This window comes from Amia ocellicauda, chromosome 12 (genome assembly GCF_036373705.1).
Source record: "Amia ocellicauda isolate fAmiCal2 chromosome 12, fAmiCal2.hap1, whole genome shotgun sequence".
NCBI classification, from domain to species: domain Eukaryota; kingdom Metazoa; phylum Chordata; class Actinopteri; order Amiiformes; family Amiidae; genus Amia; species Amia ocellicauda.
In genome coordinates, this window is record NC_089861.1 from 33,416,989 (window position 1) to 33,705,346 (window position 288,358).

Consider the following 288,358-nt stretch of genomic DNA (forward strand, 5'->3'; position numbering starts at 1 on the left):
TAAATGTTTTCATGCAATTTCAAATGTAAACTCTTCACCATGACAAAAGATGCCCTTATGTATAATGTGTGGAGCATATCAGGCTAAGAGAAGCTGCTTTTGTAAGGTTTTGCTATATCTTCATTCTGTAAAGTTAGATTTGCTCAAATGCATTACATATTATTACAAATACACTTTTACAACATTTCTTGTTGTTTCAGGTCAGAACTGACTTGGTTATCAAGAGTTTGTTGAATTCTAAATGGTTTCTTATAAATTCACATGAAAACTCCTCAACAATGACAGATAATGCCCTTATGTATAGTCTTGGAGCATTACAAGCTGAGGGAAGCTCGTTTTAGAAGGTGTTTCTATATTATCAATCTGATAAGTTTATAGTGCTCAACTGCATTTCATTTGTTTTCAAATACAATTTCGCAACAATTCTTGTTGTTTCAGGTCAGAAATGACTTGATTTCGTGAGTTTGATTAAATGTAAATGTTTTCATCCAAATACACATGTAAACTCTTCACCAATGACAGATAATGTCCTTCAGAATAGTATGGGAGCATATCAAGCAGATAAAAGCTTTATTTGTAAGATTTTGCTATATCTTCATTCTGTAAAGTTAGATTTCCTCAAATGCATTATATATTATTACAAATAAACTTTTACAACATTTCTTCTTGTTTCAGGTCAGAACTGACTTGGTTTCATGAGTTTGATGAATTGTAAATGTTTTCATGCAATTTCAAATGTAAACTCTTCACCATGACAAAAGATGCCCTTATGTATAATGTGTGAGCATATCAGGCTAAGAGAAGCTGCTTTTGTAAGGTTTTGCTATATCTTCATTCTGTAAAGTTAGATTTGCTCAAATGCATTACATATTATTACAAATACACTTTTACAACATTTCTTGTTGTTTCAGATCAGAACTTACTTGGTTTCATGAGTTTGATGAATTGTAATGTCTTCTTGAAAATTCACATGTATACTCTTCACCAATGACAGATAATACCCTTCAAGTATAGTATGGGAGCATAACAAGCTGAAAGAGGCTTGTTTTGTAAAGTGTTGCTATTTCTTTATTCTGTAAAGTTAGATTTGCTCAAATGCATTACATATTATTACAAATACACTTTTACAACATTTCTTGTTGTTTCAGGTCAGAACTGACTTGGTTATCAAGAGTTTGTTGAATTCTAAATGGTTTCTTATAAATTCACATGAAAACTCCTCAACAATGACAGATAATGCCCTTATGTATAGTCTTGGAGCATTACAAGCTGAGGGAAGCTCGTTTTAGAAGGTGTTTCTATATTATCAATCTGATAAGTTTATAGTGCTCAACTGCATTTCATTTGTTTTCAAATACAATTTCGCAACAATTCTTGTTGTTTCAGGTCAGAAATGACTTGATTTCGTGAGTTTGATGAAATGTAAATGTTTTCATCCAAATACACATGTAAACTCTTCACCAATGACAGATAATGTCCTTCAGAATAGTATGGGAGCATATCAAGCAGATAAAAGCTTTATTTGAAAGATTTTGCTATATCTTCATTCTGTAAAGTTAGATTTCCTCAAATGCATTATATATTATTACAAATACACTTTTACAACATTTCTTCTTGTTTCAGGTCAGAACTGACTTGGTTTCATGAGTTTGATGAATTGTAAATGTTTTCATGCAATTTCAAATGTAAACTCTTCACCATGACAAAAGATGCCCTTATGTATAATGTGTGAGCATATCAGGCTAAGAGAAGCTGCTTTTGTAAGGTTTTGCTATATCTTCATTCTGTAAAGTTAGATTTGCTCAAATGCATTACATATTATTACTAATACACTTTTACAACATTTCTTGTTGTTTCAGATCAGAACTTACTTGGTTTCATGAGTTTGATGAATTGTAATGTCTTCTTGAAAATTCACATGTATACTCTTCACCAATGACAGATAATACCCTTCAAGTATAGTATGGGAGCATAACAAGCTGAAAGAGGCTTGTTTTGTAAGGTGTTGCTATTTCTTTATTCTGTAAAGTTAGATTTGCTCAAATGCATTACATATTATTACAAATACACTTTTACAACATTTCTTGTTGTTTCAGGTCAGAACTGACTTGGTTATCAAGAGTTTGTTGAATTCTAAATGGTTTCTTATAAATTCACATGAAAACTCCTCAACAATGACAGATAATGCCCTTATGTATAGTCTTGGAGCATTACAAGCTGAGGGAAGCTCGTTTTAGAAGGTGTTTCTATATTATCAATCTGATAAGTTTATAGTGCTCAACTGCATTTCATTTGTTTTCAAATACAATTTCGCAACAATTCTTGTTGTTTCAGGTCAGAAATGACTTGATTTCGTGAGTTTGATGAAATGTAAATGTTTTCATCCAAATACACATGTAAACTCTTCACCAATGACAGATAATGTCCTTCAGAATAGTATGGGAGCATATCAAGCAGATAAAAGCTTTATTTGTAAGATTTTGCTATATCTTCATTCTGTAAAGTTAGATTTCCTCAAATGCATTATATATTATTACAAACACACTTTTACAACATTTCTTCTTGTTTCAGGTCAGAACTGACTTGGTTTCATGAGTTTGATGAATTGTAAATGTTTTCATGCAATTTCAAATGTAAACTCTTCACCATGACAAAAGATGCCCTTATGTATAATGTGTGAGCATATCAGGCTAAGAGAAGCTGCTTTTGTAAGGTTTTGCTATATCTTCATTCTGTAAAGTTAGATTTGCTCAAATGCATTACATATTATTACAAATACACTTTTACAACATTTCTTGTTGTTTCAGATCAGAACTTACTTGGTTTCATGAGTTTGATGAATTGTAATGTCTTCTTGAAAATTCACATGTATACTCTTCACCAATGACAGATAATACCCTTCAAGTATAGTATGGGAGCATAACAAGCTGAAAGAGGCTTGTTTTGTAAGGTGTTGCTATTTCTTTATTCTGTAAAGTTAGATTTGCTCAAATGCATTACATATTATTACAAATACACTTTTACAACATTTCTTGTTGTTTCAGGTCAGAACTGACTTGGTTATCAAGAGTTTGTTGAATTCTAAATGGTTTCTTATAAATTCACATGAAAACTCCTCAACAATGACAGATAATGCCCTTATGTATAGTCTTGGAGCATTACAAGCTGAGGGAAGCTCGTTTTAGAAGGTGTTTCTATATTATCAATCTGATAAGTTTATAGTGCTCAACTGCATTTCATTTGTTTTCAAATACAATTTCGCAACAATTCTTGTTGTTTCAGGTCAGAAATGACTTGATTTCGTGAGTTTGATGAAATGTAAATGTTTTCATCCAAATACACCTGTAAACTCTTCACCAATGACAGATAATGTCCTTCAGAATAGTATGGGAGCATATCAAGCAGATAAAAGCTTTATTTGTAAGATTTTGCTATATCTTCATTCTGTAAAGTTAGATTTCCTCAAATGCATTATATATTATTACAAATACACTTTTACAACATTTCTTCTTGTTTCAGGTCAGAACTGACTTGGTTTCATGAGTTTGATGAATTGTAAATGTTTTCATGCAATTTCAAATGTAAACTCTTCACCATGACAAAAGATGCCCTTATGTATAATGTGTGAGCATATCAGGCTAAGAGAAGCTGCTTTTGTAAGGTTTTGCTATATCTTCATTCTGTAAAGTTAGATTTGCTCAAATGCATTACATATTATTACAAATACACTTTTACAACATTTCTTGTTGTTTCAGATCAGAACTTACTTGGTTTCATGAGTTTGATGAATTGTAATGTCTTCTTGAAAATTCACATGTATACTCTTCACCAATGACAGATAATACCCTTCAAGTATAGTATGGGAGCATAACAAGCTGAAAGAGGCTTGTTTTGTAAGGTGTTGCTATTTCTTTATTCTGTAAAGTTAGATTTGCTCAAATGCATTACATATTATTACAAATACACTTTTACAACATTTCTTGTTGTTTCAGGTCAGAACTGACTTGGTTATCAAGAGTTTGTTGAATTCTAAATGGTTTCTTATAAATTCACATGAAAACTCCTCAACAATGACAGATAATGCCCTTATGTATAGTCTTGGAGCATTACAAGCTGAGGGAAGCTCGTTTTAGAAGGTGTTTCTATATTATCAATCTGATAAGTTTATAGTGCTCAACTGCATTTCATTTGTTTTCAAATACAATTTCGCAACAATTCTTGTTGTTTCAGGTCAGAAATGACTTGATTTCGTGAGTTTGATGAAATGTAAATGTTTTCATCCAAATACACCTGTAAACTCTTCACCAATGACAGATAATGTCCTTCAGAATAGTATGGGAGCATATCAAGCAGATAAAAGCTTTATTTGTAAGATTTTGCTATATCTTCATTCTGTAAAGTTAGATTTCCTCAAATGCATTATATATTATTACAAATACACTTTTACAACATTTCTTCTTGTTTCAGGTCAGAACTGACTTGGTTTCATGAGTTTGATGAATTGTAAATGTTTTCATGCAATTTCAAATGTAAACTCTTCACCATGACAAAAGATGCCCTTATGTATAATGTGTGAGCATATCAGGCTAAGAGAAGCTGCTTTTGTAAGGTTTTGCTATATCTTCATTCTGTAAAGTTAGATTTGCTCAAATGCATTACATATTATTACAAATACACTTTTACAACATTTCTTGTTGTTTCAGATCAGAACTTACTTGGTTTCATGAGTTTGATGAATTGTAATGTCTTCTTGAAAATTCACATGTATACTCTTCACCAATGACAGATAATACCCTTCAAGTATAGTATGGGAGCATAACAAGCTGAAAGAGGCTTGTTTTGTAAGGTGTTGCTATTTCTTTATTCTGTAAAGTTAGATTTGCTCAAATGCATTACATATTATTACAAATACACTTTTACAACATTTCTTGTTGTTTCAGGTCAGAACTGACTTGGTTATCAAGAGTTTGTTGAATTCTAAATGGTTTCTTATAAATTCACATGAAAACTCCTCAACAATGACAGATAATGCCCTTATGTATAGTCTTGGAGCATTACAAGCTGAGGGAAGCTCGTTTTAGAAGGTGTTTCTATATTATCAATCTGATAAGTTTATAGTGCTCAACTGCATTTCATTTGTTTTCAAATACAATTTCGCAACAATTCTTGTTGTTTCAGGTCAGAAATGACTTGATTTCGTGAGTTTGATGAAATGTAAATGTTTTCATCCAAATACACATGTAAACTCTTCACCAATGACAGATAATGTCCTTCAGAATAGTATGGGAGCATATCAAGCAGATAAAAGCTTTATTTGTAAGATTTTGTTATATCTTCATTCTGTAAAGTTAGATTTCCTCAAATGCATTATATATTATTACAAACACACTTTTACAACATTTCTTCTTGTTTCAGGTCAGAACTGACTTGGTTTCATGAGTTTGATGAATTGTAAATGTTTTCATGCAATTTCAAATGTAAACTCTTCACCATGACAAAAGATGCCCTTATGTATAATGTGTGAGCATATCAGGCTAAGAGAAGCTGCTTTTGTAAGGTTTTGCTATATCTTCATTCTGTAAAGTTAGATTTGCTCAAATGCATTACATATTATTACAAATACACTTTTACAACATTTCTTGTTGTTTCAGATCAGAACTTACTTGGTTTCATGAGTTTGATGAATTGTAATGTCTTCTTGAAAATTCACATGTATACTCTTCACCAATGACAGATAATACCCTTCAAGTATAGTATGGGAGCATAACAAGCTGAAAGAGGCTTGTTTTGTAAGGTGTTGCTATTTCTTTATTCTGTAAAGTTAGATTTGCTCAAATGCATTACATATTATTACAAATACACTTTTACAACATTTCTTGTTGTTTCAGGTCAGAACTGACTTGGTTATCAAGAGTTTGTTGAATTCTAAATGGTTTCTTATAAATTCACATGAAAACTCCTCAACAATGACAGATAATGCCCTTCAAGTATAGTATGGGAGCATAACAAGCTGAAAGAGGCTTGTTTTGTAAGGTGTTGCTATTTCTTTATTCTGTAAAGTTAGATTTGCTCAAATGCATTACATATTATTACAAATACACTTTTACAACATTTCTTGTTGTTTCAGGTCAGAACTGACTTGGTTATCAAGAGTTTGTTGAATTCTAAATGGTTTCTTATAAATTCACATGAAAACTCCTCAACAATGACAGATAATGCCCTTATGTATAGTCTTGGAGCATTACAAGCTGAGGGAAGCTCGTTTTAGAAGGTGTTTCTATATTATCAATCTGATAAGTTTATAGTGCTCAACTGCATTTCATTTGTTTTCAAATACAATTTCGCAACAATTCTTGTTGTTTCAGGTCAGAAATGACTTGATTTCGTGAGTTTGATGAAATGTAAATGTTTTCATCCAAATACACCTGTAAACTCTTCACCAATGACAGATAATGTCCTTCAGAATAGTATGGGAGCATATCAAGCAGATAATAGCTTTATTTGTAAGATTTTGCTATATCTTCATTCTGTAAAGTTAGATTTCCTCAAATGCATTATATATTATTACAAATACACTTTACATTTCTTCTTGTTTCAGGTCAGAACTGACTTGGTTTCATGAGTTTGATGAATTGTAAATGTTTTCATGCAATTTCAAATGTAAACTCTTCACCATGACAAAAGATGCCCTTATGTATAATGTGTGAGCATATCAGGCTAAGAGAAGCTGCTTTTGTAAGGTTTTGCTATATCTTCATTCTGTAAAGTTAGATTTGCTCAAATGCATTACATATTATTACAAATACACTTTTACAACATTTCTTGTTGTTTCAGATCAGAACTTACTTGGTTTCATGAGTTTGATGAATTGTAATGTCTTCTTGAAAATTCACATGTATACTCTTCACCAATGACAGATAATACCCTTCAAGTATAGTATGGGAGCATAACAAGCTGAAAGAGGCTTGTTTTGTAAGGTGTTGCTATTTCTTTATTCTGTAAAGTTAGATTTGCTCAAATGCATTACATATTATTACAAATACACTTTTACAACATTTCTTGTTGTTTCAGGTCAGAACTGACTTGGTTATCAAGAGTTTGTTGAATTCTAAATGGTTTCTTATAAATTCACATGAAAACTCCTCAACAATGACAGATAATGCCCTTATGTATAGTCTTGGAGCATTACAAGCTGAGGGAAGCTCGTTTTAGAAGGTGTTTCTATATTATCAATCTGATAAGTTTATAGTGCTCAACTGCATTTCATTTGTTTTCAAATACAATTTCGCAACAATTCTTGTTGTTTCAGGTCAGAAATGACTTGATTTCGTGAGTTTGATGAAATGTAAATGTTTTCATCCAAATACACATGTAAACTCTTCACCAATGACAGATAATGTCCTTCAGAATAGTATGGGAGCATATCAAGCAGATAAAAGCTTTATTTGTAAGATTTTGCTATATCTTCATTCTGTAAAGTTAGATTTCCTCAAATGCATTATATATTATTACAAATACACTTTTACAACATTTCTTCTTGTTTCAGGTCAGAACTGACTTGGTTTCATGAGTTTGATGAATTGTAAATGTTTTCATGCAATTTCAAATGTAAACTCTTCACCATGACAAAAGATGCCCTTATGTATAATGTGTGAGCATATCAGGCTAAGAGAAGCTGCTTTTGTAAGGTTTTGCTATATCTTCATTCTGTAAAGTTAGATTTGCTCAAATGCATTACATATTATTACAAATACACTTTTACAACATTTCTTGTTGTTTCAGATCAGAACTTACTTGGTTTCATGAGTTTGATGAATTGTAATGTCTTCTTGAAAATTCACATGTATACTCTTCACCAATGACAGATAATACCCTTCAAGTATAGTATGGGAGCATAACAAGCTGAAAGAGGCTTGTTTTGTAAGGTGTTGCTATTTCTTTATTCTGTAAAGTTAGATTTGCTCAAATGCATTACATATTATTACAAATACACTTTTACAACATTTCTTGTTGTTTCAGGTCAGAACTGACTTGGTTATCAAGAGTTTGTTGAATTCTAAATGGTTTCTTATAAATTCACATGAAAACTCCTCAACAATGACAGATAATGCCCTTATGTATAGTCTTGGAGCATTACAAGCTGAGGGAAGCTCGTTTTAGAAGGTGTTTCTATATTATCAATCTGATAAGTTTATAGTGCTCAACTGCATTTCATTTGTTTTCAAATACAATTTCGCAACAATTCTTGTTGTTTCAGGTCAGAAATGACTTGATTTCGTGAGTTTGATGAAATGTAAATGTTTTCATCCAAATACACATGTAAACTCTTCACCAATGACAGATAATGTCCTTCAGAATAGTATGGGAGCATATCAAGCAGATAAAAGCTTTATTTGTAAGATTTTGCTATATCTTCATTCTGTAAAGTTAGATTTCCTCAAATGCATTATATATTATTACAAACACACTTTTACAACATTTCTTCTTGTTTCAGGTCAGAACTGACTTGGTTTCATGAGTTTGATGAATTGTAAATGTTTTCATGCAATTTCAAATGTAAACTCTTCACCATGACAAAAGATGCCCTTATGTATAATGTGTGGAGCATATCAGGCTAAGAGAAGCTGCTTTTGTAAGGTTTTGCTATATCTTCATTCTGTAAAGTTAGATTTGCTCAAATGCATTACATATTATTACAAATACACTTTTACAACATTTCTTGTTGTTTCAGGTCAGAACTGACTTGGTTATCAAGAGTTTGTTGAATTCTAAATGGTTTCTTATAAATTCACATGAAAACTCCTCAACAATGACAGATAATGCCCTTATGTATAGTCTTGGAGCATTACAAGCTGAGGGAAGCTCGTTTTAGAAGGTGTTTCTATATTATCAATCTGATAAGTTTATAGTGCTCAACTGCATTTCATTTGTTTTCAAATACAATTTCGCAACAATTCTTGTTGTTTCAGGTCAGAAATGACTTGATTTCGTGAGTTTGATTAAATGTAAATGTTTTCATCCAAATACACATGTAAACTCTTCACCAATGACAGATAATGTCCTTCAGAATAGTATGGGAGCATATCAAGCAGATAAAAGCTTTATTTGTAAGATTTTGTTATATCTTCATTCTGTAAAGTTAGAATTGCTCAAATGCATTATATATTATTACAAATAAACTTTTACAACATTTCTTCTTGTTTCAGGTCAGAACTGACTTGGTTTCATGAGTTTGATGAATTGTAAATGTTTTCATGCAATTTCAAATGTAAACTCTTCACCATGACAAAAGATGCCCTTATGTATAATGTGTGAGCATATCAGGCTAAGAGAAGCTGCTTTTGTAAGGTTTTGCTATATCTTCATTCTGTAAAGTTAGATTTGCTCAAATGCATTACATATTATTACAAATACACTTTTACAACATTTCTTGTTGTTTCAGATCAGAACTTACTTGGTTTCATGAGTTTGATGAATTGTAATGTCTTCTTGAAAATTCACATGTATACTCTTCACCAATGACAGATAATACCCTTCAAGTATAGTATGGGAGCATAACAAGCTGAAAGAGGCTTGTTTTGTAAGGTGTTGCTATTTCTTTATTCTGTAAAGTTAGATTTGCTCAAATGCATTACATATTATTACAAATACACTTTTACAACATTTCTTGTTGTTTCAGGTCAGAACTGACTTGGTTATCAAGAGTTTGTTGAATTCTAAATGGTTTCTTATAAATTCACATGAAAACTCCTCAACAATGACAGATAATGCCCTTCAAGTATAGTATGGGAGCATAACAAGCTGAAAGAGGCTTGTTTTGTAAGGTGTTGCTATTTCTTTATTCTGTAAAGTTAGATTTGCTCAAATGCATTACATATTATTACAAATACACTTTTACAACATTTCTTGTTGTTTCAGGTCAGAACTGACTTGGTTATCAAGAGTTTGTTGAATTCTAAATGGTTTCTTATAAATTCACATGAAAACTCCTCAACAATGACAGATAATGCCCTTATGTATAGTCTTGGAGCATTACAAGCTGAGGGAAGCTCGTTTTAGAAGGTGTTTCTATATTATCAATCTGATAAGTTTATAGTGCTCAACTGCATTTCATTTGTTTTCAAATACAATTTCGCAACAATTCTTGTTGTTTCAGGTCAGAAATGACTTGATTTCGTGAGTTTGATGAAATGTAAATGTTTTCATCCAAATACACCTGTAAACTCTTCACCAATGACAGATAATGTCCTTCAGAATAGTATGGGAGCATATCAAGCAGATAAAAGCTTTATTTGTAAGATTTTGCTATATCTTCATTCTGTAAAGTTAGATTTCCTCAAATGCATTATATATTATTACAAATACACTTTTACAACATTTCTTCTTGTTTCAGGTCAGAACTGACTTGGTTTCATGAGTTTGATGAATTGTAAATGTTTTCATGCAATTTCAAATGTAAACTCTTCACCATGACAAAAGATGCCCTTATGTATAATGTGTGAGCATATCAGGCTAAGAGAAGCTGCTTTTGTAAGGTTTTGCTATATCTTCATTCTGTAAAGTTAGATTTGCTCAAATGCATTACATATTATTACAAATACACTTTTACAACATTTCTTGTTGTTTCAGATCAGAACTTACTTGGTTTCATGAGTTTGATGAATTGTAATGTCTTCTTGAAAATTCACATGTATACTCTTCACCAATGACAGATAATACCCTTCAAGTATAGTATGGGAGCATAACAAGCTGAAAGAGGCTTGTTTTGTAAGGTGTTGCTATTTCTTTATTCTGTAAAGTTAGATTTGCTCAAATGCATTACATATTATTACAAATACACTTTTACAACATTTCTTGTTGTTTCAGGTCAGAACTGACTTGGTTATCAAGAGTTTGTTGAATTCTAAATGGTTTCTTATAAATTCACATGAAAACTCCTCAACAATGACAGATAATGCCCTTATGTATAGTCTTGGAGCATTACAAGCTGAGGGAAGCTCGTTTTAGAAGGTGTTTCTATATTATCAATCTGATAAGTTTATAGTGCTCAACTGCATTTCATTTGTTTTCAAATACAATTTCGCAACAATTCTTGTTGTTTCAGGTCAGAAATGACTTGATTTCGTGAGTTTGATGAAATGTAAATGTTTTCATCCAAATACACATGTAAACTCTTCACCAATGACAGATAATGTCCTTCAGAATAGTATGGGAGCATATCAAGCAGATAAAAGCTTTATTTGTAAGATTTTGCTATATCTTCATTCTGTAAAGTTAGATTTCCTCAAATGCATTATATATTATTACAAATACACTTTTACAACATTTCTTCTTGTTTCAGGTCAGAATTGACTTGGTTTCATGAGTTTGATGAATTGTAAATGTTTTCATGCAATTTCAAATGTAAACTCTTCACCATGACAAAAGATGCCCTTATGTATAATGTGTGAGCATATCAGGCTAAGAGAAGCTGCTTTTGTAAGGTTTTGCTATATCTTCATTCTGTAAAGTTAGATTTGCTCAAATGCATTACATATTATTACAAATACACTTTTACAACATTTCTTGTTGTTTCAGATCAGAACTTACTTGGTTTCATGAGTTTGATGAATTGTAATGTCTTCTTGAAAATTCACATGTATACTCTTCACCAATGACAGATAATACCCTTCAAGTATAGTATGGGAGCATAACAAGCTGAAAGAGGCTTGTTTTGTAAGGTGTTGCTATTTCTTTATTCTGTAAAGTTAGATTTGCTCAAATGCATTACATATTATTACAAATACACTTTTACAACATTTCTTGTTGTTTCAGGTCAGAACTGACTTGGTTATCAAGAGTTTGTTGAATTCTAAATGGTTTCTTATAAATTCACATGAAAACTCCTCAACAATGACAGATAATGCCCTTATGTATAGTCTTGGAGCATTACAAGCTGAGGGAAGCTCGTTTTAGAAGGTGTTTCTATATTATCAATCTGATAAGTTTATAGTGCTCAACTGCATTTCATTTGTTTTCAAATACAATTTCGCAACAATTCTTGTTGTTTCAGGTCAGAAATGACTTGATTTCGTGAGTTTGATGAAATGTAAATGTTTTCATCCAAATACACATGTAAACTCTTCACCAATGACAGATAATGTCCTTCAGAATAGTATGGGAGCATATCAAGCAGATAAAAGCTTTATTTGTAAGATTTTGCTATATCTTCATTCTGTAAAGTTAGATTTCCTCAAATGCATTATATATTATTACAAATACACTTTTACAACATTTCTTCTTGTTTCAGGTCAGAACTGACTTGGTTTCATGAGTTTGATGAATTGTAAATGTTTTCATGCAATTTCAAATGTAAACTCTTCACCATGACAAAAGATGCCCTTATGTATAATGTGTGAGCATATCAGGCTAAGAGAAGCTGCTTTTGTAAGGTTTTGCTATATCTTCATTCTGTAAAGTTAGATTTGCTCAAATGCATTACATATTATTACTAATACACTTTTACAACATTTCTTGTTGTTTCAGATCAGAACTTACTTGGTTTCATGAGTTTGATGAATTGTAATGTCTTCTTGAAAATTCACATGTATACTCTTCACCAATGACAGATAATACCCTTCAAGTATAGTATGGGAGCATAACAAGCTGAAAGAGGCTTGTTTTGTAAGGTGTTGCTATTTCTTTATTCTGTAAAGTTAGATTTGCTCAAATGCATTACATATTATTACAAATACACTTTTACAACATTTCTTGTTGTTTCAGGTCAGAACTGACTTGGTTATCAAGAGTTTGTTGAATTCTAAATGGTTTCTTATAAATTCACATGAAAACTCCTCAACAATGACAGATAATGCCCTTATGTATAGTCTTGGAGCATTACAAGCTGAGGGAAGCTCGTTTTAGAAGGTGTTTCTATATTATCAATCTGATAAGTTTATAGTGCTCAACTGCATTTCATTTGTTTTCAAATACAATTTCGCAACAATTCTTGTTGTTTCAGGTCAGAAATGACTTGATTTCGTGAGTTTGATGAAATGTAAATGTTTTCATCCAAATACACATGTAAACTCTTCACCAATGACAGATAATGTCCTTCAGAATAGTATGGGAGCATATCAAGCAGATAAAAGCTTTATTTGTAAGATTTTGCTATATCTTCATTCTGTAAAGTTAGATTTCCTCAAATGCATTATATATTATTACAAACACACTTTTACAACATTTCTTCTTGTTTCAGGTCAGAACTGACTTGGTTTCATGAGTTTGATGAATTGTAAATGTTTTCATGCAATTTCAAATGTAAACTCTTCACCATGACAAAAGATGCCCTTATGTATAATGTGTGGAGCATATCAGGCTAAGAGAAGCTGCTTTTGTAAGGTTTTGCTATATCTTCATTCTGTAAAGTTAGATTTGCTCAAATGCATTACATATTATTACAAATACACTTTTACAACATTTCTTGTTGTTTCAGGTCAGAACTGACTTGGTTATCAAGAGTTTGTTGAATTCTAAATGGTTTCTTATAAATTCACATGAAAACTCCTCAACAATGACAGATAATGCCCTTATGTATAGTCTTGGAGCATTACAAGCTGAGGGAAGCTCGTTTTAGAAGGTGTTTCTATATTATCAATCTGATAAGTTTATAGTGCTCAACTGCATTTCATTTGTTTTCAAATACAATTTCGCAACAATTCTTGTTGTTTCAGGTCAGAAATGACTTGATTTCGTGAGTTTGATTAAATGTAAATGTTTTCATCCAAATACACATGTAAACTCTTCACCAATGACAGATAATGTCCTTCAGAATAGTATGGGAGCATATCAAGCAAATAAAAGCTTTATTTGTAAGATTTTGTTATATCTTCATTCTGTAAAGTTAGAATTGCTCAAATGCATTATATATTATTACAAATAAACTTTTACAACATTTCTTCTTGTTTCAGGTCAGAACTGACTTGGTTTCATGAGTTTGATGAATTGTAAATGTTTTCATGCAATTTCAAATGTAAACTCTTCACCATGACAAAAGATGCCCTTATGTATAATGTGTGAGCATATCAGGCTAAGAGAAGCTGCTTTTGTAAGGTTTTGCTATATCTTCATTCTGTAAAGTTAGATTTGCTCAAATGCATTACATATTATTACAAATGCACTTTTACAACATTTCTTCTTGTTTCAGATCAGAACTTACTTGGTTTCATGAGTTTGATGAATTGTAATGTCTTCTTGAAAATTCACATGTATACTCTTCACCAATGACAGATAATACCCTTCAAGTATAGTATGGGAGCATAACAAGCTGAAAGAGGCTTGTTTTGTAAAGTGTTGCTATTTCTTTATTCTGTAAAGTTAGATTTGCTCAAATGCATTACATATTATTACAAATACACTTTTACAACATTTCTTGTTGTTTCAGGTCAGAACTGACTTGGTTATCAAGAGTTTGTTGAATTCTAAATGGTTTCTTATAAATTCACATGAAAACTCCTCAACAATGACAGATAATGCCCTTATGTATAGTCTTGGAGCATTACAAGCTGAGGGAAGCTCGTTTTAGAAGGTGTTTCTATATTATCAATCTGATAAGTTTATAGTGCTCAACTGCATTTCATTTGTTTTCAAATACAATTTCGCAACAATTCTTGTTGTTTCAGGTCAGAAATGACTTGATTTCGTGAGTTTGATGAAATGTAAATGTTTTCATCCAAATACACATGTAAACTCTTCACCAATGACAGATAATGTCCTTCAGAATAGTATGGGAGCATATCAAGCAGATAAAAGCTTTATTTGAAAGATTTTGCTATATCTTCATTCTGTAAAGTTAGATTTCCTCAAATGCATTATATATTATTACAAACACACTTTTACAACATTTCTTCTTGTTTCAGGTCAGAACTGACTTGGTTTCATGAGTTTGATGAATTGTAAATGTTTTCATGCAATTTCAAATGTAAACTCTTCACCATGACAAAAGATGCCCTTATGTATAATGTGTGGAGCATATCAGGCTAAGAGAAGCTGCTTTTGTAAGGTTTTGCTATATCTTCATTCTGTAAAGTTAGATTTGCTCAAATGCATTACATATTATTACAAATACACTTTTACAACATTTCTTGTTGTTTCAGGTCAGAACTGACTTGGTTATCAAGAGTTTGTTGAATTCTAAATGGTTTCTTATAAATTCACATGAAAACTCCTCAACAATGACAGATAATGCCCTTATGTATAGTCTTGGAGCATTACAAGCTGAGGGAAGCTCGTTTTAGAAGGTGTTTCTATATTATCAATCTGATAAGTTTATAGTGCTCAACTGCATTTCATTTGTTTTCAAATACAATTTCGCAACAATTCTTGTTGTTTCAGGTCAGAAATGACTTGATTTCGTGAGTTTGATTAAATGTAAATGTTTTCATCCAAATACACATGTAAACTCTTCACCAATGACAGATAATGTCCTTCAGAATAGTATGGGAGCATATCAAGCAGATAAAAGCTTTATTTGTAAGATTTTGTTATATCTTCATTCTGTAAAGTTAGAATTGCTCAAATGCATTATATATTATTACAAATAAACTTTTACAACATTTCTTCTTGTTTCAGGTCAGAACTGACTTGGTTTCATGAGTTTGATGAATTGTAAATGTTTTCATGCAATTTCAAATGTAAACTCTTCACCATGACAAAAGATGCCCTTATGTATAATGTGTGAGCATATCAGGCTAAGAGAAGCTGCTTTTGTAAGGTTTTGCTATATCTTCATTCTGTAAAGTTAGATTTGCTCAAATGCATTACATATTATTACAAATACACTTTTACAACATTTCTTGTTGTTTCAGATCAGAACTTACTTGGTTTCATGAGTTTGATGAATTGTAATGTCTTCTTGAAAATTCACATGTATACTCTTCACCAATGACAGATAATACCCTTCAAGTATAGTATGGGAGCATAACAAGCTGAAAGAGGCTTGTTTTGTAAAGTGTTGCTATTTCTTTATTCTGTAAAGTTAGATTTGCTCAAATGCATTACATATTATTACAAATACACTTTTACAACATTTCTTGTTGTTTCAGGTCAGAACTGACTTGGTTATCAAGAGTTTGTTGAATTCTAAATGGTTTCTTATAAATTCACATGAAAACTCCTCAACAATGACAGATAATGCCCTTATGTATAGTCTTGGAGCATTACAAGCTGAGGGAAGCTCGTTTTAGAAGGTGTTTCTATATTATCAATCTGATAAGTTTATAGTGCTCAACTGCATTTCATTTGTTTTCAAATACAATTTCGCAACAATTCTTGTTGTTTCAGGTCAGAAATGACTTGATTTCGTGAGTTTGATTAAATGTAAATGTTTTCATCCAAATACACATGTAAACTCTTCACCAATGACAGATAATGTCCTTCAGAATAGTATGGGAGCATATCAAGCAGATAAAAGCTTTATTTGTAAGATTTTGTTATATCTTCATTCTGTAAAGTTAGAATTGCTCAAATGCATTATATATTATTACAAATAAACTTTTACAACATTTCTTCTTGTTTCAGGTCAGAACTGACTTGGTTTCATGAGTTTGATGAATTGTAAATGTTTTCATGCAATTTCAAATGTAAACTCTTCACCATGACAAAAGATGCCCTTATGTATAATGTGTGAGCATATCAGGCTAAGAGAAGCTGCTTTTGTAAGGTTTTGCTATATCTTCATTCTGTAAAGTTAGATTTGCTCAAATGCATTACATATTATTACAAATACACTTTTACAACATTTCTTGTTGTTTCAGATCAGAACTTACTTGGTTTCATGAGTTTGATGAATTGTAATGTCTTCTTGAAAATTCACATGTATACTCTTCACCAATGACAGATAATACCCTTCAAGTATAGTATGGGAGCATAACAAGCTGAAAGAGGCTTGTTTTGTAAAGTGTTGCTATTTCTTTATTCTGTAAAGTTAGATTTGCTCAAATGCATTACATATTATTACAAATACACTTTTACAACATTTCTTGTTGTTTCAGGTCAGAACTGACTTGGTTATCAAGAGTTTGTTGAATTCTAAATGGTTTCTTATAAATTCACATGAAAACTCCTCAACAATGACAGATAATGCCCTTATGTATAGTCTTGGAGCATTACAAGCTGAGGGAAGCTCGTTTTAGAAGGTGTTTCTATATTATCAATCTGATAAGTTTATAGTGCTCAACTGCATTTCATTTGTTTTCAAATACAATTTCGCAACAATTCTTGTTGTTTCAGGTCAGAAATGACTTGATTTCGTGAGTTTGATGAAATGTAAATGTTTTCATCCAAATACACATGTAAACTCTTCACCAATGACAGATAATGTCCTTCAGAATAGTATGGGAGCATATCAAGCAGATAAAAGCTTTATTTGAAAGATTTTGCTATATCTTCATTCTGTAAAGTTAGATTTCCTCAAATGCATTATATATTATTACAAATACACTTTTACAACATTTCTTCTTGTTTCAGGTCAGAACTGACTTGGTTTCATGAGTTTGATGAATTGTAAATGTTTTCATGCAATTTCAAATGTAAACTCTTCACCATGACAAAAGATGCCCTTATGTATAATGTGTGAGCATATCAGGCTAAGAGAAGCTGCTTTTGTAAGGTTTTGCTATATCTTCATTCTGTAAAGTTAGATTTGCTCAAATGCATTACATATTATTACTAATACACTTTTACAACATTTCTTGTTGTTTCAGATCAGAACTTACTTGGTTTCATGAGTTTGATGAATTGTAATGTCTTCTTGAAAATTCACATGTATACTCTTCACCATTGACAGATAATACCCTTCAAGTATAGTATGGGAGCATAACAAGCTGAAAGAGGCTTGTTTTGTAAGGTGTTGCTATTTCTTTATTCTGTAAAGTTAGATTTGCTCAAATGCATTACATATTATTACAAATACACTTTTACAACATTTCTTGTTGTTTCAGGTCAGAACTGACTTGGTTATCAAGAGTTTGTTGAATTCTAAATGGTTTCTTATAAATTCACATGAAAACTCCTCAACAATGACAGATAATGCCCTTATGTATAGTCTTGGAGCATTACAAGCTGAGGGAAGCTCGTTTTAGAAGGTGTTTCTATATTATCAATCTGATAAGTTTATAGTGCTCAACTGCATTTCATTTGTTTTCAAATACAATTTCGCAACAATTCTTGTTGTTTCAGGTCAGAAATGACTTGATTTCGTGAGTTTGATGAAATGTAAATGTTTTCATCCAAATACACATGTAAACTCTTCACCAATGACAGATAATGTCCTTCAGAATAGTATGGGAGCATATCAAGCAGATAAAAGCTTTATTTGAAAGATTTTGCTATATCTTCATTCTGTAAAGTTAGATTTCCTCAAATGCATTATATATTATTACAAATACACTTTTACAACATTTCTTCTTGTTTCAGGTCAGAACTGACTTGGTTTCATGAGTTTGATGAATTGTAAATGTTTTCATGCAATTTCAAATGTAAACTCTTCACCATGACAAAAGATGCCCTTATGTATAATGTGTGAGCATATCAGGCTAAGAGAAGCTGCTTTTGTAAGGTTTTGCTATATCTTCATTCTGTAAAGTTAGATTTGCTCAAATGCATTACATATTATTACTAATACACTTTTACAACATTTCTTGTTGTTTCAGATCAGAACTTACTTGGTTTCATGAGTTTGATGAATTGTAATGTCTTCTTGAAAATTCACATGTATACTCTTCACCATTGACAGATAATACCCTTCAAGTATAGTATGGGAGCATAACAAGCTGAAAGAGGCTTGTTTTGTAAGGTGTTGCTATTTCTTTATTCTGTAAAGTTAGATTTGCTCAAATGCATTACATATTATTACAAATACACTTTTACAACATTTCTTGTTGTTTCAGGTCAGAACTGACTTGGTTATCAAGAGTTTGTTGAATTCTAAATGGTTTCTTATAAATTCACATGAAAACTCCTCAACAATGACAGATAATGCCCTTATGTATAGTCTTGGAGCATTACAAGCTGAGGGAAGCTCGTTTTAGAAGGTGTTTCTATATTATCAATCTGATAAGTTTATAGTGCTCAACTGCATTTCATTTGTTTTCAAATACAATTTCGCAACAATTCTTGTTGTTTCAGGTCAGAAATGACTTGATTTCGTGAGTTTGATGAAATGTAAATGTTTTCATCCAAATACACATGTAAACTCTTCACCAATGACAGATAATGTCCTTCAGAATAGTATGGGAGCATATCAAGCAGATAAAAGCTTTATTTGAAAGATTTTGCTATATCTTCATTCTGTAAAGTTAGATTTCCTCAAATGCATTATATATTATTACAAATACACTTTTACAACATTTCTTCTTGTTTCAAGTCAGAACTGACTTGGTTTCATGAGTTTGATGAATTGTAAATGTTTTCATGCAATTTCAAATGTAAACTCTTCACCATGACAAAAGATGCCCTTATGTATAATGTGTGAGCATATCAGGCTAAGAGAAGCTGCTTTTGTAAGGTTTTGCTATATCTTCATTCTGTAAAGTTAGATTTGCTCAAATGCATTACATATTATTACTAATACACATTTACAACATTTCTTGTTGTTTCAGATCAGAACTTACTTGGTTTCATGAGTTTGATGAATTGTAATGTCTTCTTGAAAATACACATGTAAACTCTTCACCAATGACAGATAATGTCCTTCAGAATAGTATGGGAGCATATCAAGCAGATAAAAGCTTTATTTGAAAGATTTTGCTATATCTTCATTCTGTAAAGTTAGATTTCCTCAAATGCATTATATATTATTACAAATACACTTTTACAACATTTCTTGTTGTTTCAGATCAGAACTTACTTGGTTTCATGAGTTTGATGAATTGTAATGTCTTCTTGAAAATTCACATGTATACTCTTCACCAATGACAGATAATACCCTTCAAGTATAGTATGGGAGCATAACAAGCTGAAAGAGGCTTGTTTTGTAAGGTGTTGCTATGTCTTTATTCTGTAAAGTTAGATTTGCTCAAATGCATTACATATTATTACAAATACACTTTTACAACATTTCTTGTTGTTTCAGATCAGAACTTACTTGGTTTCATGAGTTTGATGAATTGTAATGTCTTCTTGAAAATTCACATGTATACTCTTCACCAATGACAGATAATACCCTTCAAGTATAGTATGGGAGCATAACAAGCTGAAAGAGGCTTGTTTTGTAAGGTGTTGCTATTTCTTTATTCTGTAAAGTTAGATTTGCTCAAATGCATTACATATTATTACAAATACACTTTTACAACATTTCTTGTTGTTTCAGGTCAGAACTGACTTGGTTATCAAGAGTTTGTTGAATTCTAAATGGTTTCTTATAAATTCACATGAAAACTCCTCAACAATGACAGATAATGCCCTTCAAGTATAGTATGGGAGCATAACAAGCTGAAAGAGGCTTGTTTTGTAAGGTGTTGCTATTTCTTTATTCTGTAAAGTTAGATTTGCTCAAATGCATTACATATTATTACAAATACACTTTTACAACATTTCTTGTTGTTTCAGGTCAGAACTGACTTGGTTATCAAGAGTTTGTTGAATTCTAAATGGTTTCTTATAAATTCACATGAAAACTCCTCAACAATGACAGATAATGCCCTTATGTATAGTCTTGGAGCATTACAAGCTGAGGGAAGCTCGTTTTAGAAGGTGTTTCTATATTATCAATCTGATAAGTTTATAGTGCTCAACTGCATTTCATTTGTTTTCAAATACAATTTCGCAACAATTCTTGTTGTTTCAGGTCAGAAATGACTTGATTTCGTGAGTTTGATGAAATGTAAATGTTTTCATCCAAATACACATGTAAACTCTTCACCAATGACAGATAATGTCCTTCAGAATAGTATGGGAGCATATCAAGCAGATAAAAGCTTTATTTGTAAGATTTTGCTATATCTTCATTCTGTAAAGTTAGATTTCCTCAAATGCATTATATATTATTACAAATACACTTTTACAACATTTCTTCTTGTTTCAGGTCAGAACTGACTTGGTTTCATGAGTTTGATGAATTGTAAATGTTTTCATGCAATTTCAAATGTAAACTCTTCACCATGACAAAAGATGCCCTTATGTATAATGTGTGAGCATATCAGGCTAAGAGAAGCTGCTTTTGTAAGGTTTTGCTATATCTTCATTCTGTAAAGTTAGATTTGCTCAAATGCATTACATATTATTACAAATACACTTTTACAACATTTCTTGTTGTTTCAGGTCAGAACTGACTTGGTTATCAAGAGTTTGTTGAATTCTAAATGGTTTCTTATAAATTCACATGAAAACTCCTCAACAATGACAGATAATGCCCTTATGTATAGTCTTGGAGCATTACAAGCTGAGGGAAGCTCGTTTTAGAAGGTGTTTCTATATTATCAATCTGATAAGTTTATAGTGCTCAACTGCATTTCATTTGTTTTCAAATACAATTTCGCAACAATTCTTGTTGTTTCAGGTCAGAAATGACTTGATTTCGTGAGTTTGATGAAATGTAAATGTTTTCATCCAAATACACATGTAAACTCTTCACCAATGACAGATAATGTCCTTCAGAATAGTATGGGAGCATATCAAGCAGATAAAAGCTTTATTTGAAAGATTTTGCTATATCTTCATTCTGTAAAGTTAGATTTCCTCAAATGCATTATATATTATTACAAATACACTTTTACAACATTTCTTCTTGTTTCAGGTCAGAACTGACTTGGTTTCATGAGTTTGATGAATTGTAAATGTTTTCATGCAATTTCAAATGTAAACTCTTCACCATGACAAAAGATGCCCTTATGTATAATGTGTGAGCATATCAGGCTAAGAGAAGCTGCTTTTGTAAGGTTTTGCTATATCTTCATTCTGTAAAGTTAGATTTGCTCAAATGCATTACATATTATTACTAATACACTTTTACAACATTTCTTGTTGTTTCAGATCAGAACTTACTTGGTTTCATGAGTTTGATGAATTGTAATGTCTTCTTGAAAATTCACATGTATACTCTTCACCATTGACAGATAATACCCTTCAAGTATAGTATGGGAGCATAACAAGCTGAAAGAGGCTTGTTTTGTAAGGTGTTGCTATTTCTTTATTCTGTAAAGTTAGATTTGCTCAAATGCATTACATATTATTACAAATACACTTTTACAACATTTCTTGTTGTTTCAGGTCAGAACTGACTTGGTTATCAAGAGTTTGTTGAATTCTAAATGGTTTCTTATAAATTCACATGAAAACTCCTCAACAATGACAGATAATGCCCTTATGTATAGTCTTGGAGCATTACAAGCTGAGGGAAGCTCGTTTTAGAAGGTGTTTCTATATTATCAATCTGATAAGTTTATAGTGCTCAACTGCATTTCATTTGTTTTCAAATACAATTTCGCAACAATTCTTGTTGTTTCAGGTCAGAAATGACTTGATTTCGTGAGTTTGATGAAATGTAAATGTTTTCATCCAAATACACATGTAAACTCTTCACCAATGACAGATAATGTCCTTCAGAATAGTATGGGAGCATATCAAGCAGATAAAAGCTTTATTTGAAAGATTTTGCTATATCTTCATTCTGTAAAGTTAGATTTCCTCAAATGCATTATATATTATTACAAATACACTTTTACAACATTTCTTCTTGTTTCAAGTCAGAACTGACTTGGTTTCATGAGTTTGATGAATTGTAAATGTTTTCATGCAATTTCAAATGTAAACTCTTCACCATGACAAAAGATGCCCTTATGTATAATGTGTGAGCATATCAGGCTAAGAGAAGCTGCTTTTGTAAGGTTTTGCTATATCTTCATTCTGTAAAGTTAGATTTGCTCAAATGCATTACATATTATTACTAATACACATTTACAACATTTCTTGTTGTTTCAGATCAGAACTTACTTGGTTTCATGAGTTTGATGAATTGTAATGTCTTCTTGAGAATTCACATGTATACTCTTCACCAATGACAGATAATACCCTTCAAGTATAGTATGGGAGCATAACAAGCTGAAAGAGGCTTGTTTTGTAAGGTGTTGCTATGTCTTTATTCTGTAAAGTTAGATTTGCTCAAATGCATTACATATTATTACAAATACACTTTTACAACATTTCTTGTTGTTTCAGATCAGAACTTACTTGGTTTCATGAGTTTGATGAATTGTAATGTCTTCTTGAAAATTCACATGTATACTCTTCACCAATGACAGATAATACCCTTCAAGTATAGTATGGGAGCATAACAAGCTGAAAGAGGCTTGTTTTGTAAGGTGTTGCTATTTCTTTATTCTGTAAAGTTAGATTTGCTCAAATGCATTACATATTATTACAAATACACTTTTACAACATTTCTTGTTGTTTCAGGTCAGAACTGACTTGGTTATCAAGAGTTTGTTGAATTCTAAATGGTTTCTTATAAATTCACATGAAAACTCCTCAACAATGACAGATAATGCCCTTCAAGTATAGTATGGGAGCATAACAAGCTGAAAGAGGCTTGTTTTGTAAGGTGTTGCTATTTCTTTATTCTGTAAAGTTAGATTTGCTCAAATGCATTACATATTATTACAAATACACTTTTACAACATTTCTTGTTGTTTCAGGTCAGAACTGACTTGGTTATCAAGAGTTTGTTGAATTCTAAATGGTTTCTTATAAATTCACATGAAAACTCCTCAACAATGACAGATAATGCCCTTATGTATAGTCTTGGAGCATTACAAGCTGAGGGAAGCTCGTTTTAGAAGGTGTTTCTATATTATCAATCTGATAAGTTTATAGTGCTCAACTGCATTTCATTTGTTTTCAAATACAATTTCGCAACAATTCTTGTTGTTTCAGGTCAGAAATGACTTGATTTCGTGAGTTTGATGAAATGTAAATGTTTTCATCCAAATACACATGTAAACTCTTCACCAATGACAGATAATGTCCTTCAGAATAGTATGGGAGCATATCAAGCAGATAAAAGCTTTATTTGTAAGATTTTGCTATATCTTCATTCTGTAAAGTTAGATTTCCTCAAATGCATTATATATTATTACAAATACACTTTTACAACATTTCTTCTTGTTTCAGGTCAGAACTGACTTGGTTTCATGAGTTTGATGAATTGTAAATGTTTTCATGCAATTTCAAATGTAAACTCTTCACCATGACAAAAGATGCCCTTATGTATAATGTGTGAGCATATCAGGCTAAGAGAAGCTGCTTTTGTAAGGTTTTGCTATATCTTCATTCTGTAAAGTTAGATTTGCTCAAATGCATTACATATTATTACAAATACACTTTTACAACATTTCTTGTTGTTTCAGATCAGAACTTACTTGGTTTCATGAGTTTGATGAATTGTAATGTCTTCTTGAAAATTCACATGTATACTCTTCACCAATGACAGATAATACCCTTCAAGTATAGTATGGGAGCATAACAAGCTGAAAGAGGCTTGTTTTGTAAGGTGTTGCTATTTCTTTATTCTGTAAAGTTAGATTTGCTCAAATGCATTACATATTATTACAAATACACTTTTACAACATTTCTTGTTGTTTCAGGTCAGAACTGACTTGGTTATCAAGAGTTTGTTGAATTCTAAATGGTTTCTTATAAATTCACATGAAAACTCCTCAACAATGACAGATAATGCCCTTATGTATAGTCTTGGAGCATTACAAGCTGAGGGAAGCTCGTTTTAGAAGGTGTTTCTATATTATCAATCTGATAAGTTTATAGTGCTCAACTGCATTTCATTTGTTTTCAAATACAATTTCGCAACAATTCTTGTTGTTTCAGGTCAGAAATGACTTGATTTCGTGAGTTTGATGAAATGTAAATGTTTTCATCCAAATACACATGTAAACTCTTCACCAATGACAGATAATGTCCTACAGAATAGTATGGGAGCATATCAAGCAAATAAAAGCTTTATTTGTAAGATTTTGCTATATCTTCATTCTGTAAAGTTAGATTTCCTCAAATGCATTATATATTATTACAAACACACTTTTACAACATTTCTTCTTGTTTCAAGTCAGAACTGACTTGGTTTCATGAGTTTGATGAATTGTAAATGTTTTCATGCAATTTCAAATGTAAACTCTTCACCATGACAAAAGATGCCCTTATGTATAATGTGTGAGCATATCAGGCTAAGAGAAGCTGCTTTTGTAAGGTTTTGCTATATCTTCATTCTGTAAAGTTAGATTTGCTCAAATGCATTACATATTATTACTAATACACATTTACAACATTTCTTGTTGTTTCAGATCAGAACTTACTTGGTTTCATGAGTTTGATGAATTGTAATGTCTTCTTGAGAATTCACATGTATACTCTTCACCAATGACAGATAATGCCCTTCAAGTATAGTATGGGAGCATAACAAGCTGAAAGAGGCTTGTTTTGTAAGGTGTTGCTATTTCTTTATTCTGTAAAGTTAGATTTGCTCAAATGCATTACATATTATTACAAATACACTTTTACAACATTTCTTGTTGTTTCAGGTCAGAACTGACTTGGTTATCAAGAGTTTGTTGAATTCTAAATGGTTTCTTATAAATTCACATGAAAACTCCTCAACAATGACAGATAATGCCCTTATGTATAGTCTTGGAGCATTACAAGCTGAGGGAAGCTCGTTTTAGAAGGTGTTTCTATATTATCAATCTGATAAGTTTATAGTGCTCAACTGCATTTCATTTGTTTTCAAATACAATTTCGCAACAATTCTTGTTGTTTCAGGTCAGAAATGACTTGATTTCGTGAGTTTGATGAAAAGTAAATGTTTTCATCCAAATACACATGTAAACTCTTCACCAATGACAGATAATGTCCTTCAGAATAGTATGGGAGCATATCAAGCAGATAAAAGCTTTATTTGAAAGATTTTGCTATATCTTCATTCTGTAAAGTTAGATTTCCTCAAATGCATTATATATTATTACAAATACACTTTTACAACATTTCTTCTTGTTTCAGGTCAGAACTGACTTGGTTTCATGAGTTTGATGAATTGTAAATGTTTTCATGCAATTTCAAATGTAAACTCTTCACCATGACAAAAGATGCCCTTATGTATAATGTGTGAGCATATCAGGCTAAGAGAAGCTGCTTTTGTAAGGTTTTGCTATATCTTCATTCTGTAAAGTTAGATTTGCTCAAATGCATTACATATTATTACTAATACACTTTTACAACATTTCTTGTTGTTTCAGATCAGAACTTACTTGGTTTCATGAGTTTGATGAATTGTAATGTCTTCTTGAAAATTCACATGTATACTCTTCACCAATGACAGATAATACCCTTCAAGTATAGTATGGGAGCATAACAAGCTGAAAGAGGCTTGTTTTGTAAGGTGTTGCTATTTCTTTATTCTGTAAAGTTAGATTTGCTCAAATGCATTACATATTATTACAAATACACTTTTACAACATTTCTTGTTGTTTCAGGTCAGAACTGACTTGGTTATCAAGAGTTTGTTGAATTCTAAATGGTTTCTTATAAATTCACATGAAAACTCCTCAACAATGACAGATAATGCCCTTATGTATAGTCTTGGAGCATTACAAGCTGAGGGAAGCTCGTTTTAGAAGGTGTTTCTATATTATCAATCTGATAAGTTTATAGTGCTCAACTGCATTTCATTTGTTTTCAAATACAATTTCACAACAATTCTTGTTGTTTCAGGTCAGAAATGACTTGATTTCGTGAGTTTGATGAAATGTAAATGTTTTCATCCAAATACACATGTAAACTCTTCACCAATGACAGATAATGTCCTTCAGAATAGTATGGGAGCATATCAAGCAGATAAAAGCTTTATTTGTAAGATTTTGCTATATCTTCATTCTGTAAAGTTAGATTTCCTCAAATGCATTATATATTATTACAAACACACTTTTACAACATTTCTTCTTGTTTCAGGTCAGAACTGACTTGGTTTCATGAGTTTGATGAATTGTAAATGTTTTCATGCAATTTCAAATGTAAACTCTTCACCATGACAAAAGATGCCCTTATGTATAATGTGTGGAGCATATCAGGCTAAGAGAAGCTGCTTTTGTAAGGTTTTGCTATATCTTCATTCTGTAAAGTTAGATTTGCTCAAATGCATTACATATTATTACAAATACACTTTTACAACATTTCTTGTTGTTTCAGGTCAGAACTGACTTGGTTATCAAGAGTTTGTTGAATTCTAAATGGTTTCTTATAAATTCACATGAAAACTCCTCAACAATGACAGATAATGCCCTTATGTATAGTCTTGGAGCATTACAAGCTGAGGGAAGCTCGTTTTAGAAGGTGTTTCTATATTATCAATCTGATAAGTTTATAGTGCTCAACTGCATTTCATTTGTTTTCAAATACAATTTCGCAACAATTCTTGTTGTTTCAGGTCAGAAATGACTTGATTTCGTGAGTTTGATGAAATGTAAATGTTTTCATCCAAATACACCTGTAAACTCTTCACCAATGACAGATAATGTCCTTCAGAATAGTATGGGAGCATATCAAGCAGATAAAAGCTTTATTTGTAAGATTTTGCTATATCTTCATTCTGTAAAGTTAGATTTCCTCAAATGCATTATATATTATTACAAATACACTTTTACAACATTTCTTCTTGTTTCAGGTCAGAACTGACTTGGTTTCATGAGTTTGATGAATTGTAAATGTTTTCATGCAATTTCAAATGTAAACTCTTCACCATGACAAAAGATGCCCTTATGTATAATGTGTGAGCATATCAGGCTAAGAGAAGCTGCTTTTGTAAGGTTTTGCTATATCTTCATTCTGTAAAGTTAGATTTGCTCAAATGCATTACATATTATTACAAATACACTTTTACAACATTTCTTGTTGTTTCAGATCAGAACTTACTTGGTTTCATGAGTTTGATGAATTGTAATGTCTTCTTGAAAATTCACATGTATACTCTTCACCAATGACAGATAATACCCTTCAAGTATAGTATGGGAGCATAACAAGCTGAAAGAGGCTTGTTTTGTAAGGTGTTGCTATTTCTTTATTCTGTAAAGTTAGATTTGCTCAAATGCATTACATATTATTACAAATACACTTTTACAACATTTCTTGTTGTTTCAGGTCAGAACTGACTTGGTTATCAAGAGTTTGTTGAATTCTAAATGGTTTCTTATAAATTCACATGAAAACTCCTCAACAATGACAGATAATGCCCTTATGTATAGTCTTGGAGCATTACAAGCTGAGGGAAGCTCGTTTTAGAAGGTGTTTCTATATTATCAATCTGATAAGTTTATAGTGCTCAACTGCATTTCATTTGTTTTCAAATACAATTTCGCAACAATTCTTGTTGTTTCAGGTCAGAAATGACTTGATTTCGTGAGTTTGATTAAATGTAAATGTTTTCATCCAAATACACATGTAAACTCTTCACCAATGACAGATAATGTCCTTCAGAATAGTATGGGAGCATATCAAGCAGATAAAAGCTTTATTTGTAAGATTTTGCTATATCTTCATTCTGTAAAGTTAGATTTCCTCAAATGCATTATATATTATTACAAACACACTTTTACAACATTTCTTCTTGTTTCAGGTCAGAACTGACTTGGTTTCATGAGTTTGATGAATTGTAAATGTTTTCATGCAATTTCAAATGTAAACTCTTCACCATGACAAAAGATGCCCTTATGTATAATGTGTGGAGCATATCAGGCTAAGAGAAGCTGCTTTTGTAAGGTTTTGCTATATCTTCATTCTGTAAAGTTAGATTTGCTCAAATGCATTACATATTATTACAAATACACTTTTACAACATTTCTTGTTGTTTCAGGTCAGAACTGACTTGGTTATCAAGAGTTTGTTGAATTCTAAATGGTTTCTTATAAATTCACATGAAAACTCCTCAACAATGACAGATAATGCCCTTATGTATAGTCTTGGAGCATTACAAGCTGAGGGAAGCTCGTTTTAGAAGGTGTTTCTATATTATCAATCTGATAAGTTTATAGTGCTCAACTGCATTTCATTTGTTTTCAAATACAATTTCGCAACAATTCTTGTTGTTTCAGGTCAGAAATGACTTGATTTCGTGAGTTTGATTAAATGTAAATGTTTTCATCCAAATACACATGTAAACTCTTCACCAATGACAGATAATGTCCTTCAGAATAGTATGGGAGCATATCAAGCAGATAAAAGCTTTATTTGTAAGATTTTGCTATATCTTCATTCTGTAAAGTTAGATTTCCTCAAATGCATTATATATTATTACAAACACACTTTTACAACATTTCTTCTTGTTTCAGGTCAGAACTGACTTGGTTTCATGAGTTTGATGAATTGTAAATGTTTTCATGCAATTTCAAATGTAAACTCTTCACCATGACAAAAGATGCCCTTATGTATAATGTGTGAGCATATCAGGCTAAGAGAAGCTGCTTTTGTAAGATTTTGCTATATCTTCATTCTGTAAAGTTAGATTTGCTCAAATGCATTACATATTATTACAAATACACTTTTACAACATTTCTTGTTGTTTCAGATCAGAACTTACTTGGTTTCATGAGTTTGATGAATTGTAATGTCTTCTTGAAAATTCACATGTATACTCTTCACCAATGACAGATAATACCCTTCAAGTATAGTATGGGAGCATAACAAGCTGAAAGAGGCTTGTTTTGTAAGGTGTTGCTATTTCTTTATTCTGTAAAGTTAGATTTGCTCAAATGCATTACATATTATTACAAATACACTTTTACAACATTTCTTGTTGTTTCAGGTCAGAACTGACTTGGTTATCAAGAGTTTGTTGAATTCTAAATGGTTTCTTATAAATTCACATGAAAACTCCTCAACAATGACAGATAATGCCCTTATGTATAGTCTTGGAGCATTACAAGCTGAGGGAAGCTCGTTTTAGAAGGTGTTTCTATATTATCAATCTGATAAGTTTATAGTGCTCAACTGCATTTCATTTGTTTTCAAATACAATTTCGCAACAATTCTTGTTGTTTCAGGTCAGAAATGACTTGATTTCGTGAGTTTGATGAAATGTAAATGTTTTCATCCAAATACACCTGTAAACTCTTCACCAATGACAGATAATGTCCTTCAGAATAGTATGGGAGCATATCAAGCAGGTAAAAGCTTTATTTGTAAGATTTTGCTATATCTTCATTCTGTAAAGTTAGATTTCCTCAAATGCATTATATATTATTACAAATACACTTTTACAACATTTCTTCTTGTTTCAGGTCAGAACTGACTTGGTTTCATGAGTTTGATGAATTGTAAATGTTTTCATGCAATTTCAAATGTAAACTCTTCACCATGACAAAAGATGCCCTTATGTATAATGTGTGAGCATATCAGGCTAAGAGAAGCTGCTTTTGTAAGGTTTTGCTATATCTTCATTCTGTAAAGTTAGATTTGCTCAAATGCATTACATATTATTACAAATACACTTTTACAACATTTCTTGTTGTTTCAGATCAGAACTTACTTGGTTTCATGAGTTTGATGAATTGTAATGTCTTCTTGAAAATTCACATGTATACTCTTCACCAATGACAGATAATACCCTTCAAGTATAGTATGGGAGCATAACAAGCTGAAAGAGGCTTGTTTTGTAAGGTGTTGCTATTTCTTTATTCTGTAAAGTTAGATTTGCTCAAATGCATTACATATTATTACAAATACACTTTTACAACATTTCTTGTTGTTTCAGGTCAGAACTGACTTGGTTATCAAGAGTTTGTTGAATTCTAAATGGTTTCTTATAAATTCACATGAAAACTCCTCAACAATGACAGATAATGCCCTTATGTATAGTCTTGGAGCATTACAAGCTGAGGGAAGCTCGTTTTAGAAGGTGTTTCTATATTATCAATCTGATAAGTTTATAGTGCTCAACTGCATTTCATTTGTTTTCAAATACAATTTCGCAACAATTCTTGTTGTTTCAGGTCAGAAATGACTTGATTTCGTGAGTTTGATGAAATGTAAATGTTTTCATCCAAATACACATGTAAACTCTTCACCAATGACAGATAATGTCCTTCAGAATAGTATGGGAGCATATCAAGCAGATAAAAGCTTTATTTGTAAGATTTTGTTATATCTTCATTCTGTAAAGTTAGAATTGCTCAAATGCATTATATATTATTACAAATACACTTTTACAACATTTCTTCTTGTTTCAGGTCAGAACTGACTTGGTTTCATGAGTTTGATGAATTGTAAATGTTTTCATGCAATTTCAAATGTAAACTCTTCACCATGACAAAAGATGCCTTATGTATAATGTGTGAGCATATCAGGCTAAGAGAAGCTGCTTTTGTAAGGTTTTGCTATATCTTCATTCTGTAAAGTTAGATTTGCTCAAATGCATTACATATTATTACAAATACACTTTTACAACATTTCTTGTTGTTTCAGATCAGAACTTACTTGGTTTCATGAGTTTGATGAATTGTAATGTCTTCTTGAAAATTCACATGTATACTCTTCACCAATGACAGATAATACCCTTCAAGTATAGTATGGGAGCATAACAAGCTGAAAGAGGCTTGTTTTGTAAGGTGTTGCTATTTCTTTATTCTGTAAAGTTAGATTTGCTCAAATGCATTACATATTATTACAAATACACTTTTACAACATTTCTTGTTGTTTCAGGTCAGAACTGACTTGGTTATCAAGAGTTTGTTGAATTCTAAATGGTTTCTTATAAATTCACATGAAAACTCCTCAACAATGACAGATAATGCCCTTATGTATAGTCTTGGAGCATTACAAGCTGAGGGAAGCTCGTTTTAGAAGGTGTTTCTATATTATCAATCTGATAAGTTTATAGTGCTCAACTGCATTTCATTTGTTTTCAAATACAATTTCGCAACAATTCTTGTTGTTTCAGGTCAGAAATGACTTGATTTCGTGAGTTTGATGAAATGTAAATGTTTTCATCCAAATACACATGTAAACTCTTCACCAATGACAGATAATGTCCTTCAGAATAGTATGGGAGCATATCAAGCAGATAAAAGCTTTATTTGTAAGATTTTGCTATATCTTCATTCTGTAAAGTTAGATTTCCTCAAATGCATTATATATTATTACAAACACACTTTTACAACATTTCTTCTTGTTTCAGGTCAGAACTGACTTGGTTTCATGAGTTTGATGAATTGTAAATGTTTTCATGCAATTTCAAATGTAAACTCTTCACCATGACAAAAGATGCCCTTATGTATAATGTGTGGAGCATATCAGGCTAAGAGAAGCTGCTTTTGTAAGGTTTTGCTATATCTTCATTCTGTAAAGTTAGATTTGCTCAAATGCATTACATATTATTACAAATACACTTTTACAACATTTCTTGTTGTTTCAGGTCAGAACTGACTTGGTTATCAAGAGTTTGTTGAATTCTAAATGGTTTCTTATAAATTCACATGAAAACTCCTCAACAATGACAGATAATGCCCTTATGTATAGTCTTGGAGCATTACAAGCTGAGGGAAGCTCGTTTTAGAAGGTGTTTCTATATTATCAATCTGATAAGTTTATAGTGCTCAACTGCATTTCATTTGTTTTCAAATACAATTTCGCAACAATTCTTGTTGTTTCAGGTCAGAAATGACTTGATTTCGTGAGTTTGATGAAATGTAAATGTTTTCATCCAAATACACCTGTAAACTCTTCACCAATGACAGATAATGTCCTTCAGAATAGTATGGGAGCATATCAAGCAGATAAAAGCTTTATTTGTAAGATTTTGCTATATCTTCATTCTGTAAAGTTAGATTTCCTCAAATGCATTATATATTATTACAAATACACTTTTACAACATTTCTTCTTGTTTCAGGTCAGAACTGACTTGGTTTCATGAGTTTGATGAATTGTAAATGTTTTCATGCAATTTCAAATGTAAACTCTTCACCATGACAAAAGATGCCTTATGTATAATGTGTGAGCATATCAGGCTAAGAGAAGCTGCTTTTGTAAGGTTTTGCTATATCTTCATTCTGTAAAGTTAGATTTGCTCAAATGCATTACATATTATTACAAATACACTTTTACAACATTTCTTGTTGTTTCAGATCAGAACTTACTTGGTTTCATGAGTTTGATGAATTGTAATGTCTTCTTGAAAATTCACATGTATACTCTTCACCAATGACAGATAATACCCTTCAAGTATAGTATGGGAGCATAACAAGCTGAAAGAGGCTTGTTTTGTAAGGTGTTGCTATTTCTTTATTCTGTAAAGTTAGATTTGCTCAAATGCATTACATATTATTACAAATACACTTTTACAACATTTCTTGTTGTTTCAGGTCAGAACTGACTTGGTTATCAAGAGTTTGTTGAATTCTAAATGGTTTCTTATAAATTCACATGAAAACTCCTCAACAATGACAGATAATGCCCTTATGTATAGTCTTGGAGCATTACAAGCTGAGGGAAGCTCGTTTTAGAAGGTGTTTCTATATTATCAATCTGATAAGTTTATAGTGCTCAACTGCATTTCATTTGTTTTCAAATACAATTTCGCAACAATTCTTGTTGTTTCAGGTCAGAAATGACTTGATTTCGTGAGTTTGATGAAATGTAAATGTTTTCATCCAAATACACATGTAAACTCTTCACCAATGACAGATAATGTCCTTCAGAATAGTATGGGAGCATATCAAGCAGATAAAAGCTTTATTTGTAAGATTTTGTTATATCTTCATTCTGTAAAGTTAGAATTGCTCAAATGCATTATATATTATTACAAATACACTTTTACAACATTTCTTCTTGTTTCAGGTCAGAACTGACTTGGTTTCATGAGTTTGATGAATTGTAAATGTTTTCATGCAATTTCAAATGTAAACTCTTCACCATGACAAAAGATGCCTTATGTATAATGTGTGAGCATATCAGGCTAAGAGAAGCTGCTTTTGTAAGGTTTTGCTATATCTTCATTCTGTAAAGTTAGATTTGCTCAAATGCATTACATATTATTACAAATACACTTTTACAACATTTCTTGTTGTTTCAGATCAGAACTTACTTGGTTTCATGAGTTTGATGAATTGTAATGTCTTCTTGAAAATTCACATGTATACTCTTCACCAATGACAGATAATACCCTTCAAGTATAGTATGGGAGCATAACAAGCTGAAAGAGGCTTGTTTTGTAAGGTGTTGCTATTTCTTTATTCTGTAAAGTTAGATTTGCTCAAATGCATTACATATTATTACAAATACACTTTTACAACATTTCTTGTTGTTTCAGGTCAGAACTGACTTGGTTATCAAGAGTTTGTTGAATTCTAAATGGTTTCTTATAAATTCACATGAAAACTCCTCAACAATGACAGATAATGCCCTTATGTATAGTCTTGGAGCATTACAAGCTGAGGGAAGCTCGTTTTAGAAGGTGTTTCTATATTATCAATCTGATAAGTTTATAGTGCTCAACTGCATTTCATTTGTTTTCAAATACAATTTCGCAACAATTCTTGTTGTTTCAGGTCAGAAATGACTTGATTTCGTGAGTTTGATGAAATGTAAATGTTTTCATCCAAATACACATGTAAACTCTTCACCAATGACAGATAATGTCCTTCAGAATAGTATGGGAGCATATCAAGCAGATAAAAGCTTTATTTGTAAGATTTTGCTATATCTTCATTCTGTAAAGTTAGATTTCCTCAAATGCATTATATATTATTACAAACACACTTTTACAACATTTCTTCTTGTTTCAGGTCAGAACTGACTTGGTTTCATGAGTTTGATGAATTGTAAATGTTTTCATGCAATTTCAAATGTAAACTCTTCACCATGACAAAAGATGCCCTTATGTATAATGTGTGGAGCATATCAGGCTAAGAGAAGCTGCTTTTGTAAGGTTTTGCTATATCTTCATTCTGTAAAGTTAGATTTGCTCAAATGCATTACATATTATTACAAATACACTTTTACAACATTTCTTGTTGTTTCAGGTCAGAACTGACTTGGTTATCAAGAGTTTGTTGAATTCTAAATGGTTTCTTATAAATTCACATGAAAACTCCTCAACAATGACAGATAATGCCCTTATGTATAGTCTTGGAGCATTACAAGCTGAGGGAAGCTCGTTTTAGAAGGTGTTTCTATATTATCAATCTGATAAGTTTATAGTGCTCAACTGCATTTCATTTGTTTTCAAATACAATTTCGCAACAATTCTTGTTGTTTCAGGTCAGAAATGACTTGATTTCGTGAGTTTGATGAAATGTAAATGTTTTCATCCAAATACACCTGTAAACTCTTCACCAATGACAGATAATGTCCTTCAGAATAGTATGGGAGCATATCAAGCAGATAAAAGCTTTATTTGTAAGATTTTGCTATATCTTCATTCTGTAAAGTTAGATTTCCTCAAATGCATTATATATTATTACAAATACACTTTTACAACATTTCTTCTTGTTTCAGGTCAGAACTGACTTGGTTTCATGAGTTTGATGAATTGTAAATGTTTTCATGCAATTTCAAATGTAAACTCTTCACCATGACAAAAGATGCCCTTATGTATAATGTGTGAGCATATCAGGCTAAGAGAAGCTGCTTTTGTAAGGTTTTGCTATATCTTCATTCTGTAAAGTTAGATTTGCTCAAATGCATTACATATTATTACAAATACACTTTTACAACATTTCTTGTTGTTTCAGATCAGAACTTACTTGGTTTCATGAGTTTGATGAATTGTAATGTCTTCTTGAAAATTCACATGTATACTCTTCACCAATGACAGATAATACCCTTCAAGTATAGTATGGGAGCATAACAAGCTGAAAGAGGCTTGTTTTGTAAGGTGTTGCTATTTCTTTATTCTGTAAAGTTAGATTTGCTCAAATGCATTACATATTATTACAAATACACTTTTACAACATTTCTTGTTGTTTCAGGTCAGAACTGACTTGGTTATCAAGAGTTTGTTGAATTCTAAATGGTTTCTTATAAATTCACATGAAAACTCCTCAACAATGACAGATAATGCCCTTATGTATAGTCTTGGAGCATTACAAGCTGAGGGAAGCTCGTTTTAGAAGGTGTTTCTATATTATCAATCTGATAAGTTTATAGTGCTCAACTGCATTTCATTTGTTTTCAAATACAATTTCGCAACAATTCTTGTTGTTTCAGGTCAGAAATGACTTGATTTCGTGAGTTTGATGAAATGTAAATGTTTTCATCCAAATACACCTGTAAACTCTTCACCAATGACAGATAATGTCCTTCAGAATAGTATGGGAGCATATCAAGCAGGTAAAAGCTTTATTTGTAAGATTTTGCTATATCTTCATTCTGTAAAGTTAGATTTCCTCAAATGCATTATATATTATTACAAATACACTTTTACAACATTTCTTCTTGTTTCAGGTCAGAACTGACTTGGTTTCATGAGTTTGATGAATTGTAAATGTTTTCATGCAATTTCAAATGTAAACTCTTCACCATGACAAAAGATGCCCTTATGTATAATGTGTGAGCATATCAGGCTAAGAGAAGCTGCTTTTGTAAGGTTTTGCTATATCTTCATTCTGTAAAGTTAGATTTGCTCAAATGCATTACATATTATTACAAATACACTTTTACAACATTTCTTGTTGTTTCAGATCAGAACTTACTTGGTTTCATGAGTTTGATGAATTGTAATGTCTTCTTGAAAATTCACATGTATACTCTTCACCAATGACAGATAATACCCTTCAAGTATAGTATGGGAGCATAACAAGCTGAAAGAGGCTTGTTTTGTAAGGTGTTGCTATTTCTTTATTCTGTAAAGTTAGATTTGCTCAAATGCATTACATATTATTACAAATACACTTTTACAACATTTCTTGTTGTTTCAGGTCAGAACTGACTTGGTTATCAAGAGTTTGTTGAATTCTAAATGGTTTCTTATAAATTCACATGAAAACTCCTCAACAATGACAGATAATGCCCTTATGTATAGTCTTGGAGCATTACAAGCTGAGGGAAGCTCGTTTTAGAAGGTGTTTCTATATTATCAATCTGATAAGTTTATAGTGCTCAACTGCATTTCATTTGTTTTCAAATACAATTTCGCAACAATTCTTGTTGTTTCAGGTCAGAAATGACTTGATTTCGTGAGTTTGATGAAATGTAAATGTTTTCATCCAAATACACATCTAAACTCTTCACCAATGACAGATAATGTCCTTCAGAATAGTATGGGAGCATATCAAGCAGATAAAAGCTTTATTTGTAAGATTTTGTTATATCTTCATTCTGTAAAGTTAGAATTGCTCAAATGCATTATATATTATTACAAATACACTTTTACAACATTTCTTCTTGTTTCAGGTCAGAACTGACTTGGTTTCATGAGTTTGATGAATTGTAAATGTTTTCATGCAATTTCAAATGTAAACTCTTCACCATGACAAAAGATGCCTTATGTATAATGTGTGAGCATATCAGGCTAAGAGAAGCTGCTTTTGTAAGGTTTTGCTATATCTTCATTCTGTAAAGTTAGATTTGCTCAAATGCATTACATATTATTACAAATACACTTTTACAACATTTCTTGTTGTTTCAGATCAGAACTTACTTGGTTTCATGAGTTTGATGAATTGTAATGTCTTCTTGAAAATTCACATGTATACTCTTCACCAATGACAGATAATACCCTTCAAGTATAGTATGGGAGCATAACAAGCTGAAAGAGGCTTGTTTTGTAAGGTGTTGCTATTTCTTTATTCTGTAAAGTTAGATTTGCTCAAATGCATTACATATTATTACAAATACACTTTTACAACATTTCTTGTTGTTTCAGGTCAGAACTGACTTGGTTATCAAGAGTTTGTTGAATTCTAAATGGTTTCTTATAAATTCACATGAAAACTCCTCAACAATGACAGATAATGCCCTTATGTATAGTCTTGGAGCATTACAAGCTGAGGGAAGCTCGTTTTAGAAGGTGTTTCTATATTATCAATCTGATAAGTTTATAGTGCTCAACTGCATTTCATTTGTTTTCAAATACAATTTCGCAACAATTCTTGTTGTTTCAGGTCAGAAATGACTTGATTTCGTGAGTTTGATGAAATGTAAATGTTTTCATCCAAATACACATGTAAACTCTTCACCAATGACAGATAGTGTCCTTCAGAATAGTATGGGAGCATATCAAGCAGATAAAAGCTTTATTTGTAAGATTTTGCTATATCTTCATTCTGTAAAGTTAGATTTCCTCAAATGCATTATATATTATTACAAACACACTTTTACAACATTTCTTCTTGTTTCAGGTCAGAACTGACTTGGTTTCATGAGTTTGATGAATTGTAAATGTTTTCATGCAATTTCAAATGTAAACTCTTCACCATGACAAAAGATGCCCTTATGTATAATGTGTGGAGCATATCAGGCTAAGAGAAGCTGCTTTTGTAAGGTTTTGCTATATCTTCATTCTGTAAAGTTAGATTTGCTCAAATGCATTACATATTATTACAAATACACTTTTACAACATTTCTTGTTGTTTCAGGTCAGAACTGACTTGGTTATCAAGAGTTTGTTGAATTCTAAATGGTTTCTTATAAATTCACATGAAAACTCCTCAACAATGACAGATAATGCCCTTATGTATAGTCTTGGAGCATTACAAGCTGAGGGAAGCTCGTTTTAGAAGGTGTTTCTATATTATCAATCTGATAAGTTTATAGTGCTCAACTGCATTTCATTTGTTTTCAAATACAATTTCGCAACAATTCTTGTTGTTTCAGGTCAGAAATGACTTGATTTCGTGAGTTTGATTAAATGTAAATGTTTTCATCCAAATACACATGTAAACTCTTCACCAATGACAGATAATGTCCTTCAGAATAGTATGGGAGCATATCAAGCAGATAAAAGCTTTATTTGTAAGATTTTGTTATATCTTCATTCTGTAAAGTTAGAATTGCTCAAATGCATTATATATTATTACAAATAAACTTTTACAACATTTCTTCTTGTTTCAGGTCAGAACTGACTTGGTTTCATGAGTTTGATGAATTGTAAATGTTTTCATGCAATTTCAAATGTAAACTCTTCACCATGACAAAAGATGCCCTTATGTATAATGTGTGAGCATATCAGGCTAAGAGAAGCTGCTTTTGTAAGATTTTGCTATATCTTCATTCTGTAAAGTTAGATTTGCTCAAATGCATTACATATTATTACAAATACACTTTTACAACATTTCTTGTTGTTTCAGATCAGAACTTACTTGGTTTCATGAGTTTGATGAATTGTAATGTCTTCTTGAAAATTCACATGTATACTCTTCACCAATGACAGATAATACCCTTCAAGTATAGTATGGGAGCATAACAAGCTGAAAGAGGCTTGTTTTGTAAGGTGTTGCTATTTCTTTATTCTGTAAAGTTAGATTTGCTCAAATGCATTACATATTATTACAAATACACTTTTACAACATTTCTTGTTGTTTCAGGTCAGAACTGACTTGGTTATCAAGAGTTTGTTGAATTCTAAATGGTTTCTTATAAATTCACATGAAAACTCCTCAACAATGACAGATAATGCCCTTATGTATAGTCTTGGAGCATTACAAGCTGAGGGAAGCTCGTTTTAGAAGGTGTTTCTATATTATCAATCTGATAAGTTTATAGTGCTCAACTGCATTTCATTTGTTTTCAAATACAATTTCGCAACAATTCTTGTTGTTTCAGGTCAGAAATGACTTGATTTCGTGAGTTTGATGAAATGTAAATGTTTTCATCCAAATACACATGTAAACTCTTCACCAATGACAGATAATGTCCTTCAGAATAGTATGGGAGCATATCAAGCAGATAAAAGCTTTATTTGTAAGATTTTGCTATATCTTCATTCTGTAAAGTTAGATTTCCTCAAATGCATTATATATTATTACAAACACACTTTTACAACATTTCTTCTTGTTTCAGGTCAGAACTGACTTGGTTTCATGAGTTTGATGAATTGTAAATGTTTTCATGCAATTTCAAATGTAAACTCTTCACCATGACAAAAGATGCCCTTATGTATAATGTGTGGAGCATATCAGGCTAAGAGAAGCTGCTTTTGTAAGGTTTTGCTATATCTTCATTCTGTAAAGTTAGATTTGCTCAAATGCATTACATATTATTACAAATACACTTTTACAACATTTCTTGTTGTTTCAGGTCAGAACTGACTTGGTTATCAAGAGTTTGTTGAATTCTAAATGGTTTCTTATAAATTCACATGAAAACTCCTCAACAATGACAGATAATGCCCTTATGTATAGTCTTGGAGCATTACAAGCTGAGGGAAGCTCGTTTTAGAAGGTGTTTCTATATTATCAATCTGATAAGTTTATAGTGCTCAACTGCATTTCATTTGTTTTCAAATACAATTTCGCAACAATTCTTGTTGTTTCAGGTCAGAAATGACTTGATTTCGTGAGTTTGATGAAATGTAAATGTTTTCATCCAAATACACCTGTAAACTCTTCACCAATGACAGATAATGTCCTTCAGAATAGTATGGGAGCATATCAAGCAGATAAAAGCTTTATTTGTAAGATTTTGCTATATCTTCATTCTGTAAAGTTAGATTTCCTCAAATGCATTATATATTATTACAAATACACTTTTACAACATTTCTTCTTGTTTCAGGTCAGAACTGACTTGGTTTCATGAGTTTGATGAATTGTAAATGTTTTCATGCAATTTCAAATGTAAACTCTTCACCATGACAAAAGATGCCTTATGTATAATGTGTGAGCATATCAGGCTAAGAGAAGCTGCTTTTGTAAGGTTTTGCTATATCTTCATTCTGTAAAGTTAGATTTGCTCAAATGCATTACATATTATTACAAATACACTTTTACAACATTTCTTGTTGTTTCAGATCAGAACTTACTTGGTTTCATGAGTTTGATGAATTGTAATGTCTTCTTGAAAATTCACATGTATACTCTTCACCAATGACAGATAATACCCTTCAAGTATAGTATGGGAGCATAACAAGCTGAAAGAGGCTTGTTTTGTAAGGTGTTGCTATTTCTTTATTCTGTAAAGTTAGATTTGCTCAAATGCATTACATATTATTACAAATACACTTTTACAACATTTCTTGTTGTTTCAGGTCAGAACTGACTTGGTTATCAAGAGTTTGTTGAATTCTAAATGGTTTCTTATAAATTCACATGAAAACTCCTCAACAATGACAGATAATGCCCTTATGTATAGTCTTGGAGCATTACAAGCTGAGGGAAGCTCGTTTTAGAAGGTGTTTCTATATTATCAATCTGATAAGTTTATAGTGCTCAACTGCATTTCATTTGTTTTCAAATACAATTTCGCAACAATTCTTGTTGTTTCAGGTCAGAAATGACTTGATTTCGTGAGTTTGATGAAATGTAAATGTTTTCATCCAAATACACATGTAAACTCTTCACCAATGACAGATAATGTCCTTCAGAATAGTATGGGAGCATATCAAGCAGATAAAAGCTTTATTTGTAAGATTTTGTTATATCTTCATTCTGTAAAGTTAGAATTGCTCAAATGCATTATATATTATTACAAATACACTTTTACAACATTTCTTCTTGTTTCAGGTCAGAACTGACTTGGTTTCATGAGTTTGATGAATTGTAAATGTTTTCATGCAATTTCAAATGTAAACTCTTCACCATGACAAAAGATGCCTTATGTATAATGTGTGAGCATATCAGGCTAAGAGAAGCTGCTTTTGTAAGGTTTTGCTATATCTTCATTCTGTAAAGTTAGATTTGCTCAAATGCATTACATATTATTACAAATACACTTTTACAACATTTCTTGTTGTTTCAGATCAGAACTTACTTGGTTTCATGAGTTTGATGAATTGTAATGTCTTCTTGAAAATTCACATGTATACTCTTCACCAATGACAGATAATACCCTTCAAGTATAGTATGGGAGCATAACAAGCTGAAAGAGGCTTGTTTTGTAAGGTGTTGCTATTTCTTTATTCTGTAAAGTTAGATTTGCTCAAATGCATTACATATTATTACAAATACACTTTTACAACATTTCTTGTTGTTTCAGGTCAGAACTGACTTGGTTATCAAGAGTTTGTTGAATTCTAAATGGTTTCTTATAAATTCACATGAAAACTCCTCAACAATGACAGATAATGCCCTTATGTATAGTCTTGGAGCATTACAAGCTGAGGGAAGCTCGTTTTAGAAGGTGTTTCTATATTATCAATCTGATAAGTTTATAGTGCTCAACTGCATTTCATTTGTTTTCAAATACAATTTCGCAACAATTCTTGTTGTTTCAGGTCAGAAATGACTTGATTTCGTGAGTTTGATGAAATGTAAATGTTTTCATCCAAATACACATGTAAACTCTTCACCAATGACAGATAATGTCCTTCAGAATAGTATGGGAGCATATCAAGCAGATAAAAGCTTTATTTGTAAGATTTTGCTATATCTTCATTCTGTAAAGTTAGATTTCCTCAAATGCATTATATATTATTACAAACACACTTTTACAACATTTCTTCTTGTTTCAGGTCAGAACTGACTTGGTTTCATGAGTTTGATGAATTGTAAATGTTTTCATGCAATTTCAAATGTAAACTCTTCACCATGACAAAAGATGCCCTTATGTATAATGTGTGGAGCATATCAGGCTAAGAGAAGCTGCTTTTGTAAGGTTTTGCTATATCTTCATTCTGTAAAGTTAGATTTGCTCAAATGCATTACATATTATTACAAATACACTTTTACAACATTTCTTGTTGTTTCAGGTCAGAACTGACTTGGTTATCAAGAGTTTGTTGAATTCTAAATGGTTTCTTATAAATTCACATGAAAACTCCTCAACAATGACAGATAATGCCCTTATGTATAGTCTTGGAGCATTACAAGCTGAGGGAAGCTCGTTTTAGAAGGTGTTTCTATATTATCAATCTGATAAGTTTATAGTGCTCAACTGCATTTCATTTGTTTTCAAATACAATTTCGCAACAATTCTTGTTGTTTCAGGTCAGAAATGACTTGATTTCGTGAGTTTGATGAAATGTAAATGTTTTCATCCAAATACACCTGTAAACTCTTCACCAATGACAGATAATGTCCTTCAGAATAGTATGGGAGCATATCAAGCAGATAAAAGCTTTATTTGTAAGATTTTGCTATATCTTCATTCTGTAAAGTTAGATTTCCTCAAATGCATTATATATTATTACAAATACACTTTTACAACATTTCTTCTTGTTTCAGGTCAGAACTGACTTGGTTTCATGAGTTTGATGAATTGTAAATGTTTTCATGCAATTTCAAATGTAAACTCTTCACCATGACAAAAGATGCCCTTATGTATAATGTGTGAGCATATCAGGCTAAGAGAAGCTGCTTTTGTAAGGTTTTGCTATATCTTCATTCTGTAAAGTTAGATTTGCTCAAATGCATTACATATTATTACAAATACACTTTTACAACATTTCTTGTTGTTTCAGATCAGAACTTACTTGGTTTCATGAGTTTGATGAATTGTAATGTCTTCTTGAAAATTCACATGTATACTCTTCACCAATGACAGATAATACCCTTCAAGTATAGTATGGGAGCATAACAAGCTGAAAGAGGCTTGTTTTGTAAGGTGTTGCTATTTCTTTATTCTGTAAAGTTAGATTTGCTCAAATGCATTACATATTATTACAAATACACTTTTACAACATTTCTTGTTGTTTCAGGTCAGAACTGACTTGGTTATCAAGAGTTTGTTGAATTCTAAATGGTTTCTTATAAATTCACATGAAAACTCCTCAACAATGACAGATAATGCCCTTATGTATAGTCTTGGAGCATTACAAGCTGAGGGAAGCTCGTTTTAGAAGGTGTTTCTATATTATCAATCTGATAAGTTTATAGTGCTCAACTGCATTTCATTTGTTTTCAAATACAATTTCGCAACAATTCTTGTTGTTTCAGGTCAGAAATGACTTGATTTCGTGAGTTTGATGAAATGTAAATGTTTTCATCCAAATACACATGTAAACTCTTCACCAATGACAGATAATGTCCTTCAGAATAGTATGGGAGCATATCAAGCAGATAAAAGCTTTATTTGTAAGATTTTGCTATATCTTCATTCTGTAAAGTTAGATTTCCTCAAATGCATTATATATTATTACAAACACACTTTTACAACATTTCTTCTTGTTTCAGGTCAGAACTGACTTGGTTTCATGAGTTTGATGAATTGTAAATGTTTTCATGCAATTTCAAATGTAAACTCTTCACCATGACAAAAGATGCCCTTATGTATAATGTGTGGAGCATATCAGGCTAAGAGAAGCTGCTTTTGTAAGGTTTTGCTATATCTTCATTCTGTAAAGTTAGATTTGCTCAAATGCATTACATATTATTACAAATACACTTTTACAACATTTCTTGTTGTTTCAGGTCAGAACTGACTTGGTTATCAAGAGTTTGTTGAATTCTAAATGGTTTCTTATAAATTCACATGAAAACTCCTCAACAATGACAGATAATGCCCTTATGTATAGTCTTGGAGCATTACAAGCTGAGGGAAGCTCGTTTTAGAAGGTGTTTCTATATTATCAATCTGATAAGTTTATAGTGCTCAACTGCATTTCATTTGTTTTCAAATACAATTTCGCAACAATTCTTGTTGTTTCAGGTCAGAAATGACTTGATTTCGTGAGTTTGATTAAATGTAAATGTTTTCATCCAAATACACATGTAAACTCTTCACCAATGACAGATAATGTCCTTCAGAATAGTATGGGAGCATATCAAGCAGATAAAAGCTTTATTTGTAAGATTTTGTTATATCTTCATTCTGTAAAGTTAGAATTGCTCAAATGCATTATATATTATTACAAATAAACTTTTACAACATTTCTTCTTGTTTCAGGTCAGAACTGACTTGGTTTCATGAGTTTGATGAATTGTAAATGTTTTCATGCAATTTCAAATGTAAACTCTTCACCATGACAAAAGATGCCCTTATGTATAATGTGTGAGCATATCAGGCTAAGAGAAGCTGCTTTTGTAAGGTTTTGCTATATCTTCATTCTGTAAAGTTAGATTTGCTCAAATGCATTACATATTATTACAAATACACTTTTACAACATTTCTTCTTGTTTCAGATCAGAACTTACTTGGTTTCATGAGTTTGATGAATTGTAATGTCTTCTTGAAAATTCACATGTATACTCTTCACCAATGACAGATAATACCCTTCAAGTATAGTATGGGAGCATAACAAGCTGAAAGAGGCTTGTTTTGTAAGGTGTTGCTATTTCTTTATTCTGTAAAGTTAGATTTGCTCAAATGCATTACATATTATTACAAATACACTTTTACAACATTTCTTGTTGTTTCAGGTCAGAACTGACTTGGTTATCAAGAGTTTGTTGAATTCTAAATGGTTTCTTATAAATTCACATGAAAACTCCTCAACAATGACAGATAATGCCCTTATGTATAGTCTTGGAGCATTACAAGCTGAGGGAAGCTCGTTTTAGAAGGTGTTTCTATATTATCAATCTGATAAGTTTATAGTGCTCAACTGCATTTCATTTGTTTTCAAATACAATTTCGCAACAATTCTTGTTGTTTCAGGTCAGAAATGACTTGATTTCGTGAGTTTGATGAAATGTAAATGTTTTCATCCAAATACACCTGTAAACTCTTCACCAATGACAGATAATGTCCTTCAGAATAGTATGGGAGCATATCAAGCAGGTAAAAGCTTTATTTGTAAGATTTTGCTATATCTTCATTCTGTAAAGTTAGATTTCCTCAAATGCATTATATATTATTACAAATACACTTTTACAACATTTCTTCTTGTTTCAGGTCAGAACTGACTTGGTTTCATGAGTTTGATGAATTGTAAATGTTTTCATGCAATTTCAAATGTAAACTCTTCACCATGACAAAAGATGCCCTTATGTATAATGTGTGAGCATATCAGGCTAAGAGAAGCTGCTTTTGTAAGGTTTTGCTATATCTTCATTCTGTAAAGTTAGATTTGCTCAAATGCATTACATATTATTACAAATACACTTTTACAACATTTCTTGTTGTTTCAGATCAGAACTTACTTGGTTTCATGAGTTTGATGAATTGTAATGTCTTCTTGAAAATTCACATGTATACTCTTCACCAATGACAGATAATACCCTTCAAGTATAGTATGGGAGCATAACAAGCTGAAAGAGGCTTGTTTTGTAAGGTGTTGCTATTTCTTTATTCTGTAAAGTTAGATTTGCTCAAATGCATTACATATTATTACAAATACACTTTTACAACATTTCTTGTTGTTTCAGGTCAGAACTGACTTGGTTATCAAGAGTTTGTTGAATTCTAAATGGTTTCTTATAAATTCACATGAAAACTCCTCAACAATGACAGATAATGCCCTTATGTATAGTCTTGGAGCATTACAAGCTGAGGGAAGCTCGTTTTAGAAGGTGTTTCTATATTATCAATCTGATAAGTTTATAGTGCTCAACTGCATTTCATTTGTTTTCAAATACAATTTCGCAACAATTCTTGTTGTTTCAGGTCAGAAATGACTTGATTTCGTGAGTTTGATGAAATGTAAATGTTTTCATCCAAATACACATGTAAACTCTTCACCAATGACAGATAATGTCCTTCAGAATAGTATGGGAGCATATCAAGCAGATAAAAGCTGTATTTGTAAGATTTTGTTATATCTTCATTCTGTAAAGTTAGAATTGCTCAAATGCATTATATATTATTACAAATACACTTTTACAACATTTCTTCTTGTTTCAGGTCAGAACTGACTTGGTTTCATGAGTTTGATGAATTGTAAATGTTTTCATGCAATTTCAAATGTAAACTCTTCACCATGACAAAAGATGCCTTATGTATAATGTGTGAGCATATCAGGCTAAGAGAAGCTGCTTTTGTAAGGTTTTGCTATATCTTCATTCTGTAAAGTTAGATTTGCTCAAATGCATTACATATTATTACAAATACACTTTTACAACATTTCTTGTTGTTTCAGATCAGAACTTACTTGGTTTCATGAGTTTGATGAATTGTAATGTCTTCTTGAAAATTCACATGTATACTCTTCACCAATGACAGATAATACCCTTCAAGTATAGTATGGGAGCATAACAAGCTGAAAGAGGCTTGTTTTGTAAGGTGTTGCTATTTCTTTATTCTGTAAAGTTAGATTTGCTCAAATGCATTACATATTATTACAAATACACTTTTACAACATTTCTTGTTGTTTCAGGTCAGAACTGACTTGGTTATCAAGAGTTTGTTGAATTCTAAATGGTTTCTTATAAATTCACATGAAAACTCCTCAACAATGACAGATAATGCCCTTATGTATAGTCTTGGAGCATTACAAGCTGAGGGAAGCTCGTTTTAGAAGGTGTTTCTATATTATCAATCTGATAAGTTTATAGTGCTCAACTGCATTTCATTTGTTTTCAAATACAATTTCGCAACAATTCTTGTTGTTTCAGGTCAGAAATGACTTGATTTCGTGAGTTTGATGAAATGTAAATGTTTTCATCCAAATACACATGTAAACTCTTCACCAATGACAGATAGTGTCCTTCAGAATAGTATGGGAGCATATCAAGCAGATAAAAGCTTTATTTGTAAGATTTTGCTATATCTTCATTCTGTAAAGTTAGATTTCCTCAAATGCATTATATATTATTACAAACACACTTTTACAACATTTCTTCTTGTTTCAGGTCAGAACTGTTTCATGAGTTTGATGAATTGTAAATGTTTTCATGCAATTTCAAATGTAAACTCTTCACCATGACAAAAGATGCCCTTATGTATAATGTGTGGAGCATATCAGGCTAAGAGAAGCTGCTTTTGTAAGGTTTTGCTATATCTTCATTCTGTAAAGTTAGATTTGCTCAAATGCATTACATATTATTACAAATACACTTTTACAACATTTCTTGTTGTTTCAGGTCAGAACTGACTTGGTTATCAAGAGTTTGTTGAATTCTAAATGGTTTCTTATAAATTCACATGAAAACTCCTCAACAATGACAGATAATGCCCTTATGTATAGTCTTGGAGCATTACAAGCTGAGGGAAGCTCGTTTTAGAAGGTGTTTCTATATTATCAATCTGATAAGTTTATAGTGCTCAACTGCATTTCATTTGTTTTCAAATACAATTTCGCAACAATTCTTGTTGTTTCAGGTCAGAAATGACTTGATTTCGTGAGTTTGATTAAATGTAAATGTTTTCATCCAAATACACATGTAAACTCTTCACCAATGACAGATAATGTCCTTCAGAATAGTATGGGAGCATATCAAGCAGATAAAAGCTTTATTTGTAAGATTTTGTTATATCTTCATTCTGTAAAGTTAGAATTGCTCAAATGCATTATATATTATTACAAATAAACTTTTACAACATTTCTTCTTGTTTCAGGTCAGAACTGACTTGGTTTCATGAGTTTGATGAATTGTAAATGTTTTCATGCAATTTCAAATGTAAACTCTTCACCATGACAAAAGATGCCCTTATGTATAATGTGTGAGCATATCAGGCTAAGAGAAGCTGCTTTTGTAAGATTTTGCTATATCTTCATTCTGTAAAGTTAGATTTGCTCAAATGCATTACATATTATTACAAATACACTTTTACAACATTTCTTGTTGTTTCAGATCAGAACTTACTTGGTTTCATGAGTTTGATGAATTGTAATGTCTTCTTGAAAATTCACATGTATACTCTTCACCAATGACAGATAATACCCTTCAAGTATAGTATGGGAGCATAACAAGCTGAAAGAGGCTTGTTTTGTAAAGTGTTGCTATTTCTTTATTCTGTAAAGTTAGATTTGCTCAAATGCATTACATATTATTACAAATACACTTTTACAACATTTCTTGTTGTTTCAGGTCAGAACTGACTTGGTTATCAAGAGTTTGTTGAATTCTAAATGGTTTCTTATAAATTCACATGAAAACTCCTCAACAATGACAGATAATGCCCTTATGTATAGTCTTGGAGCATTACAAGCTGAGGGAAGCTCGTTTTAGAAGGTGTTTCTATATTATCAATCTGATAAGTTTATAGTGCTCAACTGCATTTCATTTGTTTTCAAATACAATTTCGCAACAATTCTTGTTGTTTCAGGTCAGAAATGACTTGATTTCGTGAGTTTGATGAAATGTAAATGTTTTCATCCAAATACACCTGTAAACTCTTCACCAATGACAGATAATGTCCTTCAGAATAGTATGGGAGCATATCAAGCAGATAAAAGCTTTATTTGTAAGATTTTGCTATATCTTCATTCTGTAAAGTTAGATTTCCTCAAATGCATTATATATTATTACAAATACACTTTTACAACATTTCTTCTTGTTTCAGGTCAGAACTGACTTGGTTTCATGAGTTTGATGAATTGTAAATGTTTTCATGCAATTTCAAATGTAAACTCTTCACAATGACAAAAGATGCCCTTATGTATAATGTGTGAGCATATCAGGCTAAGAGAAGCTGCTTTTGTAAGGTTTTGCTATATCTTCATTCTGTAAAGTTAGATTTGCTCAAATGCATTACATATTATTACAAATACACTTTTACAACATTTCTTGTTGTTTCAGATCAGAACTTACTTGGTTTCATGAGTTTGATGAATTGTAATGTCTTCTTGAAAATTCACATGTATACTCTTCACCAATGACAGATAATACCCTTCAAGTATAGTATGGGAGCATAACAAGCTGAAAGAGGCTTGTTTTGTAAGGTGTTGCTATTTCTTTATTCTGTAAAGTTAGATTTGCTCAAATGCATTACATATTATTACAAATACACTTTTACAACATTTCTTGTTGTTTCAGGTCAGAACTGACTTGGTTATCAAGAGTTTGTTGAATTCTAAATGGTTTCTTATAAATTCACATGAAAACTCCTCAACAATGACAGATAATGCCCTTATGTATAGTCTTGGAGCATTACAAGCTGAGGGAAGCTCGTTTTAGAAGGTGTTTCTATATTATCAATCTGATAAGTTTATAGTGCTCAACTGCATTTCATTTGTTTTCAAATACAATTTCGCAACAATTCTTGTTGTTTCAGGTCAGAAATGACTTGATTTCGTGAGTTTGATGAAATGTAAATGTTTTCATCCAAATACACATGTAAACTCTTCACCAATGACAGATAATGTCCTTCAGAATAGTATGGGAGCATATCAAGCAGATAAAAGCTTTATTTGTAAGATTTTGCTATATCTTCATTCTGTAAAGTTAGATTTCCTCAAATGCATTATATATTATTACAAACACACTTTTACAACATTTCTTCTTGTTTCAGGTCAGAACTGACTTGGTTTCATGAGTTTGATGAATTGTAAATGTTTTCATGCAATTTCAAATGTAAACTCTTCACCATGACAAAAGATGCCCTTATGTATAATGTGTGGAGCATATCAGGCTAAGAGAAGCTGCTTTTGTAAGGTTTTGCTATATCTTCATTCTGTAAAGTTAGATTTGCTCAAATGCATTACATATTATTACAAATACACTTTTACAACATTTCTTGTTGTTTCAGGTCAGAACTGACTTGGTTATCAAGAGTTTGTTGAATTCTAAATGGTTTCTTATAAATTCACATGAAAACTCCTCAACAATGACAGATAATGCCCTTATGTATAGTCTTGGAGCATTACAAGCTGAGGGAAGCTCGTTTTAGAAGGTGTTTCTATATTATCAATCTGATAAGTTTATAGTGCTCAACTGCATTTCATTTGTTTTCAAATACAATTTCGCAACAATTCTTGTTGTTTCAGGTCAGAAATGACTTGATTTCGTGAGTTTGATTAAATGTAAATGTTTTCATCCAAATACACATGTAAACTCTTCACCAATGACAGATAATGTCCTTCAGAATAGTATGGGAGCATATCAAGCAGATAAAAGCTTTATTTGTAAGATTTTGTTATATCTTCATTCTGTAAAGTTAGAATTGCTCAAATGCATTATATATTATTACAAATAAACTTTCACAACATTTCTTCTTGTTTCAGGTCAGAACTGACTTGGTTTCATGAGTTTGATGAATTGTAAATGTTTTCATGCAATTTCAAATGTAAACTCTTCACCATGACAAAAGATGCCCTTATGTATAATGTGTGAGCATATCAGGCTAAGAGAAGCTGCTTTTGTAAGATTTTGCTATATCTTCATTCTGTAAAGTTAGATTTGCTCAAATGCATTACATATTATTACAAATACACTTTTACAACATTTCTTGTTGTTTCAGATCAGAACTTACTTGGTTTCATGAGTTTGATGAATTGTAATGTCTTCTTGAAAATTCACATGTATACTCTTCACCAATGACAGATAATACCCTTCAAGTATAGTATGGGAGCATAACAAGCTGAAAGAGGCTTGTTTTGTAAAGTGTTGCTATTTCTTTATTCTGTAAAGTTAGATTTGCTCAAATGCATTACATATTATTACAAATACACTTTTACAACATTTCTTGTTGTTTCAGGTCAGAACTGACTTGGTTATCAAGAGTTTGTTGAATTCTAAATGGTTTCTTATAAATTCACATGAAAACTCCTCAACAATGACAGATAATGCCCTTATGTATAGTCTTGGAGCATTACAAGCTGAGGGAAGCTCGTTTTAGAAGGTGTTTCTATATTATCAATCTGATAAGTTTATAGTGCTCAACTGCATTTCATTTGTTTTCAAATACAATTTCGCAACAATTCTTGTTGTTTCAGGTCAGAAATGACTTGATTTCGTGAGTTTGATGAAATGTAAATGTTTTCATCCAAATACACATGTAAACTCTTCACCAATGACAGATAATGTCCTTCAGAATAGTATGGGAGCATATCAAGCAGATAAAAGCTTTATTTGAAAGATTTTGCTATATCTTCATTCTGTAAAGTTAGATTTCCTCAAATGCATTATATATTATTACAAATACACTTTTACAACATTTCTTCTTGTTTCAGGTCAGAACTGACTTGGTTTCATGAGTTTGATGAATTGTAAATGTTTTCATGCAATTTCAAATGTAAACTCTTCACCATGACAAAAGATGCCCTTATGTATAATGTGTGGCGCATATCAGGCTAAGAGAAGCTGCTTTTGTAAGGTTTTGCTATATCTTCATTCTGTAAAGTTAGATTTGCTCAAATGCATTACATATTATTACAAATACACTTTTACAACATTTCTTGTTGTTTCAGGTCAGAACTGACTTGGTTATCAAGAGTTTGTTGAATTCTAAATGGTTTCTTATAAATTCACATGAAAACTCCTCAACAATGACAGATAATGCCCTTATGTATAGTCTTGGAGCATTACAAGCTGAGGGAAGCTCGTTTTAGAAGGTGTTTCTATATTATCAATCTGATAAGTTTATAGTGCTCAACTGCATTTCATTTGTTTTCAAATACAATTTCGCAACAATTCTTGTTGTTTCAGGTCAGAAATGACTTGATTTCGTGAGTTTGATGAAATGTAAATGTTTTCATCCAAATACACATGTAAACTCTTCACCAATGACAGATAATGTCCTTCAGAATAGTATGGGAGCATATCAAGCAGATAAAAGCTTTATTTGAAAGATTTTGCTATATCTTCATTCTGTAAAGTTAGATTTCCTCAAATGCATTATATATTATTACAAATACACTTTTACAACATTTCTTCTTGTTTCAGGTCAGAACTGACTTGGTTTCATGAGTTTGATGAATTGTAAATGTTTTCATGCAATTTCAAATGTAAACTCTTCACCATGACAAAAGATGCCCTTATGTATAATGTGTGAGCATATCAGGCTAAGAGAAGCTGCTTTTGTAAGGTTTTGCTATATCTCATTCTGTAAAGTTAGATTTGCTCAAATGCATTACATATTATTACTAATACACTTTTACAACATTTCTTGTTGTTTCAGATCAGAACTTACTTGGTTTCATGAGTTTGATGAATTGTAATGTCTTCTTGAAAATTCACATGTATACTCTTCACCAATGACAGATAATACCCTTCAAGTATAGTATGGGAGCATAACAAGCTGAAAGAGGCTTGTTTTGTAAGGTGTTGCTATTTCTTTATTCTGTAAAGTTAGATTTGCTCAAATGCATTACATATTATTACAAATACACTTTTACAACATTTCTTGTTGTTTCAGGTCAGAACTGACTTGGTTATCAAGAGTTTGTTGAATTCTAAATGGTTTCTTATAAATTCACATGAAAACTCCTCAACAATGACAGATAATGCCCTTATGTATAGTCTTGGAGCATTACAAGCTGAGGGAAGCTCGTTTTAGAAGGTGTTTCTATATTATCAATCTGATAAGTTTATAGTGCTCAACTGCATTTCATTTGTTTTCAAATACAATTTCGCAACAATTCTTGTTGTTTCAGGTCAGAAATGACTTGATTTCGTGAGTTTGATGAAATGTAAATGTTTTCATCCAAATACACATGTAAACTCTTCACCAATGACAGATAATGTCCTTCAGAATAGTATGGGAGCATATCAAGCAGATAAAAGCTTTATTTGTAAGATTTTGCTATATCTTCATTCTGTAAAGTTAGATTTCCTCAAATGCATTATATATTATTACAAACACACTTTTACAACATTTCTTCTTGTTTCAGGTCAGAACTGACTTGGTTTCATGAGTTTGATGAATTGTAAATGTTTTCATGCAATTTCAAATGTAAACTCTTCACCATGACAAAAGATGCCCTTATGTATAATGTGTGGAGCATATCAGGCTAAGAGAAGCTGCTTTTGTAAGGTTTTGCTATATCTTCATTCTGTAAAGTTAGATTTGCTCAAATGCATTACATATTATTACAAATACACTTTTACAACATTTCTTGTTGTTTCAGGTCAGAACTGACTTGGTTATCAAGAGTTTGTTGAATTCTAAATGGTTTCTTATAAATTCACATGAAAACTCCTCAACAATGACAGATAATGCCCTTATGTATAGTCTTGGAGCATTACAAGCTGAGGGAAGCTCGTTTTAGAAGGTGTTTCTATATTATCAATCTGATAAGTTTATAGTGCTCAACTGCATTTCATTTGTTTTCAAATACAATTTCGCAACAATTCTTGTTGTTTCAGGTCAGAAATGACTTGATTTCGTGAGTTTGATTAAATGTAAATGTTTTCATCCAAATACACATGTAAACTCTTCACCAATGACAGATAATGTCCTTCAGAATAGTATGGGAGCATATCAAGCAGATAAAAGCTTTATTTGTAAGATTTTGTTATATCTTCATTCTGTAAAGTTAGAATTGCTCAAATGCATTATATATTATTACAAATAAACTTTTACAACATTTCTTCTTGTTTCAGGTCAGAACTGACTTGGTTTCATGAGTTTGATGAATTGTAAATGTTTTCATGCAATTTCAAATGTAAACTCTTCACCATGACAAAAGATGCCCTTATGTATAATGTGTGAGCATATCAGGCTAAGAGAAGCTGCTTTTGTAAGATTTTGCTATATCTTCATTCTGTAAAGTTAGATTTGCTCAAATGCATTACATATTATTACAAATACACTTTTACAACATTTCTTGTTGTTTCAGATCAGAACTTACTTGGTTTCATGAGTTTGATGAATTGTAATGTCTTCTTGAAAATTCACATGTATACTCTTCACCAATGACAGATAATACCCTTCAAGTATAGTATGGGAGCATAACAAGCTGAAAGAGGCTTGTTTTGTAAGGTGTTGCTATTTCTTTATTCTGTAAAGTTAGATTTGCTCAAATGCATTACATATTATTACAAATACACTTTTACAACATTTCTTGTTGTTTCAGGTCAGAACTGACTTGGTTATCATGAGTTTGTTGAATTCTAAATGGTTTCTTATAAATTCACATGAAAACTCCTCAACAATGACAGATAATGCCCTTATGTATAGTCTTGGAGCATTACAAGCTGAGGGAAGCTCGTTTTAGAAGGTGTTTCTATATTATCAATCTGATAAGTTTATAGTGCTCAACTGCATTTCATTTGTTTTCAAATACAATTTCGCAACAATTCTTGTTGTTTCAGGTCAGAAATGACTTGATTTCGTGAGTTTGATGAAATGTAAATGTTTTCATCCAAATACACCTGTAAACTCTTCACCAATGACAGATAATGTCCTTCAGAATAGTATGGGAGCATATCAAGCAGGTAAAAGCTTTATTTGTAAGATTTTGCTATATCTTCATTCTGTAAAGTTAGATTTCCTCAAATGCATTATATATTATTACAAATACACTTTTACAACATTTCTTCTTGTTTCAGGTCAGAACTGACTTGGTTTCATGAGTTTGATGAATTGTAAATGTTTTCATGCAATTTCAAATGTAAACTCTTCACCATGACAAAAGATGCCCTTATGTATAATGTGTGAGCATATCAGGCTAAGAGAAGCTGCTTTTGTAAGGTTTTGCTATATCTTCATTCTGTAAAGTTAGATTTGCTCAAATGCATTACATATTATTACAAATACACTTTTACAACATGTCTTGTTGTTTCAGATCAGAACTTACTTGGTTTCATGAGTTTGATGAATTTGTAATGTCTTCTTGAAAATTCACATGTATACTCTTCACCAATGACAGATAATACCCTTCAAGTATAGTATGGGAGCATAACAAGCTGAAAGAGGCTTGTTTTGTAAAGTGTTGCTATTTCTTTATTCTGTAAAGTTAGATTTGCTCAAATGCATTACATATTATTACAAATACACTTTTACAACATTTCTTGTTGTTTCAGGTCAGAACTGACTTGGTTATCAAGAGTTTGTTGAATTCTAAATGGTTTCTTATAAATTCACATGAAAACTCCTCAACAATGACAGATAATGCCCTTATGTATAGTCTTGGAGCATTACAAGCTGAGGGAAGCTCGTTTTAGAAGGTGTTTCTATATTATCAATCTGATAAGTTTATAGTGCTCAACTGCATTTCATTTGTTTTCAAATACAATTTCGCAACAATTCTTGTTGTTTCAGGTCAGAAATGACTTGATTTCGTGAGTTTGATGAAATGTAAATGTTTTCATCCAAATACACATGTAAACTCTTCACCAATGACAGATAATGTCCTTCAGAATAGTATGGGAGCATATCAAGCATATATAAGCTTTATTTGAAAGATTTTGCTATATCTTCATTCTGTAAAGTTAGATTTCCTCAAATGCATTATATATTATTACAAATACACTTTTACAACATTTCTTCTTGTTTCAGGTCAGAACTGACTTGGTTTCATGAGTTTGATGAATTGTAAATGTTTTCATGCAATTTCAAATGTAAACTCTTCACCATGACAAAAGATGCCCTTATGTATAATGTGTGAGCATATCAGGCTAAGAGAAGCTGCTTTTGTAAGGTTTTGCTATATCTCATTCTGTAAAGTTAGATTTGCTCAAATGCATTACATATTATTACTAATACACTTTTACAACATTTCTTGTTGTTTCAGATCAGAACTTACTTGGTTTCATGAGTTTGATGAATTGTAATGTCTTCTTGAAAATTCACATGTATACTCTTCACCAATGACAGATAATACCCTTCAAGTATAGTATGGGAGCATAACAAGCTGAAAGAGGCTTGTTTTGTAAGGTGTTGCTATTTCTTTATTCTGTAAAGTTAGATTTGCTCAAATGCATTACATATTATTACAAATACACTTTTACAACATTTCTTGTTGTTTCAGGTCAGAACTGACTTGGTTATCAAGAGTTTGTTGAATTCTAAATGGTTTCTTATAAATTCACATGAAAACTCCTCAACAATGACAGATAATGCCCTTATGTATAGTCTTGGAGCATTACAAGCTGAGGGAAGCTCGTTTTAGAAGGTGTTTCTATATTATCAATCTGATAAGTTTATAGTGCTCAACTGCATTTCATTTGTTTTCAAATACAATTTCGCAACAATTCTTGTTGTTTCAGGTCAGAAATGACTTGATTTCGTGAGTTTGATGAAATGTAAATGTTTTCATCCAAATACACATGTAAACTCTTCACCAATGACAGATAATGTCCTTCAGAATAGTATGGGAGCATATCAAGCAGATAAAAGCTTTATTTGTAAGATTTTGCTATATCTTCATTCTGTAAAGTTAGATTTCCTCAAATGCATTATATATTATTACAAACACACTTTTACAACATTTCTTCTTGTTTCAGGTCAGAACTGACTTGGTTTCATGAGTTTGATGAATTGTAAATGTTTTCATGCAATTTCAAATGTAAACTCTTCACCATGACAAAAGATGCCCTTATGTATAATGTGTGGAGCATATCAGGCTAAGAGAAGCTGCTTTTGTAAGGTTTTGCTATATCTTCATTCTGTAAAGTTAGATTTGCTCAAATGCATTACATATTATTACAAATACACTTTTACAACATTTCTTGTTGTTTCAGGTCAGAACTGACTTGGTTATCAAGAGTTTGTTGAATTCTAAATGGTTTCTTATAAATTCACATGAAAACTCCTCAACAATGACAGATAATGCCCTTATGTATAGTCTTGGAGCATTACAAGCTGAGGGAAGCTCGTTTTAGAAGGTGTTTCTATATTATCAATCTGATAAGTTTATAGTGCTCAACTGCATTTCATTTGTTTTCAAATACAATTTCGCAACAATTCTTGTTGTTTCAGGTCAGAAATGACTTGATTTCGTGAGTTTGATTAAATGTAAATGTTTTCATCCAAATACACATGTAAACTCTTCACCAATGACAGATAATGTCCTTCAGAATAGTATGGGAGCATATCAAGCAGGTAAAAGCTTTATTTGTAAGATTTTGCTATATCTTCATTCTGTAAAGTTAGAATTGCTCAAATGCATTATATATTATTACAAATACACTTTTACAACATTTCTTCTTGTTTCAGGTCAGAACTGACTTGGTTTCATGAGTTTGATGAATTGTAAATGTTTTCATGCAATTTCAAATGTAAACTCTTCACCATGACAAAAGATGCCCTTATGTATAATGTGTGAGCATATCAGGCTAAGAGAAGCTGCTTTTGTAAGGTTTTGCTATATCTCATTCTGTAAAGTTAGATTTGCTCAAATGCATTACATATTATTACTAATACACTTTTACAACATTTCTTGTTGTTTCAGATCAGAACTTACTTGGTTTCATGAGTTTGATGAATTGTAATGTCTTCTTGAAAATTCACATGTATACTCTTCACCAATGACAGATAATACCCTTCAAGTATAGTATGGGAGCATAACAAGCTGAAAGAGGCTTGTTTTGTAAGGTGTTGCTATTTCTTTATTCTGTAAAGTTAGATTTGCTCAAATGCATTACATATTATTACAAATACACTTTTACAACATTTCTTGTTGTTTCAGGTCAGAACTGACTTGGTTATCAAGAGTTTGTTGAATTCTAAATGGTTTCTTATAAATTCACATGAAAACTCCTCAACAATGACAGATAATGCCCTTATGTATAGTCTTGGAGCATTACAAGCTGAGGGAAGCTCGTTTTAGAAGGTGTTTCTATATTATCAATCTGATAAGTTTATAGTGCTCAACTGCATTTCATTTGTTTTCAAATACAATTTCGCAACAATTCTTGTTGTTTCAGGTCAGAAATGACTTGATTTCGTGAGTTTGATGAAATGTAAATGTTTTCATCCAAATACACATGTAAACTCTTCACCAATGACAGATAATGTCCTTCAGAATAGTATGGGAGCATATCAAGCAGATAAAAGCTTTATTTGTAAGATTTTGCTATATCTTCATTCTGTAAAGTTAGATTTCCTCAAATGCATTATATATTATTACAAACACACTTTTACAACATTTCTTCTTGTTTCAGGTCAGAACTGACTTGGTTTCATGAGTTTGATGAATTGTAAATGTTTTCATGCAATTTCAAATGTAAACTCTTCACCATGACAAAAGATGCCCTTATGTATAATGTGTGGAGCATATCAGGCTAAGAGAAGCTGCTTTTGTAAGGTTTTGCTATATCTTCATTCTGTAAAGTTAGATTTGCTCAAATGCATTACATATTATTACAAATACACTTTTACAACATTTCTTGTTGTTTCAGGTCAGAACTGACTTGGTTATCAAGAGTTTGTTGAATTCTAAATGGTTTCTTATAAATTCACATGAAAACTCCTCAACAATGACAGATAATGCCCTTATGTATAGTCTTGGAGCATTACAAGCTGAGGGAAGCTCGTTTTAGAAGGTGTTTCTATATTATCAATCTGATAAGTTTATAGTGCTCAACTGCATTTCATTTGTTTTCAAATACAATTTCGCAACAATTCTTGTTGTTTCAGGTCAGAAATGACTTGATTTCGTGAGTTTGATTAAATGTAAATGTTTTCATCCAAATACACATGTAAACTCTTCACCAATGACAGATAATGTCCTTCAGAATAGTATGGGAGCATATCAAGCAGATAAAAGCTTTATTTGTAAGATTTTGTTATATCTTCATTCTGTAAAGTTAGAATTGCTCAAATGCATTATATATTATTACAAATAAACTTTTACAACATTTCTTCTTGTTTCAGGTCAGAACTGACTTGGTTTCATGAGTTTGATGAATTGTAAATGTTTTCATGCAATTTCAAATGTAAACTCTTCACCATGACAAAAGATGCCCTTATGTATAATGTGTGAGCATATCAGGCTAAGAGAAGCTGCTTTTGTAAGATTTTGCTATATCTTCATTCTGTAAAGTTAGATTTGCTCAAATGCATTACATATTATTACAAATACACTTTTACAACATTTCTTGTTGTTTCAGATCAGAACTTACTTGGTTTCATGAGTTTGATGAATTGTAATGTCTTCTTGAAAATTCACATGTATACTCTTCACCAATGACAGATAATACCCTTCAAGTATAGTATGGGAGCATAACAAGCTGAAAGAGGCTTGTTTTGTAAGGTGTTGCTATTTCTTTATTCTGTAAAGTTAGATTTGCTCAAATGCATTACATATTATTACAAATACACTTTTACAACATTTCTTGTTGTTTCAGGTCAGAACTGACTTGGTTATCAAGAGTTTGTTGAATTCTAAATGGTTTCTTATAAATTCACATGAAAACTCCTCAACAATGACAGATAATGCCCTTATGTATAGTCTTGGAGCATTACAAGCTGAGGGAAGCTCGTTTTAGAAGGTGTTTCTATATTATCAATCTGATAAGTTTATAGTGCTCAACTGCATTTCATTTGTTTTCAAATACAATTTCGCAACAATTCTTGTTGTTTCAGGTCAGAAATGACTTGATTTCGTGAGTTTGATGAAATGTAAATGTTTTCATCCAAATACACCTGTAAACTCTTCACCAATGACAGATAATGTCCTTCAGAATAGTATGGGAGCATATCAAGCAGGTAAAAGCTTTATTTGTAAGATTTTGCTATATCTTCATTCTGTAAAGTTAGATTTCCTCAAATGCATTATATATTATTACAAATACACTTTTACAACATTTCTTCTTGTTTCAGGTCAGAACTGACTTGGTTTCATGAGTTTGATGAATTGTAAATGTTTTCATGCAATTTCAAATGTAAACTCTTCACCATGACAAAAGATGCCCTTATGTATAATGTGTGAGCATATCAGGCTAAGAGAAGCTGCTTTTGTAAGGTTTTGCTATATCTTCATTCTGTAAAGTTAGATTTGCTCAAATGCATTACATATTATTACAAATACACTTTTACAACATTTCTTGTTGTTTCAGGTCAGAACTGACTTGGTTATCAAGAGTTTGTTGAATTCTAAATGGTTTCTTATAAATTCACATGAAAACTCCTCAACAATGACAGATAATGCCCTTATGTATAGTCTTGGAGCATTACAAGCTGAGGGAAGCTCGTTTTAGAAGGTGTTTCTATATTATCAATCTGATAAGTTTATAGTGCTCAACTGCATTTCATTTGTTTTCAAATACAATTTCGCAACAATTCTTGTTGTTTCAGGTCAGAAATGACTTGATTTCGTGAGTTTGATTAAATGTAAATGTTTTCATCCAAATACACATGTAAACTCTTCACCAATGACAGATAATGTCCTTCAGAATAGTATGGGAGCATATCAAGCAGATAAAAGCTTTATTTGTAAGATTTTGTTATATCTTCATTCTGTAAAGTTAGAATTGCTCAAATGCATTATATATTATTACAAATAAACTTTTACAACATTTCTTCTTGTTTCAGGTCAGAACTGACTTGGTTTCATGAGTTTGATGAATTGTAAATGTTTTCATGCAATTTCAAATGTAAACTCTTCACCATGACAAAAGATGCCCTTATGTATAATGTGTGAGCATATCAGGCTAAGAGAAGCTGCTTTTGTAAGATTTTGCTATATCTTCATTCTGTAAAGTTAGATTTGCTCAAATGCATTACATATTATTACAAATACACTTTTACAACATTTCTTGTTGTTTCAGATCAGAACTTACTTGGTTTCATGAGTTTGATGAATTGTAATGTCTTCTTGAAAATTCACATGTATACTCTTCACCAATGACAGATAATACCCTTCAAGTATAGTATGGGAGCATAACAAGCTGAAAGAGGCTTGTTTTGTAAGGTGTTGCTATTTCTTTATTCTGTAAAGTTAGATTTGCTCAAATGCATTACATATTATTACAAATACACTTTTACAACATTTCTTGTTGTTTCAGGTCAGAACTGACTTGGTTATCAAGAGTTTGTTGAATTCTAAATGGTTTCTTATAAATTCACATGAAAACTCCTCAACAATGACAGATAATGCCCTTATGTATAGTCTTGGAGCATTACAAGCTGAGGGAAGCTCGTTTTAGAAGGTGTTTCTATATTATCAATCTGATAAGTTTATAGTGCTCAACTGCATTTCATTTGTTTTCAAATACAATTTCGCAACAATTCTTGTTGTTTCAGGTCAGAAATGACTTGATTTCGTGAGTTTGATGAAATGTAAATGTTTTCATCCAAATACACCTGTAAACTCTTCACCAATGACAGATAATGTCCTTCAGAATAGTATGGGAGCATATCAAGCAGGTAAAAGCTTTATTTGTAAGATTTTGCTATATCTTCATTCTGTAAAGTTAGATTTCCTCAAATGCATTATATATTATTACAAATACACTTTTACAACATTTCTTCTTGTTTCAGGTCAGAACTGACTTGGTTTCATGAGTTTGATGAATTGTAAATGTTTTCATGCAATTTCAAATGTAAACTCTTCACCATGACAAAAGATGCCCTTATGTATAATGTGTGAGCATATCAGGCTAAGAGAAGCTGCTTTTGTAAGGTTTTGCTATATCTTCATTCTGTAAAGTTAGATTTGCTCAAATGCATTACATATTATTACAAATACACTTTTACAACATGTCTTGTTGTTTCAGATCAGAACTTACTTGGTTTCATGAGTTTGATGAATTTGTAATGTCTTCTTGAAAATTCACATGTATACTCTTCACCAATGACAGATAATACCCTTCAAGTATAGTATGGGAGCATAACAAGCTGAAAGAGGCTTGTTTTGTAAAGTGTTGCTATTTCTTTATTCTGTAAAGTTAGATTTGCTCAAATGCATTACATATTATTACAAATACACTTTTACAACATTTCTTGTTGTTTCAGGTCAGAACTGACTTGGTTATCAAGAGTTTGTTGAATTCTAAATGGTTTCTTATAAATTCACATGAAAACTCCTCAACAATGACAGATAATGCCCTTATGTATAGTCTTGGAGCATTACAAGCTGAGGGAAGCTCGTTTTAGAAGGTGTTTCTATATTATCAATCTGATAAGTTTATAGTGCTCAACTGCATTTCATTTGTTTTCAAATACAATTTCGCAACAATTCTTGTTGTTTCAGGTCAGAAATGACTTGATTTCGTGAGTTTGATGAAATGTAAATGTTTTCATCCAAATACACATGTAAACTCTTCACCAATGACAGATAATGTCCTTCAGAATAGTATGGGAGCATATCAAGCATATATAAGCTTTATTTGAAAGATTTTGCTATATCTTCATTCTGTAAAGTTAGATTTCCTCAAATGCATTATATATTATTACAAATACACTTTTACAACATTTCTTCTTGTTTCAGGTCAGAACTGACTTGGTTTCATGAGTTTGATGAATTGTAAATGTTTTCATGCAATTTCAAATGTAAACTCTTCACCATGACAAAAGATGCCCTTATGTATAATGTGTGGAGCATATCAGGCTAAGAGAAGCTGCTTTTGTAAGGTTTTGCTATATCTTCATTCTGTAAAGTTAGATTTGCTCAAATGCATTACATATTATTACAAATACACTTTTACAACATTTCTTGTTGTTTCAGGTCAGAACTGACTTGGTTATCAAGAGTTTGTTGAATTCTAAATGGTTTCTTATAAATTCACATGAAAACTCCTCAACAATGACAGATAATGCCCTTATGTATAGTCTTGGAGCATTACAAGCTGAGGGAAGCTCGTTTTAGAAGGTGTTTCTATATTATCAATCTGATAAGTTTATAGTGCTCAACTGCATTTCATTTGTTTTCAAATACAATTTCGCAACAATTCTTGTTGTTTCAGGTCAGAAATGACTTGATTTCGTGAGTTTGATTAAATGTAAATGTTTTCATCCAAATACACATGTAAACTCTTCACCAATGACAGATAATGTCCTTCAGAATAGTATGGGAGCATATCAAGCAGGTAAAAGCTTTATTTGTAAGATTTTGCTATATCTTCATTCTGTAAAGTTAGAATTGCTCAAATGCATTATATATTATTACAAATACACTTTTACAACATTTCTTCTTGTTTCAGGTCAGAACTGACTTGGTTTCATGAGTTTGATGAATTGTAAATGTTTTCATGCAATTTCAAATGTAAACTCTTCACCATGACAAAAGATGCCCTTATGTATAATGTGTGAGCATATCAGGCTAAGAGAAGCTGCTTTTGTAAGGTTTTGCTATATCTCATTCTGTAAAGTTAGATTTGCTCAAATGCATTACATATTATTACTAATACACTTTTACAACATTTCTTGTTGTTTCAGATCAGAACTTACTTGGTTTCATGAGTTTGATGAATTGTAATGTCTTCTTGAAAATTCACATGTATACTCTTCACCAATGACAGATAATACCCTTCAAGTATAGTATGGGAGCATAACAAGCTGAAAGAGGCTTGTTTTGTAAGGTGTTGCTATTTCTTTATTCTGTAAAGTTAGATTTGCTCAAATGCATTACATATTATTACAAATACACTTTTACAACATTTCTTGTTGTTTCAGGTCAGAACTGACTTGGTTATCAAGAGTTTGTTGAATTCTAAATGGTTTCTTATAAATTCACATGAAAACTCCTCAACAATGACAGATAATGCCCTTATGTATAGTCTTGGAGCATTACAAGCTGAGGGAAGCTCGTTTTAGAAGGTGTTTCTATATTATCAATCTGATAAGTTTATAGTGCTCAACTGCATTTCATTTGTTTTCAAATACAATTTCGCAACAATTCTTGTTGTTTCAGGTCAGAAATGACTTGATTTCGTGAGTTTGATGAAATGTAAATGTTTTCATCCAAATACACATGTAAACTCTTCACCAATGACAGATAATGTCCTTCAGAATAGTATGGGAGCATATCAAGCAGATAAAAGCTTTATTTGTAAGATTTTGCTATATCTTCATTCTGTAAAGTTAGATTTCCTCAAATGCATTATATATTATTACAAACACACTTTTACAACATTTCTTCTTGTTTCAGGTCAGAACTGACTTGGTTTCATGAGTTTGATGAATTGTAAATGTTTTCATGCAATTTCAAATGTAAACTCTTCACCATGACAAAAGATGCCCTTATGTATAATGTGTGGAGCATATCAGGCTAAGAGAAGCTGCTTTTGTAAGGTTTTGCTATATCTTCATTCTGTAAAGTTAGATTTGCTCAAATGCATTACATATTATTACAAATACACTTTTACAACATTTCTTGTTGTTTCAGGTCAGAACTGACTTGGTTATCAAGAGTTTGTTGAATTCTAAATGGTTTCTTATAAATTCACATGAAAACTCCTCAACAATGACAGATAATGCCCTTATGTATAGTCTTGGAGCATTACAAGCTGAGGGAAGCTCGTTTTAGAAGGTGTTTCTATATTATCAATCTGATAAGTTTATAGTGCTCAACTGCATTTCATTTGTTTTCAAATACAATTTCGCAACAATTCTTGTTGTTTCAGGTCAGAAATGACTTGATTTCGTGAGTTTGATTAAATGTAAATGTTTTCATCCAAATACACATGTAAACTCTTCACCAATGACAGATAATGTCCTTCAGAATAGTATGGGAGCATATCAAGCAGATAAAAGCTTTATTTGTAAGATTTTGTTATATCTTCATTCTGTAAAGTTAGAATTGCTCAAATGCATTATATATTATTACAAATAAACTTTTACAACATTTCTTCTTGTTTCAGGTCAGAACTGACTTGGTTTCATGAGTTTGATGAATTGTAAATGTTTTCATGCAATTTCAAATGTAAACTCTTCACCATGACAAAAGATGCCCTTATGTATAATGTGTGAGCATATCAGGCTAAGAGAAGCTGCTTTTGTAAGATTTTGCTATATCTTCATTCTGTAAAGTTAGATTTGCTCAAATGCATTACATATTATTACAAATACACTTTTACAACATTTCTTGTTGTTTCAGATCAGAACTTACTTGGTTTCATGAGTTTGATGAATTGTAATGTCTTCTTGAAAATTCACATGTATACTCTTCACCAATGACAGATAATACCCTTCAAGTATAGTATGGGAGCATAACAAGCTGAAAGAGGCTTGTTTTGTAAGGTGTTGCTATTTCTTTATTCTGTAAAGTTAGATTTGCTCAAATGCATTACATATTATTACAAATACACTTTTACAACATTTCTTGTTGTTTCAGGTCAGAACTGACTTGGTTATCAAGAGTTTGTTGAATTCTAAATGGTTTCTTATAAATTCACATGAAAACTCCTCAACAATGACAGATAATGCCCTTATGTATAGTCTTGGAGCATTACAAGCTGAGGGAAGCTCGTTTTAGAAGGTGTTTCTATATTATCAATCTGATAAGTTTATAGTGCTCAACTGCATTTCATTTGTTTTCAAATACAATTTCGCAACAATTCTTGTTGTTTCAGGTCAGAAATGACTTGATTTCGTGAGTTTGATGAAATGTAAATGTTTTCATCCAAATACACCTGTAAACTCTTCACCAATGACAGATAATGTCCTTCAGAATAGTATGGGAGCATATCAAGCAGGTAAAAGCTTTATTTGTAAGATTTTGCTATATCTTCATTCTGTAAAGTTAGATTTCCTCAAATGCATTATATATTATTACAAATACACTTTTACAACATTTCTTCTTGTTTCAGGTCAGAACTGACTTGGTTTCATGAGTTTGATGAATTGTAAATGTTTTCATGCAATTTCAAATGTAAACTCTTCACCATGACAAAAGATGCCCTTATGTATAATGTGTGAGCATATCAGGCTAAGAGAAGCTGCTTTTGTAAGGTTTTGCTATATCTTCATTCTGTAAAGTTAGATTTGCTCAAATGCATTACATATTATTACAAATACACTTTTACAACATGTCTTGTTGTTTCAGATCAGAACTTACTTGGTTTCATGAGTTTGATGAATTTGTAATGTCTTCTTGAAAATTCACATGTATACTCTTCACCAATGACAGATAATACCCTTCAAGTATAGTATGGGAGCATAACAAGCTGAAAGAGGCTTGTTTTGTAAAGTGTTGCTATTTCTTTATTCTGTAAAGTTAGATTTGCTCAAATGCATTACATATTATTACAAATACACTTTTACAACATTTCTTGTTGTTTCAGGTCAGAACTGACTTGGTTATCAAGAGTTTGTTGAATTCTAAATGGTTTCTTATAAATTCACATGAAAACTCCTCAACAATGACAGATAATGCCCTTATGTATAGTCTTGGAGCATTACAAGCTGAGGGAAGCTCGTTTTAGAAGGTGTTTCTATATTATCAATCTGATAAGTTTATAGTGCTCAACTGCATTTCATTTGTTTTCAAATACAATTTCGCAACAATTCTTGTTGTTTCAGGTCAGAAATGACTTGATTTCGTGAGTTTGATGAAATGTAAATGTTTTCATCCAAATACACATGTAAACTCTTCACCAATGACAGATAATGTCCTTCAGAATAGTATGGGAGCATATCAAGCATATATAAGCTTTATTTGAAAGATTTTGCTATATCTTCATTCTGTAAAGTTAGATTTCCTCAAATGCATTATATATTATTACAAATACACTTTTACAACATTTCTTCTTGTTTCAGGTCAGAACTGACTTGGTTTCATGAGTTTGATGAATTGTAAATGTTTTCATGCAATTTCAAATGTAAACTCTTCACCATGACAAAAGATGCCCTTATGTATAATGTGTGAGCATATCAGGCTAAGAGAAGCTGCTTTTGTAAGGTTTTGCTATATCTCATTCTGTAAAGTTAGATTTGCTCAAATGCATTACATATTATTACTAATACACTTTTACAACATTTCTTGTTGTTTCAGATCAGAACTTACTTGGTTTCATGAGTTTGATGAATTGTAATGTCTTCTTGAAAATTCACATGTATACTCTTCACCAATGACAGATAATACCCTTCAAGTATAGTATGGGAGCATAACAAGCTGAAAGAGGCTTGTTTTGTAAGGTGTTGCTATTTCTTTATTCTGTAAAGTTAGATTTGCTCAAATGCATTACATATTATTACAAATACACTTTTACAACATTTCTTGTTGTTTCAGGTCAGAACTGACTTGGTTATCAAGAGTTTGTTGAATTCTAAATGGTTTCTTATAAATTCACATGAAAACTCCTCAACAATGACAGATAATGCCCTTATGTATAGTCTTGGAGCATTACAAGCTGAGGGAAGCTCGTTTTAGAAGGTGTTTCTATATTATCAATCTGATAAGTTTATAGTGCTCAACTGCATTTCATTTGTTTTCAAATACAATTTCGCAACAATTCTTGTTGTTTCAGGTCAGAAATGACTTGATTTCGTGAGTTTGATGAAATGTAAATGTTTTCATCCAAATACACATGTAAACTCTTCACCAATGACAGATAATGTCCTTCAGAATAGTATGGGAGCATATCAAGCAGATAAAAGCTTTATTTGTAAGATTTTGCTATATCTTCATTCTGTAAAGTTAGATTTCCTCAAATGCATTATATATTATTACAAACACACTTTTACAACATTTCTTCTTGTTTCAGGTCAGAACTGACTTGGTTTCATGAGTTTGATGAATTGTAAATGTTTTCATGCAATTTCAAATGTAAACTCTTCACCATGACAAAAGATGCCCTTATGTATAATGTGTGGAGCATATCAGGCTAAGAGAAGCTGCTTTTGTAAGGTTTTGCTATATCTTCATTCTGTAAAGTTAGATTTGCTCAAATGCATTACATATTATTACAAATACACTTTTACAACATTTCTTGTTGTTTCAGGTCAGAACTGACTTGGTTATCAAGAGTTTGTTGAATTCTAAATGGTTTCTTATAAATTCACATGAAAACTCCTCAACAATGACAGATAATGCCCTTATGTATAGTCTTGGAGCATTACAAGCTGAGGGAAGCTCGTTTTAGAAGGTGTTTCTATATTATCAATCTGATAAGTTTATAGTGCTCAACTGCATTTCATTTGTTTTCAAATACAATTTCGCAACAATTCTTGTTGTTTCAGGTCAGAAATGACTTGATTTCGTGAGTTTGATTAAATGTAAATGTTTTCATCCAAATACACATGTAAACTCTTCACCAATGACAGATAATGTCCTTCAGAATAGTATGGGAGCATATCAAGCAGATAAAAGCTTTATTTGTAAGATTTTGTTATATCTTCATTCTGTAAAGTTAGAATTGCTCAAATGCATTATATATTATTACAAATAAACTTTTACAACATTTCTTCTTGTTTCAGGTCAGAACTGACTTGGTTTCATGAGTTTGATGAATTGTAAATGTTTTCATGCAATTTCAAATGTAAACTCTTCACCATGACAAAAGATGCCCTTATGTATAATGTGTGAGCATATCAGGCTAAGAGAAGCTGCTTTTGTAAGATTTTGCTATATCTTCATTCTGTAAAGTTAGATTTGCTCAAATGCATTACATATTATTACAAATACACTTTTACAACATTTCTTGTTGTTTCAGATCAGAACTTACTTGGTTTCATGAGTTTGATGAATTGTAATGTCTTCTTGAAAATTCACATGTATACTCTTCACCAATGACAGATAATACCCTTCAAGTATAGTATGGGAGCATAACAAGCTGAAAGAGGCTTGTTTTGTAAGGTGTTGCTATTTCTTTATTCTGTAAAGTTAGATTTGCTCAAATGCATTACATATTATTACAAATACACTTTTACAACATTTCTTGTTGTTTCAGGTCAGAACTGACTTGGTTATCAAGAGTTTGTTGAATTCTAAATGGTTTCTTATAAATTCACATGAAAACTCCTCAACAATGACAGATAATGCCCTTATGTATAGTCTTGGAGCATTACAAGCTGAGGGAAGCTCGTTTTAGAAGGTGTTTCTATATTATCAATCTGATAAGTTTATAGTGCTCAACTGCATTTCATTTGTTTTCAAATACAATTTCGCAACAATTCTTGTTGTTTCAGGTCAGAAATGACTTGATTTCGTGAGTTTGATGAAATGTAAATGTTTTCATCCAAATACACCTGTAAACTCTTCACCAATGACAGATAATGTCCTTCAGAATAGTATGGGAGCATATCAAGCAGGTAAAAGCTTTATTTGTAAGATTTTGCTATATCTTCATTCTGTAAAGTTAGATTTCCTCAAATGCATTATATATTATTACAAATACACTTTTACAACATTTCTTCTTGTTTCAGGTCAGAACTGACTTGGTTTCATGAGTTTGATGAATTGTAAATGTTTTCATGCAATTTCAAATGTAAACTCTTCACCATGACAAAAGATGCCCTTATGTATAATGTGTGAGCATATCAGGCTAAGAGAAGCTGCTTTTGTAAGGTTTTGCTATATCTTCATTCTGTAAAGTTAGATTTGCTCAAATGCATTACATATTATTACAAATACACTTTTACAACATTTCTTGTTGTTTCAGATCAGAACTTACTTGGTTTCATGAGTTTGATGAATTGTAATGTCTTCTTGAAAATTCACATGTATACTCTTCACCAATGACAGATAATACCCTTCAAGTATAGTATGGGAGCATAACAAGCTGAAAGAGGCTTGTTTTGTAAAGTGTTGCTATTTCTTTATTCTGTAAAGTTAGATTTGCTCAAATGCATTACATATTATTACAAATACACTTTTACAACATTTCTTGTTGTTTCAGGTCAGAACTGACTTGGTTATCAAGAGTTTGTTGAATTCTAAATGGTTTCTTATAAATTCACATGAAAACTCCTCAACAATGACAGATAATGCCCTTATGTATAGTCTTGGAGCATTACAAGCTGAGGGAAGCTCGTTTTAGAAGGTGTTTCTATATTATCAATCTGATAAGTTTATAGTGCTCAACTGCATTTCATTTGTTTTCAAATACAATTTCGCAACAATTCTTGTTGTTTCAGGTCAGAAATGACTTGATTTCGTGAGTTTGATGAAATGTAAATGTTTTCATCCAAATACACATGTAAACTCTTCACCAATGACAGATAATGTCCTTCAGAATAGTATGGGAGCATATCAAGCATATATAAGCTTTATTTGAAAGATTTTGCTATATCTTCATTCTGTAAAGTTAGATTTCCTCAAATGCATTATATATTATTACAAATACACTTTTACAACATTTCTTCTTGTTTCAGGTCAGAACTGACTTGGTTTCATGAGTTTGATGAATTGTAAATGTTTTCATGCAATTTCAAATGTAAACTCTTCACCATGACAAAAGATGCCCTTATGTATAATGTGTGGAGCATATCAGGCTAAGAGAAGCTGCTTTTGTAAGGTTTTGCTATATCTTCATTCTGTAAAGTTAGATTTGCTCAAATGCATTACATATTATTACAAATACACTTTTACAACATTTCTTGTTGTTTCAGGTCAGAACTGACTTGGTTATCAAGAGTTTGTTGAATTCTAAATGGTTTCTTATAAATTCACATGAAAACTCCTCAACAATGACAGATAATGCCCTTATGTATAGTCTTGGAGCATTACAAGCTGAGGGAAGCTCGTTTTAGAAGGTGTTTCTATATTATCAATCTGATAAGTTTATAGTGCTCAACTGCATTTCATTTGTTTTCAAATACAATTTCGCAACAATTCTTGTTGTTTCAGGTCAGAAATGACTTGATTTCGTGAGTTTGATTAAATGTAAATGTTTTCATCCAAATACACATGTAAACTCTTCACCAATGACAGATAATGTCCTTCAGAATAGTATGGGAGCATATCAAGCAGATAAAAGCTTTATTTGTAAGATTTTGTTATATCTTCATTCTGTAAAGTTAGAATTGCTCAAATGCATTATATATTATTACAAATAAACTTTTACAACATTTCTTCTTGTTTCAGGTCAGAACTGACTTGGTTTCATGAGTTTGATGAATTGTAAATGTTTTCATGCAATTTCAAATGTAAACTCTTCACCATGACAAAAGATGCCCTTATGTATAATGTGTGAGCATATCAGGCTAAGAGAAGCTGCTTTTGTAAGATTTTGCTATATCTTCATTCTGTAAAGTTAGATTTGCTCAAATGCATTACATATTATTACAAATACACTTTTACAACATTTCTTGTTGTTTCAGATCAGAACTTACTTGGTTTCATGAGTTTGATGAATTGTAATGTCTTCTTGAAAATTCACATGTATACTCTTCACCAATGACAGATAATACCCTTCAAGTATAGTATGGGAGCATAACAAGCTGAAAGAGGCTTGTTTTGTAAGGTGTTGCTATTTCTTTATTCTGTAAAGTTAGATTTGCTCAAATGCATTACATATTATTACAAATACACTTTTACAACATTTCTTGTTGTTTCAGGTCAGAACTGACTTGGTTATCAAGAGTTTGTTGAATTCTAAATGGTTTCTTATAAATTCACATGAAAACTCCTCAACAATGACAGATAATGCCCTTATGTATAGTCTTGGAGCATTACAAGCTGAGGGAAGCTCGTTTTAGAAGGTGTTTCTATATTATCAATCTGATAAGTTTATAGTGCTCAACTGCATTTCATTTGTTTTCAAATACAATTTCGCAACAATTCTTGTTGTTTCAGGTCAGAAATGACTTGATTTCGTGAGTTTGATGAAATGTAAATGTTTTCATCCAAATACACATGTAAACTCTTCACCAATGACAGATAATGTCCTTCAGAATAGTATGGGAGCATATCAAGCATATATAAGCTTTATTTGAAAGATTTTGCTATATCTTCATTCTGTAAAGTTAGATTTCCTCAAATGCATTATATATTATTACAAATACACTTTTACAACATTTCTTCTTGTTTCAGGTCAGAACTGACTTGGTTTCATGAGTTTGATGAATTGTAAATGTTTTCATGCAATTTCAAATGTAAACTCTTCACCATGACAAAAGATGCCCTTATGTATAATGTGTGGAGCATATCAGGCTAAGAGAAGCTGCTTTTGTAAGGTTTTGCTATATCTTCATTCTGTAAAGTTAGATTTGCTCAAATGCATTACATATTATTACAAATACACTTTTACAACATTTCTTGTTGTTTCAGGTCAGAACTGACTTGGTTATCAAGAGTTTGTTGAATTCTAAATGGTTTCTTATAAATTCACATGAAAACTCCTCAACAATGACAGATAATGCCCTTATGTATAGTCTTGGAGCATTGCAAGCTGAGGGAAGCTCGTTTTAGAAGGTGTTTCTATATTATCAATCTGATAAGTTTATAGTGCTCAACTGCATTTCATTTGTTTTCAAATACAATTTCGCAACAATTCTTGTTGTTTCAGGTCAGAAATGACTTGATTTCGTGAGTTTGATTAAATGTAAATGTTTTCATCCAAATACACATGTAAACTCTTCACCAATGACAGATAATGTCCTTCAGAATAGTATGGGAGCATATCAAGCAGATAAAAGCTTTATTTGTAAGATTTTGTTATATCTTCATTCTGTAAAGTTAGAATTGCTCAAATGCATTATATATTATTACAAATAAACTTTTACAACATTTCTTCTTGTTTCAGGTCAGAACTGACTTGGTTTCATGAGTTTGATGAATTGTAAATGTTTTCATGCAATTTCAAATGTAAACTCTTCACCATGACAAAAGATGCCCTTATGTATAATGTGTGAGCATATCAGGCTAAGAGAAGCTGCTTTTGTAAGATTTTGCTATATCTTCATTCTGTAAAGTTAGATTTGCTCAAATGCATTACATATTATTACAAATACACTTTTACAACATTTCTTGTTGTTTCAGATCAGAACTTACTTGGTTTCATGAGTTTGATGAATTGTAATGTCTTCTTGAAAATTCACATGTATACTCTTCACCAATGACAGATAATACCCTTCAAGTATAGTATGGGAGCATAACAAGCTGAAAGAGGCTTGTTTTGTAAGGTGTTGCTATTTCTTTATTCTGTAAAGTTAGATTTGCTCAAATGCATTACATATTATTACAAATACACTTTTACAACATTTCTTGTTGTTTCAGGTCAGAACTGACTTGGTTATCAAGAGTTTGTTGAATTCTAAATGGTTTCTTATAAATTCACATGAAAACTCCTCAACAATGACAGATAATGCCCTTATGTATAGTCTTGGAGCATTACAAGCTGAGGGAAGCTCGTTTTAGAAGGTGTTTCTATATTATCAATCTGATAAGTTTATAGTGCTCAACTGCATTTCATTTGTTTTCAAATACAATTTCGCAACAATTCTTGTTGTTTCAGGTCAGAAATGACTTGATTTCGTGAGTTTGATGAAATGTAAATGTTTTCATCCAAATACACATGTAAACTCTTCACCAATGACAGATAATGTCCTTCAGAATAGTATGGGAGCATATCAAGCATATATAAGCTTTATTTGAAAGATTTTGCTATATCTTCATTCTGTAAAGTTAGATTTCCTCAAATGCATTATATATTATTACAAATACACTTTTACAACATTTCTTCTTGTTTCAGGTCAGAACTGACTTGGTTTCATGAGTTTGATGAATTGTAAATGTTTTCATGCAATTTCAAATGTAAACTCTTCACCATGACAAAAGATGCCCTTATGTATAATGTGTGGAGCATATCAGGCTAAGAGAAGCTGCTTTTGTAAGGTTTTGCTATATCTTCATTCTGTAAAGTTAGATTTGCTCAAATGCATTACATATTATTACAAATACACTTTTACAACATTTCTTGTTGTTTCAGGTCAGAACTGACTTGGTTATCAAGAGTTTGTTGAATTCTAAATGGTTTCTTATAAATTCACATGAAAACTCCTCAACAATGACAGATAATGCCCTTATGTATAGTCTTGGAGCATTACAAGCTGAGGGAAGCTCGTTTTAGAAGGTGTTTCTATATTATCAATCTGATAAGTTTATAGTGCTCAACTGCATTTCATTTGTTTTCAAATACAATTTCGCAACAATTCTTGTTGTTTCAGGTCAGAAATGACTTGATTTCGTGAGTTTGATGAAATGTAAATGTTTTCATCCAAATACACATGTAAACTCTTCACCAATGACAGATAATGTCCTTCAGAATAGTATGGGAGCATATCAAGCAGATAAAAGCTTTATTTGTAAGATTTTGCTATATCTTCATTCTGTAAAGTTAGATTTCCTCAAATGCATTATATATTATTACAAACACACTTTTACAACATTTCTTCTTGTTTCAGGTCAGAACTGACTTGGTTTCATGAGTTTGATGAATTGTAAATGTTTTCATGCAATTTCAAATGTAAACTCTTCACCATGACAAAAGATGCCCTTATGTATAATGTGTGGAGCATATCAGGCTAAGAGAAGCTGCTTTTGTAAGGTTTTGCTATATCTTCATTCTGTAAAGTTAGATTTGCTCAAATGCATTACATATTATTACAAATACACTTTTACAACATTTCTTGTTGTTTCAGGTCAGAACTGACTTGGTTATCAAGAGTTTGTTGAATTCTAAATGGTTTCTTATAAATTCACATGAAAACTCCTCAACAATGACAGATAATGCCCTTATGTATAGTCTTGGAGCATTACAAGCTGAGGGAAGCTCGTTTTAGAAGGTGTTTCTATATTATCAATCTGATAAGTTTATAGTGCTCAACTGCATTTCATTTGTTTTCATATACAATTTCGCAACAATTCTTGTTGTTTCAGGTCAGAAATGACTTGATTTCGTGAGTTTGATGAAATGTAAATGTTTTCATCCAAATACACCTGTAAACTCTTCACCAATGACAGATAATGTCCTTCAGAATAGTATGGGAGCATATCAAGCAGGTAAAAGCTTTATTTGTAAGATTTTGCTATATCTTCATTCTGTAAAGTTAGATTTCCTCAAATGCATTATATATTATTACAAATACACTTTTACAACATTTCTTCTTGTTTCAGGTCAGAACTGACTTTGTTTCATGAGTTTGATGAATTGTAAATGTTTTCATGCAATTTCAAATGTAAACTCTTCACCATGACAAAAGATGCCCTTATGTATAATGTGTGAGCATATCAGGCTAAGAGAAGCTGCTTTTGTAAGATTTTGCTATATCTTCATTCTGTAAAGTTAGATTTGCTCAAATGCATTACATATTATTACAAATACACTTTTACAACATTTCTTGTTGTTTCAGATCAGAACTTACTTGGTTTCATGAGTTTGATGAATTGTAATGTCTTCTTGAAAATTCACATGTATACTCTTCACCAATGACAGATAATACCCTTCAAGTATAGTATGGGAGCATAACAAGCTGAAAGAGGCTTGTTTTGTAAAGTGTTGCTATTTCTTTATTCTGTAAAGTTAGATTTGCTCAAATGCATTACATATTATTACAAATACACTTTTACAACATTTCTTGTTGTTTCAGGTCAGAACTGACTTGGTTATCAAGAGTTTGTTGAATTCTAAATGGTTTCTTATAAATTCACATGAAAACTCCTCAACAATGACAGATAATGCCCTTATGTATAGTCTTGGAGCATTACAAGCTGAGGGAAGCTCGTTTTAGAAGGTGTTTCTATATTATCAATCTGATAAGTTTATAGTGCTCAACTGCATTTCATTTGTTTTCAAATACAATTTCGCAACAATTCTTGTTGTTTCAGGTCAGAAATGACTTGATTTCGTGAGTTTGATGAAATGTAAATGTTTTCATCCAAATACACCTGTAAACTCTTCACCAATGACAGATAATGTCCTTCAGAATAGTATGGGAGCATATCAAGCAGATAAAAGCTTTATTTGTAAGATTTTGCTATATCTTCATTCTGTAAAGTTAGATTTCCTCAAATGCATTATATATTATTACAAATACACTTTTACAACATTTCTTCTTGTTTCAGGTCAGAACTGACTTGGTTTCATGAGTTTGATGAATTGTAAATGTTTTCATGCAATTTCAAATGTAAACTCTTCACCATGACAAAAGATGCCCTTATGTATAATGTGTGAGCATATCAGGCTAAGAGAAGCTGCTTTTGTAAGGTTTTGCTATATCTTCATTCTGTAAAGTTAGATTTGCTCAAATGCATTACATATTATTACAAATACACTTTTACAACATTTCTTGTTGTTTCAGATCAGAACTTACTTGGTTTCATGAGTTTGATGAATTGTAATGTCTTCTTGAAAATTCACATGTATACTCTTCACCAATGACAGATAATACCCTTCAAGTATAGTATGGGAGCATAACAAGCTGAAAGAGGCTTGTTTTGTAAGGTGTTGCTATTTCTTTATTCTGTAAAGTTAGATTTGCTCAAATGCATTACATATTATTACAAATACACTTTTACAACATTTCTTGTTGTTTCAGGTCAGAACTGACTTGGTTATCAAGAGTTTGTTGAATTCTAAATGGTTTCTTATAAATTCACATGAAAACTCCTCAACAATGACAGATAATGCCCTTATGTATAGTCTTGGAGCATTACAAGCTGAGGGAAGCTCGTTTTAGAAGGTGTTTCTATATTATCAATCTGATAAGTTTATAGTGCTCAACTGCATTTCATTTGTTTTCAAATACAATTTCGCAACAATTCTTGTTGTTTCAGGTCAGAAATGACTTGATTTCGTGAGTTTGATGAAATGTAAATGTTTTCATCCAAATACACATGTAAACTCTTCACCAATGACAGATAATGTCCTTCAGAATAGTATGGGAGCATATCAAGCATATATAAGCTTTATTTGAAAGATTTTGCTATATCTTCATTCTGTAAAGTTAGATTTCCTCAAATGCATTATATATTATTACAAATACACTTTTACAACATTTCTTCTTGTTTCAGGTCAGAACTGACTTGGTTTCATGAGTTTGATGAATTGTAAATGTTTTCATGCAATTTCAAATGTAAACTCTTCACCATGACAAAAGATGCCCTTATGTATAATGTGTGGAGCATATCAGGCTAAGAGAAGCTGCTTTTGTAAGGTTTTGCTATATCTTCATTCTGTAAAGTTAGATTTGCTCAAATGCATTACATATTATTACAAATACACTTTTACAACATTTCTTGTTGTTTCAGGTCAGAACTGACTTGGTTATCAAGAGTTTGTTGAATTCTAAATGGTTTCTTATAAATTCACATGAAAACTCCTCAACAATGACAGATAATGCCCTTATGTATAGTCTTGGAGCATTACAAGCTGAGGGAAGCTCGTTTTAGAAGGTGTTTCTATATTATCAATCTGATAAGTTTATAGTGCTCAACTGCATTTCATTTGTTTTCAAATACAATTTCGCAACAATTCTTGTTGTTTCAGGTCAGAAATGACTTGATTTCGTGAGTTTGATGAAATGTAAATGTTTTCATCCAAATACACATGTAAACTCTTCACCAATGACAGATAATGTCCTTCAGAATAGTATGGGAGCATATCAAGCAGATAAAAGCTTTATTTGTAAGATTTTGCTATATCTTCATTCTGTAAAGTTAGATTTCCTCAAATGCATTATATATTATTACAAACACACTTTTACAACATTTCTTCTTGTTTCAGGTCAGAACTGACTTGGTTTCATGAGTTTGATGAATTGTAAATGTTTTCATGCAATTTCAAATGTAAACTCTTCACCATGACAAAAGATGCCCTTATGTATAATGTGTGGAGCATATCAGGCTAAGAGAAGCTGCTTTTGTAAGGTTTTGCTATATCTTCATTCTGTAAAGTTAGATTTGCTCAAATGCATTACATATTATTACAAATACACTTTTACAACATTTCTTGTTGTTTCAGGTCAGAACTGACTTGGTTATCAAGAGTTTGTTGAATTCTAAATGGTTTCTTATAAATTCACATGAAAACTCCTCAACAATGACAGATAATGCCCTTATGTATAGTCTTGGAGCATTACAAGCTGAGGGAAGCTCGTTTTAGAAGGTGTTTCTATATTATCAATCTGATAAGTTTATAGTGCTCAACTGCATTTCATTTGTTTTCATATACAATTTCGCAACAATTCTTGTTGTTTCAGGTCAGAAATGACTTGATTTCGTGAGTTTGATGAAATGTAAATGTTTTCATCCAAATACACCTGTAAACTCTTCACCAATGACAGATAATGTCCTTCAGAATAGTATGGGAGCATATCAAGCAGGTAAAAGCTTTATTTGTAAGATTTTGCTATATCTTCATTCTGTAAAGTTAGATTTCCTCAAATGCATTATATATTATTACAAATACACTTTTACAACATTTCTTCTTGTTTCAGGTCAGAACTGACTTTGTTTCATGAGTTTGATGAATTGTAAATGTTTTCATGCAATTTCAAATGTAAACTCTTCACCATGACAAAAGATGCCCTTATGTATAATGTGTGAGCATATCAGGCTAAGAGAAGCTGCTTTTGTAAGATTTTGCTATATCTTCATTCTGTAAAGTTAGATTTGCTCAAATGCATTACATATTATTACAAATACACTTTTACAACATTTCTTGTTGTTTCAGATCAGAACTTACTTGGTTTCATGAGTTTGATGAATTGTAATGTCTTCTTGAAAATTCACATGTATACTCTTCACCAATGACAGATAATACCCTTCAAGTATAGTATGGGAGCATAACAAGCTGAAAGAGGCTTGTTTTGTAAAGTGTTGCTATTTCTTTATTCTGTAAAGTTAGATTTGCTCAAATGCATTACATATTATTACAAATACACTTTTACAACATTTCTTGTTGTTTCAGGTCAGAACTGACTTGGTTATCAAGAGTTTGTTGAATTCTAAATGGTTTCTTATAAATTCACATGAAAACTCCTCAACAATGACAGATAATGCCCTTATGTATAGTCTTGGAGCATTACAAGCTGAGGGAAGCTCGTTTTAGAAGGTGTTTCTATATTATCAATCTGATAAGTTTATAGTGCTCAACTGCATTTCATTTGTTTTCAAATACAATTTCGCAACAATTCTTGTTGTTTCAGGTCAGAAATGACTTGATTTCGTGAGTTTGATGAAATGTAAATGTTTTCATCCAAATACACCTGTAAACTCTTCACCAATGACAGATAATGTCCTTCAGAATAGTATGGGAGCATATCAAGCAGATAAAAGCTTTATTTGTAAGATTTTGCTATATCTTCATTCTGTAAAGTTAGATTTCCTCAAATGCATTATATATTATTACAAATACACTTTTACAACATTTCTTCTTGTTTCAGGTCAGAACTGACTTGGTTTCATGAGTTTGATGAATTGTAAATGTTTTCATGCAATTTCAAATGTAAACTCTTCACCATGACAAAAGATGCCCTTATGTATAATGTGTGAGCATATCAGGCTAAGAGAAGCTGCTTTTGTAAGGTTTTGCTATATCTTCATTCTGTAAAGTTAGATTTGCTCAAATGCATTACATATTATTACAAATACACTTTTACAACATTTCTTGTTGTTTCAGATCAGAACTTACTTGGTTTCATGAGTTTGATGAATTGTAATGTCTTCTTGAAAATTCACATGTATACTCTTCACCAATGACAGATAATACCCTTCAAGTATAGTATGGGAGCATAACAAGCTGAAAGAGGCTTGTTTTGTAAGGTGTTGCTATTTCTTTATTCTGTAAAGTTAGATTTGCTCAAATGCATTACATATTATTACAAATACACTTTTACAACATTTCTTGTTGTTTCAGGTCAGAACTGACTTGGTTATCAAGAGTTTGTTGAATTCTAAATGGTTTCTTATAAATTCACATGAAAACTCCTCAACAATGACAGATAATGCCCTTATGTATAGTCTTGGAGCATTACAAGCTGAGGGAAGCTCGTTTTAGAAGGTGTTTCTATATTATCAATCTGATAAGTTTATAGTGCTCAACTGCATTTCATTTGTTTTCAAATACAATTTCGCAACAATTCTTGTTGTTTCAGGTCAGAAATGACTTGATTTCGTGAGTTTGATTAAATGTAAATGTTTTCATCCAAATACACATGTAAACTCTTCACCAATGACAGATAATGTCCTTCAGAATAGTATGGGAGCATATCAAGCAGATAAAAGCTTTATTTGTAAGATTTTGCTATATCTTCATTCTGTAAAGTTAGATTTCCTCAAATGCATTATATATTATTACAAACACACTTTTACAACATTTCTTCTCGTTTCAGGTCAGAACTGACTTGGTTTCATGAGTTTGATGAATTGTAAATGTTTTCATGCAATTTCAAATGTAAACTCTTCACCATGACAAAAGATGCCCTTATGTATAATGTGTGGAGCATATCAGGCTAAGAGAAGCTGCTTTTGTAAGGTTTTGCTATATCTTCATTCTGTAAAGTTAGATTTGCTCAAATGCATTACATATTATTACAAATACACTTTTACAACATTTCTTGTTGTTTCAGGTCAGAACTGACTGGTTATCAAGAGTTTGTTGAATTCTAAATGGTTTCTTATAAATTCACATGAAAACTCCTCAACAATGACAGATAATGCCCTTATGTATAGTCTTGGAGCATTACAAGCTGAGGGAAGCTCGTTTTAGAAGGTGTTTCTATATTATCAATCTGATAAGTTTATAGTGCTCAACTGCATTTCATTTGTTTTCAAATACAATTTCGCAACAATTCTTGTTGTTTCAGGTCAGAAATGACTTGATTTCGTGAGTTTGATTAAATGTAAATGTTTTCATCCAAATACACATGTAAACTCTTCACCAATGACAGATAATGTCCTTCAGAATAGTATGGGAGCATATCAAGCAGATAAAAGCTTTATTTGTAAGATTTTGTTATATCTTCATTCTGTAAAGTTAGAATTGCTCAAATGCATTATATATTATTACAAATAAACTTTTACAACATTTCTTCTTGTTTCAGGTCAGAACTGACTTGGTTTCATGAGTTTGATGAATTGTAAATGTTTTCATGCAATTTCAAATGTAAACTCTTCACCATGACAAAAGATGCCCTTATGTATAATGTGTGAGCATATCAGGCTAAGAGAAGCTGCTTTTGTAAGATTTTGCTATATCTTCATTCTGTAAAGTTAGATTTGCTCAAATGCATTACATATTATTACAAATACACTTTTACAACATTTCTTGTTGTTTCAGATCAGAACTTACTTGGTTTCATGAGTTTGATGAATTGTAATGTCTTCTTGAAAATTCACATGTATACTCTTCACCAATGACAGATAATACCCTTCAAGTATAGTATGGGAGCATAACAAGCTGAAAGAGGCTTGTTTTGTAAAGTGTTGCTATTTCTTTATTCTGTAAAGTTAGATTTGCTCAAATGCATTACATATTATTACAAATACACTTTTACAACATTTCTTGTTGTTTCAGGTCAGAACTGACTTGGTTATCAAGAGTTTGTTGAATTCTAAATGGTTTCTTATAAATTCACATGAAAACTCCTCAACAATGACAGATAATGCCCTTATGTATAGTCTTGGAGCATTACAAGCTGAGGGAAGCTCGTTTTAGAAGGTGTTTCTATATTATCAATCTGATAAGTTTATAGTGCTCAACTGCATTTCATTTGTTTTCAAATACAATTTCGCAACAATTCTTGTTGTTTCAGGTCAGAAATGACTTGATTTCGTGAGTTTGATGAAATGTAAATGTTTTCATCCAAATACACATGTAAACTCTTCACCAATGACAGATAATGTCCTTCAGAATAGTATGGGAGCATATCAAGCAGATAAAAGCTTTATTTGAAAGATTTTGCTATATCTTCATTCTGTAAAGTTAGATTTCCTCAAATGCATTATATATTATTACAAATACACTTTTACAACATTTCTTCTTGTTTCAGGTCAGAACTGACTTGGTTTCATGAGTTTGATGAATTGTAAATGTTTTCATGCAATTTCAAATGTAAACTCTTCACCATGACAAAAGATGCCCTTATGTATAATGTGTGAGCATATCAGGCTAAGAGAAGCTGCTTTTGTAAGGTTTTGCTATATCTCATTCTGTAAAGTTAGATTTGCTCAAATGCATTACATATTATTACTAATACACTTTTACAACATTTCTTGTTGTTTCAGATCAGAACTTACTTGGTTTCATGAGTTTGATGAATTGTAATGTCTTCTTGAAAATTCACATGTATACTCTTCACCAATGACAGATAATACCCTTCAAGTATAGTATGGGAGCATAACAAGCTGAAAGAGGCTTGTTTTGTAAGGTGTTGCTATTTCTTTATTCTGTAAAGTTAGATTTGCTCAAATGCATTACATATTATTACAAATACACTTTTACAACATTTCTTGTTGTTTCAGGTCAGAACTGACTTGGTTATCAAGAGTTTGTTGAATTCTAAATGGTTTCTTATAAATTCACATGAAAACTCCTCAACAATGACAGATAATGCCCTTATGTATAGTCTTGGAGCATTACAAGCTGAGGGAAGCTCGTTTTAGAAGGTGTTTCTATATTATCAATCTGATAAGTTTATAGTGCTCAACTGCATTTCATTTGTTTTCAAATACAATTTCGCAACAATTCTTGTTGTTTCAGGTCAGAAATGACTTGATTTCGTGAGTTTGATGAAATGTAAATGTTTTCATCCAAATACACCTGTAAACTCTTCACCAATGACAGATAATGTCCTTCAGAATAGTATGGGAGCATATCAAGCAGGTAAAAGCTTTATTTGTAAGATTTTGCTATATCTTCATTCTGTAAAGTTAGATTTCCTCAAATGCATTATATATTATTACAAATACACTTTTACAACATTTCTTCTTGTTTCAGGTCAGAACTGACTTGGTTTCATGAGTTTGATGAATTGTAAATGTTTTCATGCAATTTCAAATGTAAACTCTTCACCATGACAAAAGATGCCCTTTATGTATAATGTGTGAGCATATCAGGCTAAGAGAAGCTGCTTTTGTAAGATTTTGCTATATCTTCATTCTGTAAAGTTAGATTTGCTCAAATGCATTACATATTATTACAAATACACTTTTACAACATTTCTTGTTGTTTCAGATCAGAACTTACTTGGTTTCATGAGTTTGATGAATTGTAATGTCTTCTTGAAAATTCACATGTATACTCTTCACCAATGACAGATAATACCCTTCAAGTATAGTATGGGAGCATAACAAGCTGAAAGAGGCTTGTTTTGTAAAGTGTTGCTATTTCTTTATTCTGTAAAGTTAGATTTGCTCAAATGCATTACATATTATTACAAATACACTTTTACAACATTTCTTGTTGTTTCAGGTCAGAACTGACTTGGTTATCAAGAGTTTGTTGAATTCTAAATGGTTTCTTATAATTTCACATGAAAACTCCTCAACAATGACAGATAATGCCCTTATGTATAGTCTTGGAGCATTACAAGCTGAGGGAAGCTCGTTTTAGAAGGTGTTTCTATATTATCAATCTGATAAGTTTATAGTGCTCAACTGCATTTCATTTGTTTTTAAATACAATTTCGCAACAATTCTTGTTGTTTCAGGTCAGAAATGACTTGATTTCGTGAGTTTGATGAAATGTAAATGTTTTCATCCAAATACACCTGTAAACTCTTCACCAATGACAGATAATGTCCTTCAGAATAGTATGGGAGCATATCAAGCAGATAAAAGCTTTATTTGTAAGATTTTGCTATATCTTCATTCTGTAAAGTTAGATTTCCTCAAATGCATTATATATTATTACAAATACACTTTTACAACATTTCTTCTTGTTTCAGGTCAGAACTGACTTGGTTTCATGAGTTTGATGAATTGTAAATGTTTTCATGCAATTTCAAATGTAAACTCTTCACCATGACAAAAGATGCCCTTATGTATAATGTGTGAGCATATCAGGCTAAGAGAAGCTGCTTTTGTAAGGTTTTGCTATATCTTCATTCTGTAAAGTTAGATTTGCTCAAATGCATTACATATTATTACAAATACACTTTTACAACATTTCTTGTTGTTTCAGATCAGAACTTACTTGGTTTCATGAGTTTGATGAATTGTAATGTCTTCTTGAAAATTCACATGTATACTCTTCACCAATGACAGATAATACCCTTCAAGTATAGTATGGGAGCATAACAAGCTGAAAGAGGCTTGTTTTGTAAGGTGTTGCTATTTCTTTATTCTGTAAAGTTAGATTTGCTCAAATGCATTACATATTATTACAAATACACTTTTACAACATTTCTTGTTGTTTCAGGTCAGAACTGACTTGGTTATCAAGAGTTTGTTGAATTCTAAATGGTTTCTTATAAATTCACATGAAAACTCCTCAACAATGACAGATAATGCCCTTATGTATAGTCTTGGAGCATTACAAGCTGAGGGAAGCTCGTTTTAGAAGGTGTTTCTATATTATCAATCTGATAAGTTTATAGTGCTCAACTGCATTTCATTTGTTTTCAAATACAATTTCGCAACAATTCTTGTTGTTTCAGGTCAGAAATGACTTGATTTCGTGAGTTTGATTAAATGTAAATGTTTTCATCCAAATACACATGTAAACTCTTCACCAATGACAGATAATGTCCTTCAGAATAGTATGGGAGCATATCAAGCAGATAAAAGCTTTATTTGTAAGATTTTGCTATATCTTCATTCTGTAAAGTTAGATTTCCTCAAATGCATTATATATTATTACAAACACACTTTTACAACATTTCTTCTTGTTTCAGGTCAGAACTGACTTGGTTTCATGAGTTTGATGAATTGTAAATGTTTTCATGCAATTTCAAATGTAAACTCTTCACCATGACAAAAGATGCCCTTATGTATAATGTGTGGAGCATATCAGGCTAAGAGAAGCTGCTTTTGTAAGGTTTTGCTATATCTTCATTCTGTAAAGTTAGATTTGCTCAAATGCATTACATATTATTACAAATACACTTTTACAACATTTCTTGTTGTTTCAGGTCAGAACTGACTTGGTTATCAAGAGTTTGTTGAATTCTAAATGGTTTCTTATAAATTCACATGAAAACTCCTCAACAATGACAGATAATGCCCTTATGTATAGTCTTGGAGCATTACAAGCTGAGGGAAGCTCGTTTTAGAAGGTGTTTCTATATTATCAATCTGATAAGTTTATAGTGCTCAACTGCATTTCATTTGTTTTCAAATACAATTTCGCAACAATTCTTGTTGTTTCAGGTCAGAAATGACTTGATTTCGTGAGTTTGATTAAATGTAAATGTTTTCATCCAAATACACATGTAAACTCTTCACCAATGACAGATAATGTCCTTCAGAATAGTATGGGAGCATATCAAGCAGATAAAAGCTTTATTTGTAAGATTTTGTTATATCTTCATTCTGTAAAGTTAGAATTGCTCAAATGCATTATATATTATTACAAATAAACTTTTACAACATTTCTTCTTGTTTCAGGTCAGAACTGACTTGGTTTCATGAGTTTGATGAATTGTAAATGTTTTCATGCAATTTCAAATGTAAACTCTTCACCATGACAAAAGATGCCCTTATGTATAATGTGTGAGCATATCAGGCTAAGAGAAGCTGCTTTTGTAAGATTTTGCTATATCTTCATTCTGTAAAGTTAGATTTGCTCAAATGCATTACATATTATTACAAATACACTTTTACAACATTTCTTGTTGTTTCAGATCAGAACTTACTTGGTTTCATGAGTTTGATGAATTGTAATGTCTTCTTGAAAATTCACATGTATACTCTTCACCAATGACAGATAATACCCTTCAAGTATAGTATGGGAGCATAACAAGCTGAAAGAGGCTTGTTTTGTAAAGTGTTGCTATTTCTTTATTCTGTAAAGTTAGATTTGCTCAAATGCATTACATATTATTACAAATACACTTTTACAACATTTCTTGTTGTTTCAGGTCAGAACTGACTTGGTTATCAAGAGTTTGTTGAATTCTAAATGGTTTCTTATAAATTCACATGAAAACTCCTCAACAATGACAGATAATGCCCTTATGTATAGTCTTGGAGCATTACAAGCTGAGGGAAGCTCGTTTTAGAAGGTGTTTCTATATTATCAATCTGATAAGTTTATAGTGCTCAACTGCATTTCATTTGTTTTCAAATACAATTTCGCAACAATTCTTGTTGTTTCAGGTCAGAAATGACTTGATTTCGTGAGTTTGATGAAATGTAAATGTTTTCATCCAAATACACATGTAAACTCTTCACCAATGACAGATAATGTCCTTCAGAATAGTATGGGAGCATATCAAGCAGATAAAAGCTTTATTTGAAAGATTTTGCTATATCTTCATTCTGTAAAGTTAGATTTCCTCAAATGCATTATATATTATTACAAATACACTTTTACAACATTTCTTCTTGTTTCAGGTCAGAACTGACTTGGTTTCATGAGTTTGATGAATTGTAAATGTTTTCATGCAATTTCAAATGTAAACTCTTCACCATGACAAAAGATGCCCTTATGTATAATGTGTGAGCATATCAGGCTAAGAGAAGCTGCTTTTGTAAGGTTTTGCTATATCTCATTCTGTAAAGTTAGATTTGCTCAAATGCATTACATATTATTACTAATACACTTTTACAACATTTCTTGTTGTTTCAGATCAGAACTTACTTGGTTTCATGAGTTTGATGTATTGTAATGTCTTCTTGAAAATTCACATGTATACTCTTCACCAATGACAGATAATACCCTTCAAGTATAGTATGGGAGCATAACAAGCTGAAAGAGGCTTGTTTTGTAAGGTGTTGCTATTTCTTTATTCTGTAAAGTTAGATTTGCTCAAATGCATTACATATTATTACAAATACACTTTTACAACATTTCTTGTTGTTTCAGGTCAGAACTGACTTGGTTATCAAGAGTTTGTTGAATTCTAAATGGTTTCTTATAAATTCACATGAAAACTCCTCAACAATGACAGATAATGCCCTTATGTATAGTCTTGGAGCATTACAAGCTGAGGGAAGCTCGTTTTAGAAGGTGTTTCTATATTATCAATCTGATAAGTTTATAGTGCTCAACTGCATTTCATTTGTTTTCAAATACAATTTCGCAACAATTCTTGTTGTTTCAGGTCAGAAATGACTTGATTTCGTGAGTTTGATGAAATGTAAATGTTTTCATCCAAATACACCTGTAAACTCTTCACCAATGACAGATAATGTCCTTCAGAATAGTATGGGAGCATATCAAGCAGGTAAAAGCTTTATTTGTAAGATTTTGCTATATCTTCATTCTGTAAAGTTAGATTTCCTCAAATGCATTATATATTATTACAAATACACTTTTACAACATTTCTTCTTGTTTCAGGTCAGAACTGACTTTGTTTCATGAGTTTGATGAATTGTAAATGTTTTCATGCAATTTCAAATGTAAACTCTTCACCATGACAAAAGATGCCCTTATGTATAATGTGTGAGCATATCAGGCTAAGAGAAGCTGCTTTTGTAAGATTTTGCTATATCTTCATTCTGTAAAGTTAGATTTGCTCAAATGCATTACATATTATTACAAATACACTTTTACAACATTTCTTGTTGTTTCAGATCAGAACTTACTTGGTTTCATGAGTTTGATGAATTGTAATGTCTTCTTGAAAATTCACATGTATACTCTTCACCAATGACAGATAATACCCTTCAAGTATAGTATGGGAGCATAACAAGCTGAAAGAGGCTTGTTTTGTAAAGTGTTGCTATTTCTTTATTCTGTAAAGTTAGATTTGCTCAAATGCATTACATATTATTACAAATACACTTTTACAACATTTCTTGTTGTTTCAGGTCAGAACTGACTTGGTTATCAAGAGTTTGTTGAATTCTAAATGGTTTCTTATAAATTCACATGAAAACTCCTCAACAATGACAGATAATGCCCTTATGTATAGTCTTGGAGCATTACAAGCTGAGGGAAGCTCGTTTTAGAAGGTGTTTCTATATTATCAATCTGATAAGTTTATAGTGCTCAACTGCATTTCATTTGTTTTCAAATACAATTTCGCAACAATTCTTGTTGTTTCAGGTCAGAAATGACTTGATTTCGTGAGTTTGATGAAATGTAAATGTTTTCATCCAAATACACCTGTAAACTCTTCACCAATGACAGATAATGTCCTTCAGAATAGTATGGGAGCATATCAAGCAGATAAAAGCTTTATTTGTAAGATTTTGCTATATCTTCATTCTGTAAAGTTAGATTTCCTCAAATGCATTATATATTATTACAAATACACTTTTACAACATTTCTTCTTGTTTCAGGTCAGAACTGACTTGGTTTCATGAGTTTGATGAATTGTAAATGTTTTCATGCAATTTCAAATGTAAACTCTTCACCATGACAAAAGATGCCCTTATGTATAATGTGTGAGCATATCAGGCTAAGAGAAGCTGCTTTTGTAAGGTTTTGCTATATCTTCATTCTGTAAAGTTAGATTTGCTCAAATGCATTACATATTATTACAAATACACTTTTACAACATTTCTTGTTGTTTCAGATCAGAACTTACTTGGTTTCATGAGTTTGATGAATTGTAATGTCTTCTTGAAAATTCACATGTATACTCTTCACCAATGACAGATAATACCCTTCAAGTATAGTATGGGAGCATAACAAGCTGAAAGAGGCTTGTTTTGTAAGGTGTTGCTATTTCTTTATTCTGTAAAGTTAGATTTGCTCAAATGCATTACATATTATTACAAATACACTTTTACAACATTTCTTGTTGTTTCAGGTCAGAACTGACTTGGTTATCAAGAGTTTGTTGAATTCTAAATGGTTTCTTATAAATTCACATGAAAACTCCTCAACAATGACAGATAATGCCCTTATGTATAGTCTTGGAGCATTACAAGCTGAGGGAAGCTCGTTTTAGAAGGTGTTTCTATATTATCAATCTGATAAGTTTATAGTGCTCAACTGCATTTCATTTGTTTTCAAATACAATTTCGCAACAATTCTTGTTGTTTCAGGTCAGAAATGACTTGATTTCGTGAGTTTGATTAAATGTAAATGTTTTCATCCAAATACACATGTAAACTCTTCACCAATGACAGATAATGTCCTTCAGAATAGTATGGGAGCATATCAAGCAGGTAAAAGCTTTATTTGTAAGATTTTGCTATATCTTCATTCTGTAAAGTTAGAATTGCTCAAATGCATTATATATTATTACAAATACACTTTTACAACATTTCTTCTTGTTTCAGGTCAGAACTGACTTGGTTTCATGAGTTTGATGAATTGTAAATGTTTTCATGCAATTTCAAATGTAAACTCTTCACCATGACAAAAGATGCCCTTATGTATAATGTGTGAGCATATCAGGCTAAGAGAAGCTGCTTTTGTAAGGTTTTGCTATATCTCATTCTGTAAAGTTAGATTTGCTCAAATGCATTACATATTATTACTAATACACTTTTACAACATTTCTTGTTGTTTCAGATCAGAACTTACTTGGTTTCATGAGTTTGATGAATTGTAATGTCTTCTTGAAAATTCACATGTATACTCTTCACCAATGACAGATAATACCCTTCAAGTATAGTATGGGAGCATAACAAGCTGAAAGAGGCTTGTTTTGTAAGGTGTTGCTATTTCTTTATTCTGTAAAGTTAGATTTGCTCAAATGCATTACATATTATTACAAATACACTTTTACAACATTTCTTGTTGTTTCAGGTCAGAACTGACTTGGTTATCAAGAGTTTGTTGAATTCTAAATGGTTTCTTATAAATTCACATGAAAACTCCTCAACAATGACAGATAATGCCCTTATGTATAGTCTTGGAGCATTACAAGCTGAGGGAAGCTCGTTTTAGAAGGTGTTTCTATATTATCAATCTGATAAGTTTATAGTGCTCAACTGCATTTCATTTGTTTTCAAATACAATTTCGCAACAATTCTTGTTGTTTCAGGTCAGAAATGACTTGATTTCGTGAGTTTGATGAAATGTAAATGTTTTCATCCAAATACACATGTAAACTCTTCACCAATGACAGATAATGTCCTTCAGAATAGTATGGGAGCATATCAAGCAGATAAAAGCTTTATTTGTAAGATTTTGCTATATCTTCATTCTGTAAAGTTAGATTTCCTCAAATGCATTATATATTATTACAAACACACTTTTACAACATTTCTTCTTGTTTCAGGTCAGAACTGACTTGGTTTCATGAGTTTGATGAATTGTAAATGTTTTCATGCAATTTCAAATGTAAACTCTTCACCATGACAAAAGATGCCCTTATGTATAATGTGTGAGCATATCAGGCTAAGAGAAGCTGCTTTTGTAAGATTTTGCTATATCTTCATTCTGTAAAGTTAGATTTGCTCAAATGCATTACATATTATTACAAATACACTTTTACAACATTTCTTGTTGTTTCAGATCAGAACTTACTTGGTTTCATGAGTTTGATGAATTGTAATGTCTTCTTGAAAATTCACATGTATACTCTTCACCAATGACAGATAATACCCTTCAAGTATAGTATGGGAGCATAACAAGCTGAAAGAGGCTTGTTTTGTAAGGTGTTGCTATTTCTTTATTCTGTAAAGTTAGATTTGCTCAAATGCATTACATATTATTACAAATACACTTTTACAACATTTCTTGTTGTTTCAGGTCAGAACTGACTTGGTTATCAAGAGTTTGTTGAATTCTAAATGGTTTCTTATAAATTCACATGAAAACTCCTCAACAATGACAGATAATGCCCTTATGTATAGTCTTGGAGCATTACAAGCTGAGGGAAGCTCGTTTTAGAAGGTGTTTCTATATTATCAATCTGATAAGTTTATAGTGCTCAACTGCATTTCATTTGTTTTCAAATACAATTTCGCAACAATTCTTGTTGTTTCAGGTCAGAAATGACTTGATTTCGTGAGTTTGATGAAATGTAAATGTTTTCATCCAAATACACCTGTAAACTCTTCACCAATGACAGATAATGTCCTTCAGAATAGTATGGGAGCATATCAAGCAGGTAAAAGCTTTATTTGTAAGATTTTGCTATATCTTCATTCTGTAAAGTTAGATTTCCTCAAATGCATTATATATTATTACAAATACACTTTTACAACATTTCTTCTTGTTTCAGGTCAGAACTGACTTGGTTTCATGAGTTTGATGAATTGTAAATGTTTTCATGCAATTTCAAATGTAAACTCTTCACCATGACAAAAGATGCCCTTATGTATAATGTGTGAGCATATCAGGCTAAGAGAAGCTGCTTTTGTAAGGTTTTGCTATATCTTCATTCTGTAAAGTTAGATTTGCTCAAATGCATTACATATTATTACAAATACACTTTTACAACATGTCTTGTTGTTTCAGATCAGAACTTACTTGGTTTCATGAGTTTGATGAATTTGTAATGTCTTCTTGAAAATTCACATGTATACTCTTCACCAATGACAGATAATACCCTTCAAGTATAGTATGGGAGCATAACAAGCTGAAAGAGGCTTGTTTTGTAAAGTGTTGCTATTTCTTTATTCTGTAAAGTTAGATTTGCTCAAATGCATTACATATTATTACAAATACACTTTTACAACATTTCTTGTTGTTTCAGGTCAGAACTGACTTGGTTATCAAGAGTTTGTTGAATTCTAAATGGTTTCTTATAAATTCACATGAAAACTCCTCAACAATGACAGATAATGCCCTTATGTATAGTCTTGGAGCATTACAAGCTGAGGGAAGCTCGTTTTAGAAGGTGTTTCTATATTATCAATCTGATAAGTTTATAGTGCTCAACTGCATTTCATTTGTTTTCAAATACAATTTCGCAACAATTCTTGTTGTTTCAGGTCAGAAATGACTTGATTTCGTGAGTTTGATGAAATGTAAATGTTTTCATCCAAATACACATGTAAACTCTTCACCAATGACAGATAATGTCCTTCAGAATAGTATGGGAGCATATCAAGCATATATAAGCTTTATTTGAAAGATTTTGCTATATCTTCATTCTGTAAAGTTAGATTTCCTCAAATGCATTATATATTATTACAAATACACTTTTACAACATTTCTTCTTGTTTCAGGTCAGAACTGACTTGGTTTCATGAGTTTGATGAATTGTAAATGTTTTCATGCAATTTCAAATGTAAACTCTTCACCATGACAAAAGATGCCCTTATGTATAATGTGTGAGCATATCAGGCTAAGAGAAGCTGCTTTTGTAAGGTTTTGCTATATCTCATTCTGTAAAGTTAGATTTGCTCAAATGCATTACATATTATTACTAATACACTTTTACAACATTTCTTGTTGTTTCAGATCAGAACTTACTTGGTTTCATGAGTTTGATGAATTGTAATGTCTTCTTGAAAATTCACATGTATACTCTTCACCAATGACAGATAATACCCTTCAAGTATAGTATGGGAGCATAACAAGCTGAAAGAGGCTTGTTTTGTAAGGTGTTGCTATTTCTTTATTCTGTAAAGTTAGATTTGCTCAAATGCATTACATATTATTACAAATACACTTTTACAACATTTCTTGTTGTTTCAGGTCAGAACTGACTTGGTTATCAAGAGTTTGTTGAATTCTAAATGGTTTCTTATAAATTCACATGAAAACTCCTCAACAATGACAGATAATGCCCTTATGTATAGTCTTGGAGCATTACAAGCTGAGGGAAGCTCGTTTTAGAAGGTGTTTCTATATTATCAATCTGATAAGTTTATAGTGCTCAACTGCATTTCATTTGTTTTCAAATACAATTTCGCAACAATTCTTGTTGTTTCAGGTCAGAAATGACTTGATTTCGTGAGTTTGATGAAATGTAAATGTTTTCATCCAAATACACCTGTAAACTCTTCACCAATGACAGATAATGTCCTTCAGAATAGTATGGGAGCATATCAAGCAGGTAAAAGCTTTATTTGTAAGATTTTGCTATATCTTCATTCTGTAAAGTTAGATTTCCTCAAATGCATTATATATTATTACAAATACACTTTTACAACATTTCTTCTTGTTTCAGGTCAGAACTGACTTGGTTTCATGAGTTTGATGAATTGTAAATGTTTTCATGCAATTTCAAATGTAAACTCTTCACCATGACAAAAGATGCCCTTATGTATAATGTGTGAGCATATCAGGCTAAGAGAAGCTGCTTTTGTAAGGTTTTGCTATATCTTCATTCTGTAAAGTTAGATTTGCTCAAATGCATTACATATTATTACAAATACACTTTTACAACATGTCTTGTTGTTTCAGATCAGAACTTACTTGGTTTCATGAGTTTGATGAATTTGTAATGTCTTCTTGAAAATTCACATGTATACTCTTCACCAATGACAGATAATACCCTTCAAGTATAGTATGGGAGCATAACAAGCTGAAAGAGGCTTGTTTTGTAAAGTGTTGCTATTTCTTTATTCTGTAAAGTTAGATTTGCTCAAATGCATTACATATTATTACAAATACACTTTTACAACATTTCTTGTTGTTTCAGGTCAGAACTGACTTGGTTATCAAGAGTTTGTTGAATTCTAAATGGTTTCTTATAAATTCACATGAAAACTCCTCAACAATGACAGATAATGCCCTTATGTATAGTCTTGGAGCATTACAAGCTGAGGGAAGCTCGTTTTAGAAGGTGTTTCTATATTATCAATCTGATAAGTTTATAGTGCTCAACTGCATTTCATTTGTTTTCAAATACAATTTCGCAACAATTCTTGTTGTTTCAGGTCAGAAATGACTTGATTTCGTGAGTTTGATGAAATGTAAATGTTTTCATCCAAATACACATGTAAACTCTTCACCAATGACAGATAATGTCCTTCAGAATAGTATGGGAGCATATCAAGCATATATAAGCTTTATTTGAAAGATTTTGCTATATCTTCATTCTGTAAAGTTAGATTTCCTCAAATGCATTATATATTATTACAAATACACTTTTACAACATTTCTTCTTGTTTCAGGTCAGAACTGACTTGGTTTCATGAGTTTGATGAATTGTAAATGTTTTCATGCAATTTCAAATGTAAACTCTTCACCATGACAAAAGATGCCCTTATGTATAATGTGTGAGCATATCAGGCTAAGAGAAGCTGCTTTTGTAAGGTTTTGCTATATCTCATTCTGTAAAGTTAGATTTGCTCAAATGCATTACATATTATTACTAATACACTTTTACAACATTTCTTGTTGTTTCAGATCAGAACTTACTTGGTTTCATGAGTTTGATGAATTGTAATGTCTTCTTGAAAATTCACATGTATACTCTTCACCAATGACAGATAATACCCTTCAAGTATAGTATGGGAGCATAACAAGCTGAAAGAGGCTTGTTTTGTAAGGTGTTGCTATTTCTTTATTCTGTAAAGTTAGATTTGCTCAAATGCATTACATATTATTACAAATACACTTTTACAACATTTCTTGTTGTTTCAGGTCAGAACTGACTTGGTTATCAAGAGTTTGTTGAATTCTAAATGGTTTCTTATAAATTCACATGAAAACTCCTCAACAATGACAGATAATGCCCTTATGTATAGTCTTGGAGCATTACAAGCTGAGGGAAGCTCGTTTTAGAAGGTGTTTCTATATTATCAATCTGATAAGTTTATAGTGCTCAACTGCATTTCATTTGTTTTCAAATACAATTTCGCAACAATTCTTGTTGTTTCAGGTCAGAAATGACTTGATTTCGTGAGTTTGATGAAATGTAAATGTTTTCATCCAAATACACATGTAAACTCTTCACCAATGACAGATAATGTCCTTCAGAATAGTATGGGAGCATATCAAGCAGATAAAAGCTTTATTTGTAAGATTTTGCTATATCTTCATTCTGTAAAGTTAGATTTCCTCAAATGCATTATATATTATTACAAACACACTTTTACAACATTTCTTCTTGTTTCAGGTCAGAACTGACTTGGTTTCATGAGTTTGATGAATTGTAAATGTTTTCATGCAATTTCAAATGTAAACTCTTCACCATGACAAAAGATGCCCTTATGTATAATGTGTGGAGCATATCAGGCTAAGAGAAGCTGCTTTTGTAAGGTTTTGCTATATCTTCATTCTGTAAAGTTAGATTTGCTCAAATGCATTACATATTATTACAAATACACTTTTACAACATTTCTTGTTGTTTCAGGTCAGAACTGACTTGGTTATCAAGAGTTTGTTGAATTCTAAATGGTTTCTTATAAATTCACATGAAAACTCCTCAACAATGACAGATAATGCCCTTATGTATAGTCTTGGAGCATTACAAGCTGAGGGAAGCTCGTTTTAGAAGGTGTTTCTATATTATCAATCTGATAAGTTTATAGTGCTCAACTGCATTTCATTTGTTTTCAAATACAATTTCGCAACAATTCTTGTTGTTTCAGGTCAGAAATGACTTGATTTCGTGAGTTTGATTAAATGTAAATGTTTTCATCCAAATACACATGTAAACTCTTCACCAATGACAGATAATGTCCTTCAGAATAGTATGGGAGCATATCAAGCAGATAAAAGCTTTATTTGTAAGATTTTGTTATATCTTCATTCTGTAAAGTTAGAATTGCTCAAATGCATTATATATTATTACAAATAAACTTTTACAACATTTCTTCTTGTTTCAGGTCAGAACTGACTTGGTTTCATGAGTTTGATGAATTGTAAATGTTTTCATGCAATTTCAAATGTAAACTCTTCACCATGACAAAAGATGCCCTTATGTATAATGTGTGAGCATATCAGGCTAAGAGAAGCTGCTTTTGTAAGATTTTGCTATATCTTCATTCTGTAAAGTTAGATTTGCTCAAATGCATTACATATTATTACAAATACACTTTTACAACATTTCTTGTTGTTTCAGATCAGAACTTACTTGGTTTCATGAGTTTGATGAATTGTAATGTCTTCTTGAAAATTCACATGTATACTCTTCACCAATGACAGATAATACCCTTCAAGTATAGTATGGGAGCATAACAAGCTGAAAGAGGCTTGTTTTGTAAGGTGTTGCTATTTCTTTATTCTGTAAAGTTAGATTTGCTCAAATGCATTACATATTATTACAAATACACTTTTACAACATTTCTTGTTGTTTCAGGTCAGAACTGACTTGGTTATCAAGAGTTTGTTGAATTCTAAATGGTTTCTTATAAATTCACATGAAAACTCCTCAACAATGACAGATAATGCCCTTATGTATAGTCTTGGAGCATTACAAGCTGAGGGAAGCTCGTTTTAGAAGGTGTTTCTATATTATCAATCTGATAAGTTTATAGTGCTCAACTGCATTTCATTTGTTTTCAAATACAATTTCGCAACAATTCTTGTTGTTTCAGGTCAGAAATGACTTGATTTCGTGAGTTTGATGAAATGTAAATGTTTTCATCCAAATACACCTGTAAACTCTTCACCAATGACAGATAATGTCCTTCAGAATAGTATGGGAGCATATCAAGCAGGTAAAAGCTTTATTTGTAAGATTTTGCTATATCTTCATTCTGTAAAGTTAGATTTCCTCAAATGCATTATATATTATTACAAATACACTTTTACAACATTTCTTCTTGTTTCAGGTCAGAACTGACTTGGTTTCATGAGTTTGATGAATTGTAAATGTTTTCATGCAATTTCAAATGTAAACTCTTCACCATGACAAAAGATGCCCTTATGTATAATGTGTGAGCATATCAGGCTAAGAGAAGCTGCTTTTGTAAGGTTTTGCTATATCTTCATTCTGTAAAGTTAGATTTGCTCAAATGCATTACATATTATTACAAATACACTTTTACAACATTTCTTGTTGTTTCAGATCAGAACTTACTTGGTTTCATGAGTTTGATGAATTGTAATGTCTTCTTGAAAATTCACATGTATACTCTTCACCAATGACAGATAATACCCTTCAAGTATAGTATGGGAGCATAACAAGCTGAAAGAGGCTTGTTTTGTAAAGTGTTGCTATTTCTTTATTCTGTAAAGTTAGATTTGCTCAAATGCATTACATATTATTACAAATACACTTTTACAACATTTCTTGTTGTTTCAGGTCAGAACTGACTTGGTTATCAAGAGTTTGTTGAATTCTAAATGGTTTCTTATAAATTCACATGAAAACTCCTCAACAATGACAGATAATGCCCTTATGTATAGTCTTGGAGCATTACAAGCTGAGGGAAGCTCGTTTTAGAAGGTGTTTCTATATTATCAATCTGATAAGTTTATAGTGCTCAACTGCATTTCATTTGTTTTCAAATACAATTTCGCAACAATTCTTGTTGTTTCAGGTCAGAAATGACTTGATTTCGTGAGTTTGATGAAATGTAAATGTTTTCATCCAAATACACATGTAAACTCTTCACCAATGACAGATAATGTCCTTCAGAATAGTATGGGAGCATATCAAGCATATATAAGCTTTATTTGAAAGATTTTGCTATATCTTCATTCTGTAAAGTTAGATTTCCTCAAATGCATTATATATTATTACAAATACACTTTTACAACATTTCTTCTTGTTTCAGGTCAGAACTGACTTGGTTTCATGAGTTTGATGAATTGTAAATGTTTTCATGCAATTTCAAATGTAAACTCTTCACCATGACAAAAGATGCCCTTATGTATAATGTGTGGAGCATATCAGGCTAAGAGAAGCTGCTTTTGTAAGGTTTTGCTATATCTTCATTCTGTAAAGTTAGATTTGCTCAAATGCATTACATATTATTACAAATACACTTTTACAACATTTCTTGTTGTTTCAGGTCAGAACTGACTTGGTTATCAAGAGTTTGTTGAATTCTAAATGGTTTCTTATAAATTCACATGAAAACTCCTCAACAATGACAGATAATGCCCTTATGTATAGTCTTGGAGCATTACAAGCTGAGGGAAGCTCGTTTTAGAAGGTGTTTCTATATTATCAATCTGATAAGTTTATAGTGCTCAACTGCATTTCATTTGTTTTCAAATACAATTTCGCAACAATTCTTGTTGTTTCAGGTCAGAAATGACTTGATTTCGTGAGTTTGATTAAATGTAAATGTTTTCATCCAAATACACATGTAAACTCTTCACCAATGACAGATAATGTCCTTCAGAATAGTATGGGAGCATATCAAGCAGATAAAAGCTTTATTTGTAAGATTTTGTTATATCTTCATTCTGTAAAGTTAGAATTGCTCAAATGCATTATATATTATTACAAATAAACTTTTACAACATTTCTTCTTGTTTCAGGTCAGAACTGACTTGGTTTCATGAGTTTGATGAATTGTAAATGTTTTCATGCAATTTCAAATGTAAACTCTTCACCATGACAAAAGATGCCCTTATGTATAATGTGTGAGCATATCAGGCTAAGAGAAGCTGCTTTTGTAAGATTTTGCTATATCTTCATTCTGTAAAGTTAGATTTGCTCAAATGCATTACATATTATTACAAATACACTTTTACAACATTTCTTGTTGTTTCAGATCAGAACTTACTTGGTTTCATGAGTTTGATGAATTGTAATGTCTTCTTGAAAATTCACATGTATACTCTTCACCAATGACAGATAATACCCTTCAAGTATAGTATGGGAGCATAACAAGCTGAAAGAGGCTTGTTTTGTAAGGTGTTGCTATTTCTTTATTCTGTAAAGTTAGATTTGCTCAAATGCATTACATATTATTACAAATACACTTTTACAACATTTCTTGTTGTTTCAGGTCAGAACTGACTTGGTTATCAAGAGTTTGTTGAATTCTAAATGGTTTCTTATAAATTCACATGAAAACTCCTCAACAATGACAGATAATGCCCTTATGTATAGTCTTGGAGCATTACAAGCTGAGGGAAGCTCGTTTTAGAAGGTGTTTCTATATTATCAATCTGATAAGTTTATAGTGCTCAACTGCATTTCATTTGTTTTCAAATACAATTTCGCAACAATTCTTGTTGTTTCAGGTCAGAAATGACTTGATTTCGTGAGTTTGATGAAATGTAAATGTTTTCATCCAAATACACATGTAAACTCTTCACCAATGACAGATAATGTCCTTCAGAATAGTATGGGAGCATATCAAGCATATATAAGCTTTATTTGAAAGATTTTGCTATATCTTCATTCTGTAAAGTTAGATTTCCTCAAATGCATTATATATTATTACAAATACACTTTTACAACATTTCTTCTTGTTTCAGGTCAGAACTGACTTGGTTTCATGAGTTTGATGAATTGTAAATGTTTTCATGCAATTTCAAATGTAAACTCTTCACCATGACAAAAGATGCCCTTATGTATAATGTGTGGAGCATATCAGGCTAAGAGAAGCTGCTTTTGTAAGGTTTTGCTATATCTTCATTCTGTAAAGTTAGATTTGCTCAAATGCATTACATATTATTACAAATACACTTTTACAACATTTCTTGTTGTTTCAGGTCAGAACTGACTTGGTTATCAAGAGTTTGTTGAATTCTAAATGGTTTCTTATAAATTCACATGAAAACTCCTCAACAATGACAGATAATGCCCTTATGTATAGTCTTGGAGCATTGCAAGCTGAGGGAAGCTCGTTTTAGAAGGTGTTTCTATATTATCAATCTGATAAGTTTATAGTGCTCAACTGCATTTCATTTGTTTTCAAATACAATTTCGCAACAATTCTTGTTGTTTCAGGTCAGAAATGACTTGATTTCGTGAGTTTGATTAAATGTAAATGTTTTCATCCAAATACACATGTAAACTCTTCACCAATGACAGATAATGTCCTTCAGAATAGTATGGGAGCATATCAAGCAGATAAAAGCTTTATTTGTAAGATTTTGTTATATCTTCATTCTGTAAAGTTAGAATTGCTCAAATGCATTATATATTATTACAAATAAACTTTTACAACATTTCTTCTTGTTTCAGGTCAGAACTGACTTGGTTTCATGAGTTTGATGAATTGTAAATGTTTTCATGCAATTTCAAATGTAAACTCTTCACCATGACAAAAGATGCCCTTATGTATAATGTGTGAGCATATCAGGCTAAGAGAAGCTGCTTTTGTAAGATTTTGCTATATCTTCATTCTGTAAAGTTAGATTTGCTCAAATGCATTACATATTATTACAAATACACTTTTACAACATTTCTTGTTGTTTCAGATCAGAACTTACTTGGTTTCATGAGTTTGATGAATTGTAATGTCTTCTTGAAAATTCACATGTATACTCTTCACCAATGACAGATAATACCCTTCAAGTATAGTATGGGAGCATAACAAGCTGAAAGAGGCTTGTTTTGTAAGGTGTTGCTATTTCTTTATTCTGTAAAGTTAGATTTGCTCAAATGCATTACATATTATTACAAATACACTTTTACAACATTTCTTGTTGTTTCAGGTCAGAACTGACTTGGTTATCAAGAGTTTGTTGAATTCTAAATGGTTTCTTATAAATTCACATGAAAACTCCTCAACAATGACAGATAATGCCCTTATGTATAGTCTTGGAGCATTACAAGCTGAGGGAAGCTCGTTTTAGAAGGTGTTTCTATATTATCAATCTGATAAGTTTATAGTGCTCAACTGCATTTCATTTGTTTTCAAATACAATTTCGCAACAATTCTTGTTGTTTCAGGTCAGAAATGACTTGATTTCGTGAGTTTGATGAAATGTAAATGTTTTCATCCAAATACACATGTAAACTCTTCACCAATGACAGATAATGTCCTTCAGAATAGTATGGGAGCATATCAAGCATATATAAGCTTTATTTGAAAGATTTTGCTATATCTTCATTCTGTAAAGTTAGATTTCCTCAAATGCATTATATATTATTACAAATACACTTTTACAACATTTCTTCTTGTTTCAGGTCAGAACTGACTTGGTTTCATGAGTTTGATGAATTGTAAATGTTTTCATGCAATTTCAAATGTAAACTCTTCACCATGACAAAAGATGCCCTTATGTATAATGTGTGGAGCATATCAGGCTAAGAGAAGCTGCTTTTGTAAGGTTTTGCTATATCTTCATTCTGTAAAGTTAGATTTGCTCAAATGCATTACATATTATTACAAATACACTTTTACAACATTTCTTGTTGTTTCAGGTCAGAACTGACTTGGTTATCAAGAGTTTGTTGAATTCTAAATGGTTTCTTATAAATTCACATGAAAACTCCTCAACAATGACAGATAATGCCCTTATGTATAGTCTTGGAGCATTACAAGCTGAGGGAAGCTCGTTTTAGAAGGTGTTTCTATATTATCAATCTGATAAGTTTATAGTGCTCAACTGCATTTCATTTGTTTTCAAATACAATTTCGCAACAATTCTTGTTGTTTCAGGTCAGAAATGACTTGATTTCGTGAGTTTGATGAAATGTAAATGTTTTCATCCAAATACACATGTAAACTCTTCACCAATGACAGATAATGTCCTTCAGAATAGTATGGGAGCATATCAAGCAGATAAAAGCTTTATTTGTAAGATTTTGCTATATCTTCATTCTGTAAAGTTAGATTTCCTCAAATGCATTATATATTATTACAAACACACTTTTACAACATTTCTTCTTGTTTCAGGTCAGAACTGACTTGGTTTCATGAGTTTGATGAATTGTAAATGTTTTCATGCAATTTCAAATGTAAACTCTTCACCATGACAAAAGATGCCCTTATGTATAATGTGTGGAGCATATCAGGCTAAGAGAAGCTGCTTTTGTAAGGTTTTGCTATATCTTCATTCTGTAAAGTTAGATTTGCTCAAATGCATTACATATTATTACAAATACACTTTTACAACATTTCTTGTTGTTTCAGGTCAGAACTGACTTGGTTATCAAGAGTTTGTTGAATTCTAAATGGTTTCTTATAAATTCACATGAAAACTCCTCAACAATGACAGATAATGCCCTTATGTATAGTCTTGGAGCATTACAAGCTGAGGGAAGCTCGTTTTAGAAGGTGTTTCTATATTATCAATCTGATAAGTTTATAGTGCTCAACTGCATTTCATTTGTTTTCATATACAATTTCGCAACAATTCTTGTTGTTTCAGGTCAGAAATGACTTGATTTCGTGAGTTTGATGAAATGTAAATGTTTTCATCCAAATACACCTGTAAACTCTTCACCAATGACAGATAATGTCCTTCAGAATAGTATGGGAGCATATCAAGCAGGTAAAAGCTTTATTTGTAAGATTTTGCTATATCTTCATTCTGTAAAGTTAGATTTCCTCAAATGCATTATATATTATTACAAATACACTTTTACAACATTTCTTCTTGTTTCAGGTCAGAACTGACTTTGTTTCATGAGTTTGATGAATTGTAAATGTTTTCATGCAATTTCAAATGTAAACTCTTCACCATGACAAAAGATGCCCTTATGTATAATGTGTGAGCATATCAGGCTAAGAGAAGCTGCTTTTGTAAGATTTTGCTATATCTTCATTCTGTAAAGTTAGATTTGCTCAAATGCATTACATATTATTACAAATACACTTTTACAACATTTCTTGTTGTTTCAGATCAGAACTTACTTGGTTTCATGAGTTTGATGAATTGTAATGTCTTCTTGAAAATTCACATGTATACTCTTCACCAATGACAGATAATACCCTTCAAGTATAGTATGGGAGCATAACAAGCTGAAAGAGGCTTGTTTTGTAAAGTGTTGCTATTTCTTTATTCTGTAAAGTTAGATTTGCTCAAATGCATTACATATTATTACAAATACACTTTTACAACATTTCTTGTTGTTTCAGGTCAGAACTGACTTGGTTATCAAGAGTTTGTTGAATTCTAAATGGTTTCTTATAAATTCACATGAAAACTCCTCAACAATGACAGATAATGCCCTTATGTATAGTCTTGGAGCATTACAAGCTGAGGGAAGCTCGTTTTAGAAGGTGTTTCTATATTATCAATCTGATAAGTTTATAGTGCTCAACTGCATTTCATTTGTTTTCAAATACAATTTCGCAACAATTCTTGTTGTTTCAGGTCAGAAATGACTTGATTTCGTGAGTTTGATGAAATGTAAATGTTTTCATCCAAATACACCTGTAAACTCTTCACCAATGACAGATAATGTCCTTCAGAATAGTATGGGAGCATATCAAGCAGATAAAAGCTTTATTTGTAAGATTTTGCTATATCTTCATTCTGTAAAGTTAGATTTCCTCAAATGCATTATATATTATTACAAATACACTTTTACAACATTTCTTCTTGTTTCAGGTCAGAACTGACTTGGTTTCATGAGTTTGATGAATTGTAAATGTTTTCATGCAATTTCAAATGTAAACTCTTCACCATGACAAAAGATGCCCTTATGTATAATGTGTGAGCATATCAGGCTAAGAGAAGCTGCTTTTGTAAGGTTTTGCTATATCTTCATTCTGTAAAGTTAGATTTGCTCAAATGCATTACATATTATTACAAATACACTTTTACAACATTTCTTGTTGTTTCAGATCAGAACTTACTTGGTTTCATGAGTTTGATGAATTGTAATGTCTTCTTGAAAATTCACATGTATACTCTTCACCAATGACAGATAATACCCTTCAAGTATAGTATGGGAGCATAACAAGCTGAAAGAGGCTTGTTTTGTAAGGTGTTGCTATTTCTTTATTCTGTAAAGTTAGATTTGCTCAAATGCATTACATATTATTACAAATACACTTTTACAACATTTCTTGTTGTTTCAGGTCAGAACTGACTTGGTTATCAAGAGTTTGTTGAATTCTAAATGGTTTCTTATAAATTCACATGAAAACTCCTCAACAATGACAGATAATGCCCTTATGTATAGTCTTGGAGCATTACAAGCTGAGGGAAGCTCGTTTTAGAAGGTGTTTCTATATTATCAATCTGATAAGTTTATAGTGCTCAACTGCATTTCATTTGTTTTCAAATACAATTTCGCAACAATTCTTGTTGTTTCAGGTCAGAAATGACTTGATTTCGTGAGTTTGATTAAATGTAAATGTTTTCATCCAAATACACATGTAAACTCTTCACCAATGACAGATAATGTCCTTCAGAATAGTATGGGAGCATATCAAGCAGATAAAAGCTTTATTTGTAAGATTTTGCTATATCTTCATTCTGTAAAGTTAGATTTCCTCAAATGCATTATATATTATTACAAACACACTTTTACAACATTTCTTCTTGTTTCAGGTCAGAACTGACTTGGTTTCATGAGTTTGATGAATTGTAAATGTTTTCATGCAATTTCAAATGTAAACTCTTCACCATGACAAAAGATGCCCTTATGTATAATGTGTGGAGCATATCAGGCTAAGAGAAGCTGCTTTTGTAAGGTTTTGCTATATCTTCATTCTGTAAAGTTAGATTTGCTCAAATGCATTACATATTATTACAAATACACTTTTACAACATTTCTTGTTGTTTCAGGTCAGAACTGACTGGTTATCAAGAGTTTGTTGAATTCTAAATGGTTTCTTATAAATTCACATGAAAACTCCTCAACAATGACAGATAATGCCCTTATGTATAGTCTTGGAGCATTACAAGCTGAGGGAAGCTCGTTTTAGAAGGTGTTTCTATATTATCAATCTGATAAGTTTATAGTGCTCAACTGCATTTCATTTGTTTTCAAATACAATTTCGCAACAATTCTTGTTGTTTCAGGTCAGAAATGACTTGATTTCGTGAGTTTGATTAAATGTAAATGTTTTCATCCAAATACACATGTAAACTCTTCACCAATGACAGATAATGTCCTTCAGAATAGTATGGGAGCATATCAAGCAGATAAAAGCTTTATTTGTAAGATTTTGTTATATCTTCATTCTGTAAAGTTAGAATTGCTCAAATGCATTATATATTATTACAAATAAACTTTTACAACATTTCTTCTTGTTTCAGGTCAGAACTGACTTGGTTTCATGAGTTTGATGAATTGTAAATGTTTTCATGCAATTTCAAATGTAAACTCTTCACCATGACAAAAGATGCCCTTATGTATAATGTGTGAGCATATCAGGCTAAGAGAAGCTGCTTTTGTAAGATTTTGCTATATCTTCATTCTGTAAAGTTAGATTTGCTCAAATGCATTACATATTATTACAAATACACTTTTACAACATTTCTTGTTGTTTCAGATCAGAACTTACTTGGTTTCATGAGTTTGATGAATTGTAATGTCTTCTTGAAAATTCACATGTATACTCTTCACCAATGACAGATAATACCCTTCAAGTATAGTATGGGAGCATAACAAGCTGAAAGAGGCTTGTTTTGTAAAGTGTTGCTATTTCTTTATTCTGTAAAGTTAGATTTGCTCAAATGCATTACATATTATTACAAATACACTTTTACAACATTTCTTGTTGTTTCAGGTCAGAACTGACTTGGTTATCAAGAGTTTGTTGAATTCTAAATGGTTTCTTATAAATTCACATGAAAACTCCTCAACAATGACAGATAATGCCCTTATGTATAGTCTTGGAGCATTACAAGCTGAGGGAAGCTCGTTTTAGAAGGTGTTTCTATATTATCAATCTGATAAGTTTATAGTGCTCAACTGCATTTCATTTGTTTTCAAATACAATTTCGCAACAATTCTTGTTGTTTCAGGTCAGAAATGACTTGATTTCGTGAGTTTGATGAAATGTAAATGTTTTCATCCAAATACACATGTAAACTCTTCACCAATGACAGATAATGTCCTTCAGAATAGTATGGGAGCATATCAAGCAGATAAAAGCTTTATTTGAAAGATTTTGCTATATCTTCATTCTGTAAAGTTAGATTTCCTCAAATGCATTATATATTATTACAAATACACTTTTACAACATTTCTTCTTGTTTCAGGTCAGAACTGACTTGGTTTCATGAGTTTGATGAATTGTAAATGTTTTCATGCAATTTCAAATGTAAACTCTTCACCATGACAAAAGATGCCCTTATGTATAATGTGTGAGCATATCAGGCTAAGAGAAGCTGCTTTTGTAAGGTTTTGCTATATCTCATTCTGTAAAGTTAGATTTGCTCAAATGCATTACATATTATTACTAATACACTTTTACAACATTTCTTGTTGTTTCAGATCAGAACTTACTTGGTTTCATGAGTTTGATGAATTGTAATGTCTTCTTGAAAATTCACATGTATACTCTTCACCAATGACAGATAATACCCTTCAAGTATAGTATGGGAGCATAACAAGCTGAAAGAGGCTTGTTTTGTAAGGTGTTGCTATTTCTTTATTCTGTAAAGTTAGATTTGCTCAAATGCATTACATATTATTACAAATACACTTTTACAACATTTCTTGTTGTTTCAGGTCAGAACTGACTTGGTTATCAAGAGTTTGTTGAATTCTAAATGGTTTCTTATAAATTCACATGAAAACTCCTCAACAATGACAGATAATGCCCTTATGTATAGTCTTGGAGCATTACAAGCTGAGGGAAGCTCGTTTTAGAAGGTGTTTCTATATTATCAATCTGATAAGTTTATAGTGCTCAACTGCATTTCATTTGTTTTCAAATACAATTTCGCAACAATTCTTGTTGTTTCAGGTCAGAAATGACTTGATTTCGTGAGTTTGATGAAATGTAAATGTTTTCATCCAAATACACCTGTAAACTCTTCACCAATGACAGATAATGTCCTTCAGAATAGTATGGGAGCATATCAAGCAGGTAAAAGCTTTATTTGTAAGATTTTGCTATATCTTCATTCTGTAAAGTTAGATTTCCTCAAATGCATTATATATTATTACAAATACACTTTTACAACATTTCTTCTTGTTTCAGGTCAGAACTGACTTGGTTTCATGAGTTTGATGAATTGTAAATGTTTTCATGCAATTTCAAATGTAAACTCTTCACCATGACAAAAGATGCCCTTTATGTATAATGTGTGAGCATATCAGGCTAAGAGAAGCTGCTTTTGTAAGATTTTGCTATATCTTCATTCTGTAAAGTTAGATTTGCTCAAATGCATTACATATTATTACAAATACACTTTTACAACATTTCTTGTTGTTTCAGATCAGAACTTACTTGGTTTCATGAGTTTGATGAATTGTAATGTCTTCTTGAAAATTCACATGTATACTCTTCACCAATGACAGATAATACCCTTCAAGTATAGTATGGGAGCATAACAAGCTGAAAGAGGCTTGTTTTGTAAAGTGTTGCTATTTCTTTATTCTGTAAAGTTAGATTTGCTCAAATGCATTACATATTATTACAAATACACTTTTACAACATTTCTTGTTGTTTCAGGTCAGAACTGACTTGGTTATCAAGAGTTTGTTGAATTCTAAATGGTTTCTTATAATTTCACATGAAAACTCCTCAACAATGACAGATAATGCCCTTATGTATAGTCTTGGAGCATTACAAGCTGAGGGAAGCTCGTTTTAGAAGGTGTTTCTATATTATCAATCTGATAAGTTTATAGTGCTCAACTGCATTTCATTTGTTTTTAAATACAATTTCGCAACAATTCTTGTTGTTTCAGGTCAGAAATGACTTGATTTCGTGAGTTTGATGAAATGTAAATGTTTTCATCCAAATACACCTGTAAACTCTTCACCAATGACAGATAATGTCCTTCAGAATAGTATGGGAGCATATCAAGCAGATAAAAGCTTTATTTGTAAGATTTTGCTATATCTTCATTCTGTAAAGTTAGATTTCCTCAAATGCATTATATATTATTACAAATACACTTTTACAACATTTCTTCTTGTTTCAGGTCAGAACTGACTTGGTTTCATGAGTTTGATGAATTGTAAATGTTTTCATGCAATTTCAAATGTAAACTCTTCACCATGACAAAAGATGCCCTTATGTATAATGTGTGAGCATATCAGGCTAAGAGAAGCTGCTTTTGTAAGGTTTTGCTATATCTTCATTCTGTAAAGTTAGATTTGCTCAAATGCATTACATATTATTACAAATACACTTTTACAACATTTCTTGTTGTTTCAGATCAGAACTTACTTGGTTTCATGAGTTTGATGAATTGTAATGTCTTCTTGAAAATTCACATGTATACTCTTCACCAATGACAGATAATACCCTTCAAGTATAGTATGGGAGCATAACAAGCTGAAAGAGGCTTGTTTTGTAAGGTGTTGCTATTTCTTTATTCTGTAAAGTTAGATTTGCTCAAATGCATTACATATTATTACAAATACACTTTTACAACATTTCTTGTTGTTTCAGGTCAGAACTGACTTGGTTATCAAGAGTTTGTTGAATTCTAAATGGTTTCTTATAAATTCACATGAAAACTCCTCAACAATGACAGATAATGCCCTTATGTATAGTCTTGGAGCATTACAAGCTGAGGGAAGCTCGTTTTAGAAGGTGTTTCTATATTATCAATCTGATAAGTTTATAGTGCTCAACTGCATTTCATTTGTTTTCAAATACAATTTCGCAACAATTCTTGTTGTTTCAGGTCAGAAATGACTTGATTTCGTGAGTTTGATTAAATGTAAATGTTTTCATCCAAATACACATGTAAACTCTTCACCAATGACAGATAATGTCCTTCAGAATAGTATGGGAGCATATCAAGCAGATAAAAGCTTTATTTGTAAGATTTTGCTATATCTTCATTCTGTAAAGTTAGATTTCCTCAAATGCATTATATATTATTACAAACACACTTTTACAACATTTCTTCTTGTTTCAGGTCAGAACTGACTTGGTTTCATGAGTTTGATGAATTGTAAATGTTTTCATGCAATTTCAAATGTAAACTCTTCACCATGACAAAAGATGCCCTTATGTATAATGTGTGGAGCATATCAGGCTAAGAGAAGCTGCTTTTGTAAGGTTTTGCTATATCTTCATTCTGTAAAGTTAGATTTGCTCAAATGCATTACATATTATTACAAATACACTTTTACAACATTTCTTGTTGTTTCAGGTCAGAACTGACTTGGTTATCAAGAGTTTGTTGAATTCTAAATGGTTTCTTATAAATTCACATGAAAACTCCTCAACAATGACAGATAATGCCCTTATGTATAGTCTTGGAGCATTACAAGCTGAGGGAAGCTCGTTTTAGAAGGTGTTTCTATATTATCAATCTGATAAGTTTATAGTGCTCAACTGCATTTCATTTGTTTTCAAATACAATTTCGCAACAATTCTTGTTGTTTCAGGTCAGAAATGACTTGATTTCGTGAGTTTGATTAAATGTAAATGTTTTCATCCAAATACACATGTAAACTCTTCACCAATGACAGATAATGTCCTTCAGAATAGTATGGGAGCATATCAAGCAGATAAAAGCTTTATTTGTAAGATTTTGTTATATCTTCATTCTGTAAAGTTAGAATTGCTCAAATGCATTATATATTATTACAAATAAACTTTTACAACATTTCTTCTTGTTTCAGGTCAGAACTGACTTGGTTTCATGAGTTTGATGAATTGTAAATGTTTTCATGCAATTTCAAATGTAAACTCTTCACCATGACAAAAGATGCCCTTATGTATAATGTGTGAGCATATCAGGCTAAGAGAAGCTGCTTTTGTAAGATTTTGCTATATCTTCATTCTGTAAAGTTAGATTTGCTCAAATGCATTACATATTATTACAAATACACTTTTACAACATTTCTTGTTGTTTCAGATCAGAACTTACTTGGTTTCATGAGTTTGATGAATTGTAATGTCTTCTTGAAAATTCACATGTATACTCTTCACCAATGACAGATAATACCCTTCAAGTATAGTATGGGAGCATAACAAGCTGAAAGAGGCTTGTTTTGTAAAGTGTTGCTATTTCTTTATTCTGTAAAGTTAGATTTGCTCAAATGCATTACATATTATTACAAATACACTTTTACAACATTTCTTGTTGTTTCAGGTCAGAACTGACTTGGTTATCAAGAGTTTGTTGAATTCTAAATGGTTTCTTATAAATTCACATGAAAACTCCTCAACAATGACAGATAATGCCCTTATGTATAGTCTTGGAGCATTACAAGCTGAGGGAAGCTCGTTTTAGAAGGTGTTTCTATATTATCAATCTGATAAGTTTATAGTGCTCAACTGCATTTCATTTGTTTTCAAATACAATTTCGCAACAATTCTTGTTGTTTCAGGTCAGAAATGACTTGATTTCGTGAGTTTGATGAAATGTAAATGTTTTCATCCAAATACACATGTAAACTCTTCACCAATGACAGATAATGTCCTTCAGAATAGTATGGGAGCATATCAAGCAGATAAAAGCTTTATTTGAAAGATTTTGCTATATCTTCATTCTGTAAAGTTAGATTTCCTCAAATGCATTATATATTATTACAAATACACTTTTACAACATTTCTTCTTGTTTCAGGTCAGAACTGACTTGGTTTCATGAGTTTGATGAATTGTAAATGTTTTCATGCAATTTCAAATGTAAACTCTTCACCATGACAAAAGATGCCCTTATGTATAATGTGTGAGCATATCAGGCTAAGAGAAGCTGCTTTTGTAAGGTTTTGCTATATCTCATTCTGTAAAGTTAGATTTGCTCAAATGCATTACATATTATTACTAATACACTTTTACAACATTTCTTGTTGTTTCAGATCAGAACTTACTTGGTTTCATGAGTTTGATGTATTGTAATGTCTTCTTGAAAATTCACATGTATACTCTTCACCAATGACAGATAATACCCTTCAAGTATAGTATGGGAGCATAACAAGCTGAAAGAGGCTTGTTTTGTAAGGTGTTGCTATTTCTTTATTCTGTAAAGTTAGATTTGCTCAAATGCATTACATATTATTACAAATACACTTTTACAACATTTCTTGTTGTTTCAGGTCAGAACTGACTTGGTTATCAAGAGTTTGTTGAATTCTAAATGGTTTCTTATAAATTCACATGAAAACTCCTCAACAATGACAGATAATGCCCTTATGTATAGTCTTGGAGCATTACAAGCTGAGGGAAGCTCGTTTTAGAAGGTGTTTCTATATTATCAATCTGATAAGTTTATAGTGCTCAACTGCATTTCATTTGTTTTCAAATACAATTTCGCAACAATTCTTGTTGTTTCAGGTCAGAAATGACTTGATTTCGTGAGTTTGATGAAATGTAAATGTTTTCATCCAAATACACCTGTAAACTCTTCACCAATGACAGATAATGTCCTTCAGAATAGTATGGGAGCATATCAAGCAGGTAAAAGCTTTATTTGTAAGATTTTGCTATATCTTCATTCTGTAAAGTTAGATTTCCTCAAATGCATTATATATTATTACAAATACACTTTTACAACATTTCTTCTTGTTTCAGGTCAGAACTGACTTTGTTTCATGAGTTTGATGAATTGTAAATGTTTTCATGCAATTTCAAATGTAAACTCTTCACCATGACAAAAGATGCCCTTATGTATAATGTGTGAGCATATCAGGCTAAGAGAAGCTGCTTTTGTAAGATTTTGCTATATCTTCATTCTGTAAAGTTAGATTTGCTCAAATGCATTACATATTATTACAAATACACTTTTACAACATTTCTTGTTGTTTCAGATCAGAACTTACTTGGTTTCATGAGTTTGATGAATTGTAATGTCTTCTTGAAAATTCACATGTATACTCTTCACCAATGACAGATAATACCCTTCAAGTATAGTATGGGAGCATAACAAGCTGAAAGAGGCTTGTTTTGTAAAGTGTTGCTATTTCTTTATTCTGTAAAGTTAGATTTGCTCAAATGCATTACATATTATTACAAATACACTTTTACAACATTTCTTGTTGTTTCAGGTCAGAACTGACTTGGTTATCAAGAGTTTGTTGAATTCTAAATGGTTTCTTATAAATTCACATGAAAACTCCTCAACAATGACAGATAATGCCCTTATGTATAGTCTTGGAGCATTACAAGCTGAGGGAAGCTCGTTTTAGAAGGTGTTTCTATATTATCAATCTGATAAGTTTATAGTGCTCAACTGCATTTCATTTGTTTTCAAATACAATTTCGCAACAATTCTTGTTGTTTCAGGTCAGAAATGACTTGATTTCGTGAGTTTGATGAAATGTAAATGTTTTCATCCAAATACACCTGTAAACTCTTCACCAATGACAGATAATGTCCTTCAGAATAGTATGGGAGCATATCAAGCAGATAAAAGCTTTATTTGTAAGATTTTGCTATATCTTCATTCTGTAAAGTTAGATTTCCTCAAATGCATTATATATTATTACAAATACACTTTTACAACATTTCTTCTTGTTTCAGGTCAGAACTGACTTGGTTTCATGAGTTTGATGAATTGTAAATGTTTTCATGCAATTTCAAATGTAAACTCTTCACCATGACAAAAGATGCCCTTATGTATAATGTGTGAGCATATCAGGCTAAGAGAAGCTGCTTTTGTAAGGTTTTGCTATATCTTCATTCTGTAAAGTTAGATTTGCTCAAATGCATTACATATTATTACAAATACACTTTTACAACATTTCTTGTTGTTTCAGATCAGAACTTACTTGGTTTCATGAGTTTGATGAATTGTAATGTCTTCTTGAAAATTCACATGTATACTCTTCACCAATGACAGATAATACCCTTCAAGTATAGTATGGGAGCATAACAAGCTGAAAGAGGCTTGTTTTGTAAGGTGTTGCTATTTCTTTATTCTGTAAAGTTAGATTTGCTCAAATGCATTACATATTATTACAAATACACTTTTACAACATTTCTTGTTGTTTCAGGTCAGAACTGACTTGGTTATCAAGAGTTTGTTGAATTCTAAATGGTTTCTTATAAATTCACATGAAAACTCCTCAACAATGACAGATAATGCCCTTATGTATAGTCTTGGAGCATTACAAGCTGAGGGAAGCTCGTTTTAGAAGGTGTTTCTATATTATCAATCTGATAAGTTTATAGTGCTCAACTGCATTTCATTTGTTTTCAAATACAATTTCGCAACAATTCTTGTTGTTTCAGGTCAGAAATGACTTGATTTCGTGAGTTTGATGAAATGTAAATGTTTTCATCCAAATACACATGTAAACTCTTCACCAATGACAGATAATGTCCTTCAGAATAGTATGGGAGCATATCAAGCAGATAAAAGCTTTATTTGAAAGATTTTGCTATATCTTCATTCTGTAAAGTTAGATTTCCTCAAATGCATTATATATTATTACAAATACACTTTTACAACATTTCTTCTTGTTTCAGGTCAGAACTGACTTGGTTTCATGAGTTTGATGAATTGTAAATGTTTTCATGCAATTTCAAATGTAAACTCTTCACCATGACAAAAGATGCCCTTATGTATAATGTGTGAGCATATCAGGCTAAGAGAAGCTGCTTTTGTAAGGTTTTGCTATATCTCATTCTGTAAAGTTAGATTTGCTCAAATGCATTACATATTATTACTAATACACTTTTACAACATTTCTTGTTGTTTCAGATCAGAACTTACTTGGTTTCATGAGTTTGATGAATTGTAATGTCTTCTTGAAAATTCACATGTATACTCTTCACCAATGACAGATAATACCCTTCAAGTATAGTATGGGAGCATAACAAGCTGAAAGAGGCTTGTTTTGTAAGGTGTTGCTATTTCTTTATTCTGTAAAGTTAGATTTGCTCAAATGCATTACATATTATTACAAATACACTTTTACAACATTTCTTGTTGTTTCAGGTCAGAACTGACTTGGTTATCAAGAGTTTGTTGAATTCTAAATGGTTTCTTATAAATTCACATGAAAACTCCTCAACAATGACAGATAATGCCCTTATGTATAGTCTTGGAGCATTACAAGCTGAGGGAAGCTCGTTTTAGAAGGTGTTTCTATATTATCAATCTGATAAGTTTATAGTGCTCAACTGCATTTCATTTGTTTTCAAATACAATTTCGCAACAATTCTTGTTGTTTCAGGTCAGAAATGACTTGATTTCGTGAGTTTGATGAAATGTAAATGTTCTCATCCAAATACACATGTAAACTCTTCACCAATGACAGATAATGTCCTTCAGAATAGTATGGGAGCATATCAAGCAGGTAAAAGCTTTATTTGTAAGATTTTGCTATATCTTCATTCTGTAAAGTTAGATTTCCTCAAATGCATTATATATTATTACAAATACACTTTTACAACATTTCTTCTTGTTTCAGGTCAGAACTGACTTTGTTTCATGAGTTTGATGAATTGTAAATGTTTTCATGCAATTTCAAATGTAAACTCTTCACCATGACAAAAGATGCCCTTATGTATAATGTGTGAGCATATCAGGCTAAGAGAAGCTGCTTTTGTAAGGTTTTGCTATATCTTCATTCTGTAAAGTTAGATTTGCTCAAATGCATTACATATTATTACAAATACACTTTTACAACATTTCTTGTTGTTTCAGATCAGAACTTACTTGGTTTCATGAGTTTGATGAATTGTAATGTCTTCTTGAAAATTCACATGTATACTCTTCACCAATGACAGATAATACCCTTCAAGTATAGTATGGGAGCATAACAAGCTGAAAGAGGCTTGTTTTGTAAGGTGTTGCTATTTCTTTATTCTGTAAAGTTAGATTTGCTCAAATGCATTACATATTATTACAAATACACTTTTACAACATTTCTTGTTGTTTCAGGTCAGAACTGACTTGGTTATCAAGAGTTTGTTGAATTCTAAATGGTTTCTTATAAATTCACATGAAAACTCCTCAACAAAGACAGATAATGCCCTTATGTATAGTCTTGGAGCATTACAAGCTGAGGGAAGCTCGTTTTAGAAGGTGTTTCTATATTATCAATCTGATAAGTTTATAGTGCTCAACTGCATTTCATTTGTTTTCAAATACAATTTCGCAACAATTCTTGTTGTTTCAGGTCAGAAATGACTTGATTTCGTGAGTTTGATGAAATGTAAATGTTTTCATCCAAATACACATGTAAACTCTTCACCAATGACAGATAATGTCCTTCAGAATAGTATGGGAGCATATCAAGCAGATAAAAGCTTTATTTGTAAGATTTTGCTATATCTTCATTCTGTAAAGTTAGATTTCCTCAAATGCATTATATATTATTACAAACACACTTTTACAACATTTCTTCTTGTTTCAGGTCAGAACTGACTTGGTTTCATGAGTTTGATGAATTGTAAATGTTTTCATGCAATTTCAAATGTAAACTCTTCACCATGACAAAAGATGCCCTTATGTATAATGTGTGGAGCATATCAGGCTAAGAGAAGCTGCTTTTGTAAGGTTTTGCTATATCTTCATTCTGTAAAGTTAGATTTGCTCAAATGCATTACATATTATTACAAATACACTTTTACAACATTTCTTGTTGTTTCAGGTCAGAACTGACTTGGTTATCAAGAGTTTGTTGAATTCTAAATGGTTTCTTATAAATTCACATGAAAACTCCTCAACAATGACAGATAATGCCCTTATGTATAGTCTTGGAGCATTACAAGCTGAGGGAAGCTCGTTTTAGAAGGTGTTTCTATATTATCAATCTGATAAGTTTATAGTGCTCAACTGCATTTCATTTGTTTTCAAATACAATTTCGCAACAATTCTTGTTGTTTCAGGTCAGAAATGACTTGATTTCGTGAGTTTGATTAAATGTAAATGTTTTCATCCAAATACACATGTAAACTCTTCACCAATGACAGATAATGTCCTTCAGAATAGTATGGGAGCATATCAAGCAGATAAAAGCTTTATTTGTAAGATTTTGTTATATCTTCATTCTGTAAAGTTAGAATTGCTCAAATGCATTATATATTATTACAAATAAACTTTTACAACATTTCTTCTTGTTTCAGGTCAGAACTGACTTGGTTTCATGAGTTTGATGAATTGTAAATGTTTTCATGCAATTTCAAATGTAAACTCTTCACCATGACAAAAGATGCCCTTATGTATAATGTGTGAGCATATCAGGCTAAGAGAAGCTGCTTTTGTAAGATTTTGCTATATCTTCATTCTGTAAAGTTAGATTTGCTCAAATGCATTACATATTATTACAAATACACTTTTACAACATTTCTTGTTGTTTCAGATCAGAACTTACTTGGTTTCATGAGTTTGATGAATTGTAATGTCTTCTTGAAAATTCACATGTATACTCTTCACCAATGACAGATAATACCCTTCAAGTATAGTATGGGAGCATAACAAGCTGAAAGAGGCTTGTTTTGTAAGGTGTTGCTATTTCTTTATTCTGTAAAGTTAGATTTGCTCAAATGCATTACATATTATTACAAATACACTTTTACAACATTTCTTGTTGTTTCAGGTCAGAACTGACTTGGTTATCAAGAGTTTGTTGAATTCTAAATGGTTTCTTATAAATTCACATGAAAACTCCTCAACAATGACAGATAATGCCCTTATGTATAGTCTTGGAGCATTACAAGCTGAGGGAAGCTCGTTTTAGAAGGTGTTTCTATATTATCAATCTGATAAGTTTATAGTGCTCAACTGCATTTCATTTGTTTTCAAATACAATTTCGCAACAATTCTTGTTGTTTCAGGTCAGAAATGACTTGATTTCGTGAGTTTGATTAAATGTAAATGTTTTCATCCAAATACACATGTAAACTCTTCACCAATGACAGATAATGTCCTTCAGAATAGTATGGGAGCATATCAAGCAGATAAAAGCTTTATTTGTAAGATTTTGTTATATCTTCATTCTGTAAAGTTAGAATTGCTCAAATGCATTATATATTATTACAAATACACTTTTACAACATTTCTTCTTGTTTCAGGTCAGAACTGACTTGGTTTCATGAGTTTGATGAATTGTAAATGTTTTCATGCAATTTCAAATGTAAACTCTTCACCATGACAAAAGATGCCCTTATGTATAATGTGTGAGCATATCAGGCTAAGAGAAGCTGCTTTTGTAAGGTTTTGCTATATCTTCATTCTGTAAAGTTAGATTTGCTCAAATGCATTACATATTATTACAAATACACTTTTACAACATTTCTTGTTGTTTCAGATCAGAACTTACTTGGTTTCATGAATTTGATGAATTGTAATGTCTTCTTGAAAATTCACATGTATACTCTTCACCAATGACAGATAATACCCTTCAAGTATAGTATGGGAGCATAACAAGCTGAAAGAGGCTTGTTTTGTAAGGTGTTGCTATTTCTTTATTCTGTAAAGTTAGATTTGCTCAAATGCATTACATATTATTACAAATACACTTTTACAACATTTCTTGTTGTTTCAGGTCAGAACTGACTTGGTTATCAAGAGTTTGTTGAATTCTAAATGGTTTCTTATAAATTCACATGAAAACTCCTCAACAATGACAGATAATGCCCTTATGTATAGTCTTGGAGCATTACAAGCTGAGGGAAGCTCGTTTTAGAAGGTGTTTCTATATTATCAATCTGATAAGTTTATAGTGCTCAACTGCATTTCATTTGTTTTCAAATACAATTTCGCAACAATTCTTGTTGTTTCAGGTCAGAAATGACTTGATTTCGTGAGTTTGATGAAATGTAAATGTTTTCATCCAAATACACATGTAAACTCTTCACCAATGACAGATAATGTCCTTCAGAATAGTATGGGAGCATATCAAGCAGATAAAAGCTTTATTTGTAAGATTTTGCTATATCTTCATTCTGTAAAGTTAGATTTCCTCAAATGCATTATATATTATTACAAACACACTTTTACAACATTTCTTCTTGTTTCAGGTCAGAACTGACTTGGTTTCATGAGTTTGATGAATTGTAAATGTTTTCATGCAATTTCAAATGTAAACTCTTCACCATGACAAAAGATGCCCTTATGTATAATGTGTGGAGCATATCAGGCTAAGAGAAGCTGCTTTTGTAAGGTTTTGCTATATCTTCATTCTGTAAAGTTAGATTTGCTCAAATGCATTACATATTATTACAAATACACTTTTACAACATTTCTTGTTGTTTCAGGTCAGAACTGACTTGGTTATCAAGAGTTTGTTGAATTCTAAATGGTTTCTTATAAATTCACATGAAAACTCCTCAACAATGACAGATAATGCCCTTATGTATAGTCTTGGAGCATTACAAGCTGAGGGAAGCTCGTTTTAGAAGGTGTTTCTATATTATCAATCTGATAAGTTTATAGTGCTCAACTGCATTTCATTTGTTTTCAAATACAATTTCGCAACAATTCTTGTTGTTTCAGGTCAGAAATGACTTGATTTCGTGAGTTTGATTAAATGTAAATGTTTTCATCCAAATACACATGTAAACTCTTCACCAATGACAGATAATGTCCTTCAGAATAGTATGGGAGCATATCAAGCAGATAAAAGCTTTATTTGTAAGATTTTGTTATATCTTCATTCTGTAAAGTTAGAATTGCTCAAATGCATTATATATTATTACAAATAAACTTTTACAACATTTCTTCTTGTTTCAGGTCAGAACTGACTTGGTTTCATGAGTTTGATGAATTGTAAATGTTTTCATGCAATTTCAAATGTAAACTCTTCACCATGACAAAAGATGCCCTTATGTATAATGTGTGAGCATATCAGGCTAAGAGAAGCTGCTTTTGTAAGATTTTGCTATATCTTCATTCTGTAAAGTTAGATTTGCTCAAATGCATTACATATTATTACAAATACACTTTTACAACATTTCTTGTTGTTTCAGATCAGAACTTACTTGGTTTCATGAGTTTGATGAATTGTAATGTCTTCTTGAAAATTCACATGTATACTCTTCACCAATGACAGATAATACCCTTCAAGTATAGTATGGGAGCATAACAAGCTGAAAGAGGCTTGTTTTGTAAAGTGTTGCTATTTCTTTATTCTGTAAAGTTAGATTTGCTCAAATGCATTACATATTATTACAAATACACTTTTACAACATTTCTTGTTGTTTCAGGTCAGAACTGACTTGGTTATCAAGAGTTTGTTGAATTCTAAATGGTTTCTTATAAATTCACATGAAAACTCCTCAACAATGACAGATAATGCCCTTATGTATAGTCTTGGAGCATTACAAGCTGAGGGAAGCTCGTTTTAGAAGGTGTTTCTATATTATCAATCTGATAAGTTTATAGTGCTCAACTGCATTTCATTTGTTTTCAAATACAATTTCGCAACAATTCTTGTTGTTTCAGGTCAGAAATGACTTGATTTCGTGAGTTTGATGAAATGTAAATGTTTTCATCCAAATACACCTGTAAACTCTTCACCAATGACAGATAATGTCCTTCAGAATAGTATGGGAGCATATCAAGCAGATAAAAGCTTTATTTGTAAGATTTTGCTATATCTTCATTCTGTAAAGTTAGATTTCCTCAAATGCATTATATATTATTACAAATACACTTTTACAACATTTCTTCTTGTTTCAGGTCAGAACTGACTTGGTTTCATGAGTTTGATGAATTGTAAATGTTTTCATGCAATTTCAAATGTAAACTCTTCACCATGACAAAAGATGCCCTTATGTATAATGTGTGAGCATATCAGGCTAAGAGAAGCTGCTTTTGTAAGGTTTTGCTATATCTTCATTCTGTAAAGTTAGATTTGCTCAAATGCATTACATATTATTACAAATACACTTTTACAACATTTCTTGTTGTTTCAGATCAGAACTTACTTGGTTTCATGAGTTTGATGAATTGTAATGTCTTCTTGAAAATTCACATGTATACTCTTCACCAATGACAGATAATACCCTTCAAGTATAGTATGGGAGCATAACAAGCTGAAAGAGGCTTGTTTTGTAAGGTGTTGCTATTTCTTTATTCTGTAAAGTTAGATTTGCTCAAATGCATTACATATTATTACAAATACACTTTTACAACATTTCTTGTTGTTTCAGGTCAGAACTGACTTGGTTATCAAGAGTTTGTTGAATTCTAAATGGTTTCTTATAAATTCACATGAAAACTCCTCAACAATGACAGATAATGCCCTTATGTATAGTCTTGGAGCATTACAAGCTGAGGGAAGCTCGTTTTAGAAGGTGTTTCTATATTATCAATCTGATAAGTTTATAGTGCTCAACTGCATTTCATTTGTTTTCAAATACAATTTCGCAACAATTCTTGTTGTTTCAGGTCAGAAATGACTTGATTTCGTGAGTTTGATGAAATGTAAATGTTTTCATCCAAATACACATGTAAACTCTTCACCAATGACAGATAATGTCCTTCAGAATAGTATGGGAGCATATCAAGCAGATAAAAGCTTTATTTGTAAGATTTTGCTATATCTTCATTCTGTAAAGTTAGATTTCCTCAAATGCATTATATATTATTACAAATACACTTTTACAACATTTCTTCTTGTTTCAGGTCAGAACTGACTTGGTTTCATGAGTTTGATGAATTGTAAATGTTTTCATGCAATTTCAAATGTAAACTCTTCACCATGACAAAAGATGCCCTTATGTATAATGTGTGAGCATATCAGGCTAAGAGAAGCTGCTTTTGTAAGGTTTTGCTATATCTCATTCTGTAAAGTTAGATTTGCTCAAATGCATTACATATTATTACTAATACACTTTTACAACATTTCTTGTTGTTTCAGATCAGAACTTACTTGGTTTCATGAGTTTGATGAATTGTAATGTCTTCTTGAAAATTCACATGTATACTCTTCACCAATGACAGATAATACCCTTCAAGTATAGTATGGGAGCATAACAAGCTGAAAGAGGCTTGTTTTGTAAGGTGTTGCTATTTCTTTATTCTGTAAAGTTAGATTTGCTCAAATGCATTACATATTATTACAAATACACTTTTACAACATTTCTTGTTGTTTCAGGTCAGAACTGACTTGGTTATCAAGAGTTTGTTGAATTCTAAATGGTTTCTTATAAATTCACATGAAAACTCCTCAACAATGACAGATAATGCCCTTATGTATAGTCTTGGAGCATTACAAGCTGAGGGAAGCTCGTTTTAGAAGGTGTTTCTATATTATCAATCTGATAAGTTTATAGTGCTCAACTGCATTTCATTTGTTTTCAAATACAATTTCGCAACAATTCTTGTTGTTTCAGGTCAGAAATGACTTGATTTCGTGAGTTTGATGAAATGTAAATGTTTTCATCCAAATACACCTGTAAACTCTTCACCAATGACAGATAATGTCCTTCAGAATAGTATGGGAGCATATCAAGCAGGTAAAAGCTTTATTTGTAAGATTTTGCTATATCTTCATTCTGTAAAGTTAGATTTCCTCAAATGCATTATATATTATTACAAATACACTTTTACAACATTTCTTCTTGTTTCAGGTCAGAACTGACTTTGTTTCATGAGTTTGATGAATTGTAAATGTTTTCATGCAATTTCAAATGTAAACTCTTCACCATGACAAAAGATGCCCTTATGTATAATGTGTGAGCATATCAGGCTAAGAGAAGCTGCTTTTGTAAGGTTTTGCTATATCTTCATTCTGTAAAGTTAGATTTGCTCAAATGCATTACATATTATTACAAATACACTTTTACAACATTTCTTGTTGTTTCAGATCAGAACTTACTTGGTTTCATGAGTTTGATGAATTGTAATGTCTTCTTGAAAATTCACATGTATACTCTTCACCAATGACAGATAATACCCTTCAAGTATAGTATGGGAGCATAACAAGCTGAAAGAGGCTTGTTTTGTAAGGTGTTGCTATTTCTTTATTCTGTAAAGTTAGATTTGCTCAAATGCATTACATATTATTACAAATACACTTTTACAACATTTCTTGTTGTTTCAGGTCAGAACTGACTTGGTTATCAAGAGTTTGTTGAATTCTAAATGGTTTCTTATAAATTCACATGAAAACTCCTCAACAAAGACAGATAATGCCCTTATGTATAGTCTTGGAGCATTACAAGCTGAGGGAAGCTCGTTTTAGAAGGTGTTTCTATATTATCAATCTGATAAGTTTATAGTGCTCAACTGCATTTCATTTGTTTTCAAATACAATTTCGCAACAATTCTTGTTGTTTCAGGTCAGAAATGACTTGATTTCGTGAGTTTGATGAAATGTAAATGTTTTCATCCAAATACACATGTAAACTCTTCACCAATGACAGATAATGTCCTTCAGAATAGTATGGGAGCATATCAAGCAGATAAAAGCTTTATTTGTAAGATTTTGCTATATCTTCATTCTGTAAAGTTTGATTTCCTCAAATGCATTATATATTATTACAAACACACTTTTACAACATTTCTTCTTGTTTCAGGTCAGAACTGACTTGGTTTCATGAGTTTGATGAATTGTAAATGTTTTCATGCAATTTCAAATGTAAACTCTTCACCATGACAAAAGATGCCCTTATGTATAATGTGTGGAGCATATCAGGCTAAGAGAAGCTGCTTTTGTAAGGTTTTGCTATATCTTCATTCTGTAAAGTTAGATTTGCTCAAATGCATTACATATTATTACAAATACACTTTTACAACATTTCTTGTTGTTTCAGGTCAGAACTGACTTGGTTATCAAGAGTTTGTTGAATTCTAAATGGTTTCTTATAAATTCACATGAAAACTCCTCAACAATGACAGATAATGCCCTTATGTATAGTCTTGGAGCATTACAAGCTGAGGGAAGCTCGTTTTAGAAGGTGTTTCTATATTATCAATCTGATAAGTTTATAGTGCTCAACTGCATTTCATTTGTTTTCAAATACAATTTCGCAACAATTCTTGTTGTTTCAGGTCAGAAATGACTTGATTTCGTGAGTTTGATTAAATGTAAATGTTTTCATCCAAATACACATGTAAACTCTTCACCAATGACAGATAATGTCCTTCAGAATAGTATGGGAGCATATCAAGCAGATAAAAGCTTTATTTGTAAGATTTTGTTATATCTTCATTCTGTAAAGTTAGAATTGCTCAAATGCATTATATATTATTACAAATAAACGTTTACAACATTTCTTCTTGTTTCAGGTCAGAACTGACTTGGTTTCATGAGTTTGATGAATTGTAAATGTTTTCATGCAATTTCAAATGTAAACTCTTCACCATGACAAAAGATGCCCTTATGTATAATGTGTGAGCATATCAGGCTAAGAGAAGCTGCTTTTGTAAGATTTTGCTATATCTTCATTCTGTAAAGTTAGATTTGCTCAAATGCATTACATATTATTACAAATACACTTTTACAACATTTCTTGTTGTTTCAGGTCAGAACTGACTTGGTTATCAAGAGTTTGTTGAATTCTAAATGGTTTCTTATAAATTCACATGAAAACTCCTCAACAATGACAGATAATGCCCTTATGTATAGTCTTGGAGCATTACAAGCTGAGGGAAGCTCGTTTTAGAAGGTGTTTCTATATTATCAATCTGATAAGTTTATAGTGCTCAACTGCATTTCATTTGTTTTCAAATACAATTTCGCAACAATTCTTGTTGTTTCAGGTCAGAAATGACTTGATTTCGTGAGTTTGATGAAATGTAAATGTTTTCATCCAAATACACATGTAAACTCTTCACCAATGACAGATAATGTCCTTCAGAATAGTATGGGAGCATATCAAGCAGATAAAAGCTTTATTTGAAAGATTTTGCTATATCTTCATTCTGTAAAGTTAGATTTCCTCAAATGCATTATATATTATTACAAATACACTTTTACAACATTTCTTCTTGTTTCAGGTCAGAACTGACTTGGTTTCATGAGTTTGATGAATTGTAAATGTTTTCATGCAATTTCAAATGTAAACTCTTCACCATGACAAAAGATGCCCTTATGTATAATGTGTGAGCATATCAGGCTAAGAGAAGCTGCTTTTGTAAGGTTTTGCTATATCTCATTCTGTAAAGTTAGATTTGCTCAAATGCATTACATATTATTACTAATACACTTTTACAACATTTCTTGTTGTTTCAGATCAGAACTTACTTGGTTTCATGAGTTTGATGAATTGTAATGTCTTCTTGAAAATTCACATGTATACTCTTCACCAATGACAGATAATACCCTTCAAGTATAGTATGGGAGCATAACAAGCTGAAAGAGGCTTGTTTTGTAAGGTGTTGCTATTTCTTTATTCTGTAAAGTTAGATTTGCTCAAATGCATTACATATTATTACAAATACACTTTTACAACATTTCTTGTTGTTTCAGGTCAGAACTGACTTGGTTATCAAGAGTTTGTTGAATTCTAAATGGTTTCTTATAAATTCACATGAAAACTCCTCAACAATGACAGATAATGCCCTTATGTATAGTCTTGGAGCATTACAAGCTGAGGGAAGCTCGTTTTAGAAGGTGTTTCTATATTATCAATCTGATAAGTTTATAGTGCTCAACTGCATTTCATTTGTTTTCAAATACAATTTCGCAACAATTCTTGTTGTTTCAGGTCAGAAATGACTTGATTTCGTGAGTTTGATGAAATGTAAATGTTTTCATCCAAATACACCTGTAAACTCTTCACCAATGACAGATAATGTCCTTCAGAATAGTATGGGAGCATATCAAGCAGGTAAAAGCTTTATTTGTAAGATTTTGCTATATCTTCATTCTGTAAAGTTAGATTTCCTCAAATGCATTATATATTATTACAAATACACTTTTACAACATTTCTTCTTGTTTCAGGTCAGAACTGACTTTGTTTCATGAGTTTGATGAATTGTAAATGTTTTCATGCAATTTCAAATGTAAACTCTTCACCATGACAAAAGATGCCCTTATGTATAATGTGTGAGCATATCAGGCTAAGAGAAGCTGCTTTTGTAAGGTTTTGCTATATCTTCATTCTGTAAAGTTAGATTTGCTCAAATGCATTACATATTATTACAAATACACTTTTACAACATTTCTTGTTGTTTCAGATCAGAACTTACTTGGTTTCATGAGTTTGATGAATTGTAATGTCTTCTTGAAAATTCACATGTATACTCTTCACCAATGACAGATAATACCCTTCAAGTATAGTATGGGAGCATAACAAGCTGAAAGAGGCTTGTTTTGTAAGGTGTTGCTATTTCTTTATTCTGTAAAGTTAGATTTGCTCAAATGCATTACATATTATTACAAATACACTTTTACAACATTTCTTGTTGTTTCAGGTCAGAACTGACTTGGTTATCAAGAGTTTGTTGAATTCTAAATGGTTTCTTATAAATTCACATGAAAACTCCTCAACAAAGACAGATAATGCCCTTATGTATAGTCTTGGAGCATTACAAGCTGAGGGAAGCTCGTTTTAGAAGGTGTTTCTATATTATCAATCTGATAAGTTTATAGTGCTCAACTGCATTTCATTTGTTTTCAAATACAATTTCGCAACAATTCTTGTTGTTTCAGGTCAGAAATGACTTGATTTCGTGAGTTTGATGAAATGTAAATGTTTTCATCCAAATACACATGTAAACTCTTCACCAATGACAGATAATGTCCTTCAGAATAGTATGGGAGCATATCAAGCAGATAAAAGCTTTATTTGTAAGATTTTGCTATATCTTCATTCTGTAAAGTTTGATTTCCTCAAATGCATTATATATTATTACAAACACACTTTTACAACATTTCTTCTTGTTTCAGGTCAGAACTGACTTGGTTTCATGAGTTTGATGAATTGTAAATGTTTTCATGCAATTTCAAATGTAAACTCTTCACCATGACAAAAGATGCCCTTATGTATAATGTGTGGAGCATATCAGGCTAAGAGAAGCTGCTTTTGTAAGGTTTTGCTATATCTTCATTCTGTAAAGTTAGATTTGCTCAAATGCATTACATATTATTACAAATACACTTTTACAACATTTCTTGTTGTTTCAGGTCAGAACTGACTTGGTTATCAAGAGTTTGTTGAATTCTAAATGGTTTCTTATAAATTCACATGAAAACTCCTCAACAATGACAGATAATGCCCTTATGTATAGTCTTGGAGCATTACAAGCTGAGGGAAGCTCGTTTTAGAAGGTGTTTCTATATTATCAATCTGATAAGTTTATAGTGCTCAACTGCATTTCATTTGTTTTCAAATACAATTTCGCAACAATTCTTGTTGTTTCAGGTCAGAAATGACTTGATTTCGTGAGTTTGATTAAATGTAAATGTTTTCATCCAAATACACATGTAAACTCTTCACCAATGACAGATAATGTCCTTCAGAATAGTATGGGAGCATATCAAGCAGATAAAAGCTTTATTTGTAAGATTTTGTTATATCTTCATTCTGTAAAGTTAGAATTGCTCAAATGCATTATATATTATTACAAATAAACGTTTACAACATTTCTTCTTGTTTCAGGTCAGAACTGACTTGGTTTCATGAGTTTGATGAATTGTAAATGTTTTCATGCAATTTCAAATGTAAACTCTTCACCATGACAAAAGATGCCCTTATGTATAATGTGTGAGCATATCAGGCTAAGAGAAGCTGCTTTTGTAAGATTTTGCTATATCTTCATTCTGTAAAGTTAGATTTGCTCAAATGCATTACATATTATTACAAATACACTTTTACAACATTTCTTGTTGTTTCAGATCAGAACTTACTTGGTTTCATGAGTTTGATGAATTGTAATGTCTTCTTGAAAATTCACATGTATACTCTTCACCAATGACAGATAATACCCTTCAAGTATAGTATGGGAGCATAACAAGCTGAAAGAGGCTTGTTTTGTAAAGTGTTGCTATTTCTTTATTCTGTAAAGTTAGATTTGCTCAAATGCATTACATATTATTACAAATACACTTTTACAACATTTCTTGTTGTTTCAGGTCAGAACTGACTTGGTTATCAAGAGTTTGTTGAATTCTAAATGGTTTCTTATAAATTCACATGAAAACTCCTCAACAATGACAGATAATGCCCTTATGTATAGTCTTGGAGCATTACAAGCTGAGGGAAGCTCGTTTTAGAAGGTGTTTCTATATTATCAATCTGATAAGTTTATAGTGCTCAACTGCATTTCATTTGTTTTCAAATACAATTTCGCAACAATTCTTGTTGTTTCAGGTCAGAAATGACTTGATTTCGTGAGTTTGATGAAATGTAAATGTTTTCATCCAAATACACATGTAAACTCTTCACCAATGACAGATAATGTCCTTCAGAATAGTATGGGAGCATATCAAGCAGATAAAAGCTTTATTTGAAAGATTTTGCTATATCTTCATTCTGTAAAGTTAGATTTCCTCAAATGCATTATATATTATTACAAATACACTTTTACAACATTTCTTCTTGTTTCAGGTCAGAACTGACTTGGTTTCATGAGTTTGATGAATTGTAAATGTTTTCATGCAATTTCAAATGTAAACTCTTCACCATGACAAAAGATGCCCTTATGTATAATGTGTGAGCATATCAGGCTAAGAGAAGCTGCTTTTGTAAGGTTTTGCTATATCTCATTCTGTAAAGTTAGATTTGCTCAAATGCATTACATATTATTACTAATACACTTTTACAACATTTCTTGTTGTTTCAGATCAGAACTTACTTGGTTTCATGAGTTTGATGAATTGTAATGTCTTCTTGAAAATTCACATGTATACTCTTCACCAATGACAGATAATACCCTTCAAGTATAGTATGGGAGCATAACAAGCTGAAAGAGGCTTGTTTTGTAAGGTGTTGCTATTTCTTTATTCTGTAAAGTTAGATTTGCTCAAATGCATTACATATTATTACAAATACACTTTTACAACATTTCTTGTTGTTTCAGGTCAGAACTGACTTGGTTATCAAGAGTTTGTTGAATTCTAAATGGTTTCTTATAAATTCACATGAAAACTCCTCAACAATGACAGATAATGCCCTTATGTATAGTCTTGGAGCATTACAAGCTGAGGGAAGCTCGTTTTAGAAGGTGTTTCTATATTATCAATCTGATAAGTTTATAGTGCTCAACTGCATTTCATTTGTTTTCAAATACAATTTCGCAACAATTCTTGTTGTTTCAGGTCAGAAATGACTTGATTTCGTGAGTTTGATGAAATGTAAATGTTTTCATCCAAATACACCTGTAAACTCTTCACCAATGACAGATAATGTCCTTCAGAATAGTATGGGAGCATATCAAGCAGGTAAAAGCTTTATTTGTAAGATTTTGCTATATCTTCATTCTGTAAAGTTAGATTTCCTCAAATGCATTATATATTATTACAAATACACTTTTACAACATTTCTTCTTGTTTCAGGTCAGAACTGACTTTGTTTCATGAGTTTGATGAATTGTAAATGTTTTCATGCAATTTCAAATGTAAACTCTTCACCATGACAAAAGATGCCCTTATGTATAATGTGTGAGCATATCAGGCTAAGAGAAGCTGCTTTTGTAAGGTTTTGCTATATCTTCATTCTGTAAAGTTAGATTTGCTCAAATGCATTACATATTATTACAAATACACTTTTACAACATTTCTTGTTGTTTCAGATCAGAACTTACTTGGTTTCATGAGTTTGATGAATTGTAATGTCTTCTTGAAAATTCACATGTATACTCTTCACCAATGACAGATAATACCCTTCAAGTATAGTATGGGAGCATAACAAGCTGAAAGAGGCTTGTTTTGTAAGGTGTTGCTATTTCTTTATTCTGTAAAGTTAGATTTGCTCAAATGCATTACATATTATTACAAATACACTTTTACAACATTTCTTGTTGTTTCAGGTCAGAACTGACTTGGTTATCAAGAGTTTGTTGAATTCTAAATGGTTTCTTATAAATTCACATGAAAACTCCTCAACAATGACAGATAATGCCCTTATGTATAGTCTTGGAGCATTACAAGCTGAGGGAAGCTCGTTTTAGAAGGTGTTTCTATATTATCAATCTGATAAGTTTATAGTGCTCAACTGCATTTCATTTGTTTTCAAATACAATTTCGCAACAATTCTTGTTGTTTCAGGTCAGAAATGACTTGATTTCGTGAGTTTGATGAAATGTAAATGTTTTCATCCAAATACACCTGTAAACTCTTCACCAATGACAGATAATGTCCTTCAGAATAGTATGGGAGCATATCAAGCAGGTAAAAGCTTTATTTGTAAGATTTTGCTATATCTTCATTCTGTAAAGTTAGATTTCCTCAAATGCATTATATATTATTACAAATACACTTTTACAACATTTCTTCTTGTTTCAGGTCAGAACTGACTTTGTTTCATGAGTTTGATGAATTGTAAATGTTTTCATGCAATTTCAAATGTAAACTCTTCACCATGACAAAAGATGCCCTTATGTATAATGTGTGAGCATATCAGGCTAAGAGAAGCTGCTTTTGTAAGGTTTTGCTATATCTTCATTCTGTAAAGTTAGATTTGCTCAAATGCATTACATATTATTACAAATACACTTTTACAACATTTCTTGTTGTTTCAGATCAGAACTTACTTGGTTTCATGAGTTTGATGAATTGTAATGTCTTCTTGAAAATTCACATGTATACTCTTCACCAATGACAGATAATACCCTTCAAGTATAGTATGGGAGCATAACAAGCTGAAAGAGGCTTGTTTTGTAAGGTGTTGCTATTTCTTTATTCTGTAAAGTTAGATTTGCTCAAATGCATTACATATTATTACAAATACACTTTTACAACATTTCTTGTTGTTTCAGGTCAGAACTGACTTGGTTATCAAGAGTTTGTTGAATTCTAAATGGTTTCTTATAAATTCACATGAAAACTCCTCAACAAAGACAGATAATGCCCTTATGTATAGTCTTGGAGCATTACAAGCTGAGGGAAGCTCGTTTTAGAAGGTGTTTCTATATTATCAATCTGATAAGTTTATAGTGCTCAACTGCATTTCATTTGTTTTCAAATACAATTTCGCAACAATTCTTGTTGTTTCAGGTCAGAAATGACTTGATTTCGTGAGTTTGATGAAATGTAAATGTTTTCATCCAAATACACATGTAAACTCTTCACCAATGACAGATAATGTCCTTCAGAATAGTATGGGAGCATATCAAGCAGATAAAAGCTTTATTTGTAAGATTTTGCTATATCTTCATTCTGTAAAGTTTGATTTCCTCAAATGCATTATATATTATTACAAACACACTTTTACAACATTTCTTCTTGTTTCAGGTCAGAACTGACTTGGTTTCATGAGTTTGATGAATTGTAAATGTTTTCATGCAATTTCAAATGTAAACTCTTCACCATGACAAAAGATGCCCTTATGTATAATGTGTGGAGCATATCAGGCTAAGAGAAGCTGCTTTTGTAAGGTTTTGCTATATCTTCATTCTGTAAAGTTAGATTTGCTCAAATGCATTACATATTATTACAAATACACTTTTACAACATTTCTTGTTGTTTCAGGTCAGAACTGACTTGGTTATCAAGAGTTTGTTGAATTCTAAATGGTTTCTTATAAATTCACATGAAAACTCCTCAACAATGACAGATAATGCCCTTATGTATAGTCTTGGAGCATTACAAGCTGAGGGAAGCTCGTTTTAGAAGGTGTTTCTATATTATCAATCTGATAAGTTTATAGTGCTCAACTGCATTTCATTTGTTTTCAAATACAATTTCGCAACAATTCTTGTTGTTTCAGGTCAGAAATGACTTGATTTCGTGAGTTTGATTAAATGTAAATGTTTTCATCCAAATACACATGTAAACTCTTCACCAATGACAGATAATGTCCTTCAGAATAGTATGGGAGCATATCAAGCAGATAAAAGCTTTATTTGTAAGATTTTGTTATATCTTCATTCTGTAAAGTTAGAATTGCTCAAATGCATTATATATTATTACAAATAAACGTTTACAACATTTCTTCTTGTTTCAGGTCAGAACTGACTTGGTTTCATGAGTTTGATGAATTGTAAATGTTTTCATGCAATTTCAAATGTAAACTCTTCACCATGACAAAAGATGCCCTTATGTATAATGTGTGAGCATATCAGGCTAAGAGAAGCTGCTTTTGTAAGATTTTGCTATATCTTCATTCTGTAAAGTTAGATTTGCTCAAATGCATTACATATTATTACAAATACACTTTTACAACATTTCTTGTTGTTTCAGATCAGAACTTACTTGGTTTCATGAGTTTGATGAATTGTAATGTCTTCTTGAAAATTCACATGTATACTCTTCACCAATGACAGATAATACCCTTCAAGTATAGTATGGGAGCATAACAAGCTGAAAGAGGCTTGTTTTGTAAAGTGTTGCTATTTCTTTATTCTGTAAAGTTAGATTTGCTCAAATGCATTACATATTATTACAAATACACTTTTACAACATTTCTTGTTGTTTCAGGTCAGAACTGACTTGGTTATCAAGAGTTTGTTGAATTCTAAATGGTTTCTTATAAATTCACATGAAAACTCCTCAACAATGACAGATAATGCCCTTATGTATAGTCTTGGAGCATTACAAGCTGAGGGAAGCTCGTTTTAGAAGGTGTTTCTATATTATCAATCTGATAAGTTTATAGTGCTCAACTGCATTTCATTTGTTTTCAAATACAATTTCGCAACAATTCTTGTTGTTTCAGGTCAGAAATGACTTGATTTCGTGAGTTTGATGAAATGTAAATGTTTTCATCCAAATACACATGTAAACTCTTCACCAATGACAGATAATGTCCTTCAGAATAGTATGGGAGCATATCAAGCAGATAAAAGCTTTATTTGAAAGATTTTGCTATATCTTCATTCTGTAAAGTTAGATTTCCTCAAATGCATTATATATTATTACAAATACACTTTTACAACATTTCTTCTTGTTTCAGGTCAGAACTGACTTGGTTTCATGAGTTTGATGAATTGTAAATGTTTTCATGCAATTTCAAATGTAAACTCTTCACCATGACAAAAGATGCCCTTATGTATAATGTGTGAGCATATCAGGCTAAGAGAAGCTGCTTTTGTAAGGTTTTGCTATATCTCATTCTGTAAAGTTAGATTTGCTCAAATGCATTACATATTATTACTAATACACTTTTACAACATTTCTTGTTGTTTCAGATCAGAACTTACTTGGTTTCATGAGTTTGATGAATTGTAATGTCTTCTTGAAAATTCACATGTATACTCTTCACCAATGACAGATAATACCCTTCAAGTATAGTATGGGAGCATAACAAGCTGAAAGAGGCTTGTTTTGTAAGGTGTTGCTATTTCTTTATTCTGTAAAGTTAGATTTGCTCAAATGCATTACATATTATTACAAATACACTTTTACAACATTTCTTGTTGTTTCAGGTCAGAACTGACTTGGTTATCAAGAGTTTGTTGAATTCTAAATGGTTTCTTATAAATTCACATGAAAACTCCTCAACAATGACAGATAATGCCCTTATGTATAGTCTTGGAGCATTACAAGCTGAGGGAAGCTCGTTTTAGAAGGTGTTTCTATATTATCAATCTGATAAGTTTATAGTGCTCAACTGCATTTCATTTGTTTTCAAATACAATTTCGCAACAATTCTTGTTGTTTCAGGTCAGAAATGACTTGATTTCGTGAGTTTGATGAAATGTAAATGTTTTCATCCAAATACACCTGTAAACTCTTCACCAATGACAGATAATGTCCTTCAGAATAGTATGGGAGCATATCAAGCAGGTAAAAGCTTTATTTGTAAGATTTTGCTATATCTTCATTCTGTAAAGTTAGATTTCCTCAAATGCATTATATATTATTACAAATACACTTTTACAACATTTCTTCTTGTTTCAGGTCAGAACTGACTTTGTTTCATGAGTTTGATGAATTGTAAATGTTTTCATGCAATTTCAAATGTAAACTCTTCACCATGACAAAAGATGCCCTTATGTATAATGTGTGAGCATATCAGGCTAAGAGAAGCTGCTTTTGTAAGGTTTTGCTATATCTTCATTCTGTAAAGTTAGATTTGCTCAAATGCATTACATATTATTACAAATACACTTTTACAACATTTCTTGTTGTTTCAGATCAGAACTTACTTGGTTTCATGAGTTTGATGAATTGTAATGTCTTCTTGAAAATTCACATGTATACTCTTCACCAATGACAGATAATACCCTTCAAGTATAGTATGGGAGCATAACAAGCTGAAAGAGGCTTGTTTTGTAAGGTGTTGCTATTTCTTTATTCTGTAAAGTTAGATTTGCTCAAATGCATTACATATTATTACAAATACACTTTTACAACATTTCTTGTTGTTTCAGGTCAGAACTGACTTGGTTATCAAGAGTTTGTTGAATTCTAAATGGTTTCTTATAAATTCACATGAAAACTCCTCAACAAAGACAGATAATGCCCTTATGTATAGTCTTGGAGCATTACAAGCTGAGGGAAGCTCGTTTTAGAAGGTGTTTCTATATTATCAATCTGATAAGTTTATAGTGCTCAACTGCATTTCATTTGTTTTCAAATACAATTTCGCAACAATTCTTGTTGTTTCAGGTCAGAAATGACTTGATTTCGTGAGTTTGATGAAATGTAAATGTTTTCATCCAAATACACATGTAAACTCTTCACCAATGACAGATAATGTCCTTCAGAATAGTATGGGAGCATATCAAGCAGATAAAAGCTTTATTTGTAAGATTTTGCTATATCTTCATTCTGTAAAGTTTGATTTCCTCAAATGCATTATATATTATTACAAACACACTTTTACAACATTTCTTCTTGTTTCAGGTCAGAACTGACTTGGTTTCATGAGTTTGATGAATTGTAAATGTTTTCATGCAATTTCAAATGTAAACTCTTCACCATGACAAAAGATGCCCTTATGTATAATGTGTGGAGCATATCAGGCTAAGAGAAGCTGCTTTTGTAAGGTTTTGCTATATCTTCATTCTGTAAAGTTAGATTTGCTCAAATGCATTACATATTATTACAAATACACTTTTACAACATTTCTTGTTGTTTCAGGTCAGAACTGACTTGGTTATCAAGAGTTTGTTGAATTCTAAATGGTTTCTTATAAATTCACTTGAAAACTCCTCAACAATGACAGATAATGCCCTTATGTATAGTCTTGGAGCATTACAAGCTGAGGGAAGCTCGTTTTAGAAGGTGTTTCTATATTATCAATCTGATAAGTTTATAGTGCTCAACTGCATTTCATTTGTTTTCAAATACAATTTCGCAACAATTCTTGTTGTTTCAGGTCAGAAATGACTTGATTTCGTGAGTTTGATGAAATGTAAATGTTTTCATCCAAATACACATGTAAACTCTTCACCAATGACAGATAATGTCCTTCAGAATAGTATGGGAGCATATCAAGCAGATAAAAGCTTTATTTGTAAGATTTTGCTATATCTTCATTCTGTAAAGTTAGATTTCCTCAAATGCATTATATATTATTACAAACACACTTTTACAACATTTCTTCTTGTTTCAGGTCAGAACTGACTTGGTTTCATGAGTTTGATGAATTGTAAATGTTTTCATGCAATTTCAAATGTAAACTCTTCACCATGACAAAAGATGCCCTTATGTATAATGTGTGGAGCATATCAGGCTAAGAGAAGCTGCTTTTGTAAGGTTTTGCTATATCTTCATTCTGTAAAGTTAGATTTGCTCAAATGCATTACATATTATTACAAATACACTTTTACAACATTTCTTGTTGTTTCAGGTCAGAACTGACTTGGTTATCAAGAGTTTGTTGAATTCTAAATGGTTTCTTATAAATTCACATGAAAACTCCTCAACAATGACAGATAATGCCCTTATGTATAGTCTTGGAGCATTACAAGCTGAGGGAAGCTCGTTTTAGAAGGTGTTTCTATATTATCAATCTGATAAGTTTATAGTGCTCAACTGCATTTCATTTGTTTTCAAATACAATTTCGCAACAATTCTTGTTGTTTCAGGTCAGAAATGACTTGATTTCGTGAGTTTGATTAAATGTAAATGTTTTCATCCAAATACACATGTAAACTCTTCACCAATGACAGATAATGTCCTTCAGAATAGTATGGGAGCATATCAAGCAGATAAAAGCTTTATTTGTAAGATTTTGTTATATCTTCATTCTGTAAAGTTAGAATTGCTCAAATGCATTATATATTATTACAAATAAACTTTTACAACATTTCTTCTTGTTTCAGGTCAGAACTGACTTGGTTTCATGAGTTTGATAAATTGTAAATGTTTTCATGCAATTTCAAATGTAAACTCTTCACCATGACAAAAGATGCCCTTATGTATAATGTGTGAGCATATCAGGCTAAGAGAAGCTGCTTTTGTAAGATTTTGCTATATCTTCATTCTGTAAAGTTAGATTTGCTCAAATGCATTACATATTATTACAAATACACTTTTACAACATTTCTTGTTGTTTCAGATCAGAACTTACTTGGTTTCATGAGTTTGATGAATTGTAATGTCTTCTTGAAAATTCACATGTATACTCTTCACCAATGACAGATAATACCCTTCAAGTATAGTATGGGAGCATAACAAGCTGAAAGAGGCTTGTTTTGTAAAGTGTTGCTATTTCTTTATTCTGTAAAGTTAGATTTGCTCAAATGCATTACATATTATTACAAATACACTTTTACAACATTTCTTGTTGTTTCAGGTCAGAACTGACTTGGTTATCAAGAGTTTGTTGAATTCTAAATGGTTTCTTATAAATTCACATGAAAACTCCTCAACAATGACAGATAATGCCCTTATGTATAGTCTTGGAGCATTACAAGCTGAGGGAAGCTCGTTTTAGAAGGTGTTTCTATATTATCAATCTGATAAGTTTATAGTGCTCAACTGCATTTCATTTGTTTTCAAATACAATTTCGCAACAATTCTTGTTGTTTCAGGTCAGAAATGACTTGATTTCGTGAGTTTGATTAAATGTAAATGTTTTCATCCAAATACACATGTAAACTCTTCACCAATGACAGATAATGTCCTTCAGAATAGTATGGGAGCATATCAAGCAGATAAAAGCTTTATTTGTAAGATTTTGTTATATCTTCATTCTGTAAAGTTAGAATTGCTCAAATGCATTATATATTATTACAAATAAACGTTTACAACATTTCTTCTTGTTTCAGGTCAGAACTGACTTGGTTTCATGAGTTTGATGAATTGTAAATGTTTTCATGCAATTTCAAATGTAAACTCTTCACCATGACAAAAGATGCCCTTATGTATAATGTGTGAGCATATCAGGCTAAGAGAAGCTGCTTTTGTAAGATTTTGCTATATCTTCATTCTGTAAAGTTAGATTTGCTCAAATGCATTACATATTATTACAAATACACTTTTACAACATTTCTTGTTGTTTCAGATCAGAACTTACTTGGTTTCATGAGTTTGATGAATTGTAATGTCTTCTTGAAAATTCACATGTATACTCTTCACCAATGACAGATAATACCCTTCAAGTATAGTATGGGAGCATAACAAGCTGAAAGAGGCTTGTTTTGTAAAGTGTTGCTATTTCTTTATTCTGTAAAGTTAGATTTGCTCAAATGCATTACATATTATTACAAATACACTTTTACAACATTTCTTGTTGTTTCAGGTCAGAACTGACTTGGTTATCAAGAGTTTGTTGAATTCTAAATGGTTTCTTATAAATTCACATGAAAACTCCTCAACAATGACAGATAATGCCCTTATGTATAGTCTTGGAGCATTACAAGCTGAGGGAAGCTCGTTTTAGAAGGTGTTTCTATATTATCAATCTGATAAGTTTATAGTGCTCAACTGCATTTCATTTGTTTTCAAATACAATTTCGCAACAATTCTTGTTGTTTCAGGTCAGAAATGACTTGATTTCGTGAGTTTGATGAAATGTAAATGTTTTCATCCAAATACACATGTAAACTCTTCACCAATGACAGATAATGTCCTTCAGAATAGTATGGGAGCATATCAAGCAGATAAAAGCTTTATTTGAAAGATTTTGCTATATCTTCATTCTGTAAAGTTAGATTTCCTCAAATGCATTATATATTATTACAAATACACTTTTACAACATTTCTTCTTGTTTCAGGTCAGAACTGACTTGGTTTCATGAGTTTGATGAATTGTAAATGTTTTCATGCAATTTCAAATGTAAACTCTTCACCATGACAAAAGATGCCCTTATGTATAATGTGTGAGCATATCAGGCTAAGAGAAGCTGCTTTTGTAAGGTTTTGCTATATCTCATTCTGTAAAGTTAGATTTGCTCAAATGCATTACATATTATTACTAATACACTTTTACAACATTTCTTGTTGTTTCAGATCAGAACTTACTTGGTTTCATGAGTTTGATGAATTGTAATGTCTTCTTGAAAATTCACATGTATACTCTTCACCAATGACAGATAATACCCTTCAAGTATAGTATGGGAGCATAACAAGCTGAAAGAGGCTTGTTTTGTAAGGTGTTGCTATTTCTTTATTCTGTAAAGTTAGATTTGCTCAAATGCATTACATATTATTACAAATACACTTTTACAACATTTCTTGTTGTTTCAGGTCAGAACTGACTTGGTTATCAAGAGTTTGTTGAATTCTAAATGGTTTCTTATAAATTCACATGAAAACTCCTCAACAATGACAGATAATGCCCTTATGTATAGTCTTGGAGCATTACAAGCTGAGGGAAGCTCGTTTTAGAAGGTGTTTCTATATTATCAATCTGATAAGTTTATAGTGCTCAACTGCATTTCATTTGTTTTCAAATACAATTTCGCAACAATTCTTGTTGTTTCAGGTCAGAAATGACTTGATTTCGTGAGTTTGATGAAATGTAAATGTCTTCATCCAAATACACCTGTAAACTCTTCACCAATGACAGATAATGTCCTTCAGAATAGTATGGGAGCATATCAAGCAGGTAAAAGCTTTATTTGTAAGATTTTGCTATATCTTCATTCTGTAAAGTTAGATTTCCTCAAATGCATTATATATTATTACAAATACACTTTTACAACATTTCTTCTTGTTTCAGGTCAGAACTGACTTTGTTTCATGAGTTTGATGAATTGTAAATGTTTTCATGCAATTTCAAATGTAAACTCTTCACCATGACAAAAGATGCCCTTATGTATAATGTGTGAGCATATCAGGCTAAGAGAAGCTGCTTTTGTAAGGTTTTGCTATATCTTCATTCTGTAAAGTTAGATTTGCTCAAATGCATTACATATTATTACAAATACACTTTTACAACATTTCTTGTTGTTTCAGATCAGAACTTACTTGGTTTCATGAGTTTGATGAATTGTAATGTCTTCTTGAAAATTCACATGTATACTCTTCACCAATGACAGATAATACCCTTCAAGTATAGTATGGGAGCATAACAAGCTGAAAGAGGCTTGTTTTGTAAGGTGTTGCTATTTCTTTATTCTGTAAAGTTAGATTTGCTCAAATGCATTACATATTATTACAAATACACTTTTACAACATTTCTTGTTGTTTCAGGTCAGAACTGACTTGGTTATCAAGAGTTTGTTGAATTCTAAATGGTTTCTTATAAATTCACATGAAAACTCCTCAACAAAGACAGATAATGCCCTTATGTATAGTCTTGGAGCATTACAAGCTGAGGGAAGCTCGTTTTAGAAGGTGTTTCTATATTATCAATCTGATAAGTTTATAGTGCTCAACTGCATTTCATTTGTTTTCAAATACAATTTCGCAACAATTCTTGTTGTTTCAGGTCAGAAATGACTTGATTTCGTGAGTTTGATGAAATGTAAATGTTTTCATCCAAATACACATGTAAACTCTTCACCAATGACAGATAATGTCCTTCAGAATAGTATGGGAGCATATCAAGCAGGTAAAAGCTTTATTTGTAAGATTTTGCTATATCTTCATTCTGTAAAGTTAGATTTCCTCAAATGCATTATATATTATTACAAATACACTTTTACAACATTTCTTCTTGTTTCAGGTCAGAACTGACTTTGTTTCATGAGTTTGATGAATTGTAAATGTTTTCATGCAATTTCAAATGTAAACTCTTCACCATGACAAAAGATGCCCTTATGTATAATGTGTGAGCATATCAGGCTAAGAGAAGCTGCTTTTGTAAGGTTTTGCTATATCTTCATTCTGTAAAGTTAGATTTGCTCAAATGCATTACATATTATTACAAATACACTTTTACAACATTTCTTGTTGTTTCAGATCAGAACTTACTTGGTTTCATGAGTTTGATGAATTGTAATGTCTTCTTGAAAATTCACATGTATACTCTTCACCAATGACAGATAATACCCTTCAAGTATAGTATGGGAGCATAACAAGCTGAAAGAGGCTTGTTTTGTAAGGTGTTGCTATTTCTTTATTCTGTAAAGTTAGATTTGCTCAAATGCATTACATATTATTACAAATACACTTTTACAACATTTCTTGTTGTTTCAGGTCAGAACTGACTTGGTTATCAAGAGTTTGTTGAATTCTAAATGGTTTCTTATAAATTCACATGAAAACTCCTCAACAAAGACAGATAATGCCCTTATGTATAGTCTTGGAGCATTACAAGCTGAGGGAAGCTCGTTTTAGAAGGTGTTTCTATATTATCAATCTGATAAGTTTATAGTGCTCAACTGCATTTCATTTGTTTTCAAATACAATTTCGCAACAATTCTTGTTGTTTCAGGTCAGAAATGACTTGATTTCGTGAGTTTGATGAAATGTAAATGTTTTCATCCAAATACACATGTAAACTCTTCACCAATGACAGATAATGTCCTTCAGAATAGTATGGGAGCATATCAAGCAGATAAAAGCTTTATTTGTAAGATTTTGCTATATCTTCATTCTGTAAAGTTAGATTTCCTCAAATGCATTATATATTATTACAAACACACTTTTACAACATTTCTTCTTGTTTCAGGTCAGAACTGACTTGGTTTCATGAGTTTGATGAATTGTAAATGTTTTCATGCAATTTCAAATGTAAACTCTTCACCATGACAAAAGATGCCCTTATGTATAATGTGTGGAGCATATCAGGCTAAGAGAAGCTGCTTTTGTAAGGTTTTGCTATATCTTCATTCTGTAAAGTTAGATTTGCTCAAATGCATTACATATTATTACAAATACACTTTTACAACATTTCTTGTTGTTTCAGGTCAGAACTGACTTGGTTATCAAGAGTTTGTTGAATTCTAAATGGTTTCTTATAAATTCACATGAAAACTCCTCAACAATGACAGATAATGCCCTTATGTATAGTCTTGGAGCATTACAAGCTGAGGGAAGCTCGTTTTAGAAGGTGTTTCTATATTATCAATCTGATAAGTTTATAGTGCTCAACTGCATTTCATTTGTTTTCAAATACAATTTCGCAACAATTCTTGTTGTTTCAGGTCAGAAATGACTTGATTTCGTGAGTTTGATGAAATGTAAATGTCTTCATCCAAATACACCTGTAAACTCTTCACCAATGACAGATAATGTCCTTCAGAATAGTATGGGAGCATATCAAGCAGGTAAAAGCTTTATTTGTAAGATTTTGCTATATCTTCATTCTGTAAAGTTAGATTTCCTCAAATGCATTATATATTATTACAAATACACTTTTACAACATTTCTTCTTGTTTCAGGTCAGAACTGACTTTGTTTCATGAGTTTGATGAATTGTAAATGTTTTCATGCAATTTCAAATGTAAACTCTTCACCATGACAAAAGATGCCCTTATGTATAATGTGTGAGCATATCAGGCTAAGAGAAGCTGCTTTTGTAAGGTTTTGCTATATCTTCATTCTGTAAAGTTAGATTTGCTCAAATGCATTACATATTATTACAAATACACTTTTACAACATTTCTTGTTGTTTCAGATCAGAACTTACTTGGTTTCATGAGTTTGATGAATTGTAATGTCTTCTTGAAAATTCACATGTATACTCTTCACCAATGACAGATAATACCCTTCAAGTATAGTATGGGAGCATAACAAGCTGAAAGAGGCTTGTTTTGTAAGGTGTTGCTATTTCTTTATTCTGTAAAGTTAGATTTGCTCAAATGCATTACATATTATTACAAATACACTTTTACAACATTTCTTGTTGTTTCAGGTCAGAACTGACTTGGTTATCAAGAGTTTGTTGAATTCTAAATGGTTTCTTATAAATTCACATGAAAACTCCTCAACAAAGACAGATAATGCCCTTATGTATAGTCTTGGAGCATTACAAGCTGAGGGAAGCTCGTTTTAGAAGGTGTTTCTATATTATCAATCTGATAAGTTTATAGTGCTCAACTGCATTTCATTTGTTTTCAAATACAATTTCGCAACAATTCTTGTTGTTTCAGGTCAGAAATGACTTGATTTCGTGAGTTTGATGAAATGTAAATGTTTTCATCCAAATACACATGTAAACTCTTCACCAATGACAGATAATGTCCTTCAGAATAGTATGGGAGCATATCAAGCAGGTAAAAGCTTTATTTGTAAGATTTTGCTATATCTTCATTCTGTAAAGTTAGATTTCCTCAAATGCATTATATATTATTACAAATACACTTTTACAACATTTCTTCTTGTTTCAGGTCAGAACTGACTTTGTTTCATGAGTTTGATGAATTGTAAATGTTTTCATGCAATTTCAAATGTAAACTCTTCACCATGACAAAAGATGCCCTTATGTATAATGTGTGAGCATATCAGGCTAAGAGAAGCTGCTTTTGTAAGGTTTTGCTATATCTTCATTCTGTAAAGTTAGATTTGCTCAAATGCATTACATATTATTACAAATACACTTTTACAACATTTCTTGTTGTTTCAGATCAGAACTTACTTGGTTTCATGAGTTTGATGAATTGTAATGTCTTCTTGAAAATTCACATGTATACTCTTCACCAATGACAGATAATACCCTTCAAGTATAGTATGGGAGCATAACAAGCTGAAAGAGGCTTGTTTTGTAAGGTGTTGCTATTTCTTTATTCTGTAAAGTTAGATTTGCTCAAATGCATTACATATTATTACAAATACACTTTTACAACATTTCTTGTTGTTTCAGGTCAGAACTGACTTGGTTATCAAGAGTTTGTTGAATTCTAAATGGTTTCTTATAAATTCACATGAAAACTCCTCAACAAAGACAGATAATGCCCTTATGTATAGTCTTGGAGCATTACAAGCTGAGGGAAGCTCGTTTTAGAAGGTGTTTCTATATTATCAATCTGATAAGTTTATAGTGCTCAACTGCATTTCATTTGTTTTCAAATACAATTTCGCAACAATTCTTGTTGTTTCAGGTCAGAAATGACTTGATTTCGTGAGTTTGATGAAATGTAAATGTTTTCATCCAAATACACATGTAAACTCTTCACCAATGACAGATAATGTCCTTCAGAATAGTATGGGAGCATATCAAGCAGATAAAAGCTTTATTTGTAAGATTTTGCTATATCTTCATTCTGTAAAGTTAGATTTCCTCAAATGCATTATATATTATTACAAACACACTTTTACAACATTTCTTCTTGTTTCAGGTCAGAACTGACTTGGTTTCATGAGTTTGATGAATTGTAAATGTTTTCATGCAATTTCAAATGTAAACTCTTCACCATGACAAAAGATGCCCTTATGTATAATGTGTGGAGCATATCAGGCTAAGAGAAGCTGCTTTTGTAAGGTTTTGCTATATCTTCATTCTGTAAAGTTAGATTTGCTCAAATGCATTACATATTATTACAAATACACTTTTACAACATTTCTTGTTGTTTCAGGTCAGAACTGACTTGGTTATCAAGAGTTTGTTGAATTCTAAATGGTTTCTTATAAATTCACATGAAAACTCCTCAACAATGACAGATAATGCCCTTATGTATAGTCTTGGAGCATTACAAGCTGAGGGAAGCTCGTTTTAGAAGGTGTTTCTATATTATCAATCTGATAAGTTTATAGTGCTCAACTGCATTTCATTTGTTTTCAAATACAATTTCGCAACAATTCTTGTTGTTTCAGGTCAGAAATGACTTGATTTCGTGAGTTTGATGAAATGTAAATGTTTTCATCCAAATACACATGTAAACTCTTCACCAATGACAGATAATGTCCTTCAGAATAGTTTGGGAGCATATCAAGCAGATAAAAGCTTTATTTGTAAGATTTTGCTATATCTTCATTCTGTAAAGTTAGATTTCCTCAAATGCATTATATATTATTACAAACACACTTTTACAACATTTCTTCTTGTTTCAGGTCAGAACTGACTTGGTTTCATGAGTTTGATGAATTGTAAATGTTTTCATGCAATTTCAAATGTAAACTCTTCACCATGACAAAAGATGCCCTTATGTATAATGTGTGGAGCATATCAGGCTAAGAGAAGCTGCTTTTGTAAGGTTTTGCTATATCTTCATTCTGTAAAGTTAGATTTGCTCAAATGCATACATATTATTACAAATACACTTTTACAACATTTCTTGTTGTTTCAGGTCAGAACTGACTTGGTTATCAAGAGTTTGTTGAATTCTAAATGGTTTCTTATAAATTCACATGAAAACTCTTCAACAATGACAGATAATGCCCTTATGTATAGTCTTGGAGCATTACAAGCAGAGGGAAGCTCGTTTTAGAAGGTGTTTCTATATTATCAATCTGATAAGTTTATAGTGCTCAACTGCATTTCATTTGTTTTCAAATACAATTTCGCAACAATTCTTGTTGTTTCAGGTCAGAAATGACTTGATTTCGTGAGTTTGATTAAATGTAAATGTTTTCATCCAAATACACATGTAAACTCTTCACCAATGACAGATAATGTCCTTCAGAATAGTATGGGAGCATATCAAGCAGATAAAAGCTTTATTTGTAAGATTTTGTTATATCTTCATTCTGTAAAGTTAGAATTGCTCAAATGCATTATATATTATTACAAATAAACTTTTACAACATTTCTTCTTGTTTCAGGTCAGAACTGACTTGGTTTCATGAGTTTGATGAATTGTAAATGTTTTCATGCAATTTCAAATGTAAACTCTTCACCATGACAAAAGATGCCCATATGTATAATGTGTGAGCATATCAGGCTAAGAGAAGCTGCTATTGTAAGGTTTTGCTATATCTAAATTCTGTAAAGTTAGATTTGCTCAAATGCATTACATATTATTACAAATACACTTTTACAACATTTCTTGTTGTTTCAGATCAGAACTTACTTGGTTTCATGAGTTTGATGAATTGTAATGTCTTCTTGAAAATTCACATGTATACTCTTCACCAATGACAGATAATACCCTTCAAGTATAGTATGGGAGCATAACAAGCTGAAAGAGGCTTGTTTTGTAAAGTGTTGCTATTTCTTTATTCTGTAAAGTTAGATTTGCTCAAATGCATTACATATTATTACAAATACACTTTTACAACATTTCTTGTTGTTTCAGGTCAGAACTGACTTGGTTATCAAGAGTTTGTTGAATTCTAAATTGTTTCTTATAAATTCACATGAAAACTCCTCAACAATGACAGATAATGCCCTTATGTATAGTCTTGGAGCATTACAAGCTGAGGGAAGCTCGTTTTAGAAGGTGTTTCTATATTATCAATCTGATAAGTTTATAGTGCTCAACTGCATTTCATTTGTTTTCAAATACAATTTCGCAACAATTCTTGTTGTTTCTGGTCAGAAATGACTTGATTTCGTGAGTTTGATGAAATGTAAATGTTTTCATCCAAATACACATGTAAACTCTTCACCAATGACAGATAATGTCCTTCAGAATAGTATGGGAGCATATCAAGCAGATAAAAGCTTTATTTGAAAGATTTTGCTATATCTTCATTCTGTAAAGTTAGATTTCCTCAAATGCATTATATATTATTACAAACACACTTTTACAACATTTCTTCTTGTTTCAGGTCAGAACTGACTTGGTTTCATGAGTTTGATGAATTGTAAATGTTTTCATGCAATTTCAAATGTAAACTCTTCACCATGACAAAAGATGCCCTTATGTATAATGTGTGGAGCATATCAGGCTAAGAGAAGCTGCTTTTGTAAGGTTTTGCTATATCTTCATTCTGTAAAGTTAGATTTGCTCAAATGCATTACATATTATTACAAATACACTTTTACAACATTTCTTGTTGTTTCAGGTCAGAACTGACTTGGTTATCAAGAGTTTGTTGAATTCTAAATGGTTTCTTATAAATTCACATGAAAACTCCTCAACAATGACAGATAATGCCCTTATGTATAGTCTTGGAGCATTACAAGCTGAGGGAAGCTCGTTTTAGAAGGTGTTTCTATATTATCAATCTGATAAGTTTATAGTGCTCAACTGCATTTCATTTGTTTTCAAATACAATTTCGCAACAATTCTTGTTGTTTCAGGTCAGAAATGACTTGATTTCGTGAGTTTGATGAAATGTAAATGTTTTCATCCAAATACACATGTAAACTCTTCACCAATGACAGATAATGTCCTTCAGAATAGTATGGGAGCATATCAAGCAGATAAAAGCTTTATTTGTAAGATTTTGCTATATCTTCATTCTGTAAAGTTAGATTTCCTCAAATGCATTATATATTATTACAAACACACTTTTACAACATTTCTTCTTGTTTCAGGTCAGAACTGACTTGGTTTCATGAGTTTGATGAATTGTAAATGTTTTCATGCAATTTCAAATGTAAACTCTTCACCATGACAAAAGATGCCCTTATGTATAATGTGTGAGCATATCAGGCTAAGAGAAGCTGCTTTTGTAAGGTTTTGCTATATCTTCATTCTGTAAAGTTAGATTTGCTCAAATGCATTACATATTATTACAAATACACTTTTACAACATTTCTTGTTGTTTCAGATCAGAACTTACTTGGTTTCATGAGTTTGATGAATTGTAATGTCTTCTTGAAAATTCACATGTATACTCTTCACCAATGACAGATAATACCCTTCAAGTATAGTATGGGAGCATAACAAGCTGAAAGAGGCTTGTTTTGTAAGGTGTTGCTATTTCTTTATTCTGTAAAGTTAGATTTGCTCAAATGCATTACATATTATTACAAATACACTTTTACAACATTTCTTGTTGTTTCAGGTCAGAACTGACTTGGTTATCAAGAGTTTGTTGAATTCTAAATGGTTTCTTATAAATTCACATGAAAACTCCTCAACAATGACAGATAATGCCCTTATGTATAGTCTTGGAGCATTACAAGCTGAGGGAAGCTCGTTTTAGAAGGTGTTTCTATATTATCAATCTGATAAGTTTATAGTGCTCAACTGCATTTCATTTGTTTTCAAATACAATTTCGCAACAATTCTTGTGTTTTCAGGTCAGAAATGACTTGATTTCGTGAGTTTGATGAAATGTAAATGTTTTCATCCAAATACACATGTAAACTCTTCACCAATGACAGATAATGTCCTTCAGAATAGTATGGGAGCATATCAAGCAGATAAAAGCTTTATTTGTAAGATTTTGCTATATCTTCATTCTGTAAAGTTAGAATTGCTCAAATGCATTATATATTATTACAAATAAACTTTTACAACATTTCTTCTTGTTTCAGGTCAGAACTGACTTGGTTTCATGAGTTTGATGAATTGTAAATGTTTTCATGCAATTTCAAATGTAAACTCTTCACCATGACAAAAGATGCCCTTATGTATAATGTGTGAGCATATCAGGCTAAGAGAAGCTGCTTTTGTAAGGTTTTGCTATATCTCATTCTGTAAAGTTAGATTTGCTCAAATGCATTACATATTATTACTAATACACTTTTACAACATTTCTTGTTGTTTCAGATCAGAACTTACTTGGTTTCATGAGTTTGATGAATTGTAATGTCTTCTTGAAAATTCACATGTATACTCTTCACCAATGACAGATAATACCCTTCAAGTATAGTATGGGAGCATAACAAGCTGAAAGAGGCTTGTTTTGTAAGGTGTTGCTATTTCTTTATTCTGTAAAGTTAGATTTGCTCAAATGCATTACATATTATTACAAATACACTTTTACAACATTTCTTGTTGTTTCAGGTCAGAACTGACTTGGTTATCAAGAGTTTGTTGAATTCTAAATGGTTTCTTATAAATTCACATGAAAACTCCTCAACAATGACAGATAATGCCCTTATGTATAGTCTTGGAGCATTACAAGCTGAGGGAAGCTCGTTTTAGAAGGTGTTTCTATATTATCAATCTGATAAGTTTATAGTGCTCAACTGCATTTCATTTGTTTTCAAATACAATTTCGCAACAATTCTTGTTGTTTCAGGTCAGAAATGACTTGATTTCGTGAGTTTGATGAAATGTAAATGTTTTCATCCAAATACACCTGTAAACTCTTCACCAATGACAGATAATGTCCTTCAGAATAGTATGGGAGCATATCAAGCAGGTAAAAGCTTTATTTGTAAGATTTTGCTATATCTTCATTCTGTAAAGTTAGATTTCCTCAAATGCATTATATATTATTACAAATACACTTTTACAACATTTCTTCTTATTTCAGGTCAGAACTGACTTTGTTTCATGAGTTTGATGAATTGTAAATGTTTTCATGCAATTTCAAATGTAAACTCTTCACCATGACAAAAGATGCCCTTATGTATAATGTGTGAGCATATCAGGCTAAGAGAAGCTGCTTTTGTAAGGTTTTGCTATATCTTCATTCTGTAAAGTTAGATTTGCTCAAATGCATTACAAATTATTACAAATACACTTTTACAACATTTCTTGTTGTTTCAGATCAGAACTTACTTGGTTTCATGAGTTTGATGAATTGTAATGTCTTCTTGAAAATTCACATGTATACTCTTCACCAATGACAGATAATACCCTTCAAGTATAGTATGGGAGCATAACAAGCTGAAAGAGGCTTGTTTTGTAAGGTGTTGCTATTTCTTTATTCTGTAAAGTTAGATTTGCTCAAATGCATTACATATTATTACAAATACACTTTTACAACATTTCTTGTTGTTTCAGGTCAGAACTGACTTGGTTATCAAGAGTTTGTTGAATTCTAAATGGTTTCTTATAAATTCACATGAAAACTCCTCAACAAAGACAGATAATGCCCTTATGTATAGTCTTGGAGCATTACAAGCTGAGGGAAGCTCGTTTTAGAAGGTGTTTCTATATTATCAATCTGATAAGTTTATAGTGCTCAACTGCATTTCATTTGTTTTCAAATACAATTTCGCAACAATTCTTGTTGTTTCAGGTCAGAAATGACTTGATTTCGTGAGTTTGATTAAATGTAAATGTTTTCATCCAAATACACATGTAAACTCTTCACCAATGACAGATAATGTCCTTCAGAATAGTATGGGAGCATATCAAGCAGATAAAAGCTTTATTTGTAAGATTTTGCTATATCTTCATTCTGTAAAGTTAGATTTCCTCAAATGCATTATATATTATTACAAACACACTTTTACAACATTTCTTCTTGTTTCAGGTCAGAACTGACTTGGTTTCATGAGTTTGATGAATTGTAAATGTTTTCATGCAATTTCAAATGTAAACTCTTCACCATGACAAAAGATGCCCTTATGTATAATGTGTGGAGCATATCAGGCTAAGAGAAGCTGCTTTTGTAAGGTTTTGCTATATCTTCATTCTGTAAAGTTAGATTTGCTCAAATGCATTACATATTATTACAAATACACTTTTACAACATTTCTTGTTGTTTCAGGTCAGAACTGACTTGGTTATCAAGAGTTTGTTGAATTCTAAATGGTTTCTTATAAATTCACATGAAAACTCCTCAACAATGACAGATAATGCCCTTATGTATAGTCTTGGAGCATTACAAGCTGAGGGAAGCTCGTTTTAGAAGGTGTTTCTATATTATCAATCTGATAAGTTTATAGTGCTCAACTGCATTTCATTTGTTTTCAAATACAATTTCGCAACAATTCTTGTTGTTTCAGGTCAGAAATGACTTGATTTCGTGAGTTTGATGAAATGTAAATGTTTTCATCCAAATACACATGTAAACTCTTCACCAATGACAGATAATGTCCTTCAGAATAGTATGGGAGCATATCAAGCAGATAAAAGCTTTATTTGTAAGATTTTGCTATATCTTCATTCTGTAAAGTTAGATTTCCTCAAATGCATTATATATTATTACAAACACACTTTTACAACATTTCTTCTTGTTTCAGGTCAGAACTGACTTGGTTTCATGAGTTTGATGAATTGTAAATGTTTTCATGCAATTTCAAATGTAAACTCTTCACCATGACAAAAGATGCCCTTATGTATAATGTGTGGAGCATATCAGGCTAAGAGAAGCTGCTTTTGTAAGGTTTTGCTATATCTTCATTCTGTAAAGTTAGATTTGCTCAAATGCATACATATTATTACAAATACACTTTTACAACATTTCTTGTTGTTTCAGGTCAGAACTGACTTGGTTATCAAGAGTTTGTTGAATTCTAAATGGTTTCTTATAAATTCACATGAAAACTCTTCAACAATGACAGATAATGCCCTTATGTATAGTCTTGGAGCATTACAAGCTGAGGGAAGCTCGTTTTAGAAGGTGTTTCTATATTATCAATCTGATAAGTTTATAGTGCTCAACTGCATTTCATTTGTTTTCAAATACAATTTCGCAACAATTCTTGTTGTTTCAGGTCAGAAATGACTTGATTTCGTGAGTTTGATGAAATGTAAATGTTTTCATCCAAATACACATGTAAACTCTTCACCAATGACAGATAATGTCCTTCAGAATAGTATGGGAGCATATCAAGCAGATAAAAGCTTTATTTGTAAGATTTTGCTATATCTTCATTCTGTAAAGTTAGATTTCCTCAAATGCATTATATATTATTACAAACACACTTTTACAACATTTCTTCTTGTTTCAGGTCAGAACTGACTTGGTTTCATGAGTTTGATGAATTGTAAATGTTTTCATGCAATTTCAAATGTAAACTCTTCACCATGACAAAAGATGCCCTTATGTATAATGTGTGGAGCATATCAGGCTAAGAGAAGCTGCTTTTGTAAGGTTTTGCTATATCTTCATTCTGTAAAGTTAGATTTGCTCAAATGCATACATATTATTACAAATACACTTTTACAACATTACTTGTTGTTTCAGGTCAGAACTGACTTGGTTATCAAGAGTTTGTTGAATTCTAAATTGTTTCTTATAAATTCACATGAAAACTCCTCAACAATGACAGATAATGCCCTTATGTATAGTCTTGGAGCATTACAAGCTGAGGGAAGCTCGTTTTAGAAGGTGTTTCTATATTATCAATCTGATAAGTTTATAGTGCTCAACTGCATTTCATTTGTTTTCAAATACAATTTCGCAACAATTCTTGTTGTTTCTGGTCAGAAATGACTTGATTTCGTGAGTTTGATGAAATGTAAATGTTTTCATCCAAATACACATGTAAACTCTTCACCAATGACAGATAATGTCCTTCAGAATAGTATGGGAGCATATCAAGCTAATAAAAGCTTTATTTGAAAGATTTTGCTATATCTTCATTCTGTAAAGTTAGATTTCCTCAAATGCATTATATATTATTACAAATACACTTTTACAACATTTCTTGTTGTTTCAGATCAGAACTTACTTGGTTTCATGAGTTTGATGAATTGTAATGTCTTCTTGAAAATTCACATGTATACTCTTCACCAATGACAGATAATACCCTTCAAGTATAGTATGGGAGCATAACAAGCTGAAAGAGGCTTGTTTTGTAAGGTGTTGCTATTTCTTTATTCTGTAAAGTTAGATTTGCTCAAATGCATTACATATTATTACAAATACACTTTTACAACATTTCTTGTTGTTTCAGGTCAGAACTGACTTGGTTATCAAGAGTTTGTTGAATTCTAAATGGTTTCTTATAAATTCACATGAAAACTCCTCAACAATGACAGATAATGCCCTTATGTATAGTCTTGGAGCATTACAAGCTGAGGGAAGCTCGTTTTAGAAGGTGTTTCTATATTATCAATCTGATAAGTTTATAGTGCTCAACTGCATTTCATTTGTTTTCAAATACAATTTCGCAACAATTCTTGTGGTTTCAGGTCAGAAATGACTTGATTTCGTGAGTTTGATTAAATGTAAATGTTTTCATCCAAATACACATGTAAACTCTTCACCAATGACAGATAATGTCCTTCAGAATAGTATGGGAGCATATCAAGCAGATAAAAGCTTTATTTGTAAGATTTTGCTATATCTTCATTCTGTAAAGTTAGATTTCCTCAAATGCATTATATATTATTACAAACACACTTTTACAACATTTCTTCTTGTTTCAGGTCAGAACTGACTTGGTTTCATGAGTTTGATGAATTGTAAATGTTTTCATGCAATTTCAAATGTAAACTCTTCACCATGACAAAAGATGCCCTTATGTATAATGTGTGGAGCATATCAGGCTAAGAGAAGCTGCTTTTGTAAGGTTTTGCTATATCTTCATTCTGTAAAGTTAGATTTGCTCAAATGCATTACATATTATTACAAATACACTTTTACAACATTTCTTGTTGTTTCAGGTCAGAACTGACTTGGTTATCAAGAGTTTGTTGAATTCTAAATGGTTTCTTATAAATTCACATGAAAACTCCTCAACAATGACAGATAATGCCCTTATGTATAGTCTTGGAGCATTACAAGCTGAGGGAAGCTCGTTTTAGAAGGTGTTTCTATATTATCAATCTGATAAGTTTATAGTGCTCAACTGCATTTCATTTGTTTTCAAATACAATTTCGCAACAATTCTTGTTGTTTCAGGTCAGAAATGACTTGATTTCGTGAGTTTGATGAAATGTAAATGTTTTCATCCAAATACACATGTAAACTCTTCACCAATGACAGATAATGTCCTTCAGAATAGTATGGGAGCATATCAAGCAGATAAAAGCTTTATTTGTAAGATTTTGCTATATCTTCATTCTGTAAAGTTAGATTTCCTCAAATGCATTATATATTATTACAAACACACTTTTACAACATTTCTTCTTGTTTCAGGTCAGAACTGACTTGGTTTCATGAGTTTGATGAATTGTAAATGTTTTCATGCAATTTCAAATGTAAACTCTTCACCATGACAAAAGATGCCCTTATGTATAATGTGTGGAGCATATCAGGCTAAGAGAAGCTGCTTTTGTAAGGTTTTGCTATATCTTCATTCTGTAAAGTTAGATTTGCTCAAATGCATTACATATTATTACAAATACACTTTTACAACATTTCTTGTTGTTTCAGGTCAGAACTGACTTGGTTATCAAGAGTTTGTTGAATTCTAAATGGTTTCTTATAAATTCACATGAAAACTCCTCAACAATGACAGATAATGCCCTTATGTATAGTCTTGGAGCATTACAAGCTGAGGGAAGCTCGTTTTAGAAGGTGTTTCTATATTATCAATCTGATAAGTTTATAGTGCTCAACTGCATTTCATTTGTTTTCAAATACAATTTCGCAACAATTCTTGTTGTTTCTGGTCAGAAATGACTTGATTTCGTGAGTTTGATGAAATGTAAATGTTTTCATCCAAATACACATGTAAACTCTTCACCAATGACAGATAATGTCCTTCAGAATAGTATGGGAGCATATCAAGCAGATAAAAGCTTTATTTGAAAGATTTTGCTATATCTTCATTCTGTAAAGTTAGATTTCCTCAAATGCATTATATATTATTACAAATACACTTTTACAACATTTCTTGTTGTTTCAGATCAGAACTTACTTGGTTTCATGAGTTTGATGAATTGTAATGTCTTCTTGAAAATTCACATGTATACTCTTCACCAATGACAGATAATACCCTTCAAGTATAGTATGGGAGCATAACAAGCTGAAAGAGGCTTGTTTTGTAAGGTGTTGCTATTTCTTTATTCTGTAAAGTTAGATTTGCTCAAATGCATTACATATTATTACAAATACACTTTTACAACATTTCTTGTTGTTTCAGGTCAGAACTGACTTGGTTATCAAGAGTTTGTTGAATTCTAAATGGTTTCTTATAAATTCACATGAAAACTCCTCAACAATGACAGATAATGCCCTTATGTATAGTCTTGGAGCATTACAAGCTGAGGGAAGCTCGTTTTAGAAGGTGTTTCTATATTATCAATCTGATAAGTTTATAGTGCTCAACTGCATTTCATTTGTTTTCAAATACAATTTCGCAACAATTCTTGTGGTTTCAGGTCAGAAATGACTTGATTTCGTGAGTTTGATGAAATGTAAATGTTTTCATCCAAATACACATGTAAACTCTTCACCAATGACAGATAATGTCCTTCAGAATAGTATGGGAGCATATCAAGCAGATAAAAGCTTTATTTGTAAGATTTTGCTATATCTTCATTCTGTAAAGTTAGATTTCCTCAAATGCATTATATATTATTACAAACACACTTTTACAACATTTCTTCTTGTTTCAGGTCAGAACTGACTTGGTTTCATGAGTTTGATGAATTGTAAATGTTTTCATGCAATTTCAAATGTAAACTCTTCACCATGACAAAAGATGCCCTTATGTATAATGTGTGGAGCATATCAGGCTAAGAGAAGCTGCTTTTGTAAGGTTTTGCTATATCTTCATTCTGTAAAGTTAGATTTGCTCAAATGCATTATATATTATTACAAATACACTTTTACAACATTTCTTGTTGTTTCAGATCAGAACTTACTTGGTTTCATGAGTTTGATGAATTGTAATGTCTTCTTGAAAATTCACATGTATACTCTTCACCAATGACAGATAATACCCTTCAAGTATAGTATGGGAGCATAACAAGCTGAAAGAGGCTTGTTTTGTAAGGTGTTGCTATTTCTTTATTCTGTAAAGTTAGATTTGCTCAAATGCATTACATATTATTACAAATACACTTTTACAACATTTCTTGTTGTTTCAGGTCAGAACTGACTTGGTTATCAAGAGTTTGTTGAATTCTAAATGGTTTCTTATAAATTCACATGAAAACTCCTCAACAATGACAGATAATGCCCTTATGTATAGTCTTGGAGCATTACAAGCTGAGGGAAGCTCGTTTTAGAAGGTGTTTCTATATTATCAATCTGATAAGTTTATAGTGCTCAACTGCATTTCATTTGTTTTCAAATACAATTTCGCAACAATTCTTGTGGTTTCAGGTCAGAAATGACTTGATTTCGTGAGTTTGATGAAATGTAAATGTTTTCATCCAAATACACATGTAAACTCTTCACCAATGACAGATAATGTCCTTCAGAATAGTATGGGAGCATATCAAGCAGATAAAAGCTTTATTTGTAAGATTTTGCTATATCTTCATTCTGTAAAGTTAGATTTCCTCAAATGCATTATATATTATTACAAACACACTTTTACAACATTTCTTCTTGTTTCAGGTCAGAACTGACTTGGTTTCATGAGTTTGATGAATTGTAAATGTTTTCATGCAATTTCAAATGTAAACTCTTCACCATGACAAAAGATGCCCTTATGTATAATGTGTGGAGCATATCAGGCTAAGAGAAGCTGCTTTTGTAAGGTTTTGCTATATCTTCATTCTGTAAAGTTAGATTTGCTCAAATGCATTACATATTATTACAAATACACTTTTACAACATTTCTTGTTGTTTCAGGTCAGAACTGACTTGGTTATCAAGAGTTTGTTGAATTCTAAATGGTTTCTTATAAATTCACATGAAAACTCCTCAACAATGACAGATAATGCCCTTATGTATAGTCTTGGAGCATTACAAGCTGAGGGAAGCTCGTTTTAGAAGGTGTTTCTATATTATCAATCTGATAAGTTTATAGTGCTCAACTGCATTTCATTTGTTTTCAAATACAATTTCGCAACAATTCTTGTGGTTTCAGGTCAGAAATGACTTGATTTCGTGAGTTTGATGAAATGTAAATGTTTTCATCCAAATACACATGTAAACTCTTCACCAATGACAGATAATGTCCTTCAGAATAGTATGGGAGCATATCAAGCAGATAAAAGCTTTATTTGTAAGATTTTGCTATATCTTCATTCTGTAAAGTTAGATTTCCTCAAATGCATTATATATTATTACAAACACACTTTTACAACATTTCTTCTTGTTTCAGGTCAGAACTGACTTGGTTTCATGAGTTTGATGAATTGTAAATGTTTTCATGCAATTTCAAATGTAAACTCTTCACCATGACAAAAGATGCCCTTATGTATAATGTGTGGAGCATATCAGGCTAAGAGAAGCTGCTTTTGTAAGGTTTTGCTATATCTTCATTCTGTAAAGTTAGATTTGCTCAAATGCATTATATATTATTACAAATACACTTTTACAACATTTCTTGTTGTTTCAGATCAGAACTTACTTGGTTTCATGAGTTTGATGAATTGTAATGTCTTCTTGAAAATTCACATGTATACTCTTCACCAATGACAGATAATACCCTTCAAGTATAGTATGGGAGCATAACAAGCTGAAAGAGGCTTGTTTTGTAAGGTGTTGCTATTTCTTTATTCTGTAAAGTTAGATTTGCTCAAATGCATTACATATTATTACAAATACACTTTTACAACATTTCTTGTTGTTTCAGGTCAGAACTGACTTGGTTATCAAGAGTTTGTTGAATTCTAAATGGTTTCTTATAAATTCACATGAAAACTCCTCAACAATGACAGATAATGCCCTTATGTATAGTCTTGGAGCATTACAAGCTGAGGGAAGCTCGTTTTAGAAGGTGTTTCTATATTATCAATCTGATAAGTTTATAGTGCTCAACTGCATTTCATTTGTTTTCAAATACAATTTCGCAACAATTCTTGTTGTTTCAGGTCAGAAATGACTTGATTTCGTGAGTTTGATGAAATGTAAATGTTTTCATCCAAATACACATGTAAACTCTTCACCAATGACAGATAATGTCCTTCAGAATAGTATGGGAGCATATCAAGCAGATAAAAGCTTTATTTGAAAGATTTTGCTATATCTTCATTCTGTAAAGTTAGATTTCCTCAAATGCATTATATATTATTACAAATACACTTTTACAACATTTCTTGTTGTTTCAGATCAGAACTTACTTGGTTTCATGAGTTTGATGAATTGTAATGTCTTCTTGAAAATTCACATGTATACTCTTCACCAATGACAGATAATACCCTTCAAGTATAGTATGGGAGCATAACAAGCTGAAAGAGGCTTGTTTTGTAAGGTGTTGCTATTTCTTTATTCTGTAAAGTTAGATTTGCTCAAATGCATTACATATTATTACAAATACACTTTTACAACATTTCTTGTTGTTTCAGGTCAGAACTGACTTGGTTATCAAGAGTTTGTTGAATTCTAAATGGTTTCTTATAAATTCACATGAAAACTCCTCAACAATGACAGATAATGCCCTTATGTATAGTCTTGGAGCATTACAAGCTGAGGGAAGCTCGTTTTAGAAGGTGTTTCTATATTATCAATCTGATAAGTTTATAGTGCTCAACTGCATTTCATTTGTTTTCAAATACAATTTCGCAACAATTCTTGTGGTTTCAGGTCAGAAATGACTTGATTTCGTGAGTTTGATGAAATGTAAATGTTTTCATCCAAATACACATGTAAACTCTTCACCAATGACAGATAATGTCCTTCAGAATAGTATGGGAGCATATCAAGCAGATAAAAGCTTTATTTGTAAGATTTTGCTATATCTTCATTCTGTAAAGTTAGATTTCCTCAAATGCATTATATATTATTACAAACACACTTTTACAACATTTCTTCTTGTTTCAGGTCAGAACTGACTTGGTTTCATGAGTTTGATGAATTGTAAATGTTTTCATGCAATTTCAAATGTAAACTCTTCACCATGACAAAAGATGCCCTTATGTATAATGTGTGGAGCATATCAGGCTAAGAGAAGCTGCTTTTGTAAGGTTTTGCTATATCTTCATTCTGTAAAGTTAGATTTGCTCAAATGCATTACATATTATTACAAATACACTTTTACAACATTTCTTGTTGTTTCAGGTCAGAACTGACTTGGTTATCAAGAGTTTGTTGAATTCTAAATGGTTTCTTATAAATTCACATGAAAACTCCTCAACAATGACAGATAATGCCCTTATGTATAGTCTTGGAGCATTACAAGCTGAGGGAAGCTCGTTTTAGAAGGTGTTTCTATATTATCAATCTGATAAGTTTATAGTGCTCAACTGCATTTCATTTGTTTTCAAATACAATTTCGCAACAATTCTTGTTGTTTCAGGTCAGAAATGACTTGATTTCGTGAGTTTGATGAAATGTAAATGTTTTCATCCAAATACACATGTAAACTCTTCACCAATGACAGATAATGTCCTTCAGAATAGTATGGGAGCATATCAAGCAGATAAAAGCTTTATTTGTAAGATTTTGCTATATCTTCATTCTGTAAAGTTAGATTTCCTCAAATGCATTATATATTATTACAAACACACTTTTACAACATTTCTTCTTGTTTCAGGTCAGAACTGACTTGGTTTCATGAGTTTGATGAATTGTAAATGTTTTCATGCAATTTCAAATGTAAACTCTTCACCATGACAAAAGATGCCCTTATGTATAATGTGTGGAGCATATCAGGCTAAGAGAAGCTGCTTTTGTAAGGTTTTGCTATATCTTCATTCTGTAAAGTTAGATTTGCTCAAATGCATTACATATTATTACAAATACACTTTTACAACATTTCTTGTTGTTTCAGGTCAGAACTGACTTGGTTATCAAGAGTTTGTTGAATTCTAAATGGTTTCTTATAAATTCACATGAAAACTCTTCAACAATGACAGATAATGCCCTTATGTATAGTCTTGGAGCATTACAAGCTGAGGGAAGCTCGTTTTAGAAGGTGTTTCTATATTATCAATCTGATAAGTTTATAGTGCTCAACTGCATTTCATTTGTTTTCAAATACAATTTCGCAACAATTCTTGTTGTTTCAGGTCAGAAATGACTTGATTTCGTGAGTTTGATGAAATGTAAATGTTTTCATCCAAATACACATGTAAACTCTTCACCAATGACAGATAATGTCCTTCAGAATAGTATGGGAGCATATCAAGCAGATAAAAGCTTTATTTGTAAGATTTTGCTATATCTTCATTCTGTAAAGTTAGATTTCCTCAAATGCATTATATATTATTACAAACACACTTTTACAACATTTCTTCTTGTTTCAGGTCAGAACTGACTTGGTTTCATGAGTTTGATGAATTGTAAATGTTTTCATGCAATTTCAAATGTAAACTCTTCACCATGACAAAAGATGCCCTTATGTATAATGTGTGGAGCATATCAGGCTAAGAGAAGCTGCTTTTGTAAGGTTTTGCTATATCTTCATTCTGTAAAGTTAGATTTGCTCAAATGCATTACATATTATTACAAATACACTTTTACAACATTTCTTGTTGTTTCAGGTCAGAACTGACTTGGTTATCAAGAGTTTGTTGAATTCTAAATGGTTTCTTATAAATTCACATGAAAACTCCTCAACAATGACAGATAATGCCCTTATGTATAGTCTTGGAGCATTACAAGCTGAGGGAAGCTCGTTTTAGAAGGTGTTTCTATATTATCAATCTGATAAGTTTATAGTGCTCAACTGCATTTCATTTGTTTTCAAATACAATTTCGCAACAATTCTTGTTGTTTCAGGTCAGAAATGACTTGATTTCGTGAGTTTGATGAAATGTAAATGTTTTCATCCAAATACACATGTAAACTCTTCACCAATGACAGATAATGTCCTTCAGAATAGTATGGGAGCATATCAAGCAGATAAAAGCTTTATTTGTAAGATTTTGCTATATCTTCATTCTGTAAAGTTAGATTTCCTCAAATGCATTATATATTATTACAAACACACTTTTACAACATTTCTTCTTGTTTCAGGTCAGAACTGACTTGGTTTCATGAGTTTGATGAATTGTAAATGTTTTCATGCAATTTCAAATGTAAACTCTTCACCATGACAAAAGATGCCCTTATGTATAATGTGTGGAGCATATCAGGCTAAGAGAAGCTGCTTTTGTAAGGTTTTGCTATATCTTCATTCTGTAAAGTTAGATTTGCTCAAATGCATTACATATTATTACAAATACACTTTTACAACATTTCTTGTTGTTTCAGGTCAGAACTGACTTGGTTATCAAGAGTTTGTTGAATTCTAAATGGTTTCTTATAAATTCACATGAAAACTCTTCAACAATGACAGATAATGCCCTTATGTATAGTCTTGGAGCATTACAAGCTGAGGGAAGCTCGTTTTAGAAGGTGTTTCTATATTATCAATCTGATAAGTTTATAGTGCTCAACTGCATTTCATTTGTTTTCAAATACAATTTCGCAACAATTCTTGTTGTTTCAGGTCAGAAATGACTTGATTTCGTGAGTTTGATGAAATGTAAATGTTTTCATCCAAATACACATGTAAACTCTTCACCAATGACAGATAATGTCCTTCAGAATAGTATGGGAGCATATCAAGCAGATAAAAGCTTTATTTGTAAGATTTTGTTATATCTTCATTCTGTAAAGTTAGAATTGCTCAAATGCATTATATATTATTACAAATAAACTTTTACAACATTTCTTCTTGTTTCAGGTCAGAACTGACTTGGTTTCATGAGTTTGATGAATTGTAAATGTTTTCATGCAATTTCAAATGTAAACTCTTCACCATGACAAAAGATGCCCATATGTATAATGTGTGAGCATATCAGGCTAAGAGAAGCTGCTTTTGTAAGGTTTTGCTATATCTTCATTCTGTAAAGTTAGATTTGCTCAAATGCATTACATATTATTACAAATACACTTTTACAACATTTCTTGTTGTTTCAGATCAGAACTTACTTGGTTTCATGAGTTTGATGAATTGTAATGTCTTCTTGAAAATTCACATGTATACTCTTCACCAATGACAGATAATACCCTTCAAGTATAGTATGGGAGCATAACAAGCTGAAAGAGGCTTGTTTTGTAAAGTGTTGCTATTTCTTTATTCTGTAAAGTTAGATTTGCTCAAATGCATTACATATTATTACAAATACACTTTTACAACATTTCTTGTTGTTTCAGGTCAGAACTGACTTGGTTATCAAGAGTTTGTTGAATTCTAAATTGTTTCTTATAAATTCACATGAAAACTCCTCAACAATGACAGATAATGCCCTTATGTATAGTCTTGGAGCATTACAAGCTGAGGGAAGCTCGTTTTAGAAGGTGTTTCTATATTATCAATCTGATAAGTTTATAGTGCTCAACTGCATTTCATTTGTTTTCAAATACAATTTCGCAACAATTCTTGTTGTTTCTGGTCAGAAATGACTTGATTTCGTGAGTTTGATGAAATGTAAATGTTTTCATCCAAATACACATGTAAACTCTTCACCAATGACAGATAATGTCCTTCAGAATAGTATGGGAGCATATCAAGCAGATAAAAGCTTTATTTGAAAGATTTTGCTATATCTTCATTCTGTAAAGTTAGAATTGCTCAAATGCATTATATATTATTACAAATAAACTTTTACAACATTTCTTCTTGTTTCAGGTCAGAACTGACTTGGTTTCATGAGTTTGATGAATTGTAAATGTTTTCATGCAATTTCAAATGTAAACTCTTCACCATGACAAAAGATGCCCATATGTATAATGTGTGAGCATATCAGGCTAAGAGAAGCTGCTTTTGTAAGGTTTTGCTATATCTTCATTCTGTAAAGTTAGATTTGCTCAAATGCATTACATATTATTACAAATACACTTTTACAACATTTCTTGTTGTTTCAGATCAGAACTTACTTGGTTTCATGAGTTTGATGAATTGTAATGTCTTCTTGAAAATTCACATGTATACTCTTCACCAATGACAGATAATACCCTTCAAGTATAGTATGGGAGCATAACAAGCTGAAAGAGGCTTGTTTTGTAAAGTGTTGCTATTTCTTTATTCTGTAAAGTTAGATTTGCTCAAATGCATTACATATTATTACAAATACACTTTTACAACATTTCTTGTTGTTTCAGGTCAGAACTGACTTGGTTATCAAGAGTTTGTTGAATTCTAAATTGTTTCTTATAAATTCACATGAAAACTCCTCAACAATGACAGATAATGCCCTTATGTATAGTCTTGGAGCATTACAAGCTGAGGGAAGCTCGTTTTAGAAGGTGTTTCTATATTATCAATCTGATAAGTTTATAGTGCTCAACTGCATTTCATTTGTTTTCAAATACAATTTCGCAACAATTCTTGTTGTTTCTGGTCAGAAATGACTTGATTTCGTGAGTTTGATGAAATGTAAATGTTTTCATCCAAATACACATGTAAACTCTTCACCAATGACAGATAATGTTCTTCAGAATAGTATGGGAGCATATCAAGCAGATAAAAGCTTTATTTGAAAGATTTTGCTATATCTTCATTCTGTAAAGTTAGATTTCCTCAAATGCATTATATATTATTACAAATACACTTTTACAACATTTCTTGTTGTTTCAGATCAGAACTTACTTGGTTTCATGAGTTTGATGAATTGTAATGTCTTCTTGAAAATTCACATGTATACTCTTCACCAATGACAGATAATACCCTTCAAGTATAGTATGGGAGCATAACAAGCTGAAAGAGGCTTGTTTTGTAAGGTGTTGCTATTTCTTTATTCTGTAAAGTTAGATTTGCTCAAATGCATTACATATTATTACAAATACACTTTTACAACATTTCTTGTTGTTTCAGGTCAGAACTGACTTGGTTATCAAGAGTTTGTTGAATTCTAAATGGTTTCTTATAAATTCACATGAAAACTCCTCAACAATGACAGATAATGCCCTTATGTATAGTCTTGGAGCATTACAAGCTGAGGGAAGCTCGTTTTAGAAGGTGTTTCTATATTATCAATCTGATAAGTTTATAGTGCTCAACTGCATTTCATTTGTTTTCAAATACAATTTCGCAACAATTCTTGTGGTTTCAGGTCAGAAATGACTTGATTTCGTGAGTTTGATGAAATGTAAATGTTTTCATCCAAATACACATGTAAACTCTTCACCAATGACAGATAATGTCCTTCAGAATAGTATGGGAGCATATCAAGCAGATAAAAGCTTTATTTGTAAGATTTTGTTATATCTTCATTCTGTAAAGTTAGAATTGCTCAAATGCATTATATATTATTACAAATAAACTTTTACAACATTTCTTCTTGTTTCAGGTCAGAACTGACTTGGTTTCATGAGTTTGATGAATTGTAAATGTTTTCATGCAATTTCAAATGTAAACTCTTCACCATGACAAAAGATGCCCATATGTATAATGTGTGAGCATATCAGGCTAAGAGAAGCTGCTTTTGTAAGGTTTTGCTATATCTTCATTCTGTAAAGTTAGATTTGCTCAAATGCATTACATATTATTACAAATACACTTTTACAACATTTCTTGTTGTTTCAGATCAGAACTTACTTGGTTTCATGAGTTTGATGAATTGTAATGTCTTCTTGAAAATTCACATGTATACTCTTCACCAATGACAGATAATACCCTTCAAGTATAGTATGGGAGCATAACAAGCTGAAAGAGGCTTGTTTTGTAAAGTGTTGCTATTTCTTTATTCTGTAAAGTTAGATTTGCTCAAATGCATTACATATTATTACAAATACACTTTTACAACATTTCTTGTTGTTTCAGGTCAGAACTGACTTGGTTATCAAGAGTTTGTTGAATTCTAAATTGTTTCTTATAAATTCACATGAAAACTCCTCAACAATGACAGATAATGCCCTTATGTATAGTCTTGGAGCATTACAAGCTGAGGGAAGCTCGTTTTAGAAGGTGTTTCTATATTATCAATCTGATAAGTTTATAGTGCTCAACTGCATTTCATTTGTTTTCAAATACAATTTCGCAACAATTCTTGTTGTTTCTGGTCAGAAATGACTTGATTTCGTGAGTTTGATGAAATGTAAATGTTTTCATCCAAATACACATGTAAACTCTTCACCAATGACAGATAATGTCCTTCAGAATAGTATGGGAGCATATCAAGCAGATAAAAGCTTTATTTGAAAGATTTTGCTATATCTTCATTCTGTAAAGTTAGAATTGCTCAAATGCATTATATATTATTACAAATAAACTTTTACAACATTTCTTCTTGTTTCAGGTCAGAACTGACTTGGTTTCATGAGTTTGATGAATTGTAAATGTTTTCATGCAATTTCAAATGTAAACTCTTCACCATGACAAAAGATGCCCATATGTATAATGTGTGAGCATATCAGGCTAAGAGAAGCTGCTTTTGTAAGGTTTTGCTATATCTTCATTCTGTAAAGTTAGATTTGCTCAAATGCATTACATATTATTACAAATACACTTTTACAACATTTCTTGTTGTTTCAGATCAGAACTTACTTGGTTTCATGAGTTTGATGAATTGTAATGTCTTCTTGAAAATTCACATGTATACTCTTCACCAATGACAGATAATACCCTTCAAGTATAGTATGGGAGCATAACAAGCTGAAAGAGGCTTGTTTTGTAAAGTGTTGCTATTTCTTTATTCTGTAAAGTTAGATTTGCTCAAATGCATTACATATTATTACAAATACACTTTTACAACATTTCTTGTTGTTTCAGGTCAGAACTGACTTGGTTATCAAGAGTTTGTTGAATTCTAAATTGTTTCTTATAAATTCACATGAAAACTCCTCAACAATGACAGATAATGCCCTTATGTATAGTCTTGGAGCATTACAAGCTGAGGGAAGCTCGTTTTAGAAGGTGTTTCTATATTATCAATCTGATAAGTTTATAGTGCTCAACTGCATTTCATTTGTTTTCAAATACAATTTCGCAACAATTCTTGTTGTTTCTGGTCAGAAATGACTTGATTTCGTGAGTTTGATGAAATGTAAATGTTTTCATCCAAATACACATGTAAACTCTTCACCAATGACAGATAATGTCCTTCAGAATAGTATGGGAGCATATCAAGCAGATAAAAGCTTTATTTGAAAGATTTTGCTATATCTTCATTCTGTAAAGTTAGATTTCCTCAAATGCATTATATATTATTACAAATACACTTTTACAACATTTCTTGTTGTTTCAGATCAGAACTTACTTGGTTTCATGAGTTTGATGAATTGTAATGTCTTCTTGAAAATTCACATGTATACTCTTCACCAATGACAGATAATACCCTTCAAGTATAGTATGGGAGCATAACAAGCTGAAAGAGGCTTGTTTTGTAAGGTGTTGCTATTTCTTTATTCTGTAAAGTTAGATTTGCTCAAATGCATTACATATTATTACAAATACACTTTTACAACATTTCTTGTTGTTTCAGGTCAGAACTGACTTGGTTATCAAGAGTTTGTTGAATTCTAAATGGTTTCTTATAAATTCACATGAAAACTCCTCAACAATGACAGATAATGCCCTTATGTATAGTCTTGGAGCATTACAAGCTGAGGGAAGCTCGTTTTAGAAGGTGTTTCTATATTATCAATCTGATAAGTTTATAGTGCTCAACTGCATTTCATTTGTTTTCAAATACAATTTCGCAACAATTCTTGTTGTTTCAGGTCAGAAATGACTTGATTTCGTGAGTTTGATGAAATGTAAATGTTTTCATCCAAATACACATGTAAACTCTTCACCAATGACAGATAATGTCCTTCAGAATAGTATGGGAGCATATCAAGCAGATAAAAGCTTTATTTGTAAGATTTTGCTATATCTTCATTCTGTAAAGTTAGATTTCCTCAAATGCATTATATATTATTACAAACACACTTTTACAACATTTCTTCTTGTTTCAGGTCAGAACTGACTTGGTTTCATGAGTTTGATGAATTGTAAATGTTTTCATGCAATTTCAAATGTAAACTCTTCACCATGACAAAAGATGCCCTTATGTATAATGTGTGGAGCATATCAGGCTAAGAGAAGCTGCTTTTGTAAGGTTTTGCTATATCTTCATTCTGTAAAGTTAGATTTGCTCAAATGCATTACATATTATTACAAATACACTTTTACAACATTTCTTGTTGTTTCAGGTCAGAACTGACTTGGTTATCAAGAGTTTGTTGAATTCTAAATGGTTTCTTATAAATTCACATGAAAACTCTTCAACAATGACAGATAATGCCCTTATGTATAGTCTTGGAGCATTACAAGCTGAGGGAAGCTCGTTTTAGAAGGTGTTTCTATATTATCAATCTGATAAGTTTATAGTGCTCAACTGCATTTCATTTGTTTTCAAATACAATTTCGCAACAATTCTTGTTGTTTCAGGTCAGAAATGACTTGATTTCGTGAGTTTGATGAAATGTAAATGTTTTCATCCAAATACACATGTAAACTCTTCACCAATGACAGATAATGTCCTTCAGAATAGTATGGGAGCATATCAAGCAGATAAAAGCTTTATTTGTAAGATTTTGTTATATCTTCATTCTGTAAAGTTAGAATTGCTCAAATGCATTATATATTATTACAAATAAACTTTTACAACATTTCTTCTTGTTTCAGGTCAGAACTGACTTGGTTTCATGAGTTTGATGAATTGTAAATGTTTTCATGCAATTTCAAATGTAAACTCTTCACCATGACAAAAGATGCCCATATGTATAATGTGTGAGCATATCAGGCTAAGAGAAGCTGCTTTTGTAAGGTTTTGCTATATCTTCATTCTGTAAAGTTAGATTTGCTCAAATGCATTACATATTATTACAAATACACTTTTACAACATTTCTTGTTGTTTCAGATCAGAACTTACTTGGTTTCATGAGTTTGATGAATTGTAATGTCTTCTTGAAAATTCACATGTATACTCTTCACCAATGACAGATAATACCCTTCAAGTATAGTATGGGAGCATAACAAGCTGAAAGAGGCTTGTTTTGTAAAGTGTTGCTATTTCTTTATTCTGTAAAGTTAGATTTGCTCAAATGCATTACATATTATTACAAATACACTTTTACAACATTTCTTGTTGTTTCAGGTCAGAACTGACTTGGTTATCAAGAGTTTGTTGAATTCTAAATTGTTTCTTATAAATTCACATGAAAACTCCTCAACAATGACAGATAATGCCCTTATGTATAGTCTTGGAGCATTACAAGCTGAGGGAAGCTCGTTTTAGAAGGTGTTTCTATATTATCAATCTGATAAGTTTATAGTGCTCAACTGCATTTCATTTGTTTTCAAATACAATTTCGCAACAATTCTTGTTGTTTCTGGTCAGAAATGACTTGATTTCGTGAGTTTGATGAAATGTAAATGTTTTCATCCAAATACACATGTAAACTCTTCACCAATGACAGATAATGTCCTTCAGAATAGTATGGGAGCATATCAAGCAGATAAAAGCTTTATTTGAAAGATTTTGCTATATCTTCATTCTGTAAAGTTAGAATTGCTCAAATGCATTATATATTATTACAAATAAACTTTTACAACATTTCTTCTTGTTTCAGGTCAGAACTGACTTGGTTTCATGAGTTTGATGAATTGTAAATGTTTTCATGCAATTTCAAATGTAAACTCTTCACCATGACAAAAGATGCCCATATGTATAATGTGTGAGCATATCAGGCTAAGAGAAGCTGCTTTTGTAAGGTTTTGCTATATCTTCATTCTGTAAAGTTAGATTTGCTCAAATGCATTACATATTATTACAAATACACTTTTACAACATTTCTTGTTGTTTCAGATCAGAACTTACTTGGTTTCATGAGTTTGATGAATTGTAATGTCTTCTTGAAAATTCACATGTATACTCTTCACCAATGACAGATAATACCCTTCAAGTATAGTATGGGAGCATAACAAGCTGAAAGAGGCTTGTTTTGTAAAGTGTTGCTATTTCTTTATTCTGTAAAGTTAGATTTGCTCAAATGCATTACATATTATTACAAATACACTTTTACAACATTTCTTGTTGTTTCAGGTCAGAACTGACTTGGTTATCAAGAGTTTGTTGAATTCTAAATTGTTTCTTATAAATTCACATGAAAACTCCTCAACAATGACAGATAATGCCCTTATGTATAGTCTTGGAGCATTACAAGCTGAGGGAAGCTCGTTTTAGAAGGTGTTTCTATATTATCAATCTGATAAGTTTATAGTGCTCAACTGCATTTCATTTGTTTTCAAATACAATTTCGCAACAATTCTTGTTGTTTCTGGTCAGAAATGACTTGATTTCGTGAGTTTGATGAAATGTAAATGTTTTCATCCAAATACACATGTAAACTCTTCACCAATGACAGATAATGTTCTTCAGAATAGTATGGGAGCATATCAAGCAGATAAAAGCTTTATTTGAAAGATTTTGCTATATCTTCATTCTGTAAAGTTAGATTTCCTCAAATGCATTATATATTATTACAAATACACTTTTACAACATTTCTTGTTGTTTCAGATCAGAACTTACTTGGTTTCATGAGTTTGATGAATTGTAATGTCTTCTTGAAAATTCACATGTATACTCTTCACCAATGACAGATAATACCCTTCAAGTATAGTATGGGAGCATAACAAGCTGAAAGAGGCTTGTTTTGTAAGGTGTTGCTATTTCTTTATTCTGTAAAGTTAGATTTGCTCAAATGCATTACATATTATTACAAATACACTTTTACAACATTTCTTGTTGTTTCAGGTCAGAACTGACTTGGTTATCAAGAGTTTGTTGAATTCTAAATGGTTTCTTATAAATTCACATGAAAACTCCTCAACAATGACAGATAATGCCCTTATGTATAGTCTTGGAGCATTACAAGCTGAGGGAAGCTCGTTTTAGAAGGTGTTTCTATATTATCAATCTGATAAGTTTATAGTGCTCAACTGCATTTCATTTGTTTTCAAATACAATTTCGCAACAATTCTTGTGGTTTCAGGTCAGAAATGACTTGATTTCGTGAGTTTGATGAAATGTAAATGTTTTCATCCAAATACACATGTAAACTCTTCACCAATGACAGATAATGTCCTTCAGAATAGTATGGGAGCATATCAAGCAGATAAAAGCTTTATTTGTAAGATTTTGTTATATCTTCATTCTGTAAAGTTAGAATTGCTCAAATGCATTATATATTATTACAAATAAACTTTTACAACATTTCTTCTTGTTTCAGGTCAGAACTGACTTGGTTTCATGAGTTTGATGAATTGTAAATGTTTTCATGCAATTTCAAATGTAAACTCTTCACCATGACAAAAGATGCCCATATGTATAATGTGTGAGCATATCAGGCTAAGAGAAGCTGCTTTTGTAAGGTTTTGCTATATCTTCATTCTGTAAAGTTAGATTTGCTCAAATGCATTACATATTATTACAAATACACTTTTACAACATTTCTTGTTGTTTCAGATCAGAACTTACTTGGTTTCATGAGTTTGATGAATTGTAATGTCTTCTTGAAAATTCACATGTATACTCTTCACCAATGACAGATAATACCCTTCAAGTATAGTATGGGAGCATAACAAGCTGAAAGAGGCTTGTTTTGTAAAGTGTTGCTATTTCTTTATTCTGTAAAGTTAGATTTGCTCAAATGCATTACATATTATTACAAATACACTTTTACAACATTTCTTGTTGTTTCAGGTCAGAACTGACTTGGTTATCAAGAGTTTGTTGAATTCTAAATTGTTTCTTATAAATTCACATGAAAACTCCTCAACAATGACAGATAATGCCCTTATGTATAGTCTTGGAGCATTACAAGCTGAGGGAAGCTCGTTTTAGAAGGTGTTTCTATATTATCAATCTGATAAGTTTATAGTGCTCAACTGCATTTCATTTGTTTTCAAATACAATTTCGCAACAATTCTTGTTGTTTCTGGTCAGAAATGACTTGATTTCGTGAGTTTGATGAAATGTAAATGTTTTCATCCAAATACACATGTAAACTCTTCACCAATGACAGATAATGTCCTTCAGAATAGTATGGGAGCATATCAAGCAGATAAAAGCTTTATTTGAAAGATTTTGCTATATCTTCATTCTGTAAAGTTAGAATTGCTCAAATGCATTATATATTATTACAAATAAACTTTTACAACATTTCTTCTTGTTTCAGGTCAGAACTGACTTGGTTTCATGAGTTTGATGAATTGTAAATGTTTTCATGCAATTTCAAATGTAAACTCTTCACCATGACAAAAGATGCCCATATGTATAATGTGTGAGCATATCAGGCTAAGAGAAGCTGCTTTTGTAAGGTTTTGCTATATCTTCATTCTGTAAAGTTAGATTTGCTCAAATGCATTACATATTATTACAAATACACTTTTACAACATTTCTTGTTGTTTCAGATCAGAACTTACTTGGTTTCATGAGTTTGATGAATTGTAATGTCTTCTTGAAAATTCACATGTATACTCTTCACCAATGACAGATAATACCCTTCAAGTATAGTATGGGAGCATAACAAGCTGAAAGAGGCTTGTTTTGTAAAGTGTTGCTATTTCTTTATTCTGTAAAGTTAGATTTGCTCAAATGCATTACATATTATTACAAATACACTTTTACAACATTTCTTGTTGTTTCAGGTCAGAACTGACTTGGTTATCAAGAGTTTGTTGAATTCTAAATTGTTTCTTATAAATTCACATGAAAACTCCTCAACAATGACAGATAATGCCCTTATGTATAGTCTTGGAGCATTACAAGCTGAGGGAAGCTCGTTTTAGAAGGTGTTTCTATATTATCAATCTGATAAGTTTATAGTGCTCAACTGCATTTCATTTGTTTTCAAATACAATTTCGCAACAATTCTTGTTGTTTCTGGTCAGAAATGACTTGATTTCGTGAGTTTGATGAAATGTAAATGTTTTCATCCAAATACACATGTAAACTCTTCACCAATGACAGATAATGTCCTTCAGAATAGTATGGGAGCATATCAAGCAGATAAAAGCTTTATTTGAAAGATTTTGCTATATCTTCATTCTGTAAAGTTAGATTTCCTCAAATGCATTATATATTATTACAAATACACTTTTACAACATTTCTTGTTGTTTCAGATCAGAACTTACTTGGTTTCATGAGTTTGATGAATTGTAATGTCTTCTTGAAAATTCACATGTATACTCTTCACCAATGACAGATAATACCCTTCAAGTATAGTATGGGAGCATAACAAGCTGAAAGAGGCTTGTTTTGTAAGGTGTTGCTATTTCTTTATTCTGTAAAGTTAGATTTGCTCAAATGCATTACATATTATTACAAATACACTTTTACAACATTTCTTGTTGTTTCAGGTCAGAACTGACTTGGTTATCAAGAGTTTGTTGAATTCTAAATGGTTTCTTATAAATTCACATGAAAACTCCTCAACAATGACAGATAATGCCCTTATGTATAGTCTTGGAGCATTACAAGCTGAGGGAAGCTCGTTTTAGAAGGTGTTTCTATATTATCAATCTGATAAGTTTATAGTGCTCAACTGCATTTCATTTGTTTTCAAATACAATTTCGCAACAATTCTTGTGGTTTCAGGTCAGAAATGACTTGATTTCGTGAGTTTGATGAAATGTAAATGTTTTCATCCAAATACACATGTAAACTCTTCACCAATGACAGATAATGTCCTTCAGAATAGTATGGGAGCATATCAAGCAGATAAAAGCTTTATTTGTAAGATTTTGCTATATCTTCATTCTGTAAAGTTAGATTTCCTCAAATGCATTATATATTATTACAAACACACTTTTACAACATTTCTTCTTGTTTCAGGTCAGAACTGACTTGGTTTCATGAGTTTGATGAATTGTAAATGTTTTCATGCAATTTCAAATGTAAACTCTTCACCATGACAAAAGATGCCCTTATGTATAATGTGTGGAGCATATCAGGCTAAGAGAAGCTGCTTTTGTAAGGTTTTGCTATATCTTCATTCTGTAAAGTTAGATTTGCTCAAATGCATTACATATTATTACAAATACACTTTTACAACATTTCTTGTTGTTTCAGGTCAGAACTGACTTGGTTATCAAGAGTTTGTTGAATTCTAAATGGTTTCTTATAAATTCACATGAAAACTCCTCAACAATGACAGATAATGCCCTTATGTATAGTCTTGGAGCATTACAAGCTGAGGGAAGCTCGTTTTAGAAGGTGTTTCTATATTATCAATCTGATAAGTTTATAGTGCTCAACTGCATTTCATTTGTTTTCAAATACAATTTCGCAACAATTCTTGTTGTTTCAGGTCAGAAATGACTTGATTTCGTGAGTTTGATGAAATGTAAATGTTTTCATCCAAATACACATGTAAACTCTTCACCAATGACAGATAATGTCCTTCAGAATAGTATGGGAGCATATCAAGCAGATAAAAGCTTTATTTGTAAGATTTTGCTATATCTTCATTCTGTAAAGTTAGATTTCCTCAAATGCATTATATATTATTACAAACACACTTTTACAACATTTCTTCTTGTTTCAGGTCAGAACTGACTTGGTTTCATGAGTTTGATGAATTGTAAATGTTTTCATGCAATTTCAAATGTAAACTCTTCACCATGACAAAAGATGCCCTTATGTATAATGTGTGGAGCATATCAGGCTAAGAGAAGCTGCTTTTGTAAGGTTTTGCTATATCTTCATTCTGTAAAGTTAGATTTGCTCAAATGCATTACATATTATTACAAATACACTTTTACAACATTTCTTGTTGTTTCAGGTCAGAACTGACTTGGTTATCAAGAGTTTGTTGAATTCTAAATGGTTTCTTATAAATTCACATGAAAACTCCTCAACAATGACAGATAATGCCCTTATGTATAGTCTTGGAGCATTACAAGCTGAGGGAAGCTCGTTTTAGAAGGTGTTTCTATATTATCAATCTGATAAGTTTATAGTGCTCAACTGCATTTCATTTGTTTTCAAATACAATTTCGCAACAATTCTTGTTGTTTCAGGTCAGAAATGACTTGATTTCGTGAGTTTGATTAAATGTAAATGTTTTCATCCAAATACACATGTAAACTCTTCACCAATGACAGATAATGTCCTTCAGAATAGTATGGGAGCATATCAAGCAGATAAAAGCTTTATTTGTAAGATTTTGTTATATCTTCATTCTGTAAAGTTAGAATTGCTCAAATGCATTATATATTATTACAAATAAACTTTTACAACATTTCTTCTTGTTTCAGGTCAGAACTGACTTGGTTTCATGAGTTTGATGAATTGTAAATGTTTTCATGCAATTTCAAATGTAAACTCTTCACCATGACAAAAGATGCCCTTATGTATAATGTGTGAGCATATCAGGCTAAGAGAAGCTGCTTTTGTAAGGTTTTGCTATATCTTCATTCAGTAAAGTTAGATTTGCTCAAATGCATTACATATTATTACAAATACACTTTTACAACATTTCTTGTTGTTTCAGATCAGAACTTACTTGGTTTCATGAGTTTGATGAATTGTAATGTCTTCTTGAAAATTCACATGTATACTCTTCACCAATGACAGATAATACCCTTCAAGTATAGTATGGGAGCATAACAAGCTGAAAGAGGCTTGTTTTGTAAAGTGTTGCTATTTCTTTATTCTGTAAAGTTAGATTTGCTCAAATGCATTACATATTATTACAAATACACTTTTACAACATTTCTTGTTGTTTCAGGTCAGAACTGACTTGGTTATCAAGAGTTTGTTGAATTCTAAATTGTTTCTTATAAATTCACATGAAAACTCCTCAACAATGACAGATAATGCCCTTATGTATAGTCTTGGAGCATTACAAGCTGAGGGAAGCTCGTTTTAGAAGGTGTTTCTATATTATCAATCTGATAAGTTTATAGTGCTCAACTGCATTTCATTTGTTTTCAAATACAATTTCGCAACAATTCTTGTTGTTTCTGGTCAGAAATGACTTGATTTCGTGAGTTTGATGAAATGTAAATGTTTTCATCCAAATACACATGTAAACTCTTCACCAATGACAGATAATGTCCTTCAGAATAGTATGGGAGCATATCAAGCAGATAAAAGCTTTATTTGAAAGATTTTGCTATATCTTCATTCTGTAAAGTTAGATTTCCTCAAATGCATTATATATTATTACAAATACACTTTTACAACATTTCTTGTTGTTTCAGATCAGAACTTACTTGGTTTCATGAGTTTGATGAATTGTAATGTCTTCTTGAAAATTCACATGTATACTCTTCACCAATGACAGATAATACCCTTCAAGTATAGTATGGGAGCATAACAAGCTGAAAGAGGCTTGTTTTGTAAGGTGTTGCTATTTCTTTATTCTGTAAAGTTAGATTTGCTCAAATGCATTACATATTATTACAAATACACTTTTACAACATTTCTTGTTGTTTCAGGTCAGAACTGACTTGGTTATCAAGAGTTTGTTGAATTCTAAATGGTTTCTTATAAATTCACATGAAAACTCCTCAACAATGACAGATAATGCCCTTATGTATAGTCTTGGAGCATTACAAGCTGAGGGAAGCTCGTTTTAGAAGGTGTTTCTATATTATCAATCTGATAAGTTTATAGTGCTCAACTGCATTTCATTTGTTTTCAAATACAATTTCGCAACAATTCTTGTGGTTTCAGGTCAGAAATGACTTGATTTCGTGAGTTTGATGAAATGTAAATGTTTTCATCCAAATACACATGTAAACTCTTCACCAATGACAGATAATGTCCTTCAGAATAGTATGGGAGCATATCAAGCAGATAAAAGCTTTATTTGTAAGATTTTGCTATATCTTCATTCTGTAAAGTTAGATTTCCTCAAATGCATTATATATTATTACAAACACACTTTTACAACATTTCTTCTTGTTTCAGGTCAGAACTGACTTGGTTTCATGAGTTTGATGAATTGTAAATGTTTTCATGCAATTTCAAATGTAAACTCTTCACCATGACAAAAGATGCCCTTATGTATAATGTGTGGAGCATATCAGGCTAAGAGAAGCTGCTTTTGTAAGGTTTTGCTATATCTTCATTCTGTAAAGTTAGATTTGCTCAAATGCATTACATATTATTACAAATACACTTTTACAACATTTCTTGTTGTTTCAGGTCAGAACTGACTTGGTTATCAAGAGTTTGTTGAATTCTAAATGGTTTCTTATAAATTCACATGAAAACTCCTCAACAATGACAGATAATGCCCTTATGTATAGTCTTGGAGCATTACAAGCTGAGGGAAGCTCGTTTTAGAAGGTGTTTCTATATTATCAATCTGATAAGTTTATAGTGCTCAACTGCATTTCATTTGTTTTCAAATACAATTTCGCAACAATTCTTGTTGTTTCAGGTCAGAAATGACTTGATTTCGTGAGTTTGATGAAATGTAAATGTTTTCATCCAAATACACATGTAAACTCTTCACCAATGACAGATAATGTCCTTCAGAATAGTATGGGAGCATATCAAGCAGATAAAAGCTTTATTTGAAAGATTTTGCTATATCTTCATTCTGTAAAGTTAGATTTCCTCAAATGCATTATATATTATTACAAATACACTTTTACAACATTTCTTGTTGTTTCAGATCAGAACTTACTTGGTTTCATGAGTTTGATGAATTGTAATGTCTTCTTGAAAATTCACATGTATACTCTTCACCAATGACAGATAATACCCTTCAAGTATAGTATGGGAGCATAACAAGCTGAAAGAGGCTTGTTTTGTAAGGTGTTGCTATTTCTTTATTCTGTAAAGTTAGATTTGCTCAAATGCATTACATATTATTACAAATACACTTTTACAACATTTCTTGTTGTTTCAGGTCAGAACTGACTTGGTTATCAAGAGTTTGTTGAATTCTAAATGGTTTCTTATAAATTCACATGAAAACTCCTCAACAATGACAGATAATGCCCTTATGTATAGTCTTGGAGCATTACAAGCTGAGGGAAGCTCGTTTTAGAAGGTGTTTCTATATTATCAATCTGATAAGTTTATAGTGCTCAACTGCATTTCATTTGTTTTCAAATACAATTTCGCAACAATTCTTGTGGTTTCAGGTCAGAAATGACTTGATTTCGTGAGTTTGATGAAATGTAAATGTTTTCATCCAAATACACATGTAAACTCTTCACCAATGACAGATAATGTCCTTCAGAATAGTATGGGAGCATATCAAGCAGATAAAAGCTTTATTTGTAAGATTTTGCTATATCTTCATTCTGTAAAGTTAGATTTCCTCAAATGCATTATATATTATTACAAACACACTTTTACAACATTTCTTCTTGTTTCAGGTCAGAACTGACTTGGTTTCATGAGTTTGATGAATTGTAAATGTTTTCATGCAATTTCAAATGTAAACTCTTCACCATGACAAAAGATGCCCTTATGTATAATGTGTGGAGCATATCAGGCTAAGAGAAGCTGCTTTTGTAAGGTTTTGCTATATCTTCATTCTGTAAAGTTAGATTTGCTCAAATGCATTACATATTATTACAAATACACTTTTACAACATTTCTTGTTGTTTCAGGTCAGAACTGACTTGGTTATCAAGAGTTTGTTGAATTCTAAATGGTTTCTTATAAATTCACATGAAAACTCCTCAACAATGACAGATAATGCCCTTATGTATAGTCTTGGAGCATTACAAGCTGAGGGAAGCTCGTTTTAGAAGGTGTTTCTATATTATCAATCTGATAAGTTTATAGTGCTCAACTGCATTTCATTTGTTTTCAAATACAATTTCGCAACAATTCTTGTTGTTTCTGGTCAGAAATGACTTGATTTCGTGAGTTTGATGAAATGTAAATGTTTTCATCCAAATACACATGTAAACTCTTCACCAATGACAGATAATGTCCTTCAGAATAGTATGGGAGCATATCAAGCAGATAAAAGCTTTATTTGAAAGATTTTGCTATATCTTCATTCTGTAAAGTTAGATTTGCTCAAATGCATTACATATTATTACAAATCCACTTTTACAACATTTCTTGTTGTTTCAGATCAGAACTTACTTGGTTTCATGAGTTTGATGAATTGTAATGTCTTCTTGAAAATTCACATGTATACTCTTCACCAATGACAGATAATACCCTTCAAGTATAGTATGGGAGCATAACAAGCTGAAAGAGGCTTGTTTTGTAAGGTGTTGCTATTTCTTTATTCTGTAAAGTTAGATTTGCTCAAATGCATTACATATTATTACAAATACACTTTTACAACATTTCTTGTTGTTTCAGGTCAGAACTGACTTGGTTATCAAGAGTTTGTTGAATTCTAAATGGTTTCTTATAAATTCACATGAAAACTCCTCAACAATGACAGATAATGCCCTTATGTATAGTCTTGGAGCATTACAAGCTGAGGGAAGCTCGTTTTAGAAGGTGTTTCTATATTATCAATCTGATAAGTTTATAGTGCTCAACTGCATTTCATTTGTTTTCAAATACAATTTCGCAACAATTCTTGTTGTTTCAGGTCAGAAATGACTTGATTTCGTGAGTTTGATGAAATGTAAATGTTTTCATCCAAATACACATGTAAACTCTTCACCAATGACAGATAATGTCCTTCAGAATAGTATGGGAGCATATCAAGCAGATAAAAGCTTTATTTGTAAGATTTTGCTATATCTTCATTCTGTAAAGTTAGATTTCCTCAAATGCATTATATATTATTACAAACACACTTTTACAACATTTCTTCTTGTTTCAGGTCAGAACTGACTTGGTTTCATGAGTTTGATGAATTGTAAATGTTTTCATGCAATTTCAAATGTATACTCTTCACCAATGACAGATAATACCCTTCAAGTATAGTATGGGAGCATAACAAGCTGAAAGAGGCTTGTTTTGTAAGGTGTTGCTATTTCTTTATTCTGTAAAGTTAGATTTGCTCAAATGCATTACATATTATTACAAATACACTTTTACAACATTTCTTGTTGTTTCAGGTCAGAACTGACTTGGTTATCAAGAGTTTGTTGAATTCTAAATGGTTTCTTATAAATTCACATGAAAACTCCTCAACAATGACAGATAATGCCCTTATGTATAGTCTTGGAGCATTACAAGCTGAGGGAAGCTCGTTTTAGAAGGTGTTTCTATATTATCAATCTGATAAGTTTATAGTGCTCAACTGCATTTCATTTGTTTTCAAATACAATTTCGCAACAATTCTTGTTGTTTCAGGTCAGAAATGACTTGATTTCGTGAGTTTGATGAAATGTAAATGTTTTCATCCAAATACACATGTAAACTCTTCACCAATGACAGATAATGTCCTTCAGAATAGTATGGGAGCATATCAAGCAGATAAAAGCTTTATTTGTAAGATTTTGCTATATCTTCATTCTGTAAAGTTAGATTTCCTCAAATGCATTATATATTATTACAAACACACTTTTACAACATTTCTTCTTGTTTCAGGTCAGAACTGACTTGGTTTCATGAGTTTGATGAATTGTAAATGTTTTCATGCAATTTCAAATGTAAACTCTTCACCATGACAAAAGATGCCCTTATGTATAATGTGTGGAGCATATCAGGCTAAGAGAAGCTGCTTTTGTAAGGTTTTGCTATATCTTCATTCTGTAAAGTTAGATTTGCTCAAATGCATTACATATTATTACAAATACACTTTTACAACATTTCTTGTTGTTTCAGGTCAGAACTGACTTGGTTATCAAGAGTTTGTTGAATTCTAAATGGTTTCTTATAAATTCACATGAAAACTCCTCAACAATGACAGATAATGCCCTTATGTATAGTCTTGGAGCATTACAAGCTGAGGGAAGCTCGTTTTAGAAGGTGTTTCTATATTATCAATCTGATAAGTTTATAGTGCTCAACTGCATTTCATTTGTTTTCAAATACAATTTCGCAACAATTCTTGTTGTTTCAGGTCAGAAATGACTTGATTTCGTGAGTTTGATTAAATGTAAATGTTTTCATCCAAATACACATGTAAACTCTTCACCAATGACAGATAATGTCCTTCAGAATAGTATGGGAGCATATCAAGCAGATAAAAGCTTTATTTGTAAGATTTTGTTATATCTTCATTCTGTAAAGTTAGAATTGCTCAAATGCATTATATATTATTACAAATAAACTTTTACAACATTTCTTCTTGTTTCAGGTCAGAACTGACTTGGTTTCATGAGTTTGATGAATTGTAAATGTTTTCATGCAATTTCAAATGTAAACTCTTCACCATGACAAAAGATGCCCTTATGTATAATGTGTGAGCATATCAGGCTAAGAGAAGCTGCTTTTGTAAGGTTTTGCTATATCTTCATTCTGTAAAGTTAGATTTGCTCAAATGCATTACATATTATTACAAATACACTTTTACAACATTTCTTGTTGTTTCAGGTCAGAACTGACTTGGTTATCAAGAGTTTGTTGAATTCTAAATGGTTTCTTATAAATTCACATGAAAACTCCTCAACAATGACAGATAATGCCCTTATGTATAGTCTTGGAGCATTACAAGCTGAGGGAAGCTCGTTTTAGAAGGTGTTTCTATATTATCAATCTGATAAGTTTATAGTGCTCAACTGCATTTCATTTGTTTTCAAATACAATTTCGCAACAATTCTTGTTGTTTCAGGTCAGAAATGACTTGATTTCGTGAGTTTGATGAAATGTAAATGTTTTCATCCAAATACACATGTAAACTCTTCACCAATGACAGATAATGTCCTTCAGAATAGTATGGGAGCATATCAAGCAGATAAAAGCTTTATTTGTAAGATTTTGCTATATCTTCATTCTGTAAAGTTAGATTTCCTCAAATGCATTATATATTATTACAAACACACTTTTACAACATTTCTTCTTGTTTCAGGTCAGAACTGACTTGGTTTCATGAGTTTGATGAATTGTTAATGTTTTCATGCAATTTCAAATGTAAACTCTTCACCATGACAAAAGATGCCCTTATGTATAATGTGTGGAGCATATCAGGCTAAGAGAAGCTGCTTTTGTAAGGTTTTGCTATATCTTCATTCTGTAAAGTTAGATTTGCTCAAATGCATTACATATTATTACAAATACACTTTTACAACATTTCTTGTTGTTTCAGGTCAGAACTGACTTGGTTATCAAGAGTTTGTTGAATTCTAAATGGTTTCTTATAAATTCACATGAAAACTCCTCAACAATGACAGATAATGCCCTTATGTATAGTCTTGGAGCATTACAAGCTGAGGGAAGCTCGTTTTAGAAGGTGTTTCTATATTATCAATCTGATAAGTTTATAGTGCTCAACTGCATTTCATTTGTTTTCAAATACAATTTCGCAACAATTCTTGTTGTTTCTGGTCAGAAATGACTTGATTTCGTGAGTTTGATGAAATGTAAATGTTTTCATCCAAATACACATGTAAACTCTTCACCAATGACAGATAATGTCCTTCAGAATAGTATGGGAGCATATCAAGCAGATAAAAGCTTTATTTGAAAGATTTTGCTATATCTTCATTCTGTAAAGTTAGATTTCCTCAAATGCATTATATATTATTACAAATACACTTTTACAACATTTCTTGTTGTTTCAGATCAGAACTTACTTGGTTTCATGAGTTTGATGAATTGTAATGTCTTCTTGAAAATTCACATGTATACTCTTCACCAATGACAGATAATACCCTTCAAGTATAGTATGGGAGCATAACAAGCTGAAAGAGGCTTGTTTTGTAAGGTGTTGCTATTTCTTTATTCTGTAAAGTTAGATTTGCTCAAATGCATTACATATTATTACAAATACACTTTTACAACATTTCTTGTTGTTTCAGGTCAGAACTGACTTGGTTATCAAGAGTTTGTTGAATTCTAAATGGTTTCTTATAAATTCACATGAAAACTCCTCAACAATGACAGATAATGCCCTTATGTATAGTCTTGGAGCATTACAAGCTGAGGGAAGCTCGTTTTAGAAGGTGTTTCTATATTATCAATCTGATAAGTTTATAGTGCTCAACTGCATTTCATTTGTTTTCAAATACAATTTCGCAACAATTCTTGTGGTTTCAGGTCAGAAATGACTTGATTTCGTGAGTTTGATGAAATGTAAATGTTTTCATCCAAATACACATGTAAACTCTTCACCAATGACAGATAATGTCCTTCAGAATAGTATGGGAGCATATCAAGCAGATAAAAGCTTTATTTGTAAGATTTTGCTATATCTTCATTCTGTAAAGTTAGATTTCCTCAAATGCATTATATATTATTACAAACACACTTTTACAACATTTCTTCTTGTTTCAGGTCAGAACTGACTTGGTTTCATGAGTTTGATGAATTGTAAATGTTTTCATGCAATTTCAAATGTAAACTCTTCACCATGACAAAAGATGCCCTTATGTATAATGTGTGGAGCATATCAGGCTAAGAGAAGCTGCTTTTGTAAGGTTTTGCTATATCTTCATTCTGTAAAGTTAGATTTGCTCAAATGCATTACATATTATTACAAACACACTTTTACAACATTTCTTCTTGTTTCAGGTCAGAACTGACTTGGTTTCATGAGTTTGATGAAGTGTAAATGTTTTCATGCAATTTCAAATGTAAACTCTTCACCATGACAAAAGATGCCCTTATGTATAATGTGTGGAGCATATCAGGCTAAGAGAAGCTGCTTTTGTAAGGTTTTGCTATATCTTCATTCTGTAAAGTTAGATTTGCTCAAATGCATTACATATTATTACAAATACACTTTTACAACATTTCTTGTTGTTTCAGGTCAGAACTGACTTGGTTATCAAGAGTTTGTTGAATTCTAAATGGTTTCTTATAAATTCACATGAAAACTCCTCAACAATGACAGATAATGCCCTTATGTATAGTCTTGGAGCATTACAAGCTGAGGGAAGCTCGTTTTAGAAGGTGTTTCTATATTATCAATCTGATAAGTTTATAGTGCTCAACTGCATTTCATTTGTTTTCAAATACAATTTCGCAACAATTCTTGTTGTTTCAGGTCAGAAATGACTTGATTTCGTGAGTTTGATGAAATGTAAATGTTTTCATCCAAATACACATGTAAACTCTTCACCAATGACAGATAATGTCCTTCAGAATAGTATGGGAGCATATCAAGCAGATAAAAGCTTTATTTGTAAGATTTTGCTATATCTTCATTCTGTAAAGTTAGATTTCCTCAAATGCATTATATATTATTACAAACACACTTTTACAACATTTCTTCTTGTTTCAGGTCAGAACTGACTTGGTTTCATGAGTTTGATGAATTGTAAATGTTTTCATGCAATTTCAAATGTAAACTCTTCACCATGACAAAAGATGCCCTTATGTATAATGTGTGGAGCATATCAGGCTAAGAGAAGCTGCTTTTGTAAGGTTTTGCTATATCTTCATTCTGTAAAGTTAGATTTGCTCAAATGCATTACATATTATTACAAACACACTTTTACAACATTTCTTCTTGTTTCAGGTCAGAACTGACTTGGTTTCATGAGTTTGATGAATTGTAAATGTTTTCATGCAATTTCAAATGTAAACTCTTCACCATGACAAAAGATGCCCTTATGTATAATGTGTGGAGCATATCAGGCTAAGAGAAGCTGCTTTTGTAAGGTTTTGCTATATCTTCATTCTGTAAAGTTAGATTTGCTCAAATGCATTACATATTATTACAAATACACTTTTACAACATTTCTTGTTGTTTCAGGTCAGAACTGACTTGGTTATCAAGAGTTTGTTGAATTCTAAATGGTTTCTTATAAATTCACATGAAAACTCCTCAACAATGACAGATAATGCCCTTATGTATAGTCTTGGAGCATTACAAGCTGAGGGAAGCTCGTTTTAGAAGGTGTTTCTATATTATCAATCTGATAAGTTTATAGTGCTCAACTGCATTTCATTTGTTTTCAAATACAATTTCGCAACAATTCTTGTTGTTTCAGGTCAGAAATGACTTGATTTCGTGAGTTTGATGAAATGTAAATGTTTTCATCCAAATACACATGTAAACTCTTCACCAATGACAGATAATGTCCTTCAGAATAGTATGGGAGCATATCAAGCAGATAAAAGCTTTATTTGTAAGATTTTGCTATATCTTCATTCTGTAAAGTTAGATTTCCTCAAATGCATTATATATTATTACAAACACACTTTTACAACATTTCTTCTTGTTTCAGGTCAGAACTGACTTGGTTTCATGAGTTTGATGAATTGTAAATGTTTTCATGCAATTTCAAATGTAAACTCTTCACCATGACAAAAGATGCCCTTATGTATAATGTGTGGAGCATATCAGGCTAAGAGAAGCTGCTTTTGTAAGGTTTTGCTATATCTTCATTCTGTAAAGTTAGATTTGCTCAAATGCATTACATATTATTACAAATACACTTTTACAACATTTCTTGTTGTTTCAGGTCAGAACTGACTTGGTTATCAAGAGTTTGTTGAATTCTAAATGGTTTCTTATAAATTCACATGAAAACTCCTCAACAATGACAGATAATGCCCTTTTGTATAGTCTTGGAGCATTACAAGCTGAGGGAAGCTCGTTTTAGAAGGTGTTTCTATATTATCAATCTGATAAGTTTATAGTGCTCAACTGCATTTCATTTGTTTTCAAATACAATTTCGCAACAATTCTTGTTGTTTCAGGTCAGAAATGACTTGATTTCGTGAGTTTGATGAAATGTAAATGTTTTCATCCAAATACACATGTAAACTCTTCACCAATGACAGATAATGTCCTTCAGAATAGTATGGGAGCATATCAAGCAGATAAAAGCTTTATTTGTAAGATTTTGCTATATCTTCATTCTGTAAAGTTAGATTTCCTCAAATGCATTATATATTATTACAAACACACTTTTACAGCATTTCTTCTTGTTTCAGGTCAGAACTGACTTGGTTATCAAGAGTTTGTTGAATTCTAAATGGTTTCTTATAAATTCACATGAAAACTCCTCAACAATGACAGATAATGCCCTTATGTATAGTCTTGGAGCATTACAAGCTGAGGGAAGCTCGTTTTAGAAGGTGTTTCTATATTATCAATCTGATAAGTTTATAGTGCTCAACTGCATTTCATTTGTTTTCAAATACAATTTCGCAACAATTCTTGTTGTTTCAGGTCAGAAATGACTTGATTTCGTGAGTTTGATGAAATGTAAATGTTTTCATCCAAATACACATGTAAACTCTTCACCAATGACAGATAATGTCCTTCAGAATAGTATGGGAGCATATCAAGCAGATAAAAGCTTTATTTGTAAGATTTTGCTATATCTTCATTCTGTAAAGTTAGATTTCCTCAAATGCATTATATATTATTACAAACACACTTTTACAACATTTCTTCTTGTTTCAGGTCAGAACTGACTTGGTTTCATGAGTTTGATGAATTGTAAATGTTTTCATGCAATTTCAAATGTAAACTCTTCACCATGACAAAAGATGCCCTTATGTATAATGTGTGGAGCATATCAGGCTAAGAGAAGCTGCTTTTGTAAGGTTTTGCTATATCTTCATTCTGTAAAGTTAGATTTGCTCAAATGCATTACATATTATTACAAATACACTTTTACAACATTTCTTGTTGTTTCAGGTCAGAACTGACTTGGTTATCAAGAGTTTGTTGAATTCTAAATGGTTTCTTATAAATTCACATGAAAACTCCTCAACAATGACAGATAATGCCCTTATGTATAGTCTTGGAGCATTACAAGCTGAGGGAAGCTCGTTTTAGAAGGTGTTTCTATATTATCAATCTGATAAGTTTATAGTGCTCAACTGCATTTCATTTGTTTTCAAATACAATTTCGCAACAATTCTTGTTGTTTCAGGTCAGAAATGACTTGATTTCGTGAGTTTGATTAAATGTAAATGTTTTCATCCAAATACACATGTAAACTCTTCACCAATGACAGATAATGTCCTTCAGAATAGTATGGGAGCATATCAAGCAGATAAAAGCTTTATTTGTAAGATTTTGTTATATCTTCATTCTGTAAAGTTAGAATTGCTCAAATGCATTATATATTATTACAAATACACTTTTACAACATTTCTTCTTGTTTCAGGTCAGAACTGACTTGGTTTCATGAGTTTGATGAATTGTAAATGTTTTCATGCAATTTCAAATGTAAACTCTTCACCATGACAAAAGATGCCCTTATGTATAATGTGTGAGCATATCAGGCTAAGAGAAGCTGCTTTTGTAAGGTTTTGCTATATCTTCATTCTGTAAAGTTAGATTTGCTCAAATGCATTACATATTATTACAAATACACTTTTACAACATTTCTTGTTGTTTCAGGTCAGAACTGACTTGGTTATCAAGAGTTTGTTGAATTCTAAATGGTTTCTTATAAATTCACATGAAAACTCCTCAACAATGACAGATAATGCCCTTATGTATAGTCTTGGAGCATTACAAGCTGAGGGAAGCTCGTTTTAGAAGGTGTTTCTATATTATCAATCTGATAAGTTTATAGTGCTCAACTGCATTTCATTTGTTTTCAAATACAATTTCGCAACAATTCTTGTTGTTTCAGGTCAGAAATGACTTGATTTCGTGAGTTTGATGAAATGTAAATGTTTTCATCCAAATACACATGTAAACTCTTCACCAATGACAGATAATGTCCTTCAGAATAGTATGGGAGCATATCAAGCAGATAAAAGCTTTATTTGTAAGATTTTGCTATATCTTCATTCTGTAAAGTTAGATTTCCTCAAATGCATTATATATTATTACAAACACACTTTTACAACATTTCTTCTTGTTTCAGGTCAGAACTGACTTGGTTTCATGAGTTTGATGAATTGTAAATGTTTTCATGCAATTTCAAATGTAAACTCTTCACCATGACAAAAGATGCCCTTATGTATAATGTGTGGAGCATATCAGGCTAAGAGAAGCTGCTTTTGTAAGGTTTTGCTATATCTTCATTCTGTAAAGTTAGATTTGCTCAAATGCATTACATATTATTACAAATACACTTTTACAACATTTCTTGTTGTTTCAGGTCAGAACTGACTTGGTTATCAAGAGTTTGTTGAATTCTAAATGGTTTCTTATAAATTCACATGAAAACTCCTCAACAATGACAGATAATGCCCTTATGTATAGTCTTGGAGCATTACAAGCTGAGGGAAGCTCGTTTTAGAAGGTGTTTCTATATTATCAATCTGATAAGTTTATAGTGCTCAACTGCATTTCATTTGTTTTCAAATACAATTTCGCAACAATTCTTGTTGTTTCAGGTCAGAAATGACTTGATTTCGTGAGTTTGATTAAATGTAAATGTTTTCATCCAAATACACATGTAAACTCTTCACCAATGACAGATAATGTCCTTCAGAATAGTATGGGAGCATATCAAGCAGATAAAAGCTTTATTTGTAAGATTTTGTTATATCTTCATTCTGTAAAGTTAGACTTGCTCAAATGCATTATATATTATTACAAATACACTTTTACAACATTTCTTCTTGTTTCAGGTCAGAACTGACTTGGTTTCATGAGTTTGATGAATTGTAAATGTTTTCATGCAATTTCAAATGTAAACTCTTCACCATGACAAAAGATGCCCTTATGTATAATGTGTGAGCATATCAGGCTAAGAGAAGCTGCTTTTGTAAGGTTTTGCTATATCTTCATTCTGTAAAGTTAGATTTGCTCAAATGCATTACATATTATTACAAATACACTTTTACAACATTTCTTGTTGTTTCAGATCAGAACTTACTTGGTTTCATGAGTTTGATGAATTGTAATGTCTTCTTGAAAATTCACATGTATACTCTTCACCAATGACAGATAATACCCTTCAAGTATAGTATGGGAGCATAACAAGCTGAAAGAGGCTTGTTTTGTAAGGTGTTGCTATTTCTTTATTCTGTAAAGTTAGATTTGCTCAAATGCATTACATATTATTACAAATACACTTTTACAACATTTCTTGTTGTTTCAGGTCAGAACTGACTTGGTTATCAAGAGTTTGTTGAATTCTAAATGGTTTCTTATAAATTCACATGAAAACTCCTCAACAATGACAGATAATGCCCTTATGTATAGTCTTGGAGCATTACAAGCTGAGGGAAGCTCGTTTTAGAAGGTGTTTCTATATTATCAATCTGATAAGTTTATAGTGCTCAACTGCATTTCATTTGTTTTCAAATACAATTTCGCAACAATTCTTGTTGTTTCAGGTCAGAAATGACTTGATTTCGTGAGTTTGATGAAATGTAAATGTTTTCATCCAAATACACATGTAAACTCTTCACCAATGACAGATAATGTCCTTCAGAATAGTATGGGAGCATATCAAGCAGATAAAAGCTTTATTTGTAAGATTTTGTTATATCTTCATTCTGTAAAGTTAGAATTGCTCAAATGCATTATATATTATTACAAATAAACTTTTACAACATTTCTTCTTGTTTCAGGTCAGAACTGACTTGGTTTCATGAGTTTGATGAATTGTAAATGTTTTCATGCAATTTCAAATGTAAACTCTTCACCATGACAAAAGATGCCCTTATGTATAATGTGTGAGCATATCAGGCTAAGAGAAGCTGCTTTTGTAAGGTTTTGCTATATCTTCATTCTGTAAAGTTAGATTTGCTCAAATGCATTACATATTATTACAAATACACTTTTACAACATTTCTTGTTGTTTCAGATCAGAACTTACTTGGTTTCATGAGTTTGATGAATTGTAATGTCTTCTTGAAAATTCACATGTATACTCTTCACCAATGACAGATAATACCCTTCAAGTATAGTATGGGAGCATAACAAGCTGAAAGAGGCTTGTTTTGTAAGGTGTTGCTATTTCTTTATTCTGTAAAGTTAGATTTGCTCAAATGCATTACATATTATTACAAATACACTTTTACAACATTTCTTGTTGTTTCAGGTCAGAACTGACTTGGTTATCAAGAGTTTGTTGAATTCTAAATGGTTTCTTATAAATTCACATGAAAACTCCTCAACAATGACAGATAATGCCCTTATGTATAGTCTTGGAGCATTACAAGCTGAGGGAAGCTCGTTTTAGAAGGTGTTTCTATATTATCAATCTGATAAGTTTATAGTGCTCAACTGCATTTCATTTGTTTTCAAATACAATTTCGCAACAATTCTTGTTGTTTCTGGTCAGAAATGACTTGATTTCGTGAGTTTGATGAAATGTAAATGTTTTCATCCAAATACACATGTAAACTCTTCACCAATGACAGATAATGTCCTTCAGAATAGTATGGGAGCATATCAAGCAGATAAAAGCTTTATTTGAAAGATTTTGCTATATCTTCATTCTGTAAAGTTAGATTTCCTCAAATGCATTATATATTATTACAAATACACTTTTACAACATTTCTTGTTGTTTCAGATCAGAACTTACTTGGTTTCATGAGTTTGATGAATTGTAATGTCTTCTTGAAAATTCACATGTATACTCTTCACCAATGACAGATAATACCCTTCAAGTATAGTATGGGAGCATAACAAGCTGAAAGAGGCTTGTTTTGTAAGGTGTTGCTATTTCTTTATTCTGTAAAGTTAGATTTGCTCAAATGCATTACATATTATTACAAATACACTTTTACAACATTTCTTGTTGTTTCAGGTCAGAACTGACTTGGTTATCAAGAGTTTGTTGAATTCTAAATGGTTTCTTATAAATTCACATGAAAACTCCTCAACAATGACAGATAATGCCCTTATGTATAGTCTTGGAGCATTACAAGCTGAGGGAAGCTCGTTTTAGAAGGTGTTTCTATATTATCAATCTGATAAGTTTATAGTGCTCAACTGCATTTCATTTGTTTTCAAATACAATTTCGCAACAATTCTTGTTGTTTCAGGTCAGAAATGACTTGATTTCGTGAGTTTGATGAAATGTAAATGTTTTCATCCAAATACACATGTAAACTCTTCACCAATGACAGATAATGTCCTTCAGAATAGTATGGGAGCATATCAAGCAGATAAAAGCTTTATTTGTAAGATTTTGCTATATCTTCATTCTGTAAAGTTAGATTTCCTCAAATGCATTATATATTATTACAAACACACTTTTACAACATTTCTTCTTGTTTCAGGTCAGAACTGACTTGGTTTCATGAGTTTGATGAATTGTAAATGTTTTCATGCAATTTCAAATGTAAACTCTTCACCAATGACAGATAATACCCTTCAAGTATAGTATGGGAGCATAACAAGCTGAAAGAGGCTTGTTTTGTAAGGTGTTGCTATTTCTTTATTCTGTAAAGTTAGATTTGCTCAAATGCATTACATATTATTACAAATACACTTTTACAGCATTTCTTGTTGTTTCAGGTCAGAACTGACTTGGTTATCAAGAGTTTGTTGAATTCTAAATGGTTTCTTATAAATTCACATGAAAACTCCTCAACAATGACAGATAATGCCCTTATGTATAGTCTTGGAGCATTACAAGCTGAGGGAAGCTCGTTTTAGAAGGTGTTTCTATATTATCAATCTGATAAGTTTATAGTGCTCAACTGCATTTCATTTGTTTTCAAATACAATTTCGCAACAATTCTTGTTGTTTCAGGTCAGAAATGACTTGATTTCGTGAGTTTGATGAAATGTAAATGTTTTCATCCAAATACACATGTAAACTCTTCACCAATGACAGATAATGTCCTTCAGAATAGTATGGGAGCATATCAAGCAGATAAAAGCTTTATTTGTAAGATTTTGCTATATCTTCATTCTGTAAAGTTAGATTTCCTCAAATGCATTATATATTATTACAAACACACTTTTACAACATTTCTTCTTGTTTCAGGTCAGAACTGACTTGGTTTCATGAGTTTGATGAATTGTAAATGTTTTCATGCAATTTCAAATGTAAACTCTTCACCATGACAAAAGATGCCCTTATGTATAATGTGTGGAGCATATCAGGCTAAGAGAAGCTGCTTTTGTAAGGTTTTGCTATATCTTCATTCTGTAAAGTTAGATTTGCTCAAATGCATTACATATTATTACAAATACACTTTTACAACATTTCTTGTTGTTTCAGGTCAGAACTGACTTGGTTATCAAGAGTTTGTTGAATTCTAAATGGTTTCTTATAAATTCACATGAAAACTCCTCAACAATGACAGATAATGCCCTTATGTATAGTCTTGGAGCATTACAAGCTGAGGGAAGCTCGTTTTAGAAGGTGTTTCTATATTATCAATCTGATAAGTTTATAGTGCTCAACTGCATTTCATTTGTTTTCAAATACAATTTCGCAACAATTCTTGTTGTTTCAGGTCAGAAATGACTTGATTTCGTGAGTTTGATTAAATGTAAATGTTTTCATCCAAATACACATGTAAACTCTTCACCAATGACAGATAATGTCCTTCAGAATAGTATGGGAGCATATCAAGCAGATAAAAGCTTTATTTGTAAGATTTTGTTATATCTTCATTCTGTAAAGTTAGAATTGCTCAAATGCATTATATATTATTACAAATAAACTTTTACAACATTTCTTCTTGTTTCAGGTCAGAACTGACTTGGTTTCATGAGTTTGATGAATTGTAATGTCTTCTTGAAAATTCACATGTATACTCTTCACCAATGACAGATAATACCCTTCAAGTATAGTATGGGAGCATAACAAGCTGAAAGAGGCTTGTTTTGTAAGGTGTTGCTATTTCTTTATTCTGTAAAGTTAGATTTGCTCAAATGCATTACATATTATTACAAATACACTTTTACAACATTTCTTGTTGTTTCAGGTCAGAACTGACTTGGTTATCAAGAGTTTGTTGAATTCTAAATGGTTTCTTATAAATTCACATGAAAACTCCTCAACAATGACAGATAATGCCCTTATGTATAGTCTTGGAGCATTACAAGCTGAGGGAAGCTCGTTTTAGAAGGTGTTTCTATATTATCAATCTGATAAGTTTATAGTGCTCAACTGCATTTCATTTGTTTTCAAATACAATTTCGCAACAATTCTTGTTGTTTCAGGTCAGAAATGACTTGATTTCGTGAGTTTGATGAAATGTAAATGTTTTCATCCAAATACACATGTAAACTCTTCACCAATGACAGATAATGTCCTTCAGAATAGTATGGGAGCATATCAAGCAGATAAAAGCTTTATTTGTAAGATTTTGCTATATCTTCATTCTGTAAAGTTAGATTTCCTCAAATGCATTATATATTATTACAAACACACTTTTACAACATTTCTTCTTGTTTCAGGTCAGAACTGACTTGGTTTCATGAGTTTGATGAATTGTAAATGTTTTCATGCAATTTCAAATGTAAACTCTTCACCATGACAAAAGATGCCCTTATGTATAATGTGTGGAGCATATCAGGCTAAGAGAAGCTGCTTTTGTAAGGTTTTGCTATATCTTCATTCTGTAAAGTTAGATTTGCTCAAATGCATTACATATTATTACAAATACACTTTTACAACATTTCTTGTTGTTTCAGGTCAGAACTGACTTGGTTATCAAGAGTTTGTTGAATTCTAAATGGTTTCTTATAAATTCACATGAAAACTCCTCAACAATGACAGATAATGCCCTTATGTATAGTCTTGGAGCATTACAAGCTGAGGGAAGCTCGTTTTAGAAGGTGTTTCTATATTATCAATCTGATAAGTTTATAGTGCTCAACTGCATTTCATTTGTTTTCAAATACAATTTCGCAACAATTCTTGTTGTTTCAGGTCAGAAATGACTTGATTTCGTGAGTTTGATTAAATGTAAATGTTTTCATCCAAATACACATGTAAACTCTTCACCAATGACAGATAATGTCCTTCAGAATAGTATGGGAGCATATCAAGCAGATAAAAGCTTTATTTGTAAGATTTTGTTATATCTTCATTCTGTAAAGTTAGAATTGCTCAAATGCATTATATATTATTACAAATAAACTTTTACAACATTTCTTCTTGTTTCAGGTCAGAACTGACTTGGTTTCATGAGTTTGATGAATTGTAAATGTTTTCATGCAATTTCAAATGTAAACTCTTCACCATGACAAAAGATGCCCTTATGTATAATGTGTGGAGCATATCAGGCTAAGAGAAGCTGCTTTTGTAAGGTTTTGCGATATCTTCATTCTGTAAAGTTAGATTTGCTCAAATGCATTACATATTATTACAAATACACTTTTACAACATTTCTTGTTGTTTCAGATCAGAACTTACTTGGTTTCATGAGTTTGATGAATTGTAATGTCTTCTTGAAAATTCACATGTATACTCTTCACCAATGACAGATAATACCCTTCAAGTATAGTATGGGAGCATAACAAGCTGAAAGAGGCTTGTTTTGTAAAGTGTTGCTATTTCTTTATTCTGTAAAGTTAGATTTGCTCAAATGCATTACATATTATTACAAATACACTTTTACAACATTTCTTGTTGTTTCAGGTCAGAACTGACTTGGTTATCAAGAGTTTGTTGAATTCTAAATGGTTTCTTATAAATTCACATGAAAACTCCTCAACAATGACAGATAATGCCCTTATGTATAGTCTTGGAGCATTACAAGCTGAGGGAAGCTCGTTTTAGAAGGTGTTTCTATATTATCAATCTGATAAGTTTATAGTGCTCAACTGCATTTCATTTGTTTTCAAATACAATTTCGCAACAATTCTTGTTGTTTCTGGTCAGAAATGACTTGATTTCGTGAGTTTGATGAAATGTAAATGTTTTCATCCAAATACACATGTAAACTCTTCACCAATGACAGATAATGTCCTTCAGAATAGTATGGGAGCATATCAAGCAGATAAAAGCTTTATTTGAAAGATTTTGCTATATCTTCATTCTGTAAAGTTAGATTTCCTCAAATGCATTATATATTATTACAAATACACTTTTACAACATTTCTTGTTGTTTCAGATCAGAACTTACTTGGTTTCATGAGTTTGATGAATTGTAATGTCTTCTTGAAAATTCACATGTATACTCTTCACCAATGACAGATAATACCCTTCAAGTATAGTATGGGAGCATAACAAGCTGAAAGAGGCTTGTTTTGTAAGGTGTTGCTATTTCTTTATTCTGTAAAGTTAGATTTGCTCAAATGCATTACATATTATTACAAATACACTTTTACAACATTTCTTGTTGTTTCAGGTCAGAACTGACTTGGTTATCAAGAGTTTGTTGAATTCTAAATGGTTTCTTATAAATTCACATGAAAACTCCTCAACAATGACAGATAATGCCCTTATGTATAGTCTTGGAGCATTACAAGCTGAGGGAAGCTCGTTTTAGAAGGTGTTTCTATATTATCAATCTGATAAGTTTATAGTGCTCAACTGCATTTCATTTGTTTTCAAATACAATTTCGCAACAATTCTTGTTGTTTCAGGTCAGAAATGACTTGATTTCGTGAGTTTGATGAAATGTAAATGTTTTCATCCAAATACACATGTAAACTCTTCACCAATGACAGATAATGTCCTTCAGAATAGTATGGGAGCATATCAAGCAGATAAAAGCTTTATTTGTAAGATTTTGCTATATCTTCATTCTGTAAAGTTAGATTTCCTCAAATGCATTATATATTATTACAAACACACTTTTACAACATTTCTTCTTGTTTCAGGTCAGAACTGACTTGGTTTCATGAGTTTGATGAATTGTAAATGTTTTCATGCAATTTCAAATGTAAACTCTTCACCATGACAAAAGATGCCCTTATGTATAATGTGTGGAGCATATCAGGCTAAGAGAAGCTGCTTTTGTAAGGTTTTGCTATATCTTCATTCTGTAAAGTTAGATTTGCTCAAATGCATTACATATTATTACAAATACACTTTTACAACATTTCTTGTTGTTTCAGGTCAGAACTGACTTGGTTATCAAGAGTTTGTTGAATTCTAAATGGTTTCTTATAAATTCACATGAAAACTCCTCAACAATGACAGATAATGCCCTTATGTATAGTCTTGGAGCATTACAAGCTGAGGGAAGCTCGTTTTAGAAGGTGTTTCTATATTATCAATCTGATAAGTTTATAGTGCTCAACTGCATTTCATTTGTTTTCAAATACAATTTCGCAACAATTCTTGTTGTTTCAGGTCAGAAATGACTTGATTTCGTGAGTTTGATTAAATGTAAATGTTTTCATCCAAATACACATGTAAACTCTTCACCAATGACAGATAATGTCCTTCAGAATAGTATGGGAGCATATCAAGCAGATAAAAGCTTTATTTGTAAGATTTTGTTATATCTTCATTCTGTAAAGTTAGAATTGCTCAAATGCATTATATATTATTACAAATAAACTTTTACAACATTTCTTCTTGTTTCAGGTCAGAACTGACTTGGTTTCATGAGTTTGATGAATTGTAATGTCTTCTTGAAAATTCACATGTATACTCTTCACCAATGACAGATAATACCCTTCAAGTATAGTATGGGAGCATAACAAGCTGAAAGAGGCTTGTTTTGTAAGGTGTTGCTATTTCTTTATTCTGTAAAGTTAGATTTGCTCAAATGCATTACATATTATTACAAATACACTTTTACAACATTTCTTGTTGTTTCAGGTCAGAACTGACTTGGTTATCAAGAGTTTGTTGAATTCTAAATGGTTTCTTATAAATTCACATGAAAACTCCTCAACAATGACAGATAATGCCCTTATGTATAGTCTTGGAGCATTACAAGCTGAGGGAAGCTCGTTTTAGAAGGTGTTTCTATATTATCAATCTGATAAGTTTATAGTGCTCAACTGCATTTCATTTGTTTTCAAATACAATTTCGCAACAATTCTTGTTGTTTCAGGTCAGAAATGACTTGATTTCGTGAGTTTGATGAAATGTAAATGTTTTCATCCAAATACACATGTAAACTCTTCACCAATGACAGATAATGTCCTTCAGAATAGTATGGGAGCATATCAAGCAGATAAAAGCTTTATTTGTAAGATTTTGCTATATCTTCATTCTGTAAAGTTAGATTTCCTCAAATGCATTATATATTATTACAAACACACTTTTACAACATTTCTTCTTGTTTCAGGTCAGAACTGACTTGGTTTCATGAGTTTGATGAATTGTAAATGTTTTCATGCAATTTCAAATGTAAACTCTTCACCATGACAAAAGATGCCCTTATGTATAATGTGTGGAGCATATCAGGCTAAGAGAAGCTGCTTTTGTAAGGTTTTGCTATATCTTCATTCTGTAAAGTTAGATTTGCTCAAATGCATTACATATTATTACAAATACACTTTTACAACATTTCTTGTTGTTTCAGGTCAGAACTGACTTGGTTATCAAGAGTTTGTTGAATTCTAAATGGTTTCTTATAAATTCACATGAAAACTCCTCAACAATGACAGATAATGCCCTTATGTATAGTCTTGGAGCATTACAAGCTGAGGGAAGCTCGTTTTAGAAGGTGTTTCTATATTATCAATCTGATAAGTTTATAGTGCTCAACTGCATTTCATTTGTTTTCAAATACAATTTCGCAACAATTCTTGTTGTTTCAGGTCAGAAATGACTTGATTTCGTGAGTTTGATTAAATGTAAATGTTTTCATCCAAATACACATGTAAACTCTTCACCAATGACAGATAATGTCCTTCAGAATAGTATGGGAGCATATCAAGCAGATAAAAGCTTTATTTGTAAGATTTTGTTATATCTTCATTCTGTAAAGTTAGAATTGCTCAAATGCATTATATATTATTACAAATAAACTTTTACAACATTTCTTCTTGTTTCAGGTCAGAACTGACTTGGTTTCATGAGTTTGATGAATTGTAAATGTTTTCATGCAATTTCAAATGTAAACTCTTCACCATGACAAAAGATGCCCTTATGTATAATGTGTGAGCATATCAGGCTAAGAGAAGCTGCTTTTGTAAGGTTTTGCTATATCTTCATTCTGTAAAGTTAGATTTGCTCAAATGCATTACATATTATTACAAATACACTTTTACAACATTTCTTGTTGTTTCAGATCAGAACTTACTTGGTTTCATGAGTTTGATGAATTGTAATGTCTTCTTGAAAATTCACATGTATACTCTTCACCAATGACAGATAATACCCTTCAAGTATAGTATGGGAGCATAACAAGCTGAAAGAGGCTTGTTTTGTAAAGTGTTGCTATTTCTTTATTCTGTAAAGTTAGATTTGCTCAAATGCATTACATATTATTACAAATACACTTTTACAACATTTCTTGTTGTTTCAGGTCAGAACTGACTTGGTTATCAAGAGTTTGTTGAATTCTAAATGGTTTCTTATAAATTCACATGAAAACTCCTCAACAATGACAGATAATGCCCTTATGTATAGTCTTGGAGCATTACAAGCTGAGGGAAGCTCGTTTTAGAAGGTGTTTCTATATTATCAATCTGATAAGTTTATAGTGCTCAACTGCATTTCATTTGTTTTCAAATACAATTTCGCAACAATTCTTGTTGTTTCTGGTCAGAAATGACTTGATTTCGTGAGTTTGATGAAATGTAAATGTTTTCATCCAAATACACATGTAAACTCTTCACCAATGACAGATAATGTCCTTCAGAATAGTATGGGAGCATATCAAGCAGATAAAAGCTTTATTTGAAAGATTTTGCTATATCTTCATTCTGTAAAGTTAGATTTCCTCAGATGCATTATATATTATTACAAATACACTTTTACAACATTTCTTGTTGTTTCAGATCAGAACTTACTTGGTTTCATGAGTTTGATGAATTGTAATGTCTTCTTGAAAATTCACATGTATACTCTTCACCAATGACAGATAATACCCTTCAAGTATAGTATGGGAGCATAACAAGCTGAAAGAGGCTTGTTTTGTAAGGTGTTGCTATATCTTCATTCTGTAAAGTTAGATTTGCTCAAATGCATTTCATATTATTACAAATACACTTTTACAACATTTCTTGTTGTTTCAGGTCAGAACTGACTTGGTTATCAAGAGTTTGTTGAATTCTAAATGGTTTCTTATAAATTCACATGAAAACTCCTCAACAATGACAGATAATGCCCTTATGTATAGTCTTGGAGCATTACAAGCTGAGGGAAGCTCGTTTTAGAAGGTGTTTCTATATTATCAATCTGATAAGTTTATAGTGCTCAACTGCATTTCATTTGTTTTCAAATACAATTTCGCAACAATTCTTGTTGTTTCTGGTCAGAAATGACTTGATTTCGTGAGTTTGATGAAATGTAAATGTTTTCATCCAAATACACATGTAAACTCTTCACCAATGACAGATAATGTCCTTCAGAATAGTATGGGAGCATATCAAGCAGATAAAAGCTTTATTTCAAAGATTTTGCTATATCTTCATTCTGTAAAGTTAGATTTCCTCAAATGCATTATATATTATTACAAATACACTTTTACAACATTTCTTCTTGTTTCAGGTCAGAACTGACTTGGTTTCATGAGTTTGATGAATTGTAAATGTTTTCATGCAATTTCAAATGTAAACTCTTCACCATGACAAAAGATGCCCTTATGTATAATGTGTGAGCATATCAGGCTAAGAGAAGCTGCTTTTGTAAGGTTTTGCTATATCTTCATTCTGTAAAGTTAGATTTGCTCAAATGCATTACATATTATTACAAATACACTTTTACAACATTTCTTGTTGTTTCAGATCAGAACTTACTTGGTTTCATGAGTTTGATGAATTGTAATGTCTTCTTGAAAATTCACATGTATACTCTTCACCAATGACAGATAATACCCTTCAAGTATAGTATGGGAGCATAACAAGCTGAAAGAGGCTTGTTTTGTAAGGTGTTGCTATTTCTTTATTCTGTAAAGTTAGATTTGCTCAAATGCATTACATATTATTACAAATACACTTTTACAACATTTCTTGTTGTTTCAGGTCAGAACTGACTTGGTTATCAAGAGTTTGTTGAATTCTAAATGGTTTCTTATAAATTCACATGAAAACTCCTCAACAATGACAGATAATGCCCTTATGTATAGTCTTGGAGCATTACAAGCTGAGGGAAGCTCGTTTTAGAAGGTGTTTCTATATTATCAATCTGATAAGTTTATAGTGCTCAACTGCATTTCATTTGTTTTCAAATACAATTTCGCAACAATTCTTGTTGTTTCTGGTCAGAAATGACTTGATTTCGTGAGTTTGATGAAATGTAAATGTTTTCATCCAAATACACATGTAAACTCTTCACCAATGACAGATAATGTCCTTCAGAATAGTATGGGAGCATATCAAGCAGATAAAAGCTTTATTTGAAAGATTTTGCTATATCTTCATTCTGTAAAGTTAGATTTCCTCAAATGCATTATATATTATTACAAATACACTTTTACAACATTTCTTGTTGTTTCAGATCAGAACTTACTTGGTTTCATGAGTTTGATGAATTGTAATGTCTTCTTGAAAATTCACATGTATACTCTTCACCAATGACAGATAATACCCTTCAAGTATAGTATGGGAGCATAACAAGCTGAAAGAGGCTTGTTTTGTAAGGTGTTGCTATTTCTTTATTCTGTAAAGTTAGATTTGCTCAAATGCATTACATATTATTACAAATACACTTTTACAACATTTCTTGTTGTTTCAGGTCAGAACTGACTTGGTTATCAAGAGTTTGTTGAATTCTAAATGGTTTCTTATAAATTCACATGAAAACTCCTCAACAATGACAGATAATGCCCTTATGTATAGTCTTGGAGCATTACAAGCTGAGGGAAGCTCGTTTTAGAAGGAGTTTCTATATTATCAATCTGATAAGTTTATAGTGCTCAACTGCATTTCATTTGTTTTCAAATACAATTTCGCAACAATTCTTGTTGTTTCAGGTCAGAAATGACTTGATTTCGTGAGTTTGATGAAATGTAAATGTTTTCATCCAAATACACATGTAAACTCTTCACCAATGACAGATAATGTCCTTCAGAATAGTATGGGAGCATATCAAGCAGATAAAAGCTTTATTTGTAAGATTTTGCTATATCTTCATTCTGTAAAGTTAGATTTCCTCAAATGCATTATATATTATTACAAACACACTTTTACAACATTTCTTCTTGTTTCAGGTCAGAACTGACTTGGTTTCATGAGTTTGATGAATTGTAAATGTTTTCATGCAATTTCAAATGTAAACTCTTCACCATGACAAAAGATGCCCTTATGTATAATGTGTGGAGCATATCAGGCTAAGAGAAGCTGCTTTTGTAAGGTTTTGCTATATCTTCATTCTGTAAAGTTAGATTTGCTCAAATGCATTACATATTATTACAAATACACTTTTACAACATTTCTTGTTGTTTCAGGTCAGAACTGACTTGGTTATCAAGAGTTTGTTGAATTCTAAATGGTTTCTTATAAATTCACATGAAAACTCCTCAACAATGACAGATAATGCCCTTATGTATAGTCTTGGAGCATTACAAGCTGAGGGAAGCTCGTTTTAAAAGGTGTTTCTATATTATCAATCTGATAAGTTTATAGTGCTCAACTGCATTTCATTTGTTTTCAAATACAATTTCGCAACAATTCTTGTTGTTTCTGGTCAGAAATGACTTGATTTCGTGAGTTTGATGAAATGTAAATGTTTTCATCCAAATACACATGTAAACTCTTCACCAATGACAGATAATGTCCTTCAGAATAGTATGGGAGCATATCAAGCAGATAAAAGCTTTATTTGAAAGATTTTGCTATATCTTCATTCTGTAAAGTTAGATTTCCTCAAATGCATTATATATTATTACAAATACACTTTTACAACATTTCTTCTTGTTTCAGGTCAGAACTGACTTGGTTTCATGAGTTTGATGAATTGTAAATGTTTTCATGCAATTTCAAATGTAAACTCTTCACCATGACAAAAGATGCCCTTATGTATAATGTGTGAGCATATCAGGCTAAGAGAAGCTGCTTTTGTAAGGTTTTGCTATATCTTCATTCTGTAAAGTTAGATTTGCTCAAATGCATTACATATTATTACAAATACACTTTTACAACATTTCTTGTTGTTTCAGATCAGAACTTACTTGGTTTCATGAGTTTGATGAATTGTAATGTCTTCTTGAAAATTCACATGTATACTCTTCACCAATGACAGATAATACCCTTCAAGTATAGTATGGGAGCATAACAAGCTGAAAGAGGCTTGTTTTGTAAGGTTTTGCTATATCTTCATTCTGTAAAGTTAGATTTGCTCAAATGCATTACATATTATTACAAATACACTTTTACAACATTTCTTGTTGTTTCAGGTCAGAACTGACTTGGTTATCAAGAGTTTGTTGAATTCTAAATGGTTTCTTATAAATTCACATGAAAACTCCTCAACAATGACAGATAATGCCCTTATGTATAGTCTTGGAGCATTACAAGCTGAGGGAAGCTCGTTTTAGAAGGTGTTTCTATATTATCAATCTGATAAGTTTATAGTGCTCAACTGCATTTCATTTGTTTTCAAATACAATTTCGCAACAATTCTTGTTGTTTCAGGTCAGAAATGACTTGATTTCGTGAGTTTGATGAAATGTAAATGTTTTCATCCAAATACACATGTAAACTCTTCACCAATGACAGATAATGTCCTTCAGAATAGTATGGGAGCATATCAAGCAGATAAAAGCTTTATTTGTAAGATTTTGCTATATCTTCATTCTGTAAAGTTAGATTTCCTCAAATGCATTATATATTATTACAAACACACTTTTACAACATTTCTTCTTGTTTCAGGTCAGAACTGACTTGGTTTCATGAGTTTGATGAATTGTAAATGTTTTCATGCAATTTCAAATGTAAACTCTTCACCATGACAAAAGATGCCCTTATGTATAATGTGTGGAGCATATCAGGCTAAGAGAAGCTGCTTTTGTAAGGTTTTGCTATATCTTCATTCTGTAAAGTTAGATTTGCTCAAATGCATTACATATTATTACAAATACACTTTTACAACATTTCTTGTTGTTTCAGGTCAGAACTGACTTGGTTATCAAGAGTTTGTTGAATTCTAAATGGTTTCTTATAAATTCACATGAAAACTCCTCAACAATGACAGATAATGCCCTTATGTATAGTCTTGGAGCATTACAAGCTGAGGGAAGCTCGTTTTAGAAGGTGTTTCTATATTATCAATCTGATAAGTTTATAGTGCTCAACTGCATTTCATTTGTTTTCAAATACAATTTCGCAACAATTCTTGTTGTTTCAGGTCAGAAATGACTTGATTTCGTGAGTTTGATTAAATGTAAATGTTTTCATCCAAATACACATGTAAACTCTTCACCCATGACAGATAATGTCCTTCAGAATAGTATGGGAGCATATCAAGCAGATAAAAGCTTTATTTGTAAGATTTTGTTATATCTTCATTCTGTAAAGTTAGAATTGCTCAAATGCATTATATTTTATTACAAATAAACTTTTACAACATTTCTTCTTGTTTCAGGTCAGAACTGACTTGGTTTCATGAGTTTGATGAATTGTAAATGTTTTCATGCAATTTCAAATGTAAACTCTTCACCATGACAAAAGATGCCCTTATGTATAATGTGTGAGCATATCAGGCTAAGAGAAGCTGCTTTTGTAAGGTTTTGCTATATCTTCATTCTGTAAAGTTAGATTTGCTCAAATGCATTACATATTATTACAAATACACTTTTACAACATTTCTTGTTGTTTCAGATCAGAACTTACTTGGTTTCATGAGTTTGATGAATTGTAATGTCTTCTTGAAAATTCACATGTATACTCTTCACCAATGACAGATAATACCCTTCAAGTATAGTATGGGAGCATAACAAGCTGAAAGAGGCTTGTTTTGTAAAGTGTTGCTATTTCTTTATTCTGTAAAGTTAGATTTGCTCAAATGCATTACATATTATTACAAATACACTTTTACAACATTTCTTGTTGTTTCAGGTCAGAACTGACTTGGTTATCAAGAGTTTGTTGAATTCTAAATGGTTTCTTATAAATTCACATGAAAACTCCTCAACAATGACAGATAATGCCCTTATGTATAGTCTTGGAGCATTACAAGCTGAGGGAAGCTCGTTTTAGAAGGTGTTTCTATATTATCAATCTGATAAGTTTATAGTGCTCAACTGCATTTCATTTGTTTTCAAATACAATTTCGCAACAATTCTTGTTGTTTCAGGTCAGAAATGACTTGATTTCGTGAGTTTGATGAAATGTAAATGTTTTCATCCAAATACACATGTAAACTCTTCACCAATGACAGATAATGTCCTTCAGAATAGTATGGGAGCATATCAAGCAGATAAAAGCTTTATTTGAAAGATTTTGCTATATCTTCATTCTGTAAAGTTAGATTTCCTCAAATGCATTATATATTATTACAAATACACTTTTACAACATTTCTTGTTGTTTCAGATCAGAACTTACTTGGTTTCATGAGTTTGATGAATTGTAATGTCTTCTTGAAAATTCACATGTATACTCTTCACCAATGACAGATAATACCCTTCAAGTATAGTATGGGAGCATAACAAGCTGAAAGAGGCTTGTTTTGTAAGGTGTTGCTATTTCTTTATTCTGTAAAGTTAGATTTGCTCAAATGCATTACATATTATTACAAATACACTTTTACAACATTTCTTGTTGTTTCAGGTCAGAACTGACTTGGTTATCAAGAGTTTGTTGAATTCTAAATGGTTTCTTATAAATTCACATGAAAACTCCTCAACAATGACAGATAATGCCCTTATGTATAGTCTTGGAGCATTACAAGCTGAGGGAAGCTCGTTTTAGAAGGTGTTTCTATATTATCAATCTGATAAGTTTATAGTGCTCAACTGCATTTCATTTGTTTTCAAATACAATTTCGCAACAATTCTTGTTGTTTCAGGTCAGAAATGACTTGATTTCGTGAGTTTGATGAAATGTAAATGTTTTCATCCAAATACACATGTAAACTCTTCACCAATGACAGATAATGTCCTTCAGAATAGTATGGGAGCATATCAAGCAGATAAAAGCTTTATTTGTAAGATTTTGCTATATCTTCATTCTGTAAAGTTAGATTTCCTCAAATGCATTATATATTATTACAAACACACTTTTACAACATTTCTTCTTGTTTCAGGTCAGAACTGACTTGGTTTCATGAGTTTGATGAATTGTAAATGTTTTCATGCAATTTCAAATGTAAACTCTTCACCATGACAAAAGATGCCCTTATGTATAATGTGTGGAGCATATCAGGCTAAGAGAAGCTGCTTTTGTAAGGTTTTGCTATATCTTCATTCTGTAAAGTTAGATTTGCTCAAATGCATTACATATTATTACAAATACACTTTTACAACATTTCTTGTTGTTTCAGGTCAGAACTGACTTGGTTATCAAGAGTTTGTTGAATTCTAAATGGTTTCTTATAAATTCACATGAAAACTCCTCAACAATGACAGATAATGCCCTTATGTATAGTCTTGGAGCATTACAAGCTGAGGGAAGCTCGTTTTAGAAGGTGTTTCTATATTATCAATCTGATAAGTTTATAGTGCTCAACTGCATTTCATTTGTTTTCAAATACAATTTCGCAACAATTCTTGTTGTTTCAGGTCAGAAATGACTTGATTTCGTGAGTTTGATGAAATGTAAATGTTTTCATCCAAATACACATGTAAACTCTTCACCAATGACAGATAATGTCCTTCAGAATAGTATGGGAGCATATCAAGCAGATAAAAGCTTTATTTGTAAGATTTTGCTATATCTTCATTCTGTAAAGTTAGATTTCCTCAAATGCATTATATATTATTACAAACACACTTTTACAACATTTCTTCTTGTTTCAGGTCAGAACTGACTTGGTTTCATGAGTTTGATGAATTGTAAATGTTTTCATGCAATTTCAAATGTAAACTCTTCACCATGACAAAAGATGCCCTTATGTATAATGTGTGGAGCATATCAGGCTAAGAGAAGCTGCTTTTGTAAGGTTTTGCTATATCTTCATTCTGTAAAGTTAGATTTGCTCAAATGCATTACATATTATTACAAATACACTTTTACAACATTTCTTGTTGTTTCAGGTCAGAACTGACTTGGTTATCAAGAGTTTGTTGAATTCTAAATGGTTTCTTATAAATTCACATGAAAACTCCTCAACAATGACAGATAATGCCCTTATGTATAGTATGGGAGCATAACAAGCTGAAAGAGGCTTGTTTTGTAAAGTGTTGCTATTTCTTTATTCTGTAAAGTTAGATTTGCTCAAATGCATTACATATTATTACAAATACACTTTTACAACATTTCTTGTTGTTTCAGGTCAGAACTGACTTGGTTATCAAGAGTTTGTTGAATTCTAAATGGTTTCTTATAAATTCACATGAAAACTCCTCAACAATGACAGATAATGCCCTTATGTATAGTCTTGGAGCATTACAAGCTGAGGGAAGCTCGTTTTAGAAGGTGTTTCTATATTATCAATCTGATAAGTTTATAGTGCTCAACTGCATTTCATTTGTTTTCAAATACAATTTCGCAACAATTCTTGTTGTTTCTGGTCAGAAATGACTTGATTTCGTGAGTTTGATGAAATGTAAATGTTTTCATCCAAATACACATGTAAACTCTTCACCAATGACAGATAATGTCCTTCAGAATAGTATGGGAGCATATCAAGCAGATAAAAGCTTTATTTGAAAGATTTTGCTATATCTTCATTCTGTAAAGTTAGATTTCCTCAAATGCATTATATATTATTACAAATACACTTTTACAACATTTCTTGTTGTTTCAGATCAGAACTTACTTGGTTTCATGAGTTTGATGAATTGTAATGTCTTCTTGAAAATTCACATGTATACTCTTCACCAATGACAGATAATACCCTTCAAGTATAGTATGGGAGCATAACAAGCTGAAAGAGGCTTGTTTTGTAAGGTGTTGCTATTTCTTTATTCTGTAAAGTTAGATTTGCTCAAATGCATTACATATTATTACAAATACACTTTTACAACATTTCTTGTTGTTTCAGGTCAGAACTGACTTGGTTATCAAGAGTTTGTTGAATTCTAAATGGTTTCTTATAAATTCACATGAAAACTCCTCAACAATGACAGATAATGCCCTTATGTATAGTCTTGGAGCATTACAAGCTGAGGGAAGCTCGTTTTAGAAGGTGTTTCTATATTATCAATCTGATAAGTTTATAGTGCTCAACTGCATTTCATTTGTTTTCAAATACAATTTCGCAACAATTCTTGTTGTTTCAGGTCAGAAATGACTTGATTTCGTGAGTTTGATGAAATGTAAATGTTTTCATCCAAATACACATGTAAACTCTTCACCAATGACAGATAATGTCCTTCAGAATAGTATGGGAGCATATCAAGCAGATAAAAGCTTTATTTGTAAGATTTTGCTATATCTTCATTCTGTAAAGTTAGATTTCCTCAAATGCATTATATATTATTACAAACACACTTTTACAACATTTCTTCTTGTTTCAGGTCAGAACTGACTTGGTTTCATGAGTTTGATGAATTGTAAATGTTTTCATGCAATTTCAAATGTAAACTCTTCACCATGACAAAAGATGCCCTTATGTATAATGTGTGGAGCATATCAGGCTAAGAGAAGCTGCTTTTGTAAGGTTTTGCTATATCTTCATTCTGTAAAGTTAGATTTGCTCAAATGCATTACATATTATTACAAATACACTTTTACAACATTTCTTGTTGTTTCAGGTCAGAACTGACTTGGTTATCAAGAGTTTGTTGAATTCTAAATGGTTTCTTATAAATTCACATGAAAACTCCTCAACAATGACAGATAATGCCCTTATGTATAGTCTTGGAGCATTACAAGCTGAGGGAAGCTCGTTTTAGAAGGTGTTTCTATATTATCAATCTGATAAGTTTATAGTGCTCAACTGCATTTCATTTGTTTTCAAATACAATTTCGCAACAATTCTTGTTGTTTCAGGTCAGAAATGACTTGATTTCGTGAGTTTGATGAAATGTAAATGTTTTCATCCAAATACACATGTAAACTCTTCACCAATGACAGATAATGTCCTTCAGAATAGTATGGGAGCATATCAAGCAGATAAAAGCTTTATTTGTAAGATTTTGCTATATCTTCATTCTGTAAAGTTAGATTTCCTCAAATGCATTATATATTATTACAAACACACTTTTACAACATTTCTTCTTGTTTCAGGTCAGAACTGACTTGGTTTCATGAGTTTGATGAATTGTAAATGTTTTCATGCAATTTCAAATGTAAACTCTTCACCATGACAAAAGATGCCCTTATGTATAATGTGTGGAGCATATCAGGCTAAGAGAAGCTGCTTTTGTAAGGTTTTGCTATATCTTCATTCTGTAAAGTTAGATTTGCTCAAATGCATTACATATTATTACAAATACACTTTTACAACATTTCTTGTTGTTTCAGGTCAGAACTGACTTGGTTATCAAGAGTTTGTTGAATTCTAAATGGTTTCTTATAAATTCACATGAAAACTCCTCAACAATGACAGATAATGCCCTTATGTATAGTATGGGAGCATAACAAGCTGAAAGAGGCTTGTTTTGTAAAGTGTTGCTATTTCTTTATTCTGTAAAGTTAGATTTGCTCAAATGCATTACATATTATTACAAATACACTTTTACAACATTTCTTGTTGTTTCAGGTCAGAACTGACTTGGTTATCAAGAGTTTGTTGAATTCTAAATGGTTTCTTATAAATTCACATGAAAACTCCTCAACAATGACAGATAATGCCCTTATGTATAGTCTTGGAGCATTACAAGCTGAGGGAAGCTCGTTTTAGAAGGTGTTTCTATATTATCAATCTGATAAGTTTATAGTGCTCAACTGCATTTCATTTGTTTTCAAATACAATTTCGCAACAATTCTTGTTGTTTCTGGTCAGAAATGACTTGATTTCGTGAGTTTGATGAAATGTAAATGTTTTCATCCAAATACACATGTAAACTCTTCACCAATGACAGATAATGTCCTTCAGAATAGTATGGGAGCATATCAAGCAGATAAAAGCTTTATTTGAAAGATTTTGCTATATCTTCATTCTGTAAAGTTAGATTTCCTCAAATGCATTATATATTATTACAAATACACTTTTACAACATTTCTTGTTGTTTCAGATCAGAACTTACTTGGTTTCATGAGTTTGATGAATTGTAATGTCTTCTTGAAAATTCACATGTATACTCTTCACCAATGACAGATAATACCCTTCAAGTATAGTATGGGAGCATAACAAGCTGAAAGAGGCTTGTTTTGTAAGGTGTTGCTATTTCTTTATTCTGTAAAGTTAGATTTGCTCAAATGCATTACATATTATTACAAATACACTTTTACAACATTTCTTGTTGTTTCAGGTCAGAACTGACTTGGTTATCAAGAGTTTGTTGAATTCTAAATGGTTTCTTATAAATTCACATGAAAACTCCTCAACAATGACAGATAATGCCCTTATGTATAGTCTTGGAGCATTACAAGCTGAGGGAAGCTCGTTTTAGAAGGTGTTTCTATATTATCAATCTGATAAGTTTATAGTGCTCAACTGCATTTCATTTGTTTTCAAATACAATTTCGCAACAATTCTTGTTGTTTCAGGTCAGAAATGACTTGATTTCGTGAGTTTGATGAAATGTAAATGTTTTCATCCAAATACACATGTAAACTCTTCACCAATGACAGATAATGTCCTTCAGAATAGTATGGGAGCATATCAAGCAGATAAAAGCTTTATTTGTAAGATTTTGCTATATCTTCATTCTGTAAAGTTAGATTTCCTCAAATGCATTATATATTATTACAAACACACTTTTACAACATTTCTTCTTGTTTCAGGTCAGAACTGACTTGGTTTCATGAGTTTGATGAATTGTAAATGTTTTCATGCAATTTCAAATGTAAACTCTTCACCATGACAAAAGATGCCCTTATGTATAATGTGTGGAGCATATCAGGCTAAGAGAAGCTGCTTTTGTAAGGTTTTGCTATATCTTCATTCTGTAAAGTTAGATTTGCTCAAATGCATTACATATTATTACAAATACACTTTTACAACATTTCTTGTTGTTTCAGGTCAGAACTGACTTGGTTATCAAGAGTTTGTTGAATTCTAAATGGTTTCTTATAAATTCACATGAAAACTCCTCAACAATGACAGATAATGCCCTTATGTATAGTCTTGGAGCATTACAAGCTGAGGGAAGCTCGTTTTAGAAGGTGTTTCTATATTATCAATCTGATAAGTTTATAGTGCTCAACTGCATTTCATTTGTTTTCAAATACAATTTCGCAACAATTCTTGTTGTTTCTGGTCAGAAATGACTTGATTTCGTGAGTTTGATGAAATGTAAATGTTTTCATCCAAATACACATGTAAACTCTTCACCAATGACAGATAATGTCCTTCAGAATAGTATGGGAGCATATCAAGCAGATAAAAGCTTTATTTGAAAGATTTTGCTATATCTTCATTCTGTAAAGTTAGATTTCCTCAAATGCATTATATATTATTACAAATACACTTTTACAACATTTCTTCTTGTTTCAGGTCAGAACTGACTTGGTTTCATGAGTTTGATGAATTGTAAATGTTTTCATGCAATTTCAAATGTAAACTCTTCACCATGACAAAAGATGCCCTTATGTATAATGTGTGAGCATATCAGGCTAAGAGAAGCTGCTTTTGTAAGGTTTTGCTATATCTTCATTCTGTAAAGTTAGATTTCCTCAAATGCATTACATATTATTACAAATACACTTTTACAACATTTCTTGTTGTTTCAGATCAGAACTTACTTGGTTTCATGAGTTTGATGAATTGTAATGTCTTCTTGAAAATTCACATGTATACTCTTCACCAATGACAGATAATACCCTTCAAGTATAGTATGGGAGCATAACAAGCTGAAAGAGGCTTGTTTTGTAAGGTGTTGCTATTTCTTTATTCTGTAAAGTTAGATTTGCTCAAATGCATTACATATTATTACAAATACACTTTTACAACATTTCTTGTTGTTTCAGGTCAGAACTGACTTGGTTATCAAGAGTTTGTTGAATTCTAAATGGTTTCTTATAAATTCACATGAAAACTCCTCAACAATGACAGATAATGCCCTTATGTATAGTCTTGGAGCATTACAAGCTGAGGGAAGCTCGTTTTAGAAGGTGTTTCTATATTATCAATCTGATAAGTTTATAGTGCTCAACTGCATTTCATTTGTTTTCAAATACAATTTCGCAACAATTCTTGTTGTTTCAGGTCAGAAATGACTTGATTTCGTGAGTTTGATGAAATGTAAATGTTTTCATCCAAATACACATGTAAACTCTTCACCAATGACAGATAATGTCCTTCAGAATAGTATGGGAGCATATCAAGCAGATAAAAGCTTTATTTGTAAGATTTTGCTATATCTTCATTCTGTAAAGTTAGATTTCCTCAAATGCATTATATATTATTACAAACACACTTTTACAACATTTCTTCTTGTTTCAGGTCAGAACTGACTTGGTTTCATGAGTTTGATGAATTGTAAATGTTTTCATGCAATTTCAAATGTAAACTCTTCACCATGACAAAAGATGCCCTTATGTATAATGTGTGGAGCATATCAGGCTAAGAGAAGCTGCTTTTGTAAGGTTTTGCTATATCTTCATTCTGTAAAGTTAGATTTGCTCAAATGCATTACATATTATTACAAATACACTTTTACAACATTTCTTGTTGTTTCAGGTCAGAACTGACTTGGTTATCAAGAGTTTGTTGAATTCTAAATGGTTTCTTATAAATTCACATGAAAACTCCTCAACAATGACAGATAATGCCCTTATGTATAGTCTTGGAGCATTACAAGCTGAGGGAAGCTCGTTTTAGAAGGTGTTTCTATATTATCAATCTGATAAGTTTATAGTGCTCAACTGCATTTCATTTGTTTTCAAATACAATTTCGCAACAATTCTTGTTGTTTCAGGTCAGAAATGACTTGATTTCGTGAGTTTGATGAAATGTAAATGTTTTCATCCAAATACACATGTAAACTCTTCACCAATGACAGATAATGTCCTTCAGAATAGTATGGGAGCATATCAAGCAGATAAAAGCTTTATTTGTAAGATTTTGCTATATCTTCATTCTGTAAAGTTAGATTTCCTCAAATGCATTATATATTATTACAAACACACTTTTACAACATTTCTTCTTGTTTCAGGTCAGAACTGACTTGGTTTCATGAGTTTGATGAATTGTAAATGTTTTCATGCAATTTCAAATGTAAACTCTTCACCATGACAAAAGATGCCCTTATGTATAATGTGTGGAGCATATCAGGCTAAGAGAAGCTGCTTTTGTAAGGTTTTGCTATATCTTCATTCTGTAAAGTTAGATTTGCTCAAATGCATTACATATTATTACAAATACACTTTTACAACATTTCTTGTTGTTTCAGGTCAGAACTGACTTGGTTATCAAGAGTTTGTTGAATTCTAAATGGTTTCTTATAAATTCACATGAAAACTCCTCAACAATGACAGATAATGCCCTTATGTATAGTCTTGGAGCATTACATGCTGAGGGAAGCTCGTTTTAGAAGGTGTTTCTATATTATCAATCTGATAAGTTTATAGTGCTCAACTGCATTTCATTTGTTTTCAAATACAATTTCGCAACAATTCTTGTTGTTTCAGGTCAGAAATGACTTGATTTCGTGAGTTTGATTAAATGTAAATGTTTTCATCCAAATACACATGTAAACTCTTCACCAATGACCAGATAATGTCCTTCAGAATAGTATGGGAGCATATTAAGCAGATAAAAGCTTTATTTGTAAGATTTTGTTATATCTTCATTCTGTAAAGTTAGAATTGCTCAAATGCATTATATATTATTACAAATAAACTTTTACAACATTTCTTCTTGTTTCAGGTCAGAACTGACTTGGTTTCATGAGTTTGATGAATTGTAAATGTTTTCATGCAATTTCAAATGTAAACTCTTCACCATGACAAAAGATGCCCTTATGTATAATGTGTGAGCATATCAGGCTAAGAGAAGCTGCTTTTGTAAGGTTTTGCTATATCTTCATTCTGTAAAGTTAGATTTGCTCAAATGCATTACATATTATTACTAATACACTTTTACAACATTTCTTGTTGTTTCAGATCAGAACTTACTTGGTTTCATGAGTTTGATGAATTGTAATGTCTTCTTGAAAATTCACATGTATACTCTTCACCAATGACAGATAATACCCTTCAAGTATAGTATGGGAGCATAACAAGCTGAAAGAGGCTTGTTTTGTAAGGTGTTGCTATTTCTTTATTCTGTAAAGTTAGATTTGCTCAAATGCATTACATATTATTACAAATACACTTTTACAACATTTCTTGTTGTTTCAGGTCAGAACTGACTTGGTTATCAAGAGTTTGTTGAATTCTAAATGGTTTCTTATAAATTCACATGAAAACTCCTCAACAATGACAGATAATGCCCTTATGTATAGTCTTGGAGCATTACAAGCTGAGGGAAGCTCGTTTTAGAAGGTGTTTCTATATTATCAATCTGATAAGTTTATAGTGCTCAACTGCATTTCATTTGTTTTCAAATACAATTTCGCAACAATTCTTGTTGTTTCAGGTCAGAAATGACTTGATTTCGTGAGTTTGATGAAATGTAAATGTTTTCATCCAAATACACCTGTAAACTCTTCACCAATGACAGATAATGTCCTTCAGAATAGTATGGGAGCATATCAAGCAGATAAAAGCTTTATTTGTAAGATTTTGCTATATCTTCATTCTGTAAAGTTAGATTTCCTCAAATGCATTATATATTATTACAAATACACTTTTACAACATTTCTTCTTGTTTCAGGTCAGAACTGACTTGGTTTCATGAGTTTGATGAATTGTAAATGTTTTCATGCAATTTCAAATGTAAACTCTTCACCATGACAAAAGATGCCCTTATGTATAATGTGTGAGCATATCAGGCTAAGAGAAGCTGCTTTTGTAAGGTTTTGCTATATCTTCATTCTGTAAAGTTAGATTTGCTCAAATGCATTACATATTATTACAAATACACTTTTACAACATTTCTTCTTGTTTCAGATCAGAACTTACTTGGTTTCATGAGTTTGATGAATTGTAATGTCTTCTTGAAAATTCACATGTATACTCTTCACCAATGACAGATAATACCCTTCAAGTATAGTATGGGAGCATAATAAGCTGAAAGAGGCTTGTTTTGTAAGGTGTTGCTATTTCTTTATTCTGTAAAGTTAGATTTGCTCAAATGCATTACATATTATTACAAATACACTTTTACAACATTTCTTGTTGTTTCAGGTCAGAACTGACTTGGTTATCTAGAGTTTGTTGAATTCTAAATGGTTTCTTATAAATTCACATGAAAACTCCTCAACAATGACAGATAATGCCCTTATGTATAGTCTTGGAGCATTACAAGCTGAGGGAAGCTCGTTTTAGAAGGTGTTTCTATATTATCAATCTGATAAGTTTATAGTGCTCAACTGCATTTCATTTGTTTTCAAATACAATTTCGCAACAATTCTTGTTGTTTCTGGTCAGAAATGACTTGATTTCGTGAGTTTGATGAAATGTAAATGTTTTCATCCAAATACACATGTAAACTCTTCACCAATGACAGATAATGTCCTTCAGAATAGTATGGGAGCACATCAAGCAGATAAAAGCTTTATTTGTAAGATTTTGCTATATCTTCATTCTGTAAAGTTAGATTTCCTCAAATGCATTATATATTATTACAAATACACTTTTACAACATTTCTTCTTGTTTCAGGTCAGAACTGACTTGGTTTCATGAGTTTGATGAATTGTAAATGTTTTCATGCAATTTCAAATGTAAACTCTTCACCATGACAAAAGATGCCCTTATGTATAATGTGTGAGCATATCAAGCAGATAAAAGCTTTATTTGTAAGATTTTGCTATATCTTCATTCTGTAAAGTTAGATTTCCTCAAATGCATTATATATTATTACAAATACACTTTTACAACATTTCTTCTTGTTTCAGGTCAGAACTGACTTGGTTTCATGAGTTTGATGAATTGTAAATGTTTTCATGGAATTTCAAATGTAAACTCTTCACCATGACAAAAGATGCCCTTATGTATAATGTGTGAGCATATCAGGCTAAGAGAAGCTGCTTTTGTAAGGTTTTGCTATATCTTCATTCTGTAAAGTTAGATTTGCTCAAATGCATTACATATTATTACAAATACACTTTTACAACATTTCTTGTTGTTTCAGGTCAGAACTGACTTGGTTATCAAGAGTTTGTTGAATTCTAAATGGTTTCTTATAAATTCACATGAAAACTCCTCAACAATGACAGATAATGCCCTTATGTATAGTCTTGGAGCATTACAAGCTGAGGGAAGCTCGTTTTAGAAGGTGTTTCTATATTATCAATCTGATAAGTTTATAGTGCTCAACTGCATTTCATTTGTTTTCAAATACAATTTCGCAACAATTCTTGTTGTTTCAGGTCAGAAATGACTTGATTTCGTGAGTTTGATGAAATGTAAATGTTTTCATCCAAATACACATGTAAACTCTTCACCAATGACAGATAATGTCCTTCAGAATAGTATGGGAGCATATCAAGCAGATAAAAGCTTTATTTGTAAGATTTTGCTATATCTTCATTCTGTAAAGTTAGATTTCCTCAAATGCATCATATATTATTACAAATACACTTTTACAACATTTCTTCTTGTTTCAGGTCAGAACTGACTTGGTTTCATGAGTTTGATGAATTGTAAATGTTTTCATGCAATTTCAAATGTAAACTCTTCACCATGACAAAAGATGCCCTTATGTATAATGTGTGAGCATATCAGGCTAAGAGAAGCTGCTTTTGTAAGGTTTTGCTATATCTTCATTCTGTAAAGTTAGATTTGCTCAAATGCATTACATATTATTACAAATACACTTTTACAACATTTCTTCTTGTTTCAGATCAGAACTTACTTGGTTTCATGAGTTTGATGAATTGTAATGTCTTCTTGAAAATTCACATGTATACTCTTCACCAATGACAGATAATACCCTTCAAGTATAGTATGGGAGCATAAAATAAGCTGAAAGAGTCTTGTTTTGTAAGGTGTTGCTATTTCTTTATTCTGTAAAGTTAGATTTGCTCAAATGCATTACATATTATTACAAATACACTTTTACAACATTTCTTGTTGTTTCAGGTCAGAACTGACTTGGTTATCAAGAGTTTGTTGAATTCTAAATGGTTTCTTATAAATTCACATGAAAACTCCTCAACAATGACAGATAATGCCCTTATGTATAGTCTTGGAGCATTACAAGCTGAGGGAAGCTCGTTTTAGAAGGTGTTTCTATATTATCAATCTGATAAGTTTATAGTGCTCAACTGCATTTCATTTGTTTTCAAATACAATTTCGCAACAATTCTTGTTGTTTCAGGTCAGAAATGACTTGATTTCGTGAGTTTGATGAAATGTAAATGTTTTCATCCAAATACACATGTAAACTCTTCACCAATGACAGATAATGTCCTTCAGAATAGTATGGGAGCATATCAAGCAGATAAAAGCTTTATTTGTAAGATTTTGCTATATCTTCATTCTGTAAAGTTAGATTTCCTCAAATGCATTATATATTATTACAAATACACTTTTACAACATTTCTTCTTGTTTCAGGTCAGAACTGACTTGGTTTCATGAGTTTGATGAATTGTAAATATTTTCATGCAATTTCAAATGTAAACTCTTCACCATGACAAAAGATGCCCTTATGTATAATGTGTGAGCATATCAGGCTAAGAGAAGCTGCTTTTGTAAGGTTTTGCTATATCTTCATTCTGTAAAGTTAGATTTGCTCAAATGCATTACATATTATTACAAATACACTTTTACAACATTTCTTCTTGTTTCAGATCAGAACTTACTTGGTTTCATGAGTTTGATGAATTGTAATGTCTTCTTGAAAATTCACATGTATACTCTTCACCAATGACAGATAATACCCTTCAAGTATAGTATGGGAGCATAACAAGCTGAAAGAGGCTTGTTTTGTAAGGTGTTGCTATTTCTTTATTCTGTAAAGTTAGATTTGCTCAAATGCATTACATATTATTACAAATACACTTTTACAACATTTCTTGTTGTTTCAGGTCAGAACTGACTTGGTTATCAAGAGTTTGTTGAATTCTAAATGGTTTCTTATAAATTCACATGAAAACTCCTCAACAATGACAGATAATGCCCTTATGTATAGTCTTGGAGCATTACAAGCTGAGGGAAGCTCGTTTTAGAAGGTGTTTCTATATTATCAATCTGATAAGTTTATAGTGCTCAACTGCATTTCATTTGTTTTCAAATACAATTTCGCAACAATTCTTGTTGTTTCAGGTCAGAAATGACTTGATTTCGTGAGTTTGATGAAATGTAAATGTTTTCATCCAAATACACATGTAAACTCTTCACCAATGACAGATAATGTCCTTCAGAATAGTATGGGAGCATATCAAGCAGATAAAAGCTTTATTTGTAAGATTTTGCTATATCTTCATTCTGTAAAGTTAGATTTCCTCAAATGCATTATATATTATTACAAATACACTTTTACAACATTTCTTCTTGTTTCAGGTCAGAACTGACTTGGTTTCATGAGTTTGATGAATTGTAAATGTTTTCATGCAATTTCAAATGTAAACTCTTCACCATGACAAAAGATGCCCTTATGTATAATGTGTGAGCATATCAGGCTAAGAGAAGCTGCTTTTGTAAGGTTTTGCTATATCTTCATTCTGTAAAGTTAGATTTGCTCAAATGCATTACATATTATTACAAATACACTTTTACAACATTTCTTCTTGTTTCAGATCAGAACTTACTTGGTTTCATGAGTTTGATGAATTGTAATGTCTTCTTGAAAATTCACATGTATACTCTTCACCAATGACAGATAATACCCTTCAAGTATAGTATGGGAGCATAACAAGCTGAAAGAGGCTTGTTTTGTAAGGTGTTGCTATTTCTTTATTCTGTAAAGTTAGATTTGCTCAAATGCATTACATATTATTACAAATACACTTTTACAACATTTCTTGTTGTTTCAGGTCAGAACTGACTTGGTTATCAAGAGTTTGTTGAATTCTAAATGGTTTCTTATAAATTCACATGAAAACTCCTCAACAATGACAGATAATGCCCTTATGTATAGTCTTGGAGCATTACAAGCTGAGGGAAGCTCGTTTTAGAAGGTGTTTCTATATTATCAATCTGATAAGTTTATAGTGCTCAACTGCATTTCATTTGTTTTCAAATACAATTTCGCAACAATTCTTGTTGTTTCTGGTCAGAAATGAAATGATTTCGTGAGTTTGATGAAATGTAAATGTTTTCATCCAAATACACATGTAAACTCTTCACCAATGACAGATAATGTCCTTCAGAATAGTATGGGAGCATATCAAGCAGATAAAAGCTTTATTTGTAAGATTTTGCTATATCTTCATTCTGTAAAGTTAGATTTCCTCAAATGCATTATATATTATTACAAATACACTTTTACAACATTTCTTCTTGTTTCAGGTCAGAACTGACTTGGTTTCATGAGTTTGATGAATTGTAAATGTTTTCATGCAATTTCAAATGTAAACTCTTCACCATGACAAAAGATGCCCTTATGTATAATGTGTGAGCATATCAGGCTAAGAGAAGCTGCTTTTGTAAGGTTTTGCTATATCTTCATTCTGTAAAGTTAGATTTGCTCAAATGCATTACATATTATTACAAATACACTTTTACAACATTTCTTCTTGTTTCAGATCAGAACTTACTTGGTTTCATGAGTTTGATGAATTGTAATGTCTTCTTGAAAATTCACATGTATACTCTTCACCAATGACAGATAATACCCTTCAAGTATAGTATGGGAGCATAACAAGCTGAAATAGGCTTGTTTTGTAAGGTGTTGCTATTTCTTTATTCTGTAAAGTTAGATTTGCTCAAATGCATTACATATTATTACAAATACACTTTTACAACATTTCTTGTTGTTTCAGGTCAGAACTGACTTGGTTATCAAGAGTTTGTTGAATTCTAAATGGTTTCTTATAAATTCACATGAAAACTCCTCAACAATGACAGATAATGCCCTTATGTACAGTCTTGGAGCATTACAAGCTGAGGGAAGCTCGTTTTAGAAGGTGTTTCTATATTATCAATCTGATAAGTTTATAGTGCTCAACTGCATTTCATTTGTTTTCAAATACAATTTCGCAACAATTCTTGTTGTTTCAGGTCAGAAATGACTTGATTTCGTGAGTTTGATGAAATGTAAATGTTTTCATCCAAATACACATGTAAACTCTTCACCAATGACAGATAATGTCCTTCAGAATAGTATGGGAGCATATCAAGCAGATAAAAGCTTTATTTGTAAGATTTTGCTATATCTTCATTCTGTAAAGTTAGATTTCCTCAAATGCATTATATATTATTACAAACACACTTTTACAACATTTCTTCTTGTTTCAGGTCAGAACTGACTTGGTTTCATGAGTTTGATGAATTGTAAATGTTTTCATGCAATTTCAAATGTAAACTCTTCACCATGACAAAAGATGCCCTTATGTATAATGTGTGGAGCTTATCAGGCTAAGAGAAGCTGCTTTTGTAAGGTTTTGCTATATCTTCATTCTGTAAAGTTAGATTTGCTCAAATGCATTACATATTATTACAAATACACTTTTACAACATTTCTTGTTGTTTCAGGTCAGAACTGACTTGGTTATCAAGAGTTTGTTGAATTCTAAATGGTTTCTTATAAATTCACATGAAAACTCCTCAACAATGACAGATAATGCCCTTATGTATAGTCTTGGAGCATTACATGCTGAGGGAAGCTCGTTTTAGAAGGTGTTTCTATATTATCAATCTGATAAGTTTATAGTGCTCAACTGCATTTCATTTGTTTTCAAATACAATTTCGCAACAATTCTTGTTGTTTCAGGTCAGAAATGACTTGATTTCGTGAGTTTGATTAAATGTAAATGTTTTCATCCAAATACACATGTAAACTCTTCACCAATGACCAGATAATGTCCTTCAGAATAGTATGGGAGCATATTAAGCAGATAAAAGCTTTATTTGTAAGATTTTGTTATATCTTCATTCTGTAAAGTTAGAATTGCTCAAATGCATTATATATTATTACAAATAAACTTTTACAACATTTCTTCTTGTTTCAGGTCAGAACTGACTTGGTTTAATGAGTTTGATGAATTGTAAATGTTTTCATGCAATTTCAAATGTAAACTCTTCACCATGACAAAAGATGCCCTTATGTATAATGTGTGAGCATATCAGGCTAAGAGAAGCTGCTTTTGTAAGGTTTTGCTATATCTTCATTCTGTAAAGTTAGATTTGCTCAAATGCATTACATATTATTACAAATACACTTTTACAACATTTCTTGTTGTTTCAGATCAGAACTTACTTGGTTTCATGAGTTTGATGAATTGTAATGTCTTCTTGAAAATTCACATGTATACTCTTCACCAATGACAGATAATACCCTTCAAGTATAGTATGGGAGCATAACAAGCTGAAAGAGGCTTGTTTTGTAAGGTGTTGCTATTTCTTTATTCTGTAAAGTTAGATTTGCTCAAATGCATTACATATTATTACAAATACACTTTTACAACATTTCTTGTTGTTTCAGGTCAGAACTGACTTGGTTATCAAGAGTTTGTTGAATTCTAAATGGTTTCTTATAAATTCACATGAAAACTCCTCAACAATGACAGATAATGCCCTTATGTATAGTCTTGGAGCATTACAAGCTGAGGGAAGCTCGTTTTAGAAGGTGTTTCTATATTATCAATCTGATAAGTTTATAGTGCTCAACTGCATTTCATTTGTTTTCAAATACAATTTCGCAACAATTCTTGTTGTTTCAGGTCAGAAATGACTTGATTTCGTGAGTTTGATGAAATGTAAATGTTTTCATCCAAATACACCTGTAAACTCTTCACCAATGACAGATAATGTCCTTCAGAATAGTATGGGAGCATATCAAGCAGATAAAAGCTTTATTTGTAAGATTTTGCTATATCTTCATTCTGTAAAGTTAGATTTCCTCAAATGCATTATATATTATTACAAATACACCTTTACAACATTTCTTCTTGTTTCAGGTCAGAACTGACTTGGTTTCATGAGTTTGATGAATTGTAAATGTTTTCATGCAATTTCAAATGTAAACTCTTCACCATGACAAAAGATGCCCTTATGTATAATGTGTGAGCATATCAGGCTAAGAGAAGCTGCTTTTGTAAGGTTTTGCTATATCTTCATTCTGTAAAGTTAGATTTGCTCAAATGCATTACATATTATTACAAATACACTTTTACAACATTTCTTGTTGTTTCAGATCAGAACTTACTTGGTTTCATGAGTTTGATGAATTGTAATGTCTTCTTGAAAATTCACATGTATACTCTTCACCAATGACAGATAATACCCTTCAAGTATAGTATGGGAGCATAATAAGCTGAAAGAGGCTTGTTTTGTAAGGTGTTGCTATTTCTTTATTCTGTAAAGTTAGATTTGCTCAAATGCATTACATATTATTACAAATACACTTTTACAACATTTCTTGTTGTTTCAGGTCAGAACTGACTTGGTTATCAAGAGTTTGTTGAATTCTAAATGGTTTCTTATAAATTCACATGAAAACTCCTCAACAATGACAGATAATGCCCTTATGTATAGTCTTGGAGCATTACAAGCTGAGGGAAGCTCGTTTTAGAAGGTGTTTCTATATTATCAATCTGATAAGTTTATAGTGCTCAACTGCATTTCATTTGTTTTCAAATACAATTTCGCAACAATTCTTGTTGTTTCAGGTCAGAAATGACTTGATTTCGTGAGTTTGATGAAATGTAAATGTTTTCATCCAAATACACCTGTAAACTCTTCACCAATGACAGATAATGTCCTTCAGAATAGTATGGGAGCATATCAAGCAGATAAAAGCTTTATTTGTAAGATTTTGCTATATCTTCATTCTGTAAAGTTAGATTTCCTCAAATGCATTATATATTATTACAAATACACCTTTACAACATTTCTTCTTGTTTCAGGTCAGAACTGACTTGGTTTCATGAGTTTGATGAATTGTAAATGTTTTCATGCAATTTCAAATGTAAACTCTTCACCATGACAAAAGATGCCCTTATGTATAATGTGTGAGCATATCAGGCTAAGAGAAGCTGCTTTTGTAAGGTTTTGCTATATCTTCATTCTGTAAAGTTAGATTTGCTCAAATGCATTACATATTATTACAAATACACTTTTACAACATTTCTTGTTGTTTCAGATCAGAACTTACTTGGTTTCATGAGTTTGATGAATTGTAATGTCTTCTTGAAAATTCACATGTATACTCTTCACCAATGACAGATAATACCCTTCAAGTATAGTATGGGAGCATAATAAGCTGAAAGAGGCTTGTTTTGTAAGGTGTTGCTATTTCTTTATTCTGTAAAGTTAGATTTGCTCAAATGCATTACATATTATTACAAATACACTTTTACAACATTTCTTGTTGTTTCAGGTCAGAACTGACTTGGTTATCAAGAGTTTGTTGAATTCTAAATGGTTTCTTATAAATTCACATGAAAACTCCTCAACAATGACAGATAATGCCCTTATGTATAGTCTTGGAGCATTACAAGCTGAGGGAAGCTCGTTTTAGAAGGTGTTTCTATATTATCAATCTGATAAGTTTATAGTGCTCAACTGCATTTCATTTGTTTTCAAATACAATTTCGCAACAATTCTTGTTGTTTCAGGTCAGAAATGACTTGATTTCGTGAGTTTGATGAAATGTAAATGTTTTCATCCAAATACACCTGTAAACTCTTCACCAATGACAGATAATGTCCTTCAGAATAGTATGGGAGCATATCAAGCAGATAAAAGCTTTATTTGTAAGATTTTGCTATATCTTCATTCTGTAAAGTTAGATTTCCTCAAATGCATTATATATTATTACAAATACACTTTTACAACATTTCTTCTTGTTTCAGGTCAGAACTGACTTGGTTTCATGAGTTTGATGAATTGTAAATGTTTTCATGCAATTTCAAATGTAAACTCTTCACCATGACAAAAGATGCCCTTATGTATAATGTGTGAGCATATCAGGCTAAGAGAAGCTGCTTTTGTAAGGTTTTGCTATATCTTCATTCTGTAAAGTTAGATTTGCTCAAATGCATTACATATTATTACAAATACACTTTTACAACATTTCTTGTTGTTTCAGATCAGAACTTACTTGGTTTCATGAGTTTGATGAATTGTAATGTCTTCTTGAAAATTCACATGTATACTCTTCACCAATGACAGATAATACCCTTCAAGTATAGTATGGGAGCATAATAAGCTGAAAGAGGCTTGTTTTGTAAGGTGTTGCTATTTCTTTATTCTGTAAAGTTAGATTTGCTCAAATGCATTACATATTATTACAAATACACTTTTACAACATTTCTTGTTGTTTCAGGTCAGAACTGACTTGGTTATCAAGAGTTTGTTGAATTCTAAATGGTTTCTTATAAATTCACATGAAAACTCCTCAACAATGACAGATAATGCCCTTATGTATAGTCTTGGAGCATTACAAGCTGAGGGAAGCTCGTTTTAGAAGGTGTTTCTATATTATCAATCTGATAAGTTTATAGTGCTCAACTACATTTCATTTGTTTTCAAATACAATTTCGCAACAATTCTTGTTGTTTCAGGTCAGAAATGACTTGATTTCGTGAGTTTGATGAAATGTAAATGTTTTCATCCAAATACACATGTAAACTCTTCACCAATGACAGATAATGTCCTTCAGAATAGTATGGGAGCATATCAAGCAGATAAAAGCTTTATTTGTAAGATTTTGCTATATCTTCATTCTGTAAAGTTAGATTTCCTCAAATGCATTATATATTATTACAAATACACTTTTACAACATTTCTTCTTGTTTCAGGTCAGAACTGACTTGGTTTCATGAGTTTGATGAATTGTAAATATTTTCATGCAATTTCAAATGTAAACTCTTCACCATGACAAAAGATGCCCTTATGTATAATGTGTGAGCATATCAGGCTAAGAGAAGCTGCTTTTGTAAGGTTTTGCTATATCTTCATTCTGTAAAGTTAGATTTGCTCAAATGCATTACATATTATTACAAATACACTTTTACAACATTTCTTCTTGTTTCAGATCAGAACTTACTTGGTTTCATGAGTTTGATGAATTGTAATGTCTTCTTGAAAATTCACATGTATACTCTTCACCAATGACAGATAATACCCTTCAAGTATAGTATGGGAGCATAACAAGCTGAAAGAGGCTTGTTTTGTAAGGTGTTGCTATTTCTTTATTCTGTAAAGTTAGATTTGCTCAAATGCATTACATATTATTACAAATACACTTTTACAACATTTCTTGTTGTTTCAGGTCAGAACTGACTTGGTTATCAAGAGTTTGTTGAATTCTAAATGGTTTCTTATAAATTCACATGAAAACTCCTCAACAATGACAGATAATGCCCTTATGTATAGTCTTGGAGCATTACAAGCTGAGGGAAGCTCGTTTTAGAAGGTGTTTCTATATTATCAATCTGATAAGTTTATAGTGCTCAACTGCATTTCATTTGTTTTCAAATACAATTTCGCAACAATTCTTGTTGTTTCAGGTCAGAAATGACTTGATTTCGTGAGTTTGATGAAATGTAAATGTTTTCATCCAAATACACATGTAAACTCTTCACCAATGACAGATAATGTCCTTCAGAATAGTATGGGAGCATATCAAGCAGATAAAAGCTTTATTTGTAAGATTTTGCTATATCTTCATTCTGTAAAGTTAGATTTCCTCAAATGCATCATATATTATTACAAATACACTTTTACAACATTTCTTCTTGTTTCAGGTCAGAACTGACTTGGTTTCATGAGTTTGATGAATTGTAAATGTTTTCATGCAATTTCAAATGTAAACTCTTCACCATGACAAAAGATGCCCTTATGTATAATGTGTGAGCATATCAGGCTAAGAGAAGCTGCTTTTGTAAGGTTTTGCTATATCTTCATTCTGTAAAGTTAGATTTGCTCAAATGCATTACATATTATTACAAATACACTTTTACAACATTTCTTCTTGTTTCAGGTCAGAACTGACTTGGTTTCATGAGTTTGATGAATTGTAATGTCTTCTTGAAAATTCACATGTATACTCTTCACCAATGACAGATAATACCCTTCAAGTATAGTATGGGAGCATAACAAGCTGAAAGAGGCTTGTTTTGTAAGGTGTTGCTATTTCTTTATTCTGTAAAGTTAGATTTGCTCAAATGCATTACATATTATTACAAATACACTTTTACAACATTTCTTGTTGTTTCAGGTCAGAACTGACTTGGTTATCAAGAGTTTGTTGAATTCTAAATGGTTTCTTATAAATTCACATGAAAACTCCTCAACAATGACAGATAATGCCCTTATGTATAGTCTTGGAGCATTACAAGCTGAGGGAAGCTCGTTTTAGAAGGTGTTTCTATATTATCAATCTGATAAGTTTATAGTGCTCAACTGCATTTCATTTGTTTTCAAATACAATTTCGCAACAATTCTTGTTGTTTCAGGTCAGAAATGACTTGATTTCGTGAGTTTGATGAAATGTAAATGTTTTCATCCAAATACACATGTAAACTCTTCACCAATGACAGATAATGTCCTTCAGAATAGTATGGGAGCATATCAAGCAGATAAAAGCTTTATTTGTAAGATTTTGCTATATCTTCATTCTGTAAAGTTAGATTTCCTCAAATGCATTATATATTATTACAAATACACTTTTACAACATTTCTTCTTGTTTCAGGTCAGAACTGACTTGGTTTCATGAGTTTGATGAATTGTAAATGTTTTCATGCAATTTCAAATGTAAACTCTTCACCATGACAAAAGATGCCCTTATGTATAATGTGTGAGCATATCAGGCTAAGAGAAGCTGCTTTTGTAAGGTTTTGCTATATCTTCATTCTGTAAAGTTAGATTTGCTCAAATGCATTACATATTATTACAAATACACTTTTACAACATTTCTTCTTGTTTCAGATCAGAACTTACTTGGTTTCATGAGTTTGATGAATTGTAATGTCTTCTTGAAAATTCACATGTATACTCTTCACCAATGACAGATAATACCCTTCAAGTATAGTATGGGAGCATAACAAGCTGAAAGAGGCTTGTTTTGTAAGGTGTTGCTATTTCTTTATTCTGTAAAGTTAGATTTGCTCAAATGCATTACATATTATTACAAATACACTTTTACAACATTTCTTGTTGTTTCAGGTCAGAACTGACTTGGTTATCAAGAGTTTGTTGAATTCTAAATGGTTTCTTATAAATTCACATGAAAACTCCTCAACAATGACAGATAATGCCCTTATGTATAGTCTTGGAGCATTACAAGCTGAGGGAAGCTCGTTTTAGAAGGTGTTTCTATATTATCAATCTGATAAGTTTATAGTGCTCAACTGCATTTCATTTGTTTTCAAATACAATTTCGCAACAATTCTTGTTGTTTCTGGTCAGAAATGACTTGATTTCGTGAGTTTGATGAAATGTAAATGTTTTCATCCAAATATACATGTAAACTCTACACCAATGACAGATAATGTCCTTCAGAATAGTATGGGAGCATATCAAGCAGATAAAAGCTTTATTTGTAAGATTTTGCTATATCTTCATTCTGTAAAGTTAGATTTCCTCAAATGCATTATATATTATTACAAATACACTTTTACAACATTTCTTCTTGTTTCAGGTCAGAACTGACTTGGTTTCATGAGTTTGATGAATTGTAAATGTTTTCATGCAATTTCAAATGTAAACTCTTCACCATGACAAAAGATGCCCTTATGTATAATGTGTGAGCATATCAGGCTAAGAGAAGCTGCTTTTGTAAGGTTTTGCTATATCTTCATTCTGTAAAGTTAGATTTGCTCAAATGCATTACATATTATTACAAATACACTTTTACAACATTTCTTGTTGTTTCAGATCAGAACTTACTTGGTTTCATGAGTTTGATGAATTGTAATGTCTTCTTGAAAATTCACATGTATACTCTTCACCAATGACAGATAATACCCTTCAAGTATAGTATGGGAGCATAACAAGCTGAAATAGGCTTGTTTTGTAAGGTGTTGCTATTTCTTTATTCTGTAAAGTTAGATTTGCTCAAATGCATTACATATTATTACAAATACACTTTTACAACATTTCTTGTTGTTTCAGGTCAGAACTGACTTGGTTATCAAGAGTTTGTTGAATTCTAAATGGTTTCTTATAAATTCACATGAAAACTCCTCAACAATGACAGATAATGCCCTTATGTACAGTCTTGGAGCATTACAAGCTGAGGGAAGCTCGTTTTAGAAGGTGTTTCTATATTATCAATCTGATAAGTTTATAGTGCTCAACTGCATTTCATTTGTTTTCAAATACAATTTCGCAACAATTCTTGTTGTTTCAGGTCAGAAATGACTTGATTTCGTGAGTTTGATGAAATGTAAATGTTTTCATCCAAATACACATGTAAACTCTTCACCAATGACAGATAATGTCCTTCAGAATAGTATGGGAGCATATCAAGCAGATAAAAGCTTTATTTGTAAGATTTTGCTATATCTTCATTCTGTAAAGTTAGATTTCCTCAAATGCATTATATATTATTACAAATACACTTTTACAACATTTCTTCTTGTTTCAGGTCAGAACTGACTTGGTTTCATGAGTTTGATGAATTGTAAATGTTTTCATGCAATTTCAAATGTAAACTCTTCACCATGACAAAAGATGCCCTTATGTATAATGTGTGAGCATATCAGGCTAAGAGAAGCTGCTTTTGTAAGGTTTTGCTATATCTTCATTCTGTAAAGTTAGATTTGCTCAAATGCATTACATATTATTACAAATACACTTTTACAACATTTCTTCTTGTTTCAGATCAGAACTTACTTGGTTTCATGAGTTTGATGAATTGTAATGTCTTCTTGAAAATTCACATGTATACTCTTCACCAATGACAGATAATACCCTTCAAGTATAGTATGGGAGCATAACAAGCTGAAAGAGGCTTGTTTTGTAAGGTGTTGCTATTTCTTTATTCTGTAAAGTTAGATTTGCTCAAATGCATTACATATTATTACAAATACACTTTTACAACATTTCTTGTTGTTTCAGGTCAGAACTGACTTGGTTATCAAGAGTTTGTTGAATTCTAAATGGTTTCTTATAAATTCACATGAAAACTCCTCAACAATGACAGATAATGCCCTTATGTATAGTCTTGGAGCATTACAAGCTGAGGGAAGCTCGTTTTAGAAGGTGTTTCTATATTATCAATCTGATAAGTTTATAGTGCTCAACTGCATTTCATTTGTTTTCAAATACAATTTCGCAACAATTCTTGTTGTTTCTGGTCAGAAATGAAATGATTTCGTGAGTTTGATGAAATGTAAATGTTTTCATCCAAATATACATGTAAACTCTTCACCAATGACAGATAATGTCCTTCAGAATAGTATGGGAGCATATCAAGCAGATAAAAGCTTTATTTGTAAGATTTTGCTATATCTTCATTCTGTAAAGTTAGATTTCCTCAAATGCATTAAATATTTTTACAAATACACTTTTACAACATTTCTTCTTGTTTCAGGTCAGAACTGACTTGGTTTCATGAGTTTGATGAATTGTAAATGTTTTCATGCAATTTCAAATGTAAACTCTTCACCATGACAAAAGATGCCCTTATGTATAATGTGTGAGCATATCAGGCTAAGAGAAGCTGCTTTTGTAAGGTTTTGCTATATCTTCATTCTGTAAAGTTAGATTTGCTCAAATGCATTACATATTATTACAAATACACTTTTACAACATTTCTTCTTGTTTCAGATCAGAACTTACTTGGTTTCATGAGTTTGATGAATTGTAATGTCTTCTTGAAAATTCACATGTATACTCTTCACCAATGACAGATAATACCCTTCAAGTATAGTATGGGAGCATAACAAGCTGAAATAGGCTTGTTTTGTAAGGTGTTGCTATTTCTTTATTCTGTAAAGTTAGATTTGCTCAAATGCATTACATATTATTACAAATACACTTTTACAACATTTCTTGTTGTTTCAGGTCAGAACTGACTTGGTTATCAAGAGTTTATTGAATTCTAAATGGTTTCTTATAAATTCACATGAAAACTCCTCAACAATGACAGATAATGCCCTTATGTATAGTCTTGGAGCATTACAAGCTGAGGGAAGCTCGTTTTAGAAGGTGTTTCTATATTATCAATCTGATAAGTTTATAGTGCTCAACTGCATTTCATTTGTTTTCAAATACAATTTCGCAACAATTCTTGTTGTTTCAGGTCAGAAATGACTTGATTTCGTGAGTTTGATGAAATGTAAATGTTCTCATCCAAATACACATGTAAACTCTTCACCAATGACAGATAATGTCCTTCAGAATAGTATGGGAGCATATCAAGCAGATAAAAGCTTTATTTGTAAGATTTTGCTATATCTTCATTCTGTAAAGTTAGATTTCCTCAAATGCATTATATATTATTACAAATACACTTTTACAACATTTCTTCTTGTTTCAGGTCAGAACTGACTTGGTTTCATGAGTTTGATGAATTGTGAATGTTTTCATGCAATTTCAAATGTAAACTCTTCACCATGACAAAAGATGCCCTTATGTATAATGTGTGAGCATATCAGGCTAAGAGAAGCTGCTTTTGTAAGGTTTTGCTATATCTTCATTCTGTAAAGTTAGATTTGCTCAAATGCATTACATATTATTACAAATACACTTTTACAACATTTCTTGTTGTTTCAGATCAGAACTTACTTGGTTTCATGAGTTTGATGAATTGTAATGTCTTCTTGAAAATTCACATGTATACTCTTCACCAATGACAGATAATACCCTTCAAGTATAGTATGGGAGCATAACAAGCTGAAAGAGGCTTGTTTTGTAAGGTGTTGCTATTTCTTTATTCTGTAAAGTTAGATTTGCTCAAATGCATTACATATTATTACAAATACACTTTTACAACATTTCTTGTTGTTTCAGGTCAGAACTGACTTGGTTATCAAGAGTTTGTTGAATTCTAAATGGTTTCTTATAAATTCACATGAAAACTCCTCAACAACGACAGATAATGCCCTTATGTATAGTCTTGGAGCATTACAAGCTGAGGGAAGCTCGTTTTAGAAGGTGTTTCTATATTATCAATCTGATAAGTTTATAGTGCTCAACTGCATTTCATTTGTTTTCAAATACAATTTCGCAACAATTCTTGTTGTTTCAGGTCAGAAATGACTTGATTTCGTGAGTTTGATGAAATGTAAATGTTTTCATCCAAATACACATGTAAACTCTTCACCAATGACAGATAATGTCCTTCAGAATAGTATGGGAGCATATCAAGCAGATAAAAGCTTTATTTGTAAGATTTTGCTATATCTTCATTCTGTAAAGTTAGATTTCCTCAAATGCATTATATATTATTACAAATACACTTTTACAACATTTCTTCTTGTTTCAGGTCAGAACTGACTTGGTTTCATGAGTTTGATGAATTGTAAATGTTTTCATGCAATTTCAAATGTAAACTCTTCACCATGACAAAAGATGCCCTTATGTATAATGTGTGAGCATATCAGGCTAAGAGAAGCTGCTTTTGTAAGGTTTTGCTATATCTTCATTCTGTAAAGTTAGATTTGCTCAAATGCATTACATATTATTACAAATACACTTTTACAACATTTCTTGTTGTTTCAGATCAGAACTTACTTGGTTTCATGAGTTTGATGAATTGTAATGTCTTCTTGAAAATTCACATGTATACTCTTCACCAATGACAGATAATACCCTTCAAGTATAGTATGGGAGCATAACAAGCTGAAAGAGGCTTGTTTTGTAAGGTGTTGCTATTTCTTTATTCTGTAAAGTTAGATTTGCTCAAATGCATTACATATTATTACAAATACACTTTTACAACATTTCTTGTTGTTTCAGGTCAGAACTGACTTGGTTATCAAGAGTTTGTTGAATTCTAAATGGTTTCTTATAAATTCACATGAAAACTCCTCAACAATGACAGATAATGCCCTTATGTATAGTCTTGGAGCATTACAAGCTGAGGGAAGCTCGTTTTAGAAGGTGTTTCTATATTATCAATCTGATAAGTTTATAGTGCTCAACTGCATTTCATTTGTTTTCAAATACAATTTCGCAACAATTCTTGTTGTTTCTGGTCAGAAATGAAATGATTTCGTGAGTTTGATGAAATGTAAATGTTTTCATCCAAATATACATGTAAACTCTTCACCAATGACAGATAATGTCCTTCAGAATAGTATGGGAGCATATCAAGCAGATAAAAGCTTTATTTGTAAGATTTTGCTATATCTTCATTCTGTAAAGTTAGATTTCCTCAAATGCATTAAATATTATTACAAATACACTTTTACAACATTTCTCCTTGTTTCAGGTCAGAACTGACTTGGTTTCATGAGTTTGATGAATTGTAAATGTTTTCATGCAATTTCAAATGTAAACTCTTCACCATGACAAAAGATGCCCTTATGTATAATGTGTGAGCATATCAGGCTAAGAGAAGCTGCTTTTGTAAGGTTTTGCTATATCTTCATTCTGTAAAGTTAGATTTGCTCAAATGCATTACATATTATTACAAATACACTTTTACATTTCTTGTTGTTTCAGATCAGAACTTACTTGGTTTCATGAGTTTGATGAATTGTAATGTCTTCTTGAAAATTCACATGTATACTCTTCACCAATGACAGATAATACCCTTCAAGTATAGTATGGGAGCATAACAAGCTGAAATAGGCTTGTTTTGTAAGGTGTTGCTATTTCTTTATTCTGTAAAGTTAGATTTGCTCAAATGCATTACATATTATTACAAATACACTTTTACAACATTTCTTGTTGTTTCAGGTCAGAACTGACTTGGTTATCAAGAGTTTGTTGAATTCTAAATGGTTTCTTATAAATTCACATGAAAACTCCTCAACAATGACAGATAATGCCCTTATGTATAGTCTTGGAGCATTACAAGCTGAGGGAAGCTCGTTTTAGAAGGTGTTTCTATATTATCAATCTGATAAGTTTATAGTGCTCAACTGCATTTCATTTGTTTTCAAATACAATTTCGCAACAATTCTTGTTGTTTCAGGTCAGAAATGACTTGATTTCGTGAGTTTGATGAAATGTAAATGTTCTCATCCAAATACACATGTAAACTCTTCACCAATGACAGATAATGTCCTTCAGAATAGTATGGGAGCATATCAAGCAGATAAAAGCTTTATTTGTAAGATTTTGCTATATCTTCATTCTGTAAAGTTAGATTTCCTCAAATGCATCATATATTATTAGAAATACACTTTTACAACATTTCTTCTTGTTTCAGGTCAGAACTGACTTGGTTTCATGAGTTTGATGAATTGTAAATGTTTTCATGCAATTTCAAATGTAAACTCTTCACCATGACAAAAGATGCCCTTATGTATAATGTGTGAGCATATCAGGCTAAGAGAAGCTGCTTTTGTAAGGTTTTGCTATATCTTCATTCTGTAAAGTTAGATTTGCTCAAATGCATTACATATTATTACAAATACACTTTTACAACATTTCTTCTTGTTTCAGATCAGAACTTACTTGGTTTAATGAGTTTGATGAATTGTAATTGTCTTCTTGAAAATTCACATGTATACTCTTCACCAATGACAGATAATACCCTTCAAGTATAGTATGGGAGCATAAAATAAGCTGAAAGAGGCTTGTTTTGTAAGGTGTTGCTATTTCTTTATTCTGTAAAGTTAGATTTGCTCAAATGCATTACATATTATTACAAATACACTTTTACAACATTTCTTGTTGTTTCAGGTCAGAACTGACTTGGTTATCAAGAGTTTGTTGAATTCTAAATGGTTTCTTATAAATTCACATGAAAACTCCTCAACAATGACAGATAATGCCCTTATGTATAGTCTTGGAGCATTACAAGCTGAGGGAAGCTCGTTTTAGAAGGTGTTTCTATATTATCAATCTGATAAGTTTATAGTGCTCAACTGCATTTCATTTGTTTTCAAATACAATTTCGCAACAATTCTTGTTGTTTCAGGTCAGGAATGACTTGATTTCGTGAGTTTGATGAAATGTAAATGTTTTCATCCAAATACACATGTAAACTCTTCACCAATGACAGATAATGTCCTTCAGAATAGTATGGGAGCATATCAAGCAGATAAAAGCTTTATTTGTAAGATTTTGCTATATCTTCATTCTGTAAAGTTAGATTTCCTCAAATGCATTATATATTATTACAAATACACTTTTACAACATTTCTTCTTGTTTCAGGTCAGAACTGACTTGGTTTCATGAGTTTGATGAATTGTAAATGTTTTCATGCAATTTCAAATGTAAACTCTTCACCATGACAAAAGATGCCCTTATGTATAATGTGTGAGCATATCAGGCTAAGAGAAGCTGCTTTTGTAAGGTTTTGCTATATCTTCATTCTGTAAAGTTAGATTTGCTCAAATGCATTACATATTATTACAAATACACTTTTACAACATTTCTTCTTGTTTCAGATCAGAACTTACTTGGTTTCATGAGTTTGATGAATTGTAATGTCTTCTTGAAAATTCACATGTATACTCTTCACCAATGACAGATAATACCCTTCAAGTATAGTATGGTAGCATAACAAGCTGAAATAGGCTTGTTTTGTAAGGTGTTGCTATTTCTTTATTCTGTAAAGTTAGATTTGCTCAAATGCATTACATATTATTACAAATACAATTTTACAACATTTCTTGTTGTTTCAGGTCAGAACTGACTTGGTTATCAAGAGTTTGTTGAATTCTAAATGGTTTCTTATAAATTCACATGAAAACTCCTCAACAATGACAGATAATGCCCTTATGTATAGTCTTGGAGCATTACAAGCTGAGGGAAGCTCGTTTTAGAAGGTGTTTCTATATTATCAATCTGATAAGTTTATAGTGCTCAACTGCATTTCATTTGTTTTCAAATACAATTTCGCAACAATTCTTGTTGTTTTAGGTCAGAAATGACTTGATTTCGTGAGTTTGATGAAATGTAAATGTTTTCATCCAAATACACATGTAAACTCTTCACCAATGACAGATAATGTCCTTCAGAATAGTATGGGAGCATATCAAGCAGATAAAAGCTTTATTTGTAAGATTTTGCTATATCTTCATTCTGTAAAGTTAGATTTCCTCAAATGCATTATATATTATTACAAATACACTTTTACAACATTTCTTCTTGTTTCAGGTCAGAACTGACTTGGTTTCATGAGTTTGATGAATTGTAAATGTTTTCATGCAATTTCAAATGTAAACTCTTCACCATGACAAAAGATGCCCTTATGTATAATGTGTGAGCATATCAGGCTAAGAGAAGCTGCTTTTGTAAGGTTTTGCTATATCTTCATTCTGTAAAGTTAGATTTGCTCAAATGCATTACATATTATTACAAATACACTTTTACAACATTTCTTGTTGTTTCAGATCAGAACTTACTTGGTTTCATGAGTTTGATGAATTGTAATGTCTTCTTGAAAATTCACATGTATACTCTTCACCAATGACAGATAATACCCTTCAAGTATAGTATGGGAGCATAACAAGCTGAAAGAGGCTTGTTTTGTAAGGTGTTGCTATTTCTTTATTCTGTAAAGTTAGATTTGCTCAAATGCATTACATATTATTACAAATACACTTTTACAACATTTCTTGTTGTTTCAGGTCAGAACTGACTTGGTTATCAAGAGTTTGTTGAATTCTAAATGGTTTCTTATAAATTCACATGAAAACTCCTCAACAATGACAGATAATGCCCTTATGTATAGTCTTGGAGCATTACAAGCTGAGGGAAGCTCGTTTTAGAAGGTGTTTCTATATTATCAATCTGATAAGTTTATAGTGCTCAACTGCATTTCATTTGTTTTCAAATACAATTTCGCAACAATTCTTGTTGTTTCAGGTCAGGAATGACTTGATTTCGTGAGTTTGATGAAATGTAAATGTTTTCATCCAAATACACATGTAAACTCTTCACCAATGACAGATAATGTCCTTCAGAATAGTATGGGAGCATATCAAGCAGATAAAAGCTTTATTTGTAAGATTTTGCTATATCTTCATTCTGTAAAGTTAGATTTCCTCAAATGCATTATATATTATTACAAATACACTTTTACAACATTTCTTCTTGTTTCAGGTCAGAACTGACTTGGTTTCATGAGTTTGATGAATTGTAAATGTTTTCATGCAATTTCAAATGTAAACTCTTCACCATGACAAAAGATGCCCTTATGTATAATGTGTGAGCATATCAGGCTAAGAGAAGCTGCTTTTGTAAGGTTTTGCTATATCTTCATTCTGTAAAGTTAGATTTGCTCAAATGCATTACATATTATTACAAATACACTTTTACAACATTTCTTCTTGTTTCAGATCAGAACTTACTTGGTTTCATGAGTTTGATGAATTGTAATGTCTTCTTGAAAATTCACATGTATACTCTTCACCAATGACAGATAATACCCTTCAAGTATAGTATGGGAGCATAACAAGCTGAAATAGGCTTGTTTTGTAAGGTGTTGCTATTTCTTTATTCTGTAAAGTTAGATTTGCTCAAATGCATTACATATTATTACAAATACACTTTTACAACATTTCTTGTTGTTTCAGGTCAGAACTGACTTGGTTATCAAGAGTTTATTGAATTCTAAATGGTTTCTTATAAATTCACATGAAAACTCCTCAACAATGACAGATAATGCCCTTATGTATAGTCTTGGAGCATTACAAGCTGAGGGAAGCTCGTTTTAGAAGGTGTTTCTATATTATCAATCTGATAAGTTTATAGTGCTCAACTGCATTTCATTTGTTTTCAAATACAATTTCGCAACAATTCTTGTTGTTTCAGGTCAGAAATGACTTGATTTCGTGAGTTTGATGAAATGTAAATGTTTTCATCCAAATATACATGTAAACTCTTCACCAATGACAGATAATGTCCTTCAGAATAGTATGGGAGCATATCAAGCAGATAAAAGCTTTATTTGTAAGATTTTGCTATATCTTCATTCTGTAAAGTTAGATTTCCTCAAATGCATTAAATATTTTTACAAATACACTTTTACAACATTTCTTCTTGTTTCAGGTCAGAACTGACTTGGTTTCATGAGTTTGATGAATTGTAAATGTTTTCATGCAATTTCAAATGTAAACTCTTCACCATGACAAAAGATGCCCTTATGTATAATGTGTGAGCATATCAGGCTAAGAGAAGCTGCTTTTGTAAGGTTTTGCTATATCTTCATTCTGTAAAGTTAGATTTGCTCAAATGCATTACATATTATTACAAATACACTTTTACAACATTTCTTCTTGTTTCAGATCAGAACTTACTTGGTTTCATGAGTTTGATGAATTGTAATGTCTTCTTGAAAATTCACATGTATACTCTTCACCAATGACAGATAATACCCTTCAAGTATAGTATGGGAGCATAACAAGCTGAAATAGGCTTGTTTTGTAAGGTGTTGCTATTTCTTTATTCTGTAAAGTTAGATTTGCTCAAATGCATTACATATTATTACAAATACACTTTTACAACATTTCTTGTTGTTTCAGGTCAGAACTGACTTGGTTATCAAGAGTTTATTGAATTCTAAATGGTTTCTTATAAATTCACATGAAAACTCCTCAACAATGACAGATAATGCCCTTATGTATAGTCTTGGAGCATTACAAGCTGAGGGAAGCTCGTTTTAGAAGGTGTTTCTATTTTATCAATCTGATAAGTTTATAGTGCTCAACTGCATTTCATTTGTTTTCAAATACAATTTCGCAACAATTCTTGTTGTTTCAGGTCAGAAATGACTTGATTTCGTGAGTTTGATGAAATGTAAATGTTTTCATCCAAATACACATGTAAACTCTTCACCAATGACAGATAATGTCCTTCAGAATAGTATGGGAGCATATCAAGCAGATAAAAGCTTTATTTGTAAGATTTTGCTATATCTTCATTCTGTAAAGTTAGATTTCCTCAAATGCATTATATATTATTACAAATACACTTTTACAACATTTCTTCTTGTTTCAGGTCAGAACTGACTTGGTTTCATGAGTTTGATGAATTGTAAATGTTTTCATGCAATTTCAAATGTAAACTCTTCACCATGACAAAAGATGCCCTTATGTATAATGTGTGAGCATATCAGGCTAAGAGAAGCTGCTTTTGTAAGGTTTTGCTATATCTTCATTCTGTAAAGTTAGATTTGCTCAAATGCATTACATATTATTACAAATACACTTTTACAACATTTCTTGTTGTTTCAGATCAGAACTTACTTGGTTTCATGAGTTTGATGAATTGTAATGTCTTCTTGAAAATTCACATGTATACTCTTCACCAATGACAGATAATACCCTTCAAGTATAGTATGGGAGCATAACAAGCTGAAAGAGGCTTGTTTTGTAAGGTGTTGCTATTTCTTTATTCTGTAAAGTTAGATTTGCTCAAATGCATTACATATTATTACAAATACACTTTTACAACATTTCTTGTTGTTTCAGGTCAGAACTGACTTGGTTATCAAGAGTTTGTTGAATTCTAAATGGTTTCTTATAAATTCACATGAAAACTCCTCAACAATGACAGATAATGCCCTTATGTATAGTCTTGGAGCATTACAAGCTGAGGGAAGCTCGTTTTAGAAGGTGTTTCTATATTATCAATCTGATAAGTTTATAGTGCTCAACTGCATTTCATTTGTTTTCAAATACAATTTCGCAACAATTCTTGTTGTTTCTGGTCAGAAATGAAATGATTTCGTGAGTTTGATGAAATGTAAATGTTTTCATCCAAATATACATGTAAACTCTTCACCAATGACAGATAATGTCCTTCAGAATAGTATGGGAGCATATCAAGCAGATAAAAGCTTTATTTGTAAGATTTTGCTATATCTTCATTCTGTAAAGTTAGATTTCCTCAAATGCATTAAATATTATTACAAATACACTTTTACAACATTTCTCCTTGTTTCAGGTCAGAACTGACTTGGTTTCATGAGTTTGATGAATTGTAAATGTTTTCATGCAATTTCAAATGTAAACTCTTCACCATGACAAAAGATGCCCTTATGTATAATGTGTGAGCATATCAGGCTAAGAGAAGCTGCTTTTGTAAGGTTTTGCTATATCTTCATTCTGTAAAGTTAGATTTGCTCAAATGCATTACATATTATTACAAATACACTTTTACAACATTTCTTGTTGTTTCAGATCAGAACTTACTTGGTTTCATGAGTTTGATGAATTGTAATGTCTTCTTGAAAATTCACATGTATACTCTTCACCAATGACAGATAATACCCTTCAAGTATAGTATGGGAGCATAACAAGCTGAAATAGGCTTGTTTTGTAAGGTGTTGCTATTTCTTTATTCTGTAAAGTTAGATTTGCTCAAATGCATTACATATTATTACAAATACACTTTTACAACATTTCTTGTTGTTTCAGGTCAGAACTGACTTGGTTATCAAGAGTTTATTGAATTCTAAATGGTTTCTTATAAATTCACATGAAAACTCCTCAACAATGACAGATAATGCCCTTATGTATAGTCTTGGAGCATTACAAGCTGAGGGAAGCTCGTTTTAGAAGGTGTTTCTATATTATCAATCTGATAAGTTTATAGTGCTCAACTGCATTTCATTTGTTTTCAAATACAATTTCGCAACAATTCTTGTTGTTTCAGGTCAGAAATGACTTGATTTCGTGAGTTTGATGAAATGTAAATGTTCTCATCCAAATACACATGTAAACTCTTCACCAATGACAGATAATGTCCTTCAGAATAGTATGGGAGCATATCAAGCAGATAAAAGCTTTATTTGTAAGATTTTGCTATATCTTCATTCTGTAAAGTTAGATTTCCTCAAATGCATTATATATTATTACAAATACACTTTTACAACATTTCTTCTTGTTTCAGGTCAGAACTGACTTGGTTTCATGAGTTTGATGAATTGTAAATGTTTTCATGCAATTTCAAATGTAAACTCTTCACCATGACAAAAGATGCCCTTATGTATAATGTGTGAGCATATCAGGCTAAGAGAAGCTGCTTTTGTAAGGTTTTGCTATATCTTCATTCTGTAAAGTTAGATTTGCTCAAATGCATTACATATTATTACAAATACACTTTTACAACATTTCTTCTTGTTTCAGATCAGAACTTACTTGGTTTAATGAGTTTGATGAATTGTAATTGTCTTCTTGAAAATTCACATGTATACTCTTCACCAATGACAGATAATACCCTTCAAGTATAGTATGGGAGCATAAAATAAGCTGAAAGAGGCTTGTTTTGTAAGGTGTTGCTATTTCTTTATTCTGTAAAGTTAGATTTGCTCAAATGCATTACATATTATTACAAATACAATTTTACAACATTTCTTGTTGTTTCAGGTCAGAACTGACTTGGTTATCAAGAGTTTGTTGAATTCTAAATGGTTTCTTATAAATTCACATGAAAACTCCTCAACAATGACAGATAATGCCCTTATGTATAGTCTTGGAGCATTACAAGCTGAGGGAAGCTCGTTTTAGAAGGTGTTTCTATATTATCAATCTGATAAGTTTATAGTGCTCAACTGCATTTCATTTGTTTTCAAATACAATTTCGCAACAATTCTTGTTGTTTTAGGTCAGAAATGACTTGATTTCGTGAGTTTGATGAAATGTAAATGTTTTCATCCAAATACACATGTAAACTCTTCACCAATGACAGATAATGTCCTTCAGAATAGTATGGGAGCATATCAAGCAGATAAAAGCTTTATTTGTAAGATTTTGCTATATCTTCATTCTGTAAAGTTAGATTTCCTCAAATGCATTATATATTATTACAAATACACTTTTACAACATTTCTTCTTGTTTCAGGTCAGAACTGACTTGGTTTCATGAGTTTGATGAATTGTAAATGTTTTCATGCAATTTCAAATGTAAACTCTTCACCATGACAAAAGATGCCCTTATGTATAATGTGTGAGCATATCAGGCTAAGAGAAGCTGCTTTTGTAAGGTTTTGCTATATCTTCATTCTGTAAAGTTAGATTTGCTCAAATGCATTACATATTATTACAAATACACTTTTACAACATTTCTTGTTGTTTCAGATCAGAACTTACTTGGTTTCATGAGTTTGATGAATTGTAATGTCTTCTTGAAAATTCACATGTATACTCTTCACCAATGACAGATAATACCCTTCAAGTATAGTATGGGAGCATAACAAGCTGAAAGAGGCTTGTTTTGTAAGGTGTTGCTATTTCTTTATTCTGTAAAGTTAGATTTGCTCAAATGCATTACATATTATTACAAATACACTTTTACAACATTTCTTGTTGTTTCAGGTCAGAACTGACTTGGTTATCAAGAGTTTGTTGAATTCTAAATGGTTTCTTATAAATTCACATGAAAACTCCTCAACAACGACAGATAATGCCCTTATGTATAGTCTTGGAGCATTACAAGCTGAGGGAAGCTCGTTTTAGAAGGTGTTTCTATATTATCAATCTGATAAGTTTATAGTGCTCAACTGCATTTCATTTGTTTTCAAATACAATTTCGCAACAATTCTTGTTGTTTCAGGTCAGAAATGACTTGATTTCGTGAGTTTGATGAAATGTAAATGTTTTCATCCAAATACACATGTAAACTCTTCACCAATGACAGATAATGTCCTTCAGAATAGTATGGGAGCATATCAAGCAGATAAAAGCTTTATTTGTAAGATTTTGCTATATCTTCATTCTGTAAAGTTAGATGTGTGAGCATATCAGGCTAAGAGAACCTGCTTTTGTAAGGTTTTGCTCTATCTTCATTCTGTAAAGTTAGATTTGCTCAAATGCATTACATATTATTACAAATACACTTGTACAACATTTCTTCTTGTTTCAGATCAGAACTTACTTGGTTTCATGAGTTTGATGAATTGTAATGTCTTCTTGAAAATTCACATGTATACTCTTCACCAATGACAGATAATACCCTTCAAGTATAGTATGGGAGCATAAAATAAGCTGAAAGAGGCTTGTTTTGTAAGGTGTTGCTATTTCTTTATTCTGTAAAGTTAGATTTGCTCAAATGCATTACATATTATTACAAATACACTTTTACAACATTTCTTGTTGTTTCAGGTCAGAACTGACTTGGTTATCAAGAGTTTATTGAATTCTAAATGGTTTCTTATAAATTCACATGAAAACTCCTCAACAATGACAGATAATGCCCTTATGTATAGTCTTGGAGCATTACAAGCTGAGGGAAGCTCGTTTTAGAAGGTGTTTCTATATTATCAATCTGATAAGTTTATAGTGCTCAACTGCATTTCATTTGTTTTCAAATACAATTTCGCAACAATTCTTGTTGTTTCAGGTCAGAAATGACTTGATTTCGTGAGTTTGATGAAATGTAAATGTTCTCATCCAAATACACATGTAAACTCTTCACCAATGACAGATAATGTCCTTCAGAATAGTATGGGAGCATATCAAGCAGATAAAAGCTTTATTTGTAAGATTTTGCTATATCTTCATTCTGTAAAGTTAGATTTCCTCAAATGCATCATATATTATTAGAAATACACTTTTACAACATTTCTTCTTGTTTCAGGTCAGAACTGACTTGGTTTCATGAGTTTGATGAATTGTAAATGTTTTCATGCAATTTCAAATGTAAACTCTTCACCATGACAAAAGATGCCCTTATGTATAATGTGTGAGCATATCAGGCTAAGAGAAGCTGCTTTTGTAAGGTTTTGCTATATCTTCATTCTGTAAAGTTAGATTTGCTCAAATGCATTACATATTATTACAAATACACTTTTACAACATTTCTTCTTGTTTCAGATCAGAACTTACTTGGTTTAATGAGTTTGATGAATTGTAATTGTCTTCTTGAAAATTCACATGTATACTCTTCACCAATGACAGATAATACCCTTCAAGTATAGTATGGGAGCATAAAATAAGCTGAAAGAGGCTTGTTTTGTAAGGTGTTGCTATTTCTTTATTCTGTAAAGTTAGATTTGCTCAAATGCATTACATATTATTACAAATACAATTTTACAACATTTCTTGTTGTTTCAGGTCAGAACTGACTTGGTTATCAAGAGTTTGTTGAATTCTAAATGGTTTCTTATAAATTCACATGAAAACTCCTCAACAATGACAGATAATGCCCTTATGTATAGTCTTGGAGCATTACAAGCTGAGGGAAGCTCGTTTTAGAAGGTGTTTCTATATTATCAATCTGATAAGTTTATAGTGCTCAACTGCATTTCATTTGTTTTCAAATACAATTTCGCAACAATTCTTGTTGTTTTAGGTCAGAAATGACTTGATTTCGTGAGTTTGATGAAATGTAAATGTTTTCATCCAAATACACATGTAAACTCTTCACCAATGACAGATAATGTCCTTCAGAATAGTATGGGAGCATATCAAGCAGATAAAAGCTTTATTTGTAAGATTTTGCTATATCTTCATTCTGTAAAGTTAGATTTCCTCAAATGCATTATATATTATTACAAATACACTTTTACAACATTTCTTCTTGTTTCAGGTCAGAACTGACTTGGTTTCATGAGTTTGATGAATTGTAAATGTTTTCATGCAATTTCAAATGTAAACTCTTCACCATGACAAAAGATGCCCTTATGTATAATGTGTGAGCATATCAGGCTAAGAGAAGCTGCTTTTGTAAGGTTTTGCTATATCTTCATTCTGTAAAGTTAGATTTGCTCAAATGCATTACATATTATTACAAATACACTTTTACAACATTTCTTGTTGTTTCAGATCAGAACTTACTTGGTTTCATGAGTTTGATGAATTGTAATGTCTTCTTGAAAATTCACATGTATACTCTTCACCAATGACAGATAATACCCTTCAAGTATAGTATGGGAGCATAACAAGCTGAAAGAGGCTTGTTTTGTAAGGTGTTGCTATTTCTTTATTCTGTAAAGTTAGATTTGCTCAAATGCATTACATATTATTACAAATACACTTTTACAACATTTCTTGTTGTTTCAGGTCAGAACTGACTTGGTTATCAAGAGTTTGTTGAATTCTAAATGGTTTCTTATAAATTCACATGAAAACTCCTCAACAATGACAGATAATGCCCTTATGTATAGTCTTGGAGCATTACAAGCTGAGGGAAGCTCGTTTTAGAAGGTGTTTCTATATTATCAATCTGATAAGTTTATAGTGCTCAACTGCATTTCATTTGTTTTCAAATACAATTTCGCAACAATTCTTGTTGTTTCAGGTCAGGAATGACTTGATTTCGTGAGTTTGATGAAATGTAAATGTTTTCATCCAAATACACATGTAAACTCTTCACCAATGACAGATAATGTCCTTCAGAATAGTATGGGAGCATATCAAGCAGATAAAAGCTTTATTTGTAAGATTTTGCTATATCTTCATTCTGTAAAGTTAGATTTCCTCAAATGCATTATATATTATTACAAATACACTTTTACAACATTTCTTCTTGTTTCAGGTCAGAACTGACTTGGTTTCATGAGTTTGATGAATTGTAAATGTTTTCATGCAATTTCAAATGTAAACTCTTCACCATGACAAAAGATGCCCTTATGTATAATGTGTGAGCATATCAGGCTAAGAGAAGCTGCTTTTGTAAGGTTTTGCTATATCTTCATTCTGTAAAGTTAGATTTGCTCAAATGCATTACATATTATTACAAATACACTTTTACAACATTTCTTCTTGTTTCAGATCAGAACTTACTTGGTTTCATGAGTTTGATGAATTGTAATGTCTTCTTGAAAATTCACATGTATACTCTTCACCAATGACAGATAATACCCTTCAAGTATAGTATGGGAGCATAACAAGCTGAAATAGGCTTGTTTTGTAAGGTGTTGCTATTTCTTTATTCTGTAAAGTTAGATTTGCTCAAATGCATTACATATTATTACAAATACACTTTTACAACATTTCTTGTTGTTTCAGGTCAGAACTGACTTGGTTATCAAGAGTTTATTGAATTCTAAATGGTTTCTTATAAATTCACATGAGAACTCCTCAACAATGACAGATAATGCCCTTATGTATAGTCTTGGAGCATTACAAGCTGAGGGAAGCTCGTTTTAGAAGGTGTTTCTATATTATCAATCTGATAAGTTTATAGTGCTCAACTGCATTTCATTTGTTTTCAAATACAATTTCGCAACAATTCTTGTTGTTTCAGGTCAGAAATGACTTGATTTCGTGAGTTTGATGAAATGTAAATGTTTTCATCCAAATACACATGTAAACTCTTCACCAATGACAGATAATGTCCTTCAGAATAGTATGGGAGCATATCAAGCAGATAAAAGCTTTATTTGTAAGATTTTGCTATATCTTCATTCTGTAAAGTTAGATTTCCTCAAATGCATCATATATTATTACAAATACACTTTTACAACATTTCTTCTTGTTTCAGGTCAGAACTGACTTGGTTTCATGAGTTTGATGAATTGTAAATGTTTTCATGCAATTTCAAATGTAAACTCTTCACCATGACAAAAGATGCCCTTATGTATAATGTGTGAGCATATCAGGCTAAGAGAAGCTGCTTTTGTAAGGTTTTGCTATATCTTCATTCTGTAAAGTTAGATTTGCTCAAATGCATTACATATTATTACAAATACACTTTTACAACATTTCTTGTTGTTTCAGATCAGAACTTACTTGGTTTCATGAGTTTGATGAATTGTAATGTCTTCTTGAAAATTCACATGTATACTCTTCACCAATGACAGATAATACCCTTCAAGTATAGTATGGGAGCATAACAAGCTGAAATAGGCTTGTTTTGTAAGGTGTTGCTATTTCTTTATTCTGTAAAGTTAGATTTGCTCAAATGCATTACATATTATTACAAATACACTTTTACAACATTTCTTGTTGTTTCAGGTCAGAACTGACTTGGTTATCAAGAGTTTATTGAATTCTAAATGGTTTCTTATAAATTCACATGAAAACTCCTCAACAATGACAGATAATGCCCTTATGTATAGTCTTGGAGCATTACAAGCTGAGGGAAGCTCGTTTTAGAAGGTGTTTCTATATTATCAATCTGATAAGTTTATAGTGCTCAACTGCATTTCATTTGTTTTCAAATACAATTTCGCAACAATTCTTGTTGTTTCAGGTCAGAAATGACTTGATTTCGTGAGTTTGATGAAATGTAAATGTTCTCATCCAAATACACATGTAAACTCTTCACCAATGACAGATAATGTCCTTCAGAATAGTATGGGAGCATATCAAGCAGATAAAAGCTTTATTTGTAAGATTTTGCTATATCTTCATTCTGTAAAGTTAGATTTCCTCAAATGCATCATATATTATTAGAAATACACTTTTACAACATTTCTTCTTGTTTCAGGTCAGAACTGACTTGGTTTCATGAGTTTGATGAATTGTAAATGTTTTCATGCAATTTCAAATGTAAACTCTTCACCATGACAAAAGATGCCCTTATGTATAATGTGTGAGCATATCAGGCTAAGAGAAGCTGCTTTTGTAAGGTTTTGCTATATCTTCATTCTGTAAAGTTAGATTTGCTCAAATGCATTACATATTATTACAAATACACTTTTACAACATTTCTTCTTGTTTCAGATCAGAACTTACTTGGTTTAATGAGTTTGATGAATTGTAATTGTCTTCTTGAAAATTCACATGTATACTCTTCACCAATGACAGATAATACCCTTCAAGTATAGTATGGGAGCATAAAATAAGCTGAAAGAGGCTTGTTTTGTAAGGTGTTGCTATTTCTTTATTCTGTAAAGTTAGATTTGCTCAAATGCATTACATATTATTACAAATACAATTTTACAACATTTCTTGTTGTTTCAGGTCAGAACTGACTTGGTTATCAAGAGTTTGTTGAATTCTAAATGGTTTCTTATAAATTCACATGAAAACTCCTCAACAATGACAGATAATGCCCTTATGTATAGTCTTGGAGCATTACAAGCTGAGGGAAGCTCGTTTTAGAAGGTGTTTCTATATTATCAATCTGATAAGTTTATAGTGCTCAACTGCATTTCATTTGTTTTCAAATACAATTTCGCAACAATTCTTGTTGTTTTAGGTCAGAAATGACTTGATTTCGTGAGTTTGATGAAATGTAAATGTTTTCATCCAAATACACATGTAAACTCTTCACCAATGACAGATAATGTCCTTCAGAATAGTATGGGAGCATATCAAGCAGATAAAAGCTTTATTTGTAAGATTTTGCTATATCTTCATTCTGTAAAGTTAGATTTCCTCAAATGCATTATATATTATTACAAATACACTTTTACAACATTTCTTCTTGTTTCAGGTCAGAACTGACTTGGTTTCATGAATTTGATGAATTGTAAATGTTTTCATGCAATTTCAAATGTAAACTCTTCACCATGACAAAAGATGCCCTTATGTATAATGTGTGAGCATATCAGGCTAAGAGAAGCTGCTTTTGTAAGGTTTTGCTATATCTTCATTCTGTAAAGTTAGATTTGCTCAAATGCATTACATATTATTACAAATACACTTTTACAACATTTCTTGTTGTTTCAGATCAGAACTTACTTGGTTTCATGAGTTTGATGAATTGTAATGTCTTCTTGAAAATTCACATGTATACTCTTCACCAATGACAGATAATACCCTTCAAGTATAGTATGGGAGCATAACAAGCTGAAAGAGGCTTGTTTTGTAAGGTGTTGCTATTTCTTTATTCTGTAAAGTTAGATTTGCTCAAATGCATTACATATTATTACAAATACACTTTTACAACATTTCTTGTTGTTTCAGGTCAGAACTGACTTGGTTATCAAGAGTTTGTTGAATTCTAAATGGTTTCTTATAAATTCACATGAAAACTCCTCAACAACGACAGATAATGCCCTTATGTATAGTCTTGGAGCATTACAAGCTGAGGGAAGCTCGTTTTAGAAGGTGTTTCTATATTATCAATCTGATAAGTTTATAGTGCTCAACTGCATTTCATTTGTTTTCAAATACAATTTCGCAACAATTCTTGTTGTTTCAGGTCAGAAATGACTTGATTTCGTGAGTTTGATGAAATGTAAATGTTTTCATCCAAATACACATGTAAACTCTTCACCAATGACAGATAATGTCCTTCAGAATAGTATGGGAGCATATCAAGCAGATAAAAGCTTTATTTGTAAGATTTTGCTATATCTTCATTCTGTAAAGTTAGATGTGTGAGCATATCAGGCTAAGAGAAGCTGCTTTTGTAAGGTTTTGCTCTATCTTCATTCTGTAAAGTTAGATTTGCTCAAATGCATTACATATTATTACATATACACTTGTACAACATTTCTTCTTGTTTCAGATCAGAACTTACTTGGTTTCATGAGTTTGATGAATTGTAATGTCTTCTTGAAAATTCACATGTATACTCTTCACCAATGACAGATAATACCCTTCAAGTATAGTATGGGAGCATAAAATAAGCTGAAAGAGGCTTTGTTTTGTAAGGTGTTGCTATTTCTTTATTCTGTAAAGTTAGATTTGCTCAAATGCATTACATATTATTACAAATACACTTTTACAACATTTCTTGTTGTTTCAGGTCAGAACTGACTTGGTTATCAAGAGTTTGTTGAATTCTAAATGGTTTCTTATAAATTCACATGAAAACTCCTCAACAATGACAGATAATGCCCTTATGTATAGTCTTGGAGCATTACAAGCTGAGGGAAGCTCGTTTTAGAAGGTGTTTCTATATTATCAATCTGATAAGTTTATAGTGCTCAACTGCATTTCATTTGTTTTCAAATACAATTTCGCAACAATTCTTGTTGTTTCAGGTCAGGAATGACTTGATTTCGTGAGTTTGATGAAATGTAAATGTTTTCATCCAAATACACATGTAAACTCTTCACCAATGACAGATAATGTCCTTCAGAATAGTATGGGAGCATATCAAGCAGATAAAAGCTTTATTTGTAAGATTTTGCTATATCTTCATTCTGTAAAGTTAGATTTCCTCAAATGCATTATATATTATTACAAATACACTTTTACAACATTTCTTCTTGTTTCAGGTCAGAACTGACTTGGTTTCATGAGTTTGATGAATTGTAAATGTTTTCATGCAATTTCAAATGTAAACTCTTCACCATGACAAAAGATGCCCTTATGTATAATGTGTGAGCATATCAGGCTAAGAGAAGCTGCTTTTGTAAGGTTTTGCTATATCTTCATTCTGTAAAGTTAGATTTGCTCAAATGCATTACATATTATTACAAATACACTTTTACAACATTTCTTCTTGTTTCAGATCAGAACTTACTTGGTTTCATGAGTTTGATGAATTGTAATGTCTTCTTGAAAATTCACATGTATACTCTTCACCAATGACAGATAATACCCTTCAAGTATAGTATGGGAGCATAACAAGCTGAAATAGGCTTGTTTTGTAAGGTGTTGCTATTTCTTTATTCTGTAAAGTTAGATTTGCTCAAATGCATTACATATTATTACAAATACACTTTTACAACATTTCTTGTTGTTTCAGGTCAGAACTGACTTGGTTATCAAGAGTTTATTGAATTCTAAATGGTTTCTTATAAATTCACATGAAAACTCCTCAACAATGACAGATAATGCCCTTATGTATAGTCTTGGAGCATTACAAGCTGAGGGAAGCTCGTTTTAGAAGGTGTTTCTATATTATCAATCTGATAAGTTTATAGTGCTCAACTGCATTTCATTTGTTTTCAAATACAATTTCGCAACAATTCTTGTTGTTTCAGGTCAGAAATGACTTGATTTCGTGAGTTTGATGAAATGTAAATGTTTTCATCCAAATACACATGTAAACTCTTCACCAATGACAGATAATGTCCTTCAGAATAGTATGGGAGCATATCAAGCAGATAAAAGCTTTATTTGTAAGATTTTGCTATATCTTCATTCTGTAAAGTTAGATTTCCTCAAATGCATCATATATTATTACAAATACACTTTTACAACATTTCTTCTTGTTTCAGGTCAGAACTGACTTGGTTTCATGAGTTTGATGAATTGTAAATGTTTTCATGCAATTTCAAATGTAAACTCTTCACCATGACAAAAGATGCCCTTATGTATAATGTGTGAGCATATCAGGCTAAGAGAAGCTGCTTTTGTAAGGTTTTGCTATATCTTCATTCTGTAAAGTTAGATTTGCTCAAATGCATTACATATTATTACAAATACACTTTTACAACATTTCTTCTTGTTTCAGATCAGAACTTACTTGGTTTCATGAGTTTGATGAATTGTAATGTCTTCTTGAAAATTCACATGTATACTCTTCACCAATGACAGATAATACCCTTCAAGTATAGTATGGGAGCATAAAATAAGCTGAAAGAGGCTTGTTTTGTAAGGTGTTGCTATTTCTTTATTCTGTAAAGTTAGATTTGCTCAAATGCATTACATATTATTACAAATACACTTTTACAACATTTCTTGTTGTTTCAGGTCAGAACTGACTTGGTTATCAAGAGTTTGTTGAATTCTAAATGGTTTCTTATAAATTCACATGAAAACTCCTCAACAATGACAGATAATGCCCTTATGTATAGTCTTGGAGCATTACAAGCTGAGGGAAGCTCGTTTTAGAAGGTGTTTCTATATTATCAATCTGATAAGTTTATAGTGCTCAACTGCATTTCATTTGTTTTCAAATACAATTTCGCAACAATTCTTGTTGTTTCTGGTCAGAAATGACTTGATTTCGTGAGTTTGATGAAATGTAAATGTTTTCATCCAAATATACATGTAAACTCTTCACCAATGACAGATAATGTCCTTCAGAATAGTATGGGAGCATATCAAGCAGATAAAAGCTTTATTTGTAAGATTTTGCTATATCTTCATTCTGTAAAGTTAGATTTCCTCAAATGCATTATATATTATTACAAATACACTTTTACAACATTTCTTCTTGTTTCAGGTCAGAACTGACTTGGTTTCATGAGTTTGATGAATTGTAAATGTTTTCATGCAATTTCAAATGTAAACTCTTCACCATGACAAAAGATGCCCTTATGTATAATGTGTGAGCATATCAGGCTAAGAGAAGCTGCTTTTGTAAGGTTTTGCTATATCTTCATTCTGTAAAGTTAGATTTGCTCAAATGCATTACATATTATTACAAATACACTTTTACAACATTTCTTCTTGTTTCAGATCAGAACTTACTTGGTTTCATGAGTTTGATGAATTGTAATGTCTTCTTGAAAATTCACATGTATACTCTTCACCAATGACAGATAATACCCTTCAAGTATAGTATGGGAGCATAACAAGCTGAAATAGGCTTGTTTTGTAAGGTGTTGCTATTTCTTTATTCTGTAAAGTTAGATTTGCTCAAATGCATTACATATTATTACAAATACACTTTTACAACATTTCTTGTTGTTTCAGGTCAGAACTGACTTGGTTATCAAGAGTTTGTTGAATTCTAAATGGTTTCTTATAAATTCACATGAAAACTCCTCAACAATGACAGATAATGCCCTTATGTATAGTCTTGGAGCATTACAAGCTGAGGGAAGCTCGTTTTAGAAGGTGTTTCTATATTATCAATCTGATAAGTTTATAGTGCTCAACTGCATTTCATTTGTTTTCAAATACAATTTCGCAACAATTCTTGTTGTTTCAGGTCAGAAATGACTTGATTTCGTGAGTTTGATGAAATGTAAATGTTTTCATCCAAATACACATGTAAACTCTTCACCAATGACAGATAATGTCCTTCAGAATAGTAAGGGAGCATATCAAGCAGATAAAAGCTTTATTTGTAAGATTTTGCTATATCTTTATTCTGTAAAGTTAGATTTCCTCAAATGCATTATATATTATTACAAATACACTTTTACAACATTTCTTCTTGTTTCAGGTCAGAACTGACTTGGTTTCATGAGTTTGATGAATTGTAAATGTTTTCATGCAATTTCAAATGTAAACTCTTCACCATGACAAAAGATGCCCTTATGTATAATGTGTGAGCATATCAGGCTAAGAGAAGCTACTTTTGTAAGGTTTTGCTATATCTTCATTCTGTAAAGTTAGATTTGCTCAAATGCATTACATATTATTACAAATACACTTTTACAACATTTCTTGTTGTTTCAGATCAGAACTTACTTGGTTTCATGAGTTTGATGAATTGTAATGTCTTCTTGAAAATTCACATGTATACTCTTCACCAATGACAGATAATACCCTTCAAGTATAGTATGGGAGCATAACAAGCTGAAAGAGGCTTGTTTTGTAAGGTGTTGCTATTTCTTTATTCTGTAAAGTTAGATTTGCTCAAATGCATTACATATTATTACAAATACACTTTTACAACATTTCTTGTTGTTTCAGGTCAGAACTGACTTGGTTATCAAGAGTTTGTTGAATTCTAAATGGTTTCTTATAAATTCACATGAAAACTCCTCAACAATGACAGATAATGCCCTTTTGTATAGTCTTGGAGCATTACAAGCTGAGGGAAGCTCGTTTTAGAAGGTGTTTCTATATTATCAATCTGATAAGTTTATAGTGCTCAACTGCATTTCATTTGTTTTCAAATACAATTTCGCAACAATTCTTGTTGTTTCTGGTCAGAAATGACTTGATTTCGTGAGTTTGATGAAATGTAAATGTTTTCATCCAAATACACATGTAAACTCTTCACCAATGACAGATAATGTCCTTCAGAATAGTATGGGAGCATATCAAGCAGATAAAAGCTTTATTTGTAAGATTTTGCTATATCTTCATTCTGTAAAGTTAGATTTCCTCAAATGCATTATATATTATTACAAATACACTTTTACAACATTTCTTCTTGTTTCAGGTCAGAACTGACTTGGTTTCATGAGTTTGATGAATTGTAAATGTTTTCATGCAATTTCAAATGTAAACTCTTCACCATGACAAAAGATGCCCTTATGTATAATGTGTGAGCATATCAGGCTAAGAGAAGCTGCTTTTGTAAGGTTTTGCTATATCTTCATTCTGTAAAGTTAGATTTGCTCAAATGCATTACATATTATTACAAATACACTTTTACAACATTTCTTGTTGTTTCAGATCAGAACTTACTTGGTTTCATGAGTTTGATGAATTGTAATGTCTTCTTGAAAATTCACATGTATACTCTTCACCAATGACAGATAATACCCTTCAAGTATAGTATGGGAGCATAACAAGCTGAAAGAGGCTTGTTTTGTAAGGTGTTGCTATTTCTTTATTCTGTAAAGTTAGATTTGCTCAAATGCATTACATATTATTACAAATACACTTTTACAACATTTCTTGTTGTTTCAGGTCAGAACTGACTTGGTTATCAAGAGTTTGTTGAATTCTAAATGGTTTCTTATAAATTCACATGAAAACTCCTCAACAATGACAGATAATGCCCTTATGTATAGTCTTGGAGCATTACAAGCTGAGGGAAGCTCGTTTTAGAAGGTGTTTCTATATTATCAATCTGATAAGTTTATAGTGCTGAACTGCATTTCATTTGTTTTCAAATACAATTTCGCAACAATTCTTGTTGTTTCTGGTCAGAAATGACTTGATTTCGTGAGTTTGATGAAATGTAAATGTTTTCATCCAAATACACATGTAAACTCTTCACCAATGACAGATAATGTCCTTCAGAATAGTATGGGAGCATATCAAGCAGATAAAAGCTTTATTTGTAAGATTTTGCTATATCTTCATTCTGTAAAGTTAGATTTCCTCAAATGCATTAAATATTATTACAAATACACTTTTACAACATTTCTTCTTGTTTCAGGTCAGAACTGACTTGGTTTCATGAGTTTGATGAATTGTAAATGTTTTCATGCAATTTCAAATGTAAACTCTTCACCATGACAAAAGATGCCCTTATGTATAATGTGTGAGCATATCAGGCTAAGAGAAGCTGCTTTTGTAAGGTTTTGCTATATCTTCATTCTGTAAAGTTAGATTTGCTCAAATGCATTACATATTATTACAAATACACTTTTACAACATTTCTTGTTGTTTCAGATCAGAACTTACTTGGTTTCATGAGTTTGATGAATTGTAATGTCTTCTTGAAAATTCACATGTATACTCTTCACCAATGACAGATAATACCCTTCAAGTATAGTATGGGAGCATAACAAGCTGAAAGAGGCTTGTTTTGTAAGGTGTTGCTATTTCTTTATTCTGTAAAGTTAGATTTGCTCAAATGCATTACATATTATTACAAATACACTTTTACAACATTTCTTGTTGTTTCAGGTCAGAACTGACTTGGTTATCAAGAGTTTGTTGAATTCTAAATGGTTTCTTATAAATTCACATGAAAACTCCTCAACAATGACAGATAATGCCCTTATGTATAGTCGTGGAGCATTACAAGCTGAGGGAAGCTCGTTTTAGAAGGTGTTTCTATATTATCAATCTGATAAGTTTATAGTGCTCAACTGCATTTCATTTGTTTTCAAATACAATTTCGCAACAATTCTTGTTGTTTCTGGTCAGAAATGACTTGATTTCGTGAGTTTGATGAAATGTAAATGTTTTCATCCAAATATACATGTAAACTCTTCACCAATGACAGATAATGTCCTTCAGCATAGTATGGGAGCATATCAAGCAGATAAAAGCTTTATTTGTAAGATTTTGCTATATCTTCATTCTGTAAAGTTAGATTTCCTCAAATGCATTAAATATTATTACAAATACACTTTTACAACATTTCTTCTTGTTTCAGGTCAGAACTGACTTGGTTTCATGAGTTTGATGAATTGTAAATGTTTTCATGCAATTTCAAATGTAAACTCTTCACCATGACAAAAGATGCCCTTATGTATAATGTGTGAGCATATCAGGCTAAGAGAAGCTGCTTTTGTAAGGTTTTGCTATATCTTCATTCTGTAAAGTTAGATTTGCTCAAATGCATTACATATTATTACAAATACACTTTTACAACATTTCTTCTTGTTTCAGATCAGAACTTACTTGGTTTCATGAGTTTGATGAATTGTAATGTCTTCTTGAAAATTCACATGTATACTCTTCACCAATGACAGATAATACCCTTCAAGTATAGTATGGGAGCATAACAAGCTGAAATAGGCTTGTTTTGTAAGGTGTTGCTATTTCTTTATTCTGTAAAGTTAGATTTGCTCAAATGCATTACATATTATTACAAATACACTTTTACAACATTTCTTGTTGTTTCAGGTCAGAACTGACTTGGTTATCAAGAGTTTGTTGAATTCTAAATGGTTTCTTATAAATTCACATGAAAACTCCTCAACAATGACAGATAATGCCCTTATGTATAGTCTTGGAGCATTACAAGCTGAGGGAAGCTCGTTTTAGAAGGTGTTTCTATATTATCAATCTGATAAGTTTATAGTGCTCAACTGCATTTCATTTGTTTTCAAATACAATTTCGCAACAATTCTTGTTGTTTCAGGTCAGAAATGACTTGATTTCGTGAGTTTGATGAAATGTAAATGTTTTCATCCAAATACACATGTAAACTCTTCACCAATGACAGATAATGTCCTTCAGAATAGTAAGGGAGCATATCAAGCAGATAAAAGCTTTATTTGTAAGATTTTGCTATATCTTTATTCTGTAAAGTTAGATTTCCTCAAATGCATTATATATTATTACAAATACACTTTTACAACATTTCTTCTTGTTTCAGGTCAGAACTGACTTGGTTTCATGAGTTTGATGAATTGTAAATGTTTTCATGCAATTTCAAATGTAAACTCTTCACCATGACAAAAGATGCCCTTATGTATAATGTGTGAGCATATCAGGCTAAGAGAAGCTACTTTTGTAAGGTTTTGCTATATCTTCATTCTGTAAAGTTAGATTTGCTCAAATGCATTACATATTATTACAAATACACTTTTACAACATTTCTTGTTGTTTCAGATCAGAACTTACTTGGTTTCATGAGTTTGATGAATTGTAATGTCTTCTTGAAAATTCACATGTATACTCTTCACCAATGACAGATAATACCCTTCAAGTATAGTATGGGAGCATAACAAGCTGAAAGAGGCTTGTTTTGTAAGGTGTTGCTATTTCTTTATTCTGTAAAGTTAGATTTGCTCAAATGCATTACATATTATTACAAATACACTTTTACAACATTTCTTGTTGTTTCAGGTCAGAACTGACTTGGTTATCAAGAGTTTGTTGAATTCTAAATGGTTTCTTATAAATTCACATGAAAACTCCTCAACAATGACAGATAATGCCCTTTTGTATAGTCTTGGAGCATTACAAGCTGAGGGAAGCTCGTTTTAGAAGGTGTTTCTATATTATCAATCTGATAAGTTTATAGTGCTCAACTGCATTTCATTTGTTTTCAAATACAATTTCGCAACAATTCTTGTTGTTTCTGGTCAGAAATGACTTGATTTCGTGAGTTTGATGAAATGTAAATGTTTTCATCCAAATACACATGTAAACTCTTCACCAATGACAGATAATGTCCTTCAGAATAGTATGGGAGCATATCAAGCAGATAAAAGCTTTATTTGTAAGATTTTGCTATATCTTCATTCTGTAAAGTTAGATTTCCTCAAATGCATTATATATTATTACAAATACACTTTTACAACATTTCTTCTTGTTTCAGGTCAGAACTGACTTGGTTTCATGAGTTTGATGAATTGTAAATGTTTTCATGCAATTTCAAATGTAAACTCTTCACCATGACAAAAGATGCCCTTATGTATAATGTGTGAGCATATCAGGCTAAGAGAAGCTGCTTTTGTAAGGTTTTGCTATATCTTCATTCTGTAAAGTTAGATTTGCTCAAATGCATTACATATTATTACAAATACACTTTTACAACATTTCTTGTTGTTTCAGATCAGAACTTACTTGGTTTCATGAGTTTGATGAATTGTAATGTCTTCTTGAAAATTCACATGTATACTCTTCACCAATGACAGATAATACCCTTCAAGTATAGTATGGGAGCATAACAAGCTGAAAGAGGCTTGTTTTGTAAGGTGTTGCTATTTCTTTATTCTGTAAAGTTAGATTTGCTCAAATGCATTACATATTATTACAAATACACTTTTACAACATTTCTTGTTGTTTCAGGTCAGAACTGACTTGGTTATCAAGAGTTTGTTGAATTCTAAATGGTTTCTTATAAATTCACATGAAAACTCCTCAACAATGACAGATAATGCCCTTATGTATAGTCTTGGAGCATTACAAGCTGAGGGAAGCTCGTTTTAGAAGGTGTTTCTATATTATCAATCTGATAAGTTTATAGTGCTGAACTGCATTTCATTTGTTTTCAAATACAATTTCGCAACAATTCTTGTTGTTTCTGGTCAGAAATGACTTGATTTCGTGAGTTTGATGAAATGTAAATGTTTTCATCCAAATACACATGTAAACTCTTCACCAATGACAGATAATGTCCTTCAGAATAGTATGGGAGCATATCAAGCAGATAAAAGCTTTATTTGTAAGATTTTGCTATATCTTCATTCTGTAAAGTTAGATTTCCTCAAATGCATTAAATATTATTACAAATACACTTTTACAACATTTCTTCTTGTTTCAGGTCAGAACTGACTTGGTTTCATGAGTTTGATGAATTGTAAATGTTTTCATGCAATTTCAAATGTAAACTCTTCACCATGACAAAAGATGCCCTTATGTATAATGTGTGAGCATATCAGGCTAAGAGAAGCTGCTTTTGTAAGGTTTTGCTATATCTTCATTCTGTAAAGTTAGATTTGCTCAAATGCATTACATATTATTACAAATACACTTTTACAACATTTCTTGTTGTTTCAGATCAGAACTTACTTGGTTTCATGAGTTTGATGAATTGTAATGTCTTCTTGAAAATTCACATGTATACTCTTCACCAATGACAGATAATACCCTTCAAGTATAGTATGGGAGCATAACAAGCTGAAAGAGGCTTGTTTTGTAAGGTGTTGCTATTTCTTTATTCTGTAAAGTTAGATTTGCTCAAATGCATTACATATTATTACAAATACACTTTTACAACATTTCTTGTTGTTTCAGGTCAGAACTGACTTGGTTATCAAGAGTTTGTTGAATTCTAAATGGTTTCTTATAAATTCACATGAAAACTCCTCAACAATGACAGATAATGCCCTTATGTATAGTCGTGGAGCATTACAAGCTGAGGGAAGCTCGTTTTAGAAGGTGTTTCTATATTATCAATCTGATAAGTTTATAGTGCTCAACTGCATTTCATTTGTTTTCAAATACAATTTCGCAACAATTCTTGTTGTTTCTGGTCAGAAATGACTTGATTTCGTGAGTTTGATGAAATGTAAATGTTTTCATCCAAATATACATGTAAACTCTTCACCAATGACAGATAATGTCCTTCAGCATAGTATGGGAGCATATCAAGCAGATAAAAGCTTTATTTGTAAGATTTTGCTATATCTTCATTCTGTAAAGTTAGATTTCCTCAAATGCATTAAATATTATTACAAATACACTTTTACAACATTTCTTCTTGTTTCAGGTCAGAACTGACTTGGTTTCATGAGTTTGATGAATTGTAAATGTTTTCATGCAATTTCAAATGTAAACTCTTCACCATGACAAAAGATGCCCTTATGTATAATGTGTGAGCATATCAGGCTAAGAGAAGCTGCTTTTGTAAGGTTTTGCTATATCTTCATTCTGTAAAGTTAGATTTGCTCAAATGCATTACATATTATTACAAATACACTTTTACAACATTTCTTCTTGTTTCAGATCAGAACTTACTTGGTTTCATGAGTTTGATGAATTGTAATGTCTTCTTGAAAATTCACATGTATACTCTTCACCAATGACAGATAATACCCTTCAAGTATAGTATGGGAGCATAAAATAAGCTGAAAGAGGCTTGTTTTGTAAGGTGTTGCTATTTCTTTATTCTGTAAAGTTAGATTTGCTCAAATGCATTACATATTATTACAAATACACTTTTACAACATTTCTTGTTGTTTCAGGTCAGAACTGACTTGGTTATCAAGAGTTTGTTGAATTCTAAATGGTTTCTTATAAATTCACATGAAAACTCCTCAACAATGACAGATAATGCCCTTATGTATAGTCTTGGAGCATTACAAGCTGAGGGAAGCTCGTTTTAGAAGGTGTTTCTATATTATCAATCTGATAAGTTTATAGTGCTCAACTGCATTTCATTTGTTTTCAAATACAATTTCGCAACAATTCTTGTTGTTTCTGGTCAGAAATGACTTGATTTCGTGAGTTTGATGAAATGTAAATGTTTTCATCCAAATACACATGTAAACTCTTCACCAATGACAGATAATGTCATTCAGAATAGTATGGCAGCATATCAAGCAGATAAAAGCTTTATTTGTAAGATTTTGCTATATCTTCATTCTGTAAAGTTAGATTTCCTCAAATGCATTATATATTATTACAAATACACTTTTACAACATTTCTTCTTGTTTCAGGTCAGAACTGACTTGGTTTCATGAGTTTGATGAATTGTAAATGTTTTCATGCAATTTCAAATGTAAACTCTTCACCATGACAAAAGATGCCCTTATGTATAATGTGTGAGCATATCAGGCTAAGAGAAGCTGCTTTTGTAAGGTTTTGCTATATCTTCATTCTGTAAAGTTAGATTTGCTCAAATGCATTACATATTATTACAAATACACTTTTACAACATTTCTTGTTGTTTCAGATCAGAACTTACTTGGTTTCATGAGTTTGATGAATTGTAATGTCTTCTTGAAAATTCACATGTATACTCTTCACCAATGACAGATAATACCCTTCAAGTATAGTATGGGAGCATAACAAGCTGAAAGAGGCTTGTTTTGTAAGGTGTTGCTATTTCTTTATTCTGTAAAGTTAGATTTGCTCAAATGCATTACATATTATTACAAATACACTTTTACAACATTTCTTGTTGTTTCAGGTCAGAACTGACTGGGTTATCAAGAGTTTGTTGAATTCTAAATGGTTTCTTATAAATTCACATGAAAACTCCTCAACAATGACAGATAATGCCCATATGTATAGTCTTGGAGCATTACAAGCTGAGGGAAGCTCGTTTTAGAAGGTGTTTCTATATTATCAATCTGATAAGTTTATAGTGCTCAACTGCATTTCATTTGTTTTCAAATACAATTTCGCAACAATTCTTGTTGTTTCAGGTCAGAAATGACTTGATTTCGTGAGTTTGATGAAATGTAAATGTTTTCATCCAAATACACATGTAAACTCTTCACCAATGACAGATAATGTCCTTCAGAATAGTATGGGAGCATATCAAGCAGATAAAAGCTTTATTTGTAAGATTTTGCTATATCTTCATTCTGTAAAGTTAGATTTGCTCAAATGCATTACATATTATTACAAATACACTTTTACAACATTTCTTCTTGTTTCAGATCAGAACTTACTTGGTTTCATGAGTTTGATGAATTGTAATGTCTTCTTGAAAATTCACATGTATACTCTTCACCAATGACAGATAATACCCTTCAAGTATAGTATGGGAGCATAACAAGCTGAAATAGGCTTGTTTTGTAAGGTGTTGCTATTTCTTTATTCTGTAAAGTTAGATTTGCTCAAATGCATTACATATTATTACAAATACACTTTTACAACATTTCTTGTTGTTTCAGGTCAGAACTGACTTGGTTATCAAGAGTTTATTGAATTCTAAATGGTTTCTTATAAATTCACATGAAAACTCCTCAACAATGACAGATAATGCCCTTATGTATAGTCTTGGAGCATTACAAGCTGAGGGAAGCTCGTTTTAGAAGGTGTTTCTATATTATCAATCTGATAAGTTTATAGTGCTCAACTGCATTTCATTTGTTTTCAAATACAATTTCGCAACAATTCTTGTTGTTTCAGGTCAGAAATGACTTGATTTCGTGAGTTTGATGAAATGTAAATGTTTTCATCCAAATACACATGTAAACTCTTCACCAATGACAGATAATGTCCTTCAGAATAGTATGGGAGCATATCAAGCAGATAAAAGCTTTATTTGTAAGATTTTGCTATATCTTCATTCTGTAAAGTTAGATTTCCTCAAATGCATCATATATTATTACAAATACACTTTTACAACATTTCTTCTTGTTTCAGGTCAGAACTGACTTGGTTTCATGAGTTTGATGAATTGTAAATGTTTTCATGCAATTTCAAATGTAAACTCTTCACCATGACAAAAGATGCCCTTATGTATAATGTGTGAGCATATCAGGCTAAGAGAAGCTGCTTTTGTAAGGTTTTGCTATATCTTCATTCTGTAAAGTTAGATTTGCTCAAATGCATTACATATTATTACAAATACACTTTTACAACATTTCTTCTTGTTTCAGATCAGAACTTACTTGGTTTCATGAGTTTGATGAATTGTAATGTCTTCTTGAAAATTCACATGTATACTCTTCACCAATGACAGATAATACCCTTCAAGTATAGTATGGGAGCATAACAAGCTGAAATAGGCTTGTTTTGTAAGGTGTTGCTATTTCTTTATTCTGTAAAGTTAGATTTGCTCAAATGCATTACATATTATTACAAATACACTTTTACAACATTTCTTGTTGTTTCAGGTCAGAACTGACTTGATTATCAAGAGTTTATTGAATTCTAAATGGTTTCTTATAAATTCACATGAAAACTCCTCAACAATGACAGATAATGCCCTTATGTATAGTCTTGGAGCATTACAAGCTGAGGGAAGCTCGTTTAGAAGGTGTTTCTATATTATCAATCTGATAAGTTTATAGTGCTCAACTGCATTTCATTTGTTTTCAAATACAATTTCGCAACAATTCTTGTTGTTTCAGGTCAGAAATGACTTGATTTCGTGAGTTTGATGAAATGTAAATGTTTTCATCCAAATACACATGTAAACTCTTCACCAATGACAGATAATGTCCTTCAGAATAGTATGGGAGCATATCAAGCAGATAAAAGCTTTATTTGTAAGATTTTGCTATATCTTCATTCTGTAAAGTTAGATTTCCTCAAATGCATCATATATTATTACAAATACACTTTTACAACATTTCTTCTTGTTTCAGGTCAGAACTGACTTGGTTTCATGAGTTTGATGAATTGTAAATGTTTTCATGCAATTTCAAATGTAAACTCTTCACCATGACAAAAGATGCCCTTATGTATAATGTGTGAGCATATCAGGCTAAGAGAAGCTGCTTTTGTAAGGTTTTGCTATATCTTCATTCTGTAAAGTTAGATTTGCTCAAATGCATTACATATTATTACAAATACACTTTTACAACATTTCTTCTTGTTTCAGATCAGAACTTACTTGGTTTCATGAGTTTGATGAATTGTAATGTCTTCTTGAAAATTCACATGTATACTCTTCACCAATGACAGATAATACCCTTCAAGTATAGTATGGGAGCATAACAAGCTGAAAGAGGCTTGTTTTGTAAGGTGTTGCTATTTCTTTATTCTGTAAAGTTAGATTTGCTCAAATGCATTACATATTATTACAAATACACTTTTACAACATTTCTTGTTGTTTCAGGTCAGAACTGACTGGGTTTCAAGAGTTTGTTGAATTCTAAATGGTTTCTTATAAATTCACATGAAAACTCCTCAACAATGACAGATAATGCCCATATGTATAGTCTTGGAGCATTACAAGCTGAGGGAAGCTCGTTTTAGAAGGTGTTTCTATATTATCAATCTGATAAGTTTATAGTGCTCAACTGCATTTCATTTGTTTTCAAATACAATTTCGCAACAATTCTTGTTGTTTCAGGTCAGAAATGACTTGATTTCGTGAGTTTGATGAAATGTAAATGTTTTCATCCAAATACACATGTAAACTCTTCACCAATGACAGATAATGTCCTTCAGAATAGTATGGGAGCATATCAAGCAGATAAAAGCTTTATTTGTAAGATTTTGCTATATCTTCATTCTGTAAAGTTAGATTTCCTCAAATGCATTATAAATTATTACAAATACACTTTTACAACATTTCTTCTTGTTTCAGATCAGAACTTACTTGGTTTCATGAGTTTGATGAATTGTAATGTCTTCTTGAAAATTCACATGTATACTCTTCACCAATGACAGATAATACCCTTCAAGTATAGTATGGGAGCATAATAAGCTGAAAGAGGCTTGTTTTGTAAGGTGTTGCTATTTCTTTATTCTGTAAAGTTAGATTTGCTCAAATGCATTACATATTATTACAAATACACTTTTACAACATTTCTTGTTGTTTCAGGTCAGAACTGACTTGGTTATCAAGAGTTTGTTGAATTCTAAATGGTTTCTTATAAATTCACATGAAAACTCCTCAACAATGACAGATAATGCCCTTATGTATAGTCTTGGAGCATTACAAGCTGAGGGAAGCTCGTTTTAGAAGGTGTTTCTATATTATCAATCTGATAAGTTTATAGTGCTCAACTGCATTTCATTTGTTTTCAAATACAATTTCGCAACAATTCTTGTTGTTTCTGGTCAGAAATGACTTGATTTCGTGAGTTTGATGAAATGTAAATGTTTTCATCCAAATACAAAGGTAAACTCTTCACCAATGACAGATAATGTCCTTCAGAATAGTATGGGAGCATATCAAGCAGATAAAAGCTTTATTTGTAAGATTTTGCTATATCTTCATTCTGTAAAGTTAGATTTCCTCAAATGCATTATATATTATTACAAATACACTTTTACAACATTTCTTCTTGTTTCAGGTCAGAACTGACTTGGTTTCATGAGTTTGATGAATTGTAAATGTTTTCATGCAATTTCAAATGTAAACTCTTCACCATGACAAAAGATGCCCTTATGTATAATGTGTGAGCATATCAGGCTAAGAGAAGCTGCTTTTGTAAGGTTTTGCTATATCTTCATTCTGTAAAGTTAGATTTGCTCAAATGCATTACATATTATTACAAATACACTATTACAACATTTCTTGTTGTTTCAGGTCAGAACTGACTTGGTTATCAAGAGTTTATTGAATTCTAAATGGTTTCTTATAAATTCACATGAAAACTCCTCAACAATGACAGATAATGCCCATATGTATAGTCTTGGAGCATTACAAGCTGAGGGAAGCTCGTTTTAGAAGGTGTTTCTATATTATCAATCTGATAAGTTTATAGTGCTCAACTGCATTTCATTTGTTTTCAAATACAATTTCGCAACAATTCTTGTTGTTTCAGGTCAGAAATGACTTGATTTCGTGAGTTTGATGAAATGTAAATGTTTTCATCCAAATACACATGTAAACTCTTCACCAATGACAGATAATGTCCTTCAGAAGAGTATGGGAGCATATCAAGCAGATAAAAGCTTTATTTGTAAGATTTTGCTATATCTTCATTCTGTAAAGTTAGATTTCCTCAAATGCATTATAAATTATTACAAATACACTTTTACAACATTTCTTCTTGTTTCAGATCAGAACTTACTTGGTTTCATGAGTTTGATGAATTGTAATGTCTTCTTGAAAATTCACATGTATACTCTTCACCAATGACAGATAATACCCTTCAAGTATAGTATGGGAGCATAACAAGCTGAAAGAGGCTTGTTTTGTAAGGTGTTGCTATTTCTTTATTCTGTAAAGTTAGATTTGCTCAAATGCATTACATATTATTACAAATACACTTTTACAACATTTCTTGTTGTTTCAGGTCAGAACTGACTTGGTTATCAAGAGTTTGTTGAATTCTAAATGGTTTCTTATAAATTCACATGAAAACTCCTCAACAATGACAGATAATGCCCTTATGTATAGTCTTGGAGCATTACAAGCTGAGGGAAGCTCGTTTTAGAAGGTGTTTCTATATTATCAATCTGATAAGTTTATAGTGCTCAACTGCATTTCATTTGTTTTCAAATACAATTTCGCAACAATTCTTGTTGTTTCAGGTCAGAAATGACTTGATTTCGTGAGTTTGATGAAATGTAAATGTTTTCATCCAAATACACATGTAAACTCTTCACCAATGACAGATAATGTCCTTCAGAATAGTATGGGAGCATATCAAGCAGATAAAAGCTTTATTTGTAAGATTTTGCTATATCTTCATTCTGTAAAGTTAGAATTGCTCAAATGCATTATATATTATTACAAATAAACTTTTACAACATTTCTTCTTGTTTCAGGTCAGAACTGACTTGGTTTCATGAGTTTGATGAATTGTAAATGTTTTCATGCAATTTCAAATGTAAACTCTTCACCATGACAAAAGATGCCCTTATGTATAATGTGTGAGCATATCAGGCTAAGAGAAGCTGCTTTTGTAAGGTTTTGCTATATCTTCATTCTGTAACGTTAGATTTGCTCAAATGCATTACATATTATTACAAATACACTTTTACAACATTTCTTCTTGTTTCAGATCAGAACTTACTTGGTTTCATGAGTTTGATGAATTGTAATGTCTTCTTGAAAATTCACATGTATACTCTTCACCAATGACAGATAATACCCTTCAAGTATAGTATGGGAGCATAACAAGCTGAAAGAGGCTTGTTTTGTAAGGTGTTGCTATTTCTTTATTCTGTAAAGTTAGATTTGCTCAAATGCATTACATATTATTACAAATACACTTTTACAACATTTCTTGTTGTTTCAGGTCAGAACTGACTTGGTTTCATGAGTTTGATGAATTGTAAATGTTTTCATGCAATTTCAAATGTAAACTCTTCACCATGACAAAAGATGCCCTTATGTATAATGTGTGAGCATATCAGGCTAAGAGAAGCTGCTTTTGTAAGGTTTTGCTATATCTTCATTCTGTAAAGTTAGATTTGCTCAAATGCATTACATATTATTACAAATACACTTTTACAACATTTCTTCTTGTTTCAGGTCAGAACTGACTTGGTTTCATGAGTTTGATGAATTGTAAATGTTTTCATGCAATTTCAAATGTAAACTCTTCACCATGACAAAAGATGCCCTTATGTATAATGTGTGAGCATATCAGGCTAAGAGAAGCTGCTTTTGTAAGGTTTTGCTATATCTTCATTCTGTAAAGTTAGATTTGCTCAAATGCATTACATATTATTACAAATACACTTTTACAACATTTCTTCTTGTTTCAGATCAGAACTTACTTGGTTTCATGAGTTTGATGAATTGTAATGTCTTCTTGAAAATTCACATGTATACTCTTCACCAATGACAGATAATACCCTTCAAGTATAGTATGGGAGCATAACAAGCTGAAATAGGCTTGTTTTGTAAGGTGTTGCTATTTCTTTATTCTGTAAAGTTAGATTTGCTCAAATGCATTACATATTATTACAAATACACTTTTACAACATTTCTTGTTGTTTCAGGTCAGAACTGACTTGGTTATCAAGAGTTTATTGAATTCTAAATGGTTTCTTATAAATTCACATGAAAACTCCTCAACAATGACAGATAATGCCCTTATGTATAGTCTTGGAGCATTACAAGCTGAGGGAAGCTCGTTTAGAAGGTGTTTCTATATTATCAATCTGATAAGTTTATAGTGCTCAACTGCATTTCATTTGTTTTCAAATACAATTTCGCAACAATTCTTGTTGTTTCAGGTCAGAAATGACTTGATTTCGTGAGTTTGATGAAATGTAAATGTTTTCATCCAAATACACATGTAAACTCTTCACCAATGACAGATAATGTCCTTCAGAATAGTATGGGAGCATATCAAGCAGATAAAAGCTTTATTTGTAAGATTTTGCTATATCTTCATTCTGTAAAGTTAGATTTCCTCAAATGCATCATATATTATTACAAATACACTTTTACAACATTTCTTCTTGTTTCAGGTCAGAACTGACTTGGTTTCATGAGTTTGATGAATTGTAAATGTTTTCATGCAATTTCAAATGTAAACTCTTCACCATGACAAAAGATGCCCTTATGTATAATGTGTGAGCATATCAGGCTAAGAGAAGCTGCTTTTGTAAGGTTTTGCTATATCTTCATTCTGTAAAGTTAGATTTGCTGAAATGCATTACATATTATTACAAATACACTTTTACAACATTTCTTGTTGTTTCAGATCAGAACTTACTTGTTTTCATGAGTTTGATGAATTATAATGTCTTCTTGAAAATTCACATGTATACTCTTCACCAATGACAGATAATACCCTTCAAGTATAGTATGGGAGCATAACAAGCTGAAAGAGGCTTGTTTTGTAAGGTGTTGCTATTTCTTTATTCTGTAAAGTTAGATTTGCTCAAATGCATTACATATTATTACAAATACACTTTTACAACATTTCTTGTTGTTTCAGGTCAGAACTGACTGGGTTATCAAGAGTTTGTTGAATTCTAAATGGTTTCTTATAAATTCACATGAAAACTCCTCAACAATGACAGATAATGCCCTTATGTATAGTCTTGGAGCATTACAAGCTGAGGGAAGCTCGTTTTAGAAGGTGTTTCTATATTATCAATCTGATAAGTTTATAGTGCTCAACTGCATTTCATTTGTTTTCAAATACAATTTCGCAACAATTCTTGTTGTTTCAGGTCAGAAATGACTTGATTTCGTGAGTTTGATGAAATGTAAATGTTTTCATCCAAATACACATGTAAACTCTTCACCAATGACAGATAATGTCCTTCAGAATAGTATGGGAGCATATCAAGCAGATAAAAGCTTTATTTGTAAGATTTTGCAATATCTTCATTCTGTAAAGTTAGATTTCCTCAAATGCATTATAAATTATTACAAATACACTTTTACAACATTTCTTCTTGTTTCAGATCAGAACTTACTTGGTTTCATGAGTTTGATGAATTGTAATGTCTTCTTGAAAATTCACATGTATACTCTTCACCAATGACAGATAATACCCTTCAAGTATAGTATGGGAGCATAATAAGCTGAAAGAGGCTTGTTTTGTAAGGTGTTGCTATTTCTTTATTCTGTAAAGTTAGATTTGCTCAAATGCATTACATATTATTACAAATACACTTTTACAACATTTCTTGTTGTTTCAGGTCAGAACTGACTTGGTTATCAAGAGTTTGTTGAATTCTAAATGGTTTCTTATAAATTCACATGAAAACTCCTCAACAATGACAGATAATGCCCTTATGTATAGTCTTGGAGCATTACAAGCTGAGGGAAGCTCGTTTTAGAAGGTGTTTCTATATTATCAATCTGATAAGTTTATAGTGCTCAACTGCATTTCATTTGTTTTCAAATACAATTTCGCAACAATTCTTGTTGTTTCTGGTCAGAAATGACTTGATTTCGTGAGTTTGATGAAATGTAAATGTTTTCATCCAAATACACATGTAAACTCTTCACCAATGACAGATAATGTCCTTCAGAATAGTATGGGAGCATATCAAGCAGATAAAAGCTTTATTTGTAAGATTTTGCTATATCTTCATTCTGTAAAGTTAGATTTCCTCAAATGCATTATATATTATTACAAATACACTTTTACAACATTTCTTCTTGTTTCAGGTCAGAACTGACTTGGTTTCATGAGTTTGATGAATTGTAAATGTTTTCATGCAATTTCAAATGTAAACTCTTCACCATGACAAAAGATGCCCTTATGTATAATGTGTGAGCATATCAGGCTAAGAGAAGCTGCTTTTGTAAGGTTTTGCTATATCTTCATTCTGTAAAGTTAGATTTGCTCAAATGCATTACATATTATTACAAATACACTTTTACAACATTTCTTCTTGTTTCAGATCAGAACTTACTTGGTTTCATGAGTTTGATGAATTGTAATGTCTTCTTGAAAATTCACATGTATACTCTTCACCAATGACAGATAATACCCTTCAAGTATAGTATGGGAGCATAACAAGCTGAAATAGGCTTGTTTTGTAAGGTGTTGCTATTTCTTTATTCTGTAAAGTTAGATTTGCTCAAATGCATTACATATTATTACAAATACACTTTTACAACATTTCTTGTTGTTTCAGGTCAGAACTGACTTGGTTATCAAGAGTTTATTGAATTCTAAATGGTTTCTTATAAATTCACATGAAAACTCCTCAACAATGACAGATAATGCCCTTATGTATAGTCTTGGAGCATTACAAGCTGAGGGAAGCTCGTTTAGAAGGTGTTTCTATATTATCAATCTGATAAGTTTATAGTGCTCAACTGCATTTCATTTGTTTTCAAATACAATTTCGCAACAATTCTTGTTGTTTCAGGTCAGAAATGACTTGATTTCGTGAGTTTGATGAAATGTAAATGTTTTCATCCAAATACACATGTAAACTCTTCACCAATGACAGATAATGTCCTTCAGAATAGTATGGGAGCATATCAAGCAGATAAAAGCTTTATTTGTAAGATATTGCTATATCTTCATTCTGTAAAGTTAGATTTCCTCAAATGCATAATAAATTATTACAAATACACTTTTACAACATTTCTTCTTGTTTCAGATCAGAACTTACTTGGTTTCATGAGTTTGATGAATTGTAATGTCTTCTTGAAAATTCACATGTATACTCTTCACCAATGACAGATAATACCCTTCAAGTATAGTATGGGAACATAATAAGCTGAAAGAGGCTTGTTTTGTAAGGTGTTGCTATTTCTTTATTCTGTAAAGTTAGATTTGCTCAAATGCATTACATATTATTACAAATACACTTTTACAACATTTCTTGTTGTTTCAGGACAGAACTGACTTGGTTATCAAGAGTTTGTTGAATTCTAAATGGTTTCTTATAAATTCACATGAGAACTCCTCAACAATGACAGATAATGCCCTTATGTATAGTCTTGGAGCATTACAAGCTGAGGGAAGCTCGTTTTAGAAGGTGTTTCTATATTATCAATCTGATAAGTTTATAGTGCTCAACTGCATTTCATTTGTTTTCAAATACAATTTCGCAACAATTCTTGTTGTTTCTGGTCAGAAATGACTTGATTTCGTGAGTTTGATGAAATGTAAATGTTTTCATCCAAATACACATGTAAACTCTTCACCAATGACAGATAATGTCCTTCAGAATAGTATGGGAGCATATCAAGCAGATAAAAGCTTTATTTGTAAGATTTTGCTATATCTTCATTCTGTAAAGTTAGATTTCCTCAAATGCATTATTTATTATTACAAATACACTTTTACAACATTTCTTCTTGTTTCAGGTCAGAACTGACTTGGTTTCATGGGTTTGATGAATTGTAAATGTTTTCATGCAATTTCAAATGTAAACTCTTCACCATGACAAAAGATGCCCTTATGTATAATGTGTGAGCATATCAGGCTAAGAGAAGCTGCTTTTGTAAGGTTTTGCTATATCTTCATTCTGTAAAGTTAGATTTGCTCAAATGCATTACATATTATTACAAATACACTTTTACAACATTTCTTGTTGTTTCAGGTCAGAACTGACTTGGTTATCAAGAGTTTGTTGAATTCTAAATGGTTTCTTATAAATTCACATGAAAACTCCTCAACAATGACAGATAATGCCCTTATGTATAGTCTTGGAGCATTACAAGCTGAGGGAAGCTCGTTTTAGAAGGTGTTTCTATATTATCAATCTGATAAGTTTATAGTGCTCAACTGCATTTCATTTGTTTTCAAATACAATTTCGCAACAATTCTTGTTGTTTCAGGTCAGAAATGACTTGATTTCGTGAGTTTGATGAAATGTAAATGTTTTCATCCAAATACACCTGTAAACTCTTCACCAATGACAGATAATGTCCTTCAGAATAGTATGGGAGCATATCAAGCAGATAAAAGCTTTATTTGTAAGATTTTGCTATATCTTCATTCTGTAAAGTTAGATTTCCTCAAATGCATTATATATTATTACAAATACACTTTTACAACATTTCTTCTTGTTTCAGGTCAGAACTGACTTGGTTTCATGAGTTTGATGAATTGTAAATGTTTTCATGCAATTTCAAATGTAAACTCTTCACCATGACAAAAGATGCCCTTATGTATAATGTGTGAGCATATCAGGCTAAGAGAAGCTGCTTTTGTAAGGTTTTGCTATATCTTCATTCTGTAAAGTTAGATTTGCTCAAATGCATTACATATTATTACAAATACACTTTTACAACATTTCTTCTTGTTTCAGATCAGAACTTACTTGGTTTCATGAGTTTGATGAATTGTAATGTCTTCTTGAAAATTCACATGTATACTCTTCACCAATGACAGATAATACCCTTCAAGTATAGTATGGGAGCATAACAAGCTGAAATAGGCTTGTTTTGTAAGGTGTTGCTATTTCTTTATTCTGTAAAGTTAGATTTGCTCAAATGCATTACATATTATTACAAATACACTTTTACAACATTTCTTGTTGTTTCAGGTCAGAACTGACTTGGTTATCAAGAGTTTATTGAATTCTAAATGGTTTCTTATAAATTCACATGAAAACTCCTCAACAATGACAGATAATGCCCTTATGTATAGTCTTGGAGCATTACAAGCTGAGGGAAGCTCGTTTAGAAGGTGTTTCTATATTATCAATCTGATAAGTTTATAGTGCTCAACTGCATTTCATTTGTTTTCAAATACAATTTCGCAACAATTCTTGTTGTTTCAGGTCAGAAATGACTTGATTTCGTGAGTTTGATGAAATGTAAATGTTTTCATCCAAATACACATGTAAACTCTTCACCAATGACAGATAATGTCCTTCAGAATAGTATGGGAGCATATCAAGCAGATAAAAGCTTTATTTGTAAGATTTTGCTATATCTTCATTCTGTAAAGTTAGATTTCCTCAAATGCATCATATATTATTACAAATACACTTTTACAACATTTCTTCTTGTTTCAGGTCAGAACTGACTTGGTTTCATGAGTTTGATGAATTGTAAATGTTTTCATGCAATTTCAAATGTAAACTCTTCACCATGACAAAAGATGCCCTTATGTATAATGTGTGAGCATATCAGGCTAAGAGAAGCTGCTTTTGTAAGGTTTTGCTATATCTTCATTCTGTAAAGTTAGATTTGCTCAAATGCATTACATATTATTACAAATACACTTTTACAACATTTCTTCTTGTTTCAGATCAGAACTTACTTGGTTTCATGAGTTTGATGAATTGTAATGTCTTCTTGAAAATTCACATGTATACTCTTCACCAATGACAGATAATACCCTTCAAGTATAGTATGGGAGCATAACAAGCTGAAAGAGGCTTGTTTTGTAAGGTGTTGCTATTTCTTTATTCTTTAAAGTTAGATTTGCTCAAATGCATTACATATTATTACAAATACACTTTTACAACATTTCTTGTTGTTTCAGGTCAGAACTGACTGGGTTATCAAGAGTTTGTTGAATTCTAAATGGTTTCTTATAAATTCACATGAAAACTCCTCAACAATGACAGATAATGCCCATATGTATAGTCTTGGAGCATTACAAGCTGAGGGAAGCTCGTTTTAGAAGGTTGTTCTATATTATCAATCTGATAAGTTTATAGTGCTCAACTGCATTTCATTTGTTTTCAAATACAATTTCGCAACAATTCTTGTTGTTTCAGGTCAGAAATGACTTGATTTCGTGAGTTTGATGAAATGTAAATGTTTTCATCCAAATACACATGTAAACTCTTCACCAATGACAGATAATGTCCTTCAGAATAGTATGGGAGCATATCAAGCAGATAAAAGCTTTATTTGTAAGATATTGCTATATCTTCATTCTGTAAAGTTAGATTTCCTCAAATGCATAATAAATTATTACAAATACACTTTTACAACATTTCTTCTTGTTTCAGATCAGAACTTACTTGGTTTCATGAGTTTGATGAATTGTAATGTCTTCTTGAAAATTCACATGTATACTCTTCACCAATGACAGATAATACCCTTCAAGTATAGTATGGGAACATAATAAGCTGAAAGAGGCTTGTTTTGTAAGGTGTTGCTATTTCTTTATTCTGTAAAGTTAGATTTGCTCAAATGCATTACATATTATTACAAATACACTTTTACAACATTTCTTGTTGTTTCAGGTCAGAACTGACTTGGTTATCAAGAGTTTGTTGAATTCTAAATGGTTTCTTATAAATTCACATGAGAACTCCTCAACAATGACAGATAATGCCCTTATGTATAGTCTTGGAGCATTACAAGCTGAGGGAAGCTCGTTTTAGAAGGTGTTTCTATATTATCAATCTGATAAGTTTATAGTGCTCAACTGCATTTCATTTGTTTTCAAATACAATTTCGCAACAATTCTTGTTGTTTCTGGTCAGAAATGACTTGATTTCGTGAGTTTGATGAAATGTAAATGTTTTCATCCAAATACACATGTAAACTCTTCACCAATGACAGATAATGTCCTTCAGAATAGTATGGGAGCATATCAAGCAGATAAAAGCTTTATTTGTAAGATTTTGCTATATCTTCATTCTGTAAAGTTAGATTTCCTCAAATGCATTATTTATTATTACAAATACACTTTTACAACATTTCTTCTTGTTTCAGGTCAGAACTGACTTGGTTTCATGGGTTTGATGAATTGTAAATGTTTTCATGCAATTTCAAATGTAAACTCTTCACCATGACAAAAGATGCCCTTATGTATAATGTGTGAGCATATCAGGCTAAGAGAAGCTGCTTTTGTAAGGTTTTGCTATATCTTCATTCTGTAAAGTTAGATTTGCTCAAATGCATTACATATTATTACAAATACACTTTTACAACATTTCTTGTTGTTTCAGGTCAGAACTGACTTGGTTATCAAGAGTTTGTTGAATTCTAAATGGTTTCTTATAAATTCACATGAAAACTCCTCAACAATGACAGATAATGCCCTTATGTATAGTCTTGGAGCATTACAAGCTGAGGGAAGCTCGTTTTAGAAGGTGTTTCTATATTATCAATCTGATAAGTTTATAGTGCTCAACTGCATTTCATTTGTTTTCAAATACAATTTCGCAACAATTCTTGTTGTTTCTGGTCAGAAATGACTTGATTTCGTGAGTTTGATGAAATGTAAATGTTTTCATCCAAATACACATGTAAACTCTTCACCAATGACAGATAATGTCCTTCAGAATAGTATGGGAGCATATCAAGCAGATAAAAGCTTTATTTGTAAGATTTTGCTATATCTTCATTCTGTAAAGTTAGATTTCCTCAAATGCATTATATATTATTACAAATACACTTTTACAACATTTCTTCTTGTTTCAGGTCAGAACTGACTTGGTTTCATGAGTTTGATGAATTGTAAATGTTTTCATGCAATTTCAAATGTAAACTCTTCACCATGACAAAAGATGCCCTTATGTATAATGTGTGAGCATATCAGGCTAAGAGAAGCTGCTTTTGTAAGGTTTTGCTATATCTTCATTCTGTAAAGTTAGATTTGCTCAAATGCATTACATATTATTACAAATACACTTTTACAACATTTCTTCTTGTTTCAGATCAGAACTTACTTGGTTTCATGAGTTTGATGAATTGTAATGTCTTCTTGAAAATTCACATGTATACTCTTCACCAATGACAGATAATACCCTTCAAGTATAGTATGGGAGCATAACAAGCTGAAATAGGCTTGTTTTGTAAGGTGTTGCTATTTCTTTATTCTGTAAAGTTAGATTTGCTCAAATGCATTACATATTATTACAAATACACTTTTACAACATTTCTTGTTGTTTCAGGTCAGAACTGACTTGGTTATCAAGAGTTTATTGAATTCTAAATGGTTTCTTATAAATTCACATGAAAACTCCTCAACAATGACAGATAATGCCCTTATGTATAGTCTTGGAGCATTACAAGCTGAGGGAAGCTCGTTTTAGAAGGTGTTTCTATATTATCAATCTGATAAGTTTATAGTGCTCAACTGCATTTCATTTGTTTTCAAATACAATTTCGCAACAATTCTTGTTGTTTCAGGTCAGAAATGACTTGATTTCGTGAGTTTGATGAAATGTAAATGTTTTCATCCAAATACACATGTAAACTCTTCACCAATGACAGATAATGTCCTTCAGAATAGTATGGGAGCATATCAAGCAGATAAAAGCTTTATTTGTAAGATTTTGCTATATCTTCATTCTGTAAAGTTAGATTTCCTCAAATGCATTATAAATTATTACAAATACACTTTTACAACATTTCTTCTTGTTTCAGATCAGAACTTACTTGGTTTCATGAGTTTGATGAATTGTAATGTCTTCTTGAAAATTCACATGTATACTCTTCACCAATGACAGATAATACCCTTCAAGTATAGTATGGGAGCATAACAAGCTGAAATAGGCTTGTTTTGTAAGGTGTTGCTATTTCTTTATTCTGTAAAGTTAGATTTGCTCAAATGCATTACATATTATTACAAATACACTTTTACAACATTTCTTGTTGTTTCAGGTCAGAACTGACTTGGTTATCAAGAGTTTATTGAATTCTAAATGGTTTCTTATAAATTCACATGAAAACTCCTCAACAATGACAGATAATGCCCTTATGTATAGTCTTGGAGCATTACAAGCTGAGGGAAGCTCGTTTAGAAGGTGTTTCTATATTATCAATCTGATAAGTTTATAGTGCTCAACTGCATTTCATTTGTTTTCAAATACAATTTCGCAACAATTCTTGTGGTTTCAGGTCAGAAATGACTTGATTTCGTGAGTTTGATGAAATGTAAATGTTTTCATCCAAATACACATGTAAACTCTTCACCAATGACAGATAATGTCCTTCAGAATAGTATGGGAGCATATCAAGCAGATAAAAGCTTTATTTGTAAGATTTTGCTATATCTTCATTCTGTAAAGTTAGATTTCCTCAAATGCATTATATATTATTACAAATACACTTTTACAACATTTCTTCTTGTTTCAGGTCAGAACTGACTTGGTTTCATGAGTTTGATGAATTGTAAATGTTTTCATGCAATTTCAAATGTAAACTCTTCACCATGACAAAAGATGCCCTTATGTATAATGTGTGAGCATATCAGGCTAAGAGAAGCTGCTTTTGTAAGGTTTTGCTATATCTTCATTCTGTAAAGTTAGATTTGCTCAAATGCATTACATATTATTACAAATACACTTTTACAACATTTCTTCTTGTTTCAGATCAGAACTTACTTGGTTTCATGAGTTTGATGAATTGTAATGTCTTCAAGAAAATTCACATGTATACTCTTCACCAATGACAGATAATACCCTTCAAGTATAGTATGGGAGCATAACAAGCTGAAAGAGGCTTGTTTTGTAAGGTGTTGCTATTTCTTTATTCTGTAAAGTTAGATTTGCTCAAATGCATTACATATTATTACAAATACACTTTTACAACATTTCTTGTTGTTTCAGGTCAGAACTGACTTGGTTATCAAGAGTTTGTTGAATTCTAAATGGTTTCTTATAAATTCACATGAAAACTCCTCAACAATGACAGATAATGCCCTTATGTATAGTCTTGGAGCATTACAAGCTGAGGGAAGCTCGTTTTAGAAGGTGTTTCTATATTATCAATCTGATAAGTTTATAGTGCTCAACTGCATTTCATTTGTTTTCAAATACAATTTCGCAACAATTCTTGTGGTTTCAGGTCAGAAATGACTTGATTTCGTGAGTTTGATGAAATGTAAATGTTTTCATCCAAATACACATGTAAACTCTTCACCAATGACAGATAATGTCCTTCAGAATAGTATGGGAGCATATCAAGCAGATAAAAGCTTTATTTGTAAGATTTTGCTATATCTTCATTCTGTAAAGTTAGATTTCCTCAAATGCATTATATATTATTACAAATACACTTTTACAACATTTCTTCTTGTTTCAGGTCAGAACTGACTTGGTTTCATGAGTTTGATGAATTGTAAATGTTTTCATGCAATTTCAAATGTAAACTCTTCACCATGACAAAAGATGCCCTTATGTATAATGTGTGAGCATATCAGGCTAAGAGAAGCTGCTTTTGTAAGGTTTTGCTATATCTTCATTCTGTAAAGTTAGATTTGCTCAAATGCATTACATATTATTACAAATACACTTTTACAACATTTCTTGTTGTTTCAGATCAGAACTTACTTGGTTTCATGAGTTTGATGAATTGTAATGTCTTCTTGAAAATTCACATGTATACTCTTCACCAATGACAGATAATACCCTTCAAGTATAGTATGGGAGCATAACAAGCTGAAAGAGGCTTGTTTTGTAAGGTGTTGCTATTTCTTTATTCTGTAAAGTTAGATTTGCTCAAATGCATTTCATATTATTACAAATACACTTTTACAACATTTCTTGTTGTTTCAGGTCAGAACTGACTGGGTTATCAAGAGTTTGTTGAATTCTAAATAGTTTCTTATAAATTCACATGAAAACTCCTCAACAATGACAGATAATGCCCATATGTATAGTCTTGGAGCATTACAAGCTGAGGGAAGCTCGTTTTAGAAGTTGTTTCTATATTATCAATCTGATAAGTTTATAGTGCTCAACTGCATATCATTTGTTTTCAAATACAATTTCGCAACAATTCTTGTTGTTTCAGGTCAGAAATGACTTGATTTCGTGAGTTTGATGAAATGTAAATGTTTTCATCCAAATACACATGTAAACTCTTCACCAATGACAGATAATGTCCTTCAGAATAGTATGGGAGCATATCAAGCAGATAAAAGCTTTATTTGTAAGATTTTGCTATATCTTCATTCTGTAAAGTTAGATTTCCTCAAATGCATTATAAATTATTACAAATACACTTTTACAACATTTCTTCTTGTTTCAGATCAGAACTTACTTGGTTTCATGAGTTTGATGAATTGTAATGTCTTCTTGAAAATTCACATGTATACTCTTCACCAATGACAGATAATACCCTTCAAGTATAGTATGGGAACATAATCAGCTGAAAGAGGCTTGTTTTGTAAGGTGTTGCTATTTCTTTATTCTGTAAAGTTAGATTTGCTCAAATGCATTACATATTATTACAAATACACTTTTACAACATTTCTTGTTGTTTCAGGTCAGAACTGACTTGGTTATCAAGAGTTTGTTGAATTCTAAATGGTTTCTTATAAATTCACATGAAAACTCCTCAACAATGACAGATAATGCCCTTATGTATAGTCTTGGAGCATTACAAGCTGAGGGAAGCTCGTTTTAGAAGGTGTTTCTATATTATCAATCTGATAAGTTTATAGTGCTCAACTGCATTTCATTTGTTTTCAAATACATTTTCGCAACAATTCTTGTTGTTTCTGGTCAGAAATGACTTGATTTCGTGAGTTTGATGAAATGTAAATGTTTTCATCCAAATACACATGTAAACTCTTCACCAATGACAGATAATGTCCTTCAGAATAGTATGGGAGCATATCAAGCAGATAAAAGCTTTATTTGTAAGATTTTGCTATATCTTCATTCTGTAAAGTTAGATTTCCTCAAATGCATTATATATTATTACAAATACACTTTTACAACATTTCTTCTTGTTTCAGGTCAGAACTGACTTGGTTTCATGAGTTTGATGAATTGTAAATGTTTTCATGCAATTTCAAATGTAAACTCTTCACCATGACAAAAGATGCCCTTATGTATAATGTGTGAGCATATCAGGCTAAGAGAAGCTGCTTTTGTAAGGTTTTGCTATATCTTCATTCTGTAAAGTTAGATTTGCTCAAATGCATTACATATTATTACAAATACACTTTTACAACATTTCTTGTTGTTTCAGATCAGAACTTACTTGGTTTCATGAGTTTGATGAATTGTAATGTCTTCTTGAAAATTCACATGTATACTCTTCACCAATGACAGATAATACCCTTCAAGTATAGTATGGGAGCATAACAAGCTGAAATAGGCTTGTTTTGTAAGGTGTTGCTATTTCTTTATTCTGTAAAGTTAGATTTGCTCAAATGCATTACATATTATTACAAATACACTTTTACAACATTTCTTGTTGTTTCAGGTCAGAACTGACTTGGTTATCAAGAGTTTATTGAATTCTAAATGGTTTCTTATAAATTCACATGAAAACTCCTCAACAATGACAGATAATGCCCTTATGTATAGTCTTGGAGCATTACAAGCTGAGGGAAGCTCGTTTTAGAAGGTGTTTCTATATTATCAATCTGATAAGTTTATAGTGCTCAACTGCATTTCATTTGTTTTCAAATACAATTTCGCAACAATTCTTGTTGTTTCAGGTCAGAAATGACTTGATTTCGTGAGTTTGATGAAATGTAAATGTTTTCATCCAAATACACATGTAAACTCTTCACCAATGACAGATAATGTCCTTCAGAATAGTATGGGAGCATATCAAGCAGATAAAAGCTTTATTTGTAAGATTTTGCTATATCTTCATTCTGTAAAGTTAGATTTCCTCAAATGCATCATATATTATTACAAATACACTTTTACAACATTTCTTCTTGTTTCAGGTCAGAACTGACTTGGTTTCATGAGTTTGATGAATTGTAAATGTTTTCATGCAATTTCAAATGTAAACTCTTCACCATGACAAAAGATGCCCTTATGTATAATGTGTGAGCATATCAGGCTAAGAGAAGCTGCTTTTGTAAGGTTTTGCTATATCTTCATTCTGTAAAGTTAGATTTGCTCAAATGCATTACATATTATTACAAATACACTTTTACAACATTTCTTGTTGTTTCAGATCAGAACTTACTTGGTTTCATGAGTTTGATGAATTGTAATGTCTTCTTGAAAATTCACATGTATACTCTTCACCAATGACAGATAATACCCTTCAAGTATAGTATGGGAGCATAAAATAAGCTGAAAGAGGCTTGTTTTGTAAGGTGTTGCTATTTCTTTATTCTGTAAAGTTAGATTTGCTCAAATGCATTTCATATTATTACAAATACACTTTTACAACATTTCTTGTTGTTTCAGGTCAGAACTGACTGGGTTATCAAGAGTTTGTTGAATTCTAAATAGTTTCTTATAAATTCACATGAAAACTCCTCAACAATGACAGATAATGCCCATATGTATAGTCTTGGAGCATTACAAGCTGAGGGAAGCTCGTTTTAGAAGTTGTTTCTATATTATCAATCTGATAAGTTTATAGTGCTCAACTGCATATCATTTGTTTTCAAATACAATTTCGCAACAATTCTTGTTGTTTCAGGTCAGAAATGACTTGATTTCGTGAGTTTGATGAAATGTAAATGTTTTCATCCAAATACACATGTAAACTCTTCACCAATGACAGATAATGTCCTTCAGAATAGTATGGGAGCATATCAAGCAGATAAAAGCTTTATTTGTAAGATTTTGCTATATCTTCATTCTGTAAAGTTAGATTTCCTCAAATGCATTATAAATTATTACAAATACACTTTTACAACATTTCTTCTTGTTTCAGATCAGAACTTACTTGGTTTCATGAGTTTGATGAATTGTAATGTCTTCTTGAAAATTCACATGTATACTCTTCACCAATGACAGATAATACCCTTCAAGTATAGTATGGGAACATAATCAGCTGAAAGAGGCTTGTTTTGTAAGGTGTTGCTATTTCTTTATTCTGTAAAGTTAGATTTGCTCAAATGCATTACATATTATTACAAATACACTTTTACAACATTTCTTGTTGTTTCAGGTCAGAACTGACTTGGTTATCAAGAGTTTGTTGAATTCTAAATGGTTTCTTATAAATTCACATGAAAACTCCTCAACAATGACAGATAATGCCCTTATGTATAGTCTTGGAGCATTACAAGCTGAGGGAAGCTCGTTTTAGAAGGTGTTTCTATATTATCAATCTGATAAGTTTATAGTGCTCAACTGCATTTCATTTGTTTTCAAATACATTTTCGCAACAATTCTTGTTGTTTCTGGTCAGAAATGACTTGATTTCGTGAGTTTGATGAAATGTAAATGTTTTCATCCAAATACACATGTAAACTCTTCACCAATGACAGATAATGTCCTTCAGAATAGTATGGGAGCATATCAAGCAGATAAAAGCTTTATTTGTAAGATTTTGCTATATCTTCATTCTGTAAAGTTAGATTTCCTCAAATGCATTATATATTATTACAAATACACTTTTACAACATTTCTTCTTGTTTCAGGTCAGAACTGACTTGGTTTCATGAGTTTGATGAATTGTAAATGTTTTCATGCAATTTCAAATGTAAACTCTTCACCATGACAAAAGATGCCCTTATGTATAATGTGTGAGCATATCAGGCTAAGAGAAGCTGCTTTTGTAAGGTTTTGCTATATCTTCATTCTGTAAAGTTAGATTTGCTCAAATGCATTACATATTATTACAAATACACTTTTACAACATTTCTTGTTGTTTCAGATCAGAACTTACTTGGTTTCATGAGTTTGATGAATTGTAATGTCTTCTTGAAAATTCACATGTATACTCTTCACCAATGACAGATAATACCCTTCAAGTATAGTATGGGAGCATAACAAGCTGAAATAGGCTTGTTTTGTAAGGTGTTGCTATTTCTTTATTCTGTAAAGTTAGATTTGCTCAAATGCATTACATATTATTACAAATACACTTTTACAACATTTCTTGTTGTTTCAGGTCAGAACTGACTTGGTTATCAAGAGTTTATTGAATTCTAAATGGTTTCTTATAAATTCACATGAAAACTCCTCAACAATGACAGATAATGCCCTTATGTATAGTCTTGGAGCATTACAAGCTGAGGGAAGCTCGTTTTAGAAGGTGTTTCTATATTATCAATCTGATAAGTTTATAGTGCTCAACTGCATTTCATTTGTTTTCAAATACAATTTCGCAACAATTCTTGTTGTTTCAGGTCAGAAATGACTTGATTTCGTGAGTTTGATGAAATGTAAATGTTTTCATCCAAATACACATGTAAACTCTTCACCAATGACAGATAATGTCCTTCAGAATAGTATGGGAGCATATCAAGCAGATAAAAGCTTTATTTGTAAGATTTTGCTATATCTTCATTCTGTAAAGTTAGATTTCCTCAAATGCATCATATATTATTACAAATACACTTTTACAACATTTCTTCTTGTTTCAGGTCAGAACTGACTTGGTTTCATGAGTTTGATGAATTGTAAATGTTTTCATGCAATTTCAAATGTAAACTCTTCACCATGACAAAAGATGCCCTTATGTATAATGTGTGAGCATATCAGGCTAAGAGAAGCTGCTTTTGTAAGGTTTTGCTATATCTTCATTCTGTAAAGTTAGATTTGCTCAAATGCATTACATATTATTACAAATACACTTTTACAACATTTCTTCTTGTTTCAGATCAGAACTTACTTGGTTTCATGAGTTTGATGAATTGTAATGTCTTCTTGAAAATTCACATGTATACTCTTCACCAATGACAGATAATACCCTTCAAGTATAGTATGGGAGCATAAAATAAGCTGAAAGAGGCTTGTTTTGTAAGGTGTTGCTATTTCTTTATTCTGTAAAGTTAGATTTGCTCAAATGCATTACATATTATTACAAATACACTTTTACAACATTTCTTGTTGTTTCAGGTCAGAACTGACTTGGTTATCAAGAGTTTGTTGAATTCTAAATGGTTTCTTATAAATTCACATGAAAACTCCTCAACAATGACAGATAATGCCCTTATGTATAGTCTTGGAGCATTACAAGCTGAGGGAAGCTCGTTTTAGAAGGTGTTTCTATATTATCAATCTGATAAGTTTATAGTGCTCAACTGCATTTCATTTGTTTTCAAATACAATTTCGCAACAATTCTTGTGGTTTCAGGTCAGAAATGACTTGATTTCGTGAGTTTGATGAAATGTAAATGTTTTCATCCAAATACACATGTAAACTCTTAACCAATGACAGATAATGTCCTTCAGAATAGTATGGGAGCATATCAAGCAGATAAAAGCTTTATTTGTAAGATTTTGCTATATCTTCATTCTGTAAAGTTAGATTTCCTCAAATGCATTATATATTATTACAAATACACTTTTACAACATTTCTTCTTGTTTCAGGTCAGAACTGACTTGGTTTCATGAGTTTGATGAATTGTAAATGTTTTCATGCAATTTCAAATGTAAACTCTTCACCATGACAAAAGATGCCCTTATGTATAATGTGTGAGCATATCAGGCTAAGAGAAGCTGCTTTTGTAAGGTTTTGCTATATCTTCATTCTGTAAAGTTAGATTTGCTCAAATGCATTACATATTATTACAAATACACTTTTACAACATTTCTTCTTGTTTCAGATCAGAACTTACTTGGTTTCATGAGTTTGATGAATTGTAATGTCTTCTTGAAAATTCACATGTATACTCTTCACCAATGACAGATAATACCCTTCAAGTATAGTATGGGAGCATAACAAGCTGAAAGAGGCTTGTTTTGTAAGGTGTTGCTATTTCTTTATTCTGTAAAGTTAGATTTGCTCAAATGCATTACATATTATTACAAATACACTTTTACAACATTTCTTGTTGTTTCAGGTCAGAACTGACTTGGTTATCAAGAGTTTGTTGAATTCTAAATGGTTTCTTATAAATTCACATGAAAACTCCTCAACAATGACAGATAATGCCCTTATGTATAGTCTTGGAGCATTACAAGCTGAGGGAAGCTCGTTTTAGAAGGTGTTTCTATATTATCAATCTGATAAGTTTATAGTGCTCAACTGCATTTCATTTGTTTTCAAATACAATTTCGCAACAATTCTTGTTGTTTCAGGTCAGAAATGACTTGATTTCGTGAGTTTGATGAAATGTAAATGTTTTCATCCAAATACACATGTAAACTCTTCACCAATGACAGATAATGTCCTTCAGAATAGTATGGGAGCATATCAAGCAGATAAAAGCTTTATTTGTAAGATTTTGCTATATCTTCATTCTGTAAAGTTAGATTTCCTCAAATGCATTATATATTATTACAAATACACTTTTACAACATTTCTTCTTGTTTCAGGTCAGAACTGACTTGGTTTCATGAGTTTGATGAATTGTAAATGTTTTCATGCAATTTCAAATGTAAACTCTTCACCATGACAAAAGATGCCCTTATGTATAATGTGTGAGCATATCAGGCTAAGAGAAGCTGCTTTTGTAAGGATTTGCTATATCTTCATTCTGTAAAGTTAGATTTGCTCAAATGCATTACATATTATTACAAATACACTTTTACAACATTTCTTCTTGTTTCAGATCAGAACTTACTTGGTTTCATGAGTTTGATGAATTGTAATGTCTTCTTGAAAATTCACATGTATACTCTTCACCAATGACAGATAATACCCTTCAAGTATAGTATGGGAGCATAATAAGCTGAAAGAGGCTTGTTTTGTAAGGTGTTGCTATTTCTTTATTCTGTAAAGTTAGATTTGCTCAAATGCATTACATATTATTACAAATACACTTTTACAACATTTCTTGTTGTTTCAGGTCAGAACTGACTTGGTTATCAAGAGTTTGTTGAATTCTAAATGGTTTCTTATAAATTCACATGAAAACTCCTCAACAATGACAGATAATGCCCTTATGTATAGTCTTGGAGCATTACAAGCTGAGGGAAGCTCGTTTTAGAAGGTGTTTCTATATTATCAATCTGATAAGTTTATAGTGCTCAACTGCATTTCATTTGTTTTCAAATACAATTTCGCAACAATTCTTGTGGTTTCAGGTCAGAAATGACTTGATTTCGTGAGTTTGATGAAATGTAAATGTTTTCATCCAAATACACATGTAAACTCTTCACCAATGACAGATAATGTCCTTCAGAATAGTATGGGAGCATATCAAGCAGATAAAAGCTTTATTTGTAAGATTTTGCTATATCTTCATTCTGTAAAGTTAGATTTCCTCAAATGCATTATATATTATTACAAATACACTTTTACAACATTTCTTCTTGTTTCAGGTCAGAACTGACTTGGTTTCATGAGTTTGATGAATTGTAAATGTTTTCATGCAATTTCAAATGTAAACTCTTCACCATGACAAAAGATGCCCTTATGTATAATGTGTGAGCATATCAGGCTAAGAGAAGCTGCTTTTGTAAGGTTTTGCTATATCTTCATTCTGTAAAGTTAGATTTGCTCAAATGCATTACATATTATTACAAATACACTTTTACAACATTTCTTCTTGTTTCAGATCAGAACTTACTTGGTTTCATGAGTTTGATGAATTGTAATGTCTTCTTGAAAATTCACATGTATACTCTTCACCAATGACAGATAATACCCTTCAAGTATAGTATGGGAGCATAACAAGCTGAAAGAGGCTTGTTTTGTAAGGTGTTGCTATTTCTTTATTCTGTAAAGTTAGATTTGCTCAAATGCATTACATATTATTACAAATACACTTTTACAACATTTCTTGTTGTTTCAGGTCAGAACTGACTTGGTTATCAAGAGTTTATTGAATTCTAAATGGTTTCTTATAAATTCACATGAAAACTCCTCAACAATGACAGATAATGCCCTTATGTATAGTCTTGGAGCATTACAAGCTGAGGGAAGCTCGTTTTAGAAGGTGTTTCTATATTATCAATCTGATAAGTTTATAGTGCTCAACTGCATTTCATTTGTTTTCAAATACAATTTCGCAACAATTCTTGTTGTTTCAGGTCAGAAATGACTTGATTTCGTGAGTTTGATTAAATGTAATTGTTTTCATCCAAATACACATGTAAACTCTTCACCAATGACAGATAATGTCCTTCAGAATAGTATGTGAGCATATCAAGCAGATAAAAGCTTTATTTGTAAGATTTTGCTATATCTTCATTCTGTAAAGTTAGAATTGCTCAAATGCATTATATATTATTACAAATAAACTTTTACAACATTTCTTCTTGTTTCAGGTCAGAACTGACTTGGTTTCATGAGTTTGATGAATTGTAAATGTTTTCATGCAATTTCAAATGTAAACTCTTCACCATGACAAAAGATGCCCTTATGTATAATGTGTGAGCATATCAGGCTAAGAGAAGCTGCTTTTGTAAGGTTTTGCTATATCTTCATTCTGTAAAGTTAGATTTGCTCAAATGCATTACATATTATTACAAATACACTTTTACAATATTTCTTGTTGTTTCAGATCAGAACTTACTTGGTTTCATGAGTTTGATGAATTGTAATGTCTTCTTGAAAATTCACATGTATACTCTTCACCAATGACAGATAATACCCTTCAAGTATAGTATGGGAGCATAATAAGCTGAAAGAGGCTTGTTTTGTAAGGTGTTGCTATTTCTTTATTCTGTAAAGTTAGATTTGCTCAAATGCATTACATATTATTACAAATACACTTTTACAACATTTCTTCTTGTTTCAGGTCAGAACTGACTTGGTTATCAAGAGTTTGTTGAATTCTAAATGGTTTCTTATAAATTCACATGAAAACTCCTCAACAATGACAGATAATGCCCTTATGTATAGTCTTGGAGCATTACAAGCTGAGGGAAGCTCGTTTTAGAAGGTGTTTCTATATTATCAATCTGATAAGTTTATAGTGCTCAACTGCATTTCATTTGTTTTCAAATACAATTTCGCAACAATTCTTGTTGTTTCAGGTCAGAAATGACTTGATTTCGTGAGTTTGATTAAATGTAAATGTTTTCATCCAAATACACATGTAAACTCTTCACCAATGACAGATAATGTCCTTCAGAATAGTATGGGAGCATATCAAGCAGATAAAAGCTTTATTTGTAAGGTGTTGCTATTTCTTTATTCTGTAAAGTTAGATTTGCTCAAATGCATTACATATTATTACAAATACACTTTTACAACATTTCTTCTTGTTTCAGGTCAGAACTGACTTGGTTTCATGAGTTTGATGAATTGTAAATGTTTTCATGCAATTTCAAATGTAAACTCTTCACCATGACAAAAGATGCCCTTATGTATAATGTGTGAGCATATCAGGCTAAGAGAAGCTGCTTTTGTAAGGTTTTGCTATATCTTCATTCTGTAAAGTTAGATTTGCTCAAATGCATTACATATTATTACAAATACACTTTTACAACATTTCTTCTTGTTTCAGATCAGAACTTACTTGGTTTCATGAGTTTGATTAATTGTAATGTCTTCTTGAAAATTCACATGTATACTCTTCACCAATGACAGATAATACCCTTCAAGTATAGTATGGGAGCATAACAAGCTGAAAGAGGCTTGTTTTGTAAGGTGTTGCTATTTCTTTATTCTGTAAAGTTAGATTTGCTCAAATGCATTACATATTATTACAAATACACTTTTACAACATTTCTTGTTGTTTCAGGTCAGAACTGACTTGGTTATCAAGAGTTTATTGAATTCTAAATGGTTTCTTATAAATTCACATGAAAACTCCTCAACAATGACAGATAATGCCCTTATGTATAGTCTTGGAGCATTACAAGCTGAGGGAAGCTCGTTTTAGAAGGTGTTTCTATATTATCAATCTGATAAGTTTATAGTGCTCAACTGCATTTCATTTGTTTTCAAATACAATTTCGCAACAATTCTTGTTGTTTCTGGTCAGAAATGACTTGATTTCGTGAGTTTGATGAAATGTAAATGTTTTCATCCAAATACACATGTAAACTCTTCACCAATGACAGATAATGTCCTTCAGAATAGTATGGGAGCATATCAAGCAGATAAAAGCTTTATTTGTAAGATTTTGCTATATCTTCATTCTGTAAAGTTAGATTTCCTCAAATGCATTATATATTATTACAAATACACTTTTACAACATTTCTTCTTGTTTCAGGTCAGAACTGACTTGGTTTCATGAGTTTGATGAATTGTAAATGTTTTCATGCAATTTCAAATGTAAACTCTTCACCATGACAAAAGATGCCCTTATGTATAATGTGTGAGCATATCAGGCTAAGAGAAGCTGCTTTTGTAAGGTTTTGCTATATCTTCATTCTGTAAAGTTAGATTTGCTCAAATGCATTACATATTATTACAAATACACTTTTACAACATTTCTTCTTGTTTCAGATCAGAACTTACTTGGTTTCATGAGTTTGATGAATTGTAATGTCTTCTTGAAAATTCACATGTATACTCTTCACCAATGACAGATAATACCCTTCAAGTATAGTATGGGAGCATAACAAGCTGAAAGAGGCTTGTTTTGTAAGGTGTTGCTATTTCTTTATTCTGTAAAGTTAGATTTGCTCAAATGCATTACATATTATTACAAATACACTTTTACAACATTTCTTGTTGTTTCAGGTCAGAACTGACTTGGTTATCAAGAGTTTATTGAATTCTAAATGGTTTCTTATAAATTCACATGAAAACTCCTCAACAATGACAGATAATGCCCTTATGTATAGTCTTGGAGCATTACAAGCTGAGGGAAGCTCGTTTTAGAAGGTGTTTCTATATTATCAATCTGATAAGTTTATAGTGCTCAACTGCATTTCATTTGTTTTCAAATACAATTTCGCAACAATTCTTGTTGTTTCAGGTCAGAAATGACTTGATTTCGTGAGTTTGATTAAATGTAATTGTTTTCATCCAAATACACATGTAAACTCTTCACCAATGACAGATAATGTCCTTCAGAATAGTATGTGAGCATATCAAGCAGATAAAAGCTTTATTTGTAAGATTTTGCTATATCTTCATTCTGTAAAGTTAGAATTGCTCAAATGCATTATATATTATTACAAATAAACTTTTACAACATTTCTTCTTGTTTCAGGTCAGAACTGACTTGGTTTCATGAGTTTGATGAATTGTAAATGTTTTCATGCAATTTCAAATGTAAACTCTTCACCATGACAAAAGATGCCCTTATGTATAATGTGTGAGCATATCAGGCTAAGAGAAGCTGCTTTTGTAAGGTTTTGCTATATCTTCATTCTGTAAAGTTAGATTTGCTCAAATGCATTACATATTATTACAAATACACTTTTACAACATTTCTTCTTGTTTCAGATCAGAACTTACTTGGTTTCATGAGTTTGATGAATTGTAATTGTCTTCTTGAAAATTCACATGTATACTCTTCACCAATGACAGATAATACCCTTCAAGTATAGTATGGGAGCATAAAATAAGCTGAAAGAGGCTTGTTTTGTAAGGTGTTGCTATTTCTTTATTCTGTAAAGTTAGATTTGCTCAAATGCATTACATATTATTACAAATACAATTTTACAACATTTCTTGTTGTTTCAGGTCAGAACTGACTTGGTTATCAAGAGTTTGTTGAATTCTAAATGGTTTCTTATAAATTCACATGAAAACTCCTCAACAATGACAGATAATGCCCTTATGTATAGTCTTGGAGCATTACAAGCTGAGGGAAGCTCGTTTTAGAAGGTGTTTCTATATTATCAATCTGATAAGTTTATAGTGCTCAACTGCATTTCATTTGTTTTCAAATACAATTTCGCAACAATTCTTGTTGTTTTAGGTCAGAAATGACTTGATTTCGTGAGTTTGATGAAATGTAAATGTTTTCATCCAAATACACATGTAAACTCTTCACCAATGACAGATAATGTCCTTCAGAATAGTATGGGAGCATATCAAGCAGATAAAAGCTTTATTTGTAAGATTTTGCTATATCTTCATTCTGTAAAGTTAGATTTCCTCAAATGCATTATATATTATTACAAATACACTTTTACAACATTTCTTCTTGTTTCAGGTCAGAACTGACTTGGTTTCATGAGTTTGATGAATTGTAAATGTTTTCATGCAATTTCAAATGTAAACTCTTCACCATGACAAAAGATGCCCTTATGTATAATGTGTGAGCATATCAGGCTAAGAGAAGCTGCTTTTGTAAGGTTTTGCTATATCTTCATTCTGTAAAGTTAGATTTGCTCAAATGCATTACATATTATTACAAATACACTTTTACAACATTTCTTGTTGTTTCAGATCAGAACTTACTTGGTTTCATGAGTTTGATGAATTGTAATGTCTTCTTGAAAATTCACATGTATACTCTTCACCAATGACAGATAATACCCTTCAAGTATAGTATGGGAGCATAACAAGCTGAAAGAGGCTTGTTTTGTAAGGTGTTGCTATTTCTTTATTCTGTAAAGTTAGATTTGCTCAAATGCATTACATATTATTACAAATACACTTTTACAACATTTCTTGTTGTTTCAGGTCAGAACTGACTTGGTTATCAAGAGTTTGTTGAATTCTAAATGGTTTCTTATAAATTCACATGAAAACTCCTCAACAATGACAGATAATGCCCTTATGTATAGTCTTGGAGCATTACAAGCTGAGGGAAGCTCGTTTTAGAAGGTGTTTCTATATTATCAATCTGATAAGTTTATAGTGCTCAACTGCATTTCATTTGTTTTCAAATACAATTTCGCAACAATTCTTGTTGTTTCAGGTCAGGAATGACTTGATTTCGTGAGTTTGATGAAATGTAAATGTTTTCATCCAAATACACATGTAAACTCTTCACCAATGACAGATAATGTCCTTCAGAATAGTATGGGAGCATATCAAGCAGATAAAAGCTTTATTTGTAAGATTTTGCTATATCTTCATTCTGTAAAGTTAGATTTCCTCAAATGCATTATATATTATTACAAATACACTTTTACAACATTTCTTCTTGTTTCAGGTCAGAACTGACTTGGTTTCATGAGTTTGATGAATTGTAAATGTTTTCATGCAATTTCAAATGTAAACTCTTCACCATGACAAAAGATGCCCTTATGTATAATGTGTGAGCATATCAGGCTAAGAGAAGCTGCTTTTGTAAGGTTTTGCTATATCTTCATTCTGTAAAGTTAGATTTGCTCAAATGCATTACATATTATTACAAATACACTTTTACAACATTTCTTCTTGTTTCAGATCAGAACTTACTTGGTTTCATGAGTTTGATGAATTGTAATGTCTTCTTGAAAATTCACATGTATACTCTTCACCAATGACAGATAATACCCTTCAAGTATAGTATGGGAGCATAACAAGCTGAAATAGGCTTGTTTTGTAAGGTGTTGCTATTTCTTTATTCTGTAAAGTTAGATTTGCTCAAATGCATTACATATTATTACAAATACACTTTTACAACATTTCTTGTTGTTTCAGGTCAGAACTGACTTGGTTATCAAGAGTTTATTGAATTCTAAATGGTTTCTTATAAATTCACATGAAAACTCCTCAACAATGACAGATAATGCCCTTATGTATAGTCTTGGAGCATTACAAGCTGAGGGAAGCTCGTTTTAGAAGGTGTTTCTATATTATCAATCTGATAAGTTTATAGTGCTCAACTGCATTTCATTTGTTTTCAAATACAATTTCGCAACAATTCTTGTTGTTTCAGGTCAGAAATGACTTGATTTCGTGAGTTTGATGAAATGTAAATGTTTTCATCCAAATACACATGTAAACTCTTCACCAATGACAGATAATGTCCTTCAGAATAGTATGGGAGCATATCAAGCAGATAAAAGCTTTATTTGTAAGATTTTGCTATATCTTCATTCTGTAAAGTTAGATTTC